Source organism: Pongo abelii, chromosome 16 (genome assembly GCF_028885655.2).
Source record: "Pongo abelii isolate AG06213 chromosome 16, NHGRI_mPonAbe1-v2.0_pri, whole genome shotgun sequence".
Classification (NCBI taxonomy): domain Eukaryota; kingdom Metazoa; phylum Chordata; class Mammalia; order Primates; family Hominidae; genus Pongo; species Pongo abelii.
Genome location: NC_072001.2, coordinates 34,148,995 through 34,437,352, shown reverse-complemented (window position 1 = coordinate 34,437,352; position 288,358 = coordinate 34,148,995). Strand labels below are relative to the sequence as shown.

Sequence of the window (288,358 nt, the reverse complement as noted above, 5' to 3'; positions counted from 1 at the left end):
CAACATCTGGGATGCTTGCTCAAAGCCAGATCTTGTTTCTGTTTCTTCTTCTATTCCTCTGGAGGATCTTCTATCCCTCATTTCTTGATTTAGATACTTTCTATTATTCCTTGCCTCTTCTCTCTTTCCTCTCCCTCTCAATTTTTCTTAGTTATGGTCTGATTTTTACTTCTTTTGCCTTTAAAACTTTTTATGAGTTGTGTGAGCATATTTTTCTGGTTGCACCAATTTGACAGTCTCTCTTGTCTCCCTTTTATCTGAGATGAGGAAATATTTTTCCCTGTGCTTTCCTTCTGCTAGTTTCCAGAGCTGTACCTGACTTTCACATTTATGATGTTTTAACTCTTACACTCCTATTCCTTAATCCCAAGTCTCCTGGGCTTGCTCTAGATGTTGACTGAAAACTAAGAAGCAGCCTTCACAATATTAGGAGGATTGTCACTGCAAACAGGAGTGTAGTACACTTGGCTGCAGATGGAAGGACCTGGGATTCCCAGATTGATACATCTAAGAAGCATACACTAAAATTCAAAGTCAAGTCAAATGAAGTCTCAAACACTTTTGTAGCCTATCCAAAGGTATAAAGCAAGGATTCGCAAATATTTTCTGTAAAGGATCAAATAGCAGATATTTAGGCTTTGGGGCCATAGGGTGTCTGTCACAGCCACTACCCTCTGCTGCTGCAGAGTGGAAGCAGCCATAGAAACTGCAGGATAAAATAAGTATCATGAGTTCCAACAAAACTGATTTACAAAAAGAAGCCACTGCCAAACCCTGGTCTAAAGCAGAGGATCAAAACCCCTGGAGGGCTTGTTGAAGGCAGATTGCTGGGTGCCATCCACAGTTCCTGATTCAGCAAGTCTGGGGTGGCCTGAGGATGTGTATTTCTAACAAGTTTCCAGGAGGTGTCCATGCTGCTAGCCCATGGCAAGTGCTTGTTGCTTTGCACTAAAGCATGACTCTCTTGTACATATTTGTGAGTTTCCTAGAATTCCCAACATTTTCCCTTTGTTTTAAACTTGTCCTCTGACTTATCACCAAGATTTTCCACCATCGTGATGCTTTTGCTTTCACAAGTCTGCTTTCTTCTTAAACATTTCTCCCTAGCAACATTTGCACTTGCACTCCCCTGAGCTTGCACCGTGGTAGACCAGTTGCTCTTTAAGTCTGCTGCGCAGTTGTCATCTCAGATAGTCCTTTATTGTCTTGAGGATGGGGCTATGTCTCCTTTTGTCTAGGATTTTTATTGGTTTTACTGCAGAATATCATCAAGGATTTATCTTTTTCACTGAAGATGCATAAAGGGTAAACATTCTGAGGCCTAGGATGACTGAAAATGTGTTTATTTTGGCATCAACACTCAATATAATTGTTTTTTTACCAGGTGTAGAATTCTAAGTTGAAAATAATTTCCTCTGTGGACTTTGAAGTTACTGCCTCATTGTATTCCAGTGTTACTAATGAGAAATCTGATGCGAGTTTGACTGTGATTTCTTTACAGATGCCCTGTTTTGTTCCTTCTCTTCTAAAACATCACAATGATGCATTTAGGGGTGGTTGATTTTTTTATATCTCCTGATCAACCGTCGGTGACTTTTTCAGTCGAGATGCATGCAGCACCTCCTCATAGCTCTGGAAAATGTTCTCCTAATAGGCTATTCTTTGATCATTTCCTTTTTATCAGTTTCTGTATTTTCTCTTTATGTAACTCTTTGGACTTCCTGGATTTAAATGCTCTTATTAAACTTTTTTTCTCATATCTTTCTTCATGTTTTCTCTTTTTATGTACATGCTGAGAGTTGTCCTTCAAGTTTTCTTTCAGACATCGTATCTTTATTGTAATGATTATATTTCTAATATTTAAGAATATTTTATTTTCCAATTTCCTCTTTTTCATTGCCATATGCCCTTGTTTAATGGGTACAATATTGTCCAGCTTCTCTTTAAGATACAAGTTAGAATATTTTAAAAGTGTACTACATTTGATGAATTTTTGAATTTTTGCCATCTTTCTCCTGAGTCAATTATTCTGTTTATGCATCTTGGCCTATTATGAATAGAATGTTTGTGTCTCTCCCAAATCCACAGGTTTAAGCCATAATGCCTAGTGTGGCTATATTTGGAGGTGGGGGAGGGGGGTCTATAAAGAACTAAAGTTAATAAGGTCTTAAGGGTGGGGCTCTGATCCGAAGGGATTCGTGTTCTTGTAGGAAGATACACCCCAGTGCTCTCTCGCAGCATCTCTCTGTCTCTTTTCATGCAAGCCCCAAGGAAAGACCATGTGAGGACACATGGAGAAGGTGGCTGTCTGCAAGCCAGGAAAAAAGCCCTCACCAAGAACATGTTGAGAGAAGCAGTCACATACATGTAGTCTTTTGACCTCTGTACAGTTGCATAGGAATGTGCCTTGGGTTAGGAACATTTTCTTACAAAGAGATAAAGAGCTTCCACAGCCTGTGCTGGCCATTACCCTTTATGGGGAACCTCCTTCTCTGTTCTGGACTGGAGGCATACTTCTTCGTTCTACTAAAGCATGTGTGTCATACGGCACCTGAACGACCCCACTGCTGGGAACAGGGGCCTTTGTCTATAGCATGAGTGTGTGGAACATCTCCCTGTGCTGGCTGTGGGGTGAGACCCACTGGCCATGAGAGATCAACAGTTGGCACTGAAGCTGCTCTTGCTCTGTGTCTTCTCTATGTGCATAAAGCATTTTTCCACCCAGTGCCTGCATGAGTCGTGCCTGAAAATCATGCGGTGGGTTGACGTCCTGGGATTACTGCTCCTGGAGGCAGGCATTGTTATGCTTTCTGTTCTCCACTGTTTAGTGGGACTCCGCTGCTGGAGGTGGTCACAGGTGTCTCTTGCTTGACTTGGACTAACAGCCTCCAGAAACTTAATCTTGAACTTGCATCCTCCATCACTGTGAGAAAAAATTTCTGTTGTTTGAAGCACTCAATCTATGACATTTTGTGATGTCAACCTGAGCAGACTAAGACATGACCCCTCTTTGGTATGTAATTAGGTTTATTTAATATTGAATGGACTTTGTTGATCCTCAGGTTTATTCCCCTACCCCTGGATGACAGACTGCAGACTGCTGCCCCTATACAAACATGAGGGTAGCTTTATTTGTAAGAGCTGACATCCACATAGGGAGCCCTAACGCTCCGTCTGCAGTCCAGTCAGTGACAATTATGTTGACAGTCAGTGAATGTCCAAGTTAGTATGTGTTCAAGGGGCAGCCAGCTGACATTTGCCTGCAATGTGGATGTGGCAGCACATCCTGCCAGTGTGGCAGAGGGGGGACCCTGGCCTCAGCGTGGGAATGTTCCCTGGAAGGCTCAGTCCTTTCATCATTCAGGTTATCATGGCGTCATCATTCGTGTAATGTACTGTGAGGCCATGTGGCCCTCACTCATATATACCTGACATGTGACACAATTCACTCTTTGTTTTATTATAGAATTTTTTTCACTTAATACAAAGTGGAAAACTTATAGAAAACACAAGCATATTTCTGTGTGTTCTCAGTGTCTTTGGGCCATAGTTTCTGCAGAATATATTGGAATTGGTTCACTTGGAGCATGATGCCAGAGCAGCATTTTCCTAACAGATATCTCAGGATTGGTGAGGCACCTCCCCTTGTCAAAGAAAGAGCACTGGACACTGTTAGAGGCAGCAAGACAGATTTCACTCAGACTACTGCAGTAGGGCAGAGAGGCTCCCGTATGAATCAGTTTAATTCCAAATAAGACAAAGGTGACTGGGGTTTTCAAGGGGAGACCTGATAGGGCACATAACGAGATTATGGGAAGTAAAAAAAGGGGGACCAGAAAAGAGACTGGGGGCTATAAGTAGGAAGCTACAGAGTGGAGTTGCAGAGGATTACTGAAAATGGTTTGGCCTTGTGGGTTGGGACAATTTACATCTGGCAGTTCAGCAGCATTGCATTTTCTTGAGCAGAGACTCACACAAGGGCTGTGTCACTTTTAGGCACACGGCTAGTGCAGGTAGAAGCCAGGCTGAAGTGTGGCCAAGGCTCTCAGCACTGCATTTGGGCAAGTCCTTTGGGTCATTTGGGAGTTCACAGTTCACACCCCAACCCAAACAAAACATTTGGAAACAAAAACATTTGGAAATCACGCAAGGTCTATCTTCCCACTTTCCCACCTGTGGACATATAGGAAGTTCTGCATGAAAGAAACTTTGTTTTCTGTCATGCAACATTTCTCAAACATTCTTGGTATCCTACACGAAATCTATTTACATCCAACATAACTAATGTTCTGAGGAACCCACTTTATGAAACAGGATTTTGTACTGCTATTAGTGGTGGGTCACAACAAGAAGGGAAAGATACCCAAGCTTGCATTGTGAGAGGTCGTACAGAGATGGGTCCAAATGGAATCAAGAATTGAAAGGCATAGAGATGTCCCTAGAAACTGGAGGAGACCACCCAGTTGTTCTAAAGCCAGGAGAAGAATGTAACATTGGCTAGAAGCTAAAGCCTACCTGTGGGTACAAATTGGACAGAGGATACTTTGCTGGACAGTCAGAAATTCAGCTGTGGAGCACCAGGCTGGCAGTGAGCTCTGCCCTCAAGCACGCCGCATAGGCAGCACCAGGACTGAGGACATCTGAGGCTGAGAACGGATGTCAGAACCATCTTGGGTGTTGTGAGATGAATTGCATCCCCCCCAAATTCCGATGTTGAAGTTCTAATCACCCCTTTGGTGCCTCAAAATTCAGAACGTGAGTGGATTTGGAGCTAGAGTGTTTAAAAAGGAAATTAAGGTTAAACGAGGTCATATGCCTGGGTCCTAATTCAATATGACTTCCGTCCTTAGAAGAAGAGGAGATTAGGATGCAGTCCTGCACAAAGGGAAGAGCAGGCAGAGACAAAGGAAGATAGCAGCCATCTACACATCAAAGAGACAGGCCTCAGGAGAAAGCAACTCTGCTGACACCTCGATCTTAGACTTCTAGCCTCTAGAATTGTGAGAAAATAAACTTCTGTCACTTAAACCACTCTGTCTGTGGTATTTTGTTCTGGCAGCCCTGACAAACTAATACACTAGGGGCACAGAGCAGGTGGGGAAGCCAGATGGAATCGATTAAAAGAAAAAAAAACTATTTAGTAGTCAAAGAAGACAGATGCAAATAAGCAAGCCATGGTTAGAGTCTACAACAGTCAGCTTAACTCTGAGCGTTACCCTAGCTGGCCAAGAGACACAGACCATCATGACAAGGGACTGGGGGACTGGACTTTCCAGGAGGACTGGAACACAGGACAAAGCAGTGGGCAGGACCCAGCTCCCCTATCAGGCAGGGAAGAATCAGAGACCTGTAGCCACAGAGAGCTCTTCAAAATTCATGCTGGAGCTGGAACCAATCTCAAGATATGAATTGAGTTGAGAGATGTGAGATATTTAAGACGCTGATCATAAAGTTATCATGTCTGAGCCTGGAGCATACAGTACTGGTGACATGAAGCAATCCCAATTGTTTTAGATGATTTAAATCTATGACAACTAGCCTTATCTCTATGTTCATCACAACATTTGGACATGACCATAGTGAAGAAATTACTGCCAGTTGTACTTAATGGGCTCAAATTCAAGCTGAAGTTTTAAAACATGAAAATAAGAAGATTTTATTAATATATAAATTGTAATGTTTTCAAGGGAGAGCTAGCATCACAGTCCCTTTGCAAAATGTTGTCTAGGGAAGCTCAATTTAAATGTTTCTCATTGGGCCAATGGAGACTTAACAGAAAACATATCTTGACAATAGATTTGGTTTGTTGACATGATGACGTTTGTTGGCCAAGGACTGAGGACTCATGCTGTGCATCACCAAGTCCTATGCTCTTCTTCAACTCTACTACTGCCTGCTTTTCATTGTCATCATTGGTTCTTCTTCCAGAGTACAAAGAAGAAAAGAACATAGGGCAAAAAGTGATCTTTGTGACTTTTTAGCACACATAAAGTAATTATAAGTAGGTATGAAAGCAAGGCATCCCAGAGTTTGGGAAGTTTAGTAAACACACTTTAGTTAAAGTGTAGGTAAGTGGGTGAGTATGCAAAGTTAGACTTAAAAAAAAAAAGACTGTGGAAAAACAAGACAAAATTGCATTTTAATTGATGATATTGATCTACATGAAGAAGTAATGTGTCACTTAGAAGAAAAGAGTCCAGCGTGGATTACAAGAAGATATAATCAAAGACGCAAGTTGAAGGTCATTTAAGAAAACATGTCAGTGAAGTTCCTTCCAGGCCTGTGCTTGGGGGCCATACATATTCACTGAGTGAACTTACATATAAGACCTCTAACTAATTCCCATTGCTGTGAATCTATATGCACCACAAAACTTTCGGATTCTCATTTGACTTCCCTTAAGTCAGAATAAACTTTCAGTTTTGTGGTAGATAATTTTATTATAAAATAAAGAATTATTTTGCTTCATATATTGGTTTCCTGTCTGCTTGTTATTGTGGATTTTCTTCAGTGATGGCCCTGAGCCTCTACTGAGGCACAAACAAAACCAAGTTTTGCTATGGCAAAGGAGGTGGCAACTGTGAAATGCTCTAGTGCAACTCAAGACTGCTGGGGATGCACCAGTTTGGAGCAGGCATGCAGGCGTCCCTCTGCTGGCACCCTCTCACCTGACCTGGGCCTGCAATCCAGAACAACGCTTTTGGGAAGAAAAACTGATGTCTGGAACTGATAGGGAACCTGAAGAGTTTATGTGGTTTATTATTGTGTCTGTGCCTTGAACTCTTTTTAGCAAATAAAATCTAATTGAGTTTAATTGAATTGAACATGAATACATTACATAGATAACATTTTCTAAGGCTATAGCTGCCATAGATAGTGATCGCTTTGATGTATCCAGGCAAAGTAAATAAAAAGCCTTTTGGAAAGGACTCACCATTCTAGACGCCACAAAGAACATGTGTAATTCATGGGAGGAGGTCAAAACATCAACATTAACAGGAGATTGGAAGAAGTTTATTCCAACCCTAAGGATGATTTTGAGGGGTTCAAGACTTCAGTGGGAGAAGTAACTGCAGTTGTGATGAAAATAGCAAGAGAACTAGAATTAGAAGTGGAGAATGGCTGCAATCTCTTGATAAACTTGAATGGATGAGGAGTTTCTTCTTATGAGTTACCAAAGAAAGTGATTAGTTAAGATGGAATCTACTCGTGGTGAAGATACCATGAACACCGTTGAAATGACTACAAAGGATTTAAAATATTACATAAATTTAGTTAGTAAAGAAGTGGCAGAGTTTGAGAGGATTGACTTCAATTCTGATTGAAGTTCTACAGTGGATAAAATGCTATTAAAGGAAACTTGCTTAAGGAAAGAGCCCAGGGAGGGATAACTTAAGCCAGCATTTGAGTTGAGGAGACAGAATTGGGACAGAGTTGGCTCAGGGGAACCAATGTAGCTAGAGTTCATGGGACAGAGTACGAGGGAAGAGACAATGAGAGAGAGACAGGAAGAAGAAGAAGAGGCAGCGCAAAAGGAAGAGGAAGAGAAGAGAGGAAGAGAGGAAAGAAGAGAGAGACATTGAACTCCAGATATCTGCAAAGATGTCACTTGAGTCTCCAGGTTAGTATTGGTAAGTGCATGTGTATGAAAATATCCAAGACCAAAGTACTGTCTGATGAAGTAGGCATAATAATTTCCAGGGATCACATGGAACTAGGGATATTTTGTTTCTATCAGCCACAAAGGCAATCTGTTAAAATGCATGACACATTGGATACAGTAATTGGAAATATATTGACTCAGTAACAGAAAAAAAATAGCCCTTGATTAAAGGTTTGATCTATCCCACCTAAGAAAGATTAAAAGCAAAGCTAGAAAAGATCAGATTTGTTTCTAAATAACTTATCTGCATCCTAGAACAAAACTAAAAATTATTTTTAAATACAATAATGTATTAAAACATACTGAAACTCAGTCATACAGAGAAACAAAGATAAGAATAAGAAGTCCAAGTGCAGCGGCCCATACCTGTAATCCAAGCACTTGGGGAGGCCAAGGTAGGGGCTCACTTGAGGCCACGAATTTGAGACCAGCGTGGGCAACACAGCAGAACCCTGTCTTTACAAAAAAAAAATAATAATTTTTTTCTTTTTGGTAGAGACAGGGTTTTACTGTGTTTTTTTGGGGGGAAGAAAAACTAATGTCTGGAACTGACAGGGAGCCTGAAGAATTTATGTGGTTTACCGTTGTGTCTGTGCCTTGGACTCTTTTTAGCAAGTAAAATCTAATTGAGTTTAATTGAATGTGTTCCCAAATAAAAGGCAGAGATTTTCAGATTGGGCAGAGAAAGTAAAACCAACATGAAAAAATTAACCTTCAGTCCCAGCTACTTGGGAGGCTAAGGTGGGAGGATCACTTGAGCCCAGGAGTTCAAGGTTACAGTGAGCTATAATTGCACCACTGCACTGTAGCTTGGGTGACAGAGCAAGACCCCATCTCTAAAAAAAGAAAAAAGAAAAAGAAATCAGCTGGGCATGGTGGCTCATGCCTGTAATCCCAGCCCTTTGGGAGGCCGAGGCATGCGGATCAACTAAGGTCGGAAGTTCAAGACCAGCCTGACCAACATGGAGAAACCCCGTCTGTACTAAAAATACAAAATTAGGCGGGCGTGGTGGCGCGTGCCTTTAATCCCAGCTACTTGGGAGGCTGAGGCAGGAGAGTCACTTGAACCTGGGAGGCAGGCAGAGGTTGCGGTGAGCCGAGATTGCGCCATTGCACTCCAGCCTGGGCAACAAGAACGAAACTCCATCTCAAAAAAAAAAAAAAAGAAAAGAAAAAGAAGGAAAAAGGAAAACAACAGTGGAATACTGGAAACAATAAGCCAGAAGATAATGGAAAAACGTCTTTCAAGTACTGAAGGAAAATTTGGCAACCTAGAATTCTGCACCCAACAAAAATAGAAAAACCAGAAATTGACTTTCTCCATAAAAGCAGATAGGAATGTGCATCTACCTAAATGAATGAAGAACACTGGAAATGGAAATGTGTGCGTTAATATTTGGGTGAATACAATGACATTTTTATATTTTGAAATCACTCTGAAAAGAGATGATTATTTAAAGCAAAGTAACGATGTATTTTAATTTTAAAACAAATTCAGAAGTAAAATGTGGCAACCATCATGCAATAATGAGAGAGGAAAATGTAAGTACACAGTTATAAAGCTCTTATACGAGATTTGAAGTGGTAATATTATTTGAAATCAGACTTTCATAAATCAAGATGCACATTATAAACTAAGAGCAAATAGCCATCAGTGAAAAAATAACTAAGAAGATAAATTAAAAGTATGAAAGGTGCTCAGTTGACCCAAGTAAAGGCAGAAAAACATAAGAAAGGAGAACAAAGAACAGATGGGAAACTATATTAATATCAAGGTATATATTTCAGGACAAGGGATGGTGCCAAGAAAAAAGAGGGTCTTTCATAATGATTACAGGAGAAATTCATCAGAACAATATAATAACTCTAAATGTTATGCTCCTAATAACATAACTTCAAAATACATGAAGGAAAAAAATCTGAGAATTACAAGAAGAAACAAATTCACATTTATAGTTGGAGATCTCAACATCCCACTGACAATAATCAGTGAGAAGTAGATAGAAAATCAGTAAAAATATAGCCAACTCAAGCAACATTACCATAATCCTGACCTAATAGATGTTTATAGAGTACTCCATCCTACATATTCTTTTCAAGTGAACATACACTATTTACCAAAATAGACTATATCATAAACCATAGAAAAATTCTCAATAAAAAAGGACTGAAATCATCCACAATTTTTCTGACAACAATTATGTTAAATCAGAAATGAGTAACACGAAAATCTGAAAAATCTTCAAATATTTGCAAATAATAAACATGACAGCAGAAATTAATGAAATAGTATAACAATACAGAAATAAAACTAAAATCCACTTTTTAAAAAGCAGTAATAAAATTAGTTCATTATTATCAGGAATTAAAAGGGGACATCACTACAAATACTACAAATATTAAAAAGATGATTTTTAAAGTATTATGAACACCTCATTACGGTAAGTGAGGTAACTTAGATAAAGTGGACGTATTTCTTGGAATATCCAAATTATCGAAGCTCTGAATAGCTCTATATCTATTTTTAAAATTGCATTCATAGTTAAAATATTCACACAATAAAAATTTCAGATGTACCTGGCTCCACTGATTATTTCTACATTCAAGGAAGAAACGATAACAATTCTCAAAGTTTACATAAAGAAAAAGGGATCAAATCATTAGTCTGGGTTCCTACCTCAAGAAACTGAAGAAAGGAGAGCAAAATACATTCAAAGTAAGCAAAAGAAAGGAAATAATAAAGATAAAAGCAGGAATTTATAACACTAAAAATATAAAAACAATAGAAGAAAACCAATAAATCAAAAGCAGTTCTTTTGAAAAGAAAATAAAAAATGATAAACATTAGCAAGTTGACAAAGATATAAAAGAGAGAGACATGTCACCAATATGAGGAAGGAAACAGGAGTTATTACTGCAGGTCATGTAGCCATTAAAAGAATAAGGGAATATTATGAACAACTTCACATTCATAAATTCAACAACTGAGAAGAAATAGATCAATTTCTCAAAAGTCACAAGCTATGAAACTCAATCAAGAAGAAATAGAAAATCTGATTAGTCCTACAATCATTAAATTAATTGAATACATAATAAAAATCTCCCGCAACGAGATGTTCAGGCCCCGATGGTTTTACTGGAGAATTCCACCAAACATTTAGGAGAGAATTGACACAAATTTTATGCAATCACTTCCAGAAAATAGAAGAGAAGGAAACACTAACTCATTTATGAAGTTAGTATTACCCTAATAACAAAATTAAACAAAGAGTACAAAAAACCCCCAAACTATGGACCAATATCTCTCATAAACTTGGATGCAAAAATCCTCAAAAGTATTAGCAAATCAAATCCAAATGCATAGAAAGAATTACACACTTGACCAAGTGTGTAATAGATAGATATCTGGTTCAATATCTGAAAATCAATTAATATAATAATTATATCAATAGGCTAAAGAAAAATCATACAATCATATAGATAGCCTCAGAAAAATATGACACAATCCAACACTCATTCAAAAGACACGGCTATCACTCAGGAAATTGCAGTTCTGTGCCAGGAACCAGCGACAAAAACCAAATATATTTCGCCTTGTGTATCCATAGGTTCTGCATCTGTGGATCCAACCTATCATGAACCAAAAATATTTAAAAAAATAGAGTTTGTACTGAACATATACAGACTTTTATCATTATTGCAAATAATACTGTATAAGTATAATAATTATTTACATAGTGTTTACACGGTACTGGGCAATATAACTAATAATAGAGATGATTTAAAGTATATGGGAGGAGGCGCATAAGTTATATGCTAATACTATGCCATTTTATATCAGGGACTTGAACACCTGGGGATTCTGATATCAGTAGGAGGTTCTGGAACTCTGCCCCATTGACATCGAGAGATAACTGTACATGAAGTTGACGCTTGAACAATGTGAGCATCAGGAGCTCCCCTCCCCACATATATGTGGATTTTCATGCAGTCAAAAATCCACATATGACTTTTGACTCCCCAAAGCTTAACTACTAATACCCTGTTGAGTGGAAGACCTACTGATCACACAAACAGGTGAGTGAAAAATATCTTTGTATGATACATGTATTATGTACTGTATTCTTACAATAAAATAAGCTAGAGAAAAGAAAATATTAGGAAAATCATAAGGAAGATAAAATATATTTACTATTCATTAAGTGGAAGTGAGTCATCATAAAGGCCTTCATTCTCATTGTCTCCTTGTTGAGTGAGCTGAGGAGGAAGAGGAAGGGAAGGGTTTGGTCTTGCTGTCTTGGGGTGGCAGAAGAAAATCCACATATAAATAGATTTGCACAGTTCAAACCCATGTTGTTCAAGGGTCAATTGTATGCATATTTTATTATATACACAATAATGGATATTATGTACCTACAATAATGAAGACAATGTTGTATTAGCAAATAATAGATACATAGATAGATGGAACAGGATAAAGAACCCAAAAATAAACCCACAGGAATAAGCCCAACTGACTAATAAAGGAATTCATTTCAACAGAGATGATAAAGCAATTTAATGGAGGAAGGATCATCTTTTTAACAAATGACGCTGGAACAATTTGGCATTCATAAGCCAAAAAATGAACATTGTCCTAAACATCACAGCCTACACAAAAGACTAACTCAAAGTGGATCACAAACACAAATGCAAAACATAAAATTAGAAAACCTTTTTAAAAATACAAATGAAAATCTTCAGGATATATGACTAGGCAAAAACTTCTTAGACTTGGCACAGAAATCATGATCTAGAAAAAGAAAAAATTGATAATAGGACCTCACCAAAACTTTTGCTCTGTGAAAGCCTATGTGAAAAGAATAAAAACCTGGAGAAAATATTTATAAACCACATATCTAAAAAATGACTTGTATCTATAATGTATGTAGAACACTTAAAACTCAACAGTTAAAAATCAATCCAATGAGAAATTAGCAAAATATATTTCACTAAGTAGGATAGACAGATGATGAACATATGAAAAGATGTCCAATATCATTAGCCATTAGAGAAATGCAAATTAAAATCCCAGTGAAATATCACTATACACCTATCAAAATGGCTAAAACAAACAGGCAAACAAACAGTGATGACACCAAATCCTGGCAAAAATGCCACAAACTGGATAACTCATAGATTTTTGGTGGAAATATAAAATGGGACAACAGTATGTACAGCCTCTCTGGGAAAGGTTCAGCAGAAACACTTCTTACAAAACACTTACAGTATGCTTATTATACAACCCAGGAATTACACTCTTGGGCATTTATCCCAGAGAAATAAAAACTTATGTTCACAAAAAACCAGCATGTGAATATTCACAGCAGTTTTGTTTATAATAATTGAAAACTGGAAACAGCTCAAATGTCCCTCAGTGGGTAAATGGTACAACTGTGGTACATACATATGGAACACTCAGAAATAAAAAGGAACAAACTATTAATATGCTTAACAACTTTGGTGAACTCCAGGAATTTGTGCCCACCAAAAAAGAAAAATAAAGCCAGTCTTAAGAAGTTACATGTGATATGATTCCATTAATATAGCACTCTCAAAATGACAAAATTATAGAGATGGAAGACAGATTAATGATTGCCAAGGGCTCAAGATACAGGGAGAGGCTGTGACTATGAAGGTTAGTAAAGAATTGTTGATGGGTCTGTTTGTATCTTGACTATGGAGGCAGTCACACAAATCTATAAGTAAGGTAAAATTGCATAGAAATAAATATCCACACACAGACAAATGAGTGCATGTAAAGCAGGTGAAATTTGAATATAGGCAATGGATTGCATCAATGCCAGTCTCCCACTTTTGATACTGCACTCTTGTCATGCAATATGTTACCACTGGGTGAAATTGGGGGAAGAGTTTATGGGATGTGATTATTTCTTAGAACTGCATGTGAATCTATAATTATTGTAAAATTAAGAGTAAAAAATGTATAAATGCCTCATATACTGGCGCTTAGTCTACCACTAAAATTTTGGGATGACTCAGAAGTTGTCTCCAGAACCTGAACCGAGCAGCCTAGCTGGGGTCTCAGGTGAAGGAGCCTTGCTCAAGGGGCTGGATCACCCCCATAAACTCAGGCTTAAGGTACAGCAAAGCAAGCCTTGGTGGAGAAGTGTGGGGTTGAAATATTTTGATAATTGATATTTTAATAGAAGCATTTCAGTAGTCATTATGAGGGGGAAAAGAGGAAAATCAGTAAATAAATGTAGAAGGAATGAACAAAATAGAAAAATCACCATAGCGTAAACTAGTAAAATAAGGGATTCAGATAAGGATCATCAAGAGATGCTGAAAAGCATTAAAGGCAAGGTGATGAGGAACACGATATTCCTGCAGTCTCATAACATCACCCCATAGAGTGCTTGTGGACTGGAAAGGGTAAACACACCTTAGATAACGGAGCACCGTTACACATTTAGCTATGCAATACAATTAACATCACTAACAGAAACTTCCTAATATTATGTGCCTCTTGGTGCAACGTGGTATGAAATACACAGAAGCCGTATTCTTGCCAAAAATATTTAGTACAAATCTAAACAAGCTTTTAAATCTAGTTTCTCAGTTGTATGAAATATGGAAAATAGAAGATTCAACCATGAATCCAGAATATGAAATATTCCACAAGCCCAGTTCCCTCAATAAATCAATACCATGACAAAAGAAAAAAGGAGAGGGCTTTCTTTATTGAAGAGATGCAATAACAAAATGTAATATGCGAATGTAGATTGTATTCTTGTTTTAATAAAATTATAAAAGTCATTTTTGAAGCACTTGGAGAAATTTGAATATGGACTGTGTACAAGATGATATTGGGGATTAGTTTAATTTTCTTAGCTTTGATTATGGGGGTGTCATTTTATAGCAGGATATTTCCATTTTAAGAAGATATATAATGGACATTTTTTAGTGGTGAAATGTCATATTGACAGTGTCTTCCTTCTGAAAGAAAAAGTATGGAAGAGGCAAAAATAGATCCGAAAGAGCTCTTCCCCAGTGTCTCAGAGACGTTTTCTACCTGGACTGGATGTTGTGTACTGGATGCGCTCGGAATGCGACTTCAAAGGGAACGTAGTTGGGTGCTTACCAAGTGCCAGTCTTCTTACACAGCAGGCTTTTAGGGATTATCTCGTTTAGTCCACACAGCAATCCCCTCAGTTGAAATGCAATAGATTGTCTATTAAGATTATCTGAAATAAGAATCTTCTTGGGGAGACGAATTGGTTCTGAGAGTCAGGAGAGTGCATCAGGAAGTGAGATCATGGAAAAGTGGCTTTCTTAAGAAGGGAGTGAAGCTTCAAACATGGATTCACTTTTGGACATGTAGCGAATTGAAGATTTGGATTCCTTAACACAGAATGCTTTTAAGAAATTGAACTTCCTGGCTGGGTGCGGTGGCTCAAGCCTGTAATCTCAGCACTTTGGGAGGCCGAGGTGGGCGGATCAGGAGGTCAGGAGATCGAGACCATCCTGGCGAACACGGTGAAACCCCGTCTCTACTAAAAAATACAAAAAATCAGCCGGGCGTGGTGGCGGGCCCCTGTAGTCCCAGCTACTTGGGAGGCTGAGGCAGGAGAATGACGTGAACCCAGGAGGCGGAGCTTGCAGTGAGCCGAGATGATGGCACCACTGCACTCTGGCCTGGGCGAAAGAGTGAGACTCCGTCTCAAAAAAAAAAAAAAAAGAAAAAAAAAAGAAAAGAAATTGAACTTTCTTCCCAAGGACCAAATAGATTCATTTTGCCTTAACGAGATGTTAATACTTTGTGACTCAAGTGAGTTTATAAGTATTATATGTATTTCTACACAAAATGCAAATTTGAATAATAAAAATTTAGGAAATTTTTCCTGTATTCACTTTACATCCCTTAACTTCACATTCAGTTTTGAATGAGTAACAATAATGTGTGCAGAGCCTACCTAAGATGCAGAAAGGGAAAGCTCAGAACAAGCAGAAATAAAAGCTGTAACTTCAGAAAAAGCTGAATTAATAGGCTGGGTGCGGTGGCTCACGTCTGTAATCCCAGCACTTTGGGAGGCTGAGGCGGGCAGATCACAAGGTCAGGAGATCAAGACCATCCTGGCTAACACGGTGAAACCCCGTTTCTACTAAAAGTACAAAAAATTAGCTGGGCATGGTGGCGGGCGCCTGTAGTCCCAGCTACTCGGGAGGCTAAGGCAGGAGAATGGCATGAACCCAGGAGGTGGAGCTTGCAGTGAACCGAGATCAGGCCCTTGCACTACAGCCTGGGGGACAGAGCGAGACTCTGCCTCAAACAAACAAACAAATAAAAACAACAACAACAAAACTGAATTAATAGCAAGTGTATTTCCTGATGCTGCTGTAGACCCAAAGAATACTAACGAACTACTCCCTAATAGTTAGGCAGAACTTTTAGGCTTATATAGCATCAAGTAGTCTTTTCTAGGTATCTAAACGCTACAACCCCTAAAGACATGAATGGAATGGAGAAGAACCCAGTAGCTCCAGACATTAGACACAGTATACATTCTTCTTTGAATCTGTGTGATATTTTGAACTCTGTGTTGCGCACTTCACATCTTGAATTAAATAAGGAAATTAATTGTGTTGATTGTTGAAATAAAGAAAAAAAATGAAAGATTTCCAAAGGATTATGTGAAATTTTATTTTATTGTTTAAATTATTTTATTTTATTTTATTTTATTTTATTTTATTTTATTTGAGACTGAGTCTCTGTCACCCAGGCTGGAGTGCAGTGGCGCAATCTCACCTCACTGCAACCTCTGCCTTCCGGGTTCAAGTGATTCTCCTGCCTCAGCCTCCCAAGTAGCTGGGACTACAGGCACGCACCACCAAGCCCGGCTAATTTTTATATTTTTAGTGGAGACAGGGTTTCACCATGTCGGGCAGGCTGGTCTCGAACTCCTGACCTCAGGTGATTCGTATGCCTCGGCCTCCCAAAGTGCTGGGATTACAGGTGTGAGCCACTGCGCCGGGGCAGATTATGTGAAATTTTAGATAAACACAGAAGAATTTATGAATGACGTTGAACAGGAAATGGAGAAAATTCTAATGTCATGCAGTACTTTGTCAGCCAGAGTCAGTGACAATTATTAGGCTGATATGTTGACTGCCATGCCAGTGATGATCAAATCTCTTACCATCCACCGTCTGGAGGTGCCAACACCTGCTGAACTGGCTTTCCAGATCAATGAATTACAGTCAGACACTGTGTAACAATGTTTCAGTCAGTGACAAACCGCGTATACGACAGTGATCCCATGGGATTATAACAGAGCTGAAAAATTCCTATAGCCTCTTGAAGTTGTAGCCATCGTAACGTAGTGCAGTGTATTCCTCCCGTGTTTGTGGTGATGCTGTGAAAATAAACCTATTGCACTACCAGTCTTATAAAACGGTAGCACGTAGAATTATGTACAGTATTAATGCTTGATAATGACAATAACTATGTTGCTGGTTTATGTATTTACTATACCATAGGTTTTATTGTTAGTTTAGAATGTGTGCTTCTACTTATAAAAAATGTTAAGTGTAAAACAGCCTCAGGCAGGTTGTCAGGAGTTATTCCAGAAGAAGGCACTGTTATCTTAGGAAGTGACAGCTCCATGCGTGTTACTGCCCCTGAAGACCTTCCAGTGGGACAAGTTGTGGAGGTGGAAGACAGTGACACTGATGCTCCTGACCCTGGGTAGGCCTCGGCTAATGTGTGGGCTCATGTTTTAATTTTTAACAAAAAAGTTTAAAAAGTAGAAAGAGTAAAAATTAAATTAAAAAAGCTTATAGGATAAGAATATAAAGAAAGATTTTTTTTTTTTTTTTTTACAGCTGGACAAATCTGTGTTTTAAATTAAGTATTATTACACAGTAGTCAAAAAGTAAAAAACAAAAACAAAAAAATACTAAAAAGGTCATAGGGTAAAAAAGTTACAATAAGCCAAGTTTAATTTATTACTGAGGAAAAATATATTTTCTTATAAATTTAGTGTTGCTTAAGTGCACAGTATTTATAAAGTCTACGGTAGTGTACCACCATAATATCCTAGCCTTCACATTCACTCACCACTCACTCACTCACTCACCCAGCGCCACCTCCAGTCCTGCAAGCTCCATTAGTGGTACCTGCCCTAAACAGGTGTACCATGTGTGTCTTTTATACTGTATTTTTTACTGCACTCTTTGTATGTTTAGACATCTTTAGATACAAACATACTTACCATTGTGTTACAGTTGCCTACAGTATTCAGTACAGTTACATGCTGTGCAGGTTTGTAGCCTAGGAGCAGTAGGCTGTACCACAGAGCCCAAGCCTGTAGTAGGTTATGCCATCTAGGTTTGTGTAAGTGTACTTAGTGATGTTCGCACAATGATGAAATTACCTAACGATGCATTTTTTAGAACATATTCCTATCATTAAGAAACACATGATATTTGGCCATATTGGAATGGATTTAGGGTCTCTAACAGTTGAGGATAGTCTAGTTCATGTAGATTTGAACCTGACAAAAGTGACTTATGAGAAATTGAAAGAATTCTTGGCAGGTTTCTTTTTACGAAGAACTCCTTTTGTGCTCATTTTGTCACCTTTATTTTCTATAACAAAATAAACCACGTTACATGAAATAATTCTTTGAATTTTGATTTTGAGAGAGAACTTTCACCAGTTAACATGTTGCTGATTTTGTTTTCCTCTTTCTAGGTTTTTAGATTAATATCAGATTAGGCAAATTACACCATTAGTGATGAAACTTAATGTGAATGATTTTTTCTGAGGGGAAAAAACTCGAAACAGTGAGATTTTTGCTCTCTCAGTTAAATAATGCAATGCTGATTGATTGAGTTTTAAAAATAGTTTTTATTTTTTAAAGCAGCAGCAGAATTCTCTTAAGTGGAGGATCACATAGGTGTCCTGGAGCTTCACCATGGTGAGTGGAGTCACACTTTACAATTTTGTTTATCCAGCTTTATTTGTTGACTTACATTTAATAAGAATGATTTTGTCACAATTCTAAAAGGGGAAATGATTTCTAGAAAAAATAATAAAAATATATTTACTAATATACCCATCCTTTGCCAATCTCTTGTCCTGCACATGTGTTTAGAAGTAACAAAAACAAGGTGTGTCCTATGGCAAGCTTATGGGAGGCCCTCCCCTGGTTGGGCATGTTGGACTTGATCATACTGAACAAAATTCACCTCAGAGAACAAGAAATCACTGCAGACTTTAGCAGCACCCGAACTGTTACTCTGTCTGATTGGATCATCGGAATACTCAAGTTTTTAAAAGTGTCAGTCACGTTGGGCACGGTGGCTCACACCTGTAATCTCAGCACTTTGGGAGGCTGAGGCAGGCGGATCACGAGTTCAGGAGATTGAGACCATCCTGGCTAACACGGTGAAACCCCGTCTCTACTAAAAATACAAAAAAGTAGCTGGGTGTGGTGGCGGGCACCTGTAGTCCCAGCTACTCGGGAGTCTGAGGCAGGAGAATGGCGTGAATGCGGGAGGCGGAGCTTGCAGTGAGCCGAGATCGCACCACTGCACTCCAGCCTGGGCGATAGAGTGAGACTCATCCTCAAAAAAAAAAAAAAAAAAAAAAATGTCACTCACAGAAATAGCTAACAGAAGAAATTGCCGTACAGGAAAAATCACTACTTGAGAAGGAAGTCACTTATCTTTGTAATAGAATGTGTCATCAGACTGAAGAAGCAGCAGCTCTCCAAGTTACTCCTTGCCATTAACCAAAATTTGGAGGTGTACATTTTCAAGGACCACAGTTATTTCTTAGAACATACAGTGCAATTTTAAAACTGTGTTCTTGAAAGGAATCCTTTACAAAAAGTTGTAGCACAGGAGTTTTTCATGAAAATGCAAATGTCACTTCTGCGGAATGGAAGTCTAAAGAGAAAGGCAAAGAAAGAGACTCCAGACATATGAAGTGGGCCTGGTCGTGGTGGCTCATGCCTGTAATCCCAGTACTTTGGGAGGCCAAAGCAGGTGGATCACCTGAGGTCAGGAGCTTGAGATTAGCCTGGCCAACATAGTGAAACCCTGTCTCCACTAAAAATACAAAAATTAGTGGGGTGTGGTGGTGGGCACCTGTAGTCCCAGCTACTTGGGAGGCTGAGGCAGGAGAATCGCCTGAACCTAGGGACAGAGGTTGCAGTGAGCCAAGATTGCGCCACTGCCCTCTAGCCTTGGCAACAGAGCAAGACTCTGTCTTTAAAAAAAAACAAAAAACAAAAAAAACAGTGGACCATTTCTAGGCATTGGATGGTTGCAGAGGAGATGCCTTCATGCACCTACAGAAGTGGAGGGCATGCCCACCAGGTCAGTCCCCATGAGTAGATGTGCAAAGCTCATCACGCCTCCCTGTTGTCACCAAATGTCTCAGACTTCCATGGGCTGCAATGTGGACAAAGCCAGAGAATATTTATTGACAATGCTACAGCAAAAACCTGAAGATTTAAGCAAAATGCCTCTCTGTGATTATGGGGGTTGAAAAGCATAGCCAGGGAGCAGCCACTGTCATCAAACCAGCTGCTGCCATTAAATGCCTCACAGCCACGACTTCTGGATCTCTGAAGTTAAACCAGACTTTAGCTCTGAAGTCGGGCTAAAGTAAAAGATATTTCCTTAACTTAGAACTGTGAAGAATTTAATAGAGAAACAAGGCTGAACACATCTGCATCTTGAAGAGCTACGTATGACTTCATGTCATATATGACAAATTTTATTATCATTTTCTTTAAAATTGAGCAATTGATTCTCATCATCCAAAGGGCGAACCTATTTTTAATAAATGAATTAACCATGAGACTGCTCATTAAAATGTAATATTGCAACTATCTATGGAAGAATAGATTATACAATTTTCAGCCAGCATAAGAAAAACAAAAAGATTTTATTTGAACTATTAAAAAAAGTAATTTTCCTGTCAACTCTGTACTTTTTTATATACATTTTTATAACTTTGCTTTAAAAATTTCTTGTGAAACAATTTGCAAATTACATATAGTATAATACTAAAATAAAATACTTTGGCCAAGAAAAGGACATTTACTAATATGCAATGTAGCCACACTTTAGGAGCTTATACCGACTTTATAATTGTCCTTGAAGGCCAGAAGTTTGTTTTGTCAGTCACTCTGCTTCCTTGGGTTCCGCTGGCTTGGAGGGGCTCTCACCAGCATTTTCCATTGTCTCTGAAAGGGTTGTAGAGGTGTGCATTAGTTTCCTGGGGCGGTCATAACAAAATACTGTATATTGAGTGTGGCTTGACCAACAGAAATGTATGGTCTCACAGTTCTGGAAGCAGGAAGTCCAAAATCAAGGTGGTGGCAGGGTAGGTTCTTCTGAAGGCTGTGAGGGAAAGATCTGTTCCTGGCCTCTCTCCTTGGCTTGTAGATGGCTGAGCTATAATTTGGTTATTTTTTCCCTCCAAATCCCATGTTGAAATGTGATCCCCAATGTTGGAGGTGGGGCCTGGAGGGAGGTGTTTGGGTCACGGGGGGCGGATCCCTCATGGAATGGCTTGGTGCCCTCCCTGTGGTGATGAGTGAGTTCTTTCTCTGTGAGTTCATGCAGGAGCTGGTTGTTTAAAGGAGCCTGGTGCCTCCTCCCTCTCTCTCTTACTCTTTCTCTCACCATGTGACATGCCTGCTACCCCTTCACCTTCCACCATGAGTAAAAGCTTCCTGAGGGCTCACCAGAGGCAGATGCCAGCACTATGTTTCTTGTACAGTGTGCAGAACAATGAGCCAAAATAGACCTCTTTTATTTGTAAATTACCTAGTCTCAGGTATTCCTTTACAGCAACACAAAACAGACTATACAGCTGCCTTCTCCCTCTGTCTCTTCAGATCATCTTCCCTGTACGTATGTGTATCTCTGTGTCCAAATTTCCCCTTTTTATAAGGACACCAGGTCATATTGGATTAAGGCCCACCCTAATGACCTTATTAATTTCCCTTTTTATAAGGACACCAGTCATTGGGTTAGGGTCCATCCTAATGACCTCACTTGAAATCCTGCCTCCAGATGAGATCATGCTCTGAGGTATTAGGGATTAGGATTAAACATGAAAGTGGGGGGGATGCAATTCAGCCCATCACAGGGTGGATTCCCTTTCTGGGGCTGTGTTACCCAAACCATCCCAGGAAGGGTAACAGGGCCAGAGGAGCTGAAGAATTGTGAGCCCTTGTTTACCAGGCTTGCGGGGGTTCTCTCTTGCACTACGACCCTGAAGACCCTACTGGTTGCCAGTTGAATTTATCAGGGAACTCCAGTGCCCAGTGACAGAGGCTGGAAATCTTTTCTCCTAAAGATCTTTAAGGGTGCACCTGCCCTCACAGTCCCTCTGGCTCTGAGCTTGTGGCTCTGTCTGTTTCCTGTGCCCACATGAATGAGTTCTGCCTCAATCCCTGCTCCTCACTGTGGGGAACCAAGTACCAGCCTCAACTTGCTGGGCAGATGCTAAGTGACGGTCTGAGTGCTAGGCTCTTTACAGACATGGTCTCATTTTATCTTCCTCATAAGCCAAAGAGGTAAAGAATGACATTACTGTTTTATAGATGAGAAGGCCAAATTGTGAAGAAATTAAGTGATTTGCCCAAGGTTTGTGTTGATCATTTCATTAAATGAAGTATCATATCAATCATACTTTTTCATTTATTAGAAACAAAATACCACTCATGGTAAGAACAAAGATGTGGAGGAGCAGTAGAACAGAGAAGTAGGAGTGGAATTTCATGAGTCCCCAAACCGAAGACCAATACCTATGATTAGAAATACAGGGGACTCCATGTTCATAGTGGCGTTATTCACAATAGCCAAAAAGTGAAGTCAGCCAAGTGTCCTTGAGTGGATGAATGGATAAGCAAAATGTGATCCATGTGTATAATGAAACATTACCCAACCTCGAAAAGGAAGGACATCTTGCTATATGCCGGAACATGGATGAAGCTTGAGGACATTATGCCGAGTGAAATAAGCCAGGCACAAAAGAACAGACACTGTGTGATTCCACTTATATGAGGTGTCTGGAGTGCTCAGTTTCATGGAGACAGAAAATAGAATGGTGGTTGCCAGGGGATAAGGAGTTAGGGATAGCATGTTTGTATTTAATAGGTACAAAATTTCATTTTAAGAAGATGAAAGTTTTATAGATGGTTGGTGGTGATAGTTGCACAAAAAGGTGAATGCATTTAATGCCACTGGACTATATACTTAGAAATGACTAAGATGATGAGTTTTTTTGTGTATTCACAACTTAAAAATAATTTCTAAAAAAGAAAGGAAAGGCACTGACCCCAACCCACACACTCAATAGTTTTTGAATCCAGATTTTCTGGAAATAATATAAAATGTCTTTTGATCCAATCACTCAGGAAGGTCAAGAGAAAACCCTGAATTTTTATTGGGAAGAATAGCCTCGAAGCAGGAGCATCATTTAGAACCTGTCTGTGTGCATCTTCAGTAAACACTTGAGTAATAAATCACTGTTGCACTTGAAGGAAGGTCTCCAGGTTCTGATGGTAGGTGTGGGGTTGGCAGGAGTGCAGCTTTAAGGTGTGAGCTCTGGGATTTCTCACTGAGGATAAGTTCATCTTTCTACCAGTTCTGCACAGTTGAGTCTAAGCACAGGTGGTGGTGGGGAGGTAAACATGGAGATGACCAAGGAAACACACTCTGACCCATCCCTGATTGCAAAATGAAAGGGTGTTGGATCCAGAATGTGGTTGGTGCTTGATAGGTGCACTGTCTCTGACCAAAACGGGGCAGAGGGGTGACCTACACACTCCTATTTCTCATCTCCAGTTTGTTCCTTATCAACTACCACTTTCTCTTCCTGCCTCTCCTAAGTCTTGAAGTTTGTAAAGTCTGGTCTGTCTTACTCCTCATAGGTATCCAGCATTTAGTTTTGACATATCAATCCTTGTACAAATGGCAGTTAGGGTGACTGTTACGAAAAGGAAATCTAATACACTATTCCTCCACTTGAAATCCTCCATGTCTCCCCATTCCCTGAGGCACAGGATTGAAGCCCAAAGAATGCATGCCCCACCTGCTCCCTGCCCATTGGTCCAGCTGCCACCCCGACAAAGTCTGGCACCAGATCCATAGTCAGTAGTGCTGGCCCTGCAGCCTCCGCTAACGGTGCTCACCAGCCTGCAGCCTTGGCTCCTCTGTACTCAGCTTCCCACCACTACCAGCTCAGCCTACAACCTTAGCCAACTCCTCAGCCTCCAGGAAGACCTCCAGGTGGTTCCTCAACTTAGGTGTCTCTTCTTACCTTAATCCTAGAGGTTGACTTGCTGGTTGCATTATGATTCCCAAGCCCCAGCTATGGAGGGAGAGTCCCTGGAAGATGGGACAATGTCTTTGCCCCTGAACTTCCATCCCTGGCATAGTGCCAGCTTTTTCATGGCATTCAGTAAGCACTGCATGTGAAATGCATTGTTTCAAGTTCTTTTGCCTCTTGTTTGACTCTTCCAAAGCAGGCTTCTTCTATGCAGACCAGGCTCAAATCCATGCTTCCAGGTACCCTGTGAGGTGCCACCACAGTGTAGCACACAGACCTGCACGTGCCTACATGGCATTGATTCCAGGCCTTGGTTTCCTCTTTGGGAAGATAAAGTAACTGTACTAAATGCAGAGAGAAATTAGTTAACTTTATCACTTGCTTTTAGAATGATTCTTGAAATATGAAGAAAAATATAAATTTCTGGCTTATTTTGGCTTTTCTTTTCCTACAGTAACTGAATTTTTAAAAATCAAACAATGCAGGGAGGAATAAAAACAAATTCAGGTTTACATATATGAGACTGGCAGCACAATACAACTAAACTCTGCTAGTCGGTGACTAAGAGTTAGAAATCCATCCTGAAAGTTCCTTGGTGACTAACAGTTGGAAATCCATCCTGGAAGTTCCCAAGCACATCGGTGTTGCAGAGGACCTTGAAAGCACAGCAAATGGGTGAGCACACATTATTAAATTTTTATTAGGTTGTCAGCCTTGTGCATCTCTTTCAAAAACATGTAGCTCATAAAAACATTCTTCACTTATCTTCAGCTGATTTGATGCAATTTTCTTCAATGGTGCTTAGTTATATTTAACGCCCGTGCCATACTTATGTCCAAAAAAATGGGAAATAATGCAAAGCAGGCCATATTCTAAAATGAAAAGCATTAAATTGAGGTTCCAGGTTCCCTCAAAAAGAGCAAAGCAGAGTGGACCTCACCTTATATAGCATCTATCTCTAAACTTTGCATTTTATTTCAAAACTTTGCAAAGCAATAAAAAACTCATTAACTTTTATAGCCAGTCAAAAAGGTAATAGCATCTGTAGCAATGGAGATGTAATTAGGCTTTTATTTAAATGTGGCAAGGAGTTTGTTCTTATTATAGGAAATAAATGAACAACCACAAATCACCAGTGGATTCATGCTCCCTATGGTGCAGGTGCAAGTCGCCCAGGAACTTGCCCCGTGCTGCTTCCTTATGTGGCAACAGAGCCTGTGAGCCCCAGAGCCAGGGTTGGATGGAAACCAGCTTTCTGCAGGTTGAATAGTCACAGCAGTTATATTAACGATTATAATCATGACAGAAAAGATTCTCCATCCCCATTGTTGTGTTAAAACAGAAAAAGAAAAAAAATGTTGCAGATTTTAAACGCAATTCTTTTTTTTTTTTTTTTTAATACTTTGAGTTTTAGGGTACATGTGCACAACGTGCAGTGTGGCAATTCCTCAGGGATCTAGAACTAGAAATACCATTTGACCCAGCCATCCCATTACTGGGTATATACCCAAAGGATTAGAAATCATGCTGCTATAAAGACACATGCACACGTATGTTTATAGCGGCACTATTCACAATAGCAAAGACTTGGAACCAACCTAAATGTCCAAAACGATCGACTGGATTAAGAAAATGTGGCACATATACACCATGGAATACTATGCAGCCATAAAAAATGATGAGTTCATGTCCTTTGTAGGGACATGGATGAAACTGGAAACCATCATTCTCAGCAAACTATCACAAGGATAAATGCAATTCTTAACTTTGTCACAGAAAAACACCAAATTTGATCATCCTCTTGTCTCTGCTGTAGCTAAGCTCCTTTCCTGGCCTCCAATTCCTGTTTCCTTCCCAATACAGCAACTTCCTTCTATCCGTATTATATCCTTGCCCAATTACATAGCCTCAGAAAAACATGGGGAAGAACCAATTTGAAAAGTCTCAGTGGGTTTCCTCAGGTTCCTAACAGATAATAAATGCTGAGCTAAGGGCCCTATGTTCTTCCAAAAAATGATGATATTAAAGCTCTACATCCTCTTTTTGAAAGTATGTAAAACTACTTTAGTGGTTTTGATTCATTTTAATCTTATGTCAGCTACATTATTATGCAAGGGAAATTCAAAGATGAGGATAGAAATTTACTCAGAAAAAGCATAAATTGATTTCTGTTTAAAGATGATTTTCCTTAATCTCATCTCTCAAAACCCACAAATATATATGTATTACTGGGTATATATATATATATGCACACATGTGCATATATATTTTTGTTGTTGATTTGTTTGTGTGTATGTATATGAGTGTATAAATATGGGTGTATATACACATTATATATACACCCATATTTATACACTCATGTACATACACACAAATCAACAATAAAAAATACAGGGCAAAAAATCCAATTTATATATAACAAGAAAATGGCTACACTCTCAAAACATCTTGACTGGAGCTCGAGAGCAAATAAAAAGTTGATCTCTACCACCTGAGACCTTGGGCCAGCATAGATGTGCTCTTAAAAAGGGCAGGTTCTGTGTTCACTTGTATGTTCCAGCCCCAGCTGCTTTCCCTAATGGAAGGGGGCCAGAATGACACAGCGGGAAAGTGGAGAAGCTGGAAGGGCTTAAGAGTCTAAGTCTGGGGAAGGTGAAGGGGTGTCCCCAGGGCAAAGAAAGAGCAGGTTTGTTGGAGGGCACTCAAGAACACACCCACATGAAAGCCGTAGATAGGCTTTCCCTATCTCGCATCCTGCCACACTCCCATCCCACCCCTCGGCAGTACTAGCACAGCCAATGGGGCTACTGACTGTCCCTTCTCCAAGATGAGTCATATTGAGAAGAACAGCCTGGGCCCATGGAGAACAACTGCCATCAAACAATCAATTGGCGGCATCTATCAAATACCTGATGGAGGGAAAAAAGGAAAGACAGAGGCATATCGGGGCAGATATCATGAAAGACAGTTTTCAAGGACACAGAGAGGGATTCTCACCAACAGTGCTTCCTTCTGCCCAAAGATTATATGCAGCAGGCAGCACTTTCTGCACCTGAAATGAGAACTGTCACAGAAGAGTCAGGATATTCAAGTAAGAGGCCATGTGACAGTGGGAGAGGACGTGAACAGAGCTGTCAGAGTCCATTAGGACATGGAAAGGAGGAAGAACACTGCGGAAATAAAAAATCCATATGAAGCGACAACAAAGGAGAAACAAGACAGATGATATCATCAGGTCTTGACAAATAGACCTGGGAAAATCTCATAAACTACGTATTAAAGAGAACCAGGGAACTTAAAAATGCTTTTAACAAAATGATGGCTAGGAGAGGGCAAGATAGACAAGGACAGCACGGCTCTCAGCAGGCGCTTCTAACCCTCTCACTGTCCCCGCTGCGAGCCCTGGGGGAAGAAAACTGTTTTTTTTTTAACTACAGATTCTTAATTATTTTAAATTTTGAACCATAGATATATGTTTCCATTTTAGCATTAATCAATAAAATGGCTGTTGGAAACTCAGTGAAGAACAATACAAGAAATGTGATAAACCCCGCAACGTTTGGGTATACGACCATCTTTGATCAATTTTACAACTGCTACTGCTCACCCCTCAATGCCCATCAGTCTGTCACAGGAATGCACCAAGAGAAGAGAATCTCCAGCAGGAGGCCCAGAGGTGGAAAAAGCAGGGATGTGAAGAAGCAGAGGAGGCCGGAAGGAACCGGGCGAGAAGGGACAACGGGAGCGTAAGTGAGAGCCAGTGAGGCCGCTCACGCAGGGCACCCAGCCAGGTGAAAACCTTTAGAATTTGCTTCAAAAGTCAGTGAAGTGCTCTAAGCAGCACAGTGTCAAAATCAGATTTAAAGTTGTCAAAGGGCATTCTTAATGCAAAAAGCAACAGACTGGGCAAAAGTGTTTTTAATATGTGTAACCAAAAAAGAGAGTTAAAAACTAGTATTTTTTTTCAAAATGTTCCCAGAAATAACATAAATAAAATTAGTTAGAAAACAAAGCAGGCAATTAAAAGAAAAAGAGATACAATTAGTCGATAAATCTATGAAAAGATGGTCACTGTATTGTAAGGCCTGAAATTTCATTTCCCACCTTAACACCTTCGACCCTCACAAGGCCCCAAGAGTCTAATCCTAAGTCCCTATGCTCACACCAGAGGTGTACCCCCGCCAGTGGGAAAGTCTCCTTGCCTGGCCAGTTCCCTATTAGCTGGACTAGCTTCACTTAACGTGATCCTCACTCTAATGGGCTTCACTTCCCTGCCAGCTCATGAAATTATTCAAAAAAGCTAGTCACATACTCACATGGGGCCTGGGGGCACCTCAGCATCTTGTTAGTTCAAAGCCTGCCTCCTTTTCAGTAGAATCCCTGCAGGCTCTCTCTGTTCCCATGTTCAAGTCCCTTATGACCCTGTGTAGAAGGCAATGTCCTCCTCCCCAAGGCCTTGAGCATATGTAAGCAACAAACCTCTATGAGCTTACCTGTCCAGTCCTACAGGGTGGATGCAAGTGGTCAGAACGGTCACCTCATTTGTAATCAGAGAAATATCAACTGAAACAGCAATGATATGGAATATTTTTACCCAATGGATTCATAAAATTATGAACAAGTATTAACTACCTGTGTTGGCAGTGGTTTGCATGGGAATATATATTGGTAGTTTTTCAGGGGATATCTATTAAAATATACAAATCCTGTGACCTCTAATTTACCTTCTAGAGACATTTACTTAGATGCACTGTTGGTAACAGAGAAAAAATTGGATAGAGCTTAAATAGCCACTAAAAGACAATGGTTAAATGAGTTTTGATATGATAACTGATAGGCAATTTTATGGACTGGCTCATCATCATCATTTCCAGTCTTCTTCCCTTGTGTCTCCCTGGACTGCAGAGACCAGAAAGCCAGAAACTACATTTGCTAAGCTCCCTGGATTACAGGCATGACTTAGCTCTGCCAATGAGATGTACTTATGTGTGATTTGACTTTGGATCTGTTTTAAGTGAGATAGAAATAGCATAAAGCAGTGTTTTAAAAAATACTTTATTGTTTAGAATGGTGTTACATTTACAGAAAAATTGGGAAGCTACAGAGATCTTCCACATGCCAGCATAACATTTTCCCCCTATTAGTAACATCTTACATTCTTAAAGTTAATGGATCAGTAGTGATATATGATTGTTATGAAGTAAATCCCACAGTTTATTCAGATTTCCATTTATTTATTTAGAGACAGAGTTTCGCTCTTGTTGCCCAGGCTGTAGTGCAATGGCGCGATCTTGGCTCACTGCAACCTCTGCCTCCTGGGTTCAAGCGATTCTCCTGCCTCAGCCTTCTGAGTAGCTGGGATTACAGGCATGCGCCACCATGCCCGGCTAATTTTGTATTTTTAGTAGAGATGGAGTTTCTCCATGTTGGTCAGGCTGGTCTGGAACTCCCAACCTCAGATGATCCACCCGCCTCGGCCTTCCAAAGTGCTGGGATTATAGGCATGAGCCACCGCACCTGGCCCAGATTTCCTTATTTTTTGTAGAACATCTTTTTCTATTCCAGGTTCCCGTTCATAACTCCACACTGCACTTACCTCTCATGGCTCCTTCGGCTCTCTTGGTGGTGACAGATTCTCAAACTTTTCTTGTTTTTGATGACACTGATAAATTTGAGGAGTAATGGTCATACTTCGTAAGATGTCCCTCAAATGGAATTGATGTGAATTTTTTCTCTGATTAGGCGGGGGCTATGGGTTACGCAGGATGACCACTGAGGTCATGTGCCATTGTCATCACATCACATCAAGAGTACACGTGCTGCCAGCATGGCCCACCACAGCTGATGTGGACCTCGGTCACTTGGCTCAGGGAGTGTTTATCAGGCTTCTTCACATAAAGTTGCTCTTTTTTTCCCACTTTCCACACCGTACTCTTTGGAACGAAGCACCTCGTGCTTAGGGAGTGGGGATTTAAGCCCACTAGGATAGTTTGAGCACTCAAAAAACTTGTGCTTTCAGAAAGACAAGCATCACATGTTTTCACTTATTTGTGGGACCTAAAAATCAAAACACATGGAGATAGAGAGTAGAACGATGGTTACCAGAGGCTGGGAAGGGGAGTGGGTTGGGGGGCGGAGGGGAGGTGGTGAAAGTTAACGGGTACAAAAAATAGAATAAATGAATAAAGCCTAGCATCCGATAGCACAACAGGGTGACTATAATCAATAATTCGATTGTACATTTTAAAATAACTAAAATATTATAATTGGATTGTGTGTAACACAAAGGATAAATGCTTGAGGGGATGGATACCCCATTCCCCATGATGTGATTGTTACTTATTGCATGCCTGTATCAAAACATCTCATACACCTCATAAATATATATACCTACTATGTACCAACAAAAATAAAAAATAAAAATCCTGTGCTTTACCTATTTACCCCTCCCATCCCCGCTGGCAACAACTGACTATTTTTACTGACTCTATAGTTTTGCATTTCTTTGAAACTCATATAGCTGGAATCATATGGTATGTAGCCTTTTCAAATTGGCTTCTTTCACTTAGTAATATGCATTTAAAATTTAACCATGTCTTTCCATGGCTTGATAGCTCATTTCCTTTTATGGCTGAATAACAGTCCCTTGTGTGGATGCTCTCTAGTTTGTTTACCTAGGTTGCTTTCAGTTTTGGAGTTTATGAATGAAGCTGCTAAAACACACTTTCATGCAGCTTTTTGTGTGAATATAAGTTTTCAAATCAATTCTTACTAGGAACTTGATTGCTAGATCACATAGTAAGACTATGTTTAGCTTTGCAAGAAACTGCTGAACTAACTATCTTCCAATGACTGCACTATTTTTCATTCACACCAGCAGCAAAAGAGAGTTCCTCCATACTGAATCCTCTCCAGCATGTGGTGGTGCAATTTTTGCAGATTTTGTCTACTCTAATGCATGTCTACTGGTATGTGGTTTCAATTTGCAATTCCCAATTGAGAAATGATTTCAAAAATTATTTTAGGTTGCCGTTTGTATATTTTCTTTGCTGAGTTTTCTGTTCAGATCTTTTAACTTCATTTTAATGGAGTTGTTTGCTTTCTTATTGTTTAACTGTAAAAGTTCTTTGTAAGCTTCAGATGTAAGTTCTTTATCAGACATATGTTTTGCAAATATTTTCTCCAAGTCTGAGGCTTATTTTTTTATTATCTTGCAATGTCTTTGGCAGAGCATAAGCTTTTAATTTTAATAAAGTTTGACTTACCTATTTTTCTTTCATCCATCATGTTTTTGATGTTGTGTTGAAAAACTCATTGCCAAACCCAAGGTTACCTACATTTTCTTCTCTATTTTCCTCTAAAAGTTTCAAAGTGTTGCTATTTACATTTAGGTTTATGATTCATTTTGAGTTACTTTTTTTCTTTCTTTCAGCTATATTGAACTATAAATGACAAATAAAAATCATATACATTCAAGATGTACAATGTGATGATTTGATGTACATATACTATACACGTTCATTGTGTAATGGTTACCACCATCAAATTAATCAACCTATCCATCACCACAGAGTTACTCTTTGTGTGTGTGTGTGTTGTGATAACACTTAAGATACTTTTTCTTAGCAAATTTCTAGTAAATAATATAATATTATTAACTATAATTATCATGTTGTACATTAGATACTCAGCAATTATTTATCTTATAACTGAAAGTGTGTATGTACCCTTAAATCAACATCTCCCCATTTTTCCCACCCCTCAGACACTGGCATGCACTGTTCCACTCCTTGCTTCTAAGAGTTGCACTTTTTAGATTCACATATAAGTCAGATCATACAGTATTTGCCTTTCTGTGTCTGGCTTATTCCACATAGCATAATGTCTTCCAGATTCATTTATATTGTCACAAATGGAAGGATTTTCTTCTTTTATTATGGCTGGGTAATATTTCATTGTATATATGTGTGTATATATACATCATATATATGTATATATATACATCATATATATGTATATATACACATCGTATATGTGTGTGTATATATACATCATATATATGTGTATATAGACAATAGTTTCTTGATCCACTCATCTGTCAATGGACACAGGTTATTCCATGTCTTCCCTATTGTAAAAAATGCTGCAATAAACATGAGGGTGTAGATAGCACTTCGAGATATTTTATTTCCTTTTCATATCCTTTTCCTTTTCTTTGGATATGTACCTAGGTATAGGATTGTTGGATTATACAGTAGTTCTACTTTTAATAGTTTGCAGAACTAACAATGTTTTCTATATAAATTGACTATACAATTTATATACCCACTGACAGTGTACAAGGATTCTCTTTTCTCCACATCCACACCAACACCTGTTAGTTCTTGTCGTTTGGATAATAGCCATCCTTACAGGTGTGAGGTGATGTCTCAGTCTCACTGTGGTTCTGATTTGCATTTCCCTGATGATTCATGATGTTGAGCAGCTTTTCATACACCTGTTGGACAGTTGTATGTCTTCTTTGAAAAAAATGTCTGTTCAGGTCATTTGCCCATTTTTCAATATGTTACTATCATCATCATCATTATTATTAATTTGCTATTGAGTTGTATGTGTATTCAGTATTTTGAATATTAACCCATTATCAGATGTATAGTTTGTAAATATGTGCTCCCATTCTGTAGCTTGGCTTTTTGTTTTGTTGATTGTTTTCTTTGCTGTGCACAAGAGTTTTAGTGTGATGTATTCCCATTTATTTATTTTTGCTTTCATGCTATGTGCTTTTGGTGTTATATCCAAAAAATATTGCCAAGGCCAATGTACAGAAACTTTTTCTCTCTTTTTTCTTCTAGGAATTTTATGGTTTCAGATCTTACATATAAGTTTTTTTTGTTGTTGTTGTTTTTTTTTTTTTTTTTTTGAGATGAAGTTTCCCTCTTGTTGCCCAGGCTGGAGTGCCATGGTGCGATCTCAGCTCACCACAACCTCTGCCTCCTAGGTTCAAGTGATTCTCCTGCCTCAGCCTCCCGAGTAGCTGGGATTACAGGCATTACAGGCATGCACCACCACGCCCGGCTAATTTTTTTCTTTTTTTTTTAATAGAGATGGGGTTTCACCATGTTGGTCAGGCTAGTCTCGCACTCCCGACCTCAGGCGATCCACCCGCCTTGGCCTCCCAAGATGCTGGGATTACAGGCATGAGCCACTGCACCTGGCTCATATAAGTTTTCAATCCTATTTCAAGTTAACTTTTGCATTTGGTATAAAATAATGGCTCAATTTTATTCTTTTGCATGTGGTTATAGAGTTTTCCCATTATTTATTAAAGACAGTATCCTTTACCCATCGTGTATTCTTAGGACTCTTCTCAAAGGCATTTAATTTGGGGCTCTCCATTCTGTTCTAAGAGCCTGTTTTTATGCTAGTATCATAGTGTTTCTATTTACTGTACCTTGGCAATATAGTTTGAAATCAGGAAGTATAATTCTTAACAGCTTTGTTGCTCATTCTCAAAATTGCTTTGCCTATTCAGAGTCTTTTGTGATTCTGTACAAATTTTAGGATTGTTTCTTCTATTTCTGTGAAAAATGTCATTGGATTTTTGATAGGTCTTACATCAAATCTGTATATCACTTTGGGTAGTATGGATCTATTTGCGATATTAATTCTTTCAATTAGTGAACATGAGCTATTTTTCCAGTTATGTGTGTCTCCTTTAATTTCTTTCATCAGTGTTTTATACATTTCAGCATACATATCTAGATATTTCACATGCATGATTAAATGTATTTCTAACTATTTTATCATTTTTGATGCTATTGTAAATGGGACTGTTTTCTTAATTTTTTGGATAGTTGGTTGTTGATGTATAGAAAACCCACTGATTTTTGTATGTTGATTTTGTATCCTGAAATTTTACTGAATTTAGTTATTAGTTCTAACAGTTTTTTCATGGAGTCTTTAGAGTTTTCAATATTTAAGATCATGTCATCTTCAAGCTGAGACAATTTAATGTCTTTCTTTCCAATTTGGGTTCCTTTTACTTACTTTTCTTTCTTAATTGCTGTGGCTAAGACTTCCAGTACTATGTTGAACAGAAGTGGCAAGAGTGGGCATCTTTTTCTTGTACCTGAGTTTAGAAGGAAAGCTTTCAGCTATCATCACTGAGTATGATGTTAGCTGTGGGATGGTCATATAGGGCCTTTCTTGTATTGAGGCACAGTTCTTCTATATGTAATTTGTGAAGTTTGTATCATGAAATTATGTTGAATTTTATAAAATGCTTTTATTGAATCTATGGAGAGGTGATCATATGATTGTTATCCTTTATTCTGTTAATGTGGTATATCACAATTATTGTTTTGCACATTATGAAACATCCTTGCATCCCAGGATAAATCCTACTTGATTATAGTATATGATCCTTTAAATGTGTTGTTGAATTTGGTTTGCTAGCATTTTGTTGAGGAGTTTTGCATCTATGTTCATCAATGATTTTGTCCTGTAATGTTCTTTTCTTGTAGTGTTCTTAGTTAGCTTTGGTATAAAGATAATGCTGGCCTGATAAAATTAGTTTGGAAGTCCTTCCCACTCTTCAATTTTTTGAAAGATTTTGAGGAGAATTGTCATGAATTCTTCTTTAAATATTTGAAAGAATTCACCTTGAAGCCATCTAGTCCTGAGATTTTCTTTTCTTTGAGGTTTTAGATTACAGGTTTAATCTCCTTTCTCATTATTGTTCTGTTCATATTTTCTCTTTCTTCATGATTAAGTTTTTGCAGGTTGCATGAACGTGTATAGTATATGTACATCAAATCATCACATTGTACATCTTGAATGTATATGATTTTTATTTGTCATTTATAGTTCAATATAGCTGAAGGAATTTATTCATTTCTTCTAGGTTATGCAATTTGTTGGTGTATAGTTGTTCATAGTGGTCTCTTATGATCCTTTGTGTTTCTGTGGTATCAGTGGTAATGCCTCCTCTTTCGTTACATTTTCTTTATTGTGAGCCATCTCTTTTGTTCTTGGTTACTCTAACTACAGTTTTCTCAACTTTGCTTATCTTTTCAAAAATGCAACTTTAGTTTTGTTGATATTTCCTATTGTGTTTCTAGTCTCTATTTTATTTCTTTCTGTTCTAATATATATTTTTTAATTTTCTGACTTTGGACTGAGTTTGTGCTGCTTTTCTGGTTTTTTTTTGAGCTAAGTAGCTTGTATATTTGAGATTATTCTTATTTCTTAATGTAGGCATTTATTGCTATAATGTTTGTTCTTAAAACTGTGTTTCCTGCATCCCATACATTTTGGTATGTTGTGTTTCTATTTTCACTTGTCTCAAGATACTATAAAATTTCTCTTTTGATTTCTTCTTTGAGCCATTGATTTCAGGAGTATGCTGTTTAATTTGTACATATTTGTGAATTTCCCAAAATCTCTTGTGTTATTGATTTCTAATTTCATACAATTGTGGTCAGAAAAGATACTTGATATGATTTCAACACTCTTAAATTTGCTAAGAATTGTCTTATATCCCAGCATATGATCTATCTTAAAGAATGTTCCATGTGCTCTGGAGAAGAGTAAGTATGCTACTGCTGTTAGACAGAAGGTCAAGACCTTCTGTTGGGTCCCTAGGCTGATGGGATTACTTCTGAGATTGCAGTCAAGTGGAGTCAGAGCTGAGTTACAACTGTTTCTGGGCCCACAGTGGGGACCATGTTTAGTGGGCCTCTTCCCAGGTGCTCAAGCTGGCATGGATTGTACCTCCATGACTTTGGTCAGTAGGGCTGGTGATGGGACAAGTGTCTGTCTACTCAGGGTCCACAGTTGGTTGTTACCAGGTGTGTATACAGGTGCAGATCCTTCTAGGTCCTTGGGATAGCTCCTCCTGGGTCACTGGGTAAGTCCCTGGGCAGGCATGACTGCACAGGTAAGAGTGACTGGAGAAGAGTTACAGGGCCATTTTGGAGTCTACTGTGGTATCAAGGTAAACAAGCCTGCCTCCCTGGGTGTGAAAGATTGAGCATGCCTCCTGGGGGGGTCTTTGAGTGGGAAAAACTGCTCTCAGATCACAGATGAGAAGGCCTAGAGCCAAGTTATAAAACTATTACAGGACCTTCTGTGGGTCTGAGATTGGTAGACCTTCTCTGAATGCACAGATAGATGTATCTCCTGGCAAGACTGTGCCTGGGCAAGAATGCTCTCAAAACACAATTGAGAGGGTCTATGGCTGAGTTACAGGACTGCTTCAGAGTCCACTGCCCAGGCTGAGGTCAGCGAGCCCATCACCAGAAGGATCAGTGCCCGTGACTCCACCCTAGTCCTTTGGCAGATGATTGTGGTGGCAGGATCAAGGCCAAACAGGCTTGTAGCCGAGCCCACAAAGAGATGAGGCTGATTCCAGGCCTACTGCCTGCACCAACAGTCAGAAAGCCTGCCACCTAGATGCAGGCCTTCCCTTTCCTCAGCCTCCTAGGTTTTAAGCCAGACCAGGGTTTCACAACCTCCCACCTGGATCCCAAAGGCTCTTTTGTCTAAATAAATCTCTCAATGTATTTAAATCTTCTTTGATTCCTGTCATCAGAATTTAGTAGTTTCCTGCATATAGATTTTGTACATATTGTGTTAGCTTTTTACCTAAGAATGTCATTTTTGGTGCTATTGTAAATGTTTTTGTGAGTATAATTTCGAATTCCAAATGTCCATAGTTGGTGTATGGAAAACAAATGACTGTTGAATATTGACCTTTTATCCTGTGATCTTGCTTTAATCACTTCAATACCAGGACTTTGTTTTGACCATTTCTTAGGATTTTATACGTAAATAATCATGTCATCTGTGTATGCAATAGACTGAATAATAATTACCAAAGCTAACCAAGTCCTAATATTTGGAACCAGTGAACATTATGTTACATGGCAAAAGGGATATTGCACATGTGGTTAAAAGATGGGGAGATTATCTTAGATTGTCCAGAGTGCCTGAAATATAATTGCAAGTGTCCTTATAAAAGGGATGCAGAAGTAGCTTTGATTATGGGTAGGAGAAGGCAATGTGATGAGAGAAATGGGGATTGGAGTGATGTGGCCACAATTCAGGGGATGCAAGCAGCCACCAGAAGCAGAAAGAAGCAAGGAACAGACTCCACTCTGCAAGTGACCAACCCCAATAACACCTTGATTTTATCCTATGTCTTAGTCTGTTTTGGGTTGCTATAACAAAATACCACAAACTGAGTAATTTATAAAGAAAAGAATTTATATTTCTCACAGTTCTGGAGGCTTGGAAGTACAATATCAAGGTGACACAATCTGGTAAGGGTCTTCTGGCTATGTCACCCATGGCAGAAGGCAAAAGGTGAGAGATGGTGAGAGAGCTAAGAGGGAGGCCAAACTCATCATTTCATCAGGAACCCACTCCCACAATAACTAACCCACTCCCACAATAATGGCACTAATTCATTCATAAGGGAAGAGCCCTCATGACCTAATCACATCCTAAAGTTCCCACCTCTCAGCATTGTTGCATTGGGGAATAAGTTTCCAACACATGAACTTTGGGGTACACATTCAAGTCATGACACCCTGTATGACTAATTTTGGACTTTTAGCCTCCAGAAATGTAATAGAATAAGGATGTATCATTTTAAACCATGAACTTTGTGATAATTTGCTACATCAGCAATAAGAAACTAACACAATTAATAAAGACAGATTTATTTCTTCCCTCTGTACCTACACAATTTTTACTTCCTTTCTTGTCTTATTGTATTAGCTATGACTTATAGTATAATGTTAAATGGGAGTGGAGGGAAAAGATCTCCCTGCCTTGTCCCTGAACTTAGGGTGAAAGCTTCCAGTTTCTTACCACTAAGTAGTATGATGTTAGCTGTAGGTTTTTTGAAGATGTTCCTTGTCAAGTTGAAGATGTTATCCTCTATTCCTATTTGCTGAAAGTTTATATCAAGGGTGGGTACTGAACTTTGTCTGGTGCTTTTTCTGCATCAATAGATATTGTATTAGTTCATTCACACACTGCTATAAAGAACTACCTTAGACTGGGTAATTTATGAAGAAAAGAGATTTCGTTGACTCACAGTTCTGCAGGCCTAACAGAAAGCATGGCTGGGAGGTCTCAGGAAACTTAAAAACATGGCAGAAGGAGAAGGGGAAGCAGGCACATCTTACCATGTCAACCCCATGATCCAATCACCAACAGGCCCCTCCTCCAATTCGACATGAGATTTGGGCAGGGACACAAATCCAAACCCTATTATTCTGCCCCTGGCCCCTCCCAAATCTCATGTCCTTTTCACATTTCAAAATACAATTATCCCTTCTCAACAGTCCCCCAGTATTAACTCATTTCAACATTAACTCAAAAGTCCGAAGTCCAAAGTCTCATCTGAGACAAGGTAAGTCCTTTCCACCTATGAGCCTGTAAAAATAAAATAAAATAATTAGTTACTTCCAAGATACAATGAGGGTACAGGCATTGGGTAAATGCTCCCATTCCAAATGGGAGATACTTGCATAAGGGGCTACAGGCCTTATGCAAGTCCAAAACCCAGCAGGGCAGTCATTAAATCTTGAAACTCCAAAATAATCTCCTTGGACTCCATGTCTCACATCCAGGGTACACTGAGGCAAGGGGTGGGTTCCCAAAGCCTTGGGCAGTTCCACCTCTGGGGAGGAGCTGTGCAGGGTACAGCCTCTGTGGCTGCTTTCATGGCCTGGGGTTGAGGGCTCTTGGTTTTTATAGGTGCACAGTGCAAGCTGTTGGTAGAGCTATCATTCTGGGATCTGGAGGATGGTGGCCCTATTCTCACAACTCCACTAGGCAGTGCCTCAGTGGGGACTTTGTGTAAGGGCTCCAACCCCACATTTCCCCTCTGCACTGCCCCAGTGGAGATTCTCCATGAGGGCTCCACCCCTGCAGCAGACTTCTGCCTGCACATCAGGTGTTTCCATACAACCTCTGAAATCGAGGCAGATGTTCTCAAACCTCAATTCTTGTCTTTGGCACACATGCAGGCTCAACACCACATGGAAGCTGCCAAGGCTTGGGGTGTGCACCTTCTGAAGCCTCTGCCTGAGTTGTGCCTTGGCCCCTTTTAGGCATGGCTGGAGCTGGAGTGGCTGGGATGCAGGGTTCCATGTCCCAAGGCTGCACAGAGAAGCTAGGCCCTGGGCCTGGCCCACTAAATCATTTTTCCCTTCTAGGCCTCCAGGCCTGTGATGGGAAGGGGTGCTGTAAAGGTCTCTGAAATGCCTTGGAGACATTTTCCCCATTCTTGGCTATTAACATTTGGCTCCTCTTTACATATGCAAATTTCTGCAGCAGGCTTGAATTTCTCCCCAGAAAATGGGTTTTTCTTTTCTATCACATGGTCAGTCTGCAAATTTTACAAACTTTTGTGCTGTTTCCCTTTTAAATGTAAGTTCCAGTTTCAAATAATCTCTTTGTTCATGCATATGACTATACATGTTTAGAAACAGCCAGCTCACCTGTTGAATGCTTTGCTGCTTAGAAATTTCTTCCACCAGATACCTTAAATCATCTCCGTCAAGTTCAAAGTTCCACAGGTCTCTAGGGAAGGGGCAAAATATCAGCAGTCTCTTTGCTAAAGCATAGCAACAGTGACCTTTACTCCAGTTCCCAATAAGTTCTTCATCTCCATGTGAGACCACCTCCACCTGGACTTCATTGTTCATATCACTATCAGCATTTTGGTCAAAACCATTCAACAAGTCTCCAGGAAGTTCAAACCTTCCCACATCTTCCTTTCTTCTTCTGAGCCCTTCAAACTGTTCCAACCTCTGCTCTTTACCCAGTTCCAAAGCCGCTTCCACATTTTCAGGTATCTTTATAGCAATGCCCCACTCCCAGTACCAATTTTCTGTATTAGTCTTTTCTCACACTGCTATAAAGAACTACCTGAGACTGGGTAATTTATGAAGAAAAGAAGTTTAATTGGCTCACAGTTCTGCAGGCTTAACAGGAAACATGGTAGGGAGGCCTCAGGAAACTTATAATCATGGCAGAAGGCAAAGGGGAAGAAAGCATGTCTTACCATGGTGATGGGAGAGAGAGAGCAAAGGGGAAAGTGCCACACACCCCTAGACCATCAGATCTCATGAGAACTCACTCTTACAACAAAAAAAGCATGGGGGAAATCGCCCCCATGATCCAATCACCTCCCACCAGGCCCCTTCTCAAATTTGACATGTGATTTGAGTAGGGACACAAATCCAAACCATATCAGATATGGTCATATAAATTTTATTTTTTCACCTGTTGATGTGGTAGATAGCATTGTTTTCCAGTGTTGAACCAGCTTTACATATCTGAAATAAATTGGTTGTGGAATACAATTCTTTTATACCTTGTTGGATTCAAGTTACAAATATTTTTTGAGGATTTGTGTATTTGTTCCTGAGAGATACTAGTCTATAGTTTTTCTTACTCTTACTAGTAATGACTTATCTGATTTTAGTATCAGAGAAGTGCTGGCCTCATAGAATGCATTAGAAAGTGTTCCTTCTGCTTCTATTTTCCAGAAGAGATTGTAGAAAATTATTATATTTTCTGTCTTAAATGTGTGATACAGTGCACCAGTGAAACTATCTGATCCTTCTGCTGACATTCTTGGAAGGTTATTAACTCCTGATTTATTTTTTATACATATTGACCTGTGATGATTATCTATTTCTTCTTTGATGAGTTTGGTAGTTTGCATTTTGCAAGTAATTGGCCCATTTCATATAAGTTATCAAATTTGGGGTCACGGAGTTATTCATCATATTATTTTACTATCTTTTCACATCCAAGGGATTCCTGGTGATGACATATCTTAAATTTCTGATATTAATAATTTTGGTCTTCTCTGTATTTTTCTTAGTCTGACTAGAAGTTTATCAATTATACTGATCTCTTTAAAGAACTAGCTTCTGATTTTATTTTCTCTTATTTTCCAGTTTTTATGTTCATCAACTTCTGCTCTAATTTTGCTTATTTGTTTGCTTTAGGCTTAAATTTTTTTTTCTGTTCATAGTTCCCAAATGTGGAAGCTTAGATTATTGATTTTAAATCTTCTTCCTTTGTAATATATGCATTTAATGCTATAAATTTTTCTCTAAGTATTATTTTCATTGCATTCTACATATTTTGATAATTTGAATTCTCATTTTCAGTTAGGTCAAAATATTTTCTAAAAATTTTTCTTGAGGCTCCTCCTTGACCCATGTGTTATTTGAGGTTAATTTATAAGCATTTTAGGATTTTTGTGGTATATTTCTGTTGTTAATTTCTATTTTAATTCTATTGTCATCTGAGTTTATATTTTATATTTAATTTCTATTTAAACAAATAGGTTAAATATGTTAAGGTGTGTTTTATGGCCAGACATGTGGTCTTTGTGAGTGTTTCAATGTGAGCTTGTGAAGAATGTATATTCTGCTGTCATTCAATGAATTATTCTATAAATGTTAATTAGATTCAGTTGATTGATGGTTCAGTTCAGTTCAACTTACATCTTGTTGGAGAATTAGCCTAATCAATCTTTATGTAAGTCTCTGCTTTATCCCTGCTAATTTTTTTCTTTTGAAGCCTGCTTTGTCTTAAGTTAATAGCTGCCCTGAGAGCATCCTGAAAGTTGGAATAGGTATGTGGGGCAAGACTCTGATGAAGCTGGGATCATTAAGCCCCTACATTCTGATGAATCTTCTTTGCCAGTAGAAACAACTCTCCAGCCCAGTAGGAATGGCTGCTCTGAACCTATTTGGGGCAATTAACACTGTATAGCCTGAGGTGACTGCAATGGGCCCCCTGAGGTAGTTGCCATGCAAAACACAGCTGATTTTTTTCAGGACCCACCCCATAACTACACTCACATCACAACAGGACTCTAAAGGCGAGGTAGAAAGTGTGACCCGTGAAGAGGCGTGACGCACTCCAAGGGAATTAGTTGTGTTTTCTTATTTATACAGACAAAAATCCAGGCTATATGTGCAGAAATGGATAGTAAGTGTGTGGGCTAATGAGAGAAAGTTAGATCAGGGTGAGTTTATTGATATGCGCCCACTACGCAGAGACTCTGCATTTAATATTGTAGCTTGGGGAGTCAGAAAGGACTCTAACAGTTTGGTTGGTGGACCCAAAAAGGGGTCAAAAGGTGGCCCACAGCAAGGGAGTTTAATATAAATGCCAGGTGTGCCTTGGTTTAATGTCGAAGAAGGGATTAAAGGCTTAAAGACATTGGGATGTTAGAGTGGATTTTCCATTTAAGACCTACTTATATGCCCTGGGAGGCTTCAAAAGACATACCTTTCACCAAAATGGTGAGAAATAAATTTTTGAGGAGAGCGTCAGCATCCTTGATGTGTTTGTTCTCTATAGGCAAGATCTTTTAGTGGAAACTAGAGTCACTGAATTGGGAAAATTAAATGTAATGGGAGTAACGGGATCCCAGGGTGGCAGGAGCCAAGTACCAGCATTCAGCCACCAAAATCCAGGTGGGCCTAGCTGACAGAGTGGACAGCAATGTCACAGCAGCCACTAGAATAGTCTCATTCGTGTAGACCTATGGCATTGGCTAGTTGATCATAGTTCTCCTAGAAGTGAAATAGATAGGAAGCCAACTAAATTCTTACTTGATCTGTATAAGCAGAAAAAGTTGTAGGTCAAGTGAATAAAAGTCTAACTCTAACACTAAAAAACAGAGAATCATGGTCCCTCAATCAATTATCAGGGGCAAAGTAAGGCCTTTATTCTTCCTGTAAGGGATAAAGGCCAAGTCCCCTTGAGGAAGAAACCCATGACACTGCCAAAAATTTATAATGTTAATCTCTTTCTCAGCCTTCCCCAGAGGAGCTTATGGCCTTTTAACAAGATGACTAAGCATTAGGGAAAAGTAAATAGTCAGATATTTTGGTGACTGCTGGACACTCGCTCGGAATTGACGCTAATTCCTGGTGGCACTGAACACCACTGCGGCTCAACAGTCAGAGTAGGGGTTATGCAGATCAGGTGATCAGAGGAGTTTTAGCTCATCTTACGGTAGATCCAGGTAATCCCTGAACCCATCCTGTGGTTATTTCCCAGTTCCAGAGTGCGTAATTGAAATGGACATATTCAGCAACTATCAGAATCCCCACATGGGTTCTCTGACCTGTGGAGAGAGGGCCATTATCATAGGAACTGCCTGTACCTAAACAATGTAAAGCAAAAGCCATACTGCATTCTTGGAGAGATTGCAGAGATTAGTGCTACTGTCAAGGACTTGAAAGATGCAGGGGTGGCAGTTGCTACCATACCCATATTCAATTGTGCTATTTGGACTGTGCAGAAGACAGATGGACCTTAGAGAATGACAGTGGATTCATGAGCTTAATCAAGTATTAACTTTAATTGTAGCTGCTTTAGCAGATGTGGTTTCATTACTTAAGCAAATTAACACATCCCCTGGTACCTGGTATCTGAGACTGGTCTGGCAAATGCCTTTTTTTTTTTCTGTATCTGTTTCGAAAGGCCATTAGAAGCAGTTTGCTTTCAACCTGCAAGGCCAGCAATACAAATTGAGTGTCCTGTCCCATGGGTATATCAGCTCTCCAGCCCTGTGTCATAAATTCAGTTCATACAGAACTTGAGGCCTTTTCCTTCCACCAGATACCATGCTGGTCCATTACCTTAATGACATTATACTGATTTAACCTAGTGAATGTGAAGTAGCAACCACTCTGAACTTATTGGTAAGACATTTGCATGTCAGAGGGTAGGAAATAAATCCAACTAAAATGCAAGGGCATTCTACCTCAGCGAAGTTTCTAGGGCCCTAGTGCTGTGGGGTGTGTCAAAATATCCCTTGTAAGGTGAAAGAGAGTTGCCACATCCCATCCCTCCTATAACCAAGAAAGAGGCTCAAGGCCTAGAGGCCTCTTAGTATTTTGGAGGCAACGTATTCCTCATTTGGGTGCTCCAACCCATTTACAAAGTGAACTAAAAAGCTGTGAGTTTTGAGTGGAGCCTAGAAAAGAGAAGGTTCTGCAAAAGGCCTACGTTACTGTGCAGCTGCTGTGCCCCTTGAGCCACATGAGCCATCAGATCCAATGGTACTTGAAGTGTCAGTGGCAGGGAGAAGCACTGTATGGAGCCTTAGTAGGCCCTTTTAAGTAAATCGCAGTGCAGACATAGGACTCTGGAGAAAGGCTCTGCCATCCTCTGTGAATAACTACTGTCTTTCTGAGGAACAGCTTTTGGCCTATTCCTGGGCCCTTTTAGAGTCTGAACACTTAATCGTGGTCCATCAAATTACCATGCAAGCTGAGCTGGCCATTATGAACTGGGTATTTTCTTACCCACCAACTCAAGAGTTAGATGTGCACAATAACAATCTATCATCAGATGGAAGTAGTATATGTAAGACTGAGCTTGAGCAGGCCCTAATGGCACAGTTAAGTTACATGAAGAAATGACACAAGTGTCCATGCCTTCTGTAGAAGCCTGAAACTATGGCCTCATGGAGAGTTCCCTATGATCAATTGTAGAGGAAAAGAATCTCAAGCCTGATTTACAGATAGTACTGCAGAATATGCAGAATCTCAAGCCTGGTTTACAGATAGTTCTGCAGAATATGCAGACACTACCGAAAAGTGGACAGCTGCAGCACTGCAGCCCCTCTCTGGATCATTCCTGAAGAACACTGATAAAGAAAAAATCCTCTCCACGGGCAAAACTTCAAGCAGCACACCTGGTTGTTCACTTTATTTACAAGGAGAAATGGCCAGCAATGAGATTCTATACTGATTTATGAGCTGTGGCAAATGGTTTGGCTTAATGGTCAGGTCCTTGGAAGGAACAATATAAGAGTATTGGTGAAAATGAAGTATGGAGAAGAGGTATGTGAATAGACCTCTTTGAATGGGAGAAAAACATGAAGATATCTGTGTCCCATGTGAATGCTTACCAAGATTTTAGTAATAAAATGGATAGAATGACTCATTCTGTGGATACAGTCAGTTTCTTTCCCCATCCACATTTGTCATAGTCCAATGGGCTCTTTGCCAATGTGGCAAAGACAGGGATTATGCATGGGCTTAGCAACACGGACTTCCGCTCACCAAGGTTGACCTGACTGTAACCACTGTTGAATGCTCAATCAGCCAGCAGAAGAAACAGCACTGATTACTTGATACAGGATCATTCTTCAAGATGATCAGTCAGTAACCTAGGATGGGTTGATTACGTTCTGTTGCTTCCATGATGGGAAAAGCAGCATTTTGTTTCTACTAGACAAGGCACTTACCCTGAATATCTATTTTCCTTCCTTGCCTGCAATGCTTCTACTAAGACTACAGTCTATGGACTTACAGAACGCATTAGTCACTGTTATGTTATTCCACACAGCATTGTTGCTGATCAAGGAACTCGCTTCGTAACAAACAAAGTGCAGCAACGGGCTCATGCTCATGGAATTCATTGGCCTTACTATGTTCCCCACCATCCTAAAAAAGCAGGCTTGATAAGATAGTGGAATGGCTCTTTGAAGACTCAGTCACAGTGTCAGCTAGATGGCAATACCTTGCATGGCTGGGACAAAGTTCTCCAGAAGGCTGAACATGCTTTAAATCAGTGTCTAATATATGGTTCTCTTTCTCCCATGGATGGCCAAATTCATAGGTCCAAGAATCAAGGGGTAGATATTGGAGTGACACCACTCTCCATTACCCCTAGTGACCACTAGCGGAATGTTTGCTTCCTGTTCCCATGACTTTATACCCTGCTGGCCTAGGGGTCTTAGTTCCAAAGGGAGGGATACTTCCACCAGGAAACAAAATGATTCCATTGAACTTGAAGTTAAGAGTGCCACCCAGTCATTTAGGGCTCCTCATGCCTCTAAATTAACTGCCAAAGAAAGTTATCATGCTGGCTGGAATGATTGATATGGGTCTGGCTGGATTATCAAGGAGAAATTAGACTGCTACTCCACAATGGAGGTAAGGAAAAGTATATCTAGAATTCAGAAGATCCCTTAGGGAATCTCTTAGTATTACCATGCCCTGTGATTAAAATCAGCAGAAAACAACAACCCAATCTAATGTTTCAGATGACTCTCCAGGAATGAATGTTTGAGTCATCCCCCCAGAAAAAGCTACAACCAGTTGAGGTGCTTGCTGAAGGCAAAGTAATACAGAATGGGTCGTGGAGGAAGGTAGCTATAAACACCAGCTATGACCACATGACCAGTTATAGAAACAAGGACTGTAAGGACTGTAATTGTCATGAGTATTTCCTTTCTTTTTCTTTTTTTTTGAGACAGAGTCCCGCTCTGTAGCTCAGGCTGGAGTGCAGTGGCACAATCTAGGCTCACTGCAACCTCCACCTCCCAGGTTCAAGCAGTTCTCCTGCCTCAGCCTCCTGAGTAGCTGGGATTACAGGTGTGTGCTGCCATGCCCGACTAATTTTTGTACTTTTAGTAGAGAGGGAGTTCCACCATGTTGGCCAAGCCGGTCTTGAACTCCTGACGTCAGGTGATCCACCCGCCTGGGTCTTTCAAAGTGCTGGGATTGCAGGCATAAGACCACGCCTGTCTGAGTATTTCTTTCTTAATTTGTTATTTATATGTCTGTGTGTGTCTCTGTGTGTGTGTATATATATCTTTTGTTCTCTCTCTTATTCCCTTATTATGTAACATAACAAGTATTGACTTTTTATTTTTTATTTTTTTGAGATGGAGTCTTGCTCTGTCGCCCAGGCTGGAGTGCAGTGGCGCAATCTCCGTTCACTGCAAGCTCCTCCTCCCAGGTTCACGCCGTTCTCCTGCCTCAGCCTCCCAAGTAGCTGGGACTACAGGCACCCGCCACCATGCCTAGCTAATTTTTTGTATTTTTAGTAGAGACAGGGTTTCACCATGTTAGCCAGAATGGTCTCGATCTCCTGACCTTGTGATCTGCCTGCCTCAGCCTCCCAAGTGCTGGGATTACAGGCATGAACCACCGTGCCCGGCCGACTTTCTTTCATAGTTGTTAAATATTGTCATTTTACAACATGATATTTAAGTTTTGGGATATAAATGAAAAATATAAACATCATCCAATTATTTTGCTTATTTTTCTGGGGAAATATTTAGTGTGTTTTTGGTTGTACACAGGATGTTTGCACCATGTTAGGCAGACGTATGATCTTGTTATTATCTCTTCAAGATGTGCATGGTTGTCAAGTTGACAAGGGATGCTTATGATGATTAATTTTGTATCAACTTAACTAGGCCATAGGGTGCCCAGATATTTGGTTAAACATTATTCTGGGTGTTTCTATGAGGGTGTTTGGAGATGACACTTAACATTTCAATTGGTAAAGTGTATTGCCCTCCATAATGTAGTTGGGCCTCATCGAATCATTTGAATTCCTGAACAGAACAAAAGGCAAACCATCCCTTGAGTAATGGATAATTTTCCAAAAGACTGCTTTTGGGCTTTATCTGTTCTCCTGATCTTATAAGTTCTCCTGGATCTTACTTCAGATTTGAACTTTGAACTTGCCAGTTTCCAAAATTGTGCAAGCCAAATCCTTATTACATATAACATATGTAATATATTGTATATTATACACACACACATATGTGTGTGTATTTTATGTGTATTTCTTTCTCTCTCTCTATATATATAATATATGTGTATATATATACGTGTATATATATGTGTATATATATATACACATATATACGTGTATATATATGTGTATATATATATACACATATATACATATATACACATATATACATATATAATATATACATATATGTTGTTTGCTATATATGTACATATAGACGTATATACATATATACATATATGTACATATAGACGTATATACATATATACATATATGTACATATAGACGTATATACATATATACATATATGTACATATAGACGTATATACATATATACATATATGTACATATAGACGTATATACATATATACATATATGTACATATAGACGTATATACATATATACATATATGTACATATAGACGTATATACATATATACATATATGTTGTTTTTGCTATATATATGTGTGTATATATATATGTATAGCAAACAACAACAAACATCAAAAGGCATACAAAGGAGGAAACTATGGCCTATTCACACACAAAAAAGAAAAAACAGAAACCATCAAATATATATATATGGAGACAGAGAGAGAAAGAGAGAGAGAGAGACAGAGAGACAGAGAGAGAGAGACATGTGTGTAATACTCTCAGGAGAACTGTGACTAATGCAAGTGGCCTAATGCTAAGTCCAAAGAAGCAACTCTCTTGGGCTTTTAGTGGCACAGGATGTCTTTGGGTGTCATTTCTAGACATTAAATCCAGCTGTCTCAGTCCTGTCATGGATTAAGCAATTTAATGCCTTGTGCAAAGTCCTTCTCTGCTTAAATTAGTTAGCCAGGAGCCTTTTATCTGTGAATACATTTTCACTGACACACAGAGGGATTATCATGAAGTCATTACAAATATTGTGATTGGTTCATGTCCTTCAACACATAATAAGTGGCAAAAAATGTGCTGCAAAAACATTACATATACAATGATAAGAATAAAGGGAAAAATAAAATTAAAATTACATATTATAAGAATGTGTTTGTGTGTGTGTGTGTGCATATATATCTCTCTATATATATCTATATATATCTCCAATCCTCCCTCTGACCTATGTACTATTTTTATTCACTATAATTTTACATATGCTTTAGACACAAAATCCGTTATTATTTTTCCTTTAAACAGTAAGACCTCAGAGAAATCAAAAATGAGAAAGCCAATAAATTTTATGTTACCTTTGTTCATTTCTACTGCTCTTCATTTTAAACGATTAGGAGTGTGGTTACATGATAGGACTAGTTAAGTAGGGAGTTCCAAGAATTGGTTCCTCCACTGAAGCCACCATTAATCTTAGAAAAACTGGCAGAATCCACTTTTACTAAAACTCTGCAATCTAATTCAACACTTAGAATAATCAGAGAGTATCTATTGAAAAAAGAGAAAGCTGAATTTTAGTAAGAAAAAATTGTGGCTTTTTTCTGACCCACCGATAATTCTTGATTCCCTAGATCAGCAGTGGCCCTGGGAATCACAACATGAATTTATGATGTGGCTTGCTGGTGCCACTGCCTGGGTGGTAGGTGGCAGAATATAGACCTTGTTCTGAAAATAAATTGTAGTTGTAGGTTTTGACTTATGTGGCAGTTCCCTGAGAGACCAGCACAGAGGCTGACCATTGTTTCATCTCTTTCTGCTGGAGTGGCCTTTCAGGTATTATCTCATGAAAGTGTTCGGAGTGCTACCCATAGCCACCTCAGACAAGTGATGGAGGATTGAGCAGATACCACATGGGCCTAAAGGTCTGGGAATGAGGTGGCTACTGAGGTAGACTCTTGAGGAAGTAAAGGCACTACACATAATGAGTAATCTGGAGTGTAAAGTCTACACCCAAAGATAAATACGTTCTCATACAAAGAACTCACAGTGCCCTAGACTTGCAACTCTGGTTATCTTTGGGCACAGAGCTTCATGAAAGCTAAGGCTGAGTTATAGGTGGCCTGTCTAAACAATAAAGTATTGTACCAGCTCAGGGGCAATATGAAAAGACCAAAATCTTTTTTTGTTGTTTTTTGTTTTGGCTCCAGGCATTTAAGGAAATCTCTGTCAGGTCACAGGTCAAATGAGGAAATAATGAAACAGATTGCAAGACTATGTACAATAAAGGATGCAGTCTTCATAAAAATAGTTTGCAAAAATCAAAAAACAGAATGCAGTTCTTTACTATCACCATCAACAAACCGTGGGGATGGGGAAGGATCTGATTATCATAGTTACAGTATTATAATATTCACAGTGTCAAGTTTTCAACATCAACAACAAACATCAAAGGCATACAAAGGAGGAAAGTATGGCCTATTCACACACAAAAAAGAAAAAACAGGCAGAAACCATCAATGATAAAGCCCTAATATTGGATTCATTAAACAAAGAAATTAAATTAACCATCTAAAATATGCTCAAAGAGCTAAAGTAAATTGTGAACAAAGGAAACTGTGAACAGGAGAATTACATATGAAAAAATAAAGAATAGTAACAAAGCAATAGATATTATAAAAAATGAATGAAGTAGACATTCTGAGCCTGAAAAGCATGATAACTGAAATAAATAATTAACATAGAGAGGTTCATTAGTAGATTTGAGCAGGCATGAGAGAATCAGTGAATTTGAAGCTAGGACAATTGAAATTATCCAGTCTGGAGAGCAGAAAGAAAAAATAATAAATAAAAATTAATACAACCTAAGGGATAAGAAATTGTGGAAGGCAAAATGCAGTAGGATGACATATTTAAAGAACTTAAAATAAAATAAAACTGTCAACCAAGAATTCTATGTCCAGCAAGCTATCATTCTCAAAGAAATGAGAAATTAATACTTTCCCACATAAACAAAGCTGAGGAAGTGTATCACTAGGAGGCCTGACCTATAAGAAATGCTAAATAGAATCCTTCAGGCTGAAATAAAAGGAAACTAGGCAGGAATTTGAACATATATGAAGAAATAAGAGCTCTGGTAAAGGTAACTATACAGGTAAATATATAAGCCAGTATTATTAAATTTTTGATGTATAACTCCTCTTTTTATTTCCTATTTTATTTTAAAAACAAATGCATAAATAGTACTTATAACTTTGTGTTAATAATCATGCAATGTATAAAAATGTTATTTGTGACAACATAAAGGGGGATACTGAACTGTACAAGAACAGAGTTTTTATATGCTCTTGAAGCTAATTTGATATCAATTCACACTAGATTATTTTAAATTTCAGATTTAAACATAATCCCCATGGTAACCACTAAGAAAGTATCTAAAAATATACATAAAAGGAAATGAGGTGGGAATTAAAATGACAAACTAGAAAAAAATCAATGTAACACAAAAGAAAGCAGTATTGAAGGTTATCAGTGAGCAAAGAGATACAAGACATGCAAGAACTAAATTAAAAAATGGCAGAAGTAAACTTTTTCTCATCAGTAATCACTTTAAAGGCAAATGGATTGAACTTACTAGTTAAAAGACAGATACTGACAGAATAGATTTTGTTTAAATGGTCCAACTATATGCTGTCTAAAAGAGACTCATTTTAAAGCCAAAGACACAAATATTATAGGTTGAAAACGAAAGGATATAAGAAGATAGTCCATGCACATAGAGCTAGAGTGGCTACACTAATATTTGATAAAATAGACTTTAATTCAAAAATTGTTGCAAGAGATGAAAAAGGTATTAAATATTGATTTAAAAGATCAATTCACCAAGGAGATGTAACAATTGTAAATACATATGTACCAAACAATAGAGCCCCCCAAAATATGAAACAAATATTGACAGAATTAAGGGAAGAAATAGACAGTTCTACAAAAATAGGTGGAGACTTTGTACTGGTTTTCTAGGGCTGCTATAACAAGCTGTCTTGAATTGAATGGCTTAAAACAAAATAAATTTATTATCTCTCAGTTCTAAAGACGAGAAGTCTGAAATCAAATTGTTGGCAGGTCCATGCTCCCTCTGAAGTTCCTAGAGAAGAATTGTTTCTTGCCTCCTCCAATTCCTGATGGTTGAAAGCCATCCTTAACATTTCCTACTTTGTAGCACCATGACTCCAATCTCTGCCTCCGTCTTTACATGGCCTTCTTTCCTGTTTATGTCTTCACATTTCTCTCATCTTATAAGAACAAAAGTTTTTGGATTTAGGGATTTAGGATTTGGATTTTAATACAGTAAAAACTCATCTTAGTTTAATTATATCGAGTTATGGCTTCAACATATTTTTGGCAGGACACAATTCAACCAACAACTGTGGTAATAGACATGTAAAATACGGTGAATGCATGATACTGACAAGGTGTGCACACAGCAACAAGAATGTCTTAAAAACACTTATCTGAGGGAAAAAGGAAGAAGCAAAATTGCATTTACGTAATTTAAAATGTATGCATACAAAACAGGTCTACACATTTTATGGTGTCATCTACAAGGAAAGAATGCATACCAACTATTACATTAAATTAAATTAAAATGAAACCTGTGCTCGGGGGTAGAATGAAGCAGAAGATGGAGACTGATAAGGTTTGGATCTGTGTCTCTGCCCAAACCTCATGTCGAACTGTAATTCCCAATGTCGAGGTGAGGCCTGCGGGAAGGTAATTGGATCATGGGGGTGGTTGCTCATGAATGGTTTAGCACTCTCCCCTTGGTGCTGTTCCTATGACAGTGAGTGAGTACTTGCAAGATCTGGTTGTTGAAAACTGTATGGCACCTCCCCCTTCACTCTCCCTCTCTTCTTCCTGCTCTGGCCATGTGATGTGCCTGCTCCCCCTTCACCACCTGCCATGATTTTAAGTTGCCTTAGGCTTCCCCGGAAGCTGAGCAGATGCTCAGCTATGTACTCAGCATCATGCCTTCTGCACAGCCTGCAGAACGGTGAGCCAATTAAACCACTTTTCTTTATAAATTACCCAGCCTCAGGTATTTCTTCATAGCAATGGGAGAACAGAATAATACAGGAGCAAAACATATAAAATGAAAGAGAGGCTGTTCTCAAGTTAATGAGGAGCCTTGATCTGAGTGGTATGCTTGATGTCCTGTGCACCTGAGGTCCAAAAAAGAATTGATAATAAAATAAACACATAGAAATAACAGTCAACACTTATTAGCACTTACCATGTGTCAGGTACTGTGCTAGCTCTTACAGACATACAAAGTAGGTACTAGAAATACCTCCAGTTTACAAATGAGGAAACTGAGGCTCAAAAGGGGAAGGCAAGTCATCCTAGGCAAGGCCACACAGCTGGTGGAGCCAGGAATTGAATTAAAAAATCTGGCTCCAGAGCCCTGTTCTCAGCCATGCATGAGAAAGTTATCATGCATTCTATATGTCTATATGTTTATATACAGTCCTGCATTATTTAATGATGAGGAGACATTCTGATAAATGCAACGTTAGGCAATTTTGTCATTGTATGAATGTCATAGAGTGTACTTACACAAACCTAGATGATGTATATGCATATTATTATATGTATATTATATATATTTATAATATTATATACTTACCATATAATTTATAACATTATATACTTATTTTATATATATATTTTTTTCATATGGAAAACCAAATGTCCCAGCATCATTACTAAATATCAGTCATTTCCCCTGCTTGATCTGGAATGCCAATTACAAGTGCCATAAGTTAGGTTTCTATATATGCTCCATTATAATCTTATGGGACCACCATCATATATGTGGTCCATTGTTGGTTGAAATGTTGTTATGTGGTACATGACTATATATTCTATCTATCTATCTATCTATCAATGTCTAACACAGTAAAACTATTCTTAACAACTTTATTTCTTGTTTGAGATCTTAAATGGCATTTTGAAATGTTGTAATATCAATCAATATAAACTTATAGAAATATTAATCATTGAGATTAAACCAAACCAAATCTCTAGGCCAAATCCCTAGCAATCTCTTTAAGAAGAATATCTGATGTGGTTTGTTCTGTATTTGTGATTATCTTAAAATAGTATGTAATGTAATATAGGAGAGAAAAATCATGAGTATTGAGTTTTCCTTTTGTTTGGAAAATGGCTAAATTGTATCTTATTGAAACCTGATACTATAGATTGATTCCCTTTTCAAATTCCCTTGGATATGGATTTTGTTTGATCTTGATTCTACATTCTCAATACTGAAAGTTTTCTTTGATGCCAGACATCTGGGGGTCACTTAACGAATGAAACAGCAGGGACTCATTTAAGTACCCAAATCTACCTTAGGTCCTAGAGATTGCAGCTGCCCCAGATCTGTATAAATCTGAAGGCACAGAATAAGGACTACAAGATTATCAACAAAAGAATTAAAGTAGGTATGGATTTTACTCACTGCCATTTGACTTCCTTAGAGAGAGATGGCTTGTAGACGATGTGGCATTTTGTATCTCTCCCCAGAGACACAGTGGGGAGTCTGCTTAGTCCTCGAAGGGCACTGTTGATAATATGAAAATGTGCTTCTGGGAAGATTTCCTGCGGCTACTGCTTTCTCAGATGACCTGGTGCCATATTAATAAAATGTTAAACCCACAAACTCCTGATGAGTCAATAAATAATGCAGGCTGAAATCACTAAATGTTATGCCTCTGGGGGCTGTTCCATTGAAATGTACTGATTCAACACTTTTCCGAGGAAGTTCTGCCTCATTCAGCATTCCTGCTGCGGAGTTTGCCAGTCTGAATACCAAGGCCCTGGAAGGCTGCTGTCACCTTTTTCAGCACACAAATGGTGGGGATGTAAGGCTGGTGCTCATGGAATTGCAATTGCCTCTTGTCTTTAAAGGCAGTTCATTTCTACCCAGTTTCCGAGTCTGTGGAAGGAAAGCAGACAAGGTCTCTGCTTGACTAGTAGATTTTGCTCTTCCCCACCCTCACCATAAAGTTCAAAGGCACAAACTGAAAAGATTTTGAAAGCTGACTCAAAGCCTTTTTCTTCTGTTAACAAAAAGTTAGAGTATTTTGCTCGGGAGGATCAGTTTCATAATTGTATCAGTGCTCCTATTCTAGAATTTCTAGAGCCAATTCTTCAGTAATGGGCATCTCAAGCAAGCACATGCAAGTTGTACGTTTATTAACAATTTTTTTTAAACTGGCAATGCTTCTCATTTTCCCTTACAGAGGGAGGAAGACATATCTGGAGAGACTGTGGAAAGAGCAGGAGAAAACATAAACCGATTGCACCCACAGAGCAATTGCTGATGGAACATGAAGGATGCTTTCGGGAAAGCACCCTGATATTTCACATTCAAATTGCCTCATCATGTGTTTTTAAGATGCTGCCTGTCTCCAGGCACAGAGGTGCCTGGAAGTAAAACCTCAGTGTTTGTCCTCTCTGTATTATCCTTGGCTCCAGAGCAAGGAGAGAGTTCCAGGACAGGTGTGTACAGTGTTTGCAGGTGAATCTGCATGTTGGTGTGTGCACTTGTTTCTCCTTTCCACCCCAGCAGTCAGTGGTGATTTATAAGCATCCTTCTGCATGCCCTTGTGATGTGAGGGAAAGAGCAGAAACATTTGGTTTAGAAAATAAATGGAGTCTAAGTAAGACCTTGAGCCTTTAGTGGGTTAGTTTCCAGCTTTTGGGAAGATCCCTTTACCTTCTTACCCTTAGCTTTCTCCCCTATGAAACAGGGCCATGATCTTGTAAAAGGATGAAAATGACATGAGTAATTGCAAATAATTATAAACATCAGGGAAAATTCAATCTACATCTACTACGCCTTCCATTCCTTTTCAACTATGTTATACATTTCTTTTAACTTTAGCTATTCATGCTGCAAGGGATCTTCCAGATCTCCAGGAAGTGAATTCAAAGACTGACATTAGAAAACTTTATAGAAAAAAAAAAGATTAAAGAGTTGCAGGCATGGGTGCAAAGAGCAACATAGCTGCTAAAGGAAGCTTGAAATCTTTGTCTAGTCCTGGGGACCCAGTTGGAGTTGTCAGGAATCAGCAGAGCAGGTGTTCAGCTGAGATTTGGAAGAATTATTAGCCCATTGAAATTCTTTATGGGCCAGGCATGGTGGCTCACACCTGTAATCCCAGCACTTTGGGAGGCCAAGGTGGGCGGATCACGAGGTCAGGAGATCGAGACCATCCTGGCTAACATGATGAAACCCTGTCGCTACTAAAAAATACAAAAAAATTAGCTGGGCGTGGTGGCGGGCGCCTGTAGTCCCAGCTACTCAGAAGGCTGAGGCAGGAGAATGGCATGAACCCGGGAGGCGGAGCTTGCAGTGAGCCGAGATGGCGCCACTGCACTCCAGGCTGGGCGACAGAGCGAGACTCCGTCTCAAAAAAACAAAACAAAACAAAACAAAAAAACTTTATAAAGGCCGGACAGGCGGCTTATGCCTGTAATCCCAGCATTTTGGGAGGCCGAGGTGGGTGGATCATTTGAAATCAGGAGTTCAAGACCAGCCTGGCCAACATGGCAAAACCCTGTCTCTACTAAAAATACAAAAGTTAGCCGGGCGTGGTGGCAGGCACCTGTAATCCCAGCTACTTGGGAAACTGAGGCAGGAGAATCGGGTGAGCCTGGGAGGCGAAGGTGGCAGTGAGCTGAGATCACACCACTGCCCTCCAGCCTGGGCGTTAAAGTGAAACTCTGTCTCAAAAAAAAAAAAAAACTTCATAAAAATGCTAAAATATTTATCCAGAATGCTCATTTATTTCTAGGATGAGGTTTATGCATTTCATCATGCAAAAAGTTCTGTTCAGGTCAGGACTAGAACAAATATTAATATATATTTACAAATGTTTGCAATGTACAAAAGGCTCTGTTAGTGATCTGCTGTACAGAAAAAGAAAGGCTGCATCAGCCTTTGAAGTTTTGTTTGCCTTTGAAGCTGGAGGAAGTCCTATTGCCTGAGTGCTGCTCTTCACATTAAGAAGGTAGGGCCACTTGAGGGACACCACCCGACAGGCTGCAATCTGGGAGAGACCTACAGGATTCCAAAGGCTCAGTGTGCTAATTTCTGAAACAGGATAGAACCTCCCATCACCTCAGAGCAATGGGATGGCAGGCAGGCCTTGGCGAGCCTCACTTCGTCTCCACCCTCTTCATGAAGCCCCTGACTTTTAGTTCTCTGCCTAACAGTCCAGAAGGGACCGGCCATTTCCAGCTAAAGGTCAGGCTACCTTAGGCATAGTTGAAGTAACAGAATCATCCTCATTGCTGGTTGCATATTTCACTTTTATTTCTTTATTTCCTTTTCTCTTGGGGCTTTCAGAGGCACATTTTGGTGAGAGAAAATAAGTCTAAACATTTATGAGTTAGAAATATTGGCTTCTGGCATTCTTGTGCCAGTTGTGTGGGAATCTATTTCTTAATAAGATCATAATTAAGAGCAGGGTTGCAGATTGTGACTGTGTTTACAGGAGCCACTGAACTTGGCCTGTAAATAATGAACAAAGTCATAAAAACTATCCAGAGGATAAAAGGTGCATCCTACAATGAAGCTCTAAGAGACCGTAGTCCCCAGGCTGGCTGGAGAGCAGCACAGTAGCCACTCTGCTACAGCGGGAAGGGTTTCAGGAGATGTCACAGAGTCTGAGTGGCAGGGCTAGGGCCAGATCCAGCCCATGAGGTCACAGGCTGAGGAGTTTCTGAGTTTCAGAGCCACAGGCACAGCCCAACCCCAGGACTGAAAGATGCCAGTTACTCATCCAGTCCCCAAGGAGTTCCTGCCGCTGACCTTTGAGAGAGAAGACCCCAGGGAACAAGACTTTCACCAGAAGGGCGAAACTGGAGCTTGAGTAGCTGACATTAAATACTCATGTTGTCTTTGGTTATAGATTTAATCTCCCTGACTCTGTTTACTTTTCGTTTTTGTCTTTCATCATGAGTATGTGATCCTAAAGCAGTGAATCTCAAACTATGTTTCTGAAGCATCTGAACCTGCTGGGAAATGAAAAGTTACCCACTATTTAATATAAATATACACGCATATACACATACACGTACAAATGCATATACAAATACATATGCAAATACATGCACAAGTGCATATACATGAGCATGTATCCATGCATATCATATACATGTACACATACACATACATACATATACACATATGGACATATTCATATACATAGACAAAAGTATAGCTGTTTTGGCTGAAGCTCCGGCCTCACTCACTCCCTCACACTCACCCTCTCCCTTGTCTGACCTTCATAGTGACACCTAAGCACCCTCACAAAAAACCTAGGCTCTGCCCAACTCCACTTTAAAACCAGTGAGCTTTGATTCAGTCAAAAGCTTGTCCCCACCAACCAGCTTGCCAGTGAATCTGAAAATGTGGAACTTTGCGTGAGTCAGTGCTTTCTGACATCAAAATCTCTTGAAGGAAAGAGGATTGTTCCTCTATTTTAAAGATTGAATTTAGCAAAAAATTTTAAAAAAAGAACTTTGTTTAAGGGACAGGACACTTCAGTGAGCTCTCTATGGGAAAATTGCTTAACTTCCATAAGCCTGTTTCCAAAAGCCTCATTTTTCTATAAGTAAAATGAGAATAAGGATAACCCTTCTCTCACGAGGTCTCAGTGAGGATTATATGGTGGAAATGACGCATGACAAGTACTTAGTGCAGGGTCTGGAGCCTAGTAAGGACTTATCGTGTGTCCTTATCTTTGCAATTACGGGTAGCAGCCCTTGCAGTTGTAGAACTAATGCTAGCAGCAGCAGTAAGAATCACAGTACATAGCAATAAGAATATTTGGGGGAAAAGCAAATATGACTTAGTAACTTATCAACTTTAGTGGGAAAAGGAGAAAGAAGTAAGAATTTCAAGCCAGATGGAAAAAATCTTTAGGGCTAAACAAAATCTCATAAAATGAATGGGGAGGAATTAAGCATAAACTATGTGATATTAGTGGGTTAGAGATGTGCAGAAGTTTAGGGAAGATACACGTGAGCAGAGCATTTAGAGATTGTTGGGTTTCTGGATAAGTGGAGGGAAGCAGTGTAGGGGGAAAAAGCCATGGGTAAAATCAAAGTTCCTGATGATCACAGATGTCACAGGACTGGAGGAATTTGTGCTATAAAGGGGAGAGGGATTGTAGTTGAGATAATGAGAAGATGAGAGACTCGTAGGAGCCTCATTATGGAATCTACAGAGGGCTGATAAGGGCAGGGCTGATCCTGTCACTCAGATAGGATGTAGAACGCTATCTCTGAGTGGGACAAGAACTCTGCCAGGCTGGTTCAGGACCGGGCGAGTGAGGGTGAGGTCTTGCTCAGCATTTGCAATGAGTGGGCCAATCAGTGGCTCTATGAAAATGGCAGAGATTCCTTCCTTGTTCCCTGTTGGATAGTCACCTGGTAAAATTGATGCTAATTTCTGACACCTGCTCATGAAATATGCCTGCATTTTCCCATGCCAAACATTTGCAAACCCTCTATTTGAAAAGTTTAAATGGACATTGTTAACTGAAAAAAAAATCCACAATTTTTAAATTTAGAAACGGAAAGGAGACTTTTTTCTTATAAAAGGTTACATCCTGCAAGGTGGCCATCCTGCAGGCTGGGAAGCATGCCTCTGGCTGAAGCCCGGAGAGAGGCACTTTGAAGGAGAAGGGGTTGAATTGTAGGAGCTTCATTCTGAATAGGTTGACTAAACACATATATTCAACAAGTTACAGGAGGAGCTATGAATATTCATGAAGGTGGTCCTGACACATGCCTAGTGAACAAACATGCATGTAACATACAGCCCATATTCACCTTGGGGTGGAGAGTTACCATTTAAATTTGTTACAGTTAAGCCCTATATGTCAACAGGTTTTATCAGGAGACAAAAGCACTTAAGCGCGCAACCTCTGTAAACCAGCCAGAACCAGTCCATGATTGGTGGGCTCTTATCAGGAGAAAGTTACTGAAATCAGTCTCTTGTCTGATGGAAGCTGTGACTATGGCTGGTGGAACAGGAGTTTAGTGAGTGAGTGTCTGTCTGTGAGCTGGATGGATTGTGATTGTTTTAATATTGCTTACCTTGAGGCTAGGGCTTGTTTAGCTGCTAGAGAAAAAGAAAAAGCTGTGAGAACATAGTTTATCCTTTCAGTGTAGGGGTGTGTGACTTACCTCTTGCTTGGCATGGTAGGTCCTGTTTATAATTCGGTATCTCATGGCCACAAAGAGTCTGTTCTGTCATTCTTACAGTCTCTATTTTAACATTAATGCTGGCTGTTGTGACTAAACCATAAAAGGAAGGGGTATAACAAGGCATGTCTGACATCCCATCCTGTCATGGCCAGGAACTCAGTTTTCAGGTTTCTCTGGGGTCTCCTTGGCCACAAGGGGGTCTGTTCAATAGGTGGGAGAGTCTGGATTTTATATTTATTTATTTAGACAGTCTCGCTCTGTCACCTAGGCTGGAGTGCAGTGGCATGATCTCGGCTCACTGCAATCTTTGCTTCCTCAGTTCAAACAATCGTCGTGCCTCAGCCTCCCAAGTTGCTGGGACTACAGGTGTGAGCCACAACACCTAGCTTTTTTTTTTTTTTTTTTTTTTTTTTAGTATTTTTAGTAGAAATGAGGTTTCCCCATGTTGGTTAGGCTGGTCTCAAACTCCTGACCTCAGGTGATCCACCTGCCTAGGCGTCCCAAAGTGTTGGGATTACAGGTGTGAGCCACTGTGCCCAGCTTGGATTTTATTTTTAGTTTACAACATGCATGCCCACACATGCACATATATGCACACAAGCGTGCACACACATATTTATAAGGAAGAAAATATGGCTAGCTGCTACAGTCTTCATTTCTGGCCACAGTATCATAGCTAATATTTAACTCAACTAGTTGGGGATCCTTTTTCTGGTCGGGTGACCCAAACCTTAATTCACGAAGGGTCTGAGTGCTTAGCAGTCCTGCCTTTGTGTGGTTGCTATTATTGTCCATTTCTATTTCCAAAGGCTGACAAAATAAATTACCAGAAACTGGCTGGTGGCTCAAAAAACAAATTGATTTTGTCACAGTTCTAGAGGCTGGAAGTCCAAAATCAAGATGTCAGCAGAATGCATTCCTTCTGGAGGTTCTGAAAGAAAAGCCTCCCTAGGCCCCTCTCCTAGCTCTGATGCTGCTGGCATGTCCTGGTCATTTCTTGGCTTGTTGCTTCATCATTCCAGTCTCTGCCTCCATTGTCACATGGCACTCTTTCTGTGTGTGTCTGTGTCTCTTCTCTGTTTCTTTTCTTTTCTTTTTTTTTTTTTTTTTAAGACGGAGTCTCGCTGTCTTCCAGGCTGGAGTGCAGTGGTGCAATCTCCGCTCACAGCAAGCTCCGCCTCCTGGGTCCACGCCATTCTTCTGCCTCAACCTCCCGAGTAGCTGGGACTACAGGCACCCGCCACCACGCCCAGCTAATTTTTTGTATTTTTAATAGAGACGGGGTTTCACCGTGTTAGCCAGGATGGTCTCGATCTCCTGACCTCGTGATCCACCCACCTCGGTCTCCCAAAGTGCTGGGATTACAGGCATGAGCCATCACGCCTGGCCTTCTCTGTTTCTTATAAGGATGATAGTCACATGGACTAGAGCCCACCCTTATCCAGCTCATCTACCCTTGATTACATTTGCAAAGACTATACTCCCAAATAACATCACGTTCACAGGTATTGGGGGTTAGGACTTTAGCATAGCTTTTTCGGGGGACACAATCTAGCCCACAAAATTGTCCACTAACATTTTCTATTATATGTGGCAGAGCCAAGAAGCACTCAAGAGCATCCCCTGGGTTTTTAGGGGGACATGGTTCTTCCTACCTCCCTTGTGAGCAGAAACCCAGTTTCTGCTTAGGGATCAGCCAGGACAGTTACACTATTCTTTATAGTGGAATAAGAAGCCTCAAATGTCAGAATAAAGCCTCAGTATCCCATTCAACGGATACAGCCTTATTTTCTCCAGCAGAAGCACTTCTCCCTTTGGAACTAGAATCTCCAAACCAGCAAAGCACAAGATTCTGGAGGGAGAGGCAAAAATCCTGCAGAAGGAATATGAGAAGAACCATTTCCAATTATGCCTCTTTGATTTCCAGACTCCTGTATTCTGTTGATTGATTGCTGCTTCAAAGCATATACCACTTCCAGAATGCTGTCACTTGTTCGGCACTGTAACTGAGTATTCTCAGGCCATTGTGCCATTATATCAGGACAAGGCAGAAATTGGTGGAGATCAGTGTTGCAATCTGCTTGCCCTATCATGTGGCTGAGTGGTTCCCCTGGGAAGTTAATGCTGCTGAACCCTTGAGTGGCTTCTATCACCACTTCCTTAGCCACTTTATACCTGGACCCATTGAGCAAACACCCCGGAGCCTTCCAGCACACCCACTGAATGTGTCATCACATCCCCCTGATTCCTGAAAGTCTCCTGTGTAGCAGATGACCTTCAGGGAACATTCACATGGGACACAGGTATGCCCCACCCTGTGTCCCTTCTGAGAAGTCCATTTACACATCTCTTCTTCAGTCTGTCACTAGTTATCCAATGCCATTCTTTCCCAGTCTCTGGCCATCTACTCAGAGCACCGCACATGAATTTTTGTAGATCTGTACTTCTGGCCATCTGTTATGCAGACAAAATGAAAAACTAAATTTTACTGCTTCAAGTTTTGTCCACTGGGAAGCTATCCTTTTCCCTTTGTTCTTCAGCGCTACCCTTGAGTCAGACAGTAGCATTGGCAGCAATCCACTTATGGCTGGTGCCAGCATATCAGAACCATCTGCAAACCAGCCGCCATAGGCAACTCCCAATGAGGTCCTAAGTGTAAATTATGGGAAGAAAAGATGGAGAAGAAGTAAAAGATGCAATCGGAGTCCTTAGCAGTCACCTGCTCATGAAACCTGTTTCTGGACTTGCCGAATCTTATTCTCATCTCACCTTATGGCCTAATGTGTCGGTGTATAGCCAATTCATGATGAACAGTGGCCATGAAGTTCTCATTTTGTCTTGACAAAGCTCAGTAGCATAGCAAGGTAAGAGTTGATTCTTAAAATAATAATTATATGCAGAGTAGAACATGGCTTTTCTCCAAAGCCCTAGATATTTGCATTGTGATTCTCATTTGGGCTTGCCAGAAGTTCCTGAAAACAGATATTCAATTATGCTTTTATTTATTTATTTATTTATTTTGAGATGGAGTCTCGCTCTGTCACCCAAGCTGGAATGCAGTGGTGAGATCTCAGCTCACTGCAACCTCTGCCTCCTGTGTTCAAGTGATTCTCCTGCCTCAGCCTCCTGAGTAGCTGGGTCTACAGGCGCCCGCCATCAGGACTGATTAATTTTTGTATTTTTAGTAGAGACTGGGTTTCACTATATTGGCCAGGCTGGTCTCGAACTCCTGACCTTGTGATCCGCCTGCCTCGGCCTCCCAAAGTGCTGGGATTACAGTCGTGAGCCACCACGCCTGGCCTTCAATTATGCTTTTATGTGTGTCCATATGGCCCCAGACACTTACCTTGGAGCTTTGTTGGTTACTTAATAAATGGGTTGGGACAGCACTCTCAAATGTGGTATTTGTTGCCTCCAAAGACATTTTCTCAACACCATGCCCATTTTTTAGTGGCAGGTAATAGATGAAATAACAACTTCTCTTTCACTTTGGAAGAAATGCCCAAACATGCTTCAGACCACAGGGCCATGAGAAACCTCCCCAAGGCATGGGCCTCAAAATTTCATGGGGTTTGTTCACTCTTTGCCACACATGTGTCTCATTAAGACATTTAGGGTTCTTGCTGTGCTTGCTCACCAGGTTCAACCAAGATGGTGTCCTGGGTATGGTGGAAGAGGATGTTCTCTGGAATGCAGAGATTTCTCTGAACAAGTCTATCACAGAGAGCAGGAGTCTGGCCTCTTCAGATGTGAGCCATCATTAAGTTCAAATTCACTCCACCATCCATGCAAACTGTGACAGCTGCTCCATGGTGCCCAGATCGGCACATTCAGCTAGAATCTCTGTAAGTGCTCTCATGTGGGTGGGGTCAGCCTTATTCGGTGTTGAATTCTGTGCTCTGTGGTGTAATGTTCTTAGGATTCATGCACTACATTTACCCATGTTTCTGGTACTTTGAATTGGTGAGGATTGCCCTTTTTATCATTTTTCTTCCCTCTCTCTTTTTTTTTTCTCTCTCTCCTATAAACCATGTCCTTCTGGATTGGACTTTGCCTTTCTCCCTGTGGAACATACTTGACATTTGTGACCCTAATTATGGGTCTCATGCACTAACGGGTGACGGGAATGAGCCCTGACAGTCTTAGATATCACCTTACCAGGGAGCTCAAGCATGTGAAGTTATTAAAAGGTCTTCAAATAAGGGAAGATTCTACATGCAGGGAGAGGAGGCTGCTTCCTCCAGCAAGGATGGCTTAGAGAGACTTAGGGTATAAATTTCCCAGCTTTTCTTGAATCCACACAGATAACCCAATTCCAAGTCTTGGAGAGCCCCCTGCTACAATCAAAGCCTAACTTTTACGCAAATGTATTGGCGAGTCTGAGGATTGAACTTACGCTGTAATTTTGTACCTACTCAATTAAATTCTGCATCTATTTTATACAGCTCTATCTGCCTTGCTGCTTGTAAGTAAAACAAAGATGTTTTGTTTTGGTTTTAGTGTCACTGCAGAAGCTGTCTGATTCTCTGAACATGACGCAAGCCTTGCAGTGACCACCACCATGAAGGTCAGATACAGCACCCAAGGTACTTGCTGCAATAGGCCTTTCTTCTCCTGCAACTGAGATGATAATCGAATCATAATACCACTGCACGCCTTGGGTTATAGGAATCCCACTTCCCACTCAGCATTGCATTCAAGACAAAGGACATACCAAGTCAACCCTAACATCTCACATCAGATGTTCATAAACGGCTCACATTGTCTGTACTTTATGCATATTTTTTTTTACTCATAAAAGAGTCAAGGGGAAACAGTTTGAAGAAGGAGCCCAAACGATATTAGAGTTCATACTTATTTTTAGACTTCAAAAAGATAGGTATCTAAACACTACTTACTGGATAAATGTAGGGGTGTATTTTAGCCATTGTAGATTTCCTAACAGTGATTATTAACTATACAACCATACAAACTCATTATTAACTACTTAGTGTGCTTTTGACATCAGCCCCATCTCGATGACTTTGAATTGCATGAGCTGTTTTGTAGGACAGTACACATCTGTCCTGGAAGTGTCCCAGAGAGCCAGCAAACCCCTCACCTGCTGGATTGTGGTTGTGTTGGGAACCTGTCTACGTTTAAAACTCCAGTGCTTTTACTGAGTGGTGTTGGCTGGATAAAATCTGTGGTCTTTGTGAGCTCTACAATGGCAAAGCTGGTTAACTTGTTCATTTCAAAGGAGTAATCTTAATATTGTTAACGTGGCTTGTGGCATCAAGGTTATTAGAATTTAAGGACTTAATAGATTTCTCCATCTACTACATAAATGGTAATTGTAGAAATTAACTAAAATGCACTACTGCTTAAATGCAATGGAAAAATCTTTCTTTCTTCCTTTCAAGACCTTAAGAGGTCTGAAATGTTTCTGTCCAGGCCCTTGCGCCTCTGCCACCACTGTGAGAAGTATATATCCTAGCCAGCCTGCTGACTCAGGAGGCTGAGAATCAGGTGCAGCAGACCAGAGCACTGCTTCAGTGTCAGGGTAGAGCTGCTCCATGACCCAGAGATTCATAAGAGTAAGTTATTTTTCTCAAGACCAGTGAGTTTGTTACACAACAGAATTGTGGCCATACCCACCCGATACAGCAAGAATCTTTTCCATTATGTTACTATACAATTACGCAATTGATCATTCTATGTGCATTGTTTTGTTAAACTGCATGTCTTAGGGATCCTCCAAGGTTAGTACCTATAAGCCAAACTTATTCTTTTTAATGGCTGCAGAGTATTCTGCAGTATGGCTATAGCAAAACTTATTTATTCATTCTCCTGTTGATGAATATCTAACTTCCCAATCTCTCCTTAAATCAACAATGCTGAAATGAACATTTTTATGTATATATGCCTTTTCACACTTGGGCATCATATTTAAGATAGATTCCTGGTGTAAAGTTTATGAATCAAAATATGTACATATTTAAATTTTGAGAATTACTGCCGCTTTTTCTGAAAGGCTACACATTTGGACTCCCACCAATGGTGAATGAGAACATTGGTTACCCTGCCTCTTCTAAATTAATCCCAGCCTAATAGATGAGGAAAAAGTCTTATGGTTGTAACATACTATTTCTTGATTTTTGAGTAAGTTTAACACATTTTCATGTGCTTACTGACTATGTTTGAGTCTTCTGAGAGAGTATGTTCATAGTCTAAATTTTTCTATTAAAATGTTTTTCTTTCTTATCAATTTTAGGATCTCTTTATATATTCTTGATATTCATCCATATTGATTAAATGTTACAAATATTATCTACCAATCTACCACTTGTCCATTAACTTTACAGTGTTTTGCTTTTTCACTAAAGAAGATTTTAGTTTTTTATGAAGACAAACGTTTCATTAGATTTATGTAGGACTTTTGATTTTTGCACATTGCTTAGAAATACTTGTACTTCACTTCAATATAATGAAACCACTCCGTATATTTTCTTTTATTAAATTTATAATCTTAACTTTTATCTGGCATTTATACCACTGCAATATTATGAAAACACTCTATAATGTTTTCTCCTAATAAGTTTACAGTTCCATTTTATATCTGAACATTTTTTATAATGTAAGAAAAAATTTTTCCTATAGATATCTAATTATCTCCAAATTATTGAATGAGCTATTCATTTACTATTGACTTTAAACACCATTATCTTTGTCATAAGCTACTATCTCATTAACAGAAGAGTATATTAATTTTTAAAAAGTTTTAAAAATTTTATAGCAAAAACACATAAAAATTTACATCTTAATTGTTTTTAACTGTACCATTTAGTAGTATTAAGTACATTCACATTGTTGTGCAATCGTGACCACCATCTATCTCTAGAACTTTTTTAATTTGCAAAACTGAACCATGTACCCATTAAAAAATAACTCATCATTTCACCCTCAAAAGGGTGAAAAGCCTGGAAAGCCTGGAAACTGCCAGTGTACTTTCTGTCTCTATGAGTTTGACTACTCTGGGTATCTCATATAAGTAAAATCATGCAGCATTCTTTTTATGACCAGCTTCTTTCACTTAGCCTAGTGGCTTCAAGATTCATCCATGTTGTAGCATGTGACAGGATTTCCTTCCTTTTTTAAGGATGAGTAATATTAAGGATATATTTCTAAAACCTCGAGCCTGTTTATCTGCTTTATTTTTCTACTTTGGTACAATACTACAATGCTTTAAATACAACAGATCTATAGTGATAAGAAAAGCTGGTATAGTTGGATATTTGTCCCCTCGAGATCTCACGCTGAATTTGATCTCCAGTGTTGGAGGTGGGGGCTCGTGGAAGGTGCTTTGGTCACGAGGGCAGATCCCTCATAAATGGCTTGGTGATATCTGCTTGGCAGTGAGTGAGACCTTTTTCTAATAGTTCATGAAAGAGTTGGTTGATTAAAAGAGCCTGAGACCCCCTTCCCTCTCTCACCCTCTCTCTCGCTGTCTCTCTCACCACAACATAAACCTGCTCCCCTTCACCTTCCACTGGTGGTGGAAGCAGCCTGAAGCCCTCACCAGAAGCAAATGCTGACACCATGCTTCTTGTACAGCCTGCAGAACCATGAGCCAAAGAAATTGCTTTTCTTTATAAATTACCCAGCCCTAGGCATTCCTTTATGGGAACACAAAATGGAATGAAATACAAGTAAATTTGCCATCTTATTGTTCTCTTTGTAAAAATGAATTAGACATTATCCACTGCTGTGGTCTGAATGTGTCCCCCAAAATTCATATGTTGGAAATGTAATGCCCAACGCAACAGTGTTGGGACATAAGGCATTTTGAGAGATGTTTAGGTTTCTTCAAATTGATATCATTATAAAAGGGCTTGAAGGAGAAAGTCTGCCCCCATTTCACCCTTCCTTCCTGATATGGTTTGGCTGTGTCCCCACCTGAATCTCATCTTGAATTCCCATATATTGCGAGAGGGAACCGGTGGGAGGTAATTGAATCATGGAGGCAGGTCTTTTCCGTGCTGTTCTCGTGATAGTGAATAAGTCTCACGAGATCTGATGGTTTTAAAAACGGGAGTCTCCCTGCAAAAGCTCTCTTCTCCTGTCTGCTGCCACGTGTGACGTGCATTTCACCTTCTGCCGTAATTGTGAGGCCTCCTCAGCCATGTGAAACTGTAAGTCGAATAAACCCCTTTCTTTTGTAAATTGCCCAGTCTCGGATATGCCTTTGTCAGCAGCATGGAAACGGACTAATAATACACTTTTCTTCTGCTATGTGAGGACACAGCATTTGTCCGTTCTGGAAGATGCAGCATCCAAGGCACTACCTTGGAAGCAGAGAACAGCCGTTACCCGATAGTTAAGCCAGCCAGCACCTCAGTTGGACTTAGGCTGTAGAATGGTCAGAGATAAATTTCTGTTCTGTATTAATTACCTAGTCTCAGATATTCACTTATAGCAGCACAAAACTGACTAAAACATCTGCCATATGAATTTTAAAAACCTTTTATCAAGTTCATAAAACTTTCAGTTAAATTGAAAATTTTCTTTTTTGGGGGGGGTTTATTATTATTTTTTATTATACTTTAAGTTTTAGGGTACATGTGCACAACGTGCAGGTTAGTTACATATGTATATATGTGCCATGTTGGTGTGCTGCACCCAGTAACTCGTCATTTAACATTAGGTATATCTCCAAATGCTATCCCTCCCCCCTCCCCCTACCCCACAACAGGCCCCGGTGCCTGATGTTCCCCTTCCTGTGTCCATGTGTTCTCATTGTTCAATTCCCACCTATGAGTGAGAACATGCGGTGTTTGGTTTTTTGTCCTTGCGATAGTTTGCTGAGAATGATAGCTTCCAGCTTCATCCATGTCCCTGCAAAGGACATGAACTCATCATTTTTTATGGCTGCATAGTATTCCACGGTGTATATGTGCCACATTTTCTTATTCCAGTCTATCATTGTTGGACATTTGATTTGGTTCCAAGTCTTTGCTATTGTGAATAGTGCCACAATAAACATACGTGTGCATGTGTCTTTATAGCAGCATGATTTATAATCCTTTGGGTATATACCCAGTAATGGGATTGCTGGGTCAAATGGTATTTCTAGTTCTAGATCCCTGAGGAATCGCCACACTGACTTTCACAAGGGTTGAACTGGTTTACAGTCCCACCAACAGTGTAAAAGTGTTCCTATTTCTCCACGTCCTCTCCAGCACCTGTTGTTTCCTGACTTTTTAATGATCGCCATTCTAACTGGTGTGAGATGGTACCTCATTGTGGTTTTGATTTGCATTTCTCTGATGGCCAGTGATGATGAGCATTTTTTCATGTGTCTTTGGCTGCATAAATGTCTTCTTTTGAGAAGTGTCTGTTCATATCCTTTGCCCACTTTTTGATGGGGTGGTTTGTTTGTTTTTGTAAATTTGTTTGAGTTCATTGTAGGTTCTGGATATTAGCCCTTTGTCAGATGAGGAGATTACAAAAATTTTCTCCCATTCTGTAGGTTGCCTATTCACTCTGATGGTAGTTTCTTTTGCTGTGCAGAAGCTGTTTAGTTTAATTAGATCCCATTTGTCAATTTTGGCTTTTGTTGCCATTGCTTTTGGTGTTTTAGACATGAAGTCCTTGCCCATGCCTATGTCCTGAATGGTATTGCCTAGGTTTTCTTCTAGGGTTTTTATGGTTTTAGGTCTAACATTTAAGTCTTTAATTCATCTTGAATTAATTTTTGTATAAGGGGTAAGGAAGGGATCCAGTTTTTCATGAGATGTATAGATTAACCTGGAGATAATTTACATTTTCCATGACTGTATCTTTCAGTGTAGGTATAGGGTATGTCTCCTCTTATTTTTTTTTAACATTCTTCAAAGTTTACAATTTTATTCACATCGGGCTTGTATACTCTTTGTCAGGTTTATGGTAGAATTTGCTGGCAACTCTTCAAAATGTAATCAACCCTTTTCTTTGTGCAAGCAGTTAGATTCCCTTCCCAGCTTCCCTTGCAATTAGTTGGGGTCATATGACTGAGGTCATAGTTAGTGGAATTTGAGCAGAAGTGATGGATGTTACTTCCAAGCCAGGACCTTAAAACCATCCCACACTTTCTCTAAGCTCTCTTTCCTTCCTGCCTTGGATGACAACTCTCAGGGTGATCTTGGGAGAAACCTGTGGAAGGTGACAGAACCCCTGTGTCCCTGAATGACGCAGTGGAGCAGAGTCCCAACCTCCCCCTCTGGACTGCTGCCCTGGGCTTCTGGATGAGTGAAACACGAACTGCTCTTGGATGGAGTTGTTACATGTTTGAGTCTGTTACTACAGCTGATTCCACCCTAATCAGTATCAAACCAGTGACCTTAAGAAGGTGTGATGCATAGATGAGCCCTGAAATACATGAATGCCACTTCCAGGCCACCCCATAACAACCTTCCATACACACTCTTCCATGCTTTCCTCCTCTCTGGCTAACCAGGATTGCAACTCCATAATGGCCTTGGAAGCAATGTATAAAAGATGGCAGAGTCACTGCTCACCTGTGCACCCAGAGCCTCCACACCTGCCTGGAACCACCTGGAACGTCACGTTGCTAAGGGAGTTGTTAGATATCGGGATCTCTGTAATGCTAGAAGAGGTTACATTTAGATAATAAAAGTTCTTCCTTGGGGTTTTGTGTGCATTTAAACAATTGGTAATGGCATTTGTTTCTTTCTATCATGTTTTCGAATTGGTTATTGTTAGTAAGTATTTTTAAATGTTTATTTTATATCAGACCACCTTACTAGTTAATATAGTTTATCAGTTAATTCTATGAAATTTTGGGGGTAGATTATTAGATAAAACTTTTTTAAATGGCAGTTTTGTCTTTTTCTTCATGCTATCTGTACAGTGTTTCTGTATTTATTGCTAAGATTTCTTATTCACTGTTGCATAAAAGTGGTGCTAGTAGGTGTCCTTTTCTTGTGTATAATTTTAACATGAATATTTATGGTATTTTGCCATTAGCTATTATGTTTGCTCCAGTTTTCTAGATCTCTCTTATACAAAATTAAGAAAGTTTTCTTTTATTTCTAACTTCACTGTTTTGCTTTGTTTACATTTTTATCAGAAATGTAATCAGGATGTTGGTTTTAGCAAATGCTTTCTTGATATTGATTGAGATGATCTTGTTTTCCTCTTTTAATCTGAAGACATACAGAACTGAATTAATAGATTTTGAAACTATTGAATCATGTTTGCATATCTAAGTCTTGATTTTACAAGACACACACGTTTTTAAAAATCATTATTCTGTGAAATTTGCTAAGATTTTTTTGGGTTTAATTTCTGCAGCTCTCTGTGTTAGTGAGATTGGCTGATCTCATTTAGTTTTGTGTCAGCTTTTTCTAGTTGTGGTGTTAGTTTTATACTAGCCTCACAGAATAAGGTAGCAGGCTTCCCATATTGTTTTATGCTACAGCAAAGTCTGTATCACACAGGGATAATCTAATCTATAAGCTAAAGTTTCATAAAATTTATTAACTCAAGAAAATCCCCGAACTTGGTTTCATTATTATGGATAGTTTTTTTCTTTTTATTATCTTTTAAATTTGGTTTAGATGCTTTTGACTGTTTGAATTTTGTTTCTTATTAAGTTAAAAATGATAATTTATAGTGTTCTCAAAAACTGTCCATTTAATCTAGACATTGAAATATATTAATGTATTTTAAATATCTTCATATTTTAAATATATTTATATATTTATACCAACTTGCTTTTAAAATTATATTTGTATTTATATTATATTACAAAATATTTTTAAATGTCTGCTCTTCTCATTGCAAAGAACTGTCTTTTTATTTTAGTGATGGAATCTGTGAATTTTAGTTAGCTGCTAAATAATTTTGTTTAAATCTTATTATATTGCTTCTACTTTCTTTAGGTTCTTTTTTCTTTGATTTGATGACATTTTTCAATTATGGAAAATTTTCAGCTGTTAGCTCCAAATACTTCCTTCTCTCCGTTCTTTCTCTCCTAGAACTCTTACAGATTGTGCATTCTATCATTAGTTCCTCCTAAATGATCATTCACAGTCACCATTTTTTATATATCTGCTGTAATCTGAGTGATTTCTCAGTGCTAATATCTACCTTACTGATTCTCTCTGTTGCTATTTCTATCTAATCTATTGAAAACTGCATCTATTGATAAATTATTTTCTTTTTTGCTATCCTTTCATTCTTTATTTTTAGTTTCTTTGTTTTATGGAAGGAAATACAGCTTGTATCATTTTTGCTTTTAGGAATGTGCATAGCTTTTTTTGCAGCCAGACACATAATCTATTTTTGTGCCTATCTGGGTGGGGAGGATTTCAAAAACACCTGGAGGCAAGAATAGGGAGCATTAACTGCTTTAAAACCAGGATCAGTCCTGGCTCCCCAGGGGCTCAGCTCATTGGCTCCAGACAAGAGTTCTGGTCTGAACATCTGAGTTAAGAAAAAAGACCTCATGTGTCTTCCTGCACCATCCTGCTGGAGCAAGAGCCAGGAGACCTACAGGAGCGCTGCTTCCTCCTCCCTTTTATGCACTTGTCTCAAGTCTGTTTTGGAGGCCATTGCGAAGGTGCTGCCTGCAGGAGCCAGCCCTCTGGGCGTGTGGAGGGAAGGGCACACTGACTAAGCTGCCCACAGGAGGGAAGCGGCACCAAGGAAGTAGGAGCAAGCTCACATGGTAACTATGGGGCATAAGGATTTGGAGAAAAGCAAGACTTTGAGGAGGAATTTTTAGGACTAAAGAATAGCATGAGTGTCTGGAAATCCTAGGGTAGAAGAGCAACTCATAAGGAGAAAGAGAAAGGTGGGAGAGCTCAGAGGCAAAAGTCTATTCTTACCTGTGTCCTGGACTGGCCCTTCCCTACGCCATTTCCTAGACAGTGAGGTAGAATTTCATGCTGCTCACAGTGTCTGGACTGCAACACACAATTTCTGTGTTTCCTGTAGTTAGGTGGAGTTGATAATTTAAGTAACAGACAAAACTAAGAGACCCCCTGGCCAGTCTCAGCCAGCAAGCACTGTGTGCCCTTTATCATTTTATTTTATTTATTTATATTTTTTGAGACGGAGTCTCGCTGTGTCACCCAGGCTGGAGTGCGGTGGCGGGATCTCGGTTCACTGCAAGCTCTGCCTCCTGGATTCACGCCATTCTCCTGCCTCAGCCTCTTGAGTAGCTAGGACTACAGGTGCCCGCCACCATGGCTGGCTAATTTTTTTTTTTTTTTTTTTTTTTTTTTTTTTTTTTAGTAGGGACAGGGTTTCACCGTGTTAGCCAGGATGGTCTCGATCTCCTGACCTCGTGATCCACCCGCCTCGGCCTCCGAAAGTGCTGGGATTACAGGCGTGAGCCACCGCTCCCGGCTGTGTGTGCCCTTTATACTAGTAATAGGCACATGTGAATTTTGTCCACACTTATGCAGAAATGGAGAAAGAAGAGCTGCAGTAAACACATAAGAAACAGCAATCAGAAGGGTTGTGGGCAAAGCTTGATATTCAGATGTGTCCTGGACTCCCCTCCAGGATCATTTGAATTACAAATCATCCATATGGAAACCTGGAGACTGTTTTAACTTTCCTTTTCAGTTTTTAGTTATATCTTACATCTTATATCATTTTCTAAAATTGAATAACCTGGAGATTAATTTATTTGCTTGTCACTTTTCCATTAGAAGCTTGAATTCATTTCTGTTTTCATTACCAGTACACAGTGGCTTGTCCCAAATTATCTTCGCCCAGATCCTACCTGGATGAACTTACAGCATTTTAATAAAAATGGTTATTTGCTCTGGGAGAAAATTGTAATGGGTAAAATAAATCATTAACAAAAGACGCTGCTAAGTGGACAGAAAATTCAGTAATTCCCTTTCATGGAGATCATAGTACAGACACTTAGCCCAGTTTGCTGAACCTGCCATCAAAAATTACTGTCTGCAGAAACCCTGGCCTGGATTTTTTCACACTGAAAAATGGAGAGCTGGGGATTTTAATGGAAGACGCTGAACACTGGTTAAAATTCTGCCTTCACTTGAGAACTGGTCCACTGAGAAAAAATTGTAACTATTACTTCCTTTCCATTGAGAACACACTCTTCTAGCAAAGGCATTCTGAGCCAGGAATCTGAGGTCTTTCAAGAAATCAGCTTATAGTAAGGCCAAATGAACTGCTAAGTCAGATCCCAGTGTGATGATATGCATATTCTCATTTATGATATGTCATGAATCATGGCTCATGCCTCTCGATTGCACTATGATAAATACGCCACTCAAGCAGGTTCATTGTACATCAGAACCAGGGAAGGCAGCTTGGGAAATGCACAGGGTAACGGGCAACTTGGAAAGTGTGCAAATCCAGACGAGGCAGGTGCCTGCAGGACAAATCAGCCAAAGCCAACCAGATGTCTGGGCAGCTGGTGTGGACATGCTCTCCCCCAGCCCAGATTTACTTTCAATGCATCATGTCTCTGTGTTCCAAGCAGCAATTAACCTCAAGGCTGCACTAACATCTCTGGTGAGTTTACAGCCTCTGGTTCCTATCTACTCTCTGATTTAGGATATTCTTCAGCAGCAGGTTGATCCTGCATTCTGGCAAGTGCAGTTACATGGATCGTAATGTAGAAGTTCCCATGAGCCCTCAGTCTTTCTTTCCAGCTGATGCACAAGTTAGACTCTAGTCGTCTCCAGGTGTTTCATCTCACAATATGAAATTCACCTTTCACTTCTTTCTCTCACACAAATCAGAGCCAGATTGCCAAACTTCTTCACCTGACCTAATTGGTCAAAAAAAAAGAAAGCAGTATTTGCTGTTTTCCAATGATGTGGCCCACCATGATTAACTTCCGTAACACACAAACATATTCTTCAAAAAGAAAGGCCAATGCTACATTCTAGAGAAAATGTATTACCCCTTGATATGGTTTGACTCTGTGTCCCCACCCAAATCTCATCTCAAATTGTAATCCCCACATGTCGAGGGAGGGAGGTGATTGGATCACTTCCAATGCTGTTCTTGTGATAGTGAGTGAGTTCTCATGAGATCTGATTTTTAAAGTGGCGCTTTCCCCTGTGCTCGCTCTCTTCTGCTGCCTTGTGAAGAAGGTGCTTACTTCCCCTTTGCCTTCTGCATAATTGTAAGTTTCCTGAGGCCTCCCCAGCCATGTGGAACTGTGAGTCAATTAAACCCCTTTTGTTTATAAATTACCCAGTCTCAGGTAGTATCTTTACAGCAGTGTGAGAAAGGAGGAATGCACCCCTCTCACCCAATGCACCCCTCTTACCCTTTCTTTCCTGTTAAATTGTTTCAAAACTAGCTTTGGGGCATGTTAAAAATGTAGATGCGCCAGGCAGGTAACTCACACCTGGAATCCCAGCACTTTGGGAGGGTGAACCACGAGGTCAGAAGATCGAGACCATCCTGGCTAACACAGTGAAACCCCGTCTGTATTAAAAATACAAAAAGTTAGCCGGGCGTGGTGGCATGTACCTGTAGTCCCAGCTACTGGGGGGGCTGAGGCGGGAGAATCACTTGAACCTAGAGATGGAGGTTTCAGTGAGCCGAGATTGCCCAGCCTGGGCGATGGAGCAAGATTACGTCTCAAAAAAAAAAAAAAACAAAAAGAAAAACAAAATGATGCCTGGGCCTCACTGCAGACCCATTAAATTAAAATTTCTGGGAATGGGGCTTACAGACTTTTGTTTTTTTATAAGTAGCCAGATAGTTCTGTGCATTGTAGTTTGAGAAGTTATTTGGGGTAGGTTTTCTCTGAGATGCCTTTCTGCCCTGATATTGTGTGGTTCTAGAAGCATTCAAAGAAAACTGTCAGTGCACACCCCAAAGGCACACCCATGGGTCTCCTGCAGCACCGGCCACCATTCTCAGACCATTGCAGGACTGTGCAGAGGGAGTGATGGACACGGCAAAATGGGACAGGGAAGAGCTGAGGGTTGGAAATCACAGGTCTGCTTTAAACTTCAATGCCTTTACTTCTGGCTTTGCAGTCTTAGATCAATTATATGACCTCACTAATTTCAGGTTTTCTAATTTCCAAGACCTGCAGTCTTAGATCAATTACATGACCTCACTATTTCAGGTTTTCTACTTTCAAAATAGGAGTAAAAACAGATACTTCCCAGATGGCAGGAGGGTCAAATGAAGCAATAATGGGGCTGTATATAGCAGTGTTTAACTAAAATTTGAATTATTTAACTCTGTAAATGTTAGTTTTCTTCCCAATTTCCCATTTGTAAATGATCCCTGGTTCGTGGGTTATTTTGAAGATCACCTTAGATGTATATGAGAGAGACTCTCTATGGATGACGTTGTGAAGAGCAGAGACCCTGAATCCCTTTACCTGTAGGGGAAGAGGGACAGACAAGGCCACCAGTTCAATCTGAGAAAAGGGCAGTGTGGTCCGCTGAATAGTGGCCCCCCAGGACGTCCACCATCTGGTCCCTGGAACCTGTGATATGGTAACTTGGAGGGCAAAAGGGATTCTGCAGATGTGATTAAGTTAAGAACTTTGAGTTGGGGAGATTATCTTGGGCCATCCAGGCGGGCCCTAAATGTAATCATAAATTTTCATATAAGAGAAAGGTACAGGAGACTTGATGACAGTGGGGAAAGCGCAGTGTGATGAGACAGTGATGTGATGCAAGGAAGGGGCCAGGAGCCACAGAACACAGGCGGCTCTAGAAGCTGAAAAGGCAAGGAAGCGATTCTCCCTTAGAGCCTCAGAAGAACCAGCCCTGCCCTGCAGACACCTCGGTTTTGTTCCCATAAGACTCAGTTTAGACTTCTGACCACCAGAGCTATACATTCCCACTGTTTGAAGCCACTGAGTTCGTGGTAACTTTTACAATAGCCACAGGAAAGGAATGCAGGTGTATGTAAAAGCAACACTATTGCTAAGAAAGTAAGGAGCACGTTTTCATAATTTACAGATGACAAGTATCTGAAACTTCAAGGGTAGTTTGAACTCACATGTTTCCCCCCCCCCCCCAGCACTTACGGGGCACTCAGTGCCTGGCCTTGTGCAGCTCCGTATCAGTCTGACAACCTAAAGTTTAGGCTGCTCCAGCCACTTTGCCCCACCTGAAGCATCTCAGGGGTGGGGGCTTGGGATGCTAAATTCTTCTCCATGCTGCAGGCCGAGGATGCACTCGAGCTGGCACCGTGTTCCCCAAAGCTGGTCTCAGTATCTTCAGAGTGGGCGTCCTGGAATCCTCTCAGCCTGGGAGGTTCTCAGGGTGGCTCAAGAGGCCCTGTCCTCCCAGGGCCTGCCCAGGTCAGGAGACCCATGGAGGGAAGGGTACGGACTTTCCTCCCAATCCTTAGAAGTTACTCCGCCCACTGTCCCAACCTTGCTTCCTTTTGGCCGCATTTGTCCTCTTGTCCTCACTTTGTCTGCCAGAATCATACTTCCAACCTATGGTAAAGGGTGGTTTTGCAGTAAAAATGAAGTTGATGCAACCAGTTCAATGCACAGAGGCCCCTGGGCTAAGAATAGGACGACTGTGTAATTTCTCATCCACACCAGGACACTGCTGGACTTGGCAAGCTCCCACCAAAGACGGCACAGCCACGAACCACAGGACTCAGGCTAGGGCAGGGAAAGTAAGAGGAGGCAGGCCCCTCTGTCAACCTCCATCTTCCCTTATCCACGACAGGTGCTGCAGGCCTGCAGCTGCAGTAGGCTTCCAGGAGAGCCCTTCAGAAGACGCAGTGGCTGAGCAGAGTCCTCTGGGTAGAGAAGCAGGACACAGGCCTTTTATTTCCCTTTTCTTCCAGAACACCACCTGGATTAGAGAGAGCCACCTTTCCCAGGCGGGGCATTTGCCTCCTTTGACTGGCCCAGACTCATGATTATTCAAGGCTCTTGCCTGTAACTAGATCTTCCTAAGGAATCAGTGACTCTCTAGAACCCATCAGCAGAGGATCTTTTGCCATGTACACTGTTATCCGTGTCTCTTTTAGCCATCCATGAAGTTTCTATTTTCCAAGAGAGATGCCCAAAGCCTCCAAGCCACTTGCAGTGCAGTCAGGAATCACACACTTTGGATCCTATTACAGAGCAAGTCTTCCTTAATGTAGAACATCCCTTTCCCCTGCCCAGCTTTTCAGGTTCTTTTGTGATGACCTTCCCACTCTACCTCCTCTCAGGTGGGCAGATAACACTGGATACACAGTGACAATTTTGAATTTCAAATAAACAACTTAAGTTTTTTAGTTTCTTTTTTAAAAATACCTATTGCCCTACCTTTTCCCAAGCCCCTCCATCAGATCTGAAGAACATAGTTTCCAGAACCCTATCACAATTTTATCATATCAAAAATACACACTTAAAGGCTTTTTAAATTTATTGACGTGTGAAGTAGTTAAAGTGGCAATTATATAATTACACAATAATTTGGTGGAGATATTTCAAATTATAGGATGCATAAAGGAAAGGTAATAAAAGGGTCTTAGGCTAAAGGCCTTCAAATTTGTGATATACAAAGAGCGCAGACCACAACCACGAAGTCCAGGAGGGCCGGATCTTGCACTGGTAGAAAGTGTACAATCAGGCTGGGCATGGTGGCTCACGCCTTTGGGAGACTGAGGTGGGTGGATCACCTGAGGTCAGCAGTTTGAGACCAGTCTGGCCAACATGGTGAAACCCCATCTGTACTAAAAGTACAAAAAATTTGCTGGGCATGGTGGTGGGCACCTGAAACTTGGGAGGCTGAGGCAAGAGAATCATTTGAACCTGGGAGGCGGAGGTTGCAGTGAGCCGAGATCACACCACTATACTCCAACCTGGGTGACAGAGTGAGACTCTGTCTCGAAAGAAAGAAAGTGCATGCTCAGATGATGTCTCCTCCCAGCCTCACACTGTTAGGAAGGAAAAACAGAACAGCTGCGCAGATCCCACGGTCTCTTCCTGAAGCTTCCCTAACTCCAGCACCAGTTCCAGATGGGACAGCCCGTAGGCTGCTCAGGCAGTGTGTCAAAGGCTCACCTGATGTGCCAAGGCTTTCTGGCTTGGAAGCCCCTTTCAGTGCCATTTTGTTAAAACTCTGTAACCAGAAATTTAAAGTAAATTTTATCTATTTATTATTTGTTTTATGCTAATATGCATGTGAAGTTAACAATTTTGGGGCCGTTCTGTGAACATATCAGTGGTAAATACCCATTATAATGTCTCTTTGTTTTCTGAAAAATGTTCTTTCAATGCATATAAATAGTCATTGAAAATCAGTAGAGTATGTGTCTTTTGGTCAAACAGCAGGAGAGCTGGGAAGGGAAGTTGAAATCAGGCATGAGTAATTTTCATTTGTCACTAGTGAAATCATCGATTAATGAATGAAGAATGCATGATTTCCACCTTCATGAAGTCACTACTAGTCTTAACCAGACACCACACAAAAAAATGCAAGGATGTTCTGAGCTGGAAAGTTAAAATCCTGAGTGTTCCAGAATCATAGACTTTAAATCCTAGGGTTTAATCCTGATGTTATGCCATCAGGAGCCTGGTGGCCAGGTAAGGTGGAAAATGTAAATTATTTTACCAATTTCAAAAGAGCTCTGGAAATTAGCCTATGAATTCTATACGTGAAAATGTCCACCAGCCAAAGACCTCAGGATCAGGCCTGTAGTTGAACGAGTTGGATTTACTATTTGTTTAAGGGAGAGGGATTACGCGCAGGGCACACCAGCGGGAACTGTGGGGTGTCTCAGGCAGAGGGGGTTTTCCAGGACTTATTACAGAACTGGGGCATGTTGGGTGATCTGGGGAAAGCGTTCAAGGAAGTGGGGCTTTGCTCCAGATTTGGTGGTGTTTGGAAGAAGGGGATGCTATGCGATGCGTGGGTTAATCTTACCTGGAAGAAGGCAGACCGGAGCCAGGCAGCAGGCTTTTAACTATAAAGCAGCAGCACTCACTAGCATGAGCTGGGAGAGGGGGATATTAAGTCACTTTTATGGTTTGAACCATGTTCTTACCTTGTCTGTGTTCAGACCTAATGACATAGTGGTCTTGTTCTTTTTTTTTTTTTTTTTTTTTTTTGAGACAGAGTCTCGCTCTGTCGCCCAGACTGGAGTGTAGTGGCGAGATCTCGGCTCACTGCAAGCTCCGGCTCCCGGGTTCACGCCATTCTCCTGCCTCAGCCTTCCGAGTGGCCGGGACTACAGGTGCCCGCCACCACGCCCGGCTAATTTTTTTGTAATTTTAGTTAGAGACAGGGTTTCACCATGTTAGCCAGGATGGTCTCGATCTCCTGACCTTGTGATCCACCCGCCTCGGTCTCCCAAAGTGCTGGGATTACAGGCGTGAGCCACCGCGCTCGGCCAGTCTTATTCTTGTCTTAATCCATCACACTCACCAAGTGGCTTCCCTGACCGTTCATGTTCAGTGAACTGTTTATGTTCGTCAGGAGAGACCAAGGCCCAGCTGTGGGCACCGGGCCAGCTCCTGCATATCAGGGGCCATCTTTGTCTTTCTTAAAACTGAGCAATAATAACTGATGAACACCAGGACTAAGTTAGCACTATGTGTTCTTGTTTACTGTGGGATTTTACTGAATAATGTTTCATTACATTTCTTTCTCCAGAAATGCTGGGAAGGAATAATTTGGTGGAGACAATATTTCAAATTATAGGATGCATAAAGGAAAGGTAATAAAAGGGTCTTGGGCTAAAGGCATTCAAGTCTTGGAGTATTCAAGTGTGCAATGATGTGTTGTAGCCACTGAGCCAAATCCTGGGAGACCACAGGAGGCTGATTTTGTCTGTCCCCATTGGTATCCAGGAAACTCACTTCCCCCAAACACACCTACAGCCAGGTAGTTCCCTAAGTTAGGCAGCCTCTATCCACAAGCTGCACCTGTATCTCTCCAGTACCTGAACACTTCCTTCATTTCACAAGCATTTCCAGACAGCCCACCTTTCCCTCACACTGCATCCTTCTCCTCAGGGACACAGAAACCCCCTCTCACTGCTGGTCCCAATTAGATGGGCAGGCCCCTCCCTGCTGCTCAAAGCACAACCAGAAACCAGGCTCAGAGGCAACCAGAACCCCGAAAGGTGTTCAGAGGAAGGTGGGCTGGTTTTGGGACCCCAGGGGGAGAAGGAAGGCACAGCAGCAGGGTGCTTTATGGCCCCAAGACCAACAGAAGGTGACCCCAGCCTAGCACCCATGGTGGCCAGCTAGGCTTGCTCCCGCTCTGATGGAACAGGGCCCTCTGGCAATACCAGGCCAGCCTGACACCACCTGACGGACGAGGGACCTGAAGCCCTGTTCGCATAAGTGGCCCCAGGGTGGCTCCCCTCCTTGTGTACTGATAGCCCCTCCTCCCCACCCAGAAATATCTGGTTGGCGGGCACCTGCAGGGGATCCAAGTCTCTTCTTCAGACAGCCTAAGCCTTGGGCCCCACTGGGAGACACTCAGGGCACAGCCTGGGGAAACTCCGTCTGCCCCTCAGATTGCATCAGGAGGGATCCTGAGAGCCACAAGGACCCCAGATAAACCAAGCAGGAGAAAACAACACAGCAGCGACTCTGGAAATTAGATGCCAGTAGAACCACAGCCTGCAAGATGGGCCAGGACCCATGTGCCAAACCTAAACAGGTCACTGCCTTCTAAAGCAAAAGAGTCACAGGGGACCCAGGTCACCTAACATGACAGGCAGAATGTCCACCAAACAACTGAAAACTCACCATCCTTCCAAGAGTGCAGAGATCACCACCAGCATGAGCACCACGATCAGCTGCTGCCAAGACCCAAGTATCAGATGTTGGAATTATCTGACAAGGGCTCTAAAGTATCTGCCATTAAAAATGCTTCAGCAATGATAGGTTCTCTCGAAATAAATCAAACAATGGAAAATCTCAGCCCTTTCCTCACTGCCCCAGGGCTGGCAGCTGCTTGCCAGGATTGCCTGTTACACCTGATAGCCCTCTTTGACTTCTTTTAGGGGCGGGCGGCTTTGCCTGTGTAACCACTGTTCATAGAAAAGTGTCCCCATTCACATGACTCCAGTGGTTTCTGTCTCCCGTCTGCACTGACTGAGTGACTGAGGGGCTCTGCAGGGCTAGCAGACATTCACCTGGGGAGATAGAGAAGATGCTTTAGATCATACTCTCCTGGAAAATGCCTTGAAACCCTCTTTCAACATTTCTTCCTCCTAGTCCTTCTGTCCCAGGCTTTGATCAGGTTATTCCCTCATCAGCCACATCCTGTGGGCTGCCATTTTCCATCTCATATCTGACCTATAAATCACATCCGACATCTCACCTTAAGACTGAAGGTGCCCACCTGGAGGCAGATCCAGTTCCCACTGCCACACCTGGTCAGCCTCCCAGCATATGGGACTCAACAAAGTTTAGGGCAGAAGTGGAAAGAATATGCTGTAGCTCCCAGTTCTTTTTCCAGAATCTAAAGACAACTGAATTATACCACTCTCTGGCCCAGAGCCTTCAGTCGCCCCTGCTGCTCTTAGGGAAAGCACTAGGGAATCCTGAAGACCCCCATCTCCCATCCCAGACAGTGCCTTCTCCCACCCTCACTCCTCCTGCCCACCGTCACCCTGCCCATCCTGGCCCTCTCTGGTGTTCCTCTCATACATACCTCTCAAGGTGCACCAGGCGGCTGCCTCTGGGTACTTGCCCAGCCCTGTCCCCTCTGCTCCCCTCTCGCAGGCCATCCCACCACACTCGTCCCACCCGGCTTGCGTCAATGTTCCATTAACTAGTTCACCGGCTGCCCACGCACCTCCAGCTCCACATCGTGAGTGTTTCTCCCCCTTCTCATCTCATGTCCTAAAAGCATTCAGCAAATACTTATTAGTAAATGGTCTCTGTTGCTTTCCATGTGTAATGACCCCTCCCTAATGACCTCACCAGATGTCTCCTGGACCCACTGCCAAAGCCCCTGTATTTATTTCTTTCTTTTTATTTATTTATTTATTTTTTTGAGACATGGCCTCGCTCTGTTGCCCAGGCTGGAGTGCAATGGCACAATCTTGGCTCACAGCAACCTCTGCCTCCTGGGTTCAAGTGATTCTCCTGCCTCAGCCTCCCAAGTAGCTGGGATTACAGGGATGCACCACAATGCCTGGCTAATTTTTGTATTTTTAGTAGAGATGGGGTTTTTCTGTGTTGTCCAGGCTGGTCTTGAACTCCTGACCTCAGGTGATCTGCCCGCCTCAGCCTCCCAAAGTGTTGGGATTACAGGCGTGAGCCACTGTGCCCGGCCTAGCCCCTGTGTTTCTGAGGTGTGCTTTTTGGTATTTAGGTCCTGGGAAATACCACTTAGGAAGAGACAACTGACAATGTCTTTCTAAACTTTCCTTTTTCTCACCAGAGAATGTGTTGCTAGACGTCATTGTCATGGTGCCAGGAGGAATTTGTTAAACTTCAAAGGAATGCCTGTTTGTCATAAAGCCTTTAAAACAAGAAGATGGCATCTCCTATGTGGGAGGAGTGAGGCTTGATCCTGCGGAAAAGAAACTTAGCTGACATTTTCGAGTGCTTCTTGTGTTCTGGGCTGTCCTTGAGACAGTGTCTTGGCAGGTAGTACTATAGTCACTCCCTTAACATGGGGAGACCCGAGTTTGGATAAGGTGAGCAGTGTCCTGGAGGTCAGTCAGCGGGGGGGCAGAGTTGGATTTGAAGGTGAGGTTGTGTTTGTGGGGCCACTGTTTTTAATCACTGTACTAGAGGCACCACAGAGAGTGTAGAGAAAACAGAACCGCAAGGCCCGAATGCCTTAAAGAGAGGTTTTCAGAATCAGGACCCAGCACGCTTATTCTCGCTGCAGTGCCTTAACACAGCGCTAAAACATCCCATGGGAAACCGTGACTGCAAGGCCCGGGCGATGTTCCTTCTCAGCCCGTGCCCTGCCCATGCACCAAGTAAAAGCAGTTTTAGGGACCACTAGTGTCCCAGGAATCATGGTATTAAAGAGTTGTTGGGTGTGGTGGCTCATGCCTGTAATCCCAGCTGCTCTGGAGGCTGAGGCAGGAGAATCGCTGGAACCCAGGAGGCAGAGGCTGCGGTGAGCCGAGATCGCACCATTGCACTCCAGCCTGGACAACAAGAGCCAAACTCCATCTCAAAAAAAAAAAAAAAGTTAACCTTTCAAAGCAAGATGGTTTTAGCCATAAATTTTCATAGCAACAGAGGACAGCACATAGCAGTGACAGAACCGATACTTTGAATCAAGCCAGCCAGAGGGGTCTACACCCCCTTCCACTGCAGACACCAAAACACAGGGCACCATTCTCCATTCCCTGCCATTTACAGAGAAGAATGGACAAAGTAAGTTTGAGGTTAACGAAAGCAGCCTCAGGACGTTGAGTTCCTAGTCTCAGTTCAAACAGCTATTTGTGTGAGGCTGGGCAAGTCGCTGGGGTGGGCCTCAATCCCCTCATCTGATTTTACCTGAGGCGCCACCAACTCTAGGAAGTCTCCCATGATTGTCCAAGGCTGGGATCCCTCCCTGTGTGGCCCTTACTATCTTTTTACCTAATTCCCTTCCTAAGAACGAGCTCCTTCCAGCTAAGAGAAGCTTTCTCATGACTGCACCCTCTGTGTCTGGCAGAGGGGACAGCACCTGACAGATGCCTGTCTTAGTGGCTGGGGCTGCCACAACAAAGAACCACAGCCTGGGGGCTTAAACACAGACGTGCATTTCCTCACAGTTCTGGAGGCTGGAAGTCCAAGATCAAGGTGGGCAAGGCTGGCTTCTCCTCCAGCCTCTCTCTTCGGCTTGTAGATGGCTGTCTTTTCCCTGTGCCTCAGACGATCACCCCTCTGTGTCTGTATCCTAACCTCATCTTCTTATAAGGACACCAGTCAGAATGGATTAAGGTTCACCCTCACGGCCTCATTTTAACTCAATTACCTCTTTAAAGGCCCTCTCCAAATAAGATCACAGTCTGAGGTATGGTGGTTGGGCTTCAACATATAAATTTGAAGAATCTTAATTCAGACCACAACGGGGTCTCACATGTTTCAGGTGAATGGACTGAATCTCAGCCTGCAGTTCAATGGGGTCACATCCTTGTGAATCTGAATTTCAGCTGTGGGTTGGCCTCAGCCAGTTGGCTTTGGCTCTCCTCTGCCCAGTTATTTCCAGGAGTCTGGAAGAATCTCAGGAGAGCTCAGGGAACCCGGAACAAACACCTACTGCTGGCCCCCACTGCTGCCACTCCTGCTCCCTCCTGATGGCAGGGTCCCCGTCTCCCCCAGTCACAGACACGCAGATGAGCCCCCATCTCCCTGGCTGACCCACTGCCTCCTGAGCCCAAGTCTCTTTGGCTGAGGCCCCAGTACATACCAACACCATTTTCAAAATGACTCCTTCACAATTTCTCTTTAAGGCCAGACACCAAAGTCCCCCAGACCTGTCTCTGGAACAAATACTCTTATCTTTTCTACTTGAACTAACCTTTAAAAAAAAAAAAAGTTTGGAACTTGATGCCATAGACGAGCTCTGGGCTTCTGTATATTTGGAAATTCTGAATCTAATTGAATAGCATGAACTTGTCTTTCCCACAAAGGATTCGAGGCACTGTGTTTTTAAGTGACTAAGCCCACGTCCCTCTCCAGTCACCACCTGGGGCTTGGCAATGAGGATGCTGGCGGGGGTTTAATATGGTCACACAGGAGCCAGAGAACCAACAAGGTTGACCAGGGCACAGGGGTCATGCTGAAGTATGGCTGGGACTACAGCAAATTCTGATTCCAAGTGGATGGTAATTTCTTGAGCATTACGATGTTTGAAAAATACAACAGAAGTCTATATTGTAACGTAGTGCCTTCTTATCCTCAGGGATATGTTCCAAGACCCACAGTAGATGCTTGAAACCTTGGGTAGTAGTGAACCCTACATATGTTTTTTCTCTGACATATACATACCTATGATAAAATTTAATTTATAAATTAGGCACAGTAAGAAATTAACAGCAGTTACTAACGATAAAATAGGATAATCATAACCATATACTGTAATGAAAGTTATGTGAACGTGGTCTCTGTCACAAAACATCTTATTGTCTTCGCCTATTTTCTGACTGTGGTTGACCACAGATAACTGAAGCCGTAGAAAGGAACAACACAGGATGGGTGCGGTGGCTCACGCCTGTCATCCCAGCACTTTGGGAGGCTGAGCTGGGCGGATCATCTGAGGTCAGGAGTTCGAGACCAGCCTGGCCAACATGGTGAAACCCCAGCTCTACTAAAAATATAAAAATTAGCCAGGCGTGGTATTGAGCTCCTTATAGTCCCAGCTACTTGGGAGGCTGAGGCAGGAGAATGGTGTGAACCCGGGAGGCGGAGCTTGCAGTGAGATGAGATTGCGCCACTGCACTCCAGCCTGGGTGATGGAGCAAGACTCTATCTAAAAAAAAGAAAAGAAAGTAATGCCACAGATGGGGGTGACTGTATGGTAATTACCAAAATGTGCAGGAGAAAAACATTATACTCACTTTAACCCTGACATATTGATTTCACCAAGACTATCTTTATCTTAAATGACAGCTTAAAATAATGTGTTTGAAAAACAACTACACTATTAATATTAATACAAAGATACTAAATGGCGAATTCTTGGCCATTTTCATTTACCACAGAAAGAAAAGGGGGCAAATATAGTTGGAAAAAGATTAAACTCTGCAGCTTCATAAGGTCCTTCAATGTAAAGATGAATGGCTTCAACATGAAGTGAAAAGCATCCGCCACGATCTTCTAAAATTACTGGGAATATAATTTACCAGCAGCCTTGGTGCTGAGACGTAACACACTCTCCCCATTGTTACCCATTGCCCTGAATATGTGGTCAGTGACTATCAACGCGTTGCGAGTGGAGAAAGGCAGAATCAGAGATGTCGCTGCCCAAAAAAGCAACAATAGCAAACAGCAGCAGCCACACAGAATGATGGAGCCTCCTGCCACACTCTTCAAAGCGCTGCAGCCAGGAGGACACAGAGAAGAGGGTGGTGTGGGCCTGCAAAGGACAGACTCTGAATCAGTGCGACCCACCCCGCGTGTCCCTCCAACCCAAATAGTGGATCCCTCTCCCCACCCTACGCTGCCAGTCTCCAGTGAGGCTCATTGAGAAAGGGAGTTGTAAGTTGGAGGGAAAAAGTTTTAAGAGAGCCCATGAGTGCAGAAGCCCCGCCTCCCACCAAGGATCTCAGCAGATGCAGGAAAGCCACGGGCAGGAGGTCTTCAGGTGTCTTCCCTATGGGCAGGAAGGAAAGGGGATGTGACTATAACCAAAGTCCTGCTCCCACCAGCCCTCCAACTACCAGCCCTAACAGCCAAATCCATGGACACTTTATCTGTCCTGACTGGAGGTTGAAGGGTGTAAGGAGAGAGGTTGGGAAATTTCACCGGGAGTACATGGCTAACTGAGAAAGCTGAATAAGAGCTCTCTCACCCCAAAGACCTAGAACTTCATGAATTAGAGCAATAAATAATGATACAGATCTCCTTCCAGGGTAATGCCTAAGATGTAATGGAGCACCAACAGACCAACATCAACAGCGACAAGGTAAAGACAAAAACGCCCAGGCTGTCCATCCTAGGGGCTGGCCTTCCTCTCAGAACCCCAGGCCAGGAAAGCAGGAAGAAGAGGGAGTGCAGAGTCTGAAAGGGGCTGAGACCTGCTCTTTCAGAGGAATTTAAAGGTCCACACGGAGCTGCCCAAATTAAGCAAAAGTAAGAGTGAAATAAATGGCAAGGCATTCCTGCAAACACACTGCAGGAGAACAGTGAACACAGGGTGGACCATGGTCTGTAAAGAAAGACAAAGATTTCATTCTGCAGCAAAATATATAACAACTGAATCCATGCAAGAAAGTTCTCCAAAATGTTGTGTAAGAAGTTAGTAAGAAATTGATTTCAATAAAAAAGAGCTAAAAGATAGAAAAGCAAAATGAAAGGTAAATTGCAGAGTTTTGGAAACAAATTGAAGAGCAAAAACTCATTTCAGAACAGGAAAAAAAAAAAAAAACCAAAAAAAAAAAACAAAAAATAACCCCACCCAAACTGTAAATAGCAGGGAACAGAATAGACAATGCCAAAAATAACAAAGCTACCATCATAGAGGAAAAATTTCAGATCTCCAAAGGGAATAAGAGGAATAAAACACATCATTGCATATTCAAGCCAAAATGAGGAAAAAGAAGGACAATTCATTTTGCATAAATAAATACACCATGTATGTGATCGCAGGAAATTAATTTCAGAAAGTAAATGTTATAACTCGTGAATTTGTAAAAACAACAAAGATAATTGCACTATGAAAATTAGGTAAAAGGGAAGATTACCACAAAATGAATGAATTGCCCATCCTATTAAACATCTTTCAATTTTTCCTCAATAGTAGTCAACAGATACTCTTCTGAATTGATAAATATTAAAGCATATCACAGAGTGTTGTATAAGGAACCTGCAGAAAACCTAAAAACAAAAAGATAACTAATAATATATTGGGGTTTGAAGTGAGAAGTGGAGAATTAATAGAAACTGTCAAGTTGATAAATCATGAACTATAGGTTGAATTACGTAAAATTATATAGGTAACCACTTAAACACATAAAAGCAATAAATCTTCCATTTTAACAAAAGGATTGCACATAATCAGAAGGAGGGGGGAAATAAAAAAAATCCAAAAGGGAATGCAAAAGAAATATTAATTACAGATATTGAAAAAAATATTAAACCAAATGTATCAGCAATATGTATTTAAAATATAAGTGCAGATCCAAGATAAATAAACCTAAAACAAAGTGCCTCAAAAAGGTTAAACATAAAATTGAGTATAAAATAATAAGAAATACATATTGGTCTGTGTCTCCAGTTTCTGACACAGAGCTCCTAATACCCTTGTAATTTCCTGAGTGATGGGGTACTGGGAGCATCTTTGACTGGGTTCCTGGTACAGAGCTTCCAATCCCTTGGAATTTCCTGGGTGATAGGAGCATCTTTTGTTCTAATGAACGACTCTTGGTGGAATCCTAGATGAGGGCTGGTCACCAGAAAGACCAAGCCATGGTTAGAAGCTTAGAACTTTCAGCCCCACACCCTGTCCTCTAAGGAAGAAAGAAGAGTTGGAGATTGAATCAATATTAAATCATGCCTACATGATGAAGCCTCCTTAAAAATTCCTAAGTACAGGTGCAGGAGCTTCAGGGTTGGGGAACACGTGGTTGTGCTCCTGGAGAGGCCATGGCAGCTCCATACCCACCCCCACCATATCTTTTCCTATATTTCTCTCCCATTTGGATGTATTCTTTGTAATAAGTGGATAAACATAGTAGAGTGTTGCCCTGGGTTCTCTGAGCTGTTCCACCAAATGACTGGACCTAAGAAGGGTGTTGTGGGAACCTCCGATTTATAGCCAAGTTGGAAAGAAGCTGTGGGTGACCTGGAGACCCACCACTTACAACGGGCATCTGGAGCGGGGCAGTCCTGGGAATTGAGCCCCTCCCCTGTGGGGCTGGCGCTAACTCCAGTTAGTGTCAGAGTTGAGCTGAATGGTAGGACACCCAGCTGGTGCTGGAGAATGGGTTGGTATGGGGGAAAAACCCTACACATGTGGAGATGGGAGGTGTTGTGTGAGTGTAAGAATGAACGAGGGAGGCATCTCAGCATAAGAAATCAGTGGGGCTGATTTTAAAAGCAGACAAATGTGAATTCAAGGTTAAGTATTGAAAATAGAATGAAAATCCGGTATTAATCGTTAAACATCCTGTGGTAAATGGAAGGATGATTGAAAGAGGAATGCTGCTGACAGGGAGCGTGGCCCCAGCCAGGCCAGTGAGCAAAGCCAGGGGTGGAACTCCCAGACACCCACCCAGGTCGTTCTCAGAGAGGGACCCATTCACAGGCACTGATCATACAAACCCCTCAGAAATACCTCAGCACATTATAAATAGTAGAAATAGAACAAAAGGCATTTTGCTTAAAGCATAAGGTGATGTAACTAGAAATTAATTTTTAAGTTAAAAAATGTGGAAATTGTAAAACAATCAACAAAGCTCATTTCGGGCTGGACTGAGTGCAGTGGGGTGTACAAGGAATTGATTACAACCAGTTACAGGTTTCTTTGCTCCTTTTCCATTTCCACTGCTGCTTCGCTTGACTAGCCTTTATTTAAAAAGTCAGTATGAAGAAGGTACAACAATTCAACTTATAGAATATCCAGAAAATACAAATGAAAACATTGCATATTAAGATGTATGGACTGCTGTTAAAGCTTTGATCAGAATAAAACGCAGAGCCGAAAATACTTATCTGATTAAATAAGAATAATTGGAAACACATGAATTAGGCATCTACTGAATAACTTAGAAAAACAACAACAAAATAAAAGTAGAAGAGAACCAGCTGGGCGTGGTGGCTCACGCTGGTAATCCCAGCACTTTGGGAGGCTTAGGTGGGTAGATCAACTGAGGTCAGGAGTTTGAGACCAGCCTGGCCAACATGGTGAAACCTCTACTAAAAATACAAAAAAAAAAAAAAAAAAAAATTAGCCGCAAGTGGTAGCGGGTGCCTGTAATCCCAGCTACTCAGGAGGCTAAGGCAGGAGAATTGCTTGAACTCGGGAGGTGGAGGTTGCAGTGAGCCAAGATGATGCCATTGCACTCCAGCCTGGGTGACAGTGCGAGACTTCCTCTCAAAAAAAAAAAAAAAAAAAAAAAAAAAAGTAAAAGGATCATGGCTGAATCCTGAGGATATCTTATTTCATGTTAAGTGAAATAAGTCAGTCACAAAAGGACAAATACTATATGAATCCACTTGTATCAGGTACCTAGCCAAATTTATAAAGACCAAAAGGAGGCCAGGTGTGGTGGCTCACGCCTGTAATCCCAGCACTTTGGGAGGTGGAGGCAGGCAGATCACTTGAGGCCAGGAGTTCAAGACCAGACTGGCCAACATGGTGAAACCCTGTGTGTCTCTACTAAAAATATAAAAAATTAGCTGGGATTGGTGGTGAGCTCTGGTAATCCCAGCGACTCTGGAGGCCGAGGCACGAGAATCGCTTGAACCCAGGAGGCAGAGGTTGCAGTGGGCAGAGATTGCACCACCGCACTGTAGCCTGGGCGATAGAATGAGACTCTGTTTCAAAAAAAGAAAAAAAAAAAAAAAAGGACCAAAACAAGAATGGTTGATGTTTGATAGAGACAGGGTTTCAATTTGGAAAGATGAAAAGAGTTCTGGGAATATGTGGTTGTGAAGATTGTACAACAATGGGAATGTATTTAATGCCACTGAATGGTACACTTAAAACTGGTTAAAATGATAAATTTTATATTATGTATATTTTACCAAAATTTAAAAGTATACAATAATTTTTAAAAAGTATAATAGAATGAAAATATTAAAAATAAAAGCATAAAACTAAAAATTACAAAACATACCTGCAGAATTTGTTGATGGGAAGTATTTATCAGAAGGCGAACACACAGAACTCTTAACACAGCAGCAGAGGAAATGGTAGGAAGGCCATTGGCAGAAAAAAAAGGAAATTTAGAAAGCAGTGCAAAATGTTACATGTGACAGTGGAGAGAAAGCAAGAAAGAGCATGGAACTGCAGCGCTGCAGAAAGGCGGCATTCCTGAAGCAGGCAGGCTGTGTGCAGACACAGGGGGCGTCTCGTCACAAAGAAAGAGTTTGAGAAAGATAGAATCTGTCGGCTGCATCCCCAGGGGCCATAACTTCGAGACCCCTTCCCCAACTCAGGACAAGCTATGGCATTAGAAGGTCAAACGCATATGAAGTAAACAGTAATTAGAAAAGGAGCCATCCATGGTGAGGTCAGAAACACTTTGATGGATGGAAGGTCTAGGGAGGCTGGGAAGGGTTTGTGCCACATAAAAAATGAAGGAATGAGAAAAAGTAAAATTATGTAAGAGTTCCTTCTTGAGGCGTGCACCTCCGGGGGCTCTGCTTAAAGCTTCTGTCAGTCTTTTCTCCAACTCACTGGGGTCCCCGTGAGTGCAATGACCAGCTACATCTAACCCACCCATGCTGCCTCGACTAGTTTGTCCCATAGGCTCCCAGGGCCCAGGGGAAGGGCTGAACCGTGTCTTGGGCCCAGCACTGGCCGAAGAAGCACCTGCAACAACTGTGGCTTGTGCTGTGCTGGACCACTGCTGTCACCTGGGAGGGCTGGGTCAATGCAGGGACCCCCAAGACCCTGCAGACAGGTCCTCGGACTGCAAAGTCTAAGGGTCCGATGTATAAAAATATAAACCAATAAAACTCATGGCAAGCTAAATCAATAGGCACAGGAGAAAGGAGAAATGCACACAATTACAAATGGAAAAAGGAGAAAAAACCACAAATACAGAGGAAAGAAAACACCTAAAGTGCCTATATTACAAAACTACGCAACTTTGTTGAGAAGTGGATGGAATTAATTTTATTTTTTAAAATGTCATTAAAATGGACTCTAGAAAGGCTCGAGGACGTAACCTGCCTGATGAGCAAAATCCAGAAATATACCACAGCAGGCCCAGACAGCCCCAGCTAGTTCTTCTACACTTAAGCAGAAAATAATTCAAAACCAATAGATGGTTGTAGAATATAGAGGTTTTTGTTTTATAATATTTCTTTAAGTCAGCATAAAGTTAAATCAAATCTGGACAAAAAACACATAAAAGCAAGCCTGTAGAATGATGAATCTTAATTATAAATATTGATAACCAAAGTCATGATACTAATAAGTAAAGAACATCTCAGGAATACACTAATGATTTGGTCTTAAGTATTCTATTAATATAATCAAACATACTACTAGAGCAAAGGAAACGACCTTCTGATAATCCCTCTGGACACTGAGAAGGTTTTGACAAAAATCTAACATCTACATTTTCCTCAGAGAGTCTTAATAGTTTGAGAACACACAGATACTTTTTTATTATGGCAAGGAAAATACATGTCTTCATACAAGTTAAACGCTGAGACATTAAAACGTCCCACTGATGTCACGAACAAGATAAGCGTGCCACCTGAATCACTGTGACTCAACACTGATCTCAAATCAACTAGATCAAGAAAGAAATAAGAGACACATTGGAAAGGAGAAGTCAAAAGTAAATCTTAGAAACAAGTAGGAATCACAATTTGTGGTTGATTATAACATTCATACATAAAAACCAACTACTTTCTTATACAATGGGATAAAATAGAAAATAAAGTGGAATAAATCATTCCATTGAAAATGATAGCCAAATGGTAAAACATCTAGAAATAAACAACTATAAATTCAAAGCACCTTAGTGAACAAAATCATAAAACACTACTAAGTTACATAAAATTAGACTTAAACACAAGATTTCATGCTTTTGAATAGGAAGACTCAATCTGTAAATTCATTGTGACTCTAATTGAAAAAAGATTCATGAGAGAGAGAGATTCAGAGTTGAAGGGAGTGTTGACTTGAAAATACTGATAGTAGTATGAATAATGCTTTAGAAATTAAAGGCATTCATAGAGAGATAAATAGAACAGAAATAGAACCAAACACTTAAAGAAATTTAGTTTACAAATAAGGCTGCATTTTGAACAACTGGGGAAAACACTATGACAGTATTTTAGAAATGCATTATTACATATTTATTGATACCACTGACCACCATTGCGAGGAAAAAGTATGGATTTTTCACTCATGTCCTGCAACAAATGAATTCCAGGGAGTCCGAAGATGTGCAGGTAAACCAATAAAACCATAAAGTTTCAGAAGAAAATGCGAGTAAGTTTATTTATAATCTCAGAATGAGGAAGGCTTTTAAAAGCTGGAAACAAATCCCACGATCGACAAAGAAAAATACTCACAAATTGACAACATAAAAATTTAAACTCTATGCCAATAAATAAGGAAATCAATAAATAACATCAAAAGACAAATGATAAACAAAAATATTTTAAAGATATAAGACAAAAATGTCCCAAAGTGCATAAGCAAATTAATTAAGAAAAAGCCAAATAACACAATTAGGAACTGGGTAAAATATATAAATGTATCAAAATTAAAATTACAAAAAAATTTTAAAAGATGTCCCATTTTATACACAAAATAAACCAAAATCAGAATAATATTCGTAAATATCATGTTTCATCAATTATATTGGGAAAAACATTAAGTTTGAAAATACCCAGTGCTATTACAGAAAGCTGAGAAATTGGGCCTTTTATTGTACTCTTGATGGAGTTACATCCTTCCATCAGTTTCTAGAAGATAATCTGGCAGTAGCTATCAAAATTTTAAATACATGTAACCTTAAACCCAGCAATTCCATTTCTAAGTTGGAATTTATACCGTTTTAGTCACAAAGCTATGTCAAGATGTACGTACAAGTATGCCAATTATAGATTTGTATATAAAAATAAAAACTGGAAATATCCATATGTTCACCAATAAAAGGCTATTCAAATGAATGACAGTCCACTGAGACAATGGAACGCTAAGCAGCTACTAGGAGGAATGAGGTAGATCTTTATATGTTATTATGGGACGACCTCTAAGACAAAACACCATGTGAAGAATGCAAGGTGCAGCGTCCTTCATAGAGCATTAGTGCTGGAAAGGGAAGGTCTCTCTCCATAACCCCCGTCCCTCCTTCTTTGGCCTCTTCTTTTCTTCCTTTCTAGAAATGCCCTTAGAAGCTCATTAGTGGTCCCCTCTGAGAGAGAAAACAGGCAGTATGGGAGGCTGTTGTTTTTAACCACTCATACTTTTCTAACTATGTGCACATCTGTTCCTTATTATTACTTTATTAAAGGACAGAGTAGTTATTTGAGAGTCCAAAATATGCACAACTTCTGTTTGCATTTTATGTGTTCCTGTATAAAATACAAAACCAAAAAGGTTTCTTTTTAAAGCAAAAGTGTGGGAGGGATCAATTTTGGGATAATGATAAGAAATGAAGCATTCCTTTTATATATCAAAACATGTCTACTTGTTTCTAAAGACACTGTAACAGAAAAAAAAAAAAAAACGAAAATCTTGTGCATGGTTCATCCATAGCATGTGGAAGGAATGCCTGCTGAGGAATGATCCTGCTCCAAGCCGCCTGAGGCTGGAATGTCCTGATCCACCAACTTTCTCATAAGTGAGGTTTCTTCTCTTGTCACACACAAGGTACCTCACACTTACACACACACACACTGAACACACGCAAGCTTCCATCTTCCTCCAGTGCAAACCAAGTCATGTGCATTACCCAGAAATGAGTGAGCCAGATGGCTGGAAAAGCACATACAATTTATTTAACTCTGAAAATCAAATCTTCCCTCATGATGTTCCCATCTCAGGGATTAGAAGCAAATTAAAAATCTCTAGGGGCTCAGAAGCCTTCTACAATTTTGAGCTCTGAGCAGTTGTTGGATGACACAATGGAACAGGAGAGGTCTTTCTTGGTGAATTACGCTCTGATCTCATTAAAGAATAAGAATGAGACCATCCTGGCTAACATGATGAAACCCTATCTCTACTAAAAATACAAAAAATTAGCTGGGCATGGTGGCGGGCGCCTGTAGTCCCAGCTACTCGGCGGGAGGCTGAGGCAGGAGAATGGCATGAACCCAGGAGGTGGAGCTTGTAGTGAGCCGAGATCATGCCACTGCACTCCACCCTGGGCGATTATCTAAGGGAAGAGCTGTATCATCACTTAGGTTTAAAAATTAAAGTTTCTCTTGTTTTAAGTTGCCCATCTCCAGTGACTCCACCCAAGGACTTTGAGCCAGCTTTCGGGGCTGCAGCTGGGGTGGACGGGCTTGGAGCAGGCAGACTCCCAAAGGCCAGAACCCAGAATTGTTGGCTTGTCAGTCACTGAGGGTCGGCCAGCTCCTCCCTGCTGCCTGCCACTGGCCAGGTATCCAGAGAAGGGATGGGCCACACCATCCCCTCCCTGGCGCCTGCCATACTGGGGACCAGAAGAGTTCCCAGCCCCTACTTCTTGGCCCTGACACATGCAGAAAGGGCCTAGGAATATGTTCACTTTATGTTGTGCATTTGTATGGATGCACACATTTCTAAAACTAATTAACTCCAGTGCATGTGAATCAGCTAACACATTATTTTTTTTAAGCCCGCATAAGTGGCTTCACTTAGCTTTAGCTATTCTTTTGGGCTGTTAATTCTAGTAGAACTCTTATTTGTCCTGTGGGTTCTGCAGAATAGAACAGATTTGCTCAACTCCTCAGTGTCTGAGAGCAGCACCTAGGAGTTATCTGGGATCCACCAAAGACACTCCGTGGGGCCTGGCCCTTGTTCAGAATAAACAGAAACCTGCGTCCCTTTGATCTTGACAGGGTAGGTTTGCAGAAGTCAGGCAGGCTGGTAAAAACATCCTTAGTAAGACCAACAGTCTGTCTTTTTTTTTAATGTAGAAACAGCAACAAGCTGTTTCTCTCTACTGTCTTTGATAGAAAAAAAAATAAAAATAAAAAGTTGAATTGCAGAAAAGCTAACAGGTTTTTAGTTTTAGTTTTTTGTTTTCCTTCCACCAGTCAATTATTGGAATAGATTTAGTGAGTCTGGTTTATTTTAGCTTCAATCTGGGTTTGTACACAAGCAAAAAGCAAATGTTGAATTTTCAGGTAGACCTTCATGCAGACATGCAAAACCAACTGTCCCGGCGGTGAGGAGCCACTGGGAGCTCTCCGAAGGGCTTTCCAGGCCGTGGGCTAATGGGCAAAATGACTTCTCAGTGGCCCTGCTGACCGACAGTATGGATGTGCCAAGGATATCTATCAGCCCATCTGAGAGTATGAAACAAAGTGCTGAGATTCTGCTACCTAAAGTAACAAAGACACCGTAAGCAACACGACTGACAGCCAGAAGGGAACACTGGAGTTGTGGCGTTTAATGCTGTCCTGGATTAGCACCCCCAAATCTCGCCAAGCCAAAGGCCTTGCCCATCTGTGAGTTTTTCACATGTACAGAACCAGGCGTGGTTACGCAAAGTCTTTGGACACGGCCTCCACGAAGTTGGGAGCCGACATCAGGATGCCGATGGTGCAGATGATGGTGAAGACCGAGAAGGCCATGAGGCACAGGCGGTCCACCACGCAGGCGGCGAACTTCCACTCGCTGCAGACCGCCTCGCTTTCGTCCTGGCAGCGGAAGCGGTTGGCGATGTAGCGGACCTCCTCCAGGATCTTGGCCAGGTCCGGGTCCCCCTCGGGGGGCTGCCCACTGTGCAGGAGGTGCTCGTCATGCGTGGGGGAGCAGGCCATGCGGCCACATACCACCCCGGAGTCGGGGGTTGGGGTGCAGTGCATGCCATCCAGGCCGCGGAAGCCGATGTACAGCAGGTTCCCATTGCTGGCGGGCGGCGGCGCCATGGCGCTCATCTCCACGCTGGCCAGGCTGCAGCGCCGCTGCTTGTGCTGGCAGGCCGGGCGCACCTTGTCCTCCCCGGGCCTCTTCATTCGCAGGAACCACGCGCACCAGTTCAGAAGGATGACTCTGGTCTGGGGAGACAACAGAATGTTAAGAGCAGCCCTGAGGCGGGCATCGGCTGATCCCAACAGCAGTGAGATCCTACAATACAAGCCCTGCTTCATTGGTCCTGGGGGTAGCAGGCTCCACTGCCTCCCGGATGATTTTAGCAGACAAGCAGTCGAGTTCAACGTGAGGCGAGACTAAAACTGATGCACCCTGGGAACAAGCTAAATTGTTCTCTGGGGCAGGCACACTGCAATTTCAGGGAAGACAGCTTCGTGGAAGGGGAAGGCTATCTGAGCTGTGTAAAGAGGGAAAGTCAATTTCCCTCTCTGATCCTTCCTCATCTGTAACCTGGGGACCTTCAGACCTAACTCTGGCTCCCACACTACCTGTTAGGTGCCCTGGAAGGCCACTGCAAATTCGCAAAGAGTGCCTGGGAGGTTGTACATTTTCAAATGCAATCCCAGGACATCCATGAGACACCAGGTGAACTTGAAGCTTGAACTTGAAGCTTCCAGGTGAACTGGAAGCTTGTTCAGGCTTCCAACATCAGATTACCACATCTCTTGTGATGATGTGACCACTTTGCAAAGCTGTTTTTCAAAGTACCCTGATAAAAAGCAAACACCAAGGAACTTCATGTGAAACAGAAACTAGGTTAGTGGTCTCCAGTCTGATCCCAAGATTTGAGAGGCAGTGCTGTGCCCCATAAGTGCTACATTGTTAAGGCATAAATACTTATTAAAGTGTTTTGATCTATTTAAAAAGAGAGCCTTGGGTATTATATCTTTTGGCCAGGGGCTCTGTGAAAAGTTTCCTGAGATACTAACGTGCTGTGAACCAAGGAAGTTTCGGAACCTCTAACCTAACTCAGTAGGCTTCAATGAAGACCGAATAAGATGATGTCTGGGAGAGTACTTTGAAAAGTTTAAGGCAGAAGTTGGCAAACTTTCTGTAAAGGGCCAGGCAACTACTCACTTCTGCTGATGTAGCACGCGTTGAAGGCGTCAAATGGATGGGCATGTTTTCTAAAATAACTTAGTTACAAAAACACTTGGTGGACTGGATTTGGCCACCTAGGCCATAGTTTGCTAACTTCTGGTCTAAAGCGTGTCCCTAGAGTGCATGAAAGAAGCTGGAGAAAAATCACCATGGAGTTTATCCTGGTTTTGCCTCTCATGGAAAGAAGAGACATCTAAAGCCTCAATCCAGGTAAAGAAGCATTCTTGCAAGCCCATCCATGTAAGTGTGTGAAAAGTGGGCCCTTTCCCTGAAATTATCCAGATCCTGATTTCATTTACATTTTGTTTTATGATTTTGGGGAAATTCCATCAGTAACCTAGCAGGTTTATTTCCTATCTTTAGGAAATATACAGATGGTAAATTGTGCAGTTCGTATCTGCAGAGCTTTCATTCTTGGTCATCTTTTTATAACATCTTATCAAAGATAACTGCAACAAGCAGGTCTGGGGACAAGAACAGGGAAGCATAAGACCAGTTTCACTGCAGCTATAAAAATAAACCTTTGTTTCCCATTGTACTTTACAAGCAGGTGGCACTCTGCGTGTCCTGGAAAGGTTGGGTCTGCTGACCTTGGAGGGTTTTTTTATGATCAGTAAGGAGCAGGGACATATGGCCCCAGGTGAAACCTTGGGTGAGTTGGGCCCTCCATACAAGGCTCATGAGACAAGTCATCTCACTTGGGCCTTTCAGGGTCTGGTGAAATGGGTATAATCCCCCACTTTACAGACCAACAAACTGAGGTTCAAAGAGGCTAATAAACTGGCCTAAGGACGTACAATGAGTAAGTGGTTACGTCACTTCACGTGTTTAGCCTTTCCCAGCCTCATCTGTCAAAGGGTCTACAAGATTCTCTTCAAAACTCAACACAACCCCACCCCTCTGGGAAGGCACCAGAAAGCCTGAGCCAGCTCTCCTGGGAGGCTGCAGGGCAGTGAGTGTGCCTGCATCCAGTGGCAGCAGTGCACACAGGGAGTGAGCAGCACCAGGCACTTCTCCCTCCATGGCAGGGTCTACACGTCCCCCAGTGCACATCTCAAGCTCATACGATACACACTGCCAAGTCCATTTTGAATTCCATGGCCTGAATCATTAACTTTCAAAGCCAAAGCATTTAAAAGATAAAATTATCCTCTTGGCACTTCTCAAACTGTGCTCTTGACCTCTCCTGTTAGGCTACAGTTTTGTTTCTGGCTGTGCAAATGTCACATAATGCCACTGCACCCGGCAGTATCTTCTTCATAGCAACAGATCATAATAAAAGTCCCTCGGAGGCTGTTTGTGTTTCAAATACACATGGAATGAAAGAGAAATGCAGTGTGCTATATAAAGCAAGAGAAATGCATAAGCTTCATCTTTCATTTGCAGCCAATTGGTTTTAATAAGCTTTTATGCTGAGAGGTGAATAATTAGTATATGTTCTTAATTAAGATTGTTCTAGAGCAGTAGAGTGCTCCAGGTCATTAAAAATGGTTTTGTGTGTCAATGTCTTAATTCTCTTCTCATCAGTCAAAATACTTACAAGAAATGAGAATGTTTAGATTTTTGTATTTGCATAAATAAATACTGGAAGGGAAAATAAGGAATTCATTAAAATGGTTATCAGTATTGACGGGAGATGTAGGGTAAAGGGGAAGGAATGGGAGCAGGATTTCCTTATGTATAATTTTAATTTTTTTTTGACTTTAGAAACAGGTAAATGTATTACCTGCTTCAAACTGATGGATGGATAGACAGAAAGAGCAGCAAACCAACAAGCCTCCAGCTCTCAGGCCTCCCACCTTTGGCCTTGCATTTTCTTAAGTGTGGGTCAGGGTTATAAGGAAATCAGACAAAAATACAGGTGAATGTGTGCAAATGTACCCCAGTGTTTTAAGGGGGGCCCTTCACAAAACAAGCCTCAGGGAACGTAGTGATGTGGTCTGTGTGTGAGACATCACCATGTAGGCTGAGCTCACATTACTGCTTGTGTAATGAGCTACAAGTGAGTTTTTTTTTTTTTTTTTTTTTAAGAGATGGAGTTTTGCTCTGTCACCCAGGCTGGAGGGCAATGACACCATCATAGCTCACTGGAGCCTGGAGCTCCTGGGCTCACATGATCCTCCCACCTTAGCCTCCCAGGGAGCTGGGACTACAGGCATACTCTCCAATATGGTGGGCTCACAAGTAAGTCTTTACTAAATGGTGTGTAAGGGAATGGGCCATGTGGGTGAAACTGAGAAGAAACAGTGATTTTGTAAAACATTTCTTAAGAAGTAGTCTTTGCTAAGTGAGCATTCAGGTAACTAAACTACTGCACAATGAATGTTTCAGGAGGCCCAGCAATCCCCTATTCCTGGAGGGTACCTGACAGCATCTCACCCCCTACAGCTGCATTTAGCTTGTTGGTGATTCCTAGATTCCCTTCTGAACTGGGACACAAGTGCTCTCCAAAGACAGACAGCTTTTGGGATGTGAGGGCCTTTTTAGCTCCCCAAATCCTTAGGCTCTCCAGACAGGAGGACAGGGAAGCTTTACAAAGCCCACATGAATGGGGGAAGAAGGTCAGGCCCTCCCTAGGTCCTCATCAAGGTTTCCTGACTGCCAGGCAAAGGTGGATGCAGAGCTCCGGACACCAGACCCAGCAGGAGAGGATCCCTGGGTGGGTGAGCATCTGCAGATGTGGCCGGGCACGGTGCCAGCAGCTGGGGCAGGAGTGGCATGGCCCAGGCTAAGCTGACAGGCTGTGGGATGCAATCCTTTATGTTTTCATCCATTTCCTTTTATCCCTTCCCCCTTCTCTGCTGGTGATGATTAGCCTTTGTTTCATAGACTTCCGGTTGGATGATATCCCTAGATGTACTGCATGTACATATTCGTACACAACTTATTCTGTTTCTTACTCTTTGCTCCTCTTTCTGTTGTGAAGCCTCAACCATGTTGCTACGCATCTGTCTCATCTGTTGCTTCCACCTGCAGCACAGTGCTTCACGGCATGCATCAAAAAACAAACTAGCTTCTCAAAACACCGTGCTGATAGAACACACAGGGCAGCCAGTTTGAGAGCCTTACTCTGCACAGTCAGATTAGACAGCAGCGCCACGGGGCATCCGGGAACACGCGCACCATGACTGCACACTACACAAAGACACGTCAATAGGTGATGAAATACAAAAACAAAGCTATTTCTGGCTGGGCACGATGGCTCACACCTGTAATCCCAGCACTTTGGGAGGCTGAGGTGGGCAGATCACGAGGTCAGGAGTTTGAGACCAGCCTGGCCAACATAGTGAAACCCCATCTCTACTAAAAATACAAAAAAAATTGGCCAGGCGTGGTGGCAGGCGCCTGTAGTCCCAGCTACTTGGGAGGCTGAGGCAGGAGAATTGCTTGAATCCAGGAGGTGGAGATTGCAGTGAGACAAGATTACGCCACTGCACTCCTGCCTGGGTGACAGAGTGAGACTCCGTCTCAAAAAACAAACAAACAAAAAACCCAAAGCTGTTTCTTTAGGAATGCCCGTTTTCTGTGTGATTTTTAAAATAAACCCTAGGAGGAGCCTCCTTTAGGGAGGGGCTCCGACTCCATCGGGGGTGGGAGGAACATACCCACTTGGGCATCTTGCCCCCTTCGGGGTCGTGGTGGTGGTACTGCAGCACGATCACGGTCACCACCACTGAGAGGCCCACGATGATCATGGTGCTGGCGAAGTACTGGGCTGTGGAGAGAACAAATGCAGGGTGAGACCCGGGGATCCTGCAGCACTGCACGTCACAGGACAGGCACACCCTGACCAGGTTCTCTGACCATCAGGGCCTCAGGGTGCAGTGATGCCCATGTGCTGGGCAGATGGCCTCCTGCCACCAGCCAGGCCTGCAGCCCACATTCTGGGTGGGCAAAACCAGCCAGCGTGGTCTGACTTCCCGCCCACGGAGTGGCCTTCCCTCACTTCATTGTACTTCCATGCACTCTGGCCTCCTTGTCAGTCAATAAGAGCTAGCATCGCCTGGCAGGATGGTCATAAGGTTGTTCCTGTGAGTAAATCCTGGATGTGAGGGCACGGGAACCACTCAGTGTTTATGATGCAGGCCTTTACTGTGCTCCAGGGGCACAATGAGGGCAAACCTGCACACCACCTGGCTGCCAGCTGTCCAGCCTGAGGAAGGGGTCAGTGGCAGGGACTTTTCAGGACGAGAACTTCAGTCTCAGCTTTGGTTCTAATGGGTCATGGGTGTCCTTCCACCTGGGCCCAGGTGAGGGGCAGCATGGAGCATCTGAGTGCTTCCACCCCGGTCCACTAGCTACTGGCTGTGTTTGGAGTGGCTGTTCAGCCTCTTTGGGCCTCAGCTCTCCAATGGGGGTGGTGCAAAGGATGACGTTTGTGTCCCCACAAAGTTCATGTGTTAAAACCCTAGTCCTAACTGGGATGGTATCTGGAGGTGGGGCTTTGGCAGGTATGAGATTGTGATTTATAATAAGAAATATGTATTTGGTCTTCCGTTTCCTGGCACACAGCTCCTAAAACCTTTGAATCTCTGAAGTCATCAGTGTCTTTTTATATGCTAATGAGATGATTTATGGCTGAGGTTCCTGGATACCCTCAGGATGGGGTTTGGTTGCCAGGGGAACCAGCCAAGTAATTAGAGAGTTGGAACCTTCAAGCCCTGTCCCCTCTCCCAACCCTTGACCCCTGGGGAGGAAAGAGGTACTGAGGGTTGAGTTGATTGCCAGTGGCCAATGATGTAATCAATCATGCCTATGTAGTGAAGCCTCCATAAGGATGGAGTTCTTTGGAGACCTTCCCAGTGCTGAACATGCGGAGGTGTTTGGAGGGTGATGTGCCCGGAGAGGACATGGAAGCTCCATGCCCCTTCTCAAATACCTTGCCCTATGCATTTCTTTCATCTGATTGTTCATCTGTGCTCTATAATTAATGAATAAATATCAGTAAAATGTTTCCCTGAGTTTATACTAGAGTGAGTCACTCTAGTAAATGGCTGAACTCAAAGATGTGCTTTTGGGAACTCCCCGATTTATAGACACTTGGTCAGAAGCATGGGAAGCCGGAACTTCTAACTGGCATCTCAAGTGGAAATGGTCTTGTTAGCCTTAATCTGTGAGTGCTGTGTTAACTCCAGCTGGTATCAGGACTGAAGTGAACTAACTGTAGGACGCCCAGCTGGTTTCCAAGAATTGGTCGATGTGGGAGAAACGCTCCGCTTTGGTGTCAGAAGTGTTGTGTAAGTAGAGAAATGGTGAGTGATTTTCTCAGGGGCCTTGCACAGGTCCTGAGGGTGCAGCCCTCATGAATGGGATTAGAGTCCTTCATAAAAAGAGGCTAAAGAGCTAATTCACTCTCTTTTTGCCACGTGAGACCACAGCGAGAAGAGGGCCAGCTGTAAACCAGGGCGTGGCCCCTCACCAGAGCCCTGCTGCCACCCTTATCTAGGACTTGCAGCCTTGCAGAACTGTGAGAAATAAATGTCTGTTGTTTAGGCCCCCAGTCGACGGCAATTTGTTACGATAGCCTCCGTTAAAACAGGAACCCCTTCCTTGCAGGATTTGTGCAATGATGAGCAATTACACAGGCCAAGATGTCTAGGAGAAAGGAGGGGGCGTTCTTTAGTGGGCAGCTCTAATTATTAAACCTTTGGTGTGGCTGTCCACTCAAGGGGCTGGGCTCTAAGCGGAAAGCATCAGGGTGCAGGAGGCTAAGCATTCAGCTAGCCCGCAATGGCCCTCACGCCAGGAAGGAACTCACTGCTTTCCTACAAAGACCAAGAGGTACCTGGGAGGAGCTCTGCCAGAGCTGGAAGTTCGAGACCTAAAGTTAGCGTCAGGGCCCCTGAGAAAAGGAAGGAGACAGGAGCAAACCGTGACCCTTATGAGCTGAATTATGCTTCCCCCTAGAATTCATATGTTGAAGCCCTAACCCCTAGTACCCTAGAATGTGACTGTACTTGGAGATAGGGTCTTTAAGGAGGTAATTAAGTACAATTAGGTCATCAGGGTAAGCCCTAATCCAATCTGACTGGTGTTCTTTTAATGAAGAAGAGGAAATTTGGACACACAGAGAGACACCAGGGATGCAGGTGCACAGAGGAACTACCAGGGGAGGACAAAGCATTGTGAAAGTGGTTGTCTGCAAGCCAAGGGGAGAGGTCTCAGGTTAAACCATCCCTAATGGCCCCTTGGTCTTGGACTTTCAGCAGTGCAACTGTGAGAAAATAAATTTCTGTTATTTAAGCCCCTAAGTCCATAGTATTTTGTCATGGCAGCCTGAGCAGACCAACCACCTCTGGAGAGATGGGGGTCAAAGGATTGCCCAGACTGAAATTCCATCAACAGAGGGCAGCAAAGCTGATGTCCCTGGGGCCATCAACATCCCATCCTTCTAGATGTGGGCTATGCACAAACCAAGCCTTTCCCGGCGGGTAATCAGTCCAGAGAAGGCCTGACAACTGCCCCAGGAAAGGTGGCTGCAAATCTCTACTGAAAGCAGTGTGCTAGAAGGTAGAAAGAATGGAGTCAGAATCAGGTGGAAAGGTGGTTCTTCCCTGTCTGGATGGTACCAAGAGAAAAATGATACCCACAAAGGCTTTTCATACCAACAGTTTCTCTGGCCAAAATACTGTACATACAGGGAGTTCCGCAAAGAAGGGCCTTTGCTGCTTGGTTCCCAAAGCCTGGGGGTATCCAGGTAGGGCTCTCCCTCTAGCCCACCCCCAGGTAGACACAGCATGGGTCCTCAGACAGCAGGGGCCAGCAGGTGTAATGACAGTCTGTATACCTCCTTCCAACCTTCACTGCCCAGTGGGAGTGGAGACTCTTGTTTTTGTTGTCCCTCTCTGGGTAGAGGGTCATGCCTTATACCTGTGCAAAATATATTTTTCTCATTCATATTTCCCTAAAAACTTTTATTTTGTACAGAGACATTGAGTTATCTCAGGACACAGTAACCGTGTGCTTCTCCCATTTTAACAAAGGCTTTGTGGGAAAACAACATCTTAAGCTAAAATGCTGCATCTGTAATGATGAAATATCTGGCTTCAAAGCAAGCATGAGGAGGAGAATTATGAGGGGAAGGGGGGCATTTCTGCAAGTTAAAAGTCAAACCTCAAAGCTGAATATCCCCTTGCCCTTACTTGGGCCCAGGTGACTCTGAATAGTTACAGCAAATCATCACCTTCCAGAGAAAATGGGGGCAGTGCAGCCCTATTTCTTCTAGTTTCATCTGCTGGGAAATCCTGGGCACACTCTAACCCTAACCCCGTATCTCTAAGAGAGGAGCCCGACTCTTGCCTTACCTATCAGTGGTACCGAATCGGATGTTGCGGGCATGATCTCGGCTACCAGCAGCATGAAGACAGTGAGAGAGAGTAAGACTGTTATCCCTAAAACATAAACACACAGCGGCTCCTCAGACAAAGCAGACAAGAAGGCCTCAATTCTGTCTAAGGAGGGCTCCTAACCTGACACTCGAAAGAACTAGGGAGGCGCTGGGGGGGAATGTCGTGGAATGCACGTTTTCCCTGTGTACGGGCGTGTGCATTTTCCAGGGGACATTCCATGCCACTTACCAGAGTCCCAAAGGAGTCTCTTATGGAGACAAGTTTAGGACCCAGAATTTTAAAAGCATCAACACAAACTGAAAAATTTAACTTGGCACAATTATCTCTCATATTCTTTGTAAAATATTATTGAGAAGTAGTTTCACGTAGCAGGAAAAAGAAAATATGCAGTCAGGAGACCTGGTTTCAGGTCTTACGTTTGCTACTGAGCTAGCTATGTGACCTTAGATATAACATTCAACCTTTCTGAACCTCATACTCAGAAGATACGGGTTTGGGAATGATTTCTACCATATGCTACATCTGATGTTTAGTAACTATTTAAGACATTGGGAAACTCATTCCACCATTCAAAATCTTGGTTTCCTTAGCTTCGTATGGGAGTGATCATAAGAATTACACTGGGTACTGTAACATACAAATGCAAGCTGATACTAGGCTAAATTGTTCCCTCGATGACCAGTCGCCATCGAGGAACAGGTGGGGTGGCAGGAGGGAAGAAAGCACAGGCCCCTCTTGGCAGAATGGAGCTGGCCCCTCCCCATGCATCCCCCATCCTCTGAGGGTCCTCCAGTATTCTCAGGATCACACAGCCGTCCAGCACGGAGCCTGAATCAGGGACCTCTGGTGTCCTGGAGCAACCCTGGGCTAGGAGGTCCATGTGGGATGAGCCAGGGAATCCCTAGGAACCCTGATGGAGTCCTGCGCTGTCCGCTGTGAGCCCTCCAGAGCTGACCTCAGCATAGGGCCTCCAGTCTCAGACTCCCGCCAGACATCGGGGCACTTACCCAGGGAAATCTTCTCCCCGGAATCTGCAGGAAGCAGGAACACCAGCAGGGCGAGGGCGGAGATGAGCACACAGGGGATCAGCAGGTTGAGGCCATAGTAGAGCGTCCTGCGGCGCATGGTCACTGTGAAGGTGACATCGGGGTAGGGCTCTTTGCAGCACTCATAGAACTTTTCACTCCTCTTGCCAGGGATTCCTCCATAGGGAGGAGGAGAGAAGGAGCCTTTGTTAGAATACAATAAATTACCCTGTTTATTTCAATGTGTATACCATACACAAGCACAGCCCTAAAGTTTGCAAAGTGCTAAAAAAAAAAAAAAAAAAGGGGGGGGTGTAATTAGCTTGAATAAAACCTTGTTGATTTACTATAGAGTTAAGAGTATTTTAGTGATACTTGGCCAAAGTGGTAGATATTCTTTTGGTGGATTGGAAACACATGATTATAATAATTATAAATAATACATTACCAATTTTACAGTTATAAATGTAATCACTGTTTTCCCATTTAAAATAATCAAATATAGGTTCCCATCAACTGAAATTTGCTGTTCAACTCGCTTTTAGAAATGGAGTGGATCTGAATAACGTAGAGATATCTATCCTCACACTGGTTTGTTTAAATGCATCCTCACTACAGTTGCCAGTTCCTCTTGGAAAGCATGGCATATCCTAACTGTTTTCTGTTTCTCCTCCTGTAGCTCTCACTAAATTATGGAGACTACTGCAAAATTCAATAAATGCTCACACTGGAAAGGACAGTGGAAAATCCCAAACTTTTAAAGCTTGCCCAGGAATAGGAGAGCTTTCTTCCAGGCTGTTAGTCTCATGGCTTACCCACTAGGTCCCATTCTCCATTGGGGATATAGCCACTGATATCTGCCTCCTGCATCTGCAGATCCAAGGACCAGCCTCCGTAAGACCAGGACCCAAACTTCAGTTTGCAATGCTGCACATCAAAGGGAAACCAGCGTACATCGATGTAGCAGGAACTCTTGAATATGCCTGTGTGGGTGATGGAAACAGAAGACTGAAACGGAAGCTGACTGAGATGTGCTCAAAATACACAGCAGTTCCTTCAGCCGGTTCCGCCCTCTGCACTGCAGCTAACACAGTCCAGAGCAAACTGAATCTTTTTATTTATTCGCAAAATCTGTAAAACAGAATCTCAGCTAAGCTTCACTGTCTTTTAAAATCCAAACGTAACACTGACATGCTCTGTCAAAGACTGTTTTGTGGGCTTTTTGTGCAAAAAGTTAGCTCTATAATCTTGCATTTACCATGAGCATCTTCAGACTCTAAATAATAAAAGTAAAGAATGCAAAACATCTCAGAGAAGTTGATAATACTCATGATGAAGTTAGAAATAGAATCTAAAAGGGGTGTGTGTGTGTGTGTGTGTGTGTGTTTGGTGCGGGGTGAGGTAGGCATTTTCTTTAGGTTAAAAATGGGAAGAACACATGATTATCGAGAAATACAATCTAGAATTCTGGTTAAGGCTAGAATTTTAACTAATTTAAATTCTAGATCAAGAACAGAACAAGCTGGGCACAGTGTCTCATGCCCATAATCCCAGTGACTGAAGACACTGAGGTGGGAGGGTCACTTGAGACTAGGAGTTTGAGACTGGACTGGGCAACATAGTGAGACATCTTTAATAAAAAAATTTAGCTGGGTGAGGTGATGCATGCCTGTAGTCCCAGCTACTCAGAAGGCTAAGGCAGGAACATTGCTTGAGCCCAGGAGTTTGAGGCTAAAGTGAAGTGAGCTATGATCGAGCCCGTGCACTCCAGCCTGGGGAACACACCTAGAATCTGTAAGAAAAAAAGTTAAAAAAAAAAAAAAAAAAACAAGAACAGATAAGTTAAGTTTAAGCTGAAGAGATGGTGCTCGAAGGAAGAGTTTCCGCTGAAAAGAGCTATTCCAGGCTAGCATAGGTTGGAAGTGGGTTTCCCAGAGGGCCAAGGGGAGGAAACCAGAAGAGGCCACTCCAGTTATTTACACTCATGTGCTCTTCCCTGCCCAGAGGAAGGCTGCATGGCACAAGAAGACAGGCACAGCCTCAGTGTCCAGGTGTTCCTGGGGCAGGGCTAGCACTCTGCAAACTTCTGCCACTGAGTTACAGAAAGAATGCACGCAGGAAGGGCCTCCATGGCCTTGCAGACAAGGACCCCACCCCACAACCGAGTTGGGAAAAGATACACATTTTGTCCCCTGAAGTTCCTTTAAGTATGCTTTGCGTCCTTACATGAAATGTTTATAGGAATCTGGAATCATCACAGACAATCCCCCTCCATTAATAGTTGGATCCCCCCAAAACCCACATTGTCTGCCAGTTAGTTAGAAAGCTTTGTAACTTCATGAGCCCATTTCTACGAAATGGCCCGAGACAGAGAATTTCTAGAGACAGAAAGCAGATCAGTGGTTGCTGGGAGTAGGAATGGGAATTAACCGCAAACAAGCAAAAGGGATCTTTGTGGGGTGATGGGAATGTTCTAAAACTAGACTGTGGTAATGGTTGCATAATTCTGTAAATATACTAAAAGTTGTTGAATCATGTACTTAAAATGCATGATATGTAAATTCTCTCTCAATAAAGCTGTTAAAAAATAAACACATGAAATGGGGGGGAAAGTCATGTTATGATCAAGTCTCTATTTCAAAGCTTGAACTCAAAACATTCTTTCCTATCCATGCCCCTGTAACTACAGACAGGGCAGCATCCTGGGACTCGTTCTACACTCCCAGGGAGCAGGCAGGGGTTTCCCAATCTAGGCGGCCCTGGGCCTTTCCTGCCAGCATAAGGAAGCCCCTCGTGGTCACAGGACAACGTGTCCTGTCCTGACCAGAATCCATGGCCACTGCGGTGGGGACACAGGCCTGGAGCCCCAAGAGGGGGCTGCTGCATTCAAGCAGCTCGAGGCTTGCAGTGCTGCTCCTGCAGCTGAAAATAGCCTCAGCCTTCCAAACAACCTGCAGCAGCATATTCTACACTGGTGACTACCGGAGGCTGTTTTCTAAAATAGCCCTCATAACAGAAGCTGCAACACGCAGGCCTGGTGAGAAAGACCTCGGGAGTGATGGAAGGCTCCCTGCACTACCCCTGTCTGCAAGGGTCTTGCTGGTGGGAGGAAATGCCAGGGCTAGCAGGAAAGCGGATGCTTCGAGAAGCCTGAGCAGCTGGACTTCTTCAATCTCTTCCAATATTATTGGGAGGTGTCTACCATTGACAGGTTCACTCGCTCCCTGTTCATTCAGGGATAAATGCTAAGGTGAGCAAAGGCTGACTCTGCCCCCAGATACTTGTCACCTGCTGACAGGGAAGGCACGCAGACAGCAACCCAGAAGGCACAGCCAGTATGTGTGGTATGTGAGTGGTGTGAGTAGTGTATCTGGTTTGAGTGTGCATGTCTGCATGTGTGTGAGTGGTTTGTGTGACTGGTATGTGTGGAGTGGTGAGTGGTGTGTGGGTGGTATATTTGTGTGAGTGGTGTGTGAGTGTTGAGTCGTGTGGGTGGTGACTGGTTGTGTGAGTGGTGTGTGTGATTGTGAGTGGTGTGTGTGAGTTGTATGAATGGTATGTGTGAGTGGTGTATGTGTGTGGATGGTGTGTATGAGTGGCGTGTGTGAGTGGTGTGAGTGGTGTGAGTGGCGTGTGTGAGTGGTGTGAGTGGTGTGTGTGTCAGTACTGAGTGGTGTGTGTGTGAGTGGTGTGTGTGTGGAAGTGGGGTGTGTGTGTGTGAGGGGTGAGTGGTGTGTGTGAGGGGTGAGTGGTGTGTGGTATGTGTGAGTGGTTGTGTGTGGTGTGTGTGTGAGTCGTATGTGTGAGTGGTAGTTAGGTGTGGAGGTAATTGCAGGTTGCCTCTGAGCAGAAAGTTAAACAGCTGCAGTGTGGGAGATCACCCTGGAATAAACAGATTAAAAATCTTCTAAAAGATCAAAAACCCCAGCTGTTCCTGTCAATACGCTAGTGCGCACTCTGCATGCACCTCCAGGCCATAAACCCATTTCCCTTGCCCTGTGAATCGACTGAAAAGATGGGCTGGTGGGAAAGAACCAATCTAGGGAGCACTTAGCCTTGGAGGTGAGACACTGTTGGGAAGAAGTCAGCCGCTAGAGAGCTCTCCCTTGAAACCACCAGACCTTGCCTGTAACCTGCATGTGCTCTTTAGCGCACGCACTCAGGATCCCGGAACTGTCACATCTCACCCCCGGCAGCTGGAGCGCTGCACCTGCCAAGACACTGAGTCCCGCGGGAAGGAGGCTGGCAAGCTGGAAGGTGAGGTGGCCACTGCCTGGCAAAGGAGACTTGCTGTACTTGTCCACTGGCTTTAAGGCACACATGGCAGAAAATAAGGACATAGTGCCAAAGACGGCTTGATTGAGACAAAAGAGGAGGATGGACTTCTGGGGGTAGAAAGCACACAGAAGCACAGAAGAGAAGAGAGAGGAAGAGGTGGGAGTGAGCAAAGGCGAAGCAAAGAGCTGGTCCACCACACGGGGGCACCAGCCAGACTGACTGACACCCAAACTCGCTTCAGTCTTCTAACTGGAAGAGGACAAAGGAGGTGCAGCTTACCTGGAGGCAGGTACTGGCAATGCCCGGAAGAATTCACCAACACGTTAGTGTGGAATGTGGCGTCAAAGCGCTCATCAGCACTAGAAACAGGAAAAGGACTGCATGAGCCAGTGCCACCAGGCTGTGGATTTCCCGAAGCCCTGGGGTCTGTCTTCGATGGAGCAGCAGAGACCTTGAGAGGGGCCCCTGTCTGTCCTCACAACCCCATACCCCGCCTGAGAGCACCACTGGGGCTGGCCTGGGAGGTCTTCCCGGGGCACAGCTTGGAAGGGGCCAGTGTCTACCCCCATTTCAATTTTCACACCGAACTGGTGATTTTTCTCACAATGTATATAAAACCAAGCTCTTAACCAAATGAAACCTGTAAACAACTTTGGAGGACATCGGCAGATGTGACATTTTCATGGTATCTAGAAGAACAGAGGGTGGGTGAGGCACGCTGCCACCCTGTGAGCCTCATGGGGCAGGGTTTTCACTTGCTGTGTCCAAAGCTCTAGTTCCAGCCTCTTGAAGCGGACCCACACTTGGTTTGTGCTTCACATATATGTCTTTTTATTTTTGAGACAGAGTCTCGCTGTGTCGCCCAGGCTAGAGTGCAGTGGCACGATCTCGGCTCACTGCAAGCTCTACCTCCTGGGTTCATGTCATCCTCCTGCCTCAGCCTCCCGAGTAGCTGGGACTACAGGTGCACGCCACCACACCCGGTTAATTTTTTGTATTTTTAGTAGAGACGGGGTTTCACTATGTTAGCCAGGATGGTCTCGATCTCCTGACCTTGTGATCCACCCGCCTCAGCCTCCCAAAGTGCTGGGATTACAGGTGTTTTGAGCCACTGCGCCTGGCCCACATATATATCTTGAATGACTGTACTGCAGGTGCAGGAGGGAGCTGGACACCACAACCCCAGAGGGCTTCCAGCTCCACAGTTAGCGATGAAAAGAAGGAGAGTGGGGGAAGACAACAGAAGTAAGTGCGAGTTTTAGACGGATGCACCTCTGCCCCTCTCCGTCCCCTGTTCCAGCCTCCTGCAGCCAGGAGTTAACTGGGATAAAGGACACACACCCACACACACATAGCCCCAACAGGAATTACACCAACAGCCTGTACTAGCCTTGTCTTCTTTTATTTTCTGGATTCTGATGTGTTGACATCTGGGGCTTTGCTGACTCTGGAGGCCCCCTGGAGAGATAGTAAACAACTCTGGCCTTTCAAACACAAATCAATCAATCCAGAACCCATACCCCCACCCAAACACATCCTTTATCAGGCTGTCACACTGGGGTTGACACCACTCCTGCTCTCATCACTGCAGGACCAGGTAACAGTCAACCAGGAAGAGTCCCTATGCCCCAGGGCCTACTGCAATTATTCTAAGGAGCTAATCCTAAACCTAAGCCTGTGTGCCCCGCTCCTCCCTTCCTTCCTGCAGAAGCCACAATGAAGGAAGGCCCTTGCTCGGGTTTCCCGCACTCACTCTGCCTCCTGCGTGGCCCTGGTGCCTCCCTGTGTCCCTGCATGTGCTGCGCTTCCCTTTTTTTTTGAAATGGAGTCTAGCTCTGTTGCCCAGGCTGGAGTGCAGTGGCACGATCTCGGCTCACTGCAACCTCTGCCTCCTGGGTTCAAGCAATTCTCCTGCCTCAGCCTCCTGAGTAGCTGGGATTACAGGTGCGTGCCACCACTCCCGGCTAATTTTTACATTTTTAGTAGAGACGGGGTTTCACCATGTTGATTAGGCTGGTCTTGAACTCCTGGCCTTGTGATCTACCCCCACTTAGCCTCTCAAAGTGCTGGGATTACAGGCTGAGCCACTGCGCCTAGCCTGTCCTGCTTCTAAGGAACTGTGAGTAAAACTGTTTTCCTTCAGGACAGTCACTTCTGTATCTAAGTGTCTCACCATGCCTGATTAAAACCAACCCTGGGTGCCCTTAAAACACAGCCCTACTGGTAAAGAAAAATAAACCCCCTCAAAAAAACACAGGCAGCCAAAGTACCAGCACCCCAGAGTAAAGCTCCCCTCGTTTTGGCCACCATGGCCCCTGCAGGAGCTGCCCATGACTACAGAGCCTCAGGCAGCCTCTCCCATGTCTGAGATTCCTCAAGGGGAAACTCAGAATCACAGATACTGGAGGACAGTCTTCAGCACGCGACACACAATGGAGGATACACACCAAAAAGGATCCAAGAAGAATGAGTCAATGAAAAGAAGGAAAACTCACTTCTTAAAAAAGTAATGTCCTCACAACATTCAAGAGGATATAGCAATTAGAAAAACAGAGAGAAAAATGGAAATTAAAGGTACGATTTATGAAATGACTTTTTATGAGTAGGTGGGAGGTTTGGCTGATAGAAATCACAGAGATCAAACGTAACACAGAAAGAAGACAGGGTAGAGGACAAGGCCGGGGAACTCGCCTCACTCACAGAAGCTCCATCAGGGAGAGTGGGAGGGAGAAAATTACTCAAGAAGTAACACGAAGACACTTCTCACAGCAGAAAAACCACCCAAGCATGAAGGCAAAAAAAAAGGGGTTTTCAAGAACATTAAAGCCTTGAAGAGCTTGTTCCCAACATATATTTCCTTGGTCAGCTTTGGAACAATGAGAGTGAAAACTGAGAAAGAAGAAACACACTTTTAGACTAAACCTGGAGATCAATAAAAGAGATTTAGAGGATGGCTTGAGCAGGAGGCCTAGAAAAAGGTGGGTTCAAATCCCAACAAGACGTTAAAGTACTGAGGACAGAACCAAATGGGTTCAGAGCAAGAAAGAAGAGATATAATGAGCTGAAAAACATCATGGACTTGATTAAGAACACAGTTTTAAACATTCTTATAATAAGAAAAAAGGCAACCAGAAACTCTAGGAAAAAAGTACTAATTGTATGAGGAGGCCATGATTTGAATATGAAACAAGCAAAAACGTGATGAAGTTTAAGGGAAGGAAGAAAGGGGGATAAGGGGGGAAACAGAGTGAGAGAAAGGAGAGAGGGAGAGAAGGCGAGAGCCCAGTTGGCATGAAAGGACACATCCCCCACTTACTTCCAAGAACACATAGGGAAAGAGAGAGGAGGAGGTAGGATCAAGATGTAAATATTCTTTGCTCGACCGTAGTCTGTATCTGACTGTTAATGAGTCACATTATAAGCGGTGATTGGGCACAAAATAGCTGAAAATGTGGACCTGCACAAGCTCACTGTGGATAGTATCGTGATCTTCAGGCTAGGTTCTCTGGAGCCGTGAGATCCTATGGAGGTGCCTCAAGGTTTCTGGAAATATTCAACTCCAATATTTCAGTTCCTTTGAATTTGAAAATGGTAATAAAAGTCACACACTCAAATGACTATTAACAAAATTTTAACTCTTAGAGACTACCATTGTGTTAATTTATGTGGCCTGTTTAACTCCTTTTTGCATGGAAGTTAAACGAAAGCCTCTCTGGCCATGAATTTGCACGCATTTGAATCTCTTATAAAGGAGTCACCAAATGAGATTTTGGCTTTGCATTGCTTTTAAAGTCTGTCCCTCCAATTACATGGCATCTAACCCGCACCAGATGTGGGATGCGTTCCCCCATCAATCACCCTCAGTAGCAGCAACATAGAAAGCATGGTCTATAGTCTGGGCAGTGGCCCACACCTATAATATTAGCACTTTGGGAGGCCCAGAGGGGAGGATCATTTGAAGCCAGAAGTTTGAGACCAGCCTGGGCAACAAAGCAAGACCCCATCTCTACAAAAACAAAACACTGACAAAATTAATCAGTGCGGTGACATAAGTTTATGGTTCCAGCTACTCAGGAGGCTGAGGCAGGAGGATTAGTTGAGCCCAGGAGTTTGAGGCTGCAGTGAGCTATGTTTGCACCACTGCCCTCCAGCCTAGGAGACAGAGTGAGACCCTGTCTCTAATAAAATAAAATAAAAACATAAATATTTTTGAAATAAAAATAAATTAAAAATTAAGAATAGTGTGGTTTGATGCATATTATGGGGAACAAAGTTTTGCTTATTTTAAGCTTGGGTTTCTTCCTGTCTGATTTTCATATTTATAATCAAGACTGAGCATCTGTTAGATCAGTGATTCAACTCTGAAAAAAAAAAGTTCCTACAAGCCTTTCTTTCAAGCATTTGGATCAATTTAATTGAAGAGACTCTTGAGATCACAAGGCAAACAGGTAAAAACAAGATTAAAAAAACTGTTGCTATTAGCAACAGCTTACCTGTGACTCAGTGATTTCTGAATGTTTTTCATCCAAACAGAATATTGAGCTACATGAAATTGTAACACATAAATGTTATCAAAATCCGAATCTTAATACCCATGATGGTAGTTTTACGCTTCTTTCCCATAGGCAAATTGATTTTATAAGTACATAGTATAAAAGTAAACTCTTGTAATGGATTTGTGCTAATACTACTTTATCTGTTTTGAGCACTAGGGGTGGAGATAAGATGAGTTTGAAGAAGGGCCCTGTTGCTGAAAACTGAGTTTGAAAACAGCGATCTGAGGTGGGAAATGAAGAACCTCAGAAGTGTGAGTGGCCAGAACCCCTATGAGGACCTCAGTGGCCACAGCACCGGCACAGCTTCCCCGGGGATGCCCGACGGATGCCAGCCAACAGTGACCCCATCACCAGTGCTGGGCAGCCCTGTGCTGGAAAACACCCATAACCGTGGAAACAGGGGTGGGGCTGCAGGGATTTATTCTCCCCCTCGTTCCTCTTCTGTGTGTATTTAAACTGTTCTGTATTAAATAGTCTGAAAATGGTCAAATATATTCTTTATTTTGACTACTGGAAGACACAGTACATCCACAGTTTGTGAGGATGCCGGCCTGTGGCCTCTCCGTCCTTGCAGGAGCTGCCTTTATCTGGCTGCCTTTGTCCTCCCCCAGCCAGCAATGACTGGGGCTCACTCTTGGTGTGAGGAGAGCTCTGAGCCCTACCCTCACCATGGAGGGGGTGACTGGGGCAAATTTAACTCAAACATGTAGGATGCAAGCTACATGTCCTTAGCGGGGGTAGGAGGAGGAAAGGTGCCTGCATAGGCTTTAAAGGATAGGCAGAGCTCCCAAAGATAGAAACGGATGTGGACAGGCCCCTGGCGGAGGGCATGGTGGGATCACACACTTGGAGATAAACCAGAACGAAGGAGGCTCCAGGAAGGTCTGGCTTGCCTGGATCATGGTGTTTGCTTGCACCATGTTGCTCTAAGCAGTGAGGCTGAAAGAGGGCTTGGGAGCAAACCACTGCTTGGCCCCCCAGGCAGGACTCAGAAGCCCAATCCTTATGGGATTACAAGCTGTACTTTCAGACGTCAATGGCAGTATAGGCAGGGGGAGCCCACGGGGCACAGGTGGACCCTGTGGGTCTGAGATCACACCTTTCCTTCCTCCACATCCCCTAGGATCCTCACACACTGGTGCCTGGTCTCATTCCTGCAGAGCTGCTGGCCTTGGAACAAGAGCCCTCTGATCCTAGGCTCAGCCTTGCCTCCTGCCTCAGTCAGCTCTGTAGCATTGACCTCTACTGCTGAGCACGGGAGGCCTCAACCCTAAGCGGGAAAAGAAGAGAGTGATTGTGCCTCCACAGAGAAGGCATCATCTGACCCAGAAGCCCAGCTCTTAGAACCTTGAGAGAAAAAGCCAGGGGTCCAGCCATCAAAGAAGTCCAGCAAGACCAACTCCCAATAGGGCACGTGTTCACCAGAATAAGCCTCTGCATTCAGGTAAAGATTAATAATAATAAAATAATAAGAATACGAAGAAATCCAGGCACTCTGTCCTGCTGCAAAGAAAATGCTACGCATGGGTTCAGGATGACCCTAAATAGTAAGGTCTCATGTGAAATCAATCCCATTCCCTCTGAGCTCTCAGCAACCTTGAAAGACCAAGAGAGAGAAGGGCAAAAGAGATGAAGATGAAATCTATCCAAAAAGGAAGGGAGGAGGAAGGATGATGCTCATCTATCTGATCTAAGGTGTCATTTACTTTAAATCTCTGAAGAAAGGGGAAAAAAAGCTGCCAATTCCCCAATTCCATGTGAAGACACCACTGATGGAAGCAATGCCCAGATTGCAGAGGGAAAGCAAGGCTGTTGAGAATGGGCGAATTTTCTGAACAAAAGACAGAGGGAGAGACACACCCTGTCATAAATCTTTTGATTTAGTTCTGTATTTTATTCTAAAATGTTGAGGGTCTGCAACCAGCAATGTGGCCTTTCATAGTCCATGACTAAAAAAGTCTTCAGTAGAATCAAACTTTTATGGCCATTTCTACCTGCCAGAGATTCCAGGAAGCAGAATTCTGAGGTACCAGGAGGAGGCTTCCAGAAAAATGCATTCAAGAATATTTCCTTTTTTAAAAAAAGAAAATATTTACTTATTTATATTATTTGTTTATTTATTTATTTATTTTGAGACAGGGTCATGCTCTGTCACCCAGGCTGGAGTGCAGTGGTGCGATCGTGGCTCCCTGGAGCCTCAAACTCTTGGGCTCAAGCCATCCGCCTGCCTCAGCCTCCTGGTAGCTAGGACTGCAGGCACGTGCTATCTGTTCATATTTTGATTTTTATTTTAGATTCAGGATATACATGTGCATGTTTGTCACATGGGTATATCGCATGTGATGCAGAGGTTTAGGGTATAATTGATTCTATCACCCAGGCAGTGAGCAGAGTATCCAATAGTTTTTCAACTCTGGCCCCCTTCTCCTTTCCCCCTACAGTAGTCTCCAGTGTCTGTTGTTGCCATCTTTATGTCCATGAGTACCCAGTGTTTAGCTCCCACTCAGAAATCTTTTCTTTACTCACTAGTTGGCATATTAAATTGAACGTAACATGGGATATTACAACAACTGGATATGGCATAGGACGGATTACAGCAAAGCTATAAATAACATGGGAGAAGATTAACACAGCAGATATCCAGTTTCTGGACTCCCTATTTTTGTTCCTTGTGTTACATGTCTATCCCTGACCCAGCAAAACATCATCTTAATCCTTACAGCATTATGAAAGTGTTGCATTTGGCACAGGAAGTCCCCCAACTTGGTCCTTTTTCTTTAAAATTGTCTTATTTTACTATTCTTGCTCATTACTGACCCTTTGCTCATCTTTGTAAATTTTAAATTTACTTGTACAGTCTCATGAAGTCCCTGTTCAGACTTTAGTTGGAATCACATTAAATTTAGCTGGAATCACATTAATCACACGCAATTTATTTTGGAAAAATTTGGCATCTTTATGGTATTGAGTTTTCCCACGCATAAACGTGACACAACTCAACATTTATGTTGTTCTTTCTTAAATTTATTTTTTGGTACTCAACACCTGCAGATATTGAAAATAAAATTTGTGAAATTACATTTTCTAACTGTCTGTTGTAAGAATATAGAAACACATTTGATACTTTGAGAGATCTTGTTTTGCATCAGATATATTTTTTTCTAGACAGTCTCTAGGGATTTTCTATGTAAAAAAACATGATATGGCCTATAAAGATGATAACAGGTTTATTCCTTTCTTATTCATAAATATTTTATTATTTTACTTGTATTACTATTGAAATTCATATAGTCACTAAGATATTTTTAAAGAGTGATGACACTGATATTCTTATTTTATTCTACATTTAGAAACTTCTAATGTTTCAGCATTAAGTGAGACCCCTATGTCAGGTTAGGTGAAACTTCTTCAAATTACAAATGGGTTTTAAATAACATCAACTGATGTTATTTAACTACCAGAATGAGCCAACTACCAGAATGATCATTTATTTTTTTCTGCCTCAATCTTTTAATAGAATGAATTATATTAACGGACTTTTTGAAAGTTAAACAAACTGTGCATTCCTAATAGAAGCCTAAACTTGTTAGGATTTATTTTAAAATTATTGCTAGACTTTGTTATGCTGATATTTTAGTTAAGACTTATACATAGGAGTTGCTTCCAAGATGGCCAAATAATAACAGCTCTGGTCTGCAGCTCCAAATGAGATCAACACAGAAGATGGGTGATTTCTGCAACTGAGGTACCTGGTTCATCTCATTGGGACTGGTTGGACAGTGGGTGCAGCCCACGGAGGGCAAGCCAAAGCAGGGTGGGGCATCGCCTCACCCAGGAAGTGCAAGGGGTCGGGGGATTTCCCTTTCCTAGCCAAGGGAAGCTGTGACAGACTGTACCTGGAAATACAGTACACTCCCGCCCAAATACTGCACTTTTCAATGGTCTCAGCAATCAGCATACAAGGAGATTCCCTCTTGTGCCTGGCCCAGTGGGTCCCACACCCACAGAGCCTTGCTCACTGCTAGCATAGCAGTCTGTGATCGACCTGTGAGGCTACAGCCTGGCGGTGGGGAGGGGTGTCCACCACTGCTGAGGCTTGAGGAGGTAAACAAAGCGGCCGGGAAGCTCGAACTGAGTGGAGCCCACCGCAGCTCAGCAAGGCCTACTGCCTCTATAGACTCCACTTCTGTGGGCAGGGCATAGCTGAACAAAAGGCAGCAGACAACTTCTGCAGACTTAAACTTCTCTGTCTGACACCTCTGAAGAGAGCAGTGGTTCGCCCAGCACGGCGTTCAAGCTCTGAGAATGGATAGACTGCCTCCTCAAGTGGGTCCCTGACCCCCGTGTAGCCTGACTGGGAGACATCTCCCAGTAGGGGCCAACAGACACCTCATACAGGTGGGTGCTCCTCTGGGACGAAGCTTCAAGAGGAAGGATCAGGCAGCAATATTTGCTGTTCTGCAGCCTCTGCGGGTGATACCCAGGCAAACAGGGTCTGGAGTGGACCTCCAGCAAACTCCAACAGACCTGCAGCTGAGGGGCCTTACTGTTAAAAGGAAGACTAACAAACAGAAAGGAATAGCATCAACATCAACAAAAGGGACATCCACACCAAAACCCCATCTGTAGGTCACCAACATCAAAGACCAAAGGTAGGTAAAACCACAAAGATGAGAAGAGCAGAAAAGCTGAAAATTCCAAAAACCAGAGCACCTCTTCTCCTCTAAAGGATCGCAGCTCCTTGCCAGCAATGGAACAAAACTGGATGGAGAATGACTTTGACGAGTTGACAGAAGTGGGTATCAGAAGGTCGGCAATAAGGAATTTCTCCAAACTAATGGAGCATGTTCGAACCCATTGCAAGGAAGCTAAGAACCTTGAAAAAAGGTTAAATGAATGGCTAACTAGAATGAATAGTGTAGAGAAGACCTGAAATGACCTGATGGAGCTGAAAACCACAGCATGAGAACTTCATGACACATGCACAACCTTCAATAGCCGATTTGATCAAGTGGAAGAAAGGATATCAGTGTTTGAAGATCAAATTAATGAAATAAAGTGAGAAGACAAGATTAGAGAAAAAACAGTAAAATGAAACAAAGCCTCCAAGAAATATGGGACTATGTGAAAAGACCAAATCTATGTTTGATTGGTGTACCTGAAAGTGATGGGGAGAATGGAACCAAGTTGGAAAACACCCTTCAGGATATTACCCAGGAGAACTTCCCCAACCTAGCAAGGCAGGCCAACATTCAAATTCAGGAAATACAGAGAACACCACAAAGATACTCCTCAAGAAGAGCAACCCCAAGACACATAATTGTCAGATTCACCAAGGTTGAAATGAAGGGAAAAAATGTTAATGGCAGCCAGAGAGAAAAGTCGGGTTACCCACAAAGGGAAGCCCATCAGACTAACAGTGGATCTCTCGGCAGAAACCCTACAAGCCAGAAGAGAGTGGGGGCCAATATTCAACATTCTTAAAGAATTTTCAACGTAGAATTTCATATCCAGCCAAACTAAGCTTCATAAGTGAAGGAGAAATAAAATCCTTTACAGACAAGCAAATGCTGAGAGATTTTGTCACCACCAGGCCTGCCTTACAGGAGCTCCTGAAGGAAGCACTAAATATGGAAAGGAACAACTGGTACCAGTCACTGCAAAAACATGCCAAATGGTAAAGACCATGGATGCTATGAAGAAACTACATCAATTAACAGGCAAAATAATCAGCTACCATCATAATGACAGGATCAAATTCACACATAACAATATTAACCTTAAACGCAAATGGGCTAAATGCCCCAATTAAAAGACACAGACTGGAATATTGGATAAAGAGTCAAGACCCATCAGTGTGCTGTATTCAGGAGACCCATCTCACATGCAGAGACACACATAGGCTCAAAATAAAAGGATGGAGGAAGATCTACCAAGCAAATGGAATGCAAAAAAAGAAGCAGGGGTTGCAATCCTAGTCTCTGATAAAACAGACTTTCAACGAACAAAGATAAAAAAGAGACAAAGAAGGCCATTATATAATGGTAAAGGGATTAATTCAACAAGAAGAGCTAACTATCCTAAATATATATGCACCTAATACAGGAGCACCAAGATTCATAAAGCAAGTCCTTAGAGACCTACAAAGAGACTTAGACTCCCACACAATAATAATGGGAGACTTTAACAGCCCACTGTCAATATTAGATCAATGAGACAGAAGGTTAACAAGAATACCCCGGATTTGAACTCAGCTCTGCCCCAAGTGAACCTAATAGATATCTACAGAACTCTCCACCCCAAATCAACAGAATAGGCATTCTTCTCAGCACCACATTGCACTTATTCTAAAATTGACCAGATAATTGGAAGTAAAACACTCCTCAGCAAATGTAAAAGAACAGAAATCACAAGAAACTGTCTCTCAGACCACAGTGCAATCAAATTAGAACTCAGGATTAAGAAACTCACTCAAAACCACACAACTACATGGAAACTGAACAACGGGCTCCTGAATGACTACTGGGTAAATAACGAAATGAAGGCAGAAATAAAGATATTCTTTGAAACCAATGAGAAGAAAGACACAAAGTACCAGAATCTCTGGGACACATTCAAAGCAGTGTATAGAGGGAAATTTATAGCACTAAATGCCCACAAGAGAAAGCAAGAAAGATCTAAAATCGACACCCTAACATCACAATTAAAAGAACTAGAGAAGCAAGAGCAAATAAATTCAAAAGCTAGCTGAAGGAAAGAAATAACTAAGGTCAGAGCAGAACTGAAGGAGACAGAGACACAAAAAAACCCTCAAAAAATCAATGAATCCAGGAGCAGGTTTTTTGAAAAGATCAACAAAATAGATAGACCGCTAGCAAGACTAATAAAGAAGAAAAGAGAGAAGAATCAAATAGACGCAATAAAAAATGATAAAGGGGATATCACCACCGATCTCACAGAAATACAAAATACTGTCAGAGAATACTATAAACACCTCTGTGCAAATAAACTAGAAAATCTAGAAGAAATGGATAAATTCCTGGACTCATGCACCCTCCCAAGACTAAACTAGGAAGAAGTTGAATCTCTGAATAGACTAACAACAGGTTCTGAAATTGAGGCAATAATTAATAGCCTACCAACCCAAAAAAGTCCAGGACCAGACAAATTCACAGCCGAATTCTGCCAGAGGTACAAAAAGGAGCCGGTACCATTTCTTCTGAAACTATTCCAATCAATAGAAAAAGAGGGAATCCTCCCTAACTCATTTTATGAGGCCAGCATCATCCTGATACCAAAGCCTGGCAGAGACACACACAAAAAAGAGAATTTTAGACCAATATCCCTGATGAACATTGATGCAAAAATCCTCAATAAAATACTGGCAAACGGAATCCAGCAGCACATCAAAAAGCTTATCCACCATGATCAAGTCGGCTTCATCCCTGGGATGCAAGGCTGATTCAACATATGCAAATCAATACATGTAATCCATCACATAAACAGAACCAATGACAAAAACCACATGATTATCTCAATAGATGCAGAAAAGGCCTTTGACAAAATTCAACAGCCCTTCATGCTAAAAACTCTCAATAAACTAGGTATTGATGGAACGTATCTCAAAATAATAAGAGCTATTTATGGCAAACCCCCAGCCAATATCATACTGAATGGGCAAAAACTGGAATCATTCCCTTTGAAAACTGGCACAAGACAGGGATGCCCTCTCTCACCACTCCTATTCAACATAGTGTTGGAAGTTCTGGCCAGGGCAATCAGGCAAGAGAAAGAAATGAAGAGTATTCAAATAGGAAAAGAGGAAGTCAAATTGTCCCTGTCTGCAGATGACATGATTGTATATCTAGAAAACCCCATTGTCTCAGCCCAAAATCTCCTTAAGCTGATAAGCAACTTCAGCAAAGTCTCAGGATACAAAATCAATGTACAAAAATCACAAGCATTCCTATACACCAATAACAGACAAACAGAGAGCCAAATCATGAATGAACTCCCATTCACAATTGCTACAAAGAGAATAAAATACCTAGGAATCCAATTTACAAGGGATGTGAAGGACCTCTTCAAGGAGAACGACAAACCACTGTTCAATGAAATAAAAGAGGACACAAACAAATGGAAGAGCATTCCATGCTCATGGATAGGAAGAATCAATATTGTGAAAATGGCCATACTGCTCAAGGTAATTTACAGATTCAACGCCATCCCCATCAAGCTACCAATGACTTTCTTCACAGAATTGGAAAAAACTACTTTAAAGTTCATATGGAAACAAAAAAGAGCCCGCATAGCCAAGACAATCCTAAGCAAAAAGAACAAAGCTGGAGGCATCACACTACCTGACTTCAAACTACACTACAAGGCTACAGTAACCAAAACAGCATGGTACTGGTACCAAAACAGAGAGATAGACCAATGGAACAGAACAGAGGCCTCAGAAATAACACCACACATCTACAACCATCTGATCTTTGACAAACTTGACAAAAACAAGAAATGGGGAAAGGATTTCCTGTTTAATAAATAGTACTGGGAAAACTGGCTAGCCATATGTATAAAGCTGAAACTGGATCCCTTCCTTACACCTTATACAAAAATTAACTCAAGATGGATTAAAGACTTAAACCTAAGACATAAAACCATAAAAACCCTAGAAGAAAACCTAGGCAATACCATTCAGGACATAGGCATGGGCAAAGACTTCACGACTAAAACACCAAAAGCAATGGCAACAAAAGCCAAAATATACAAATAGGATTTAATTAAACTAAAGAGCTTCTGCACAGCAAAAGAAACTATCATCACAGTGAACAGGCAACCTAGAGAATGGGAGAAAATTTTTGCAATCTACCCATCTGACAAAGGGCTAATATCCAGAATCTAGAAATAACTTAAACAAATTTACAAGAAAAAAACAACCCCATCAAAAAGTGGGCAAAAGATACGGAGAGAGACTTCTCAAAAGAAGACATTTATGCAGACAACAGACACATGAAAAAATGCTCATCATCACTGGCCATCAGATAAATGCAAATCCAAACCACAATGAGATACCATCTCTCTCACGCCAGTTAGAATGGTGATCATTAAAAAGTCAGGAAACAACAGATGCTAGAGAGGAAGTGGAGAAATAGGAACACTTTTACACTGTTGGTGGGAGTATAAACTAGTTCAACCATTGTGGAAGACAGTGGAAGATTTCTCAAGGATCTAGAACTAGAAATACCATTTGACTCAGCAATCCCATTACTGGGTATATACCCAAAGGATTATACATCACGCTACTGTAAAGACACATGCACACGTATATTTATTGCAGCACTATTCAGAATAGCAAAGACTTGGAACCAACCCAAATGTCCATCAATGACAGACTGGATTAAGAAAATGTGGCACATATATACCATGGAGTGCTATGCAGCCATAAAAAAGGATGAGTTCATGCATGTCCTTTGCAGGGACATGGATGAAGCTGGAAACCATCATTCTCAGCAAACTATCACAAGGACAGAAAACCAAACACCGCAAGTTCTCATTCATAGACAGGAATTGAACAATGAGAACACATGGACACAGGGCAGGGAACATCACACACCCGGGCCTGTCGGTGGGTGGGGGGCTGGGGGCGGGATAGCATTAGGAGAAATATCTAATGTAAATGACCAGTTAATGGGTACAGCAAGCCAACATGGCACATGTATACCTAATGTAACAAACCTGCACATTGTGCACATGTACCCTAGAACTTAAAGTACAATAATAAAAAATTTATACATTTATCTTCATAATGATATTTTATGCTGGGTGGAACTTGCCTGTAAACCTACCTTTTTGAATTTCTTTTTTAAAAAACATACTGATCAAAAGAATGAAAAGATGAGCTACAGATTGGGAGAAAATATTTGCAAAAGACACATCTAATAATGAACTGTAATCCAAAATATACAAAGAACTCTTAAAACTCAGCAATAAGAAAACAAACAATCCAATTAAAATAATGGGCCAAAGACCTTAACAGACACCTGAGGAAAGACAATATACAGATGGCAAATAAGCACACGGAAATATGTTCCACATTCTCATCCGTGAAATACAAATTAAAAAAAAAACTGAGATACCACTACACATCTATTAGAATGACCAAAATCCAGAACACTGACAACACCAAATGCTGGCAAGGATGCAGACCAACAGGAACTCTCATACAATGCTAGTGGGCATGAAAAATGGCGCAGTCACTTTGGAAGGCAGTTTGGCAGTTTCCTACAAAACGAAGCATACTCTTTCCATGTGATCCAATAATTGCCTTCCTTTGTATTTATCCAAAGGAGCAGAAAACGTGTGTTCACACAGAAACCTACACACATATGTTGATAGCAGCTTTATTCATAATTGCTAAAACTTGGAAGCAACCTTCAGTAGGTGAAATGGATAAACTAACTGTGCTATATCCAAACAATGGATTATTATTCAGTGCTAAAAAGAAATGGGCTATCAAGCCATGAAAAAACATGGAGGAACCTTAAATGCATATTACCAAATGAAATAAGTCAATCTGAAAAGATTACAGACTGTAAGATTCCAATTATATGGTATTCTAGGAAAAGTAAAGCAATGGAGACAGCAAAACAGATTAGGCCGGGCGCAGTGGCTCACGCCTGTAACCCCAGCACTTTGGGAAGCTGAGGCAGGTGGATCACCTGAGGTCAGGAGTTTGAGACCAGCTTTGCCAACATGACGAAACCCTGTCTCTACTAAAAATACAAAAATTAGCCGGGCGTGGTGGCGTGCACCTGTAGTTCCAGCTACTCAGGAGGCTGAGGCGGGTGAATCACTTGAACCCGGGAGGTGGAGGTTGCAGTGAGCCGAGATCGCACCACTGCACTCCAGCCTGGGCGACAGAGCGATACACCATCTCAAACAAAACAAAACAAAACATAACATAACAGGTCCATGGCTGCCATGGATTGCAGAGAGAGGGCGGGATGAATAGGTGGAGCACCGAGGATTTTTAGGGCAGTGAAACTATTCTGAATGATATTACAATGGCAGATACAGGTCAATATACATTTGTGCAAACCCACAGAACCCATACACCACCAAGAGAGAATCCTCATGTAAACTATGGACTCTGGGTGGTAATGGTGTGTCTGCATCAGTTCATCTATTTCAATTGTACGGCCCTGGTTGGGGATGTTGATGATGGGGGAGGCTGTGCTTGGGTGGGGGTTGGGAGGGGACATAGGAACTTGTACCTTCCACACAGTTATGCTATGAACCTCAAACTGCTTTAAAAAACAAAGTCCATTTTTTGGCTAGTCTATTCCCTTTTTGGTCTATTTTTCTAGAAAATACTAAATCTATCTAAGTTTCCAAAATTTTGGCATAAAGTTGTGTCATAATATTCTATTTTTAAGTGTTTTTCTGTAGTTAAAAACCCCTTTTATATCCAGTAAATGTTTGTTTGTACCTTCTTTGTTTTCTTGGTAATTATTTCCTGAGGTATGTTGATTTTATTAGTTCTTTTTTAAAACCAATTTGTCCTTTGTTGATCTCTATTTTAGTTTTCTTATTTAATACATTTCTAGGTTTATCTTTATTCCTCCTTCTTTTGTTCATTGGATTTAATGTTATATTTTATAACTTCTTGAGTTTGGTAATTATCTCACACATTTTCCCAAAAAGGATATTAAAAGCCTTTAGGGTTTCCTAAAAAAGATGTCTATGCTGCTATCAACATATGCGTGTAGGTTTCTGTGTGAACACAGGTTTTCAGCTCCTTTGGGTAAATACCGAGGAGGACAATTGTTGGATCATATGGTAAAGATGCTTAGACAAGTATCTTTTCTAACATAAGCATTTAAAGGCTATGTATGTGTGCCTGCATTCCTATACATATGTGAGTGCATGTGTGCACACATATGTACACATGCAGACTCACACCACACATGCTAAAGGTTTTTATTCACATTTAGATATCTAGTTTTCCATATATTTATTTTCTAGTGGAATGAGGATGCATTTTTTCTATATCTGTATCTATATCTATATATTGGATAAGGCTTGTTAACTATGTTGTTCAAAACTCCTACATACTTACATTTTTTTCCCTTGTTACACTATCAATTACTAAAAGAGGTACATTAAAATCTTCTACTGTAATTGTGGACTTATCCAGTAAACTTTAAATTCTACCAATTTTTCTTCAAAGCAATTTTATTAGATGTATACATGTAAGATTTGTTATATATCCTTAGTTTTAAAAATCATTATCACCTGACCTTATTTAACCTTAATTATACTTGTTTTTCTTACTGTGTTTGTGTGTGGGGGGGAGTTGTAAACATAGCCACTCACATTTTATTTTTGTTCCTGTTTTTGTTTTTCCTTTTTTGTTTTCATCCTTTACGTATATATGGTTTAGTTTCATCTAAACAGTCTATCGTTCGATTTCAATGCATAGAGATATATTGGGGAGATCTGTGTTTTAACCAGCTGGCTACCCCATTTACTTTTATCTTGTCTACTGTAATATTTGTTTTCATTTCTACCATCTAATGTTATGCTTTTGACTTCTTTCTCCTTGGATTGCATTTAGGTTTCTCCTGTTTTCTTCATCCCTTCCCCATTCGACACCTACTTGTTTGGAAGTTAAATATAGTATTCTTAATGTGTCTGGTCTGGTGGTTATTCTCACATTTTAACCTTGTATATTTTACTTAAAGCTGACGTCTCCATGGCCTTCCAGAGTAATATAAGTACACCTTAGGGTTTTACCTCCAAGCACTGTCCAAGTTACTATTTCATGCTATATTTTCCAATATTTTAATTCCACCTTTTTTTTTTTTTTTTTTTTGAGATGGAGTCTTGCTCTGTCGCCCAGGTTCCAGGTTGGAGTGCAGTGGTGCTATCTCGGCTCACTGCAACCTCTGCCTCCTGGGTTCAAGTGATCCTCCTGCCTCACCCTCCCAAGTAGCTGGGACTACAAGCACACGCCACCACGCCCGGCTAATTTTTGTATTTTTAGTAGAGATGGGGTTTCACCATGTTGGCCAGGCTGGTCTGGAACTCCTGACCTCAGGTGATCTACTTGCCTCGGCCTCCCAAAGTGCTGGGATTACAGGCATGAGCCCCTGCGCCCTGCCCCACTTTGTTTTTAATACTCTCAAATTCATCATTATTATTTTATATAACCAAATCTGTTTACATGTACCTGAATCTCTGCCAATTGCTTCGCTCACTGCTTCTCATGCCTAGTTCCTAAATGTCTTCTGGTAGTTTTTTAAAATAGTAGCACAGCCCCTGCACGGTAAACTCCTTTAGCATCTGTTTTCCCGAGAATGTCTTGATTTTGCCCCCCAGGTAAAGAATGGTTTAGCTCAGGATAAAACTCCAGGTTGACAATTATTTCCTTTCATACTTAAAAGACTTATTTTCGTTTATTTTTCTGGCTTCTACTGTTGCCTTTAAAAGGTCTGCAGTCAGTCTAATTGCCATCTCTTTGTTAGCAAGCTATCTATTTTTCTCTCATCACTTCTAGGATCTTTTTTTGGCTTTGGACATTCCTGCAGCTTTTTTGCACAATATGTTTTGGGCTCATTTCCTATCACATATCTTTCCTCAGACTTTTATCTCCTGAATCTGAGGATGTATGTTTTTCATCAATATTATTACATTTTCAGCTGTTCTTTTGGGACATGGCTTCTGTTGAAAAAAATCATTGTATTTCAATGGAAAACGATGTGTCCCCTACAGCACATAGATCTCACTTAGCAAGTCTCGCCCTGTTCACTGTCTGAGCTGCTTTGCCACTGTGCGTGGACTGTAAGCAGCTAATAGATGCGGAAGTTCTCAGTTGCCCAGTAGTGATTTAATTGGTAGTGCCTTGACTTCCTGCCCCTTTAGATAAACAAGTTCTGTGTCCATTTAGAATTCATCTCGAAATTCCTTTACTCTATATAAATCTGTACTAGTTTGACTTTCCCATTGAACTGAGAACATCTGCTTTGTTTCCTCATGTGATATGAGTAAAATAGATTCTTTAACGTGCTCATTTTTATATCTGTATGTGAGTCATAACTTTACCTGTTTTCTGAAAATAATCTTTTAACATTTCTCCCACATGCTATTTATTATTGCCTTCTACTATTCTAGCCAGTGTGTGTGGGAGCACCTATCCCCGGCATGAGAGGAAGCAGCCCTCCTTGTCAGGCACAGCCTCTCCTGGTGGGTGCAAGCTTCCAGACCTGCTTTCTGCATGACCTTGGCCACAATGTGCTCTGGCTGTCATATCTGAAAATAATCACAGCGCTTTACTCAGAAGGTTGTTAATATATGTAAAGCAGTTGAAACAGGGCCTGGTGCACAGAAGCACTACCGAAGTGTTAGATATTATTGCAACGACTGTAAATCATTCTTTCCTATTTTCCATCTATTTAGCTTTCTATGATTCACGCAGGAAATTGCCTCTGCTCCTTCAACTGTGTCTCATCTGACATTCTATGCCTCCACTGTCTTTAATTTTGATGGCTATATTATTTCTCATCTCTCTTAATTTTACTTGATTCTTTTCAAAGCTGCTTTTTAAAGGGTTTCTCTCGTTTGTGTTTTTAATTCTTACTTGAGTGTAATTATTTTCAAATCATTTGTTAGTTTCTATTGTCTTAAGTGTTTAAGAGTCCAAACCTGCCTTTTGCTATGTTTGTGAATGCTTGCTCAAAGTGAGATGTTTCTGTATGTGTTTTAATTTGAAGTTCATTTTTAGCTGATTTTTAAAAATTGAGTTTCCGTATTATTTCTTAGTGTTTCATTCCTCATAGAGTTTTCATCTGTAATGTTTTCTTAAAAAAAATTAATGAAGGCTAAATGGCACAAGAGCTTAAAAATACAGATGCAGGCCAGGTGTGGTGGCTCACGCCTGAATCCCAGGAGTTTGGGAGGCCGAGGTGGACGGATCACCTGAGGTCAGGAGTTCCAGACCAGCCTGGCCAACATGGTGAAACCCCATCTCTACTAAAAACACAAAAATTAGCTGGGAATGGTGGTGGGCACCTGTAATCCCAGCTACTCAGGAGGCCAAGGCACAAGAATTGTTTGAACTTGGGAAGTGAAGGTTGCAATGAGCCAAGATCGTGCCACCGCACTCTAGCCTGGGAGACAGAGCCAGACTCAGTCTCAGAAAACAAACAAAACAAAACAAAACAAAAAAACCCATATGTAGTCACAGGGGTGGGACAGGATGGATGTGGAGGGAGGACACAGGAGAGAAAGGGGCAGAGCCCTTGGCTGCCCTCTCATAGCATCACCTGCACACCTGGCCTCACCTGGACACTTATCAGAGCATGGAATATTTGTCAGGCTGCAGAAAACCCATGTCTCAAACCCCAATCACCATCTGCAGAGCACGTTCATGGCACATGAAGCTTGCTGACTGGACAGACTGGAATGAATCCCCAACCTGTGTTGCTACTGTGTCTATGGGGATCCTGTGGCCCTGGCCGGAGGGGGACTTCTCTCTGGTGCCCTGCACTCCATTCTGCCAGGCGCCCAGAGCCTCACAGATCAGACCACTTTTCATGCCACTACAATTGGTGCTGGAATTTCCTGGGTTCTGCTGGACATATCAAACCAGCACCAGAAGGCACCCCTTCCCTCATGTGTTGTGAACTCCCATGGAAGACTTTGAGCTCTGACTAAGCACAGCCTAAAACAGTCATGCTTCTTTTTCATCTTCTTGCGCTGGATGGTAGATTTTATTTTTTTTAATTCCAACTTCTCAGGGAGAATGCAGCATTTTGAAGGTCCTGGCCTTCTCAGTTCCAACCCACCTCATACAGGGCAAGAGGGCAGAAGCATGAGTTTTACTCCTGCCTTCTTGGGTAATGACTTTTGCGACCCAGGATGGTTGACTGAACTCCCCAGAGCCTCATGTGGGGGAGAGCTGGGCTCCACGGGCCCCACCCTTCTGCCTGCTCATAGAGCTTGTAGCCTGGGCGTTCCTTCTAACAGTTTTACGTAGCCTAGATAAATGGACGTGAAGGAGCTCATGAAATTTTTAAAAAAGTATGTCCATTTCTAAACTATGTGACCTGTTATGCCTTTTCTGGCTCCAGATGTATGAAACAAAAGAAAAAGGAAGCTAATTATCCCCAGCAGTGGAAGGAGAAGATGTTCTGACACTGGGGTTACTATGCACACAAGGACTATTCATCATGGGTGGAAATTCATCCCTATGAGGAAAGGGTCACTTGGAGACACAAAGGTGAAGGGAACAACATTGCGCCCTGCCAGCTCGTCCCCCAATGACAATGCTGACCGGGCAAACAGCCAGCCTTGAGAGCCTCCTACACAATTGGACGCCCAAAGTGCACACCTGAGGTTCATTGAAAAATGACTAGGCTGATTTTTTAAGCAGCTCTTCCTTTAGATTGAGTGAAGAAATTGACCAACCTTAATCTGAATAAATATAAAGTCTAAATAAACTAAGCATATGCTTTCAGAAAAATGCCACTTGCTATGACAGCATAAATACAAGAAAAATGATAAGGAGGTAATATGGCTAAAAAGGATAAGCAAGAGCTGACCAGGGTTAAATCAGGTCACAGGGGTAGGGCCCTATTCTGATAGGACAGGTTGCCTTATGGGAAGAGAAAAGGCAGCACGTGCCCCTCTCTCTCCCTCTCCCACTCTCTCTCTTTTTCTCTCTGCCATGTGAGGACACAATGAGAAGGAAGCCATAAACCAGAGACAGTTCTCATCAGGGAACCAAATCCAGACCCTTGATCTTGAACTTCTCAGCTCCCAGAATTGTGTGAAAATAAATTTCTGTCATTTAAAGCCTCCCAGCCTATGGTATTTTGTTATGGCAGCCTGACCTGAGTAAGCATTATTACTCTTGCTAAATATGACTAAGAAGTCTGAACATAATCCATAAATAAACATAAGAAGGCTGTCAACAGTTCAGAGAAGAAGGCAGAAGGGATCACACCTTTGTGACAGGCAGAACGGCATGGTGCTGAGATCCCTAGGTTTACTATTTATCTTACCTATTCCAAACTGGGTTCTGGAGAAGAATGCACCAAAAAAACCCCAACAGGTGCAGACCAAAGAAGTCCTGAGGAAAGCTTGCCGTCTCTCACCAAATGGTCATGAGAGAAGCAGCCTGACAGCTGGACCGTGTCTAGCCAAGAGCCCTGCCCCAGGGAAACACCAAAGGAAAAAGCTGGACTCCACCGGCAGCCTCATCAGCAAAGGCCCAGTGAGCATTCTAGATTCAAACATCCCCAGGCAAAAGGGAGATGCTCCTCCCCATACTTGCATGAGGTGATGTTAGAGAAGGCCAAGCAGTGACTTCATCTTGACCCAGCCGCCTCCTGCTGTTTCAGTGGAGAACACTTGGGAAGCCTGGACTTCCACTCCCGCCTAGCAGTACCAAGGTCCCCATCCCTCTCAGGTGTCAACAGAGGCTGAGTGGGGGGCCTGGACCACACGACAGCAGGGGTGGTGTCCTCCCTCCTCTGCTAGCACAGTGTCAGAGGAGGCCTAGTGAAAAGGAAGACTGAAATAAGACTTGGAGTCTCAAAAAATAATACCCAAAATGTCCAGGATATAATTTTAAAAATCACCTGTAATACCAAAATCAAGAAAAAACCTCAACTTTAATGAGAAGAGAAAATTAGCAGATGCCAAAACAGATAATTCAGAAAGTTGGAATTCTCTGGATTTTAAAACCTCAATCATAATAATGCTTTGGTAGGCAATTAAGAACATGTTTGAAACCAGTGAAAAAATAGAAAGTCTCAACAAATAAATAGAAGATATAAAGAAAAACTAAATGAAAATTTAGAACTGAAAAATACAATAACTGGGATTACAAACATGTGGGCTGGGCTCAATAGTAGAGTGGAGATAGCAAAGGAAAGAATCTGACTTGAAGGCAGAATAGAAATTACTCAGTCGGAGCAACAAAGGTAAAATAGACCAAAAAAAAAAAAAAAAATCGACACAGCCTCCAGGGGTGTGAAGCCATAACAAAATCTGATATTTGTGTCACGAGAGTCTCAGAAAAAGAAGAGAAAGAAAATGAGAATGAAAAATGTTTGAAGAAATTATTAAAAATTTTCCAAATTTAGCAAAAGATATACATCTACAGATTCAAGAAGCTGAGTAAAACCCAAACCAGATAAATACAAAAAAATTAATGCCAAGAATCATCATAATCAAACATCTAAAAATTAAACATAAAGAGAAAATCTTGAAAGCAGCCAGAGAAAAATGATCCGTAAGGGGGAAAAACAAAACTAAACAACAACAACAAATTTAAATGACAGCAGAATTTTCAACAGTAACCACGGAGACCAGCAGGAGGTGGTATGACAGTTTTCAAATGCTGAAATAACTTACCTGTAAACTCAAAATTCTAAATCCAGTTAAAATATCTTTCAGGAATAATGAAGAAATGTCAAGACATTTTCAGATGAAGAAAAAACTAAGAGAACTAGTGACCAGCAGAATTACCCAAGAAGTATGGCTCAAGGAAGTTCTTGAAAGAGAGAAAAAAACAATAAAAGAAGGAAAAGAAAATTCATCTACTTTACTTGAACCAGTAAGATGTTTATATCAGTAGTCAGTAATGTAATAAGTTACATACATAAAATGTAATATCAAGAGCAACCATGAAATAGGTGTACAAAGAGACATACTCAAAAACACTACAAATAAAAAAGAGATTCTAAAAATTCTAAAAAAGAAATTCTAAAAAAATGTTAAATACACCATAGAAAGGCGGGAAAAAGAAAAAACGAAGAATATATATATAATATATATATCACAGACACACATACCCTGCAAACATTACTCAAAAAACACAAGAGTAACTATATTATTATCAGATAAAGCAGATCTTGAAGAAAAGAAAATTATGAAAGACAGATGTAAATTTACATAATGATAAAAGCTCAATCTACCAAGAAGACGCAGCAATCATAAATCCTTTCTCAAAGAAGAAAGCTTCAAAATACGTGACCCCAGAACTGATGGAAATTTTCAAAAGATATAGACAAGTTCACAACTATATTTGGAGATTTCAACACTCCTCTCTCAATAATTCATGACAGGGCAACTAGACAGAAAATCAGCAAGGATATAAAAGAACTTACACCATCAAACAACAGGACTTAATTGGCATTTAGGAAACTGTCTACCAACAAGTACTCATGGAGCATATACCAAGATAGACCATATCCTGAGCCTAAGAAAAACCTCAATACATTTAAAAGAAGTGAAACCACACAAAGTATGGTATTTGCCCACAATGGAATCAAACTAGACATGAATAGCATTAAGATGACAAGAAAATCTCCAAACACTTGGAAACTGAATGCCAAATTGCTAAATAATCCATGAGTCAAAGAGAAAGTCTCAAGGAAATGGAAAAAAAATACACTGAACTGAATAAAAATGCAATGTATCAATATGTATGACATGCTGGTAGTGCTGAGAATAAATTTATAGTACTGCTTATTTTAAGAAAGAGAAAAAGATTCAAGTCTATATCTATGCTCACTCGGTAAGAAACTAGAAAAGAGAAGACAAGCCCCACAAGTAGAAGGAAGTAAATAATAAATATAAAAGTATAAAATCACTGACACAGAGAAGAGAAAAAGAAGAAAAAAAAACAATGAAATGAAAATCTTCTTTGAAAATATCAATAAAATTGACAAACTAATACTACGAATGTATCCTATATGTCACTACACAGACAATGTAGACATCAAAAGAATGATGACGAAAGCTATGAACAACTCTTTACATAGAAATTAACACATACATTTCGCAACTTAAATGAAATGCACCAATTCCTTGAAAAGTACAAACTACCAAAACTCAACCAATAGGCTATAAATAAGCTGAAGATCCCTAAAACAATTAAACACATTGAGTCCATAATTTTAAATGTTTTTTAAAAAGATATCTCCACATCCTGAATGGCTTCACTGGGGAATTTTAACAAACATTTAAGGAAGAATTAATGTCAATTCTATAACTGTCTCCCAGTAAATAAAAAAGGATAAAACACTTAGAGGCTTTTATTAACCTCATAACCAAAACTAGACAAAGACAGTAGAAAAAATTTATAAAATGCAAAACAAAAACTACAGACCACATTCTCTCATAAATATACATAAACCACCCTTAATAAAATATTGGCAATACAACTTGGCAGTATATATAAGGGATTACACATATGACCAAGTAGAGTTTGTTCCATGAGTGTAAAGCTAGTTCAATAATTGAAAACTGATCAGTGTAATCTACCATATTAAGAAGCCAAGGAAGAAAAATCACATGATTATATCAATTGATGCAGAAAAAGCAAGTAATAACACTCAACACTCATCCATATTAAAAAGTCTCAGAAAACTGGAATAGAGGGGAACTTCCTCATCCTGATAAAAGAAATTCCACAAAAAACCTACAGCTAGCATCATACTTAATAGTGAAAGACCGGATGCTTTCCCCATAAGATCAGAAACAAGATAAAGTTGTTCACTTTTAACATTCTAATTCACCATAATACTAGAAATCCTAGTCAGGAAAGTAAAGGAAGTAAGAGGCCTAGAAATCAGAAAGAAATTTTAAAAGTTCGTATTTTCAGGTGACATGATGGGTCTGTGGAAAATCCAAAGGACTCTCAAAACAAAAACAATTAAAAAAAAAACTGCTAGACCTAATGAGTAAGTTCAGCAAGGTCAGAAATACAAGATCAACATAAAATAATTAATTGCTATACTAACAATAAACATGTGGATACTGAAAATGCAGCATCATTTATAACTGGTCAAAAATGAAACAAATATAAATTTAACAAAACAAGCATAAATCTTACATGTTGAAAACTACAAAATACTGATGGAAAAATCATAGAAGATTGAAATAAGAGGGACATACCATGATCATGGATTGGAAGATTCAACATAATTGTCCCTACAAGAACCTGTAGGCTTAACAAAATTCCCATTAAAAACCCAGCAAGAGTTTTGTACATACGGATACACAAAGTCAGTCTGAAATTTATATAAACAAACTAAAATAGCTAAAACAATTTTGAAAAAGAACAATAAAACGGGAAGAAACACTTTACTCAATGTTAAGCCTTACTATACAATGAAAGCAAAAGACTATAATAGAGGAAGAGATATCTAGATTAATAAAACAGAATTGAGAACCTAATAGTAGACCCACACAAATATACCCAACTGATTTTTTCAAAGCAATTCAGAAGAGGAATATAGTCTTCTCAATGAGTGGAGCTGGAATAACTGAAAATCCACAGGCAAAAGGATAAACTTTGATGTAAATCTCAGATATCATACCAAAAATTGATATCAACTTAAAATAAATAACAGACTTAAATGTAAGACTTAAAAATGTGAAACTTTTAGAACAAAACATAGGAGGAAATCTTCAGGACTCTAGGCTACGAGTTCTAAGACTTGACATCAAAAACACAATCCATCAAAGTAAAATTTGATAAACAACTTCACTATAATTTTTAAAAAGAACATGTTTACTCTGTGAAAGACCCTGTGAAGAAGATGAAGAGATAAACTACAGAAAGACAAACTGTATTTTCAAAACACATATCTGACAAAAGGCATATCTAGAATAAAGAACTCTTAAATCTCAAGAGTAAAAATAAAACAAACAAAACCCCACACAATCTAACTAGAAAATGGGCAAACAGACATGAACATATATTTCAATGAAGAGGATATACAGGTGACGAACCAACACATAGTAAGATGTTCAACATCATTAGCCACTAGGAGAATGTAAATTAAAAACACAATGGGTTATCACTACACACCTACTAGCATGGCTAAAATAAAAAAATAGTGATAACACCAAATTCTGGGGAGGATGTGGAATAACTTGATCATTTCTGGTGGGAACAGCCACTCTGGAAAAGAGATGACAATTTCTTATAAAATGAAGCATCTGCTTATTATACAACCTAACAATTGCATGCTTATGTAATTTATACCAGATGAATGGAAACACCTTCAAAAACAAACAAACGTGGACATGGATGTTATAGAAGCTATGATTGCAAAAGCGAAAAACTGAAAACATCTCAAATATCTGTTAATGGAGTATCAGTTACACAAATTGTGACACATCCATACCATAGACCACTATTCAGCCAATCTCAAAAGGTTACAAACTATATTAGTCTACATATATAATATTCTTGGAATGCCACAATGACAGAGATGGATTAGTGTTTGCCAGGAGTTAGGGACAAGGGGGATGTGGCTATAAGGAGATAGCGCAAGAGATCTTTACAGTCGTGGAACAGTGCTTTATCTTAATTTGTTGGTGGCTACATGAATCAATACATGTGATGAAATTGCTTACAATTAGATATACTACACAAAAATGCATGAATGTAAAACTGGTGAAATCTGAATAAACTTTGTGGAGTATACCAATGTTAATTTCTTGGCTTTGATATTACACTAGAGTTATTTAAGGTGTTACTGCTGGGGAATATTAGGACGAATATGAAAATGTACCTCCCCATAATTTTTTTTCCATTTCTTGTGACCTATGATTATTAATATGTTAGAAACGTACTAAATCCAACAATGGTGAACTAGAAAGTATCATCGCTATGAATTATGTCACTATTAAAATGATGATGAGAAAAACCCATGGAAAATAGGATGAGTGAAAAATGCAGTCAGTCTAAGCACATAAAATATATTAAGTAGATGGACTGAAGGAAGATATATAAAATGAAATTTAGCAGTTTAGGGAAAGAGGAGCAGAAATTAACCAGTTTGACTGTGTCGTGGCTATCCATCTTGTTCTTTTGAAATACGAAGGCTTCTTTCTTTGCCTTGCCCTCAACCTGAAGTCAGCTTTCATAATAAATGAGGCAGAGTTCAACAAAGCCAAGATAAAGAGACTGTGTCAATGTAGACTTAAAAGTCAGAAATAAATGCAAACTACAAACTCAGATGCTACCTACCACAGGTCTTTATGAAGCCATGAACCCACTGGTAGGGACAAAACATTTAACTAGCTCATAGTCATAACCTTTAGAGGCACCATCTGGAAGTCAATAAAGTGGAATCCATACTATGTTCTGCGTACTAACAACATCAAAGGAGCTATGTTACAGACGCAACATATTTTGCCTATTAACTACAAAATGCATAAATAATTCTGTAGTGATTCACTAAAGTTCTCTAGCATTAATGCATCCCTGGGAAAATGAGAAGCAGAAACTAGGTATCAGGGAGAAGCATTCATTTGTCAAAATCAAGTTCTGGATCATTTTTTTTGCCATCAGCCACCAATGGTGAGAGCACCATTCATCACTCAGTTGGTTTTCTCCGGACAGCAGGAGGGAGACAAGCATGTAATTGAAGTAAGTGTATGGGCTGAAATTCATGACTTCCAGCCACCAAATACCTCCTAGTTTCCACCTAATTAAAGGAATGCAAGCTGGCATTCATGCCCAGCAGGACAGAGTCTTTCAGAAGTGATCCAGGGGGACCATGTATGACCGATTCCTGAGCTGTACTCCACACCTGCTGTATCAGACCCTGAGGAGGTAAAGATGCAGTTTTCATTGTTAACAATCACTTGGCAGCTTCTTAGCCAGAGCAGATATTGGAACATTGAATCAGAAGAGCAAACCAGGCAAGCAGGATCTAGATCCCCCACATGGAGCCCAAAGCACTGTCTAAGAACTCCCTGAGTAGCCCGAGAGTTTTTAAAGCTCTTCCCGATTGTCCCCTCTTGACCCCAGGAAGACTGCAGTGGAGCATCTCTAGAGTCTCCTAGGCAGCCCAGGCACAGCAGTTCTAAGTCTTTGACTCTGGGACCCCAGGCAGCAACCCTGCTGCTACTCCAGGCTTCCAACACATGGCCCAGCTGCAGGGGAAGGAGAGCTAGCAGACCCCACGTGCTGCTTCCTGACTCTTTCACTCTTTCAGGTGCTTTGGTGAATTTTTATCATTTTCCTCACAAGGGTTTGGTGCATGGGTCTCAGGTTGATTCTTTGGTATTTTATGGTTATCATGAGTGTAAATGAGGTCTGTTCTTTCCATTTCACTTCACTGTTCTTCACTCACACCTAGCTCAGCTATTGTCTTCTTTCTTAAATCTTTTATTAGTTCAAAGTTTGTCAGCTGCGTCTGCCTTTAGGTGACTAATCAACTGGAAGTAATGATAGTGTTTTTTCTTCCTGGTAACATTTAGATATCTTTTTTTAACTTGCTGTCATAGGGCTCCGGCTAGGGCATCCACCCGGCAGTTGAAAGCAGCGATAGCTGTTGTCTTAGTCAGTTCTGGCTGCTATAACAGACTGCCATAGATGGGGGGCTTAAACAACAAATATTTATCTTCCACAGTTCTGGAGCCTGTAAGTCCAAGATCAAAGCACCCACGGATCTGATGTGTGGGGAGGGCAACTGTCCTGGTTTGCAGATACACGTCTTCTCCTTGTGTCCTCAGATGGCCAAATAAGCAGACACAGGAAGAAAGCCCTTGTATCTCTTCTTATAAGGACACTAATCCCATTCATGAAACTCCACCTTTATGACCCAATCCCCTCCTAGAGGTCCCACCTTCTAATTCCATCACCTTGGGGGTTAGGATTTCAACATACTGATTCTCGAGGGGACACAATCATTCAGTCCCTAACATTTCTCATCTTTGCCTTATCTCTGACTTTGAGGTGGATTCACCTGACTTTTCAACAGTCAGCTTTGTTTGCCAGTTTTCTTCTGAGTAATATTTATCTGCTTATGAATTTTCTTCCAGTCTTAGTTTATTTTTTGTGAATATTACTACTTTTGGGAAATATTTGTTAGATACAAATCTTTCTATATATCTTCTGGGTTAGTTTTATCAACTGTTTTATCTCATTCCATCTAAGCATACTTACCTTTCTTGAGATCCTGGTTTTTGTTAATTTCTCCTTTGACTTTCATCAGCATTGATTGTATTTTTTGCAGTCACACTGCAACATAATTATTCATGAGCACTTTGTTTTCTCAATAAATTTTCCTTTAATCAATATAAAATATTCATTTTGTCCCTTTTTACGTATTTTGTCTTTCATCTATATTTGTGAAATAAGAACAATGTTAAATCTGTTTCTTCTTATGGCATTTGGCAGACATGGTTTTTCGATCCTTTTCATTTCAACCTTATGGATTATTTGATTAAAATCTACTTTCCGTATATACAATATAGTTGGATTTGGATTTTTTGAAACCAATCTAGGAGTCTGTTTTGGTTTGAGAACTGTTATGGGATTTAAACCCATTTGAATTTTTGTGATTAGTGATTGTTTTAACTCGTTTCTGCTAGTAGGTTTGTTTTCTGGTTTTTTGTAGGCTGTTTTTTTATTTTTTTTGGCCAGATTTTCTCATGTTAGAGAAGAAATGCTCTTCCTCTACCCTTATAGATTCTTTTGGGGGGTGGGGGGCTTAGGAATTAAACTGACAAAAGACAGATGAGCAAGAGAAAACTGACTTTTATGCCTACATGTGTATAGGGGCACAAAGAAAAATGTAACTCTTCAAACAGCTAAAGATGAGATTATATACTTCACAGGGGGGAGAGAGAGGGGAGAGGAAGGGCTTCTATGAAAAGAACAAATCGGTTTCTAGGGGAGCAAATGGGAGATAAGAAGGTCTGTGGGAAAGTTTTGTTTATGCAGGTGCAACTGGTCTTTTCCATCTTCTTTCCAGCCAGTAAAAACTCCCCTAGAAAGGAGATTTATGCCAGGCTCACTCCCAGAAGTTTTTGCCTGTAGTCAGATAAGTAAGCTCTGAAAAAGCTTCTTCCCCTATCTGTTTAATCTCAAATGTCTTCAGTTTAAAATAATGTTCATACCCATGCCGGGGATCCATGAGAGACCCCATACTTACACTGTTTCTCAGTTTTCTGTTCTTGCATTAGAGGTATCGACTTCAGGTTTTGGTCCCTTATTTTATGTCTAGTGGTTTGGAAGTTATGATACTATTTCTGTTACTCTGATAGCTTTTCAAATATTTAACATACATATTTACTTGTACTTTTTTTCATTTTGTGCATTTAACGAGGGTTATCTTTATCATGCATGAACCAAAGAAGGCCGACACCAAACGTCTGCTGTTACTTCTTCTACTTCTTAGTCCCCTGCCAACAAAAACCATTTAACAACTTCATCAAATAATTAGACTGAACTATGCCTTTTAGTGATTCCATCACTCACGAGTGCTGACTATATTCCAGGTTTGCCTTGGTTTCTTCTCATTTTGCTGGAATACAACTCTGAGTAATTCTTTCAGACTTGAGTCTTTACATACTTAAAACTGCTTTCATTTTTGCCCAGAAAGTTCAGTTCAACAAAATATTTTATTTTAAAAATAATTGCCCTTCAATATTTGAAAGTAGTCCTCTACTAGGCTACTGTTTCTTGCTACTGTGATTTTTTTTTTTTTTTTTTTTTTTGCTTTGACAGCTTATAAGGGTTTTACCTTTATCATGAGTGTTTTAAAATCGCAGCAAGATATTCAAGACATATGTCTCTTTTTATTCACCCTGCTCAGCTCTCAGTATGGCATTGGCACATGCATAAATGAATATAGCCACCCCACTTCAATTCCATGGGGAGAAAGATGTATTGCTCAATAAGTGCTGTTAGAATTATTTTCTATCCCTTAAAGAAAAGTAAAGTTAGACCCTTACCTCATAGCATACACAAACATTTTAGGGAAATAAAACCATACACAATAAAAAACAAACTATTTAGTTTACCAAAAATTATTAGAAGAAACTATAGTAGAATAAATGGATAGTCTCCTGGTCTGGGACCCCAAAGCCATAAAGGATCCATAAAGAAAACAACACAAAAATGTGATTAGCTAAGGATGTAAAATTTATATTAAAAAAAGACCACAAATAATGTGAAAAGATCACCAGAGTAATTTCAAATGGATAATCCTTCAAGATAGATTGGTATGGGTAGTGGAGGAGAAAGGAGAATAATTTCTAGACTAATTTGCTTCTCGGGATAGGACTCATACCCTACATCTCTGTCCCACACAATCAGAACTTACTTATTTTTAATCTAAGAGTGCTAGAAGATGGCTCTCTTGATCCAGAGAGTCTGAGTTCCAAGTGCTACTGCCCAGGTTCTGGCCTCCAGCAACTCCCTCTTGGAACAGGGTAGCGGCCTCACTAGTCTAGTCCCTCACCCACTGCAATGTGCTGCTTGCCATGTGCTACTTGTCACACTAACTTAGGGGGATTAAAACACGTGAATAGAATGTGGTTGCTCCCAAGGAGCTCGCTGGACAGTGGGGAAAAACAAGAGTATCAAACTCACATCCACAGCATCGTGTGATGTTTACAAAGAGTCCTCCAAGATACACAGCAGCCTAGAGTAGGCGACTGTGGCCAGGAGTCAGGGACAGATTTCCAGAGAAGTCCAGTTGGGCTGGTGGCGATTCCTTAGATCATAGCTAGTCCCTGACCTGATTATCCTGTTCTTTTCCCACTCCCTTTCATTCCAAGCATATGCATTGAGGGTCCTGCCACATTTAGTCCCTTCCAAGGTGATCTCTCTCCACCCCCGCTAAGGGCCCTGTGCCATATGACCTAACTTACATGTCTTTCCATGAAGTGCCCCATCTTAAAAGTGAAAAAAGGTACCATTAACAGCAGTGCCAGGACCTCAGGCACAAACAAGGGCTGTCCCAGACAGGCCAAGATGTATGGCCACCCTGCCGTGAACAGTTGCCCACGCCTTCCCACTGGATGAGGCTCTCTCTCTCTTCCAGATCTTTCTAAGATGTTATGTCCCTGACATACGTCATCTTCTGCTCTGCAAGATGCACTTTGTGCCCTTGTCTTACAGCCACAAAGAGCCTGTCAAGGATTGGGAAAGGCACGAGGGTTTGGAGTCAAGGCCTCAGAACTGCATCAACAAGCCATTTAATTTCAGAAACCATTTCCTCAATTGTAGCAGAGTAATTTTAGATGACTTCACTGAAGGACACAAAATTACATCAGATGAGACCACCCACAGTAAAGTGATTTGCTACTGATTACACATGCCTCAAGGGCAGTGAATGTGTGTCTTCCTAGAAGCCCAGTATCTTACACTGAGTAGGTCCCCAGAAAATACCACCCAGCCGACTGACAGCATCAGCTCCACCGACCAGGTGGCCCTGGCCCACAAGGAAAGCCTGTTTCTCCAGGTTTTGATACAAGTGATGGGGCGCACCCAGCTCGGGCCCCACACCCTGCACCGCTGAGGTCTTTGCATGCTGGGGAGGCCCAGCTGCCTTCTGATGCCTCACATACAACTTCGTAAGTCTCCTCCTGTGCAGACAGCTGAAGAGCGCATCTCTGGTGGGCAGTGGACACATGCAGGGAACACACAGCAGGCTTGGGAAGGGGCGGGGTGGTGGCGGACCCTGGCCCTCACCTGGCTGCCTGCGCTGCTCCCTCAGGCAGCTCATGATGAAGACTGAACCGCCCATTGAGTTCCTGTCTCACGTATTTATCACACAGCCCTTACAACCGTGCTGGCTCTGTGTTCCACATCACAAAGATCAATAAGCTCTTGGGCACGATTAGCTTCAGGGCCCTTGGGGGTGCAGGGGGTTGGGGAGCTGCTCCGTGGACTGGCCTGTTGCCACATGCCAGAAGACAGCCTCACCCAGGCCACCTCAATGCAACACCATCCCCACAAAATTCTATTCACCGTAGCCCCTGTCCTCTGCTTGAAATTCTGCTCAAACTCTTGCACAGCAGTTGGGTTCTGTCATTCCACGCTCTGCTGTGGCACTGCTCTGTGGCCCACACTGGCTGGCAGGGGATATGGTCAAAGAAAAGAAAATGTCAGATGCTGAGTGAAACCAGTCAAGAAGCGACAGTAAACCCCACAGCACCTTCAGAAACAAAAAAAAAAGAAAAGAAAAGAAAAGAAAACCCCACAGCAGCTTCAGAGAAAACAAACTCACTCTTTTTAGGAAGTGGAAGGCTGAGCCTGGCAGAGCCTGGCAGAGCAGCCCAGAGCAGGTGCGAAAGTGGAGCCGGCTCAGAGGGAGGGAGAAGGGATCTCTCTGCTTTTTAACTTCAGAAAATAAAGCACAAGAGACCGAGCTCTTTCCTGATGTGTCGAGAGACTGGCCAGTAATGAGTCAGACTATGGAGTCAGGCAGACCCAGCTGGGTGACCTTGGGCAAGTGGCTGAACCTCTCTGAGCACCAGCTTCCCACCCTGAGATTTGTGGACGTTCAAACAGACTTCATAAAGTCCAGAAAGAAGGCATAAGGCCACAATTTCCTGGCTATCATCTGCTGGCACTGGGCGAGTGCCCAGTAAAGGGGGCTTGGCTCCAGCATGCTGAAGACCAGGAGCTGCAGGCAAGTAGGCTGAACGCAGTGCATGGGACCTTCAATAAGCACCGGATGAGGCAGGCAGCATTAACAGTCAGCCAGCGACAGTCCACTCACTCTGGTGCAGACAGGTGGGCTCCAAGTTAGCCCGAGGCAAACAGCTGGGCCATCACAGGCTGATTAAGGACACACACACACTTGCCGTTCCTCCCTTCCTCCCTCTTGCTGAGATGCTAGAAGAAACAACAAAAGCAAAACCTGCCCACTGCCACAGGCTGGGAGGAGTGTACAAGCAGAAAAGAACAGATAAGAAATCACCTGATGGGAATCAATTGCTAACAAGTCAAGAGGAGAATATGAATAAATATATTTTTTTTAATTTTCAAAGCAAAAAGGAACTGAAACAAAAATTCTATCAAAGGTATCAGAGCCTCTCCTGTCTCACAGTCAAAGCCAAGGCCTCCACGACTTGGTCCCCAGCTCCCCCCATCATGTCTCTGACCCTCTCTCTGAACCCTGGCTTCCCCATCCACCAATTCTCTCCAGCCACAGCAGCTGAATTTGCTCCTAGGACAGACCTGGACGGCATGTTCCTGCCTCAGGGCAATTGATGGATTTTTTAAAAGATAAAATCATGACACTTGCACAAATATAAAGTGATCATGTGTCAAAGACTACTTAAGTCATTAATGAATGAAGGAACCAGGAAAATGTTAAAACCAATTCTGCAGAGCATCCTAAAAGCAGACACATACAAAGACAACCAGGCACACTAATCTGAATCTGTCGACAGGGGAATTGGTCCACCAGCAAAACCCATTTGCTTCTCTGTGACTCATTGGTTTTGCCATCAGTTTTCTAGAAGTTACAGTTGAAAACTAGTTTGGAGACCATGACAGGCACAGTCCACTACAGACTCAGATGACCAGGAAGGTGCCTGTGACCATGGCTAGTATTCCGTAGGAACCCAGGTGTCTTTTTTTCTCTTCCCTCACTATTTTTTTTTGCATTTCGAAGTCTTTCACAAGCCTTCTTGACAGGGCCCCTGCACTGGCTGTTCCTTCTGTCAGGAACACTCTCCACTTGATATCACAGGGCCTGTTCCTTCGCAGCCCTCTAGTCTGTCTCCTGGTCTCTCCCTGACCTCTGGCTCAGTCCTCACTATTCCCTTTCCTGCTTCATTTTTCTGGGAGCACCCACACTCTGGCCCATGCCCCCCTCCTCTCTTCCCCATCTCTGTTTCTCTGGTGGGTTTGGGTCTGGTTGGATCACTGCTGAATCCTTAGTTCCTAGAACAGTGTGTGATTACGCTGCGGGAGCCTTCACTAAATATTGGTTGAGTGAATGAACAAATTAAAAACAAACAGCAAGAGTGACCATGAGGAGACCTGGGAGAGTGAGATGGACAGTTCGGAGGATGACTTTGAAGATGCAAACATAGGTTGGCTGGTCCACTCACTGCTTGAAAACAAGCTGCTGCTCCCCCTCTTCCCACCACACATGATTTAGAAACAGCCTCCCTCCAGCTCAGGTGCGAATATCTGATTAATACAGAAGCTGTAACAGCACATCCTCAAAACTCCTTCTCTGAGATCTCCAGCAGCAAAATTACCTCTGCTCACCTGGAACTACTACTGTCTTAGTTTGTTTTCTGTTGCTTATAACAGGATGCCTGAAACTGGGTAATTTATAAAGAAAAGAATTCATTTCTTACAGTATGGATGCTGGGAGTCCAGGGTCAAGGAGCTGCATCTGGTGAGGGCTTCTTGCTGGCGGGCACTCTCTGTAGTGCCAAGGCGGTACCGGGTGTCGCATGGGGAGGGGCCTGAAGGTGCTGGCTCAGGCTCTCTTCCTCTTCTTATCAAGTTACCAGTCCCATTCCCATGATATCCTATTGATCCACTAATCCATGAATAGATTAAAGCATTCATGAGGGCAGAGCCCTCATGACACAGTTGCCCTTCAAAGTTCCCACCTCTCAATACTGTCATATTGGGGGTTAAATTTTAACACAAATTTTGGAGAGGACGGATATTCAAATATTTGTAAAGGACAAATACTCAAACTATAGCAACCATATCACCTTCCAGTGATGCCCTTGGGCCCTCCAAGAGCCTGGCCATGACTGCATTATGAGCCTTTGAGCACCAGCAGGCCAACCTTGGTTAGGCTGAGGGATACCACAATTTCAGGAGCTATTAACCATGACAACACTACATCTCACAGATTCACTCCCTAAGATGCCATTCCATGTGTGCACTGCCATGACTCCATAATAGACACATCGCAGCCCACGTGGAACAGGCACCCCTTGCTGGGATGCAGGCTTGGGCTCTTCTTTAGTCCAGTGAAATTTGCCACCTGCCTGCCTCCTCTGCTCTGGCTGAGAACACCCTCACCCCTAGGACCCTCAAGTCCTAGGACTCTCTCCCTTCCACCCATATTGTTGCTATGCTCCCCACCAGAAGCTGAGATTGGATCTACAATCACAGCAGGGTGAAAGCAACTAGAACTTGAGTGGATGGCTCATCTGCGCTGTAGCAGACCATGTCGACAATTATCCTCCCATGCCCAAGGCCCTGACAACTGCCTACTGCAAGCATCTGCAGCTCTGCACTCGATCCACACATGGGGCAGGCAAGCCAGAGGTGGCAGGGAGCTGACACCCCTGGAAGCAGCTCTCAGCCTATGATGGAAGGCAGCTGGCAGATAAGCATCCCGGTTTCCTCAGAACAAGGCTGAGATGTGCTATACACAGTCTCCCAGAGCTCCCCAGTAGGAATGGGCTCTGTTTGCCCGCAGTACGATTTGCTTTTCAATGCTCACTCCAATGGCTTGCCTGCCCTCCCTATCTCACTCCCCCTCCCCTCATCCTGCTTCCCAGGATCCCTTCCCAAATAAGCTAAATGCTCAGGAATCCTTGTCCTGGGTTGGCTCCCCCAGGTTCCCTAAGATGTCTGGCAACAATGATGAGCACAATTACGAGCGCTTACAGGCTTGGCCACACTGCTCTCAAGTGTGTCCTGCATACAAGCCCCCTCCCCAGGCTCTGCTGTCAGCCACAGGGTCAGGAAAACGAGTGAAAGAAAGACACAAGCCTGCAGATGAAAATGCAGCTTTGCACACTCAATGAAAATGGATGGCTGACACCCCATGCTGTTCTAAACTTTCAGAGCCAACAAAAACATCTTTAAATATCTTCATCAAAAGAGATTTCCATTATTGCAATAGAATTTTCTGACCGAGCAACTCAGAAACAGAGAAGCCCAGAGAGGGTGAGGCAGTTGCCTGTCTCTGCACGGTGCAGGGGCATCCGCAGAGTTGCGGGATTCAGACTGTCCTTCTGCAAGCCGACTGCTGATCCCAGCAAGGCCTTTAATTCCATCCAAAGGGGAAAATCACGGCAAGCCATCCATAATTGCTACCCATTTTAGGCAAGATGGTGTTCAGAAAACTCCTTGAGCCGCAGGCTTAAAGTAAAGCAAAATAAAGCAACAAAGAAATGACTGGGATCAGCACCAGACAGAGACGCTTTTATTCGTGACCATCCTCTCCTCAGAGCGACCTGGCCAGCTGGCTGGCAGCAGCACGACTTGTTCCCCATCCATCAAGGAAATACAGCAGCCCATTCCAGAAATGATGCAGAGATGGCTGTTTTGCAGTGACCCAGCCACTTTAAAGCATGGAAAATGCATTATATCTCAAAAAGCAATAGTGACTCACGTGGGGACTCCAATATCAAACCAGAATAGAGTGAGAAATAGGACAGACATGTTTGGGAGGCTTCACCTGAGCTACATCAACACTGCTTTCAAAACTGGGGCTTACACAGGATGCATTTAACCCTCTCCTTTAGGAAAAGCCCCTCGACTCCATTCAGACAATAATGAACTAACAGATGAGTCTACTAAGCAGAACATATTATTTTCCATGCCTAGAAGCTGGCAGAAAGCATTAAACTCGGTATCTCTCAAAATCCCCAATAACAGAATATCAGAGGGTTAGGATATTACTAGTGAAGCCTATTTTTGCTATTTCCTGTGTCAATTTTTGGACTCAGTCTCAGTTGAATGTTTTCTAGGTTGCCTACATGATTTCTTTCCTTTGCTTTCTTTCTTCTCTGGCTGTTCTTAGCCGCACTGTATTACACCAATCCATCTTCTTCGCTCCTCCTCCTAATAATTCCTGCACCCTCCCTTCCTCTCTCCATCTTGTCTTTGCATAAATGTGTATCAAGTGCCCTGCTAGGTGCCCCTAAGAGGTAGCAGACCCTAAGTGCCATCGTGGACAGGAATCCTTTTCTACGTGACAGAGAAATGTGTTCTAGACTTGGCAGGGGTGAAGGTGTCAGGGAGGTTTCCCTGGCTGACTGGGAGTTAAGGGGTGGGCATTCCTCACTCCGCAAGAAGCTCATATAAACACTCTGCCTGGAAGCACTGGTGCAGCAATGAGCCAAAGGACAAGCAGTAGGGTTGGAGAGTGGACAAGGCTACAGGGCAGGGGTAGGCTGGTCAGCACATACCTGGGGGCTGCACAGTGTGTCCAGGCGGGAAGGGGAAGCCAGCCAGCAAGGCGGGGGGGGGGCAGGGATGACAAGATCTGTCTTGTTTGGAAGCTCTCTCCTCCTGCCTGCTTCTCCTCCCACATTGCCCCTTTCAGCGGGCACATGGCAGAGTGTGCCTTCCCCTTCACGATGCTCGCCTCTTCTGGTCTTTCTGTTTCCCGGGGCTTTACTTTGACCCTTGCAGTTTCACTGCTTTCCTTCCTTAGCTGTGATCACTAGTGTCCCCAGAGCACCCTGTGGCCTCCCTCCCACCCTTCTTGTCCTAGATACGGGTGCCGATTTCCCCTTTCTTGACTCCAAGCTGGGCTCCTGCCTACTCTGACCAACAGAATGTGGAGAAGGGCTGTTGCGGGACCCCCACACTCAGTCCTTAAGAGTCCCAGCAGCCTCTCCTTCCTTCCTGTCAGAGCACTACTGGCCACCAACCTGGGGGACACCAAGCCTTGTGGAAAAGGCCCAGAATGGGTGGGTGCACAGCCCCCGGCTGAATGGCTGAGCTTCCTGCCAGGGCCGGCGTCCCCACCAGCTCAGCCCAGTCCTGCCCCGCTGTGGAAGCACACCCCTTGGCACGCCGGCCCAGTGGAGCACCAGCCGTGGCTGTGCCCAGTGCCACATGAAAGAGACAACCAACCACATGGGCCTGGACAGCCCACGGCATCAAGAGGAATAATCTGAGTTGTTTGCTTTAAGTCACTCAGTTCTGAGTAGTTTGTTCTGTAGCAATAGATAAGTGTCTATGAGTGGCTTAAATATTCTCTGAAATCTATTCATTCCACGTTGGGTTCATGTGGACCTACGGGCCATATATTTAGCAGTTACTTCAAAATATATTTAGTAGTTACTTCAAAAAGAAAGTCCTACATTCCATGTCTCAGGAAACAAAAGCAGAAATTGAAGCAGCCTCTACATCCTCCATGATGAAGCCTGGCGGACGTGGTCTACGTCCACCATGGGAAAGAGGAATGAGCAGGATCCTTCAGCAGAGCTCAACAGATGTGTGAGCAATGGGGTTCTGCACTGGCAGCTGAGTCAGGCATGTGGAGGGGGGGATCATTTCTGAGGGCCTGGACCCTGGTAACATTTGTCAGGTAGAGACTGCTCTATCTTTGCTCCTTGAAATTCAATTACAACTTGGAAATTTCTCATTAGCCAGAGCATTTGGAATCATCAAACATTTTACATTTTGGAGTTAAAGATCCTACATATAGGCCATATAAACTGCCTCTTGTAACCTTGTTAATAAGATTCCACCAACATATTATACATATAATATGGTGGGGCTCTCTCTCTCTCTCTCTCTATACATACATATATATATGGAGATAGCATCTCACTCTGTCACCCAGGCTGGCATGCAGTGATACAATCAAAGCTCACTGCTGGGCTCAAGGGATCCTTCTACCTCAGCCTCCTGAGTAGCTGGCACTACAGGTGCGGGTCACCATGCCCAGCTAATTTTGTTGTTGTTGTTGTTGTTATTGTTGTTAGAGATGGGGGTCTCGTACATTGCTCAGGCTGAATGTTATAAAATTTATTCTTGATTTCAAACTTAAAAAATCTGAATTGGAAAATGAAAAACATTGATTATTTTTTTCTAAATTGTTAAATTACCATCTTGTTCTAAGAGCAGGAATCCTCATCATTCTGCCTATAAACACACAACTGCCTTTATGGAATGTGTGCTCTTTTCCAAGTGCCAGACTAAGTGTGCTACACACATCCACAGAGTGATCCTCCAAACTCTATGAAGCTGACACTTTCCCCGTTTTTCAAAGGAGAAATCTGAGACTCAAAGGTTATACAGACTGTAAATATTACAGCTAAAATTAACACTGAGACTTCTTCAACCCTGACCCTTTGCCCTCAGAAAGTCAGATACAATGCCCTCATTATGGACTGAGTTGCATCCCCCTCAAACTCACATGTTGAAATTCTAATACCTGGTGCCTCAGAGTGTGGCTCTATTTGAAGACAGAACCTTTAAAAAGGTAAAGTAAAAGGGGGTCATGATCACGGGGCCCTACTCTAATTTGACTGGAGTGCTTACAGGAAAAGGAGACTAGGGCACGGACAGGGACAAGGGAAGGTCACGTGAACCCAGTGAGATGGCAGCCATCTACCAGCCAAGGAGAGAGGCTCAGAAGAAGCCAGCCCTGACAACACCTTCATTCAGACTTCTGGCCTCCACAATTGTGACAGGGTAACTTCTATTGTTTAAGGCTCCGAGTCTGTAGCACTTTGTTACAGCAGCCTTGCCAAACTAATACAGCCCCCGAAGAAATAGAAGACCCAAAGTCCAGGCATGGAAAGGCACGTGTTTGATCCATTCAACAGGGGACCACTTACTCCTATTTTAGACGTTTTTCAAAGCTCAGTTGTCTGAACTAATTTAAGAAGCAGAAAAGTGGCAGCAAATGAGAAGAGGATACTCTTCTAGAAACGGGCCCAATGATTCAAGTGAAATGTGGCCCCCCAGATGCAAAGACAGAGGCAGAATGAAAAGTCAATACAAGAAATAGCATTGCCCAGCCTTCTGGAAGTAGCCATGTAGGACAACACATTGCTTGTCCAGCGGGATCACCGAGTGACCATCGAGGGCAATTTGGTCACACTGTTCCCTGCATCAGGAAAGCCTGGGCTTCCTTCTTCATTCAGCTGGGACCAAAGGTAGTGGTCATGATTAGGAAATAACTTTCTTTTCATGACGTTATTTATGAGATCTGACACCTTATTAGTAAGAAATATTCTGGGATCCCTTATTTGACTATGCAGTTTAACGAGAAATTTTACTGCTTCTAGAAACTTACCCTGCCTGAATAATTGCCTTTTAGGCATCTGGTCTGCAAGTCAGACTGCCTTGGTTTACTGATGTGTCCCTTATTTCCTGACCTCAGGAGAAAGACTATTAGAACTCAGGTATATACCCTGCAGGGGAAGTTTCTGCATGCAGCTAGAGATGACAGTCCTCACGCTCACCTGCAGCCATCTCTGCCACAGAACTCTCCAATGCACAACGGGCAACACAGATGAGGACGCGGGTCCAAACTGTGGGCTCCAGCAGTGCATCCCATAGGCCAGCACTTTCTGCTGTTGGTCATAACTGCTGCCATTCAGAGAACAAAGGTACTGCCTTACACAAGAATACTCCACGTGCCAATATGCACAGAAACAACACTAGGCTCCGAGAACATACAACTTCATGGGCATCTTAAGCAGCAGGCTAGCCAGCGTGTGCACGTGTGCATGCCAAACCAGGGAATGCTGGCTGACAGGGACAGAGCTGCTTCTCAAAGGCCTGGCCGCTCAGAAAGCCGTGTAGGGAGCAGTGGCCCCAGATCATAGATAACATATCCAGCATCTCTGTGAAATATTCATATATGCGTGATAGCTACATGTATGCAAGCATAAAATCATTTTTTTCCTTTGCTCAATATGCTTACCTGTTATAGAGAAGAATGTCTGGTTTCCAAATCTGGCCATCTGGGAAACGAACAGTCTTCACCCCTGGATATTCTGACACATTCCACTGTAAATAGTGATCTGTCCAAGACTGACACACACAATGACATTAGCAGCACTTCACTTCCTTGGCTACTAATATTTCTCATAAGCGATTATTAGGTAAGTGCAAAACCAAAGAGAATTCCAGACATTTATTATAACTGAATTGCTATTTATAAAATATAATGAAAACGGGAATTCAATAATCCTTTCCAAAATGACTGTGAAGAGCATAAAACTCACATTTAAGGTTCTGCTGTCACCATGAACACATTCAGATGGTATCATTAAAGTTAATTCCAACTCTCTGCATGTCCCCGAGCCTTCTCCTCCTGCAGTGGATGGGTTACTTCTAGCCAAATGAATAACTGTTTTCCCTTCAAAGTTTTCACTGTAAGAATACTTCGAAAAAAGGAATTCACTTATTTCCACTGGAATAAGAACCGGGCTGGAGAAATGTGGAATATTTATTTCCATAAAGCGATACTGTGCAGCTGCATGGGAACCTCTCAGAATTTCTAAAGGAATGTTTTCAGATTTGAATTTTTATTTTGTCACAGGGATAGTGCTTCTGACACCCAGCAATGCAAATCTTGGGCCCTGATGGTGAAACAGAGTCAGGACGAAAGGAGGCAGGTGAAGACTCAGGAAGCACAAGCTGACGGCCAGGCCTTAATTGAGGTTATCGAATGACTTTTGCCTGAGGAATACCCATGTCTGGGGTCCTCCCTCCCAGGATCAGGTGCTAAACAGCCCTTCCTGGAGCCCACAAGCTCTGCAGAGGATGCTCGGGTGGGATCCCACCTGCAGCTGCCACATAACAAGCACCACCCCACAGGAGGCTCAGGGCTGACATGTGTGAACTCAGAAGCTCCTATAATTGCACCATTATCCTGTATTCTGTCCCCCTGGTACCACCCATGCTCTGGAGCTCAGGCTTTCCAAGATCCAGAAAGGTATGTGATGCACCACCCCAACCTGGAACCAGGGTGGCTCCTCACAATCAAACACATGGTAATTTCTGCAGCAAAACATGCCTATTTGCACTGAGTGAGACAAATAAATGCCTCAATTCACATAGATTTCAATTTGATTTTAGACCAAAATAGTTTGATGCAAAGTTACGGAAACAACATCAAAGGAGGGGGAAAATTTTTCAGAGCTGCTGAGATTTGGGAATTGCAGATGAGGGACTGTGGGCCTAGAGCTATTGAGTCAAATAGCCCTAGAGCTAAGGGAGTCAAAGGGCATGTCCCTGACCAACCATCCTCTGAGGAGGGCAGGCAGCATCCAGAAAGATGGTCCCAGGTCTGGAAGGATCTAATCTGACATCAGAGGAGAGGAACTATCCACGTGAGTGACATCATTTTGCAGCCAGGGACCTCCAGGAATGAGGATGTGTTAATGGGTGATGTGCAGAAGTATCCTCTGAGGCATTCAGGTTCGACAGCTGCCTGCTGGGGTCTCTCATGAGATGGAAGTGGTTGGGGAGGGGACAGGAGGGACACACCCAGGAAGGGTGGGTCTTGTCCTAGTTGTCTTCCAGGAATGCCTGGGCGCCAACCAAGCCATGCTTCCTGCAGCTTGCTCCGACTTGGCACCTCTGCCCTGTGCTTCTCTTCATTTCTCTCCCTTGCCCTGGGCACGAGGCCCTGCCACAGCCAACACCTGTGCTTTCTGTGCCACAGTCTTGCATCTCACCCTGGGATGCTTCTCTGGGTTGGTCACTAATTATCACAGAGCCAGTCACGTTCACCATTATTACCACACAGGTCAGGGCCACAAGGTTCCATGAACTGCCCTGGAAAGTGAGCATGGTAGGCCAAGGCACTTCTCTCCTTCTCCCCTGCCTGCTGAATGATGGCCAGAGGGAGGGGAGACAGGAACTGGGAATGGGAATGGGAGTGCTTGGATGGTCAAACCCAGACCTCATCCAAGGCACAGCCAGAGTTGCACGCTGCCTCCCCACACCCCACACACCCCACCGCGTAAACCATGGGCTCATCCCCTCCCCGGCCAGATCACAGCCTTTATGCTAGTCCAGTGTCCTGTGTATGTCCAGACTCACCAAGTTTGGGGGGGTCAGTGTGATGACTGCTCCCATTTACAAGAGGAAGCCAGGGTTCAGAAAGCTAGGATGTTTTAGTCAGTCACTGGGTCAGGGCTTACCTGTGTTATTTGACTTTAAGCAAACTGATCTTTGGGCTCTACCAGAGCTGGTTCTTCTGGCTCAATCTCTCCCTGATGCTGCTGCCCATCTGCTGTTTTTCCCTTGCCCCAAACCAGGCTGACCACTGTGTCAGAGGCATTTAAACCAGGGAAACTCCATCTTAAATAGGAGCTGGGTAAAGCAGGGCTGAAACCTCCTACTGGGCTGCATTCCCAGGTGGTTAGGCATTCTGTCACAGGATGAGACAGGAGGTCGGCACAAGATTCAGGTCATAAAGACCTTGCTGATAAAACAGTTTGCAGTAAAGAAGCTGGCTGAATCCCACCAAAACCAAGATGGCCACGAGAGTGACCTCTGGTCATCCTCACGGCTACACTCCTACCAGCTCCATGACAGTTTAGAAATGCCAAGGCAACATCAGGAAGTTACCTTACACGGTCCAAAAGAGGGAGGCATGAATAATCCACCCCTTGTTCAGCCTATCAAGAAATAACCATAAAAATGGGCAACCAGCAGCCTTTGGGGCTGCTCTCTCTATGGAGTAGCCATTCTTTTATTCCTCTACTTTCCTAATAAACTTGCTTTCACGCCCTGAATTCTTTCTCGCACGAGATCCCAGAACCCTCTCTTGGGGTCTGGATCGGAACGCTTTTCAGGTAACAGTAGTGGCAGAAAAGGTGGAGGGAGCTGCAGAAAGCATCCGCGTCAGACAGACCTGGGTTTGCACCAAGGGCCTGGCAGAGACTAGCGGTGTGAGCTTGTTCAGGTAAATCATTGTCTCTGAACTGCAGTTTCCTTACATGTACCCTGCCTCACAGGATGAGATGAGATAATGTGTGCAGCAGCAGATTAAAGTCATATGGCCCTGGCAGGCAAGTGATGAATGACGGCTTAAAAAAAGAGAGAGAGATTTCCCCATTTTACAAAATCCTGCTGGACTTGGGAGCTGTAATAACAGTCATAACATAGCTGCAGCCAAGGTTGGGGAAGAGTGAGTGCCAATGTGGAGTGGGAACCTCATGCTGTGTGCCCTGGAGCCCAGGTCCACACTCCTGAGCTCGGGGGCCCCACCAGCAACCCCCACAGACTCCCATGAAGGTTTCCCAAGACTGGATATGGAATAAGGCCCTATAAACAACAAACTTCTAGAAAAAACGTTGTTCTCTGAAAGCACTTGGTTCCTAGGTCCCTCTGGAACAGGGGGCATCAGGCAAAATCTTTGTAGACAGCACCTGGCACGTTTTCCACAGAGTAGGGATCTGAAAAGCAGCGTCAATGAACCTAGACTCCCAGACAATCATTCTCTCCCTCTTTCTGTGAGATTCCTTCTCATTAAATCTTCAAAAGAAGAGTGTGTGGAGTTGTGAGGGGACACTGAAGGCAGGAAGGGACCATTGATCTAAAAGGCACTGGGGGAATCCCGATTCTTCCACGGCTCTGGCACCTGGGCCCCATGTGTGCTGCTTCGAGCCCACAGGAAACTCTAAATGTGTGTGGATGCTAGCGGCACGGAAGCATTGCGGGAGGGCGGAGGAGGGGAAAGGGATGAGAGAGGGGAAGGCAGAGAGGAAAAAGGAAAGTTATCTTTCATTAAAAAAAATACATCATTCTCAGTAAACTATCGCAAGGACAAAAAACCAAACACCGCATGTTCTCACTCATGGATGGGAATTGAACAATGAGAACACATGGACACAGGAAGGGGAACATCACACTCTGGGGACTGTTGTGGGGTGGGGGGAGGGGGGAGGGATAGCATTGGGAGATATACCTAATGCTAGATGACGAGTTAGTGGGTGCAGTGCACCAGCATGGCACATGTATACATATGTAACTAACCTGCACATTGCGCACATGTACCCTAAAACTTATAGGGTTGCGCAAGTATAATAATAAAAAATAAATAAATAAATAAATAATCTTTGCCAAAAAAAAAATACATTATGGTATAATAAGAAAATAGATTTGGTTTTCCTGGCACAGAGCTTCTAAAGCCCTGGGAACTTCCTGAGTGAGAGGAGTGTCTTTTGTGATTCATACAGAGCCCCTTCTGACCATGCCTGAGGCCTGAGTTTACGCTGATGAGGTACTTAGGGTTGGGCACCTAGATAGCTTTCATGGGCGCTGGTCACCTAGTGACTGGAGGAAAGAGCTTTCCGCCCATTGCACTCACAGCTCTGGGAGGGATGAGAAAGGGGCTGGAGACAGGGTTATCAACACTCTTGGTCAGCACACCCACTTACGGGGAAGGTGGCCGCTGGGGAGAAGTTACGAGGACGACGGCTCCACGCACCCTTCCAGCCACTGCGCCCTGCCCTCTGAGTCCTTCCACTTGTGGTTCCTGAGCTGCATCCTTTAGAATAAATCAATAAGCATAAGTCATGGGTTTTTCTCTTCCCGAGTTTCATGTTGCTGAATTCCTGTTCTGAAACTCTGAATCCATGTAATGTTTTCTCCAGGGTATTTTATATAAGTAGATATTAAATATTTATTTAATAAATATATTTTATTTATAAATATATTAAATAAGTTTGGATATTATTTAAAATTTTATTAAGTAAGCAAAAGTATTTTCCTGAGCTCTGTCAGCCATCTTAGAAAGTTATTGAACCTGGGGGAGAAGGGTATGGGAACCCTCGAATTTTCAGTCACCTGCTAGACGTGTGGGTAGCCTGGGTACACAATTTGCAGCTGGTATCTGAAGTGAGACTGAGCCCTTTAACCTGTGGGATCTGATGCGAACTCCAGGTAGATAATGTGAGAAATGAATTGAACTGGTGGACCCCCAGTTGCTGGTGGAAAATTGGTTGTTGGTGCTGGAAAAGACATTACACGTTTGATGTCAGAAAATACTTATCTTTTCAAAATTCTTCCCGTCCATTATTTTGTTAGTGGAGGAAAGCAGCCTTCTTTCCACCCCCCGACCCTGACACTTTCTTCTCTTGGTGAGACGTAATGATTGAAACATCGCTCTTCACCTTGAGATGCTGTCACAGCCCTAAGCAAGCCACTAGCTGGCTTGTCTGTGAACAGGAAGCGTGGCATTTCCATGTCTCAGAGATCAAGTGATCATGAATGCAGAAATTAAAAAGGTAAACATTTTAGAAAAAATAACGGCTTAAAATCTTATCATCTATGATGTGAAGGCTATTAGTACCATAATTAGAATTAGGAGGTTAAAGTTAGAGAATGACCCAGGAAGGCTGGGACATCAAATGCCAGGAGAATGGTCACAATTGCAAAATAAGAGAAGACAGATGTTTTAAAAGCAAATGTAAGTCTCTGGATGGTTCAAATGTCTCTTCAGAAACTGAAATGGCTTCTGTCATTTTTTCTCATAGATTAAATCAGATTATGTCTGACAAGCCTCTCAAAATGATAAAAACTAATCTGCAGAGAAAACCGGCTGCAGAGGAACCGGCTGCAGAGGAACCAGCTGCTTCCTCCTCAGAACATGAAAAGGTGAACAGAGAGATGAAGCCTCTTTCTCCTCCCTCACGTTTCTGAATGATCAAAATCAAGGGCAACTGGGAGAAAGAATAACAAAACCAACAAACTGGAGGTCAAGGAGAGTTTTTTTCATTTTTTTACCTTTCTGCCTTTTCCATTTTTAATGCATAGAAAATGTATCATTTGCAGAGTTTAAATACCCTAGAGAAAAGATTACGTGGATTCAGATTTTCTGGACAGGAATTCAGCAACATGAAACTCGGGAGGAGAAAAACCCATTGCTAGAGCCGTTTTTGTGGCTCTCTGCCCCCGGCCCACATTTGCACTCCCCTCAGAACCCTGGCCCTGAGATCCTTCAGTATCCAGCTTCACTTGTGCATGTCCATTGTCGTGCTGGGTCAAGCCAGGCTGGTCCCCAGCTGGGAACACAAGAACAGCAATCAATGGAAGGTTGCTTAGAAGTGGCCTCTGGGCAGCATCCAAGCTTGCTCTGGTGACTCCTGAGTTCCTCATGACCATGCTGTGGACATGAATAGGAATGCCAGGGCTTCCAGACTGAAACACTGGGTGGGGGCGGGGGCAGAGAGACACAGGCACTGGCTAGATGACTGTTAAGGTTTGTTTTAAACCCAGGATTCTTGTGAGCCCTTAAAAATTCAGTTGGGAGGCAGTGTTACAACTGCTAGATCATCTACAGGTGCCAATTTCCAGATAAATGTTATCACCCAGCTTTATGAGGGCACACATTCTAAGGGAATCCAGCATGTTTCTCAATCAGTAGGCACCTAAAAGTAAACATTAATGACAAAATACCCAGAAATGCCAGTGCTCCCAGATCTTCATATTTAGGAGAATTTGTGCCTCTCCTTCTCTCCCATTTCTTTAAAGCAGAGATTTCTCCCACGTCTGGCCTCTACTGTCTGACCACCAGCTGTCGTCTGTAATATCCCTAGGGAAATACTTGTTCTTGCTATTTTAATTTCCTCCTCCTCCTCCTCTTCCTCCTTCTCCTCTGCCTCCTCTTCTTTTCCTTCTCCTCCTCTTTTCCTCCTCCTCCTCTAACTCCTCCATCTCCTCCTCCATTTTTCCTCCTTCTTTTTTCCTCCTCCTCCTTCTCCTCCTCTTTTCCTCCTTTTTTCCTCCTACTCTTTTCCTCTTCCTTTCATCCTTCTCCTTTTTCCTCCTCCTCTTTTCCTCCTTCTTCTCCTCCGCCTCCTTCTTCTAAACGTGTTAATCACACAGCCTGATCATAAATGGCTTAAAGGTAGAAAGTGGGTTATGTATTTCTGGGTCCCCTCACCTGGCCCAGTTTAATACCTTCCACAGAGTAGGTTGCTCCAAAAGAGGAGGTGAGTTAAAAGGTGAGTTTTCAAACAAATGAAGCTGCAGATGCTTCTGCAAATGTAAGCCTTAATTAAAATTAGCTGTGCTTGAAATAAATTTGGAGGTCTCTGGTGACACCCTCTGAAGGAAGGATGTTTATTTATGGAGCATCTGAATTCCATACTGGGAGTAATAATCCAGTTACATTTTTCTTGGAAACCACCATCCTTTAAATAAAATTGCCAAATCATATACATTGCTGAAGACCAGTCACTTACTGAGGGCTAAGGAAGATAGGCACCAGGGAGAGAGACTTCTCCATAACATGCATTTCTCTCTGTAAGAAAAATGTCAATAGCAGCGTTGTTCCTTAGAGGGTATGGCAAACGTCCAACTTTAATTAAAAAGGGAAGCACTTGCCTCATTCTCCGGAGCCTGACTTTACACACACAGTACGAAAGTGCTGCACGGCTGTTTAGGAGATGGCTTTAGGTTGTGTCACACTACCTAAGCACCTCAAGGTTCACCTTGAGTTTTTGCTTCATTCTCTCATTCAGCAAAAGTTCTCTGGTGCCCGCTATAGGTGAGACAGTGAACTAGGGGCTGTGGGTACGGCAGTGACCGAATGCACCTGGAGCCCTGTCCCCCACACCGTGCACACATTCTAAGGGTGATGAAGACTCAGAACCAATGAACAGATAGATGAGTGAACACAAAGCGGGTTACATGGTGAGAAGCCTTTGGGAGAAAAATGAAACAGGATAAAGAGAACAGAGTGGGCTGGAGGTGGAGGGGAGGGTTTGGGACAGTACATCGGAGTTCAAGGAAGACTGAATGAAGAAGTGACCCTTAGGAAGAGATCAGTGAGAAGTAAGGGGGAAATCAAGTGGTTCTTAGGGACGAGTCTTCCTGGCAGGGAGAGCAGCCAGTGCAAAGGCCCTGAGGGGGCCACGTGCTCGGGTGACGTGTGTGTCACCCAACAAGTGGACAGTGAGCGCAGCCAGGAAGCAAAGGACAGAGGGGAGGGGAGAGGAAAAAGGAGCCAGGCAGGGAGGGAATTGAATCCAAGGCCACTTCGAGGACTTCAGTTCCTATGTTGTCCAGGGAGACAGGAGCCCCTGGAGGGATCTGTGCCAAGAAGGTATATGCTGGCTGCTATGTTGAGGACAAGACACCACCAGAAGAGGCAACGCTGAAGCAGGAAGGCTGGATGGCGACTCCTAATAATGGAGGTGAGAGATGACGCCCATGTAGACCAGAGTGAAAGCATCATGGTTGATGCCCAGTAGTTAGATTCTGGATCAGTTTTGCAGGTCAAGCTGCCAGGATTTGTTGATGTATCAGAGGTGAGGTGTGTGAGACAGGAGTTAAGGGTGACTTCAAGGTTTTTGGTTTGAGCCAACGGATCCATGGCTTTAACATTTATCCAAATGAAAAGCCTGTGGGAGGGACAAGAGTGAGAATGACCCACGGACACTATTTTGATGCTACTGGCAGTGAGGACAATCATTAATACCGGGCTCTCAGCAGGCGCCAGGAGATGAGTCTGTCCATGGGAAGAAGGCCTGGGCCTTCCAGGAGAGCACAGATCATGTGTCCTGGGCAAAAGGAGGGAAGCTAGAGTAGGTGGCACAGGCAAGGGCAGAGATGTGCTCACTGAAGTATGCTGCTTTAAATCCTGCAGGGGAATATCTCAAGGGCTCTCACCTGACTAATGTTAGGTTCTGCAGGGGTCTCACATGTAGCTATGGGTGCACCTTGGACACCTAGCAATGGCTTCAAGCAGATCCATTTTCTTTTTCTTTTTTTTTTTTTTTTTTGAGATTGAGTCTTGCTCTGTTCCCCAGGCTGGAGTGCAGTGGGGCAATCTCAGCTCACCACAACCTCTGCCTCCCGGGTTCAAGCAATTCTCTTGGCTCAGCCTCCTGAGTAGCTGGGATTACAGGTGTGCACCACCACGCCCGGCTAAGTTTTGTATTTTTAGTAGAGACAGGGTTGCACCATGTTGGCCAGGCTGGATGCAGATCCATTTTCTATCCCTCAACTCCACATGTATTCACAGGATAATTCACCTGTCCAAGAACCACATGGGACTATCCTTTAGTCTCCATTTTCACTTCTCCCATTCAACTTTACAAAGAAGGGCACATTTCTCTTATCTTACCTCAACTCCCATCTTGCGACACTGACCCAAGAACCAAACAAAGGGTCAATTCAAGTATCAGCTTCTGTGTCTGTGTGAATTACCTTACAAATTGGGTGGCAAATACTTTCAAAGGTCAGGTGGGTTTAAATTCTTTTAATTCTTTGTTTTCAACAAAATTGAAGGAGAAACTAATCAAGCTGTCAGCTGATACATTTGATAAAAACTACATTATTTTTGGCATATAACCTAGAAGAAGTTCAAAGATTGAGTAACATTGCTTTAACAAAGTGGCTTTCATGTCCAACTATTCATGTTACTATACCTAGTTAAAAAACAGCAACAGAATTGATGTGAAAACTATCATTCTCTCCATTCAAGTAATAAAAAGTCATCTGTGGATACATGAACTAATTTAAAACAAACTCATCTTGGGCAGAGATATAAATTGCCAATAAAAATTTATGTTTTATAATTACTTAAAAATTTTAATTTATGTCACCTTGATGAATTATAATACCAGTAACAATAGCAAACTTAAATCAATCCAAAAGAAACAAAATTTAATACTTATGGTATAAAGGAATAATTCTTGTATAAATATTTACGTTTGAAAAAACCAAGGCACAGTAATTAATAAAAGACTTTCGGCCCTGCGCAGTGGCTCATGCCTGTAATCCCAGCACTTTGGGAGGCTGAGGTGGGTGGATCACCTGAAGTCAGGAGTTCAAGACCAGCCTGGCCAACATGAAGAAACCCTGTCTCTACTAAAAAATACAAAAACTAGCCGGGTGTGGTGGTGCCCGCCTGTAATTCCAGCTACTCGGGAGTCTGAGGCAGGAGAATCACTTGAACCTGGGAGGCAGAGGTTGCAGTAAGCCAAGACTGCACCACTGCACTGCACTCCAGCCTGGATGACAGAACAAGACTCTGTCCAAAAAAAAAAAAAAAAAAACAAACAAAAAAGAGACTTTCAAACATAAAATTATATTACATTAGGATAAAATTCCGTATAGAAAGTAGAATAGAAATGCATGTGCAAAGAGAAAAAAGGGACTATGTTAAATATCTGACAGTTTAAAAAAAGGCTTGTTCATATGGTGTTTGAATGAGATGGGCACCAAATTATTATGGTATTTTGATTCCATTTAAAATAGAGACTGACCATTTTATTTTTCAGTGTTAATATTTACAATTGGATGTTAAGTGGCATCATTTGCAATTAATTAAATTTAGATTAGTATTGCAGATGTCAAGTTAAAAATCTACAAATGATAGGTAGCATTTCAAGATTCTTATAAGCATTGCTAGAGCACAAAGTACGAGGGCCTCTGGTTTCAGAACACTCCACCTGTTTCAAACATGCAGCTCTGGAGGCCACAGAGGGCAGGGATGGAGCTTCTGAGTCCTGGGGACTGGCTGTGGTGCAGATTGTGGACATCTACACGCAGCCCTGTATCTTCTTGTCTTGCCTGAAGTGCTTCTGAAGTGTCCCCACATTACCTTGTCCTATGTGTTGATCCTGTGCATGTGTTGAGCACTGCAGACTGTAGTGTCATACACCCAGCATTCATTGTTGGCAGGTGTGGAGTTGGTGTGACAGCCATGGCTTTTTTTTTTTTTTTTCTAAACAGGACCTCTCAGAAGCAAGCATCTCAGGTATCAGGACAAGAATCTTGGGTGCAAGATCTTGCAGGCCCATGGGAGAGATTGTCATTCTCTTAACTTACCATTTGCAGCCAAATGTTGGTGGTTAAAACTTGGTTCTTCTCATCCTTCAAAAAAAAAAAAAAGCAGCAGCATAAATAATATGGTTTACAAAAGAATGAGACAATTATTCACATGGGGATCTGACTGTCGAGATCGTTGTTGTGTGTGGAAATTAGAATGCACCAAGCACTTCCAATATATGCAAGCAGCATTTCCCTAGAGTTAAGCTTTTCTATTTATTCCAAAGTAAGACACATTTATTATACAGCACTTAAAAAAGATGGAAAAGTATAAAGAAGAAAATTAAAACTCTGCAACCTTACCATCCAGAAATGATGCCTGCTAATGATTTAGCTATTTATCTTTGTATTTTTAAATAATTCATATGCTTAAAAAAACATAAAAGTAGGTGGAAAAAAAGTCAGGTTTATTTCCAAAATATATACACTTTTAAACAAATACAAGTATGTTATGCCTCCCTCCCCCAGGAAAGGGGCCATGGCCCTGTGTGGAGCTGCTGCACCCTGTGTGAGTGGTGCCAAGTGGGCCATGACTCTGCCTTGTCCCTGCAGATCTGGGCTTTTCTCTCATCCTCTAACTTCTAGGAGGCACATCAGGCTCTTGAAATACACCCGAAGGTAAAGCCTACCCAGGTGATAAACTAAAGGTGAGAAAGATGAGGTGACTTTAGAAGCAGCCATTCAAACTTGGATCTTTCTGACTCCAGAGCCTATTTTCCTACATTTCCAAAACACCTCCCTGAGTTCTGCCTCCAGCTAAGCCTATGCGCTAACCAGGGAGCTTGGATAGTGTACCAGCTGTGACTTTGCTCCAGCACAGGACGTATAGAAAAGAGACCTGTCAAGACTGGCCTTTCCAAATGGGAGGCAACTCGCGTTTTAGTATGGCTGACCAAGCCCAGTGAAAGGAGGCAAATGAGTGAATTCTGTACAATAGTTATACTGAGAATGTTGTGATTCAGCATGAAATAATCAACTCCAACCTAAAGGACTCTGTGAATTAGCAATTGACACCCTCTCCAGGGAAAATATTAACTAATGCCCTGTGAAGATGTGCCCAGAAGCTGAAACCTCAAGCTCCCGCAATAGAATCTACTTGGCCTGGTTCACCGATGGGCAGTTTCAAAAAAAAAAAAGACCCAAAGGCAGAAACTACGTGGCATCTGCTGGGGCGTGTCAGTGGGCAGGGATGCAAATGAAAAACGAGTGCTGCCTCTCATTAAAATGAAAATGCGTTGAGCATGTAAGCAGTTGGCAGGGACGTCAGTGCCCCAGCCCAGTTGCTCACATGTTGGGCACCTCTGGGGTGAGATGGGCCAGGTGGGGCAAATCCCACAGAGAGGAGAGGGCTGCCTGGGGAGGGACATGGGATGATGTCTCAGGGGACCCCAGGCCAGGGGCAATGTCCACAAGACGCTGAACATTTATTCAGTTATAGGAAAAAATACATCCCATTTTCCTAATAAAATGTGCCAGGAGTTTTTGGTGGGAAAAGCTGTAGAGCTAACATGTCTCTGTACTCTGCACTGAGCAAATGATCCCCAACAGAGCTATCCATTTAAGTAGCTGTAGCACTCCAGTTCCAGTTCAAGCTCCAATATTATTGGGAAGCACTGTTAAACTCTTCAGAACGTGTATCTGTTGCCTCAACTTATTAAGGAGTTGTTGTTTTTAATGGACTTAAAATTAGCAAGGGTTCCATTTAGGTGCCTTTCCTTCTTTTAATTGCATTTGTGTCTTCATCTGCTGAGAGAAAGGCTTCTGTGGTTTGGGAGCTCAATTACTACCAATCTAATTAAAAGGCTTCTTCTTTCCAACATTCTAACAGAAACCCCATCAGAGAACACTGAATTTCAGCGGTGTGTAGCAGCTTGGGACCAAGTACGGCTTTTCAAACTGTAATCAACAAGCAGCAGCCACCACCACCTGAGCATGCAGGGATGCCCGTTAGGGGAGCCCCCCACAAAGACTCAAGAGGGAGAGAGGAGGGCATGAGGAACCATGCTCCCAGAACAATCTCCCTCCTCCTGGCACCTGTCCGGGCCACACATGGTCTGAGTCTCTTGGCTCTCTGTTTGCAGTGACAAGGTCCCTCATCTCCTTCCCATTCCCACTGTGCAGCCTGCTGCCCCTATGCACATGCAGGTGCACACACACAGAGGCTGTCCTCTACTCATCTTCAGACCAGACTTTCTGACCACCCATATGATCAGATCACCCTCCTCCAACTGCACTGCCCAAAGGATCAGGTGAAAAATCTTGAGTGAAGTGCACAAGCCATTGCTACAAGCCATGGTCCAGCCGAGTTTTCATTCATTCATTCATTCATGCAACATTTATGGAACACCTCCTGTCCCCAGCATTATGCTTGCCTGATGTGTGCAGTGGAAATTAATATTGCTCCTGAGCTCCTAGAATAAAAATTGTGCGTGTGTGTGTGTGTGTGTGTGTGTGTGTGTATGTGTGTGTGTGTTGGTGGGGGGGGATGAGGTAGGATTATACAACACAATAATGATACACTTATAACAACCTATAACAACAAATGGTAACAAAGGTCACAGACGGAGGGAACAGGGTCCCTATGAGGAGGAAGACAGGGACATGGACTTCACCCAGAGTGACAAGGGGTGGCGTCCTGGGGCTGAGCCTCTGCTTTAACCACCTGTGACCCTGCAATACCACAGTATGTGGATCCCCTCACATTCACCATGTGCACCCAGCCCTGAGCCTTTAACCCTCAGTTCCCAGCTCTGCTTTCCAAGGCTCTGTCTAGGCATTACTGTCTCCAGGTCCCCACGCCTGTGACCACAGATGAGAGGCAGTGGCTGCAGGCCTCAGTCTCCTCATTAGCAAAATGGCTCCTGACTGACCCCTTTCCCCCTTCTCAAAGAGGTTCTGTGGGACTCTGGCAGCAATAGGTCTGCAGGTGCCGTGTCTTCTCCTATAAGACCTTGACCAGCTGGCAAGAAAAGCCCTCCCTCCCCAGGGGTTGCTCCAAAAGCAGGTTCAGAGTCCATCTGTCCCCTCCCCTCTCCCCACAGCGTTTTCCTTCCTGGATCCTTGGCAAGCATGTCCCGAACCTGCTGCACTAAAGCTGAGCTCAGCCCCCTGCTTCCTGACAGGCTTCTGCACAGAGGAACTGGGGGAGGACTTCAGCTCTGCACTCAACTTCCTTGCCTCGGGGTTTGCACTTGGCCACACAGGCTGCAGGTGAACTGGGAGACCTGGGGATGGTGGCCACACCTCTGAGTGTGGAAAGTCCCCAGACGGGATTATAGTTCCCACATGGCCCTCTGGCCCCCAGCAGAAGGACATTCAGGGCAGGTATGCAGGGGCTCCACTCCTACTGCCCAGAATTTACCTAGGGACAAAATCCAGTTCCTCACCCCAGGAGGGAAGTTTCTTTCTCTTTCACCCAAATATCCTCCACTGCTTCCAGAGCCCCCAGCCTGCCATGCAGCACTTGAGCCTGAAACCATGAATCAGCAGGCAGAGCTGCCTACAGCAGTCACTCCCTCCCAAGTTGGAGGCCACCCTGGTCAAACAAGGGGGTTCCCGCAAGAGAGGGGACAGAAACATCCAAACCTGGCCCAGAGGCTTGTGAATAAATATGCACATTTAGTCTCCCGAAGAACAGTATTCCACAGGAACCTAGGGGCCTGCAATTAAGTAGCACAGACTCTATGTTTTATTCTGTTTGGACGCTTATAACAAAATATCATACACTGGGTAGCTGACAAAAAATAGAAGTTTGTTTCTCACAGTTCCGGAGGCTGGAAGTCCATTAACCTGCCACTATGATTGAATCCTGGTGTCTGGTGGGGGCTGGCTTCCCGGATCATAGGCAGCCGTCTTTTCACTGTGTCCTCGCATGGTAGAAGGGGCGAGGGAGGTCTCTGGGGCCTTGTATATAAGAGGACCGTCCATCATGACTGCACCCTCATGGACTAATCACCTCCTAATACCATCACCTTGGGGATTCAGATCTCAACACATGCATTTAGTGGGAAAAAACGTTCAGACCATTGCACTGTGAAAGTGGGTTTCAGCAATTCCAGATCCTCAAGCTGCCCCTCTGGCTATTCCTGCCCTCCCCAACTGGGCAGGAGGGCATGGAGGAGCATAGTCCACACAGGCAAAAGACCCTGGGGGCTCCTGACTCAGTAGGCAATTGGCTTCTCTGCATTTCAGTGTTCTCTCCTCCGAAATAGGGATGCAAACAGCTGCCCTGTCTGCTACAGCAGGTGGGAAGAGGAGGAGCATGCTGCAATCTGTGCGATGTCACTCAGTGCCATTGGCTGTCACCACGTGGCTACTCACACACACGACTCTCCTGCAAGATCTACACTCCCTTCTCCCTCTGGGATGAAGACAGGAGGAGGCAGAGTCCCCAGCCCGCCACAGAATCCCAGAAGGCCGGTGTGGCAAGGCACCCTCGAGTCAACGCGCCTAACTCCCTTCATTCTTTTTCCATCTGAGCTCTTCAGTTGAGAGCACGCTTTGATTTAAGTGATCGTGCTTTTTAAAATCAATCTCTCTGAATAATCGTCTATCTGGTTTAGAGTACAACTGTCATGGTAATGCGTAATGTGCTATCTTGCATTTCTGCAGCCATTATTCTTTTGTGAATTACTGGGTAACATCATTCAGTGTGATTTTACAGAGCTCCCATCACATGATTTTTTTTCCTTTGTGTAGATGCTGAGAAAAAAAAAAAAAAAGCAAAAACATAACAATAGACCTAACCATCACCATTTCTAAATTCTTGTTTGCAGAGAAAATAGCTGGATAATATAAATTCATATTTGTGTAGCACTCTAAAGTTTATAACAAGGGTGACTTCTTTTATCTAATTTAATCTTTAGGCCAACCATATTTTTTTCTTAGTTTTACAGCATAACAAACTGAGGTTTTCCCTGAGTCAGCAAGATAGTAGGTCTGACAAAAGACTCATATCCAGAATAAGAAATAAACTCCTAAGAATCAATCAGAAAAGGGCAGGCAATCTAATAGAAAAATGGGCAAGAGATGAACAAGTACTTTACCAAGAGGATATCAATAAATATCAGGTATCAGGTATCGACGATACCTGAAAATAACAAAGCTAACCCTTAAACAGAGTTTGCATTTCTAAATGTCACATGCACACGCAAACAACGCATTTTGGCTTCATGACAATAAACCAGCAAAATAAAGACTATTATTTTTCTCATTTAATAATGGAGATTATGGGAGACCCCCCAAATTTAATTTTATATGTCTCTTTTCTGTTTGAATGCTTTGCTATGAGCATGTATTACCTTTATAATCAAAGGAGAAGAGGAATGCATAAATATATCAATTATGAAACAAACAAGCTCCTGGCCCTAGGTCACACAGCTAAGTACAGAAACCTGTTTAAAAGGTTAGGGGGTTGGATTTCAGTTTCGTAAAGTTTAGTTTTCAACACTTGTTGTTTTGAACCATGATGCCATTCTGCCCTCCTTGTTGTAACAGCAAACACTACGATTACGATCATGGAAAATAATTCCCTTTGGTAATTGTACAAGACAGAAGTTTTCAAAGTATGGTCTTGGAACCCCTGGGTTTCTGAGATGCTTTCAGAGGACCAGTGAGTCAAATCTTTTTTCATAATGGTTAGACGTTATTTCCCTCTTTCATCCCCCTTTTTCCTTGAGTCTTCTATAGAGCTTTGCAGAGGCTACAGGACATAGGTACCAGCAGCAGACTGAATGCAGAAGCTGGTCAGAGAGTCCAGATGTCTTCTATTACATGAGGCATTAAGGAGATTTGCAACAATAAAAAGCAACGCCACCCTTCCCACTGATTTCTTGGGTGAAAATATGGTTATTTTCCATAAAATGCTATTTATGTTAACACCATACTATTTATGGAATGGCCTTATTATATTAAGTAAATTAATGAACTTTAAAATGCTTCTTAACTTTTATCTTCAATGTGGTAAATATTGATAGATATAATCACATAAACAAAACTTAGAGGATCCTCAATAACCTTAAGGAGAGCAAAGGAGTCCTGAAGCCTGGATGTCTGAGAGCCGCTGATGGGGAACTTGGCATTTCTAGGACCATCCTGGTCCTCATACCACAGGGCCTGGCCCTCTCAGGATACAGAGCTCAGCTCTACCTCTGCTCACATTTTGGGATTGCTCAGGGTCTGTTTGTTGGGGACACAATGTGAAAAATACAGATATCACAGGCTCTGGGCTCTGCTATTCACTAGCCATGTGGGCTAGGGGTAGACCCATCCCCTGAACTTTTCTGAGACTCAGTTCCCTTATTTGTGAAAACAAGGGTAATGGCTGTCAACTGCTCTCTCTCCAGCATGTTGCAAGGACTGAATAGGTAGCACAAAGAAAAGTGCCTAAGAGCTGGGTGCGGTGGCTTACGCCTATAATCCCAGCACTTTGGGAGGCCGAGGCGGCAGGATCATGAGATCAGGAGATCAAGACCACGGTGAAACCCCGTCTCTACTAAAAACACAAAATTAGCCAGGCGTGGTGGCGGGTGCCTGTAGCCCCAGCTACTCGGGAGGCTGAGGCAGGAGAATGGCGTGAACCCGGGAGGCAGAGCTTGCAGTGAGCTGAGATCGCGCCACTGCACTCCAGCCTGGGCGACAGAGCGAGACTCTGTCTCAAAAAAAAAAAAAAAAAAAAGAAAAGAAAAGAAAAGTGCCTAAAATTTAGCAAAATTCTCCACTGTTGAATTATCGGAAAAAAGTTCCTTTGATAGAAAGGTACTGAAAAGGCTAAGAGAATTGGCCCGAACTGGCAATATCTCCTCACTATCTGCGGCTGCCTATTTTTAGGGGTGGCACATAATTATTGGTTGGTTTTCTGTTTCTAATTTAACTGTGTAATAATTTGTTTTGGTTCTCAGTTTATTCATTTAGCTCTGCAATGTTCCTTTTATTCTGTTATTTTATTGGCTCATCTTTGAAACCTGGTTGGTTTGGTTCCCACTGAAATTAAGGCTTAGGAATTAAGTGTCTAGAGGTCAGCATTTAATATTCCCAGTGGGTTCATGGTTATTCTGCGATGCATCAATGTGCAGATGAGAATCTTTTCAAAAAGTGTTTGCAACCTGACTTCCTCCTGGCCTCATCCACCAGCTAGCCACCTTGGCAAAGGGTTAAGCTAAGGAACTTCACTATTTCTAGGATTCTGGAACTCCTTAATCACAGCCGAACTGTTTACAGATAATGCTTATTTCTGACGGTACCATTAAACCTGACAAATAGAGGAAATGCATTATGCTTTAAAACACAGCACCCCGAAGATCCTGAGATTGGAGATGTTGCTCCGAAGAGCCACTGAGGCAGAGACTGCAGTCTTTGGAAAAACTTCTGCTTCTAGAACTCCCCCAGCAGAGTGATTCTGAACTCTTTGATTCTATTTTTAACTACCAAAGTTAATCCTGCACAGTTCGAGAACACTGATTTCAAGAACAATGCAAAGTATAAGGCTTAAGGGATTTAAAAAATCAGACCACAGTATAATACGTGTATATTTATATATATATATATTTTTTCCTCCCAACAGGTCAGTGTGTAATTCCTTGAGACATAATCCCAGGAAAGACCCATGATGACAAGATGGAAAACTGGCTGATCAGCCTGGCTCCTTTAGGGAGAATAAATGCCAGGTGAACAGAGGCAGGTGAGTTTCCTGAGCTTTAGGACCTGGATCCGGGCAACACCACTGACTTTTGTTCCCCCTGTGAAATCCAGATCCAATCCGCCCAATGCCAGATTGAAGGGAACAAGGCAAACCAAGGTGTTCAGCTGCCTGTGTGTGCAGGAATAAGAGAGCTTGCCCGGGGGAGGTGAGCCCCACCCAACCTGATGTCCACTTGGTTCTCTCTGGGTGGACTTCCATCCCCAGAGCTGCCCCATCCTTCTCAGGGAGGGAGGAAGAGTTCAAGCATGCACTTTTCACTGCAACTGAAAGGTTTCCTTTCTTTCTATGAGGAAGGGCCCCCTATCTCCCTCAAAGGACCTACCTCTTGGGGAATGAAGTCTGGAAGGTGGATCGTGAGAGCAGAACCTAACAGAGGAGGAATCGATCTTGAATCAGCAGAGCTGACAACGGGTAGTGATAGGAAGATTGTGGAGTAGAGGAGAAAGAGGAAGAGAGATGCTGGGTTTCCGGCATACTGAGCGGAGCAGGAATCAAACTTCATCTGAACTATCCTTGAACAGAAAGGATACATCTCCCTTTAAGTTTAAGCCATCATCCCAACTGAATCAGTTTTCAGGAATTTCCTTGAGTGTTTACAAGTTGTATCTCTCTGGACTAAAAGCAAACACCTATGCACACAGCCAGACTCCCACAAATGCCTTGGTTACAAAATTTCCGTAATTTCAGTATCAGGCTTTTTCAATGAATTGTCAAAAAGCTAGCTGCAACAAATCTCATCACAATTGGGGTCCCCTAAAGAACTGAGTTAGAGATAAGGAGACCCCAACAGAGCCCTTGGTATGGAACTGGTGCAAAGTGGGTTCGAAAGGCCAATAGAAAGGAAAGGGGATAAGATGAATGAATGGAAGTTAGGAGCAGGATTTAGAAACAGTCATTTATTTTTCTTGTTTTTTTTTTTGTTGTTGTTATTTGATATTTCTAATACTTCCACAAATAATATAGGTTAATTGGCTTAATAAACAAAGACAAAAATAAATCGGGCTACGAATCAGGAAAGTATAACATAAAAATAATGCATCTCTATTACATCACAGAAAATACAAATGAGGCATGGGCCAGATGAAAACAAATTGGAATGACAGCCACAAGAAGGAAGTATGAGTATGAATGAATGAACGATTAAATATATACATAAATAAAAATTTTAAAATAACAAGCACAAAGAAGAAAGGCAGCCAGGCATACACACACAACTAATATACAAAGTAGTCTGGAAAAAAGCCCAAATAAGAAGGGCATGCTTCTCATGAGTTCTTTATATTATACTATATAAGTCTTGGATCAAATTAAGCATGATTTCAAAGATGAGCTAATAAAATAACAGAATAAAAGGAACATTGCAGAGCTAAACAAATAAACTGAGAACCAAAACAAATTATTACGTAGTTAGATGAGAAACAGAAAGGAACAAAACAGACACAGCTAAAAAATTAAGTTACTGGCATGAAGGCAGGGCATGAGATAATCACGGTGTAAGATAATCACGGTGTCTGCAGAGCAAACACACCAAGAGATTACATCCATTACAGAAGCTGGAAATGGAAGTGAAACAAAGAAGCCATAGCTAGAGCTGAAATGGTGACTACAACACAGAGAAACTAGTCAAGTATGCCGGGATAATACATGGGGGAACTGCTTCTGGTCCTAGCAAAACAGGAGACTCTATAATGTTAATACTATCCTGCTACAAACACCTGGAAATTCTGGAGAAAATCAAACAAATGTCTTTTTAAATGCTGATATTTTGGCTCACAAGAAAGCACAAGAAATCCTTCAAAACAACAACAACAAAAAAATCCAAGAGGAAATTGAAAAGAACATTGTAAGTACGTGAGCTGACACCACAGCAGAGGGCAGGAGCGTGGAGACCAGTGGCCAGTGTTATTCACAGAGAGCCTAAACAATGCCTAAGTGGGACTATAGAAAAGATTCTCTTTGTAGGTGGAGGGCTGAACCAAACCCCCCACCTACTTCCGCCAGCATGGTCCAGGAAATTTGAAGAGACCATTGGCCAAGAAAGAAGCAAGTTAGTCTGTGTCATTCTGGGCTGAAAGTGGAGAACCAGGGTATACTGTATTTCCTGAAAATGTATCGGCCTTTTTTCTGATGGAGAATTCAAACGTAACCAATTCACGAAGCCTAGGAACTTTGCAAGTCATGGAATTAGCTTAGAAGTTGGGCCAGTAAAATTGAGGACCCAGACAGACGCAATGAGAACAAACAAATTAGCAAACCACAAAAAAGATAAAAGAAAGAAAATAATAATAACAAAAAATTGTTGCATAGAAAACACAATGATTATACCCTCCTGATCAAAAATAAAAATGCATAAAGTATAAGATTTTCCATGAGTGAAAGAGAGAAAACCAAGTCAGTAGGAATAAGCCTGCAAAAATACAGACGAGAAATATCAGAGGGATAATACTGAATAAATATGTTTAACATGATTAAATGCACTAAAGAAATCAAAAACATAGTAAAAGAATAAGATATTCTAGGGGTAAAAACACAGATTTGGAAGAAAACAAAAGTAAGAGCTTTACAAAATGAAAAATTTAGTAACTGAAATAAAAGCTCAATGGGTGGGTTAAACAATGAATTGGAAAGAACAGAAATGATAATTAGTAAGCTGAAGACAGACTCAACAAAATGACCTAAAATGTAACTCAGAAAGATAAAGAGATGGAAAATGTGAATACTTGAAAGACTTGAAAGGCACAATGAAAAGATTCAATATGTGTATAAAATAGTTTCATAAAAGAAAGGTTAAAGAAATAATGGCTGAGAAATTTCCAGAATTGGCCAACTTATCCTCAGATTAAGGAAGTATGAGTTCCTCAAAAATATAAGTATAAATCAAAGACTAATTCAAACCTCCATCATTTTTTAGTTCTGGCATGTAAATAGCTTAGAATTAATCACTCTCATACTTAACAACAGAAAAAAAATGAATGAAATGAAAAATCAATGACATTTATTGGACTCAGGAGGGACTGACACTGCAGGGTAAGTACCACATTGAAATATGGAGAGACATGAAATTCAGGGCATAGCCAAGATCTGCCCACTCAAAGCAGAAGCCACTGGAGCTATGAACTTGTGGTAATGCTTAAATGGTAATTTCAGTGAATCTCTGGTTGCTGAGTGTGAACCAGCAATGAATGAGAGTGAGAAGCCCCCAGACAGCCACAGTCTTGTTGAGGCCTCTACAATTTCATGGGTTTTATGTCTAGAAACTCCACCAGGTTCTCTTAGTAAATGTGCAAGGAAGATCTCCTTGTGGCTCCAGCAAGAGAAGGGTAGAAGTAACCACTGGGAAATAGGTCACCCAGAGCCTTCTCCACAAAAAAGGCCTACTCTCCAGGGTTTCTCAGAGCTTATCCCTGCTAGGGAAATTACACTGGTCCCACTCCAGCAGCCTGTAGCCTTTCTGTCTTACCTAAGGGAGGAAAAAGCTATACCACTACTATACCACTAGAGAAACACTTGTGAAGGTCAGAGCCCAGACACACAGGCCTACTACAATGCTACCATGTAACATAGGATTACAGAACACTTCTTCCCCTCATCCCCACTTACCACCCCACCAACAGGGGTCCAGTATAACTACTGTGAACTACAGTCCAAAAAGCTGTAGATTCTCTGAGAAAGAGTACTTAATTAAGGAAGACAGACATCAAGAGGGAAGACAAAAACAAGAACGCTAGAAGAACCTGAAGCCTCTGGCAGTTAAAGCTATAGCAAGCATCAAATAAAGCCCAACTACTACCTGTCACATGAATTCGCACACTAAAAAGGTACTTATCTAAATTCATAATGTCATGACCATTTCCGGTTTATCACAGAAAAAATACAAGGCAATTAAAAGACAAGAAAAAACAGTCTGCAGAGACAAAGCAATATCAGAATAGGACTTAGATATGATACAAACGTTGAAATTATCACATAAGGAATTTAAAATAACGTGATAAATATGCTAAAGGTGCTAAAGGAAAAATAAACAACATGCAAAAGCAGTAACATCAGCAGAAAGAAACTCTCAGAAAGAACTGCAAGGAAATACTAGAAATCAAACCAGTGTAACAGCAATAATGCCTGTATGCAATTTGAACATGTTGCATCAAAAATGCAAGTTAAATGAAATTTAAGCCCTTTAAAGTTTCAAAAGAAAAAAGAAAGAAAGCGTTTGACAGCCTCATGCGGAGCCTGGACACAGCCAAGCAAGGAATCAGTGAGCTGGATAATGTGTCAGCAGAAACTTCCAAAACTGAATTGCAAAAAGAAAAAAAAACAGATTATCCAAAAATTGTGGAACAATTTTGAAAGGTATAACACATATATAGTTGAATCACCAGAAAGGAGAGCAGAGCAGAAAGAATAGGTGAAATAATAATGGCTGAGAACTTCCCAACACCATTGACAGACACAAATCATAGATCCAAGAAGCTCAGTAGACACCAAGTAAAATAAATGTCTAAAAAATTCAACATAGATCTTATGCTTATCACATAAATTAAATCAAAATGGATCATAAGCCTACATGTAAAATATAAAATTCTAATACTAGAAGAAAATACAGGATTAAATATACGTGACTTTGGGTTTGGTGATTATGGTTTTCGATACAACAGCAAAGGCATGATGATCCATGCAAAGAAAAAGTTAGTAAGTTGGACTTTATTAAAATTAAAAACTGCTCTATGGAAGATACTGTTACAAGAATGAAAAGAAAAACTACAGACTGGGATAAAATTTTACAAAATACATCTCTGATAAAGAACTTACATTCAAAATATAGGAAAGAAACCAGCAATACATAAACAAACAACCTAACTAAAAAATGGCCGAATGATATGAACAGACAACTCACCAAAGAAGATGTACAGATAACAAATAAACATATGAAAAGATGCTCCACATCATATTATCACGGAAATATAAATTATAACAATGCAATACCACCATACAACTATCAGAAAGACTAAAATCTGAAAAGTTCACATTACCAATATTGCTGGGAGGATGGGGAGCAACAGGAAGGCTCGTTCACTGCTGGTAAGAATGCAAAATGGTACGACCACTTTGGAAGACAATTTGGCGGTTTCTTACAAAACTAAACCTAGTGTTACCATACGATACAACAACTATATTCCTAGATATTTACCCAATGATTCAAAAACACATATCTACAGAAAACCTGCACATGAATGTTTATAGCAGCCTAATGCATAATCACAAAAACTGGATGCAATCAAGATGTCTTATAATAGGTGAATGGAAAAACAAACCATGGCACATCCACACAGTGGAATATTATTCAAGTATAAAATGAAATGAGCTATTAAGCCATGAAAGATATAGGTGATTCTTAAAAACATAGCGCTAAGTGAAAGAAGCCAGGCTGAAAAGGCTACATATTGTATCATTCCAATAAAAAGACATTCTACAAAAGGCAAAACTTTAGAGACTGTAAATTTATCAGTGGTTGCCAGTGGTGGGGGTTAGGAATAGATAAATGGAGCACAGAGTACTTTTAGGGCAGAGAATTCTGTATCATATTGTAATGGTGAATACAAGACATTAAGCATTGTCAAAACTCATAGAACTTTATAATACAAAGAGTAACCCAAAATGAATGCAAAATACAAAACAAATATTTAGGAGATTTGGTGATCCAGGATGGAATGCAAAACATAACAAAAGGATTCAAATGCATTACAAAAGTATAAAACAACCTTACTGACATGACTGGGAGAAAAAGGTGCTGGTCTAAGTAACTTTGAAACTGGGTGTATTCTGCAAGGAACTGTATATCAGCATTGCACTCTAGTTGATGAAGTTGTTCCTCACAGAGTTACAAGTTACCAATTCTGAAACTATTGTACATGTATATTGCAATCGAACAGTTAAGTAAATGGATGCCATGTGTAGAAATCAGTTTTCTCACTTTAGAGTGAGAGTTGGAGACTTAAGCATGAATTCACGTTTAGCTTAATAAGGATACATACGGTTACATACAGAAATACTTATAGATATTTGTGTATATATGAGCTACTATATACACATATAACTCTTTGCTCTGTCAGAAAGAGCCTAGAAATGATGATACCCCAATGGCAATGAACCCACCTAGCACCCAAACCTTGCTTTCTCATCATTCACCAATACAAGGAACCAGGAGTTCTGGAGAAAGGGCTGATTCTAGGTGTTGGGCAGGAAATATACCAGATGAACCTGGAACATACTGTAGAGCCAGAAAGAAGGAAAATGAGTGAAAAAATAAAATAACACCAATGCTGTTAAGCCAGAGGGATACTGCAGCAAATTTAACAGGTACCTAGTGGTAAAAACTAGTAAACAATTTGAACAACAAAATAAGGTAATACTGGATTACAATCCAAACTATAAAATAAATACTGCTGAGTCCACACTAACATAAATAAATGATTAAATAAATAAATGGGGTGAAGGAGGCAAACTCTCCATGAAGAAGAATTTCAATTTATGTAGACACTTTGCCTTCATGGAGGTGAAATACTACTTTCCACTCCCTAATTTGGGCTGTGCATAGTGACTTCCTTCCAAAGAGTACAGTACATAAATAGGGGAAAAAGAGTAACTTTACAGTCGAGGGACCTGACAAATACCATTTTAAGCCACTTGATTAAGGCTCACATCAACAATAAGTCATATTGATATTATGCACCCTGGATATGATATGATAACATATAATACTCTGCTGTCTGTCTACCCCAAAACACATTATCCCATTCTAACTTGGATGAAAACATCCAACAAATCCCAATGGAGAGACATGTTACAAAATATCTGACCAGTGCCCTACTCAAAACTGTCAAGATCATCAAAAACAAGGAAAGGCTGAAAAACTGTTACAATGAAGAGGAGCCTAAAAAGACACAAGGACTAAATGCAACATGGAATCCTGGATGGCATCGTGGAACAGAAAGAGGAAATGGAATTAAAAAAGTCAATAAAATGTGAATAAAATATGGAACTCAGTTTAAAATATCTATGAATATCCAATTACTAATTGTAACAAAAAGCGTCATACTGATGCAAGAGGATACTCACAGGGGAAACTGTGTGGCCTCCAGTGAAACTCCCTGCAGTACCTTCAAGTTTTCTTTAAAGACAACTGTTAAAGTGAACTTGAAAAATAAAAGTGTTTATCTTTTTTTTTTTTTTTTTTCTGAGATGGAGTCTTGCTATGTCACCGAGGCTGAGTGCAGTGGTACAACCTTGGCTCGCTGCAACCTCCGCCTCCAGGGTTCACGCCATTCTCCTGCTTCAGCCTCCCGAGTAGCTGGGACTACAGGCGCCTGCCACCAGGCTCAGCTAATTTTTTGTATTTTTAGTAGAGACAGGGTTTCATCATGTTAGCCAGGATGGTCCCGATCTCCTGACCGCATGATCTGCCCGCCTCGGCCTCCCAAAGTGCTGGGATTACAGGCGTGAGCCACTGCGCCCGGCCAAAAGTGTTTATCTTTAAAGACAACTTGAAGATACCACAAGGGAGTTTATTTATAATATGTTTATTTATAATTTTAAAATTAAGTCACATTGTAGTAAAATGATAGAATATGAAAAAGAATATCTTAAAAGTACAGAATCAAATACAGTTTATCTACAGGGTAACAACAACTGGCCAGGGAGCAGATGGCAAGGCACAATAACAGCAGCCAGGAATCAATGAAGTAACATGTTCAAATTATGGAAAGTAATTATGGACTTCAACTTTGGAGTCTAAGACCAGCTACACTGCCGTCCAAGAGTAAAGTTAAAAGAAAAACGTTTTTCAGATAAACAAAGACAATGTCATTACTGACACCACTTCATTGAAGTAATTACTATCAGGTGTCCTCCTGGAAGGAGAAACTGAATTTAGAAGAATGGGATACAAAAATTGGAGTCAGCATAATTGAAACTCTGAAAATATATTTAAATACAAACTCTTTTCAGGTTATTTTTAACATACACTTAAGGGATAATTCCAATTCCACTGTTAATCCTCTAAGCATTTATTCTAGTTTCACATGTCATCAAATCTAAGATGCTATTCAATTGTAAGACATGCCCAATTTTAAATAAAACAGTTAAAATGTGAAACTAATGTGCATCTTAGAATGAATGGAATATGGTGTTAAATTTCTTTGTATGCATAAGGATAAAGATACAGAAAATATATAAAGTAGCAGAGATGGCTAATGATCTATCACAATGTCAGGCATTCTAATGTTTGAAAAACATTAATTGGGATAAAGGGCCTACATGGGGGGTTTCTGCCAGAATCAACATTGATATTTTTATAAATTATCTCAAAGGCAGGAAACTTTCTAAGTTTGCAGATGCTCCTAAGCTTATTTAAACAGCAAAGACTACTAGAAGTGACCTACAGGGACATGTTGCTGAAATATAAGAATTAGGGGGAGGCCAGGTGCAGCGGCTCCCACCTGTAATCCCAGCACTTTGGGAGGCTAAGGCAGGTGGATCACCTGAGGTCAGGAGTTCGAGGCCTGGCCAACATGGTGAGACCCCATCTCTACTAAAAATACAAAAATTCACTGGGCGTGGCAGTGGGTGCCTGTAACCCCAGCTACTCAGGAGGCTGAGGCAGGAGAATTACTTGAACCCAGGACGTGGAGGTTGCAGTGAGCTGCAATCGTGCCGTTGCACTCCAGCCTGGGCCACAAGAGCAGAATTCTGTCTCAAAAAAAAAAGTCAGAGGTCAGCCGATGAGCATGGGTATGAGTGCAGGCCGTGCAGGCAGCGCCAGCCTGTCCTCATGGCCACCTTCTAATGCACTAGCATAAGCAGTCAGCGAGGCTGCACTCAAGTAAAGTAGCCTGAGGAGTTGCCCAGGGCAGCTGGTCCGAACTGTCTTCCTCTTCCGGACAATTCTTGGACAAAATGTCCACTAATGGTGATTCACATTTATTAAAGACTTGTGCATTTATTAAAAATATCTGATGGAGAGGAAGGAACATTGAGCATGATATGCCAAAGCTTCAGTCCTCTACTGGAGCCAACATGGTAAATCCAATCTGGACCTAAAGGGGCTCTGCTCTTTGCCCAAAGTGCATGTTCTGAGACTGTATGTGCTCGTGCACATTGCCACCCAGTCAGTCCCCAGTGCTGAACTCCACACGAGGAACACACTGGTGAGAGAGAATTCACTGGAAGTCCTACCTTGTGAAACCAGGCTGGGGTCACCCTAAATCTATGGTCTAAGAGAGCCCTATGTAAATTACGGACATTAAACAGAAAGAACTATAACCCCTCTTACCAATTCTTAGTTCATATTGTTGTCACAAGGATTCTAAGAAGTCCTGTAGAATCTGATTAAACTTGCAGTTTTCCAACACATTTGTTTTTCCGTAAAATTTATAAATAGCGAGTTCCGTACAGACTTTTAGGCTCTAATCCTTCTCTTATAGACTTGTAGGAAGATAATAAATTACCGGTGCCCAGAAACACCTTGGCAGTTCATTCTAATTAATCAAACAGAGTTTTAACACAAGGAAAACTATACCTCTCCCTTCTTCAGCCCAAAATTCCATTGCCCATCTAATCTAGGACTGATGAATAGTGAGGTGCTAAAAAATCAAATACAGACCATTCATAAACCCTTTTCTTCTTCTGAAAAGGAGAATGAAGTGACTCCTGACTTGAAGCCACTACACCAATTACCAAGAAAAATGTTCCTATAACAAAATCAGGAACCAAATTGCGTTGGAACTTTTTCATAATTTAAGTGATTAAATAGTTTGCATAAATTTCCAAAGTAATTCCTTCCTTCATAAATGATCTTTTGTTATATATGAGCCATTTAATATGTCAGGGAAATATTTTTTCATTATAAACCCTGAAGCTAGGAATAAATTGCTACGTGTAGATGACATCCAAGTTTGAATCTATATAATAGTTAACAGTTGAATTTCTGTCCCACACCATCCACCCTCCTTATCTCATCCCTTCACATGTAGCCCAAAATAAATTTGTGCTAATTTTTACATTTATAATAACCTAGAACAACAATGTTTCTTTGCAATTTGACCAATTGTCTTGGTCTGTTTTGTGTTGCTGTAACAGAATATCATGAAGGGAGTAATTTACAAAGAAATTTATTTCTCACAGTTCTGGAGGCTGGGAAATCCATTTTCAAAGTGCTGGCATCTGGCAATGGGGCTTCTTGCTACAACACCCCATGATGGAAGATGGAAGGGCTAGAGAGTGCTCGAGAGAGAGCAAGAGGGGACCAAACTCACTTTTTTAACACATCCACTCTTGAGATAATTTGTTATCTCCCCCTCTCACAATACTCACTTCTACAATAACAATATTAATCATTATTAGCTAATCACCTCCTATTAGGCCCACTTCCTAGTACTGTTGCATTAGGAATTAAGATACCAACATATGAACTTTGGGCGACACATTTAAACCATAGCACCAAGGAATACATTTGCCCTAATTTATATTTTATAGAAAGTCAGGTTATCATGAAAGATTAGGTTATAAAATAAGGAGAGATTCCCAGGAAAGAAACAGCCCCATAGCATTTTATAACTTAGTCGAAGAACTTTAACTAAACCTTAAGGATGAGATTGTTCCTACCCTCACCTTTCCCCCAAAGACACATCCCAACCTTCTCATCTACCCTTCCATGTCCTTTTACCTTTCCAAAACTCTCACAATACTCACTCACCCCTCAGGAGAAACTTTCCCAGTGCCATCTCGATTGTGCTGCCTAAAGTTTAAAGGCATCAAGTTCCCAAAGCTCTGCCAGTAGATAGCTCCATCAGAAAGGCAGAGGCACAGGGGGAAGGAAGATAAGACAAAGAGAACACAATCTTCCCTTCTCCTCTTAGAAACTGAACACAACACACTAAGAATAATGAAAAGCTACTCCAATAAACTCACACATGAAGAGGAAAGGAATAATACTCCAAAGGTTATGGATATGTATTGTTGCTTTTGGGAGAAGGGTGCAAAATAAGGTTTCCAAAAACACATGAATGGGGAAAAAAGTGCCTGTCATTCAATGTGTTTGTCTTCTCTCATTTCACTGAATTCTAACATCAAATTTATAAATAATAAGTAAAACTGTAAAATATGGCTACATTTCTACATTCTAGACTCTCTTCCTTCTCCGGGTATGGGTTCACGATTTTTTCACCACAGATGGTTGGAAATGATCCTGAGAGAATGAAAGACCAATTTGCTTCCATAACTGTGGGCTATTTCTTTAAATATTTACTTACACATAAATGTGTATATATAAAATAAACCAAGTCACCATTCAAGTCAATATTTTAAAATAAGACTCACAGCTGATGAGGGTATGGTGAAACAGGCAGTGTCCTACAATGAGTCAACATATATAAACCAGCACATACTTTCTTCAAAGCAACTTATAAGTTGCCTTTAGTAAAGAGAGTTTTTTGAAAAACAATATTAACTTTTGGGGCCACTAATTTTTTTTTTTTTTTGAGACAGAGTCTCACTCTGTCACCCAGGCTAGAGTGCAGTGGTGCAATCTCAGCTCAGCTCAGCTCACTGCAACCTCTGCCTCCTGGGTTCAAGTGATTCTCATGCCTCAGCCTCCCAAGTAGCTGGGACTACAGGCGTGCACCACCACACAAGGCTGATTTTTGTATTTTTAGTAGAAGACAGTGTTTCATCATGTTGGCCAGGCTGGTCTTGAACTCCTGACCACAAGTGATCCACCTGTCTTGGCCTCCCAAAGTGTTGGTATTACAAGCATGAGCCACTGTGCCTAGCCTGAGATACTAATTTCACATTTAAGAAATTATACTAAAAAACAGTCAGTGATCATTAACAAAAATGGAAACCCAAAGATGTTCATTATAATGTTATTTATAGGGCTTGCAATATTATTAACAAAGTTAACTGCCCAGCAATACATCATTGCTTATATATAAAATGGAATATTATATAATTAGTACGTTTTTTCAAAATCATATAATCATATTAAAAATAAGATATACAGTAGGAAATAAGACTGCATAAAGTTGTACTAATTGCATTATCCAATTGTTGAAAGAACTAAGTTCTATTCTATGATCCCCATATTTTACATCCTGTATTGTCACAAATATGATCTGATTATTTTCATGCTGAGTTGTTCTCTAAAACATTCTCATCTTACCTATAACCTGCTTTACTAAGAATTACAGGTGGAGATTGTGAACACAAAGATAGAATAGAAATTACTCAATTTGAAAAACAAAGGTAAAATAAACTGAAAAAAAAAGTCAGAGACCTATGGGACTACAAAAAAAAATCTAATAATCATATAATTGGAGTCCTAGATAAAAGAAGAAAGAAGGTGGAGTTGAAAAAGTACATGAATAATGACCGACACTTCACAAATTTGATAAAAGACACAGATCTATAGATTAAAGAAATGAGCAAACCCCAAACAAGATAAATCCAAAGAAATCTCCACCACGACACATCATAGTCAAATTTCTAAAAATTAAGGACCATACAAAAACCTTAAAAACAGAGAAAGAAAAATGACACATTACCTACATTGCAAAAACAATTCAAATGACAAAGTATTATTCATTGGAAACCACAGAGTTCAGAAGGAAGAAAAACAACCTTTTCAAATGCTGAAAAAAAGATCAACTCAGAACCCTATATACAGTGAAATATATTGGTCAAAAATGAAAGAAAAATTAAGAAATTCTCAGATTGAGGCAACTAAAAGATTGTGTTGCCACCACATCTACCTTCAGAATAGCTAAAGGAAGTTCAATAGATAGAAAGGAAACATTAAAAGAAGGAAGAGTGGAGAGAAAGGAGGGAAAAATACAGCAAGTAAAAATATGGGTAAATACAATGGAACTTTTTTTCTCTTGTTGAGTATTTTAAATTATGTTTTTTGGTTGAAGGAAAAAGTATAAAACTGAGATGGTTTTAATGTATGTGGAGAAAATAGTAAAGGTAACTACAGGAGAGGATAAAGGGAGGTAAAGTTTCTATGCTGCATGCAAACTGGTAAAATAACATTAGGAGACAGGAATAAGCTATTCATAAATAATATAATACCTAGAAAAACTACTAATATTCAAAAAATAGAGTATTACTCATGGGAATAATTTATATATACACAAAGAGTTCCACTGGGACACACTATGAATAAATCAAATGGAATTCTTAAAAATGTTCAAATAGCCTATAGGAAAGCAGGTAAAATATAAAAAAGATAAACAAAATACAGAAATAAAATGGCACACATAAGCCCCTAACATACCAATAATTACATTAAATGTAAATACTCTAAGTACAGTAATTTTTTTATTTTTTAAATTTAATTTTATATTTTAAGTTCCGGGATACATGTGCAGGTTTGTTACATAGGTAAACATGTGCCATGCTGGTTTGCTGCACCTATCAACCCATCACCTAGGTATTAAGCCCAGCATGCATTTGCTATTTTTCCTGATGCTCTCCCACTGCCAGGACCCCACCCGACAGGCCCTGGCGTGTGTTGTTCCTCCCTGTACCCCATGTCCATGTGTTCTCATTGTTCAGCTCCCACTTATGAGAATATGCAGTGTTTGCTTTTCTGTTCCTGCATTAGTTTGCTGAGAATAATGGCTTCCAGCTTCATCCACGTCCCTGTAGAGGACATGATCTCATTTCTTTTTGTGGCTGTGTAGTACTCCATGGTGTATACGTACCACATTTTCTTTAGTCTATCATTGATGAGCATTTGGGTTGATTCCATGTCTTTGCTATTGTGAATAGTGTTGCAGTGAACATACACATGCATGTATCTTTATAATAGAATGATTTATATTCCTTTGGGTATATACCCAGTAATGGGACTGCTGAGTCAAATGGTATTTCTGGTTCTAGGTCTTTGAGGAATTGCCACACTGTCTTCCACAATGGTTGAACTAATTTACATTCCCACTAACAGTATACAAACATTCCTATTTCTCCACAGCCCTTCCAGCATCTGTTTCTTGACTTTTTAGTAATCGCCATTGTGACTGGCATGACTTGGTATCTCATTGTGGTTTTGGCTTGCATTTCTCTAATGATCTGTGATGTTGAGCTTTTTTTCATACGTCTGTTGGCCACATAAATGTCTTCTTTTGAGAAGTGTCTGTTCATGTCTTTTGCCCATTTTTTTAATGGGGTTGTTTGTGTTCTTCTTGTAAATTTGTTTAGTTCATTGTAGATTCTGGATATTAGACCTTTGTCAGATGGACAGATTGTAAAATTTTCTCCCATTCTATAGGTTGTCTGTTCATTGCGATGACAGTTTATTTTGCTGTGCAGAAGCTCTTTAATTTAGTTAGATCCCATTTGTTAATTTTTGTTTTGTTGCAATTGCTTTTGACGTTTTCAACATGAAATCTTTGCCCGTGCCTATGTCCTCAATGATAGTACCTGCATTTTCTTCTAGGTTTTTATATTTTAGGGTTTTACATTTAATCCATCTTGAGTTAATATTTGTATATGGTGTAAGGAAGGGGTCCAATTTCAATTTTCTGCATATGGCTAGCCAGTTCTCCCAGCACCATTTATTAAATAGGAAATCCTTTCCCCATTGCTTGTTTTTGTCAGGTATGTATAAGATCAGATGGTTGTAGATGTGTGGTCTTATTTCTGAATTCTCTATTCTGTCCCATTGGTCTATGTGTCTGTTTTTGTGCCAGTACCATCCTGTTTTGGTGACTGTAGCACTGTAGTATAGTTTGAAGTCAGGTAGAGTGATGCCTCTAGCTTTGTTCTTTTTGCTTAGAATTGCCTTGACTATAAAGGCCCTTTTTTGGTTCAATATGAATTTTAAAGTCGTTTTTTTTCTAATTTTGTGAAGAATGTCAATGATAATTTAATGGGAATAGCATTAAATTTATCTACTTTGGGCAGCATGGCCATTTTCATGATATTGATTCTTCCTATCCATAAGCATAGAATGCTTTTCCATTTGTTTGTATCCTCTCTAATTTCCGTGAGCAGTGGTTTGTAGTTCTCCTTGAAAAGGTCCTTCGCTTCCCTTGCTAGCTGTATTCCTAGGTATTTTATTTGATTTTTAGCAATTGTGAATGGGAGTTCATTCATGATTTGGCTCTCTGTTTGTCGCTTGTTGTATAGAAATGTTTGTGACCCTTGCACATTGATTTTATGTCCTGAGATTTTGCTGAAGTTGTTTATCAGCTTAAGAAGCTTTGGGGCTGAGACAATGGGGTTGGGTTTCTAGATATAGGATCATGTCATCTGCAAACAGAGACAATTTGACTTCTTCTCTTCCTATTTGAATACCCTTTATTTCTTTCTCTTGCCTGATTTCCCTGGCCAGAATTTCCAATACTATGTTGAATAGGAGTGGTGAGAGAAGGCATCCTTGTCTTGCACTGGTTTTCATGGGGAATGCTTCCAGCTTTTGCCCATTCAGTATGATATTGGCTGTGGGTTTGTTATAAATGGCTCTTATTATTTTGAGGTATGCTCCATCAATGCCTAGTTTATTGAGAGTTTTTAACATGCAGGGATGTTTAATTTTATCAAAGTCCTTTTCTGCATTTATCGAGATAATGAAGTGGTTTTTGTCTTTAGTTCTGTTTATGTGATGAACTACATTTATTGATTTGCATATGTTGAACCAACCCGGCTTTTGCCCATTCAGTATGACATTAGCTGTGGGTTTGTCATAAATGGCTCTTTTTATTTTGAGGTATGTTCCATCAATACCTAGTTTATTGAGAGTTTTTAACATGAAGGGATGTTTAATTTTATCGAAGTCCTTTTCTGCATTTATTGAGATAATGAAGTGGTCTTTGTCTTTAGATCTCTTTATGTGATGAACTACATTTATTGATTTGTGTATGTTGAACCAACCTTGCATCCCTGGGATGAAGCTGACTTGATCGTGGCGGATAAGCTTTGTGATGTGCTGCTGGATTTGGTTTGCCAGTATTTCATTGAGGGTTTTTGCATCAAAGTTCATCAGGGATATTGACCTGAAGTTTCTTTTTTTGTTGTATCTCTGCCAGGTTTTGGTATCAGGATGATCCTGGCCTCATAAAATGAGTGAGGGTGGAGTTCCTCCTTTTCAATTGTTTGGAATAGTTTCAGAAGAAATGGTACCTGCTCCTCTTTGTACCTCTGGTAGAATTCAGCTATAAATCTATCTGGTCCTGGGCTTTTTTGTTGGTTGGTAGGCTATTATTACTGCCTCAATTTCAGAACTTGTCATTGGTCTATTCAGGGATTCAACTTTTTCCAGGTTCAGTCTTGGGAGGGTGTATGTGTCCAGGAATGTAACCATTTCTTCTAGATTTTCTAGTTTCAAATAAAGTAATTTAATACAGGTTGGCAGAGGATACTAGAAAAACAGGTCCCAACAGTCTTTAACAGACATGATGCTGGAATAACTGACATCCACATACAAAAAATAAATGTAGATACAACCTCACATCCTTCACAAAAATTAACTGAAAATGGATCACAGAACTAAATGTAAAATGCGAAAGTATAAAACTAGAAGATAACATAGGAGAAAACCTAGATGACTTTGGTATGGTGATGACTTTTTAAATGTTAACACCAAAGTATGATCTATGAAAGACAGAACTGATAGACTTGACTTTATTAAAATTAAAAACTCCTCTGCAAAAGAAAATTTCAAGATAATGAGAAGCCAAGTCACAGAATGGGAGAAAATAATTGAAAGAGACAAATCAGATAAAGGACTGTTACACAAAAACATCAAACAATGCTTAAAATTCAACAAAAAGAAAACGAGCAACCCAATTTAAAAATAGGCCAAAGACCTTGCTAGAGTTTGTTTGATCCCTCCAAATCTCATATGGAAAACTGATCCCTAACACTGGAGATGGCGCCTAAAGGGAAGTGTTTGGGTCATGGAGGAAATCCCTCATGAATGGCTTGGTACTGTCCTCCTGGTAATGAGTTATCACTCTTTTAGTTCCCATAAGAGTCATGAGTGCTAGTTGTTAAAAAGAGCCTGCCACCTCTTTCTCTTTCACTCTTGCTTCCTGTCTTATGTGAGCTCTACACATGCTCCTCCTCCATCTTCTGCTATGAGTAGAAGCAGATTGAAGCCCTCATCAGAAGCAGATGATGGTGCCATACTTCTACAGCCTGTAGAACTGTAAGCCAAATAAAACTCATTGCTTTATATATTACCCAGCCTCAGGTATTCCTTTATAGGAACACTAAATGGACTAAGACAGATCTTAACCGATACTTCACCAAAGAAGACATACAGATAAGCATATGAAAATATGTTCCACATCATATGTCATCAGGGAAATGCAGAGTAAAACAACAATGAGATACCACTATACATTTATTGAAATGGCCACAATCCAGAACACTGGCAACACCAAATGCTGGCAAGGATGAACAGAAACAGGAATTCTCATTTATTGCTGGTGAGAATAGAAAATGATACAGTCACTTGGAATGACAGTCTAGGATTTTCTTACAAAACTAAACATACTCTTATCATTTAATCCAGCAATTGCCCTCCTTGATATTTACCCAAAGGATTTGAAAACATATGTCCACACAATACCTACACACAGATGTTTATAGAAGCTTTATTCATAATTACCCAAAACTGGAAGCAACCAAAATGTCATTCAGTAGGTAAATGGGTAATCTGTGGTATATCTGGACAACAGATTATTATTCAATACTAAAAAAGAAATGAGCTATCAAGCCACAAAAAGATATGGAGGAACTTTTTTTTTTTTTTTTTACTCAGTGAAAACAACTTTTATTTTTTTTTCTTTATTTTATTATTATACTTTAAGTTTTAGGGTACATGTGCACAATGTGCAGGTTAGTTACATATGTATACATGTGCCATGCTGGTGTGCTGCACCCATTAACTCGCCATTTAGCATTAGGTATATCTCCTAATGCTATCCTTCCCCCTTCCCCCGACCCTACAACAGTCCCCAGAGTGTGATGTTCCGATATGGAGGAACTTTAAATGCATATTACTATGTGAAAGAAGTCAATCTGAAAAGGCAACATTCTGTATGCTCCCAACTATGGGACCATACATTCCCAGATCTGAAATTCTGGGAAAGGTAAAATTACAGATATTGTAAAAAGACCAATCGTTGTCAAGAGTTGGGTGGAGTGAGGGATGACTAGGTGGAGCAGAGAAGACTTGGGGGGCAGGAAACTATTCTGAATGATATTACAATGGTAGGTACAGCTCATTATACATTTACCCTAACCTACAGAATGTACAACACCAAGAACAAACACTAATGTAAACTACGAATTTTGGGTGACAATGATGTGTCAGTGTAGGTTTGTCAATTGTAACAACGTACCACTCTGGTCAGGGATGTTAATAATGAGAGAGATTATGCATGTGGGGCGACACAGGATATGTGAGAAATCTTTGTACTTTTGTTCAATTTTGCTGTAAACCTGAAACTGCTCTAAAAATAAAATCTACGAAAAACAGCAACAAAAAACCATGACCAAACTATAAGCTGTCTACAAGAAACTTATATCAAATAAAACAGTGCACACAATTTGAAAATAAAACAATAGAACAAAATATAGCATGTAAACCCTAATCTAAATAAACGTGTTGTGGCCTGACATAATATCAAATAAAGCATTCAGAGCAAAGAAAATTACCACAGACAGGGAGAGACAATATCTGATGATAAACAGGCAAATCTGCCAAGAAAACACAGCAATCTTAATTGTGTGTCATCAAACTTCAAAACACATAGATGACAAAACTTACAAAATTGAAAGGAAAAACAGAAGCATCCACAATTATAGCTGGAGATGTTTACACTTTGTCTCTCCACAATTTGAAAGAGGAAGAGACAGAAAATCAGCAAGGATACGGGCAAACTTAACAATATCAACCAACAAGATATAACTAAAATTTATACAACACCCCACTGAACAAAAGCAGAATATACACTTTTCACGTGGCCATGGAGTACATACCAAAATGTGCCATACTCTGGACCATAAAACTCAAAAATGTAGAACAGCTGAAATAACACAAAGTATAATTTGGAATCAAATTAACAATGAAAGAATGACAGGAAAATATCCAAAGGCTAAAACATTGAAAAAACACACATTCTAAGTAACCTGTAGGTCAAAAAGAAAGAATCAAGATAATTTTTAAAAAAATATTTTGAATATGAAAATACAACATATTAAAATTTGTGAGATAGAAAGCAAGCAATGCTGAGGGAAATTTATAATAATAAATGCATATATGAGAAAAAAGGAAAAGACTCAAAAAATAATATAAGCTCCTATCTGAAGAACCTACAAAAAGAAGAGAAAAAAAAATTCCCAGAAAGCAAGAAGAATGAAGGAAAAAAATAGAGGTAAGAGCAGAAATCAATGACATTGAAAGCAAGCAATAGAGAAAATCAATGACACAAAGAGCTGGTTCTCTAAAAAGATCAGCAACATTGAAAAACCTTTAGCAAGACTAATAAAGAAAAAAGAGAGAAGATTCAAATAACCAGTATCAGGACTAAAATAGAGGATATGAATATAGATCCTGCAGATATCAAAGGATAATAAGAGAGTACTATGAAGAATTTTACACTCATAAATTGGACGATTTAGATGAAATGAATAAATCCCTCAAAAAAGACAAATGATTACAACTCACCTAAAATAAATAATTTTAAAAGTCCTATAATATTAAAGATGCTGAAATTGTAATTTTAAAACTCTTAAAAATAAAGTCTCTAAGCCCAGACAATTTCACTGTATCAAATGTTTAAAGAATAATTGTAACACCAATTCTACACCATTGCTTCCACAATATGAAAGAGGAAACACTTCTCAATTCATTTATTAAGCTAGTATTACCCTGCTTACAGAAACAGACAAAGAAAGTATAAAAAAGAAAATATAGATGAATATCTCTCATAGACACAAAAATCCATAATAAGTGTTGGCACATTGAATTCAGCAATATATCCAAAAAATTATGTTCCATGACCAAACCAGGGTTTATTCCAGGGATTTAAGGCTGGTTTAATATTTGAAAATCAATCAATATAAAACTTAAATAGAAAAGGCAAAAGAAGAAAAACTACACAAAAAATTCATATCAAATAATGTGATTCCGGCCGGCCGTGGTGGCACATGCCTGTAATCCTAGCACTTTGGGAGGCCGAGGTGGTTGGATCACCTGAGGTCAGGAGCTCAAGACTAGCCTGGCCAACATGGTGAAACCTCATCTCTAATGAAACTACAAAAAATTGCCTGGGCGTGGTGGCAGACACCTGTAATCCCAACTACTTGGGAGCCTGAGAATCACTTGAACCTGGGAGGCGGAGGTTGCAGTGAGCCGAGATCATGCCACTGCACTCCAGCCTGGGCAACAAGAGGGAGACTCCGTCTCAAAAATAATAATAATAATGATAATAATAATAATAATAATAATGTGATTCACATCAAGAGCTGCAGAAAAAACCATCTGACGAAACTGAAGACCCATTCATTATAAAACTCAAAAAAGTTGGAATAAAGGCAAACTTCCTCAACTTGATAAACAGCATTTACAAAACAGTTATAGCTACAGTTATATTTAGTAGTAAAATAATCAATAATTTCTTCTTAAAATAGGAAACAAGGCAAAGATGCTTGCTCTCACTACTTTTATTCTATTTTCTTCAACTTATTGCACTGGCTAAAACTTCTAGCACTATGTTATGTTACATTACACTGTTAGAAGTTTTAGCCAGTGCAGTAAGTTCAAGAAAAGGCAATGAAACACATACAGATGGGAAAGAAAGAAATAACACTGGCTGTTTGCAGAAGACATAATTGTCTGCACAGAAAATCCCAAAGAATCCACAAAAACAAAACAAAAATGGAATAAGTGAGTTCAGCAAAGCTGCAGGATACAAAATTAACATACCAAAAAACAACTTGATTTCTATACACCAGCAATGAGCATATGGACATCAAAATTAAATATACATTAACATTTACAATTTTTAACAATAAGAAGAAGGAAGGAAAGAAGGAAGGGAGAAAATAGGAATAGGAAGAAGGAAGACAATGAAGGAAGGAAGAAAATGGGAACAGGAAGAAGGAAGACAATGAAAGAAGACCAATGTATTAGTCCCTTTTGCATTGGTAAAAAGGAATACCTGAGACTGGGTAATTTATAAAGGAAAGAGATTTATTTGGTTTCTGGTTCTGCAGGTTGCCCAAGAAGCATGGTGTCAGCATCTGCTTCTGGTGAAGCCTCAGGAAGCTTAAAATCATTGTGGAAGGCAAAAGGGGAGCAGGTGTGTCATATGGCAAGAGAGGGAGCAAGATAGAGGGGAAGTGGTGCTAGCCTCTTTTAAACACCCAGTTCTTCCATGAACTTATTACAGTGGGGAGAGCAGCAAGCCATTCATCAGGGATCCACCCCCATGACCCAAACACCTTCCACCAGGCCCTGCCTCCAATATTGAGGATCACATTTCAACATGAGATTTAGAGGGAACAAATACCCAAACCATATCATTCTGCACCTGGCCCCCTAAATCTCATGTCCTTCTCCTATTACAAAATATAATTATTCCTTCCAAATAGTCCCCAAATGTCTTAACTTATTCCAGCATTAACTCAATCAAAAGTCCAAAGTTTCATCTAAGGCTCAAGGCAAATTTCTTTGACCTATGAGCCTGTTAGATCACAAACAAGTTATTTGCTTTCAAGAAACAATGGTGGTACAGGCATTTGGTAAACATTCCCATTCCTAAAGGGAGAAATCAGCCAAAAGAAAGGTGCAATAGGCCACACAAGTCTGAAACCCAGCAGGGCCGACATTAAACCTTCAAGCTCCAATATAACCTCCTTTGACTCCATGTCCCGCATCCTGGGTACACTGTTGTGACAGGTGAGCTCCCAAGGCCTTGGAAAGCTCTGACCCTGTGGCTTTGGAGAGAGTGCTGTCTCTGTGACTGCTCACACAAGTTGGAGTTGACTGCCTGCAGCTTTGCCAGGCTCAGGGTGCAAGCTGCCAGTGGCTCTACCATTCATGGGTCTGGTGGATGGTTGCCCCCTTCCTACAGCTCCAGTAGGCAGTGACCTGGTGGGGACTCCGTGTGAGGGCTCCAACCCCATCTTTCCCCTCAGCACTACCCTATTAGATGCCATCCATGGTAGCTCCACCCCTGCAATAGGCTTCCACCTGGGCACCCGGTGTTTTCCATATATCCTCTGAAATCTAGGTAAAAGCTGCCAAGCTTCCTTCAATTTTGCATTCTGTGCACCTTCAGACTTAGCACCACGTGGTACCACCAAAGCTTACGCTCTCTGAAGCAGTGGGTCAAGCTGTACCTGGAGCCCTTTGTGCCATGACTGGAGCCAGAGCTTCCAGGATCATGGATGCAGTGTCCTAAGGCTGTGCAGGGCAGCAGGGCCTCAGGTCTGGCCTCAGAAACCAGTCTTTCCTCCTAGGCCTCTGGACCTGTGATGGGAAGTTCTGTCCCAAAGATTTCTAAGACCCTTTCAAGGCCATTGTCTTGGCTATTAGTGCTTGCCTCCCTTTTAGTCATCCAAATCTCTTTTGGGAGATGTTGCTCCACTAGTGCTTGTAGTCCTCTCCTGACACAATCTGCTTACTGTCCTCTCCTGAAAATGCTTTTTCTTTCACACAGCCAGGCTGCAAATTTTCTAACTTTTACACTCTGCTTCCCTTTTAAATGTAAGTTCGAACTCTGAGTCATTTCTTCACTCCTGCATCTGATAGTAGGCTGTTAGAAGCAGCCATGTCACATCTTAAATGCTTTGCTACTTAGAAACGTCCTTTGCCAGATGCCCTAGGTTATCACTCTTAAGTTCAACTTTCCATAAATCCCTAGAACATGAATACAATGCAGCCAAGTATCTGCTAGGGTGTAACAGGAGTGCCCTTACTCCAGTTTTTAATAAATTCCTCATTTCTATCTGAGACTTCATCAGCCTGGTTTTCACTGTCCATATTGCCATCAGCATTCTAGTCACAACCATTTAACCAGTCTCTAAGAAGTTCCAAACTTTCCCTAATCTTCCTGTCTTCTAAGTCCTCCAAACTCTTCCAACCTCTGCCCATACCCAGTTCCAAAATTAATTCCACATTTTCAAGTATCTTTTATAGCAACACCCCACTCCTCAGTACCAATTTACTGTGTTAGTCCATTTTGTGTTGCTATAAAGGAATACCTGAGACTGGCTAATTTATTGAAAAAAAAAAAAAAGAGGCTTATTTGGCTCACAGTTCTGCAGGCTGTACAAGAAGCATAGTGCCAGCATCTGTTTCTGGTGAAGCCTCAGGAAGCTTATAATCATGGTGGAAGGTGAAGGGGAGCAGGTGTGTCACGTGGTGAAAGAGGGAGCAAGAGAGAGAGGAGGAGGTGCCAGGCTCTTTTGAACAACCAGCTCTTGTAAAAACTCATTATACTGGGGAGGGTAGCAAGCCATTCATGAGGGATCTGCTCCCATAATCCAAACACCTCCCACCAGGCCCCGCCTCCAAAACTGGGGATCACATTTCAACATGAGATCTGGAGGAGACAATCCATATCAAATGGCTTAGGTGTAAATCTAACAAAGTGTGTACTTGACTTGTATATTGAAAACTACAAACACCAATGACAGGAATCAAAGAAGAAATAAACAGACGTATTCACAAACTGAAATACTCAATATAATAAATATGCTAATATTCCTCAAATTGGTATCAAGGTTTAATGTAATTCATATCAAAATCCCTGTAAGATATTTGTTGATATACACACGATAGTTCTAATGGAAAGACAGAAGGACAAGAGTAGCTGAAACAACTTTGAAAGAGAAGGAATATAAGCAATCATCCTACCAGATTTGAAGATTTACAGTGATCTAGGCTGTGTGGTATTAGTTGAGGGATTAATACATAGATAAACGAAACAGAATAAAGACCCTAGAAATAGACCTCCTGAAGTTGAGCCTAATAATTATGTCAGACGTGCAAAAGCAATTCAATGGATAATAAAGGGCAATCTTTTCAACAAATGGGGCTGCAGCAATTGGACATCGATATAAAAGAAGGAACTAGGCCGGGCATGGTGGCTCACGCCTGTAATTCCAGCACTTTGGGAGGCCGAGACGGGCGGATCATGAAGTCAGGAGATCAAGACCATCCTGGCTAACACCATCTCTACTAAAAATACAAAAAAATTAGCTGGGCATGGTGGCAGATGCCTGTAATCCCAGCTACTCAGGAGGCTGAGGCAGAAGAATGGCATGAATCCGGGAGGCGGAGTTTGCAGTGAGCTGAGATCGCACCACTGCACTCCAGCCTGGGCGACAGAGCAAGACTCCGTCTCAAAAAAAAAAAAAAAAAAAAAGGAACTAAACCTCACATGTTCTACAAAAATAAACTCAAAATAGATTGCAGATTTAAATGTAAATGTTAAACTATAAACCTTTTTAAGAAAACATAGAAAAAAATCTTCAGGGTCCTGGGCTTAGTGAAATGTTCTTGGACATGACACTAAAAACATGAGCTGTAAAAGAAAAATAAAATTAGACTGCATGAAAATTAAAAACTTTTTTTTTTGCTGGAAAATACCTTGTTAAGAGTACTGGAAACCACTCTTATGGACAAGGAGAAAATATTTAGAGTCCACATATCTGACAAAGTACTTATCTCTGGAATATATAAAGAACTCTCAAAATTCAACATTTAAAAAATCCAGTTAAATAGTGAGCAAAATAATCCATAGTGACAAATCAGATTAGTGGTTGCCTGGAGGTTAGAGGAAGCTGAGGTGTAAGGGAGGAACTTCAGAGGGGCAAAAAACAAAACAAAACAAAACAAAACAAAACAAAACACAGCCTATTACAAATGATGGAAATGTTCTTTATATTGTCAGAATGGTTTCATGTGTGCAAACTTGTCTCAACCTATCAACCTGTACACTTAAACTATATAGTTTTTGTATGTCGATTACAGCTTCAATAAAGCTGGTTTATTTTTTAAAAAGGTTTATAATTCTTCTAAATAGACATCTATTAAGAAGCCACAATAAATACTTCACCAATTGAGATAAATCTAGTGGGTGGGGGAAAAAATCAGATAAAAAATAATTATAAAAATAGCATATGTAGTACTTTCAAGTGAAGTGCTCAGAGTGCGTTTCAAGTTCTGGTGTTTCGCTGATTTTCAAAGTCTATGTTTGCTAACACAATATTCACAGCAGACAATTCAGGAAGCTTTGTTTTAAAAAAAAAGCAACCTAGATCTCTTTTCACACTGAACAATTCAAGATACAAGAAGGTTTGGACACAAGCATTTATACTTAAAAAATGAGCTATAATTAATGTATGATAAAATTATCTTTTTAAAGTACAGAATTCAGTGGAGTTTTCTTTGTTTTTTGTTTTTGTTTTCTGAGATGGGGTTTTGGTCCATCACCCAGGCTGGAATGCAGTGGTATAATCATAGCTCACTGCAGCCTCGACCTCCTGTGCTCAAGTGATCCTCCTGCCTCAGCCTCCTGAGGAGTTGGGACTACAGCCATTCACTACTGCACCCAGCTAATTTTTAAATTTTTTGGTAGTGATTGGGTCTTGATGGGTTGCCCAGGCTGGTCTCCAACTCCTGGCCTCAAGTGATCCTCCTGCCTCAGCCTCCCAAAATGCTGGGACTACAGGTTTCGGTCACCAGGCCCAGCCTCAGTGGCTTTTACTATTGCATTGAATAACTGTCTACTCATTTAGTATTTCATTGGATAAATGTCCTTTGATCTTTCTTAAATTAGGTTGTATTTTTGTTGAGTTGTAAGAGTTTCTTTAACATATGCTGGATAAGTATATGTTATCCATATATACCCTTATCCAGCATATACCCTTAGGAAATATATTATTTCATATATTATCTCACATTCTGTGAGTTGTCTTTTCATCTTCTGTGGAATGTCCTATAGATGTGTCTACTAGGTCTAATTTAAGCCTAATGGTTATTAACTCTATTATTAAGTCTAATGTCAGTCAGATTTTAATTATTGCTTTATGTAGTTGTTTTAAAATTATGCACAAGAAACAAGGGTATCACAAAAAAGGTGTCCATTAGCTAGCAGACGAAAGGCATTCAAGTCTTCCATTTATTTTTTAACTGTCTAGTGTTCCTACCATTATTGAAAGAGGGGTACTGAAGTCTTCAACTATTTTTGTTGAATTGTCTATTACTCCCCTTTAATTCGGTCTCTTTTTGCTTCATGTATTTGAGGGCCCCATTGATAGGTCATATGTATTTATAATTGTGATATATTCCTGACCAATTTACTTTTTATTATAATGAAATGCTCTTTTTAGTCTGTAGTAACACTTTTTTCTTTTTTTTTCCCCAAGATGGAGTCTTGCTCTGCCACCCAGGCTGGAGTGCAGTGGTGCGATCTCGGCTCACTGCAACCTCCGCCTCCTGGGTTCAAGCAATTCTCCTGCCTCAGCCTCCCAAATAGCTGGGATTACAGGTGCCCACCACCATGTAGAGATGTAGTAACGCTCTGAAGTCTATTTTGTCTGATATTGGTATAGCCACTCTAGCTCTAGCTTCACTACTGTTTGCATGGTATTATCTTTTTGTATCTATTTATCTTCAACCTATTTGTGCCTTTGAATCTAAAATGTGTCTCTTGCATATACAGCCAAATTATTTTTATTTATTCTGTCAATCTCTGTATTTTCATTGGAGTGTCTAATCCACCTAATTTCATGTGCAATCTGATAAAGTAGAATTTACAGCTAACATGTTGCTCCTTCCTTCCTCAGGGTCTCACTCTGTTACCCAGGCTAGAGTGCAGTGTAATCACAGTTCACTGCAGCCTCAAACTCATGCACTCAAGCAATCCTCTCACCTCAGCCTCCTGAGCAGCTAGGACTACAGGTGTGAGTCACCATGCCTAATTTTTTTTTTTTGTAGAGATAGGGCCTCACTCTGTAACCCAGGCTAGCCTCCAACAATAGGCCTCAAGCAATCTTCCTGTCTCAGCCTCCCAAAGGGCTTAAAATACAGGTGTGAGCCACTGTGCCCAGTTTGCTATTTTCTATATGTCTTAGGTGCTATTTATGATTTTCTGCATGCCTTGTGTGCTTCCCCCAATCCTTCCCTACTGCCTTCTAATTTGTTAAGCAGATGTTCTCCAGTGTACCATTTTCATTTCCTTGTCACTTCACTTACTTTTTGTAAAGCTGTTTTTCCTGGGAATTATAATTAATATCTTGACTTCTAACAATCTTGTCTGGATTGATACTAACTTAAAGCAATAGTGTACAAAAACTTTCCCCCTATATAACTCTGCTTTCTTCTCCTTTGTGTTGTTGTTGCATTAAAAATTACATTTGTATACACTGTATGCACATCAACACATATTTATAATTATTGCTTTATGCAGTTGCATCTCAAATCAGAGAGGAGAAAAAAAGAGTTATGAACACAAAATATATTTACAGTGTCTTTTATGTTTACCTAGGTAGTTACTTACTGATATTTTTATCTCTTTATGGATCCCAATTACTGTATACCCTCCTTTCATTTCACCTAGAGTACTCTTCAGTATTTTCTTGTAGGGAAAATTTTCCAGCAATGGATTGTCTCAGCTTTTCTAAAATCAGAAAATGCATTCATTGCTCCTTCATTTTTGAAAGATGTTTTTACTGGGTATAGAATTCTTAGTCTTTTCTTCCAGCACTTTGAAAATACCCTGTTCCACTGCTTTCTATCTTCCACGGTTTCTGTTGAGAAATCAGCTGTTCATCTGATTAAGGCTACTTTGCATGTGATGAGTTGGTTCTCTCCTGCTGCTTTCAAGATTCTCTCTTTGTCTTTCAACAGTTTGATTATGATGTATCTAGGTGTGGATCTTTGGTTTTATCCTTCCTGTAGTTTGTTAAGCTTTATGGATGTGTACATCAATGTTTTTCACCCAATTTGGGAAGCTTTTACTCCCTTTGGCTTCAAATATTCTTTCTGCCCCTTTCTCTCCTCTTTCCTTCTAGGACAACTCTTTTGCATATGTTGCTATAATTGTTTTCTCACAGGTTTCTGATGCTTAGTTCATTTTTCCCCATTTTTTTTCTCAGTTATTCAGATGGGATAAACTCAGTTGATCTGTCTTTAAGTTCCTTCTTTCTTCCACCTGTTCGAATCTTTTATTGAAACTCATCAGTTAATATTTCATTTTCATTACTGGAATTTTTAACTCCAGAATCAAATTTTTTATGTCTATGCATCTTTACTGGCATTATTTATTTGGTGAGATATTCTTATACTTTCCTTTAGTTTTTTTTTTTATTATACTTTAAGTTTTAGGGTACATGTGCACAATGTGCAGGTTAGTTACATACATATACATGTGCCATGCTGGTGTGCTGCACCCATTAACTTGTCATTTAGCATTAGGTATATCTCCTAAAGCTATCCCTCTCCCCTCCCCCCACCCCACAACAGTCCCCAGAGTGTGATGTTCCCCGCCTTCTTGTGTCCACGTGTTCTCATTGTTCAATTCCCATCTATGAGTGAGAACATGCGGTGTTTGGTTTTTTCTCCTTGCGATAGTTTACTGAGAATGATGATTTCCATTTTCATCCATGTCCCTACAAAGGACATGAACTCATCATTTTTTATGGCTGCATAGTATTCCATGGTGTATATGCACCACATTTTCTCAATCCAGTCTATCATTCTTGGACATTTGGGTTGGTTCCAAGTCTTTGCTATTGTGAAAAGTGCCGCAATAAACATACGTGTGCATGTGTCTTTATAGCAGCATGATTTATAGTCCTTTGGGTATATACCCAGTAATGGGATGGCTGGGTCAAATAGTATTTATAGTTCTAGATCCCTGAGGAATGGCCACACTGACTTCCACAATGGTTGAACTAGTTTACAGTCCCACCAACAGTATAAAAGTGTTCCTATTTCTCCAGATCCTCTCCAGCACCTGTTGTTTCCTGACTTTTTAATGATTGCCATTCTAACTGGTGTGAGATGGTATCTCATTGTGGTTTTGATTTGCATTTCTCTGATGGCCAGTGACGATGAGCATTTTTTCATGTGTCTTTTGGCTGCATAAATGTCTTCTTTTGAGAAGTATCTGTTCATATCCTTTGCCCACTTTTTGATGGGGTTGTTTGTTTTTTTCTTGTAAATTTGTTTGAGTTCATTGTAGATTCTGGATATTAGCCCTTTGTCAGATGAGTAGGTTGCGAAAATTTTCTCCCATTTTGTAGGTTGTCTGTTCACTCTGATGATAGTTTCTTTTGCTGTGCAGAAGCTCTTTAGTTTAATTAGATCCCATTTGTCAATTTTGGCTTTTGTTGCCACTGCTTTTGGTATTTTAGACATGAAGTCCTTGCCCATGCCTACGTCCTGAATGGTAATGCCTAGGTTTTCTTCTAGGGTTTTTATGGTTTTAGGTCTAATGTTTAAGTCTTTAATCAATCTTGAATTAATTTTTGTATAAGGTGTAAGGAAGGGATCCAGTTTCAGCTTTCTACATATGGCTAGCCAGTCTTCCCAGCACCATTTATTAAATAGGAATCCTTTCCCCATTGCTTGTTTTTCTCAGGTTTGTCAAAGATCAGATAGCTGTAGATATGCGGCATTATTTCTGAGGGCTCTGTTCTGTTCCATTGATCTATGCCTCTGTTTTGATACCAGTACCATGCTGTTTTGGTTACTGTAGGCTTGTAGTATAATTTGAAGTTCAGGTAGCGTGATGCCTCCAGCTTTGTTCTTTTGGCTTAGGATTGACTTGGCAATGCGTGCTCTTATTTGGTTCCATATAAACTTTAAAGTACTTTTTTCCAATTCTGTGAAGAAAGTCATTGGTAGCTTGATGGGTCCTTTAGTGCTTTAGACAGTGTTTAATGCATTGAACATATATAAAATAACTGGTTTAAAGTGTTTTGCTAGCAAACTCAACATCTGGGCTTTCTTAGGACAATTCCTATTGACTCTGTTTTGTTTTTCCCTCTGTATATGCCATGTGCTTTTTTTTTTCACTGCATGTCTCTTACATATATTTTTTGAAAACTGGACATTTTAAATGCTATAATGTGGCTGGGTATGGTGGCTCATGCCTGTAATCCCAGTACTTTGGGAGGCTGAGGCAGGCAGATCACGAGGTCAAGAGATTGAGACCATCCTGGCCAACATGGTGAAACCCTGTCTCTACCAAAAATACAAAAATTAGCTGGGCGTGGTGGCACACGCCTGTAATCCCAGCTACTTGGGAGGCTGAGGCAGGAGAATGGCTTGAACCCAGGAGGTGGAGGTTGCAATGAGTGGACATCGTGCCACTGCACTCCAGCCTGGGCGACAGAGCAAGACTCCATCTCAAAAAAATAAAAATACTATAATGTGAAAAATCTGGAAAGTATATCCTCCAACCCTAGGTTTGTTGTTGCCGCTATTTGTTTATTCAGTAACTTTTCTAAACTAATTCTGTAAAGTCTATATCTTTTGTTGTGAAGTCTATATCTTTTGTTGTGTATACTCACTAAAGTCTTTCCTTTGTTAGATGAGTTGCCAGCTATTCAGGAAACTGAGATTTCCTTCAATGATTGGCATCCATGAATCTCCAGTGTTTGCAGTGGGCTCTGTCTGTATGCTGTGGCACACCTTCGGCACACAGCCAGGCAGCTGACAGCTCTGCCCCCAGTGTTTGCAGCGGGCTGTGTTGTGTGCTGGGGCACACCTTCAGCACACAGCCAGGCAGCTCAGGCAGCTGACAGCTCTGCCCCCAGTGTTTGCAGTGGGCTGTGTCTGTGGCTGGGGCACACCTTCCGCACACAGCCAGGCAGCTGCTTGGCATCCATGAATCCCCAGTGTTTGCAGTGGGCTGTGTTGTGTGCTGGGGCGCACCTTCCGCACACAGCCAGGCAGCTGACAGCTCTGCCCGCAGTGTTTGCAGTGGGCTGTGTTGTGTGCTGGGGCGCACCTTCCGCACACAGCCAGGCAGCTGACAGCTCTGCCCACAGTGTTTGCAGTGGGCTGTGTTGTGTGCTGGGGCGCACCTTCTGCACACAGCCAGGCAGCTGACAGTCCTACTTTAGCCTTCACTTCCTGCCTGTGCACAGTCTCAAGGTCAGTCAGAGGTGAGAGGCTAAGGCCTTCTCAGATTTTTCCTGAGCATGTGCACAGCCTTACATGTGTTTTTTGGAGCTTTTCAAATAACTTGTGGACGTCGAATTCCCCAGCCTTTCCTTTTCATCTTTTTATAGTTTATTATCTTCCTCAGTTGATATCCACTGCCTCAGGCAGCCCCAAGGTTAAGCAATTACTTCTAAATTTTCAACCCAACAACCCAGGGAAAAGGCTTTCTGGACTGGGAAAGCTCTGGATTTGGTCAAGTAAAAATAGTCTTGCAAGTGGGGTCTTCTACTGAACCACCAGACAGACCAAATATTGACAATTCTCTAACAGTGAGACTCTGAGGAGCTTTACCTCTGTTCTCTCCACTTTGGTGACAGACAAGCTGATGGCTTCATCATGATTGCAGCCTGAATTGCAGATTCAAGGCTACCAGGGAGCTGGAGATGGGAGAAGGAAACAGGGCAGGTTAAAATGTCACAGAAGTCACTGTTCTTACCAAGATTCGGCCTATTTTTATAAAAAATAAATGCTCCCCAGATTGCTGCTAGCTTTTGGTCTCATTTTAGTTTATTTCTAAAGTTTTGAAAAACAACTTTTGGCAAAGGTTGGCAGTTTCCTTCTTCTTTCTGATTTTATGGAGGAAACAATTTTCAGAGGCCATTATTCTGCTATTTTCACATACATACCTCAACACTCATATTTTAAAAGTTCTTCATAGGCTCTGTTGCATATTCATTTTAAGAACCACAATGCACAAGTGGCAACTGCCCCTCTTGGTCCTGGCATAATATTAGCATTTTATTCTCAGAAGAGGAAATATCAGAGGGACTCTGTATGACGAGCATAGGTAAAGCAAGAGCACAGGTGCATACTGACAAGAGGTGGGTTAAGAATGCATGACCCCCAGTCCCTCTCTCGTTTTGGTTTCCAGAGCTCTGACTGTCAGGCACATACTGCCCAGGTAGCATACTAGAAAAATTTTCTCTGGGAAACATGGTCCATCCAAGAGAAAAGACCTAATCATATTAAGGTCCCCAAAATACCTTCCCATCCAAATCATGCCATGATGAAGCCCACTTCTCCATCACCACCACCACTACCACACAGACATATGGGAACCCCCTGCCTGCACACACCACACACACACACACACACACTACACAGACACAGCTTCTACCAAAGATCACCTATCATTATGAGAAAGGCTCTAATATGACAAATAGAGACCAAAATAAACAACAGATAAAGGGACTTTGAGGATGCAGACAATACAGGAAGTAGAAGAAAAATTCCATAAAAAGTGAAGCAAGAAGTAGAAGGATCAAGGAGCAGGAAGAAAATGCAGCAGCAGAAGCAGAAGAAAGAAAGAAGAAGGAGAAGGGGAAGGGAAAGGGGCACGGGGAGGAGGAAAGAAGTAAGAAAGAAGAAGAAGGAGGAAGACGAGGACAACTTCAGTACTATAACAGAGCAACGGCATTGCTTTAAAAATACTAACAAAAATCAGATACTTCCAACAAGAAATATTCAGAGAGCAAAACAAAGTTATTGGGAACTGGAACATTGGAATAAGAAAAGAAACAACAAAATTCTAAGAAAAAGTATTCAACTTATTCCTAGCCACACTATTCATCAAGTGTAAGGGTAAAAATAAGGTCTTCAAAATCCTACTATGCTCCCTTTCCCAAACTGTAATAAAGGACACCATCCATCAACTGAGAAGATAAACCAGGAAAGTGGACCCGGATCCGTAAGTGGAGAATGGCAAGGGAAATTCTCTAGTTGATAGCTATTGGAATAATACAAAGTAGCTATTTGGTCTTTGTCCATGGTTCCTGACATAGAGCTTCAAAAACTCTTAGTGACAGAAATCAGAAATTCCTTGTTATGCTAATGAAGTGGCTCATGGAAGGGGTCCCTCAAGTGGTTTCAGGATGGAGGCTGGTTGCCAGAGAAACAAACCAAGTGATTGGAGAACTGGAACTTGAAGCATAACCTCCAAGAAGGGGAGGGGTGCTGAAAATTTAGCTCAATCATGTGGTAAAAAGTTTAATCAATCATGCATACAAAATGAAACTCCATCAATAACTCCAGACAGCAAGGCTTGGGGAAACTACCTGGTTGGTGAACATATCAATGTATGAAGAGGATGGCACTGCTGGTCTCCACAGAGACAGAAGACCCTGTGCTTAGGACTTCCTAGACTTTGTCCTATGTAACTTTTCACCTGGAGGCTCATTTGCATTTTTATAATAAAACAATAATCACAAGGACAATTATGTGTCACATAATGACATTTCAGGGAACTATGGACAGCGTATCTCAAAGTGGTCCCATAGGATTATAATGGCTAAAAAATTCCTATTGCCTAGTGATGTCATAGCTGTCATAACATCACAGTGCAATTACTTTTTTTAAATTTAGTGTAGTCTAAGTGTACAGTGTTTACAAAGTCTACAGTAGCACATAGTAATGTCCCAGGCCATCACATTTACTCACTACTCACTCACTGACTTACCAGAGCAACTTCCAGTCCTGCAAGCTGCACTCATGGTAACCACCCTGTATAGGTATATCATTCTTTTATCTTTTACTCTGTATTTTTATTACACCTTTTCTATGTTTAGATACACAAATGCTTACAATTGCATTACAATTGCCTACACTATTCAGTACAGCACCATGCTGTACAGGTTTATAGCCTAGGAACAACAGGCTCTACCATATAGCCTAAGTGTGTAGTATGCTATAACACCTAGGTCTGTGTAAGTAGACTCTGATGTTTGTACAAGAACGAAATCACCTAATAATGCATTTCTCAGAATGCATCCTCATCATCAAATGACAAATGACTATTTAGCACCAAGTTCTGGGAGTTGTTGTAGCAAATTAACAAATGTGAGGAAGTTGTAGGAAGCCCCAAATGTGTAGATGGCCAGGCAGAAGTGCAAGGTAGTGTCTGAATCGAACTGGATTGTAGAATACTCAGTTGATGTCAGAAAGCTGTTGACAAAAGGCAATCATACAAGAAAATATCAGTCTGACAGCTGCAGAACAGGGCTAGGAAACAATCAGTTTACATTCAAGCGGGAGGATAAAATGTTTCAAAAGATGTCTCTAACAACATGGAAGACACAGATCCATGTGTTTGAACACGGGGAGAGAAATTTACACACCTACTGGAGAGTTTGGGGATAGAATAGTGATCATTACATGAAAAATTCAACAACCGGCCAAAGATAATAGTATTAACTCTAAGGAAAAGGAATATAGCCTATTGCATGGCTCAGCTGTGAATCATGAGTTTACAGATTTTAATATAAACATTATATATTAATTTAAACAAAAATGATTATGTAATTTCATTAGGTAAATGTGATAAATGAAGGGAAGTGTGTTAATCATGCGTGGTAGTGGAGGTAGAGAGTGAACAGAGAACTAAGTCCTCACCTTCAGTATTGTGAGGTTCTTCATTGTTCAACAGAACTAAAGCAAAAAGTGGTAATATAAGCATTTTAAGATATGCACATAAATCTCAAAGAAACAGCTAAAAGAGTTAGAATTGGTTGTCTATGAGAAATGTAAATGGAAGCAGAGAACAATAATCCTCACAGAACTATCTCAGCTTTTAAACTATGGGCAAGAGTTATATTACCAAAATGTTAATTTTTGAAAGTATCACCAATCATAAGAGTATTGTGACAATATCACAGGAATTATTATTACTTTAAAGAACAGAATGTAAGAGGTGTGGTAGCTTTCCCAAGCTCACATTATTACTGAGGGTCTCATCTTGTTTTGTTTTGTTGTTTTTTGGTGTTTTTGTTGTTGTTGTTGTTTTTTAGATGAAGTCTCACTCTGTCACCCAGGCTGAAGGGCAGTGATGTGATCTCAGCTCACTGCAACCTCCGCCTCCCGGGTTCAAGCGATTCTCCTGCCTCAGCATCCCCAGTAGCTGGGACTACAGGCGCCCGCCACCACGCCCAGCTAATTTCTGTATTTTTAGTAGAGATGGGGTTTCATCATGTTGGCCAGGCTGGTCTCAAATTCCTTACCTCAAGTGATCCACCCGCCTCGGCCTCCCAAAGGGCTGGAATTGCAGAGGTGAGCCACCATACCCGGCCTTATCTCATTTTTAAATGTTGTTCTTGTGAATTCAAATCTTTTGTCTCTCTCTGAATTGTCCTAATAGCCACATATAAATAAGCAAAGTATTTTGGTATTGTGGGAGTGCAAAAGGTTAATTCTGATGGGAAGGAATCTGGAAGTCTCTTTATGGACACCTCCATTTGAACCAGACCTTGAGCAATCTTAGGCTGTTCTTTCCACACAGGAAACGTGCCTGGATGACTTTCCTTCCTCCTCTTCTGTTGCCACCACCTGGCTTCCTCCCAGGTCTGGGCTGAGTGAGGCTGGCACTTAAGTGAAGGGGTTTCCTGAGCCTCCACTGTTTGGCAGCTGTCTAGTCCCGCTGAGCATGGTGGTTCCTCTACTACAAGCACCACGAATCTGGGCCAGCATTGGTATCCAATCAACAACATCAGGAGAATGACAGTACATCCAATGGGCTTGCCACAAGGACTGAGTGAGATAACATGCTTATTGTGAAACAGGGCTGCCATGCATCTCTTGCTCTTGTGATGAATCCAAAGCTCTCCTGGCCCACAGTGCTCCTCGGGTAGGCAGCTATGCGTATCAGCCCTTGGCTGGCGTGCTCATCCTGCGGCTATGTGCTCTGTCCTCTTCTCAGACTCTGATGCCTGCTTCAGCAGCCAACAATGCCATCGCACCTCAGTGAAGACACGCCCTCCCGCCGCAGGTGGTTTTCCTCAATTAGCCCCCATTACAGCAAGATATAGTTCTGTAACCACTGTTAACATCTGCTTGCTGCAGCTTTTCCCCATCTCCATTTGCCTATCTGCCTATTTACTTATTTTTGTCTGAGAATTTGTGATTTAAGTCTATCTCTTGAAAGTGGCCATAGCTGGAATATTTTCAACTGAAAATGGTTTCAACTGAAAATGTCCAATTCACAACATGGTGATTATGGATAAGATTGGGTTTCTGTTGTCATAATATGTTGCCTGTTTACCAGACTTTTCCTGTGTTTTCTTAAAGCATTTCTCAGTTTTATTGGATTGTTCAATTTTCTTTGTTCCATTATTGCCCTTCAAGGTTTGAAAACTTTATATCCTATTTCTATTCTTATCGTGGTTATTTACAAGTTTATGTGAAAGTCGTGAAAATGCATAACTTATTTTTTCTATATATGCCTTCATAAATCAGCCCATATGCGTGCGTGTGCGCGCGCACACACACACAGGTATGTATATACAGGTATAAATATAAACAGACGATATAGATATAGAGAAATATCTAGAATGCATTTCTTCTCTGCTTTTTCTACCTCTGAAATACACTACCCTCACTCCTCCAGGACCGTTTGTAGAGTGAATTCTGAAGTTTCAGTTATAGATTGCTGTTGATGTTTCATGGGATGTTTGACAACTGACAATTAGGCTTAATGCCAAATTTTCTGGACTCTAACTGCTTGGATTTATTATATCTCACTTATTCTGCTTAGAGTTTGATTTTGGTTTTGCATAACTGGATTATATTATTCCAGCAATTCTTTCAGATAATTTGTGGGTGGTAAACTTTGAATCCTTGCATACATGAAAACATTTTTTTTTTTTTTTGCCTTTCTACTTGGCGTTTGTTTCAGAGATCTTAGGATACTAATCAGTTTCTCATCTGAGCTTGGACGTTATAGCCCTCTGTAATGTCCTAAATAGCCTTTTTTCCTTACACTTGATGTACTGGAATTGAAGGATGCAGTGGGTCTGCTGCTTCTAAGTATGTGTTTGTGTCTTCCCTCAACTCTAGAGCTTTTAGAAAACAAACAAAACAAAAAAAAATCATTTCTCTATATCTGTACATCCCATTCACTCAGTTGTCCCTTTCTGAGATATCTGTTAGACTCAAGTTGGAATTTCTTCCAATACCTCCTGTCAGTCTGTGGCTTCTAAATTTAATTTCCCACTGTAATGCTCCTTAGCAAAGGCAGATTCCAGTCTGTGGTGGGAGGTACACACAGTGAGCCTGGGACACCTTATTTTATTTTCTGCCAGGAAATAGAAGAAATGATTAAGGATCACAGTGACCAAAGCAAAACAATGCAGGAGCCAATCTGACAGTTCAAGCATCAGAAAGAATAACTGCAATGGAGTAAAACATATCAAATGCCAAAAAAAATCAATAATTCAAACTGAAAATAAAATCTCACTGGTCACCTATTTCAATTATCTTGGCTACTGCATAATCCATTCATTTAATGAGCAAATAAACAGAAATATCCTGAAAACAAAAAAATACAGCACTTTAGAAGGCCAAGGCGGGCACACCACCTGAGGTCAGGAGTTTGAGACCAGCCTGGCCAACACGGTAAAACCCTATCTCTACTAATAATACAAAAATGTGCTGGGCATGGTGATGTGCACCTGTAGTCTCAGCCACTCGGGAGACTGAGGCATGAGAATTGCTTGAACCCAGGAGGCGGAGGTTGCAGTGAGCCAAGATCATGCCACTGCACTCCAGCCTGGGCAACAGAGTAAGACTCTGTCTCAAAAAGAAAAAAAAATACAAAGAAGACCTGGGTTCAGGTCCCAAAATGTTCTCTGCCTAGACAGGTACAGTCATTAAGAACACCATTTCACATGATCATCAAAGAGACAAACATCAGTGAAAGTGCTTTAAAAATGTTAAAATTCTTTAAAGTTATATACATATAGATGATGTTACTTTAGGGCTTTTTTCAAATACACACAGTGATATATGCATCCAAAGTCACACAAACAAAGCCACCTATTAGGAGGCCCTGAATACCAGCCCACTCTAGTTCTGCCCCTACAGCCCTTTCCAGATTTCCCGGCAGATTTAACAATAAAGTAAGGAGGAAACTAATTTTCCTCCAAAAGAGTGGCATTTCTGAAATAAGTACAGTATTCCCAATCCAAACAACGCCACATTATGTATCCTACTCTGTGTTCATTTCCTCTATTTGAGACTAAGTTTCGAGCACTTTAACACTAAGTTTCAAGCACTAATTCAGTATGCTTTCCAAGTGACACCTGGAAAAATCCAGGAAGCCAGTGGAAATCCAGGAAGCTGCCTTGTGCCGACACATCAATGACCAGCTGCTTCCCGCTATTGCAAAACACCCCCGGAAAGGGAAAATTTCCTGTCATGAATATTCCCTTTCAGTTTTTACTTTAATCCAATGCCTATAATTGTCCCTGTCAGAAACAATGAAGGTACCATCTGTACACTGCTGTTTTAATGCATGACTGATGGTTACTGTCAAAGGATTGTCTTGGACCACGGAATCTGCATTAACTGCTTTGTGCATGGAAGAGGATGAAGGGTCCGAACAACCCTGCATGTTTCAGAGGGAAACGAGGCAAGGAGGTGCACCCTGCAGCCACACATCATCTTCAACAGCATGATAGTCAATCCTAGAGTGCACGTAGCAGAATTAAAAGCCTACCGCTCCTGGGACCATGAGTCAGTGTAGATCACTCCCTGGCCTGATCACTAAGACAAAGGCCTCTGATACAGTTTCTGTTTAGTCTGAAGTTGTAAAATGCAAGACCAGTAATATAAAGAACAGGGAAGCCTCCAGGACAGATCTGGAGACATCTTCCTGCTTGAAACATTACAGGCTGTCTGAAATTTACCTGACTTACATGTTTATCCTGACTTCCAGTTGTCTATAGGATGTGGCCCTGAAGAGTACCTACAAACACCTGAATGTTTGCAAGTATCAGGATTCTGTGGATGTTGTCCATTTTTATCAACATATATGTTATCCTTTCATTTTTAATCAAGAAATTTTCTTGATCTTTAACCTACAGATATTTTAGGCAAATTTAAAATATTGTCCTAAATGATTCAGTCACAAAGTTGAGGAGTATCAACATTTGATCAAAGGCTTAAAAAGTAGCACTTTTTATTTTTAAAGGAAAACTCTGCAAGAAAGTTTTTAAATGTTGTTTTTAAAAAGAATGTTTTAAAAGCTTTTGGCCAATTGATTTTCAAAACCCAAAATATATTTCAGTGAATATATTAGCTATGGCTATGAAGTTGGGGTTTTCCAAGTTAACACACCAAAATGTTCATTACCTAATTACAGCCTATCTTTAAAATCAGTCAGTGTAGAAGGCTTTTGATTTGCTAAGAAACTTAGGGAAATTTTTTTCTTTTCTTTCAGAGTCAGATAAGCATCCAAAAAGAAAACAAACAAAAAACCCCATCTCTATCTCAATCATTAGCCAACAACCTTCATCATCAGATCCTGATTTGAGGGACACACTGCCATTCCTAATAAACAAACTGCTAAATGAAATAAGCAGAAGGCCACTGGCTAGAGACTATCTCCCATCTTTGAGTTCCTACTTAACAAAGGCAACCGAATTCATTAAGTAAACAAACCAAAACCTAACTTAGAACTATAACAGCAGAGTTTCAGCTAATCACGAACAGCTAGATTTCAGGCAATCACAGGCAGCCAACTCATCACCCCATGCCAAGTAAGACAAGTGCCTAGTGGTAGCCAATCAGATTATCTAATTTGCTTCTGTGTTCAGCCTATAAAAGCTGGTTGCTCACACTGCTGGATCGAGCTCTCTGAACCTCTTCTGATCCTGAGTGCTGCCTGATTCATGAATTGTTCTTTGCTCATATAATGTCTGCTAAATTGAATTTGCCTAATTTTTTTTGTTAATAAAATCCCTCCTAAAAATAAGAATATCCATACTGAAGATATTTAATTAAAGGCATTTTAATTTCAGTACAGGTCCAGAGAATTTGATATTTTAATCAATCAAGAAATAGAAACATAAGCAGAATATTAAAATAGGAGTGATGACCTGAAACAGAGCCTGTTAAAAGTACCTGTCTTAGGATGGTGATGGGAAACCTGGGGCCAGGGGCTAGGGCTTCTCATAAGCCCTTCTTTACTACTGACTTTGTAAATAATGTGTGTGATGTCAACATTTTTAAATATTAAAAATTTCCATAACCCATACATTATTTTCATATCATATACACATTAAATAATTAAAATGTCCATTAGGGCACAGGCATGGTGGACAATACAATGTCCAAATGTGACACAGTTAAACAATCATGCATTCATTCCACTAATAACCCTTTCACGACTCTTGAAAAACTAAATAAATTAGTCACCAGTCCAATTTCCATAAAGCTGCTTAAAAGTGATATACTTTATACACAAAAATCAGTTCTAGGTGGGTTATACACATAAACATGAGAGGTAAAACAGTAACAAAAATTCACTAAAACAACAATGGAAAGCTTCTAAAAAATATAGAAAAATATCTTCATGAACTTGGGGAAGGGAAAGACTTTTAAAACATGACACTATAAGCACTAAACATAGAAGAAAGGATTTCTAAACTAGGACACACTAAAATTAAGAATTTCTGTTCACTAAAATACACCATTAATCTGTAAGCATGTCATACTTCAATTGAAAGTTTACAAAAGAAGAAAAGAAAGAATGTCAAAAAGTAAAACAATAAGCCAAAGAGTCTAAGATACCTGCAAAACATATAACTGCAATGGTTTTTTATTTTTATTTATTTATTTATTTATTTTGATACAGAGTCTCGCTCTGTTGCCCAGGCTGGAGTGCAGTGGTGCGATCTCAGCTCACTGCAAGCTCCACCTCCCGGGTTCACGCCATTCTCCTGCCTCAGCCTCCCGAGTAGCTGGGACTACAGGCGCCCGCTACCATGCCTGGCTAATTTTTTGTATTTTTAGTAGAGACGGGGTTTCACCGTGTTAGCCAGGATGGTCTCGATCTCCTGACCTCGTGATCCGCCCGCCTCAGCCTCCCAAAGGGTTGGGATTACAGGCATTAGCCACCGCGCCTGGCCAACTGCAATGGTTTGAATGTTTGACCCCTCCAAAACTCATGCTGAAATTTAATTTCCACTAGGATGGTATTGGGAGACAGAACCTATAAGAGATGCTTAGGTCATGAAGGCCCCACCCTCCTGAATGGACTAATGCAGTTACCGTGGGAGTGGGTTCATTATGAAGGGAGTGGGTTTACCCCTCTTGCTCTCTCTCTCTCTCTCACACCCACTCTTTGCCCTTCTGCCATGTGATACCTTCCACCATGTTATGAAGCAGCGAGAAGACCTATGCCAGATACTGGCGCCTTGATATCAGACTTTCCCATCCCCAGAACTATGAGAAATAAATTTCTATTTTTAATAAATTACCCAGTCTCCAGTCTGTTATAACAGCACAAAACAAAGACAATGACTACGGGTTTATATCTGTAATACAGAAAAACTCATACAAATCAATAAAGAAAAACCAACACAAAACAAAAAAGAGAGAGAAAAAGAGTAAAGAGACGTGATTAGACACTTCTCAAAATAATATATCAAAATGGAAAAATAAAAAAATGAAAATCTCTTCAACCTTAGCTGTAATCAGGGAAATGCTAATTAAAATCACAAGAAAATGTCACTCCACACCCACTAGAATGGTAAATTTAATAGACTAAAAATGCCAAGCGTTGGTGAGTATGTAGAGCAACAAGAATTTTCATACACTGCTGGTGGGAATGTTAATTGGTATAACCATTTTGAAAATTGTTTAGCATCATCCAGAAAAGTTAAAAACACACTGCCCTATGGCCCCACTAATCTACTTTTATGTCTGTATCAGAGAGAAATGCATACTCCTGTCCATCAAAAGACATGTAACACATTCCTTGAAGTGTTCTTCAAAACAGACAAAATCTAGAAGAAATCTAAATAGCCATCAATATAATAATACATGTTGTTATATTCATACGATAAAAATGAAGAAAGAAGAGCTACAGACAACAACTTAGGTGGCTCACAAAAATAAAAATGAACCAAAAAAGACAGATCCCAAAGAACGCATGCTGTGTGCTTGGGTGATTCCTCTTATACAGAGTTCCAGAGAAGGGCAAAACTAGACTCTGGTGTTTGAAGTAAGGCAAATAGTTTAGCTCTGGAGGAGCGAAGATCTGTATTGGGTGGTGACAGCTTAAGTGGGTTCACTTTGTGGTAATGCACTGAATTGGTTTTGATATCATGACACATTAGTGTACATCTATTCTACTACAATTTAAAGTTTTAAAATAGGGTTAAAGAATAACTTCCAAAATAAAATGTGTGTCTCTCTATGAGCTAGCCAGTGTGTTAAAGGTTACTTCAAATGACAATAAAACTTCTTAATGGAGAACTGAAACAAACTGTTTACTGACTAGTGATTTCAATTGTAAATTTCACCCATTTGCACTTAATGAAATATACTTTGGCAATCAGTGAGCAGCCTTACCCTAATTTGCTTAATCTAAATCCCTGATCATAATATCTTCTCTGTGTGAGCTTCTTAAAATACTTTAGATTATAAACTCATTTAACAATCCTGAAATTTGAAACCATCTAAAGAGTTGGCCTAACGCATGCCTTCTCTCCACAAAATAAAGCAAATAAGTTCTCCTCCCTCTGTAAGTCCTCTCCCCAGAGTATAGACACCATGGCTCTTTTACCCAAGACAGGAATATTTACAGACAATTCACTTCCAGTGATGCAAGAGTAAATTTCCCATGCTGAGAATCTCTCACAGGTGGCATTCATTAACCATGACAACTACAATTTCCTACTCCTCGTCCACTGCTGCCTACAGTTTAGACAGGTCAGCTCCTACACCTACGAGCTGACACAGAGCCAGTAGTCAGCCACATATCCAGGCCTTTCCCACAGCCCATTCTTCTGTACTAATTTTTAACCCATAATACAAGATTTCGTATAATTCATTGCTTAATTTCATATTAGTTTCAGTCCATTGTTTTGGCCACCTGGGAGCTGTGACTCCAAGGCTCCTGCTGTATCTTCAAGCTTTAGATCTTGGAAACTTAATTAGCATAGTACATGATGCCTTGTCTTGAGACATCAAAAATAAAATCAACAAGGCGAGCTAAGGATAACAGGCGTGTGTGTGACTGAGTGTGCATTTACACACATATAAATATGCCCAAGTACATACTATTTTATAATACTTTTTGAATTTCTTTAGCTATAACAGTTTATAACTGATGTTGACTGAATAAGGAAATCACTGAAATTAAGGGCATGGGAACCGCAATTAGAAGAAGCCAAATGACTTCCCTCTTCTCTGAGGAGTAAAACATTACCTAATCCTGATTTTAAAAATAAATCAGTAAGGCAGTAGAGATTTTCGTTGGCCTTCCTCCATGACAAGACTATTTCTCTTCCTTTAACAGCATGTCAAGGATGAAACGAGAAACTCTGAGAGAGCTGAACCCTTCAGGGAATATCTTCAGTGGTAGCCTCGAAAGGCAACATTTACAAGAAAGATTCCTTTAGCAAAAGTGCTTACAATTCTCAGTCTATACAGATTAAAAGAGTTTTGTGGGTTTATCTCCCACAGCCCTCTTTAGGGCTCTGTCTCCTAAACGTCTTCAGGTTTTAGGAGACAAAATTTCTACCATAATAAATTGGTATCAATTATAAAGGTGCATTACAGATTTTTTTATTTATATCTAATAGCTGTACATATTTTGGAGGTACATGTGATATTTTGATACCCACAGACAATGTGTAATGATGAAATCAGTATCATTGGGGTATCCACCACCTCAAACATTTATCTTTTATGTTGGGAAAATTACAAGTCTGCTCTTCTAGTTATTTTGAAATGTACAATAAATTATTGTTAACTATAATTTCTCTACTATACTATCAAATACTAGAACTTATTCCTTCTATCTAACTATATCTTTCATCTAACTTTTTTTTAATTTAATTTAATTAATTTATTTATTTTGAGACAGAGTCTCGCTCTGTCACCAGGCTGGAGTGCAGTGGCGCAATCTCGGCTCACTGCAACCTCCGTCTCCCGGGTTCAAGTGATTCTCCTGCCTCAGCCTCCCGAGTAGTTGGGACTACAGGCATGCACCACCATCCCCAGCTAATTTTTGTATTTTTAGTAGAAATGGGTTTTTACCATGTTGGCCAGGATGGTCTCGATCTCTTGACCTTGTAATCTACCCTCTTCGGCCTCCCAAACTGCTGGGATTACAAGTGTGAGCCAACACGCCCGGCCTCTTCCATCTAACTTACTCCCTTTAACCAACTTCTCTTCATCATCCTCTCCCCACTATCTTCGCAGCCCCTGGTAACCACCATTACACTCTCTACTTCTGTGAGATCCACTTTCTTGGCTTCCACAAATTAGAGAGCACATGTGATATTTATTTCCACTTAGAATTTCTGTTCTGCTATCAGTGATGATGAACTAGGTGGTTCTCACCAACTCCCCAGTGAGAACAATTAGAAGAGCGTGGGGGGGAAAAAAAAGAAAAATCATGCGTGAGGGCACCAGAATACTAATAGAGCAGTGAGTAATTGCAGGGACAAGATCCAGGAAGGGAGGGGAGCCCTAAGAGAATACCAAGATTTGAGGCCACCTTTCCAGAGCCTGTGGTGATTATTTAATAATGCTTAAGAGGCTAAAATTTTGAGCAAACCTTGACAAACAAGAGAAAAGGGGAAAAATTTGAGCTCAAGACTTATTGAAGAGAGGGCCAGGTGCGGTGGCTCATGCCTGCAATCCCAGCACTTTGGGAGGCCAAGGCGGGCAGATCTCTTGAGATCAGGAGTTTAAGACCAGCCTGGGGAATGTCTTGAAACCCCGTCTCTACTACAAATACAAAAATCAGCCAGGCATGGTGGTGCATGCCTGTAACACCAGCTACTTGGGAGGCTGAGGCAGAAGAATCACTGGAACCCGGGAGATGGAGGTTGCAGTGAGCCGAGACTGTGCCACTGTATGCCAGCCTGGATGACAAAGTGAGACTCCATCTCAAAAAAAATAAAAATAAAAAAATAAAAAAAAATTTATCGAAGAGAGAGAAGACTCTAGTAAATTCTCTGTATTTATGCCCTAGAATGTATATGCAAGAACCAGAAACAAACCAGCGCTTAAAGGGACTGAAGCCCATCTTCGCATCTTCTCAATCCCTAATCTAATTAAGGTTATGTGTGGTTGCAGGTGCCAATGGGGTGGCTGTTGTCAGAAGCAAATATTAACAGGAGTAAAAGTGTTCTCCATTCTCTCATCTCTACCATTTTTCCCATACATTGTCTGGGACAAACTACAAACACAACCAGGCTCAGAAGGAGCACAGACCATGTAACAGAAAAGCAAAAAGAGCCATCACTAACAAAAACAGAGGCATAAAGTGTCTTAGGAATGGAATTATCAGACAGGGACTATAAAAAAAGTCTTATTAATATATTTGAAGAAACTTAGAACAAGCTTGAGAGCTAGAAAATTTTGTAAGAACCAAAAGGAAACTCTTAACACTAAAGCATGCAATATCTGAAACTTTAAAAAGGAGTCAATAAATGGGACTAACAACAGATAGACACAATGAGAGAATTCAAGGACTGAATATTGACTACACGTCAACAGAAAACAGACTGGATGAAGCATGAAGGGACAAAGTAATGGGAATTACAGCAAAGAATAGGAGGCATATGGAATAAATTAGGCTTCTCCATCTCAGCACTGTTGACATTGGGGGCCAGATAATTCTTTTTCTTGAGGAGTCATCCTATGCACTACAGGTCATTTAGCAGCATCCCTAGCCTCTTCCCTGTAAGTGTCAGTAGCATCCTTCTCCCCAGTTGGGGCAACTGAAATTTTTTCAAGATAATGCCAAATATTCCCTGGGGAGAGACATTGCCCCTGGTTGAGAATCACTGAGATAAAGTGAAAGCTGTGGTGAACATGTAATCATTGTTCCAAAAAGAGAAGGCAGAAAAAATAAAGCAGAGGCCATATCTAAAGAAATATCTAGGCCAGGCGCAGTGGTTCACGCCTGTAATCCCAGCATTTTGGGAGGCTGAGGCAGGCGGATCATGAGGTCAGGAGTTCGAGACCAGCCTGGCCAATATGGTGAAAACTTGTCTCTACTAAAAATACAAAAATTAGCCAGGCGTGGTGGCGCACACCTGTAGTTCCAGCTACTCGGGAGGCTGAGGCAGAAGAATTACTTGAACCCAGGAGGCAGAGGTTGTAGTGAGCCAAGATCGTGCCATTGCACTCCAGCCTGGGCAACACAGCGAGACTCCATCCCCAAAAAAAGGAAGGAAGGAAGGAAGGAAGGAGGGAGGGAGGGAAGAAAGAAAGGAAGGAAGGAAGGAAGGAAGGAAGGAAGGAAGGAAAAAAAGATTGATCGATCTGGCAACAATTCTCTAAAACTTGTGAATGAAACCAAGGAACAGATTCAATAAGTCATTCTGAATCCCAAGCAGGTAAGACAAAAGAGCAGAAACATATTCTTATCATAGCAAAACTGTTGAAAATCAAAGACAAAGAATAAAATTTAAAAGTGACCAAAGAAAACAAGAACAGAGAAGCAACAATAAGGCATACAGCTGACCTCTTCAGAGAAGTACTGAAGTCAGAAAACACTAGGGTAATCGACTATAGACACTGTGCTGTATATAAAAGTCCTGTAACTAACAGGCAACACGAAGTCTGTATTTCTGAATTATCACACAAAAATTAGGCAATATAAATAAGTTTTGAAACAAACATGGAGAAATTGTGCTACTTCCAGACTCTCATGAAAGAGAAGTCTAAAGGGCAGAAGGAAAATTATCTCAGATGAAAGTTAGAAGATACAGGGAGGAATTAAAGTAACAAAAAAAGGTAAATATATGAGTAAATCTAAAAGAATACTGACTGTAAAAAACAATTATAATCCTATAAGATTTAAATATATTTATAGAAATAAAATATATGACAATAACAGTAGATAAATTGGAATTATGGAATTAAAGTGTTGTAAAGTCCTCACATTGTACAGAAAGGTTGACGACTTTCACTAGACTTTACTTAGTCATGGATTCCTATTGTAATCTCCAGATCAACCACTGTAAGACAAAAAGAAAGAAATATGACTAACAAACTAATAGAAGAGAAAATTAGAATAATATAAAATGAGTAATTAATCCAGAAAAGTGTAAGAAAAAAGAGGAAAAAAAGAACATAGAAGAGACAAGGGTAAGTGGAAGTAAATAGTGAAGGATAGATTTAAAACCAAATAGATCAGTAACCACATGAAGGATAACTAAAATACAAAGATTATCAAATTCAATCTTTTTAAAAACCCAACTATGTGTTACTTATAAGTATCATCATAAATCATTTAAGCACATTTGTTAAAATGGTTTTTAAATTACAAAAGGAATATAGATTGAATATGCAGTGACGGTAAGAGTTAATGAAGAAAACATATAAATGTATTTTAAAATCTGTATTTGTTTACTAATGGGCCTAAGTGTACCACTTTAAAATCAATGCCTGTTAATACTGCTTAAGGCACCATATATCATGTTTATACCTTTTAACTTTTAAATATTTAAATATTTCTCTACACATCTATAAACATAAAGAAAAGATAGCATGAACTCTGCCAGAATGCCTTGTGTGTGCTGATTTTTACCCCCTTGATTTTCAACTTCTTGATTCTTTTTATGGTTTGTTTAATTTAGCTCCTGTACAAACACATATTACTTTTGTCATCTTAAAAAATGTATCTTATAAAAACATTATTAGATCCAGTTCCTGGTTCCTGATGCAGGAAGCTCAGAAGTTACAACTTTGTCCTAACAAGTAAAAAGGTGAACACACTAAAAAAACAACAGCTCTTCTTGGAGCCAAACTAAGAGGGGAACACACAGGATGAACTTCTGCTCTCAAGATTAGAGGGACAAACGGGCATACAGAGAGCCAGGACTTTCTAGAGCAGAGACTAATCAGCAAAACCACCACAGGAACCAGCAGCAGAGTAAGAAAACCTGAACTGGAATTGGCAGATTCCTGGAGGCTCAGTGTGTGCAACTTTGAAAGTTAAAAATTCCAAAAGGATTCAATCATAGGGGGTTCCCAAATATCATGATATTGACCTCCAGAAGCTCTACCAGGTTCCCACAGGAAATACTGAAGAGATGTTCCCTCGTCCTTCCACCAGAGGGAAGTGAAAGAAACCATTTGGAAATGTGTCAGAATTCTCTGCTGTTTTTAATAAGGCCTGTCATCAGGAGAAATGAATTAACCAGAGTCTAACCCTCTGGGGTATTATCAGAGCTTACCTGACCCAAGGGAAGGGAAATACTGAACTCCACCCACTCTAGCCATCCTATTGCACTCAAGTGGGGAGAAACAAACTGAGAAACACCTATGAAGTTCGTGTCCAGAGGGAAAGGCTCACTAAAAAACTGAGACCTAATCACAGGAGTATAGAATGCTTCCCCTCCCTCCACAGCTTACCACTACATTAGTAACTTATTAATTTACAGCAGTTCCTTTTACCTGGTACATCATGGCCACCAATCAAGAAAAAATTACAAAGCATACTAAAAGACAAAAAACAAACAAACAAACAAAAAACACAATTTGAAGAGACAGAACATGCATTAGTGCCAGACATAGCAGCAGTATTGGAATTATCAGACCAGAATTTACAACAACTATGATTAATATGCTAAAGGCTCTAATGGAAAAAGCAGATATCATGCAAGAACAGTTAAACAATGTAAGCACAGAGATGGAACTCCTAAGACATAACCAAAAAGAAATTCCAGCAATCAAAAATAATGTAACAAAAATAAAGAATATATTTGATGGGCTTACTAGTAGGTTGGATACAGCTGAGGAAAGAATCCCTAGTATGAGGAATATCAATCGAAATTTTGAAAACTGAAAAGCAAAGAGAACAAAGACTGAAAACAACAGAATAGAATATCCAAGGATTGTGGGACAATTACAAATGGTGTAATCATATGTGTGATGGGAATGCGAGAAGGAGAAGAAGTAGAGCAGGGTTCCCCAACCCCCAGGCCACAGGCCAGTACCTGTCCCTGGATGGTTAGGAACTGGGCCACACAGCAGGAGGTGAGGGGCAGGTCAGGGAGCATTACTGCCTGAGCTCCGCCTCTGGTCAGATCAGCGGCAGCGTGACATTCTTACAGGAACACAAACCCTATTGTGAATTTCACATGCAAGGGATCTAGGCTGCACACTCCTTGTGAGAATCTAATGAATGCCTGACAATCTGAGGTAGAACAGTTTCATCCCAAAACCATGGCCCCCAACAGTCTATGGAAAAACTGTCTTCCACAAAACAGGTCCCTGGTGTCAAAAAGGTTGGGGACTGTTGAAGTAGAGAAAGGAACAGAAGTATTTGAAACAATGACTGAGAATTTCCCCAAATTAGTGTCAAACAACAAACCACACATCCAGGAATCTCAGAAAACAGCAAGCTGATACATGTGGGGGAAAAAATCCAACATCTAGGTATATCATTTCAAACTATAAACAAAGATAAAGATAAAATCCTGAAGGAAGCCAAAGGGGGACAAAAAACTCTTCCTTTAGAGGACCAAAAAGGTAAGAATTACATCTGACTTATATGAAACCATGCAAGCAAAAAAGAGTAGAGTAAAATAATTAGTGTTGAGAGAGAAAGTCACAAATCTAGAATTATTGAAATCATCCTTCAAAAGATAAGGAAAAAAATACATTCTCAGGCAAAAACTGAAGAAATTTGTTGCAATCAGACCTGCCTTAAAAAAAATGTTAAACGAAGTTCTTTAAAAAGAGGGAAATGATACAGGTTGAAAGTTATATCTAAATTAAAGAAAGAACCACTGAAGAAGGAAAAAGTGAAGGGAAAATTAAAACTTTTGTTTTTGTTATTAATTTATCTAACAGATAACAGTTTGTTCAAAGTAACAATAGCAACAATGTATTTTATTATACTTTGTGTATATATCATATATACATATATAATACATATACACACACACATATATATAAACACACGCACACATATATACACACACACACACACATGCACCTTATAAGAAATGAATGGTACAAGGGACAGGAGGAAGAAATTCATGTTATTTTGCATTATAAAGTGCTCTCATTACGCATGAAGTGGTATAATGTAACATGAAAGGTGACCTGGGTTAGTTGTAAATGTACATTGCAAACTCTAGGGCAATCACTAAAAAAGTAAAAAAAGAACTATAACTGATACACCAAGAAAGGAGGGAAAACATCACCATATAAAATGCCCAACTAAACCATAAAAGTCAGAGTGGAAAACAAAACTGAAATAAGGAACAAGGACAAAAAAAATCAGTAACAAATATGATAGTTATTGATCCAACTATATCAACAATCACTCTGAGTGGTCTAAATGCATCAATTTAAAGAGACTGTAATAGTAGATCAAAAAACAAGACCCAACTGTATGTGGCTACAAAAAACCCACTCTAAATATAAAGACACATATAAATTAAAAGTGTCTTATGGATGGAGAAAAATATACCATGCTAACACTAATCCAAGAAAGCAGGAATAGCTATGTAAATTTCAGATAGAGCATACTTCAAAGCAAGGAAAGCTTCCAGGGATAAAAAAAGGATATTACTTAATGATAAAAAGATCAATTCTACAAAAAGACATAACAGTCCTTAATGTGTATGTACCCAAAAACACAGCATCAAACTAATGAGGCAAAAAACTATTAGACCTACAAGGATAAATAGGTAAATCCATTATCACAGTTGGAAACTTTAACACCCTTCTACCAGAAATTGAAAGAACCAGCAAGCAGAAAACCAGTATAAACATGGTTGAATTCAAAACATTGTCCATCAATTGGATATAAACAATATCTATAGACTATTTTATCCAACAACAGCAGAATACACATTCTTCTCAAGCTCACATGGAATATTCCCCATATTTGTGCCATAAAATGAGCCTTAACAAATTTAAAAGAATAGAAATTACACATTGCCTGCTATCAGAGTAAAAAGAAATTAAACTAGAAATCAGTATCAGAAAGATTACTGAAAAATCCAAAAATACGTGGATTAAACAATATGCCTTTAAATAATATATGTCTCAAAGAAGAATTCTCAAGAGACATTGAAATATTTTAACTGAAATGAAAATGAAAACACAACTTATCAAAATTTGTGGGATGCAGCAAAAGAAGTGCTTAAGGGAAAATCTATAGCCCTGAATACAGTATTGAAATGTACAGAAATGAAAGATCTAAAAATCAATATTCTAAGCTTCTACTTTAGGAAACTAGAAAAAAGAGCAAATTAGATCCAAAATAAGCAGAGAAATATTAAAAATTAGAGTAGGAATCAGCAAAATTGTAAACAGAAAATCAATAGAGGAAATGAACAAAAACAAAATCTGTCTTTTGAAAAACGATCAATAAAATCAGTAAGCATCTAGCCAGGCTAAATAAGAAAAAAAAGAGAAAGGACAAAAATTACTAATATCAGAAGTAGAAGACATCATTACAGAGCCCATGGGCATTAAAAGGATAACAAATAAATACTATGAACAATTCTATGCTCACAAATTTTATAACCTAGATAAAATGGACTACTCCTTGAAAGACAAAATTTCTCAAAACTCAAACAAGAAGAAATAAACAATCTGAATGGGCCTATATCTACAGAAGCAATTGAATCAAATAATAATAACCTTCCAAAACAGAAAGCAACAGGCCCAAAGGGCTCACTGGTGAAATCTACAAATTTAAAAAAGAAATTATACCAATTATCTACAGTCTCTTTCAGAGTACACAAGCAGAGGAAATACTTCCTAAAACATTCTATGAGGCCTGCATTACCCTAATACAAATGGCAGATAAAGACATTCTAAGAAAAGATAACCACAAACCAGTAACACTGATGAACACAGATTCAAAAATGCTCAACAAAATATTAGCACGTTGTGGTGGCTCACGCCTCCAATCCCAGCACTTTAGGAGGCTGAGATAGGCAGATCAACTGAGCTCAGGAGTCCGAGACCAGCCTGAGCAACATAGTGAAACCCTGTCTCAACCAAAAATTTAAAAATTAGCAAATTGATCTCAACAATATACAAAAAGAATTATACACCATGATCAAGTGGGATTTAGTCCAGATATTCAAGGCTGGCTCAACATTAAAAAATTAACATAATCCATTACATCAACAGGCTACAAAAGAAAAATCATATGATTATATCAATAGATGAAAACAATTTTGACATAATCCAACTCCTATTCATCACAAAAACTTTCAGTAAACAGAATAGGGGAGAACTTCCTCAACTTGATGAATATATAGCTCATTAAGTATGACGTTAGCTGTAGGTTTTTTGTATATGTGTGTATATACATATTTTTCACATGTATATATAAAATATGTATATATATACAAAATATATGTATACATTTATATAAATGTAAATAAATATACAAAATGTATGTACATATTTATACATAAATGTAAATAAATATGTACACATATTTTATGTATACACAAAATATGTGTACATATTTATTTACATTTATGTATAAATATGTACATACATTTTGTATATTTTATATATACATTTGTGTATTTTATATATACACAAAATATGTGTATATATGTATATTTTTATATATATACATATCCAAAAAACCTATAGCTAACATCATACTTAATGATAAGAAAACTGAAGCTTTCCCACTAAGATTAGGAACAAGTCAAGGATGTCCCCTCTCCCACTCCTTTCAATAGCACACTGGAAGTACTAGCTAATACAAAAGGACAAGAAAAAGGAAATTAAAAGTATATAGACTGGGAAAAAAGAAATAAAGCTGTCTTTGATCGCAGATGACATGATCATTCATGTAGAAAACCCAAAATAACTGACCAAAAAAAAAAATCTCCAGGAGCTAATAAACAATTACAGCAACTTTGCAGAAGACAAGGTTAACATGTAAAAGTAAATCGCTTTCCTATATTTCGGCAATTAACAAGTAGAATTTGACATTGAAATCATAATACCACTTAACCTCTCAAAAATTAAGCACTTAGGTATAAATCTAGTAAAGTATTTACAAGATCTATATGAGTAAAACTACAAAATTCTTACAAACAAAATAAAGGAAGAACTAACTAAAGAGCTATTCTATGTTCATGAATAGAAAAACTCAATATTGTCAATATGTCAGTTCTTCCCAACTTGATCTATAGATTCAATGCAATCCCAAACAAATCCCAGAAGGTTATTTTGTGGGTATCGATAAAGCAATTATAAGGTTTGCAGAGAGGGGCAAAAGACCCAGAATAGCCAACACAATGTTGAAGAAGAACAACAAAGTTGGAGGACTGATACTACCAAACTTCAAGACTTAGGATAAAGCTATAGTAATCAAGACTGTGTTATTAATGAAAGAATAGACAAAGAGATCAATAAAACACAACAGAGAACCCAGAAATAGACCCACATAAATATAATCAACTGATCTTTGACAAAGATGCAAAGGCAATAAAATGGAGCAAAGATCATCTTTTCAACAAATGGTGCTACAACAACTGGACAATGACATGCAAAAAGATAATGTAGACACGGACCTTACACCCTTCATAAAAATTAACTCAAAATGGACCATAGACCTAAATGTAAAGTGCAAAACTATAAAACTCCTAGAAGATAATAAAGGAAAACCTGTATGACCTTGGATATTGCAATAACTTTTTAGATACAATACCAGAGGCACAATCCATAAAAGAAGGAATTGAAAAGATGAGTTTCACTGAAGTTAAAAATGTATGTTCTACATGGACACAGGAAGGGGAACATCACACTTCGGGGACTGTTGTGGGGTGGGGGGAGGGGGGAGGGATAGCATTGGGAGATATACCTAATGCTAGATGACGAGTTGGTGGGTGCAGCGCACCAGCATGGCACATGTATACATATGTAACTTACCTGCACATTGCGCACATGTACCATAGAGCCTAAAGTATAATAATAATAATAATAATAAAAAGAAAAAAAATTAAAAAAAAATGTATGTTCTGTGAAATACAATGTAAAGAGAATGAGAAAACTAGGTACTGACTGGGAAAAATATTTGCAAAAGACATACCTGATAAAGGACTGTCATCAAAAATATACAAAAACTCTTAAATTCAGCAATAAGAAAAAAAAAAAAACACTTAAAACTTGGCCAAAGTCCTTAACAGACATCTTACCAAAGAAGACCTACAGATGGCAATAAGCTTCTGAAAAAATGCTCCACATCATGTCATCAGGGAAATGCAAATATAAAACAATGAGATACCACTACACACCTATTAGAATGCTTAAAACCCAGAACACTGACAACACCAAATGCTGACATGGATAGAGAGCAACAGGGGCTCTCATTCATTGCTGGTGAGAATGTAAGATGGTACATCCACTTTGGGAGATAGTCTGTGATTTCCTTAGAAAATTAAACATACTCTTAGCATACGAACCAGCAAGTGCCCTCGTTGGTATTTACGCAAGTGATTGAAACCTTATGTTCACATAAAAATCTGCACAAGATGCTTATAGCAGCTTTACTCATAATTGCCAAAACTTGGAGGCAACCAAGTTGTTCTTCCGGAGGTGAATGGATAAATAAACTATGCTACATCCAGACCACTGGCATATTATTCAGTGCTAAAAAGGAGTGCGCTATCAAGCCATGCAAGAGTATGGAGAGAGCATAAGTACATATTACTAAGTGAAATAAGTCCATCTGAAAAGGCTACAGACTGTATGATTCCAACCATATGACACTGTGGAAAAGGTTCAACTATGGAGACAATAAAATGTCAGCTGCTGCCAAGAGTTGTGGTGAAGGTAGTGATAAGCAGGCAGGGCACAAACAAATTTCAGGAGAGTAAAAATACTCTGTATGATACCATAATGATGGTATTACACATTATGCCACTACACATTTGCCCAAACCCATAGATTATACAAAACCAAGAGGGAACCTTCTTATAAACTATGCATTTGGGGTGATTATGATGTGTCAATGTAAGTTCATCAGTTGTAATAAATATGCTACTCTAGTGGGGAATGTTGATAATTGAGGAAGCTGTGGGAAATCTCTGTACCTTCCTCTTCGTTTTGCTGTGAAGCTAAAACTGCTCAAAAAAGTAAAGATTTTTTTAAATGATAAAGATCAATACCTGATTATACCTTCAGCATTTCTTTTTACAATATATTCTAGGCATGTGGGTTTTATAATATTTGATAGTATTTCGTTGGAGTTGTAGCATTTTAAATAGTGGCTAATGAATGTAAAATCATACATTTTGCAAACCTACGCAGAGGGCCCCCCAAAGGAATTTAGATAACACATAAGCCCTTAGGATACTGGGCTCCACAGCCCTGCCTGCCATCTTCAGTGCCAAAGCATAAGTGCATGACTACTTAGTTCTACTGTCTTGTGACTAAAGCTTCCAAAAAGCTGAATCTGCATTTCAAATCAATAAAATACCAAAATAATCAATCTTGTATAATTATGTGTTTTACATTTGTATATAATTACATGTTGGTTCATATTATTCATTTTAACAAACTTGACCTCTGGACACGCTTCATAACCAATGCATATTTATTTTATGCAAATCACTTAGAATGGCCTTTAGATGCATGTGTTCAGGTGACTGACTAAATAGCACAAATAAAGGAGAAACATTATGGAAACTTGGCAGATTAGAACCTTACATATGCATCACTTCAAAATGATTTCTTATGTATTATCTCATTCCCAGTTCAGTTACAAGCCCAAGAAGTAAATTAATAATCACCAGAAGTCAGTGTATGCATATAAGAATAATTTAGGCACTTTCGCCTAGCAAATTTATTGATGTATATTCATGATGTTTATATACACAGTTATAGACAACACATCCAAAACATCTCTTAAACCTGCCCCCTTCTCCACATTCCCACAGTGGCCATCCTAGTTTCAACCTCCTTGTCCCTTACCTTTCTCTCCTCTCTAACCCGTCTCACACTCACTGCTCTCAGCATCTTCTGCTTAAGCAGAGATTTGGTTACTTCCCTCCCCTGTTTAACAACCCACCATATCTTCCCCCTCTGCCTAGTGCTTCATGAAGGAGCCTGTTGAATAACAGCAGGTCAAGCAATTCCTTTGAGGACTCATGTTGTGCCTCTAAAATGTATGCAAAGTTTTTTCACTCCAATCTATAATTTATACTTGAATTTAATACAAATATCATGGTTTGGACTATTTCCATTTCTAGGAAAATATGCTATGGCAGGCTGGTCTTACGGCTTCACAAAACCCCTGGAACACTGCCTCCTCATGCCCTCAGAGATGCCTAGACTAGGGCCAGGTGAAATGCAAACTTGCAGAGGAACTCAGGACGCCTCACACACTGCAACCTTACTGTCTCCACACTCATCTAGCACCTCCTACCAAAGAAAAATCATAGCCTGCCCCTTGTAAGGTGTGCTTCTAAAGCATAATTCTTACAAAAGGGTCTGTAAAACTATCAGTAGTTTGGTCAGTACTATATTGGTCTTTTAGAATGTCTCAAAAAAACATAGCATAAATTTTCTGAGAAGTCTTGCAGCAAAACCTGTAGTAAAGATCAACAGGTTGCCAGTGTCCCACAAAACACACCTTGTTGAAGGTGAGCTGTCCTCCACTGCACTTTCAGTCTTTACTTAGCCTGTTCCCATTACCTGGAAAAGATTTCCTACTTTCAGTGGCAAACTCCAAACTCCTTCTCATTTTTAGAACTCTAACCACCATCTCTTTGAAGCCACTCTCAGCTTCTCTAGTTGAACACAATGTTTTCTAGCACTTTGTATAGATATTTATGTTAAATTTCATCACATGTAGTAATTTTGGATTTACTTGTTAATCTCCCTAGCCAGCTCATGAGATCTCTGAAAGGAAAAATAATCCCTCATCCTTCTGTTAATTAGCAGAATTTGTCAAAGTCTACAATAGGAGCTCAATAGCATGTGTGGAATAAATTGATTAAAGAGTAAATGATGTTTCACAAAATAAAATATGTAACATCATATGGTGTCTTCCTATCACTCCAGTCGGCAATCTCTGCCGACAAAAAAAGGAATCAATAACAATATTTGGGAGTAGGAAAACCAACTACTATGGTCTCTAGAACAGCCCAGCTAAAATGGGCAACAAATGTGTAAAGAGAATCTATACCAGCCAAGATTTTGCCACATGAAGCCTTTATGAGAACCACTGTGTCTCTGTCCAGAGTGCTGAGATTTCAGCTGGAGAGACCTGGCTCTACTTCAAAAACCAGGCAGAGCCAAGTAAGGCTGGAATACAAATGTTCACATATTTTGTTATGTCTGATAGAGACTTCGGCTTCATCCAGGATCTCAGGAAAGTCACATTAAATTAGTTACAATTCATCCAGTTTAAATAAATCAAATGACTTTGTTCTGCCGAAGTTACCAAGTCTAAAGGAAGCAGCAGATGAAAGACAAAGGACTTGTCCGATGTTGGTTTTCCTCACAGCCCTACCTCTAATCACAGAGTGACCTTGGGCATGTGACCACACCTTTCTAGGCATGGACTTCTTGACCTCTGAGTTGAGTAGTTACATAATTAAGATGGAGCAGACCTTCAGTGAATCACCAGTGTTGGCAAGCACTTTCTCTTGTTTAATCCTCTCAAAACCCTCTGAAGCAGGTATTATTATTCTCATTTAACACATGAGAAAACAGGGCTTAGAAAGGTAAGTGAGTTTGTTCAAGGCCACTCCACGAACACAGCATTGCCTGGCTGGGAAGTTCAATGTGTTCACAGCCAACACCACGGCTAAGGTGAGAGAGAAACTTTCTCCCGCCCCCTTCCCATGACCTCTGGCTGCTGACAGCCTTCTTCACATGCATTTCCTAAGGACACTGGAATGTCATTGACACAAAGTGCCAATTTGCTATTTTTGTAATTTTCTAACATGACAAAAGTTATTTTAAATGTTCATGTAGTATAACACTAACTTATGCCTAAACTTCTCCTAAGACTCAGAGCTCCTCATAATAACTTGGTTTCTTAAGAGTCTCTTAAAGAAGCAGAAGTTCCCAGAAAAAAGCCTGCAGCTTCTCTGCGTGTAGTCTCTTCTCCAAAAGGGGCTGCTGCAGCCTTTGCAACCTCAGGAGCCTGTTCTACTGACTTCCTCCTGTTCCTCTACTGGGGGGCTACTGCACCATCACCCCCATCCAGGCAATACAGGGTCAGCCACTCCAAGGGAGACAGCTGTGGAGCAGACACAAACAGTGTGACAGCCTGGCTGGAGTTGACCCTGGACAAATGGGGGAAGAGGGGGCTACTGTCCCTTTCTCACCCTGTCACACACCACTTGCGGGGTGTGTTAGCTCTGCTGCCTGGTCCTTTTTCATGTGGTTTCTGCATGAAAATGACCATAATCACATATCTAGCTTTAAGGTCTCTTCAAGTTGTTTCCATATTCTTTAGCTGATCACAATGACTGACAGTGTGCATTTTACTAGCCGGAAAGTCGAGGCTCAAGATGCTTAAGAAACTTACCTAACAGCAGCCATCCAGAAACCAACACAGCCAGAACCCACCAAAGATCCCAAGTACAAATGCTGAGCTCTTTAAAGTAACTGAGGAGCTGCTCCATACACAGCAACTTTTGCTGCTCTGCAACCCATGAGACTGAACCTGCCTTCCCCTACAGCTCTTCTCTCATAACTTTTCCACATCTTCACATATACATTCAATATTTTAAAGCATGATTCTGTCTGTAGGAGGAAGAACACATTTGAGGCAAGTGTAGTGTTGGAAAGGAGGCAATGTATCACGGCAATTTTAACTAGGTTAAGTGATGTGCCATTCATCAACATGATAGCGCAGGTAACTGTTTATTTGTAGGATTATGAAATATCACCTCTTATCTTTTTCCACTTTGCCAGGTAGCTCTTAGCACTATTTCTTTTTTAACCAGGAATTGTGGCTATTCTCTCACCTCTTTCCCATCATGCTCTCCCTCCCAATGAACATTATTATCCCTGTGCCCCACCCTGCCACACTCCAGGGTGTTCCATAATAGAATCTGATACTCTTTATAGACAAGATACCAAACCCATTTATAATGAATTAAACACTTGTGTGAAGTATTTGTATTGTATGGAGAATATACCATGAATATTGAATATCCAAAGCAGCATAGAGGAACAATAGGCAAGTTTACACAGATTGGCCAGCTGAAGTGGGCACTAGCAAGTCTGCAAGGCAAGAGGCCCATGGAACTGGTGGCAGCTGCCTGGAGGGACACACACTTGTATTCCTGATGGGGAACCCTGAGTACTCGGAGCAAGATTCCCGGTACCTGTGCTCACCAGGAAGGCAAAGCATGCCCATTCCTAAGATGGGGTCACAGTGAAAGTTCACAGCTGGCCCTCTTGCCCTCTGCCTGGATAGATTCGCCAGCTGCAAAGCTCAGGGCCAGGCCTCCACCAAAGAAGTTACATACCATAGGTGGCAGAAAAGTCTAGAAGTGACTAAATTGACAATGCTGGATTGCATGTTAACACTTAACCGTAAGGGAGGTTAAAAAGTGAACTTCACCTGTTCTTGCTACTCAGTCCCAGTTAAGGATGCCTGAGTATCTAAACTGATGGAAAGGTGGGACCCAAGTACCCACGCACAGGTGGCCGGGGTGATGGAAGAAGCTTTACCAGGTCCCTCCTTGGCGGGAGGGGAGACCGAGATCTGAGACACTCACGAGAGGGCAGGCTGGGGACAGACTCAGAGCATGGCACTGCCTAGCCTGGGGCCAACTACAGTGCCCCAGCCGAGCTCCACCGTCTGGCCACCCGACGCTTTCTAAAAAGCCCCTCGGAGCCCAGGGAGGGGAGAGGGCAGCCCTGTAGCCAGGCGGGACTCACCACGTCCATGATCTGCAGGAGGCTCAGGGAGAAGTAGACGGTGAGCGGTTGCGAGTCATTGGCCACGGGCCTCTCCAAGGGGTTGTAGTTCTTGACCAGCTCCTTGTAAAGCTTCCTCTGGAACTCGCCTTGCAGGGACACTTAAGGAGAGGAGACCCGGGCAGGGGGCTCAGGGCAGGCCGGCGGGGGTACCCCCGACTCCCTCCTGCCCGCGTCTCCCGCCGCCCACCCGGTGCAGCCCAGACAAGCAGCCCCCGCAGCGCCCCCGCTGCCCCTCCCCGGCGGCGGGGAGATCCCAAACCTGGCCCAGGCGCGGGGCGCACAGAGGCGCCCGGGATGTATCCGGGATCCCACGGAGGAGTGGAGGGCGGGGAGGCAGTGGCTTTACCGTGCAGGAGCGACGCGGCCAGCGCCAGCCAGACGCCTCCCGGCGAGCAGCGCATGTTGAGTCCCGGAGCTGCAGCGAGCCGGCGCGCCCCACGTCTCAGCTGTCGCCAGGGCCTGCGCCTGCGGCCACAGAGCCGCCTCTCGGCTCGGCTCGCGCGCCTTTAAGGAGCCGGGCGCGCGCCCCCGCCCCGGCCGCCCCCGCGCGCCTCTCCACGTGACGAGCCCCGCCCCCGCCCCCGTCCCCGCCCCCCGATCCCTCCAGCCCGGGCCAGCGTCTCGGCGGCCACCCAGGGAACTGCAGCCGGAGGTGTGAGCGGGAGGTACTCCCGGCGCTGGGTACGCTCCGGGCACCTCCACCCCCCAGTGTCCACCAAACGGGCTCTCGGCCTCGCGCCTCCGGCCAGGCCAGGGGCTGCCCAAAGCCGGGCTCTGCCTCTCCCTTGCGTTCTTTGTCCCCACTCAGCCCGCTCCCGCTCTCAGCCAGAAGCTGCGCCGGGCACTCGGGAGAAAGCCGGGACAATTCTGGGGTTTGGAAGTCTTGCCAACCAAACAAAACAGACCCGAGGAAGCCCCCCTCCTCCCGCTTTCCGCGAGCCCTGGTTTGCTTTCCTCGAGCCCCAGTTTTTTTTTCCGCACCGTTTGCTGGGCGCCAGCAGCCAGACTCTCGGCTGGGATCTGAAGTGCTGGAGGCACCCTGTCGGGGAGGAGAGATGCCGCCAATGTGTGTGTTGGGATTCCCAGTGGTTACCCTAATGTATGGCTCATTCTTTTTTAAAGGAGATTAAAAAGATTGAAAAGTTAACTCCTAACTCTTTGCTGGAAGGACAGCCAGAACTTGGTGTTCTTATCTAGGCTCTTTTGAGCCAGCGCATTGGAAAGAGTACGTGAGAAGGAGAGGCTCAGAGAGGTCCAGAGAGTGCGGAGAGTTCTTGATGTTGAAGAGGGGGCTTGATTTTGGAAAGACGAATGGAGGGAGGAAGGCGCCAAGGGGCAGCTTCCAGGGTGGCTGAAAGTCCATCCTATTTGCTCCCTTCTGCTGAGCACAGCAGCGCCCTGCGTCCGCGTAGGGGGCGCTGCCACCTTCTTTCCTGCCAGCCCCCGTGCATCCGAACTCCACCAGAGCAACTCCCGTGGGCCACGCAGCGGCAATGCCTAGGTTTCTGAACTGCCGAAAACCACGGGATTCTTTTAAGACTCCAAGAACTAGGGAAAGGCTCACCAAAAGGTGACTGAGCTTGACTGTACCCCAGTAGCAGGAATGGGGGACTGAGCCCAACTACTTGATTTGGAAGAATAATGCAGTTTATTGCCCTTGCCATGAAGTGTCTTAAGTGTATTCCTGTTAATGGACACATGTTTAAACAAATGGTCAGCATAGGCTTTCATAACTGCGGTAAGAGCCTAGAAGAAAGATCAGCTGTTTTTGGAGGGGGGTTAATAGAAGAGGTGACAGCTGAACTGGATTCACCTCAAAGGATAGCAGTCGTTCTGCCAGGAGAAAGGGACGCCAGGGGTCCCTGGAGAGCAGACAGGCGTGCCCTTAGCTTCATCTGGCTCTTGAGTCCCCCTACCACTTCTAGCAGTCCGGACACCACAAAGCAGGCACTTGATGAATTAATTATCTACAGGGGATTAGTTGTTGGTAAAGGGGGAATTAGAAGAAGGGAGATAAAACCCAGTAGCAGAATAGAGAAAGCCCATGAAGCATTAGTGAAAAGATTCTCAGTGGCACATCCCCTGCACTGGTCATAGGACTGTAACAACAATCTTCTACAAGCGCTGAAAGTACCTAAGAGCCCTGTCTTCCCTTCTAGAAGAGCATGAGCCCATGGGGCCAAGGAAATTTATTTATTTTTTCTGGAGTATGGCTATCAGGATCACATTCCTGAAACCAGAACTGCTTCCTTACCGCCATTGCACCCCGTAATATCAGAAACCTAGAAATAAACCATTTTCAGGTGAGACAAGCAATTCGTAAATATTTATTTGTCCTCTGTTCTCTGCTAGGCACCTGGAGGACCTGCAAGCGCAATCCACTCACTCAGCTTACAATGTAGGACTGCTGGAAGTTGGAAAATAAATTTCAGTCTCCCCTGTGCCATTAGGTAGGTCTGTGAGTTTGGCTGTATTGACTCCCATCTATCGGACTCAGGTTTTTCATTTGTGAAACGAAGAAAAGAGCAGAACATTCTTGGAATAGAGCTGACGGGACTATATAGATTCTACACTCACTCCCGTTCCCAATATACACAAAAAAAAACAGCAAATAAAACATAGCAGGATGTGAATACATGCCTGGGCATACCAAAAATATAGATTCTATGGGTAAGAGGGAAATTTTAACACACTCTCAGGAGGTAAGGTGACCCTGGGCTTGGGGCCTATGAGAGGTGGGGAACTGGAACGGAGATATTCACATAAATCCAGAAATTGGTGTAATCTCCTTTCTAGTGTAAGAAAGACCAGGAAACCTCAACCATTAGCCGGGGAAGTGGAAGCATGTTTTCTGCTTGGGCTCCGGATAGGAGGAAAAACATAATTACACATTTAAAAACCAAAAAGTGCATTAGGCTTAGGTGTGCAGTCCAAATGTGTATTATATGGTTTAGAATTCAAGAATTCCTCTGGAGGAATATTTAGTAACTTTACGCACATGGGACTCCAAAAAATGCCCCCAAATCGCAATATCCATGAAAATAAGTTCAAAATAAAAAATATAAACCATTCAAGGAAACAAACTCTACATCATCCTAGGCCATCGTCAATTAGGGAAAGTCAGTAGGCAGAGTAAACAGGAAAATGTGTGCCTCGCAATTTGAGATAATAGGACACTGAAAAATAAACTATAAAATTTGTGGCTGGGCGCAGTGGCTCACACTTGTAATCCCACCACTTTGGGAGGCTGAGGCAGGTGGATCACCTGAGGTCACGAGTTCGAGACCAACCTGGCCAACGTGGCCAAACCCCGTCGCTACTGAAAATACAAATATTAATCGGGCATGGTGGCAGGCACTTGTAACCCCAGCTACTTGGGAGGCTGAGGCAGGAGAATCGCTTGAACCCAGGAGGCAGAGTTGTGGTGAGCTGAGATCACGCCGTTTCACACTAGCAGGGCAACAGAGCAAGACTCCATCTCAAAATAAATAAATAAATAAAAATAATAAAAATAAATAAAATTTGTATGTTTAAAATGGTAAAGCTAGTTATCATGGTGGGTGATGTCCGTTGCAGTGATAATCCTCAATTCTCATTGGCTTACCACAATGAAAGTTTCTTTCTCCCTCACACCACAATCAAAAAGTTCAGATGACTTTGCTGGGTGGCTACCTTCCTCCCCAGGTCTTTCAGATATAAAAGATCCTTTCATTAAATGGAGAGTGAATGTAAGACAAAAGCACTATTCAAAAATAAATTCTGAGAACTTTTCAATATTGACAAAAGACGTCAAACCACAAATTCACTTGGTAATGGATCTGATTACTGCTGAATTTAATTTGTTAGTAGATTTTAAAAGAATTTTCTATGTATATCCATGAAGGATATTGCTCCATCGTTTTCATTTCTTGTAATTTTATCATCTAATTTTGGTAGAAGATCTTATGCTTCCTCCTCCTCTACTTTCTGAAATAGTTTGTGCAAGATATAATTTGTTTCTTAAATGTTTGATGAAACTAACTAGTGAAACTATCTGTGTCTGGAGTTTTTGTGGAAAGATTATTTTCTTAACGTTTACCCAATTTTTAATAGATATGTAGTACAATTCAGTTTCTATTTCTTCTTGGGAAAAACTTACTAAATTGTATTTTTTTTTTTTTACAAATTTGTCTATTTTGCTTAAGTTATTGCATTTATTGACATAAAGTTGTTTATTATGTGCCTTTATTACCTTATTTATATATGTAGGCTATGTGATGATACCTCCTCTTCATTACTGTTTCAAGGAATTTGTTTTCTCCTGTTTGTTCTTGATTACACTTACTAAGGTTTAACAATATTACTAATCTTTTCATGGTACAACTTTTTGCTTTAATTTTCTCAATTTTTTTTTAAATTTCAGTGATTTCTATTCTTGTGTTTCTTATTACCTTCTACTTATTTGGGGTTTAATTTGCTCATTTTTTACAAACTTCTTAAAGTGTAAACTGAGGTTGCTGATTTTAGATTCTTTTCAAATGTAAGCATTTAAATATGCAAATTTCCATCTGAACACTACTTTAGTTGCCTCCTCCTAATTTTGATATGTTCTATATTCATAACCTCCAGTTCAAAATATTTTCTAACTTCTTTGTGATTTCTTCTTTGACCGATGGTTTACTTCAAATTGTGCTTTTCTGTTTCCAAAACAGCACAGTTTTTTTCTAGATATATACTATTCTTAGATATTGTCAGTCTCTCAAAATATTTGTTCTAATTACACTCCCAGCACAATGTATGAGTGATCTGGTTGCCTCACATAATTCATCCACTTGTCTTTGACTTAATTTCAGATTTTTTTGGCTTATGGGTAATTTGATCTCAATGTGGCTTTTAATTTGCATTTCTCTGATGACTAAAGAAGTGGAGCAGCTTTTCATGTGTTTATTGTTATTTTGGATATCCTTTGTGAAGTGATTTTTCAGGTCTTTTGTCCATTTTTCTATTGTGTTGTTTGCCTTTTTCTTATTTATTTGTAGGAATTAATTCTTCATTCAGAATGAGTCCTTTGTCAGACATCTATATTGAACATAATTTTTAGAACTCTGGCCTCATTTAACTTTCTTAATGGTATGTTTTGGTGAATAGATATTCTTAATCTCAGTGTAGTCCAATTTATCAACACTTCCAATCACAGTTTGCATTTTTTGTGTTGTGCTTTAGATCTCTGTCTACCCAAGGTCATGAAGATAACACCCTATGTCTTCCTAGAGTTTTATGGTCTTACCTTTCATGTTGAGATTTGTCACCCATCTAGAATTAAATTTTGTGTATGCTATGAAGTATGGTAGGAATAGGGATTCATTGTCTTATATGAATATTAAATTGACTCTATACCACTTAATGAAAAAGTAATCTTTCTGCCTGCATTGCCATGTCACCTTTGTGCATCACATAACAGTGTGTATGTGGGTCCAGTCTATTTGCTTAGACTTGCACCAATATCATACTCTCTTAATGACTATAGCATTCTAGTAGCTCTTTATACATGGTAGTGTTCATTTTCCACCTTTTTAGTATTTCTTCAAGATTGTCTTGAATATTCTTGACCCTTTTCATTTTAATAGAATAAAATAATTTATTTTATATTAACTTTACTGGGATTCTATCCAATTTTTAGATCAACTTGGGAAGGATTGATGTCTTTACTGAGTCCTCTAATATACAAACATGATGTTTTCTTCCACTTATTTAGATCTTGTTTAATTTCTCACAATAATATTTTGTAGTCTTCAACATAGGTATTTTGGCACACTTTCATAAGAATTATTCATAGACATTGGTGTCTTTTGATGCTATTAAAATGACAGATTTTTTACATTTAATTTAAAACTGTTGCATGTATAAAAATATACATGATATTTGCATATTGGTCTTGTATCCAGTGAAGTTCTAAACTCTCCTATTGATTGTAATGGTTTTTCTGTAGATTATCCTTCCCAATCCTTATTCATCTATTTCTTTTTCTTGGCCTGTTTCACTTGCTATGACACTAGCTGGGACCGTCAAATTCAATACTGAGTAGAAGTCATAGCATACTGCTTTGTCTCATTTCTGGTCTCAGGCAGAAGGCCTTCAATAAGTCACCACTATATTAGTTTCCTAGCACTTCCATAACAAAGTACTGAAAACTCGGTGGCTTAAAACATATAAATGTATTGTCTTACAGTTCTGGAGGCTAGAAGTCTGAAATCATGATGTCAGCATGCCCCCGCTGAGACTCTGGGGAGAACTTTCCTCATCTCTTCGCAGTTTCTGGTGTGGTTGGCCATCATGGATGTTTGTTGGCTGGCAACTATATCTCTCCCATCTCTGCCTTCATCTTCCATTGTTGTTCTCCCTGTGTGTCTGTGTTCAAATTTCCCTCTTCTTATAAGGACACCAATCATATTGGATTAGGCCCCAACTTAATGTCCTCATCTCAATTTGATTGCATCTGCAAAGACCCTATTTCTAAATAAAGTCACATTCATAGGTATTAGGGGCTAGGATTTCAACATATCTTTTGTTGGAGACATGATTCAACCCACAACAGCCACTAAGTAAAATGTTAGCTGTAGTTTTTTGTTGTTCTGTTTTGTTATTTTATTTTTTAGATAAACCTTTTCACAAGGAGGAAATTCCCTTCTATTCCTGCTCAGATAACAATCCTTAAAAATCACAAATGAGTGTAGAGTTACATCTTTGTAAAGTGTCTATTAAGATGAGATTGTTTTCATCCTTTTTTCATTAGTATTTTGAGTTGCAGTGACTTTCTATTGTTGAGTTAACCCTACACACAATACAAAGACCTACATTATTGATCATATTTATATGAAATTCAAGTCTTGTTCAGCACCAAGCTTTACTAATGATTAGTAAACGATGCAAGCAAGAGCAGCAACATGCACCACGTCAATATCTGGGAGACCCTGAGCTCTTCACACTCAGCTCTCTGTGTCTCCTTTTTCTATTCAGAGTGAATTCTGCCTTCAGAGTGAGGAGTGCAAACTGCATAGCGGACAAGTTAGTGCAAGAAAGCAACTGGGTTTAGTTATCACTCAGCTTTTATATCCTCCAAGGCAGGCAGCCCTTTACTGGCTACATGACTAACTTCCATTGTCCAATGCAGAACTGCAGCCCGTAAATTGCAGATATATTTATAACAAATATTACAGACAAGCTAGGTGTTTTGTCCTGAAAGTGCTCCTGGATCCATAGTCTGTACCTAGCAACCCCTGCTGAAGTTTCACTTACGGTGTAGCTGGTGTGTTTCATCAACCGTCCCTTCCTAGGAGTTTGGGTCACAATTAAAACTGTCTCAGAGGCTGGAGAAATGAGTTACAGACACACTGTTTACCCATTCCTTCCCATTTTGCAATTCTGAAAAGTAACACATTTGGTTATTATTTTTAAAGTATTGTTGAATTTGTTTTGCAATTATCTCCTTAGAACTTTACATTTGTCTTTATCAAAGGAAACATGCCTCATATTTTCTTATTTTAATAATAAGCTTGTAAGATTTTGGTACCAAGAGTATGCTGGCCTCATAAAATGAGTTGGGAATTATTCCTCATTTTTTATATTTTGAAAGTGTGTAAGCTTTGTGTTATGTATATATTTTCTCCTAAAGTTATTAGAAAAATTAACCAGGGAAGTCATCTAACTTGGTATTTCCCTGTCAGAAGGCTTCATTTTGTAATTTTTTCCATGGAAACATATGAACAGAAAAATCAAGTCATAAGTTTGAGAAGTTTGCTTATCTGAGCATTTCTTAATACCACTTTGAAGATGTGTTAGATAATGCCGACATCTCATCATTGATGTCTGTTGCTTGTCTTTTCTAATGAAAGTTGAAGGTTTTTTTGTTTTATTCATCAAATGCAAAATAATTTTGGATTTTATACTGCAGATTTTGAATATTATGTTGTGAGACCCTTCTTGTTTAAATTTTGTTCAAATCCTATAAAAAGCATTAATATTTATGTTTAGCCTTCTGTAGGCTGTGGTTCCCATATCAGGCCAGTTTTCCAAGCCTTTCAGTAATACTCACATTTGTCCTAGACCTGTACCAGTTAGTGGTCAGTTAGGAAAATGAGCAAAGGTGTACTGGTTATCTCAGTTCTCAGAGTCTTTAGTATGCTGATTATGATCCGGATTGTGAATGTACAGGTCAGAGGTAAATCCTTGAGCTGATAAACAGTGTTATGGGGTCACTTTTCCAAGCTTGTGCTCTGCTATCTCTCCAGTACTTTCTGGTTTCCTGACCTTCTCTTTTTCAGTCCTCTGACCAAAAACTGCTCTGTTCCATAATTACAGTCTATACCGGGCCCACACAGTGCAGAACAGAAAGAAAAATGGAAACACCTGGGATTGATTCTACCCTCTTGGAACTATAGCCACACCAAATGCTAGAAGGAGATTCCCTCTCTCAGGTGTGATACTTAACTCCTTCAGTTTTTTCCATTGCTGGCTGTCTTTGTTCTTCCTGCTACCCACATTATACAATTGCCTGGGGCTAGGGTGCAAGAACTGAGGAAATAGGGAGAAAAAATGGGGGATTTCTCTCTCTTTCTCTACATTTCCCTTTTCTGGTCTTTGAGCCTGAGCTAGAGAGTTTCTGTTGTTTCTATTTCTGCACCACAGTGCTTAGTTCTGGCTTTCTAACTGCATTGAATTCAGACTGGGAAATACGCAAGGAAAAAAAGATTAAACTCACCAGCAGTTCATGTGTATTTTGAACTCTGTTGGTTTCTTCCTTTGATCTGCCTACTGATGTTTATTTTGCAGAGTTCCCAAATTGCTGCCTATGCATTCCGTTCAGGTTTTATAGGTTGCATTCGGTAGGAAAGGAGGTTGGTGTGTGTTTACCCCATCTTCCCTGGAACTAGATCTGGAAAGTTACTTTTCCCTTTTTTTTTTTTTTTTTTTTTTGAGATGGAGTCTCACCCTGTCACCCAGGCTAAAATGCGGTGGCGTGATCTCTGCTCACTGAAACCTCCACCTCCCAGGTTCTAGCATTTCTCCTGCCTTAGCCTCCCGAGTAGCTGGGATTACAGGTGCACGCCATAGTGCCCGGCTAATTTTTTGTATTTTACTAGAGGCGGGTTTCACCATGTTGCCCAGGCTGGTCTCAAACTCCTGAGCTCAGGCCATCCACCCACCTTGGCCTCCCAAAGTGTTAGGATTACAGGTGTGAGGCACCGCACCCAGCTGGAAAGTTACTTTTTATACCTGCTATTTACTTAAGATTACCAATATAATTTATATAGGCATAGTTAATTAATTTTATCAACATATGGTTTCTTAATTCACTCCATTTCCCTCTATGTTTACTCTTTCTATAAACATATATCTTTACTTTTCAGTGAGTGTCTTTATATGGTAAGTTATCTGCCATCATATGTCTATAAATGTCATTTTCCATTTGAATTGTGTATTTTTTGTCAGAATAAAGGAAAACGGAAAACAGTTTAGACCAAGTGTACCACTTAATGAGTTATTACAAAATAAATGTCCCCTTAACTCCACCCATAAATTAGAGAGAACTTGGCAGCAACCACAGAAGGTTCAGGCCACCTTCCCAAGACAAGCACCATCCTCCCCTAACAAGACTAACTCCTGCTCTAGCTTTTATGGAAATACCCTTATTACTCTTTATTATTGTTTTGTTATCTAGTTGAGGAGCCCTGTGAGTTTAGGTTAGCATGATTTTTAAAAATTTCTCTCTGTATCTTCCTAAACTGAAAGATTTTTTTTTTTCATTTTAGAAACCAATCGTGTAGAGTCAAGATTCTGCTGATTCTGCTGATTGCATTCCCATGGTAGAGTTTAATGTTTCATTTATCCTGTAGATTTCCTGCAGATTAGTAGTTGAATCTATAAACTTAATCTGATTCAGATTTCACTTTGGGGAGGAAGATTACACCATCGGTGCTGTTGTGTTCATTGTGTTCATTATCAAGAGGCACACAATATACACTTAACTTTCCTTCTTTCTTTTTTTTGAGATGGAGTTTCGCTCTTGTTGCCCAGGCTGGAGTGCAATGGCACGATCTTGGCTGGCTCACTGCAACCTCTGCCTCCTGGGTGCAAGCGATTCTCCTGCCTCAGCCTCCCAAGTAACTGGGATTATGGGCATCCATCACCATCCCCAGCTAATTTTTGTATTTTTCTTAGAGATGAAGTTTCACCACGTTGGCCAGGCCAGTCTCAAACTCCTGACCTCAGGTGATCTGCCCACCTTGGCCTCCCAAAGTGCTAGGATTACAGGCATGAGCCACCATGCCTGGCCTTATCTTTCTTTCTATGTAATTAGTAGCAATAGATTCTTAGAAGCCAGTGCTTAGATTTGTTTAATTTGTAGGTGTTGCAAAGTGGTAATGCTCCAGTTCTATCATTCCCTGTTCCTTTAAAGATATCCACATATCTGCCATTAGCTTCTGAATGGTAGTTTGCACAGGAAAGGAAGTATACATGTTCCCTTTATTTATGAGATTTTAACACAGATACCTGGTCCCTTAGTGTTCTATAAAGTTAACTAATCAGGTAGGGGGGTGTGTGTGTGTGTCTGTGTATGTGTGTGTGTGTGTCCAGGGGTCCATGCCAACCGCCAACTTCAGATAGCATAATTCAACAAGAGTCGCAGCTATGGAACTACAAAATCCATCCCAGTATTTGTGATAAGGCCGTGTCTCACAACATCCTGCTTCTTGTTCCTAGGAAAACTGTTCCTAAGAGATGCTGAACTCTGCTGACAACCAACTTGGGCTCAAGGGCTCCCAATGCTCCTGCTGAACCTTTCTTCCTGGCAGTCCAAGACTCTTCCATGCCATGTTTCCTCCCTCCCTCCTTCACTTGGGATCAGATACACATTGCAGTCTGATAGATCTCCAGACTTCTCTAGCATGCGCCCTACTTTTTTCCTACAGGGTCTTTTCCTCCAATAAAATCCTTTCACATTTAATTCTATATTGGTGGATCTGGACTAATACAGTGTATCATTATGAGCTCTCAGAGTCACCTGTTTGGTGTGTTTTGATTACGGTCATTATCCTTACTGATCCTCAAGTTGCCCCATGGTTTGGTGAGTGCCTGTTCTACAGGTTGACTCCCCAGTTCCTTTAGCGCAATCCTACTGGTCTTGGCTGGTGCCCTTGCTCTCTGTTGTACGATGATATTCTGAGCTCCTCTGTTCATTTTCTGTGTTTCCCACCCCAGACCTAGAATTGGCCATTTCAACTATTTCTCTAAGAAACTCTGGTACATTTTAGTTCCAAATGTTACTTTTGGGCCTCGTCAGTGGACAGATTTAGGATATCTACCTATCTGTGAAAAATATCCTATGAGTTCACATTCAGGATTGCAGAGTGCTTACTTAATCTTTTCTATTTCACACTTGCAGCTCCTAAAAGGCCTGGTTCTGAAGGGCCCTGGGGATTCAAATAACACATGTATTGCTTATTTTCTTCATCTCACATTTCAAGCAAAACGTAAGCAGAGTAGCAATAGCAACATTGTCACCAACACGATTATAGAGAAGCATTTAAAAATTGTTTTGCATATGCTTTTTCCATTTTCTCTTTCCCTTTTTAGAAAATTCTGCTGTCCGCCCATTGTCAAAGCGTATAACTATTACATGCTCTACTCTCCCTCATATTGCAGATTTCGTCTTAGCTCTCCATAGAAATATATATTTAATGCTCAGCCAGTCTTTATGCCACTGTCTCTCCAGTAATGTTCATTATCTAAACCTCATTCTCAGTACATTGTGAAGAAAGGGCCCATGGAAAATATTCTGTATGTTATTCCATATTGATAACAGTTTGCTCCTTTTATACTTGAAAGTCAGTTTGTTAGGATATAAAATCCTCAGCTCATTTTTTAAAAAGTTGAGTATCTTTATAATATTCCTTTTATTCTGGCACAAAATGCTGCTCTTGAAAGTCTGATAAGCTAATTTTCTCTTTGTTTTACATCACTTTTTTCCTTTTTTTCCCCTAAATATTTAAAAAGAAAGAGAAAGGACATTTCTCTTTCTTTTTAACTGTGTTTTGGTGTTGGTTGTTCTGAGTTGACTTTCCCAGGTATGCGATTTATTATTTCATTGTTTCAAATCTCTTGTTTACAAAATATTTTTTTCAACAAAATGCCATTCTTAGTACTTGTTTTCTTCCCTTATTTGGGATTTCTTCTTGGACCTGTATGTTGTGTTTTTTGTGGTTGGGGTGGTAGTCTTTTATATTATCACTTTCACTCAAATTCTTGGCATATCTTTAAAAATTTTTTTTAAACTGTCCTCTTCTTCCACTTTTCTTAAGACACTATGTTGTGATTGTTCGCATTTCTGTTGTGTTTATTTATAAAATTGTGTTTTTAAGTTTATTTTTCCCTGAATTCTATGTATATATATATTTATATATATATTTATATATATATATTTATATATATATATTTATATATATATATTTATATATATATTTATATATATATATTTATATATATATATTTATATATATATATATTTATATATATATATTTATATATATATTTATATATATATATTTATATATATATATATATTTATATATATATTTATATATTTTTTTTTTTTTTTGAGACAGAGTCTCACTCTGTCGCCCAGGCTGGAGTGCAGTGGCGCCATCTCGGCTCACTGCAAGCTCCACCTCCCGGGTTCATGCCATTCTCCTGCCTCAGCCTCCCAAGTAGCTGGGACTACAGGTGCCCGCCACCATGCCCAGCTAATTTTTTGTATTTTTAATAGAGACGGGGTTTCACCGTGTTAGCCAGGATGGTCTCGATCTCCTGACCTCATGATCCACCTGCCTCGGCCTCCCAAAGTGCTGGGATTACAAGCATGAGCCACCGTGCCTGGCCCCTGAATTCTATCATTTAATTTACACTGTTCTTTTGTTTTTTTCATCTATTTTCTTAGACAATTATTTTAAAAGTTATAAGATATAGATTTCTATAAACAATCAGAGTGTATCCCTCTGTTGGTACACTTTTAATCCTTTCATCAAAATGGCTTTCTGGCAAGTATTTAACATTTTTTCCATAGAATGTTTGCATTCCTTTGATTTATTTCCCTGTTACTATCTTTAGATGACATTATAGTTCTTCTAAATTTTCAGAATGGAGGCATGATTTAGAAGTGTTTCTTGTATCACAGCTCTCGAGTACTGTGGTAGTTTTGTAATGTGCCTATTTGACAAGGCCAAACTGTTTTTCAGAATTCCCTTCACTGTATTTTTTTGGCTAGACTAGAGAGGTTTTGGGGGGAGCTTTGGAAGGAAGACCTGGAACACCAGCCATTTTGAAGCTTACAGGTATTGGAACTGATCTGCTGACTCACCTCCTTGGTGTGAAGCAGTGGCTGGGCTTCATCCTCCACTAGATCTTCCTTCAGCTTCTGCATCTTCTGGGCCAAGCATTTGTTTAGCTCCATGACACAGAGCCACAGCTTCTGCAGGATACCACTTCCACTAATGTCGGGGGCAGCAAGTCTGACCCAGATGTCAGCCCATCCTCACAAGGTTCCAACATGTGCTTGTGAGTTCCTGCTTGCTGTTGCTCTTCCTCACTGTACAGACATCTTCCCTTCCTGGCTAACTGCCTCGCTGTGAATTCCAGACTGCAGCTCCAGAGGCAAATATAACAGCTTCTCAAAGGCTGGTGAACCAGCTCCTAAGATTTGCTGTTACACAATCATACACACAAACACGCACACAGACACTCTAATGGTGCTGCTTCTCTGATTGAATTGTGACTGCTAACACAAGTGACCTGTTGTTTTGAGAAAGTGTTAGAAAACATGGCATTTTGCTTTCTAGGAGTCTGACTCTATTCCCCTCCCCAGTCATAACTGGACTTTAATTCCCGTTTTCTCTATTGTTATCCCCATCCAGTTCAATTTGAACTCTGCCCTTCCAGTTTCCTCCTATTTTGGGGCTTTGTCCTGAAGGGAGGTTTACTTATTATTACTGAGCGTTTTCAGGACCTTGTCTGCTCTGCTGTCCTTACTGAGATATTCTGGCTTTCCCTGGCTTTAAGAATGAGCAAATCCTTCCTAATTCCAGCTGCTTTCAAAAGTTGGCCTTCTGGGATTTCCAGAAAGTAGCCATTGGCAGGGTGTATTAGTCAGGGTTCCCTAGAGAGAGAGAATTAATAGGATAGATGTATATATGAAGGGGAGTTTATCAAGGAGTATTGATTCACATGATCACAAGGTGGAATCCCACAATGGCCGTCTGCAAGCTGAGGAGCAAAGAAGCCAGTCCTAGTCCCAAAACCTCAAAAATAGGGAAGCCGACAGTGTAGCCTTCAGTCTGTGGCTGAAGGCCCAAGAGCCCCTGGCAAATCACTGGTGTAAGTCCAAGAGTCGAAAAGCCGAAGAACTTGGAGTCTGATGTTGGAGGGCAGGAAGCATCCAGCACAGGAGAAGGATGAAGGCCAGAAGACTCAGAAAGCTAAGTCCTTCCAAATTCTGCCTGCTTTATTTTAGCTGTGCTGGCAGCCAATTAGATGGTGCCCATGCAGATTGAGGGTAGTGGGTCCACCTCTCCCAGTCCACTGACTCAAATGTTAATCTCTTTTGGCAACACCCTCACAGACACACCCAGGAACAATACTTTGCATCCTTCAATCCAATCGAGTTGACACTCAATATCAACCATCACACAGGGCTTGCCATGTAATTTTGTGAGGCCCAATGCAAAACAAAAATGTAAAACCCTTGTTCAAATTAAGAAAGAAAAAATGCTGTCCCTTTTTTCTGTGATCTCTCTCCCAAGTTGTTCTGGTGACTTTTATTTGCTGTTTAATGTTGTACTCACTTGAGCCCAGGAATACCTGTGGGGTGAGTGCAAACCTTTATAGGCCCCAAAGCCCCAATCCACAGTTCCCTTCATTGGGGCGCACATGCCCAACCCCAGGCCTCCTGGTTCCAGGTCCCCACAGGAGATGAAGCGTGGCTGAGGTCCTTGGGCAGAGGCAGGGAAGCAGAGGGCTGAGAACACCTTATGCGGAGGCAGGGAGGCAGTGAGACCCAGGGCCACACAGGTGCTGAGTCTCCAAACCCCTGGTGCATGCTCCATGTACTATTGGACAAGTTTAAAGATGAACTCATTAAGAATTTCTAGACAGCAACTGCTGATCAATCACTAACCTCCCAATGAGAGCCCCTTCTGGGCACTGGTGGCAGGGCCTTAAAGCCAGGCCTGTCTTCTAGTCTGTCATACTGAAGGCCTCAGGCCTGTCAGACAACCATTGTTCTCTCCTCTGCCAGAGCCGTGCATGTCTTTTGGAGGTCAGTGGTTCATATCTCTCCTCTTGTGTTTTGAGCTCTTAGGGACACTGGGTTATCTAGCTTCACCATAGGAGATATCTATGGAATTTGTGTTTTGCTATCTCCATTTCTGTGTGTTCATGGGGGTGCCTAGAGAAATTCAAAAACAATACTGATACTTGTACCATCTTCCAAAAACCCTTGAAAAAATTTTTTATCTGTATATAAAATTCTAGTTTGATAGTTGTTTATATTCAGTCCTTTTGAAGATATTATTCCACAATGTTCTGACAATTGCTTTTGCAAACTCTATGACCATTCTCTGTCATTCCTAGGTAGCTACTTTATCTTTTCTCTTCAGAAGCTTTTAAGACTTTTTTTTTCCATCTTCAGGTTCACTAAGACATGCCTTGGTGTGTATGTTTTTATTTATCTCACTTGATACTCCCAGTCAATTTTAATTTGAAAGCTCCCTTACCTTACAAAATATCTGAATTCTCTGTTGTAAAATTTCTCCATTTCCTTTGGTTTCTTATTCTGAAATTCCAGCCAAATTTATGTTGGAAACTTTTACTTTTCCTTTGCTTTCTAACCACTGTCCTTTCATTAACTTTTATTTGTCTCTAACTCTGAGGTTGGTGGTGGGTGTGTGGACTGTATTTCCCTATTTGCATGAGATAGTTTGGTCCCTGCATGTTGTCCCTGTGAAATTACTATGCCCTTTTCACTTTCAAAAATTTCCCTGTTTAGAAGGTCCTCACTATGATCTATGATCGGTGATCCTCACTTTTACTTTGAATTCATTAATCGTCTAAAATGTATTCATTCTGTCCATTGAGGTTTATAAATGGCATTGCCTATATGTTTTCACTTTCATTATTTTTAATTGTTTGAGTCCACTTAATCTTATTTCATTTCCACCTGTTTTGTTTCTAGGTTGCCTCTTTCCTGGTCCTTGGCCAAGGAAAGCAGGCTTTTGTTGAGACTTTTTGTTTTGTCTGTACCTGTTGGCAGTGTCTGGAATATGCAAGGCAGAAATAAATCCGAGGGAGCTCACTGCTGAGTTATTCTTCTGTCCTGACATCCCTAGTTGGTCCCCCTTTTTCTCTCTCCTCTTCAGCATCTGATGTTTGTTTTCTGTATAATGTTCAGGGCTTAGCTGGAGAAATGGGGAGAACTCTGTCATTCCATTTGGTTCCAGAACTAGTTGCCCCTGCTGCCTATGTTTATGATGTTATTATTTTCATTAGTTTTTTCAGTGAAAATACGCTTATTTAATGGCATTTTGTGGGAAGAGGCTAGACTTTCTTAGCATAAGAATTCCTTACGTGTTTGGGAACTTTATTTTGCATGTCCCTCTCCTCCCTATTCCACTATACCTAACAATTTTGCAACTGACAGCATCTACATCCTTGGACCCTCAGTCTGAAACCACATTTCATCTTATTGAGTCCAGTGTGTGTTTCTCTGTGAACCTGGGGGCATTGCATATGCCATCCCCAGGTCAGCAGAGGCCAGGTCCATGTCAAGGTTCAGTGCTCCCCATTGGGGTTCACACTTCCCAGCTGTCCCAGGAAGCAGCAGCTTCTCCCCACCCTCCATGAGCAGGAGGCTGTGGGGGCAGGAGGTCATTTTAAGCACTGAGATGGCTCACTTCCCATTTTTCCTGGGAGCCAGAGGCTTCCATCAGCTCTGCACCTTCTGCTTTTCTAGATTTCTCAGCCACAGATATGCTTTTCCTGTTTTACAGCCTGGTTACACATTTTTAGGTTTTATTCGCATGCATATTTTATCTATGTGATTAGAGAAGAGGGAGCCTTCAGCACAGGCTCTTTCAATGCTGCTTTGACTTGAAGTTGAGATTCTACATTTAGCCCATCAAATAAGGAAAGATGAAGAATTTTGATGAAGGCCAAAGTCTGAGGGGCCTAAGAAAAGGTGCACTCACATGCACGGCTTTTAGGAAAGGAATTGAGAATATACATGAAAATTTGAATTTGCATCCTATTTAACACAATAATTTTATAAATTAGCCTACAGAATACAGTAATATATACATTTAAGATATATGTTTAAATATTTATTACAGTTTTGTTTACATTAACAAAAAAGAACAACACATTTCCTAAAGCCCATTGATGTGGTTTGAATGTATGTCCCCTCCAGATCTCATGTTGAAATGTAATCTCCAGTGTTGGAGGTGGTGCCTGGTGAGAGGTGTTTGGGTCCTGTGGGCAAAACCCTCATGGCTTGATGCTGTCTTCACAATAGTGAGTGAATTCTTGCAGGATCCAAAAGAGTGTAGCATCTCCCCTCCCTCTCTAGCTGCTGCCCTTGCCATGTGAAACACTGGCTTCCCCTTTGCCTTGTGCCATGACTGTAAGCTTCCTGAGGCCTCACCAGAAGCCAAGAAGATGCCAGCACCACACTTCCTGTACAGCCTGCAGAACTGTGAGCCAAATAAACTTCTTTTCTTCATAAATTATCCCACCTCGGGTATTTGTTTATAGCAATGCAAAAATGGCCTAATGCACCCATCATTAAGAGACAAGTGGATAAAGGATGGCATACCCATGAACTAGAATGCTTTATAACCTTAAAAGAGGGACATAAATATGTACACACAGATAAGTGAATATACACAAAAACTACATATTAACAAAGTTTATGAAACATAGAATATTATCTCATTTGGGTAAAACAGTTCTAAAAGCCAATTAAATAACTGTTGGCAGTCATTAATTGTAGTGATTAGAAATGAGGTAAGAGGCACTTTTACCTTTGTACCCTTTCATAATGTTTGCAGCTTTATTAACATACCCTTAATTGTGCTGTTATATTAAAAACTAGCCCTTATTGCTGGTGGTAATGTAAAATGGCATAGGTACTCTAGAAAATAGTTTGGCAATTTCTTATAAAAGTAAATGTATGATTAGTACAGACACAGCACTTGCACTCCTGGGCATTTATCCCAGATAAATGAAAACTCATGTTCACACAAAAACCTGTAGACACATGTTCATAGTTACTTTACTTTTCATAGCCCCAAACTGGAAACAACCCAAACATCCATCAATGGGAAAATGGTTAAATATAACTGCGATATATCACTACAGTGGATGACTACTTAGCAATGAAAAAGAATGACGTTAATAAACACAAAACAGCTTGGACAGATCTTAAGGGAATTATGCTAAGTTTAAGAAAAAACAATCCTAAAAGACTACATAGTGTATAATTCCATTTACATTTTATCCTTTAGATGACAAAATTACACAAATAGAGAACAGATTAGCAGGTGCCAAGGGCAAGGGATGGAGGTTGGGGGTGGACAGGTGGGTGTGGCTGTAAGAGGACAGTATGGGGGAGCCTTGTGGTGATGGAACTGTCCTGTATCTTGACTGTGGTGGAGGATGCATAACTTACGCATGTGATAAAATTGCACAGAACAAAACACACACACACAAACACATACACACACACAAATGAGCACAGGCATGTAAAATCGGGGTAATATATACTTCTGAGATGTTACCATTGGGAGAAACTAGGCAAAGGCTACACAACATATCTCCATATTATTTCTCACAATTACATATGAATCTAAAATTATGCCAACATTTTTAAAGTTTAATGAAAAAAGAGCAGTTATTTAATAGTGTGATTTTCTTTTCCATACAGATTGCATGAATTTCTTTGTTGGATTTTTCTAAATATTTTAGAGATTTTGTTTCTATTGTAAATTGAGTCTTACTGTCTATTACATTTTCTTAACAGTTATTACTGGTTTCAAGGGATACCATTCATTTTTATATGCTGGTCTTGGGTCTGAAAATGTCTCTAGATTCTCTTGGTTGTTCTTACAGCTTGTCTGTTGAGTCTCTTTTTCTATGGGTTTTCAATGCAAATAGCATTTAACTGTAAAGATGTTTGTAAGAATGCATTGAGAAAAAACCATGTAAGTTTCTTCTTTATCTGCACTTATGTAAAAAATTACACTGGTAGATTTTTCTGATAATAAAATAATATGATGTTGAATCATTTCTGATGGCATTCTTGCTTTCCTGGTATAAATGCTTCACAATCATTTTGTTTCATTAATTTAAAAATACACTCGGGTTTAATTAGCCTACTCCATTATTCCATTTCTGATTCTGAGTGTGTGTTCACCCATGAAATCAGTCTGTCATTTTCTTTGCTTGTAATTTACTTGCTCTGTTTTGGTACCAAGGTTATGAACTGATTTCATTAAATGAGTTTGGAAGCTTGTCTTCAAGTTCTGTTTTCCATAACAGATTATTTAAAATATGGGTTACACATTCTTTGAGAGTTTGGTAGAATTTACCCATGTAATACTGTCTGGGTTGGCGGCTTCTGGGCAAGGAAAAAGTTTGATCGCCGTTTAAATATTTTTATTTGTTATTGGCCTTTGTGACATTTTTCTTTCTTTTGGTACCAAATTTGTTATTTTAAGCTTTTTCATAAAATTTTTTACTTCATCTAGTTTTTTTAACTTGGTGTATAATAGTTGGACATATTTTGAGGTACATGTGACATTTTGTACCTGTATACAATGTGTAATGATCGAATCAGGGCAATCGGGACATCCATTACCCCAACTATTTATCTTTTTTGTGCATGTTGGGAGTACCATAAATCTTTCAGTTATTTTGAAATATGTAATAAATTATTGTTAACTATAATTTTTCTACTATACTGTCAAATACTGGAACTTATTTCATCTATCTAACTGTATCTTTGTATCCATTAAGAATTTTATATTTAGTCCTCTATAGCTGTTCATAAAATTGTTGTCAACAATGTTTAAATCAAATTGTTTTTCAAATGTATATAAAATAAATACTTCACTCTCTAAGAGGAGAGTACTTCCAAGCCATTAATAATATCCCATTTTTTCCCCAGATACTCTTCAAATGGAATTCTTAATCTGGTTTACTTGCGCTCTTGTGGCTGAAATGTCCAACTGTCATCCGAGAGTTTTCTCTTTTCATCATCTGAGGATTCTTCTTTGATTGTTTTCTGAAATTTTTTTGGTCCTATACTTACCTCTTTCTTCTATTACTGCCACATTTTAGTATAGCAAATACTTCTAAGGAAGCGTGCACAAGAATTGGCAATCACACGCTTTGAGGCCTAGCTGAAAGCATCTTCACTGTGTCCCCATATGAGATTGACTGACTGTTGTACAGAAGTCTGGATTGGAAATATTTTTTCTTTAGTAGGAAGGTCAAGGCATGGTTTATTGTCTGAGGTCATTTCCATGAGTCACCTTTTTTATTCATCTTTTTAAAATCCATAATGTTGCCCCTTCCCCTCATATATCAAAATACCACAGTGGTTAGTTTCATGCGATTCCACATCTTACACTGTGTGCAGTGGGACCTTTTAATCTGGAGGCTTATGCCCTGAGAATCTGAGAAACTTTCTAGTATTATTTCATTGTCATTTTTCTTCCTTTTTATCTGTCCTTGCCTTTCAGAACTGTAATTATTTGGATATTGGCCCTTCCAGAGGTATTCTTTTCCCTTATACTTCATTTGTTGTTTTGCTCTAACTTTCGGAGAGAACAATTCCACTCTATCCTCTGGCCCTTCAATCAAATATTTTGTTTTTCCCATCACATTTTTTTATTTCCAAGAATTTTTTTCTGCCTGCTTTTTCAAAGCTTCCTGCTTTATTCCTTGGCCTCACTCCCCACAGGCACTTAGCTTTCTGTGGACTTAGTTTGTAACATTAAGAGATGTTACAAACTTTTAAAAGTGTGAAAGTAAACTAATGGAGCTTCTCACTTTTAAAAGTTTGTAACATCTCATGTCATCTTATTTGCTCTGTCTTTTTCCACTGATGCTTTAGTTTTTCTCTATATTCTGATTTCAGTGAAATCTTAAATATAGGCTTAATCTGTCATGTTTAAAAGAAGTTTCTTATAATTAAAAAAATCTAGTACATTTATGTCAGTTCCCTTCATTGATATTCCACTTATTTGCATTTTAATTTTTGGATATAACTTTGCCAGATAGAAATCTACATAATAATCTTCCTTTTAATAACCAGGCTTCATTTTTATAATCATCTTCTTTAAGGAAAATTGAAACAATGGCTCTACAAGTTTGTAAATTACTAAACAAATTCTGAAAATAAAGCACAAGTTTGGACAGTTATCCTACCTTAAAATAACACATAGTACAAAACTAGTGTAATAAAAAATAATGTGCTACTAGAACAGGAGTAATAGAATAGCCTGGGCAGTGCAGGCAGAGCCACGCATGTATTCAGGGATACAGTGTATGATGGTGGTTGCATTACCATTCACGAGAATTTGTTTATTACTGCATAAATGGTGTTGCATAAACAGACTGAGTGCCCACTGAGCAAAATGAAACTGGATTCCTACCTTACATGTGAACAAAAAATAGTACTGAAAAAGTTAAAATTCTATAAAGAAAGTAAATCTGCTAAACTAACGGGCGAAGATGCAGAATACCTTTGTGAACTCAGGTGGATAAATCCTCCTTAACAAGATCCAAGAATCACATACATGGAAAGGAAGGATTGATGGACATCACTCATTCAGAATTTATTTCTGTGTAGCCAAGGTAAAGTTAACATACAGATAACAGATGGAGGTCTACTCTTCTAAGTGCCTAAAACACACAAAGTGCTTCTGCAAATCAGTATGGAAAAGGCAACCATCCAATAGAAAAAAGAATGGACCATGGACATGAGAAAGCTCTTCAGGTGGAAAACCAGACAGAATACCTGCCAACCAATGCGTGTATGCTTAACCTCACCATCTGAGACATGCAACTCCTAACATCATATTGCCGTACTGACATCAGAGTGGCAAAATTAGAAAATTTGATCATGTTAAATCCTAGTGAGGATGTGGAGAAATGGAAACCTTTGTTTACTTTGGAAATTGAAAACTAGTGAAGCCATTCTGGAGGGCAATCATTAAAAATTATGTATGTGTATGCCACCTAACCTGGGAATTCTCCTCCAGGATGTATCCCACAAAGAAAATCTCAGTGGTAAGCACAGAGAGACCACTACAAAGTCATGCATTCAGCCTTGGTTATGAGAGCAAAGAGCTGGGGTTAATCTGAAAGCCTTCCTTACAGAAATGGGTAAGGATGTGTGTTGCACTGTTTAGATCTCAACAGTGGTCCACGTAAGGAATTAGATTTATATATATCCACATATGTGTGGCTAATAAACAAAGCATTATTTACGTTAATCACATAAACACACAACTACTCTATATCATACATATATTTACGTGAATATATAAAAATGGTTTGAAAAGATTCTCTTTAGATAGAATTATGTACATTGTGAAGGTCAGGGTAGGGAGTGGAATGAGAAAAGGAATGATGTATTAAATAACTAACAGAAAGAAAAGAAGGAAGGAAGGAGAGAAAGAAAAGAAAGACAGAGAAAGAAATAGGAGGAAGAGAAGGGAGGGAGGGAGGAAAAGAAAGGAGAGAAGAAAAGAAAGAAAAAAGGGGACTTTGTACAGACTGATGGTAAGTGTGCCATAAACTGGGGCATATAGTCTAGTTAATTTTGTTCATCTGTAATTTTTTTTTTGAGACAGAGTCTTGCTCTGTCACCCAGGCTGGCACAATCTCAGCTCACTGCAACCTCTGCCTCCTGGGTTCAAGCAATTCTCCTCTCTCAGCCTCCCAAGTAGCTGGGATTACAGGTGTGCCCCACCACGCCTGCCTAATTTTTGTAATTTTTTAGTAGATACAGGGTGTTACCACGTTGGCGCCAGGCTGGTCTCGAACTCCTGACCTCAGGTGATCCACCCTTTCACCTTCCCAAAGTGCTGGGATTACAGGCGTGAGCCACTGCGCCCAGCCCATCTGTAATTTTAGAAAACAAAACCAGTTATAAATTGGATGCTAGTGACTAAAAGTCATCTGTGGAGAAATTCACAGCCCAGTTGGAGAGTTGGATAATACAGCTACAGAGATGACCATTATTCTCAGGACGACAGTAATCTTGCCACCCAACGGAACATTATAATATGACAGAAAATCTATCAGGGGAAAACAAGACTGTGACCTTTTAGTAATCTTCCAGGGAAAAGCGTTTTTCTATATTCCATTAGCCCTGAGATTGATGATCTGGGGTTAAAGTAGAGGATCTCAAATCATGTGCTTGGATTACACAAGAGACTGGAGATTGATGGAGGGCTGCTGGGTGCCCACATCCAACCAGCTTGCATTCTATCCAAAGTAGAACTGAGAGTTGATTGAAGAGCCCTTGTTGTGCTGTGTCATGATGCATCGTGATGGCTGAGGACAAAGAGACAGGCGAATGAAGTGCCCAAGTCCACACTGGAAACTAGTAGTCATGAAGGCCCTATTGTATGCCAGGTGCTTATGGAGACTATATAAATTAATCTTCATGACAAACACAATAGGCAAGCATTCTCATCTGAAATTTTACAGATGGGATCAAGAGAGGTGATGTAAATTGCACAAGGTCTACTGGTAAAAAGAAGCTGAGGTCCAAGCTCAAATATTTTTGACTCTTTTCAATATATAGCACCTTACATTCATCCCTAAAAGGCTAGAGTTGCGTTCTGTTATCCACATGGACTCATCCAGTGCTAAGATTTTATCTTATTAGGCATGCCCATTACAGGGTTTCCCACAGTTGTGCCCATATAGTCCTTCTAAGAGGACAGCCTTAGGTACTCATGTCATGACCCCCACTCCCAGTTCATAGCTGATGGACTAGAGTCTGGTGATGGGCTGAAGGTAACCACACTAACAGGGGTCTAAGGTGTGGTCTAGAATGGAAAGATTTTCCCTGGCAGGGTTAGCGATATCAATTGAGCAAGGTAGGTTCTACCTGTCTGGAATTTGAAGTGAGAAGTTTGGTAGCAGTGAGCTCCTTGGTAGGCAAACAGGAGGTGGCTCCACACAGGGAGGAGTGGACAGACAGCATAGAGCTGAGTGATCTGCCAGCGGAACCCTGGAGTGGAGGTCCCGGGACTCCCACTGCTGAGGATGTCAATCCCCAGCATTAACACTCAGGATGCCATCCCACTCCAGTCTCCTTGGTGGCCGTCCTGGTCTTCCTGACCTGGAAGTGAAGCTTGGTTGTTCAGTTTTCTCTGAGTTCTTGTGAAGACTCACCCCATGGTTAAGATTCCTGTTTTCCATTTTCTTAAATGAATCCTTAAAATATATTCCCACTTACATGAGGTGGGGTGAGAAAATCTGTTCCATGGAGCAAGCAAGCCCCAATGAATCATTGCTTTGATTTCTTAACTTTCTAGAAGGTGGACTCCAGCTTTGATCAAGAAGACACAGTCAAGCATAAGAACATATAGCTAGGCCGGGCGCAGTGGCTCACGCCTGTAATCCCAGCACTTTGGGAGGCCGAGGCGGGTGGATCACGAGGTCAGGAGATCGAGACCATCCTGGCTAACACGGTGAAACTCCGTCTCTACTAAAAATACAAAAAATTAGCTTGGCGTGGTGGTGGGCGCCTGTAGTCCCAGCTACTCAGGAGGCTGAGGCAGGAGAATGGCATGAACCCGGGAGGCGGAGCTTGCAGTGAGCCGAGATCATGCCACTGCACTCCAGCCTGGGCAACAGAGCGAGACTCCATCTCAAAAAAAAAAAAGAACATATAGCTAGAGGCAGGGCTTCATGCTTCAGTTTTCAATGGCTATGAGCCACATGTGGTGGGATAGCCACGTACCCCCTCACATGGCTTGTGGAGGTAAAGTTGAGAGTGTGGTTCTGACTTAGGAATGTCAGTGAACTAGGGTGCAGGGGTCGTGTTGTGTAAGGATCAGGAGTGAAGAAGGAGTTGTGTAGGGAGAATGGGAGCCTGTGATGGGTGGGATGACATCTCAGGATATATGTGGGGCATGTACTCAGGGTTCCAGGTAGTTAATCTTGGTAGTGGTTGTTTTATGAGCACTGGTTAGAAGGATAAAGAGAGGACATCTCAATAAATCTAGTAAGAAAATAACCATAATACTTTGATTACAAGTAGAGTGACAAACCATCCAGATTTGTCTGGGACCGAAGGGTTTCCTGGTATGTGGGATTTTTAGAGCTAAAACCAGGAGAGTACTGGGCAAACCAGGATGCTTGGTCAATTCTAGAACTTGCAAGTGACAGAAACCCAACCCTCACTAGTTAAGCAAAAGCAGATGATTTTTTGACTAACAGAGAGGAAAGCCCTGAAACCTAGTTTGCAAAGTTCCATATGGAAAGGATTAAACCATTCAAGGAGCTCCTGCCTTGACCTTCCAGAAATTTCACCAATCAGCATGAGGAGCTTTTGATAATCACCCATGCCCAGCCTCCTAGAGATTCTAACCCCGTTGTTCTGGGCCTGGGATTCAGTGCTTTTTAAAAACCTCCCTTATGTGATTCATATATGAAATCACTGCTTTTCGGGAATAACAGGATAAGCCCATTGTTCTCAAACTTTTCTTCCCATTGTAATCATCTGAAGAGCTTAAAAAATGCCCATGTTGGAGTTCCATTCCCCAGAGATTGTGGTTTAACTTGCCTGGATGTAGCCAGGGTTTGGGGAGTTTCTGAAGATCAGCAGATGATTGTAACTTGTATACCCACAAATTTGGGATCCACTCCTAGACCCTTTCCCAGAATAGCCCCAGAATTCAAGCAGGGGAAGAGTAAGGATGTGTGGGTACTTTAGTCATCAAATAAATCAACAAAAATCACTTGCAAACCCTATGAGCTAGCTGAAGGTCTGGTCTTGTTATTCTGCCTGAATGGAGCATGGGTACAGGTGATTAGAAGACTTTGCAGGCAGCTGGGATGGGACCCTGGCCAGACAGAGGCTGACTTTTCCATGATCCTCTCACTCTCTCCATGATTTCATGACTGTCAATCAAGGCTTCTGATAGATGTGCAGTTGAAGTCCTAGCTCTGGCACCTATGAACTTACTTGATATCAAATCATCATCAGCTTTGGTTTCCTCAGTTCTAACATGGGGATAATACCACATACAGTGGAGGACCTATATGAAGTAGTGATATGTAGCTAACATAGAACAAATTATTGGTATTTCTTTCTGACCACTTTGAATATCTTAGTCCCGCCAGGGACTTCCTTTAGTAATGGAATATGTGTCTGCTATTGTACAATCTCAATCTGACTCTTAATTTCTCAGAATTTATGAATTGGCAGCTGCAGAATGTTTGAATCAAAGTTGAAGTTTTCAAAGAGAATGACTATGGGATTCTGCAGTTAATATCCTGAAAATGCAAACTGAGGCTTGTGTGCAAACGTAATTTTCAAATATCATGACTCAACAGATCTCAGATTCCATGATTCTGTAGATATTCAAAACCCATGACTTAGTGATTCTCTGATATTATGGCACCGATTTTCTATTTTGGTGGTCAATACACAGAAAACATAAATGTAAACCTCTAGCAACTGTGCAAAGGATGTTCATGCCTAGAGCCAGTCTTAACTTGTTTGACTGTGAATGAAGAGGGTTGTATCTGCAGCTGTGAGACTCATGTACCCGAGGCTTCCTCAGAGGATTCGATTCTACAATTCCAGCTCATTGAAGAAATAGCATCTATCAGAACAGTTGAAATTTCAAATTGCGATTAATTTTTGTTTGTCCTTTTTAAAGATAATGGATACTGCTTAGGCAATAATCGGTATAGCTGAGCATTTGCATAGTGAGCACAGAATAAGGATAAGATAATGATGCTTCTCAGATTGACTCAGAAATCTTCAGATGTAATAACGATGGTTTTAAGATTGAATGACTTGGCAATTCTTATAGGCAAACAATAAGATGCCAAAAATAGAGAAAAAAATTAATTCAGCTTTATAGAGAGACAATTCAGAATATCACAAGGCACAAAGACCCAAAAACACACTCAACAAGGGACAGAATATGCAGGATCTGACCATTGCTCCCTCTACAGTTGAACAAGCTGGAAGCTAGAGAAACTTATTGTGAGGGACTATCCCTGCTGATGGGCACCGGGTGGTGGGTGGGGTGGATGTGATTTGTGCAGAAAAACACAGAGACAGGAAATTCTGTTCCCTGCTCCATATGTATTTTCTTCCCTCAATTTCCAGAACACATGCCCCATTAACTTTTCCCCTTGGATTTATGTATGCGTTAGTTTATTTATTATTTATCTTTTTATTTTAAGATGAAACAGAAAACCAGACCAAAACAAATGTAGAGATTAGTTAATTATGATTATAACGCAAATGTCTTTGTCACAACTACCCAGGTCAAGAAACAGAACTTTGGCCGGGTGCGGTGACTCACGCCTGTAATCCCAGCACTTTGGGAGGCCAAGGTGGGCGGATCATGAGGTCAGGAGATTGAGACCATCCTGTGAATGGAGAAACCCCGTCTCTACTTAAAAAATTATAAAAAATTAGCTGGGCGTGGTGGCGAGCGCCTGTAGTCCCAGCTACTTGGGAGGCTGAGGTGGGAGGATGGCGTGAACCCGGGAGGCAGAGTTTGCAGTGAGCCGAGATTGCGCCACTGCACTCCAGCCTGGGCGACAGAGTGAGACTCCGTCTCAGAAAAAAAAACAAAAAACAAAAAACAAAAAACAGAACTTTGCAACAACCCCAAAAGCCCTCCATCATGCCCCGTCCAAACTACATTGCTTCCTGTGAATGTAACTACGTTATATTGATTTTTGTAACAGACACTTCCTTGCCTTTCTTCATAATCTTACCATCCAAGTGAGTATAGTAGTCACTATAGTATAGTTATGTCTATTTTGCCAGCTTGCTATGGTATATAATTATCTTTCAGTCAATCTTGAGATTACTCCTCCATCCTTTTCTTTTTTTAATATACAATTTGTATGTTGAGTCTGGGATCTTTTACCTGTAGAGTCGTCTAATGCGTGGATTTCAAACCGGTTATGTAGCTCAGCATGTATCCGTGCCCTATTTTCTACCAACTAACAGTGGGATCCAGAGGCTCAGTCAAACTCAGGGTCAGTCCTTTTGAAAGGTCACTGTTTATGTTGTGGCCTTTCACATTGTGGCTGGTTTTCACTGTCTCGATGTCACCAACTAATGATACCCAGTCCCTGAATCCACTAATTAACTGAGTGCTGTGAAAAGCTAATATAATTATTGTATCACTTTGTTTTCATTTACTCTTTTAAATTTGTCAAGGTATGTTTTATAGTCCAGAATGTGATCTATTTCATGAATGTAAGCATGTAAAATTGAGGAGACTGTGTATTCTGCTGTTGTTGAATGAAGTATTCTATAAATGTCAATTAGATCCAGTTGATTGATGGTGGTGTTCAGTTCAACTATGTTCTTATGGATTTCCTCCGTGCTGGGTCTGTCAAATACTGATAGAAGGATATTTAAGTCTCCACCTATAAGAATAGACCCATCTATTTGTCCTCAAAATTTAATAATATTTTACCTCATGTATTCTGACACTTTTTAGGTGCACATACACTAAGAATTGTGATGCTTGGGTGATGGTAACCCCTTTATCATGATGTGATAAACATTTTTATCCCTGATTATTTTCCTTGCTCTGAAGTCTGTTCCTTCTGAAATTAATATAGCTACCACAGTTTTCTTTTAATTAGCGTTAGCATGCATATGTTTCTCTATTACTTTTATCTATATGTGTTTTTATAGTTAAAATGAGTTTCTGGTAGACAACATATAGTTGTGTCTTATTTTCTTATTCACTCGGACACTCTATTTTAATTGATGTATTTAGACCATTGACATTTAAAGGGATTATTGATATAATTGGATTAATATCTAACAAGTTTCTTACTGTTTTCTATTAAATATCTTTGTTTCTGTTTTTTTTTTTTTTTTTTGTCTCCCATTCTTTTTCTGCCTCATCTGGTTTTAGTTGAGCATTTTGTCTGACTCAATTTTTACTCTTTTAAAATGTTTTTCAGCAATTGCCCTAGAGTTTGCAGCATACATTTACAACAATCCAAGTTCGTCTCCAAATATACTAAATCATTTTTAAGGTTTTAAAATAGAGTGTTTACAGTTTCTCCTTCCCACTCATTATAAAATTGCTGTCATTCATTTCACTTATCTCTGTGCTACATCCACACAATTCACTGTTTACTATTATTACTTTGAACAAACTATTATCTGTTAGATCCATTAAGAAAAAGAAAAATGAAAGACTTCATTTCACATTTATTTATTCCTTCCCTTATACTCTTCCTTTCTTTATTTAGATTAAAGTTTTTAACCTATGTCATTTTCCTTCTCTCTGAAGAACTTTTTAAACATTTCCTGCTAGGCAAACTCCCTCATTTTTGTTTGGCTATAAAACTTATTTATTTCTCTGTAACTTTTGAAAGTTAATTACTCTGAGTGTGGAATCCTAGGCTTTTTCGTTATTCCTATAAACACCTTAAATATTTCACTCCACTGTTTTCTTGCTTGCATGGTTTCTAAAGTCAGATATAATTTTTATCCTTGCTTCCCAATAGATAAGATGATTTTTACCCTCTGACTTCTTTCAATACTTCCCCCTTGTCTTTTAATTTCTGCAGCTTGGGTATGATATGCCTACATGTAGATTTCTCAGCATATATTCTACTTGGCATTCCCTGAGCTTCCTGGATTTGTGGCTTGGTGTCTGACATCAATTTGGGGAATTCTCAGCCATTATTATCTCAAAAATTTTCTCTGTTCTCATCTCTCTTGTTTCTCCTTCTCATATTACTATTATGTATATGTTACATCTTTTGCAATTGTCCCATAGTTCTTGGATAATTTGTTCCATTGTTTTAATTGCTTTTTCTCTATGCATTTCTGCCTTGAAAGTTTCTATTACATTTCTTAAAACTCATTGATTCTTTCCTTGGCTGTGCTTAGTCTACTGATGAATCCATCAAAGGTATTCTGTGTTTCTGTTATAATGATTTTATTTCTTGCATTTACTTTTTTATCTATGTTTATAATTGATGAACAAAAATTATATATATTTATCATTTATAAAACGTTTTGATATACGTAGATATTGTGAAATGGCTAAAAATCAAGCTAACTAATATATATTACCTCATTTTTTTATGATTAGCACACTTAAAATCTACTCTCAGCAATTTTCAAGCATATTATATACTGTTATTAACTGTAGTCACAATGATGTACAAGCGATCTCTTAAACTTATTCCTCCCATCTAACTGAAATTGTATACCTTTTGACCAACATTTTCTCAGTTCTACCCACATGCCAGCCTCGATAACCACTATTCTACTCTCTGCTTCTATGAATTCAACTTTTTAGATTTCATCTATAAGTGAGATCAGGCAGTATTTGTCTTTCTGTATCTGACTTATTTCACTTTGTATAATATCACCTAGGTTTATTCATGTTGTCACAAATGACAGGATTTATTTATCAGGCCAAACAGTGTTCCACTGTGTACATATACCACATTTTCTTTATTCATTCATCCACTGATGAATACTCAGGTTGATTCCATGTCTTGGCTATTGTGCATACTGAGATGAACAGGAGAGTGCAAATATCTCTTCAGCATACTAATTTTATTTCCTTTGGATATATACTCTTGAGTTTCCTTTTAATTCTTTCTTAGAATTTCCATCTCTTTGCTTACATTAGCAATCTGTTCTTACATTTTGTCCACTTTTTCCATTAGAGCCATGGCATACTAATCACAGTTGTAAATTCTCAGTCTGAAAATTCCAAAATCTCTGCTATAACTGAGTTTGGCTCTAATGCTTGCTCTCTGACTCTAGAAGTCCTTTACTATGTCTTGTAATTTGTTTGTTGAGAGCCAGGCATGATATACTGGATGAAAAGAACTGAGGTAAGTAGGCCTTTAACGTAAAGTTTTATATTTGTCTGGCTAGGAGTTAGCTGTGTTTTCCATTTGTTTTTGGTATTAGAGGCTATAATTTCCTCTAGTTTCCTTGTTTTTGTCTTCCCTGTTGTCTTTGGGTTCCCTAGAGACTTCTTAAATAAGGCCTGGGCTGTGCCATTCTTTCAATTATAATCTCCTATTATCTCACAGGAGCCCTAATGATAGGGTGGGAAGGTGTGGAGGGAGGGAAGCATTCCATAATCCTGTGCTCTTGGACTGTGATCTTCACAAGCATTTCAGTTATTTCTTGTCCACCCTCCCCATATGAGATGGGAAGGATGGGGAAGGGGTGAGGTTGGGTATTTTCTTTTTCCCGAGCCACTTAGGCTCTGATAAAATAGTTTTCATTGAGGCTGTGTTGAGAACAGAATGCTATGGTTATGTTTCAAAAAGGCTGGTTTCTTCTCCCCATGCTAAAAGCAAAATGGAAATTTTCTTTAATTCTCACTGTGAGAGCCTGGTAAGTATCTTGGAGGTAAAACTCACAAAACTGGGCCTGCTCCCAGCCACCCTAAGACTGGGCCCTCCTGACATTTTTGACTCTCAAGCTTGTCCACATGGAGCCTCCAACAATTTTTAAATCACAGTATACATTTCTCTACCTTGGTACTGGCTCCAGCAAGTTTCTGCTCCTGGTTTTCTACTCTGATAAGCTGTGGTTCTCCTTATCTGCCTGTCTGTCTTGGCAATTTGGGGGCATTGGTTTGCCCTGTGGCATCAGTTCTCCGATAGATAAGAAGAGTTGTTGATTTTTCAGTTTGTTCAGCTTTTTTCTTGTGAGGATGGGAGTGATAACTTCCAAGTTCCTTATATGCCAGGTAGCTTGAAACTAGAAGTCTTGTTTTCACTTATTAGAATACTTTTATAAGGAACACTTCCCCTCACCTACTATGTGTTTACCCAGGGTTATAGCTGATATAAGAAATGCAGAATAAATACCTGATTCTTTTCACTTTTACTTACCTGGGTTTCCAGATAATTGCTTGTTTCCCTATCATCTACACAAGATGAATTAGTAGTATTTCTGAGATAATTTCAGAGAATAGTTGCAGAAACAGTACAAAGTTACTGTATACCTGCCACCCAGCTTCTTGTATGTTAATCTCTTATATAACCATAGAATATTTTATCAAAACTAAGAAATTAACACTGGTACAAAACTAGAAACCAAAGTACAGACTTAATTGGATTTGACAAATTTTTCCACTACTGCCTTTTTGTCAGTTCCAGGTATATCCAGGATTTCATATTGCATTTAGTTGCCATGCCTTCTTAGTCTTCTCCAATTTGTGATGATGTGTTATTTTTTCTTGTCTTTTAGAACTTTGATTTTTTTTTTAAAGTACTGGACAGGTATTTTGCAGAATGCACCTCAATTTGGATTTTTCTGATGTTTTCTTATGGTTAGATTGAGATTATTCATTATTGGGAAAGATACCACCTACTGATGTGCCCTTGACACACAGGGAAGGGATACATGATATTGCTCATTTATTACTGGTGATGTTAAATTAACCTTGATCGCATGGCTCAGGTGGCATCTGTCAGTGTGCGCCAGTGTAAACTTTCTCTTTTCCTCTTTTCCTTTATGAGATCGGAAGGATATGGGAGGGATGGAGTTGGGTATTTCCTTTTCCCAAGTCAGTTAGGCTCTGCACAAATACTTAGACATGTAAATACTTTCTGCTTAAAATTTGCCCACTACTATTCACCAGTGAATCTTGCCTATGACAATTGTACCTGTAGTGTTCTAATGGTGTTTTTAGAATATCCCCAATTTCTTCTACGTTTACTGATTGGAATTTTTATGTAAAGGGAAAATGATCACTTCTTTATTAATTGATGTATTCAGTTATCCATTTACATTAGATGGATTCCTGGGCATTTATTTTATTCTTTGTATTATATTCCAACACGATCATTACATTTTAGTCCAAGTTGTTCATGGGGAAACTCTTTGGTCATTGCTCTTATTTATTTATTTATTTATTTATGTTTAAAATTTTACTTTTAAGTTCGAGGATTCATGTGCAGAACGTGCAGGTTTGTTACATAGGTATATATGTGCCATGTTGGTTTGCTGAACCATCAACCCGTCATCTAGGTTTTAGCCCTGCATGCATTAGGTATTTGTCCTAATGCTCACCCTCCCCTTGCCCCCACCCCCTGATAGGTGCCGGTGTGTGATGTTCCCCTCCCTGTGTCCATGTGTTCTCATTGTTCAACTCCCACTTATGAGTGAGAACATGTGCTGTTTGGTTTTCTCTTCCCGTGTTAGTTTGCTGAGGATGATGGCTTCCAGCTTCATCCATGTCCCTGCAAAGGGCATGATCTCATTCTTTTTCATGACTGCAAGGCCATTGTTCTTTAGGCATTTAGAGCCCTTTTAGGTTTACTCCTGTGCTCTTTTGACACTCCCTCAAACCATTTTGCTTTTGCTTTGCTGGCTTAATTTGTTTCGTTTTATTTTAGCACGTCCTTCCTACTGGCACTACAAGATGTTACAGAATCTTTGTGACTCTTCCCTGCCACAGGCCTGGAATCAACCACCCCTGCAAAGAACCATGTTCTCCTTTTGTTGGAGAATGGTAATTAGAAACCATGAGCTGAACAGAAGGCATGCTCATTGCCACAGGGGTGTCAGAGCATCTAGTTCCTATCAGTGGATAGGGCTCGGAGATATATATGCTAACTCATGTATACACACATCTACATTTACTTCTGCATCTACTTTCATATATTCACACACACACATACACACACACTCATGAGTTCATATTGATTCTTAAACTTCAATGCAGTATCACTTAATCCATTTTAGACTTACCCCTTTCCTTATTGTAACTTCTTTCTCTCATGGTGTAAAACCTGGCTTCCATTGTCTCAAATATATTTACTTATTTATTCAACACTACTGTATAAATAAAGTGGTTTCATAATTCTTTTTATGTATTTATTTTTTTACAGACAGGATCTTGCTCGGTCACCCAGGTTAGAGTGCAGTGGCTCAGTCATAGCTCCCTGCAGCTTAGAACTCCTGAGCTCAAGTGATCCTTCAGCCTCAGCCTTCCAAGTAGCTGGGACTACAGGCACTGCCACCACACTGTGTTAATTATTATTATTTTTCTTTTGTAGAGTTGAGGTCTTGCTATGTTGACCAAGCTGGTCTAGAACTCCTGGCCTCAAGCGACCCTCCCACCTCAGGCATGAGCCACAGTGCCAAGCCCAGAATTCTTAATCCAACCCCTCTGGGAAACAAATATGCCAACAAAAGCAGTCTTTGTTTATGTTCTTTTTTTCTTCAGTCTTACAGTAACCATTTAAAACACTGCTTTTTGAAATGACTTAGGTCAGCTCTTTTCTTCCTCATGCCCTCACTGTGCTTATGTAATTCATTTGTAATACGGTTTAACTCATCATCACCGTCTGGGGACTCAATCTTTTCCCCACATCCTGGTTGATTTTTAAAAATGTATGTCAATAAAATTCACTTTTTATGGTAAATTGTTCTTTGACAAATGAAAAGAGTCTGTAAAACTGTGTCAGCCACCAAAGTTTTATATAAAACTGTTCCATCATCCTCAAATTTCCCCTTTGCTGCTCCTGTATATAAAACCCCTTGTCCAATCCAAGACAACCACTGATCTTCTTTCCTCCTGACAGTTTTGCCTTTTCCAGCATTACATAAATTGAATCGCATGATGCATAGCCTTTGGGCCTTTCTTCTTTCACTTAGCAGAATATATTGAAGAATCTTCCTTATTGTCACATGCATGCATCATGTTTCTTCTTATTGTTGAATAGTATTCTATTATATGGATGTGTCATAGTTTATTTATCCATTTGTCATTTCAAGGGCATTCACATCCCTAAATCTTTATTTATCTTTGGTAGATACAGAGGAATAGAACTCTGGATCATAGATTAGGTGGATGCTTAATTTATATAAAATTGCCAAATTCTTCTCCCCAGTGCAGACGCAGGGACAGCCAGGCAGAAAAAACAAGACCTGGTCACATCAAGCGATCAGGCTTTGGAAGCCTCTTTGATCCTGTGAACCCAAAACTCTCCTCCCTCACTCAGAGACACCGAGAAAGAGAGGAGGGAACTTAAAGTGAGACCCCTCCCACATCAGAGACATCTGACTGCTACATCTGGAAAAATCACTTTTTCCCTACAGGCATCACCAGCAGACTGCAGTGGGAGCCTTAGGAGCATCGGAAGAATCAAGCAGAGGAAAATAACACTGCAAAGTTTCTGAATGTTAAATTGCCATTGGAACCACAACCCGTAAGAGTAGGCTAAGACCCACATGTTGAATCTGAACCGGTTGACAGCATGCTAAAATAAAATATTTAATATTTAAATAGGTCCAGCCAGTACGGTAGCTCAGGCCTGTAATCCCAGCACTTTGGGAGGCTGAGGCGGGTGGATCACCTGAGGTCAGACCAGCCTGACCAATATAGTGAAACCCCATCTCTATTAAAAATACAAAAATTAGCTGGGCGTGGTGGCAGGCACCTGTAATCACAGCTACCGGGGAGGCTGAGGCAGGAGAATTGCTTGAACCCAGGAGGCAGAGGTTGCAGTGAGCGAGATCATGCCATTGCACTCCAGCCTGGGCAACAGAGCAAGACTCCATCTCAAAATAAAATAAATAAATAAATAAATAAATAAATAAATAAATAAATAGGACTCAAAGTCTCCTGGCCTAACATAAAATTTTCAGAGCACAGTTGAAAATTATATCATAAGAAAAATCACCTTGAATGAGAAATGTCAATCAACTGACACCAACAACAAGAAGAAACAGGTATTAAAACTATTTGACAAAGATTTTAAAGCTGTTGTAAAAATATTTCAGCCAACAACTACAGATGCTCTCAAAACAAATAAAAATAAAAACTAGAAAAGTTTAGGAAAATAGCATATGGTATAAAAATGACCAACTTGAAATTATAGAACTGAAAAACATAGTAAGAGAAAGTTTTAAAGGCCCGCTGGATGAACTCAATAGTGGAATGGAAATGTCAGAGGAGGGAATCAATGAACTTGAAAACATATTAATAGAATTCACCTAGACTGTACAAAAGAGAGAAAATATACCGAAAGAAAATGAACAATCCTTTGGAGACCTGTGGACAATAACAAAAGATTCATTGAAAAATAGTACCACCGAGGCCTTACAAGAAGAAAAGAAAGTGTGGAAGAATGAATATTTGATACAATGATGGAAATTTTTTCCAATTTTTCCAAAGACAGAAACTTACAGTTTGAAACAATTATTATATGTAAATCTAAAACTAAAATTTTTAAAAAGAAGCAAAAGTTTATTTTCTAATTGTGTATTACTAGTATATAAAAATACAATTTTTTTATGGGCCATAATTACTGCAACCTTGTTACATTTATTTATTACTTCTAGCAGTGTTTTTGTAAAATTTATAGGGTTTCTTAAGTAAACAATAATTTGTCAGTGAATAGTGTCATTTTTCTTGTATAATGATACTGGCTAGGTCTTCCATTATTAGTGTTGAATAGAAATATTTCCTAGTTAAAAAAAATCTCCACAAATGCAAAAGAACCAAAATACTGGGTAAGTGTGTGTGTTCTCTAACCACAATGAATTTAAACTAGAAGTCAATAATGGGAAGACATCAGAAAAATTTCTATCCAAGTGCAAATTAAAGTACACTCTGAATAATCCATGAGTTAAATAGGAAATCTCAAAGAAAATTTTAAAAGACATACAGTTGAATAAAAGCAAAAACACACCATATCAAAATACATGGAATGTAGTTACAGCACTACTGGGAAATTTATACTGTTAAATATTTACATTAAAAATTAGAAAACATCTCAGATAAATAACCTATATTACCACTTCAATAACTAGGAAAATAAGATCAAAATAAATGGAAAGTAAGCAGAAAGAAGGAAATAATAAATATAGATCAGAAATCAATGAAACTGAACACAAAAAATAAAGAAAATAAATGAAACCATCAGCTAGTTCATTGGGGGAAAAAAAACCCAATAACATTAGTAAACCTATAGCCAAACTGGCAAAAATAAAAAGAGAATACTCAAATAAATAATAATAGAAATAAAACAGGGAGTATTACTACGGATTCTTCAGCTATTAAAAAGGTATTATGGGGGATGGTATGAACAATTACTCATAAATTCAAAAACTTGGAAGAAATGGAAAACTTCCAAAAAAGCTCCACAAGCTACAAAAACTCATGCTAGATAAAATAGATACTCTGAGTATCCCTATACCCATTAAAAGCATTGAATTTGCAATTTGAAGTGTCTGGAAGAATAAATATCCAGGCTGATATGGTTCCACCAAGGAATTATAAAGTCATTCGAAGAAAAATAACACCAATTTTATGCAATCTATTTCAGAAAATAACATAGTGAGGAGCATCTTCTGCCTCATTTTTTAAGGCCAGTATTACTGTGACTAACCAGTATAAGACAGTATTTTCAAAAAGAAAACTATAGACCAATACCTCCCATGAGTTTATATGCAAAAATCCTCAAAAGTATTATCAACTGAATTATCAAGTTGGATTTATTCCATGGATGTAAGGCTGGTTTGGCATTTAAAGTCAATCACTGTAATGCACCATGTCATTAAGCTAAAGGAAAAAAACCATATGCTATTATCAATTGATGTAATATGCTTTTGATAATTGATGTAAAATGCAATTGACAAAATCCCACATCCATTCATGATAAAAACTCTCAGCAAGTTGGGAACAAAGAAAAATTTTCTCAATTTGATAAAGACCACTTGAAAAATAAAAACAAAGCTCAAGACTATACCTTACATCATATTTAATACTTCTCTCCTCCTTCAAACTGGAAACAGGAGGAAAAATCTCAGCAATCACCACTCTTGTACTGGAAGTTCTAGCCACTTTAATAAGATTAAGAAAAATAGGCACACTGATCAGAAAGAAAGAAATAAAACTGCCCCTATTTGCAAATGACTTGATTGTCTAAGTGGAAATCCTAAGGATTCTACAAGGAAACTCTTATAACTAATAAGTAAGTTCAGCAAAGTCCTTGTTTACAAGGTCAGCACACAAATATCAATCCCATTTCTGTATACTAACAGTGAGTATGCAGAAACCACAATAACATTTGCAATCACCCCAAATAAAATTAAATCTTAATTATGGATTTATAACCTCTGTAAGATCTGTATGGTGAAAATTTCTTTCTTTGCAGAAGAAAGAAAGAAATCAGAGAAGAAAGAAAGAAATCAGAGAAGACCTAAATAAATAGGGAGTGTACCATGTTCATGGATTAGAAAACTCAAAAATAGCAAAAATGTCAATTTTCCCAAAATTGATTTATAGGTTTAATGCAATTCTTATTAAAATCTCAGCAAGGGTTTTTAGTAGACATAGATAAAATTTGTATTTTTTAAAATTATTATCATAGTGTAATATGTTTATTATATTATTATATTTTATATAGTTGTAATTTGTATTATTCTAAAATTTATATGGAAAGGCACAGACCCTAGAATAGCTAAAACAATCTTGAAAAAGAATAATAAAGTGGGAGGAAACATGGTACTTGGTGTTAAGTTTTGCTGTATAGCTGTAGTAATCAAGACATTGTGGTATTGAGGAGAGAGAAAGAAACACAGATCAATGAAACAGAATAGAGAACCCAGAAATGGACCCAAACACATATGTCCAATTGATTTTAACAACAGTATAAAAGCAGCTAAATGGAGGAATGATAGTCTTTTCAAAAAATGGTGTAGAAGCAATTGGCCATCCATTGGGTAAGAAAAAAATAAACCTTATATCTTATATAAAAATTAACTCAAAATGCTTTATAGCCTTAAAGGGAAAATATAAATTATAAAAGTTTTAGAAAAAAATATTTAAAAATCTTCAGAATCTAGGGTAGGCAAAGTTTTCTCAAATTTGATGCCAAAAACAGATAATTTGGAGCTCATGAAAATTAAAAACTTTTGCTCTACAAAATATCCCCTGAAGAGAATAAATCTATAAGCTAAAGAATGTAAGCAAATATTTCCAAGTCACTTATCTAGTAAAGGATTTATAGCTAGGATATATAAAGATTCTCAAGAATTCAGTATTAAAAAAACAAAAAATACAACTAGGAAATGGGCAGAAGATATGAACAGATACTGTTTTTTGTTGTTGAGCTGTAGGAATTCTTTATGCATTCTGGATAATAATCCTTTATCGACATATGAGTTGTAAATACTTCCTCCCATTCTGTGTGTTGTCTTTTCACTCTTTTGATAGTGTCGTCCAATGTACACAAGTTTTAAATTTGGATGAAGTTCATATTATCTATTTATTATTTTATTGCCTGCTATCAACATTTTTATAAGTTAGTTTGAGTGGCTTCCTTCTTTCTGTTACCAAATCATCCCTGGCTAAGACACCAAGAAACAGAAGCACCAGGCAGGAGAGAATAAGGGTTCTGAGAAATGAAAACAGATGCACTGGGAGAGTTAAATGCACCAACATGCAGAGAAACACAAGTTCAAGGAGACGGCTTAGGGAAGACTTGATAACAGGGGCAGAAAATTGGCTTGCCTCCTGCACCTAGCATCTGCTGTGCCACATATGGCCTGGTGTGCAGGTCAAGTTCAAGTTGGAGTCATTTAGGTAGATACCAAGCTGAATGGTAAAACCAGATTAGACACCAGTAAATACAGCCATAGCTCAAATGCCATGGGGAGGCTCAGTAAGCCCTGGGCCAGCTAGGGTGGGCAGAAAGGGAGATCGCAGTCGGTAAAAGGAGATGAAGCATGAGGTAAGGCCAGGTATCTCTGGCACTACTCCATAAACCAGATGACACACCAGGGGTGATTTTTATGTACAAAGAAAGATACCTCTCAGCATTAAGAGCATCCTTTCAATGGGGCCATACAGGTTCCCATAACTGAGTCTGCCTGGTATGTATTAAAATAGGTAGAGAAAGGGTAAGTACAGGGTAGGCTAAAGCCAGGGAACAACAACAAAAATGTGTCAATCAAGAGACAGTACTGCACTCACCTGGGCAAGGTGCAAGGGAGACTTGCTAACAAAAATGGTCCCACCAGGCAGTTACTATAGAAAGAAGAAAAATCTAAGGCTGAATGTTGAGGTGAGCATAGTTTGATGAAAGGGCTGTGCAAAAAGATGTAAAGAAAGTAAGATGTTGAGTGATCAGCTGTCCTGATTTGCCTGAAACTGAGATATTTCCCAGAACACAAGACCTTCAGTGACAAACTAGTACAGTCCTGGGCAAACCAAGACTGTTGGTTACCTTAGCAAGATGTCAGTGTGAAGCTGCATGGAATGCCCTTGCCTGAAAGGTGTGCAGGGCTCTGCCGAGCAGGATATCTCCACAGCTTGCCCTTCCACCCCTGGTTGCTTGCTGTGTGAATTTTCTACCCCTGCTTCCCACAGGGAATGTGTGTGTTCTCAGGCATAGGGAGCAAAACACTGACAGAGCTAAGAGGTAAGGTAAAAGGCCCACATAAAATAAGAACTTAAGAAATGATGAGAAAAGGCTGGACCCAGTGACTCACGCCTGTAATCCCAGCACTTTGGGAGGCAGAGGCGGGTGGATCATGAGGTCAGGAATTCAAGACCAGCCTGGCTAATGTAGTGAAACCCCGTCTCTACTAAAAATACAAAAAAATTAGCCAAGCATGGTGGCGCGTACCTGTAGTCCCAGCTACTCCAGAGCCTGAGGCAGGAGAATTGCTTGAATCTGGGAGGTGGAGGTTGCAGTGAGACAAGATCGTGCCACTGCACTCCAGCTTGGGTAACAGAGTGAGACTTCATCTCAAAAAAAAAAAAAAAAAGGACAAGAAAAAAGATTTGAATAAATATATAAGTTAAAAGTGACAAGAGTTGAGAGAAGGTAGCAGAATTTTAAGACAGGGCAGGGCAAGCAGAAGAAAAACAGTGACAGAAAGAATCTGGAGACAGACCAACAGAGTGGTAGCAATTTGTACATAAGAGACAGCATGATGGAAGAACCCAGGAGGAGCGATAGGGAAATGAAAGGTGGGCTCATGTAGAAGAAAGATGGATGCAGGGGACGTGCAAAAAATATAGGCAGAGATAAATGAAGGAAAAAGTTGGAAGAGGCTGAGGAGACGTGGAGAAGAATATTCAAACTGTACTTTGATAGAATAAATATTTATCCTTGATTTCTAGGCTGAATTTAAACCGAATAATTTAATTTCAAAGCTTTGCTCAAATCCTATAAAAATGAAGATATATATTTCAAAATAAAGCTTAAGAATGGAAATGGCTCCATATCAGTTTGAATAATAGTTCTTGGTATTATATAGACATTTTTTCTAAGCTCCCCCCACCATGCCGACCAAAACAAACAGCAATGCATGCAACAGAGAAATCTTTCATGAGAGGAAGAGTCCATCAATGCAGCAAACTTCACAGTTGTCTTATTTTAAGAAATTGCCGTCGGGTACAGTGGCTCACGCCTGTAATCCCAGCACTCTGGGAGGCTGAAGCAGGCAGATCATGAGGTCAGAAGTTCGAGACCAGCCTGGCCAATATGGTGAAACCCCATCTCTACTAAAAATACAAAAAATTAGCTGTGCATTGTGGCACGTGCCCATAGTCCCAGCTACTCAGGAGGCTGAGGCAAGATAATTGCTTGAACCCGGGAGGCAGAGGTTGCAGTGAGCCGAGATCGCACCACTGATTCCAGCCTAGGTGACAGAGTGAGACTCAGTCTCAAAAAAACAAAAACAAAAAAAAGAAGTTGCCACAGCCACCCCAACCTTCAGCAACCACCACCCTGATCAGTCAGCAGCTGTCAAGGAAAGACCCTCCACCAGCAAAAAGATTACAACTCACTGAAGGCTCAGATAATCATTAGCAGTTTTTAGTAATAAAGTACTTTTTAATTAAGATGTGTACATTTTTAAAAACATGCAATTGCACAGTTAATAGATTACAGTACAGCAGTCTATTCTGTGACATTTATTGTAACATTCACTTTATTGCGGTGGTCTGGAACCAAACCAAAATCTCTTGGATATGCCTATAGTAAAATGTGACAGAAGACAGATAAATTGAAGAAGAAATTATTACATCAAAAGAAACAAGAACTTAAAGATTTGGAAAATTCTTAGTCTGTCCACATGGCAAATAAAAAATAAAAATGAGAAAGTGTATCCTGAAGAGAGAACCAAGGGTGTGGCTCAATGAAGGGAATACAAGCAGAAACACCTACACCACTGGCTTACACTGAAGGGGATGAGAGAGGGAATAAATGAAGGAAGGTGGTGGCACTTCTTAGACTCTGCAGGCGAGGACAATGGTGATAATTGGCTGTGAACGTGGACTGTTCATCAAGAAAATGCAAGAACGACGTGGAAGGTGTTTCAGAGAACATCAGGGCTGCCTCCTTGTCTTCAAAGGGTCAGGCTCAGGCCACCACTTTGGTTTCAGCAGGTAGATGGCCTCCACCAGAAGCACTGGGGTGGGACTGCCCTACAGAGCTGTAGGAGCAGGGCTGCCCCACAAGGCCCAGAGGCAAAGGTGCTGCCCCACTGGATCCAAAGGTAGGGCATTGAGCCCAAGAGGATTTTCCTCTCAAGCCTTAAGATCTGATGGAGCTTGTCTTGCTGGGTCTGGGACTTTCTTGGAACCTATCATCCCTTTTTTCTATCTGACTTCTCCCCTTTGAAATGGGAATGTACGTCCTAAGCCTGTCCCACTATTGTAGTTTGGAAGCACAGAGTTTGTCTGTTCACAGGTTTACAGCTAGAGAGGACCTCACCCATAGCTGATTTGGATGACATCTAGATGAGAATTTGAACTTAGATTGATTCTGGAATGAATAAGACTTTGGGGGCTGTTGGAATGGTGGTTTGTGTATTTTGTATGTGAGAAGAACATAAATTTGAGGAGGCCTGAGAGTGGAATGCTACGGATTGAATTGTGCCCCACTCTAATCCATATGTTGGAACCCTAAACCTCAGTGTGGCTGTATTCAGAGATGGGGCCTTTAAAAAGATAATTAAGGTTAAATAAGGTCATACGGGTAGGGCCCTAATCCAATAGAACCAGTGTCCTTACAAGAACAGGAAGAGACATCAGCAATCTGTCTCTCTCTCTGCACACACACACACAGGCCAAAGGCCATGTGAGCACACTGTGAGAAGGTGGCTGTCTACAAGCCAGGAAGGGAGCCCTCACCAGAAACCAAGTTTTCTGGTGTTTTCAGCATAGACTTCTAGAACCTAGAATTGTGAGAAATAAATTTCAGTTGTTCATGCTGCCCAGCCTGTGTTATTTTGTTATGGCAGCCTGAGCAGACTGAAGACAGAAGGTATATTTCAGCAGCATGGTACAAACATGAAAATGAATCCAAAGATAAGAAAGAGACAGAATTGTTGATGTAGCCATCAAAACAGTTTGAACATATAGTTTTAGGTATAAATATGTTATAAACATAGTAACAAATTGCATGCAAAATCCAATGTTTTTTAAAAGAACATTTAAATATCAAAGATCAATTATACATTGTTTAAAATAATCAGACAAATTCCCAAAGATTCCAAAGTATCTTGTGGAGAGGGGTGAGGCAGTTGGAGAGATTGAACATCAAAGGAAGCAAAGGTGAGCAAAATACTTCATTGAATATGGAAAAAAATAAAAAGTCACTTTTTTGTAACTTTGCTAGAAAATTTGTGATTAGATAAATATAAATAATTAGGCTTAAGCATGATTTTTTATATATTCCAAAATAGATCGAGTGCCTGGGATTTTGAATAAGAGGTGGTGTCTGCTCTCCTGGAGCACGCTGGCTAGTGGGGAAAACAAACTAGCCAGAAACCAACAACAAATGGTGTTAAGGATGGAGAAAGATAGGAGACAACGCCCTGTGCACTGCTGGGCCAGGGAGGCCCTTTCTGCAGGATTGGCTTGTGTGCTGCACCCCGAGAAAGGTGAAGACCCAGCTACGTGAAGAGCGGGGAAATGTGTGTTCCAGGGAGGCACGGAGACTGGAGGGGCCTGAAGTTGGCAAGGAATGGAACACAGGCCAAGTAGCTGAGCAGTTAGTGAGGGGGAACATCCAGCAGGAGGATGGAGGAGGAGGGGGAGACCTGATTAAGTAGCCCATGTGAAGAAGTGTGGATCTCCACTAGAAGCATGAAGCAGGTAGGAGTCCCTGAAGTGTGAGAGTGTGTGTGTGTGTGTGTGTGTGTGTGTGTGAGAGAGAGAGAGAGAGAAAGAGAGAGATTAATATATTCAACAAGATTCAAAAATCACATAAAAACACTATCATAAAGTATACAATGGGAAGCCCCACTTTTCTTTCTTGTTGACCTCACCACCCTCACACTCAAAGATAAATTTTTATTTCTCTCTTTATATAAAAAACCAGCATACTATAAAATACTATTTTCAACCTTCTTTTTCATTAACAGTATATCCTGGAGATATTTTCATATCAGCATATGGAGGGCTTCCTCAAAACTTTTTTCACTGCTTCAAAGTGTTCTATTGTGTTGATTACCATAGCTTATTTATCCAGTTTCCTCTTGATGGGATTTTGAGTTGTCTGGAAATTTTGTTGTTTCAATGCTGCTTACAATAAGTTTGTGCATTTATTACTTTGCATGGTGCAAATACGTACAAAAGACAAATTCCTGGAAGGCATTACTGAGTCAAAGGGTAATTGCGTTTGTCATATTGACAGACATTCCCAATTTCCCTGCATTGTGTTCTGTAACATTTTGCATTTTCACAAGCAGTGGATGAAGCACTTGTTTCCTTAAGCAAAGGAGTGACATAATGGACTTACAATGACAAAAGTCCACTCAAAGAGAGTGCATGAGGTAGAGGAGATGACTTAGTCCTTGCAATTGACCTTGGAAGAGCTATGGGTGCAGGGCAAGCAGAGAGAAGTGAATAAAGCGATATGCATTTTCTTAGAATCTGCAGGACTTGCTGATGACTTGGTTGCGGGGAGTGAGGGTAAGGAGGAAAAAAGAGTGACTCCTTAGGGTGGGACAGGAGAGCATGTGGGAACAAGAGTGCAATAACCAACCTGTTAGGGGTGAGTCCCCTATGGGACGTCCGAGCTGTTTTCCAGCAGTCAGTCTCACAGAAGAGAGATTGCACCTGGAGCTGTGGATTGGGGCTGGGACGTAGAGCAACAGATTGTAGGAGATCACACAGGAAAGGTGCAGATAAAGAGAGACAAGGAAATACCCCAGGTCCAAGGCTGAAGGCAAACTGACATAGAGAGTGCAGTAGAACAGGGGGTGCCAGCAGGGAGGCAGGTGCAGCTCTGGTGTCATAGAAGGAGTGAGGGAAGAGTTTGGAGAAGGAAGGCATGGTCCTCCAATCCCAAAGCTGCTCGGGGGCTAAGTTGGATGAGGACCACACGAAGTGAATTCACTGGATGGGACAGCAGGGAAGCACTTGATAAGAGCTTGCAGGGGAGTTCCAGCAACATAAGAACTGCTGGTAACGTGAAGAGACTATCACCTTCCAAATCACAAGGGAAAGGAAAAGGGCCTAAAAAGATATCATCATGAAGAAAAATTGAGAAAACATAAGGAACAGAAAATCGAGAAAACACAAGCAAAACGTGCATCGAGATGCTTATGCACAGGACAGTTAGGAGCAGTGCTCCGGGTTGACACTGGGTTCCTCGGCTGCCTGCAGGAGGTGAGCTGATCAGCTCCCGGATCCCGGTGTGCTATGGTTTGCCTGCAGGGTTAGTGTGAGGACTGAGCAGATAGTACCGCACCAGCACATAGGACGTGCTTGGTGACCGTGAGAGTTCCACTGGGAAGGCGCAGTGGAGGTAAGTGGATTTAACTCGTGCAAGTTAAAAAGAATTCTGAAATCATAGAGGGGAAGAGGATACACACACACACACACACACACACACACACACGTGTGTGTGTGTATCTTTCATTTTATATGATAACCTAAAATAAAATCACATCCAAGGGATTGAAAAAGAAATCATCTATCCGCCAATAAGGTAAACGAAATGAAGTGCGGAGCTCAGCACAGATGGAAAGAGAAAGCAAAGGTCTCATTACACATGTTACAATCCTGGGCTCCCAGGGACGTCTGTTAGCACCTCAACCCAGAGATCTAAAAATAAGCCGCTTAGCTGGAAAAATTCGAATAAATTCTGCAGTTTTTATAATAATATTGTATCATTGTTTGTTTCCTGGTTTTGATCATCACACTGTAGATGCTCCCAATTAGGGGGAACTGGGTGAAGGATTTACTGGAATTCTCTGTACTATTTTGAAATTTTCTCATAAGTCTAATTATTCTAAAATAAAACATTTTTTAAAAATGAGCACACCCTGTTTCTCCCCAAACCTCCATCAACTGGCCTGTCTCATTAAAAGGTGTCGTTCTTCTCTCAGCTTTCAAATGGGAGACCTCAGATGCATCCCCACCTACGACTTTCCTTCCCTCCCTCCCCCGCTTCCTGTCTGTTCTGCCCTAGAAACATCCATCACACCTATCCCTCCTCTCCTGCACAGCTGGGCTCGGACTCAGCCTGGCATCTTCTCTACAAGGTTCCTGACACTCCTGCAAAGACAGCAGCCTGTGCCCTCCTCCCTCCCCGCACTGTGGCCAGATTTCTTGTTCTAAAAAAGGAACCACATTTTTTTTTTTTTTTGGCCACTTCTGTCTTCAACGACTGCTTCCCGTGAGGCTCCCCTTGAAGGCCCCGGGCCTGTCAAGTCTCATGTCCAGACACTTCCCAATCAAGTCACAGCAGTCATGGCCATCTGCCCCCTCTGTCCCAGGACCCAACTGGTTTGCTCCAAGCTTCAGTCAAAGGCTGCCTCCTGCCTCCAGCGTGTCTCAAGCCTATCCACTTCCTGGAAGTATGCATTGCTCTCTAGTCTGTTCTCACAATGCCAGCTGCCTCCTTTATTGGAGTGACGCTGTGAGATCGCCACCATCCTGATGCCTGTGCCTCCTTCAGCTTTAGATCCTGAGGACACAGCTCGGTTCCCGGTGTATAATAGATTCACAAAGGGGTGTTGTTGCATTGAACATGTGCCAGTGCTTCATTTATGCCTTGTTTAATCATATCAAAAATGCCATGGAACTTCAGATGAGCCAGAAATAAGCCATTTTCCACTCTATGAAGCGACGCAGCTCACTACCGCCATCCCTCCACTATTCAACAGAAAATGGCCAACAATATCAAACTGTAATCTACTTAAATGTTCTTTTCTTCTGAAAAGGATTCCATTCAATAGAACTTCAGGTTGTCCTCAGCTTCCTTAACGAATTTGGAATTAATTCAGCTCACTCTGGCAGACTGGATGGAATGTGCATATCGGTGCAACCCCAATCACGCTGTTCAACAGCCCACGCAGTATTCATCTAGGCAGAGAGCGGGAGGGGAAATGCACCCTAAGCAAAGCTGCAGAGGGGCCTGTGGGAATCTGCATCTGCAAGAGGTGCAGGGGAAGTTTGGTGCAGTAGAATTCAGGAGGCTGTAGTCTCAGTCCTGACTCTATTTGGCTCATTACATCTTCGCCTCAGTTGGACTTCTAGTCCCTCTTGCCTCCTGGGTGAAGGCAGGAGTGTGAGCTTGAGGACCCACCTCCAGCCCTCGGCAATCCTCTGATCTGAATTTCATCCTTTACGATGTGTGACAGCTAATGTTATGTGTTAACTTGACTGGGTGAGGGAATGCCCAGACAACTGGTAAACCATCATTTCTGGGTATGTCTGTGAGGGTGTTCCCAGGATAGATTAGTGTTTGAACTGGTGAACTAAGTCAAGAAGAAGAAGACCCTCTCCAATGTGGGTGGGCATCATCTAATCCACTGAGAGCCTGCATGTAACAAAAAGGTGGAGGAGAAAATTTGCTCTCTCTGCTTAAGCTAAGACTCCATCTTCTCCTGTCCTTGGACATCTGCTCTCCTGGTTCTCAGGCCCTTGGACTCAGACTGAATTGCAGCACTAGCTTCCTTGTTCTCCAGATTGCAGACAACAGATTGTGAGACTTCTTGGCCTCCATAACCACGTGAGCCAATTTCTATAATGAATCTCCTCTTGTGTGTATACACCTGCATTATTCCATTTGCATTGCTATAAACACCTGAGGCTGGGTAATGTATAAAGAAAAGTGGTTCATTTGGCTCATGGTTCTGCAGGCTGCACAGGAAGCATGGTGCCAGCATCTGCATCTGATAGGAACCTCAAGCTGCTTCCACTCATGGCAGATGGCGAAGAGGAGTCGGTGTGTGCAGAGATCACAAGACAGGGGGCAAGAGAGAGGGGAGGGAGATGCCAGGCTCTTTGTAGCAACCGGTTCTTGTGGGCAGTAATAGAGCAAGGACTCATTACCACAAGGACAGCACCAAGCCATTCATAAGAGATCCACTCCCATGACCCAAACACCTCCCATTAGGCCACACCTCCAACACTAGGGAGCAAATTTCAACATGAGGTTTGGAGGGGTCAAATATCCAAACTACAGCAATGTTCTGTTTGTTCGATTTCCCTGTAGAATCCTGACTGACACACTATTAGGAGATAATCATAAAAACAAGGACACACTTGTCTCCAGCTTCCCGTTCTTCCTCTCAGCCCTGCTGAAGCATGCACACAGCACTCCCTCCCGTGTGTGCACACACTTGCATATACACACAGAGCTTTTTTTTTTTTTTTTTTTTGAGATGGAGTCTCGCTCTGTCGCCCAGGCTAGAGTGCAGTGGCATGATCTCGGCTCACTGCAAGCCCCGCCTCCTGGGTTCATGCCATTCTCCTGCTTAGCCTCCCAAGTAGCTGGGATTATAGGTGCCCGCCGCCTCAGCTGGCTAATTTTTTTTGTATTTTTAGTAGAGATGGGGGTTTCACCATGTTAGCCATGATGGTCTCGATCTCCTGACCTCGTGATCTGCCCGCCTTGGCCTCTGAAAGTGCTGGGATTACAGGCATGAGCCACCGCGCCTGGCCTATACACACAGAGCTTTTTAATCAAGCAGCTTTGCTGGGTTCCTTAGCTATTATATTAGATTATGCATAAAGTGTCTTGAACTCCTCTTTTTTAGGCACCTTCCCCAAGGAGGAGTTGTTTTCCATGGTGATTCATAGGGCCAGGGTCACATGACTTCTGAGATCTGCTCTGGCCAATCCTTACCCTGCATCAGGTCAACAGAGCACTCCACAAGGAGGAGAACAAATATGGGTGTGGGAGGCCTTGGTACAGCTGCTCCTTAGTCACAGCTTCAGAACTGTTCGAGAGGCTACAGGGAAGCTTGTGCCAGTGGGAAGCGTGCACCTATCTCCTAGGCTCCCGCCAACAGCATCATGGCTGTAGCTTGGATGTATCAGGAGCAGTGTCTCCTGGCTGGCAGAGTGGCTCACACCTGTAATCCTAGCACTTGGGAGGCCGAGGCGGGTGGATCACCTGAGCTCAGGAGTTCGAGACCAGCCTGGCCAACATGGTGAAACCCCATCTCTACTAAAAATACAAAAATTAGCCGGGCGTGGTGGTGCAAGCCTGTAATCACAGCTATTTGGGAGGCTGAGGAAGGAGAATTGCTTGAACCCAGGAGGTGGAGGTTGCAGTGAGCCAAAATCGTGCCACTGTGCCACTGCACTCCAGCCTGAGTGACAGGAGCCAGACTCCATCTCAAAAAAAAAAAAGCAGTGTTTCCTATAAAAAGGAAGAAGCCATAAGCCTAAGGAAAGAGCATAGAGCCTACAGAAAAGCAAACTGGAGCCTGGAGTGCTCAGGCCACTGGAGTGGGATCCTCTGCTCTTAGATGGAGATATTTAAGAGGCCTCTGGGAACAGGTCCTGGGAAACAACCTCAACGTCTTCTGCTTCATTTTTCTATAACCCCATGCTCCCCTGAGACCTTCTCATTTCCAGTTGCTGTACTGTCAGAGAATTACCTCTTTTGGCAGACATGGCCATAGTTCCCCGGGAGGAAAGGCTGTGCGCAGGCCCTCCAGTGAGCATCACACACGGCCCGGTGCAGTGCAGAGCTCCATCTGGGTGTCTAGCATCAGGTGGGCAGAACTGACAGCCTGTTTGCCTGTCCTGGGCACTGGTGTGGGGGCACCATCCACCATGAGTACTCTGTGGTGGTGTTTGTGGTTGAGTCACACACCTGGATCTGCAATCTCCTAAGTGAAATCTTGCCAATATTTTCTGCTTATTGTAACTTGGCTGAATTTTATGCCCCTGGATCCTGAACCATTCATAAACATGCACTAGAGAGGAAAGGTCTCCAGGAAGAAGGCATATCTGGAAAGCTCCCTCCTTTTCATGGTCTGTTTGCCTGAGATGCTCACAGTGTCCAATTTCATCTCTGACATGCTGATTGGTCACCCTTTAAAGACCTTTCTGACCAGACAACTAGAAAAATGCCTGATGGCACACTTAGACTGACTTCATTCAATTTCTTGCCTTTTCTCAGCTAATCTTCAACCCGTAATTTCTTAATGGCTTTTCCAGGCACTGTTCTGGATCACTAAAAGACATAGCCAGCCAAGATCCTCTGCATGGGGCTCCTGTTGGCATTTTGTCAGCATTGCTTTCTTAATTATGAACCAGTGTAAGGGTCTCTGGATTTCCAGCATTTCTTTAAGGTGAGCATTCTCTACCCAGGAATCGGGTTTGGTAGAGACCCCCGGGTACAGGCCTAGAGGAAACTTTGGATGTCCAGTGCTGTAGAGCCCAGAGCCTTCCTGCCCACTCCACAAGGCGCTGGGCTGTCTCTGTTCCCTTCCCCATCATAACCTGCACAGCATAGTTTGGAAGGGACCTACTCAAGCAACACACAGCTAGGCTTTCAAATATACGGCCCTCCACTGATCTGTACTTTTTACATCCACTGGCACCTCTCTCCCCTTGACTTTTCCTGTGGCCTTGGTGCTAAGGAAATGCTTCCCAAGTACATTCATTAATGTCATACTATGAAATTGCATAAGCGGTTTATCATCCTAATTGCCCATACTGCATTATTTCCAAGTTAATGAGGTTATGAGCCTGCGGCAGGCATACTATATTCTAATAATAGACTTTAGGACATGCCGTTAAAAAGTCATTACTATTATTATTGTTATTTAATTGGGAGAAGGTCCTCTCGCCCCCTCACCTATAGGCAAAAGATGTCTTAAATAAAAAGACACGTGACCAGATATATGATTCCAAGGTCAACCCTGGACCAGAAAGACATCTGAGAGCTCTACACTGCTCTCTGCCCCTGCACACTGGGAGTTCCTCTTCCTTTCCCTCCCTCTCCTTGATCAATAAGGAAACACAGTAGTCCCATCTGCTCTTCACCCCTGTTTGATGCCTGCCTTATCTTCCACCAGGACAAGTTCTATGGATCCAAATCTATTGTACCCATTGGATCCACCACAGTAATTTCTTCAGGAGTTACCTCTACGATCTTTCCCCAGTTGAACACACATTGGTGTGAATAAGAACAAAAAATTAATTTTGTTTGCAAGTGCTTAAACCCCTCCATAATCCAAACTCTACCAGTCCTTCAGAATCTGTCTCCAGTTCACATTGTCCAGTCTCTAACCCTCATTCCCCAAATCACCAGGGTTATTACAACTAAATTAAAGCTCAGTCTGGTCTCTGAGCACACCAGGCTGTTCCCATCCCCATACATTGTCACACGTTTCTACTGTGGCATAGAAGGCAAAATCTTCCTTGTCCATCTGTGGCTCCCTAAACCATTCCAAGATACAAAACAAGCTCATTCCATCTGTGAGTATTCCAGGGGAGCAAGACACTCTTTCTACATCCATGATCCATTGAATGATCATAGCAACAGCATAAAGAAACCAAAACCGATGACTCAGGAAGTAATTAGTGTGTGCCAAGGAAGACAAAAGGTTGTAATTAAGCCCATATAAGAATTACTAAGAAGTTTACTTCTCATTATTGTTGACTTAATTTTGCAATACTCAATTTATATGTAAAGCAAGTAAAGTTGAGGATAGCATGAGATGATACAGATCAGAGAACAGAAAAGCAAATTAATCATCTCTGTACAAAAACAGACTGAGAATGATCTATGCAGAAATCCATCCCATCCACACAAGCAACAATCTAAGCAAGATCAAATGCTGGAGGCCTTTTTCCTTCATTGGTGCAGATGGTCACTACAGGTCACAAAGAAGGATCCCTGTCCTCAAATGTGCAGAGTATTAGTGAAAAACAGAAAGTGAAGGGACTTTTCAGAACACACAGACTCTCAGCACAGATAACACATGGAAGGAACGCAGGTCTTATGTGTGCACACTCTCAGTGCAAGTGACGAAAAAAAGGCCCCTAACTTCACCCATATAGACACTCAATACCAAACATCAAAAGATGACACAATGTCCAAACATTTGCAACCTCTTAAGAGAAGATTACAACTGAAGACCCTGTCATCATGGGAGCATGCTGTCAGTACAGATCACATACAAAAGGCACCATCTTCCCAGGTGCACACCCTTAGTATGGAAAAAAAACACCAAAGGCACCCCTCCTCCCAGGTGCATACTCTCATTACAGAAAAAACAAAAACAAAAACAAAAACACTGAAGGCCCCTGTGCTCCCAGGTACAGACTCTCAGTACAGTTCACACACTGAAGAGCCCTGTCCTCCCAGGTGCAGACCCTCAGTATGGATCACACACTGAAGGAACCTCTCTTCCCAGGTGCAGACCCTCAATACAGATCACACACTGAAGGGCCCTGTCCTCCCAGGTGCAGACCCTTAGTACGGATCACACACTGAAGGAACCTGTCCTCCCAGGTGCAGGCTTTCAGTACAGATCACACACTGAAAGCCCCTGTGCTCCCAGGTGCAGATCCTCAGTACAGATCATACACTGAAGGCCCCTGTCCTCTCAATGCAGACCCTCAGTACCGATCACACAGTGAAGGCTTCTGTCCATCCAGGTGCAGACTCTCAGTACAGATCACACACTGAAGGCCCCTGTGCTCCCAGGTGCAGATCCTCAGTACAGATCATACACTGAAGGTCCCTGTCCTCTCAATGCAGACCCTCAGTACCGATCACACAGTGAAGGCTTCTGTCCATCCAGGTGCAGACTCTCAGTACAGATTACACACTGAAGGCCCCTGTGCTCCCAGGTGCAGATCCTCAGTACAGATCATACACTGAAGGTCCCTGTCCTCTCAATGCAGACCTTCAGTACAGATCACACACTGAAGGCCCCTGTCCTCTGAGGTACAGACCCTCAGTACCGATCACATAGTGAAGGCTTCTGTCCACCCAGGTGCAGACTGTCAGTAGGGATCACACACTGAAAGCCCCTGTCCTCTCAGGTGCAGACCCTCAGTGCAGATCACACACTGAAGGACCCTGTGCTCCCAGGTGCAGACCCTCAGTACAGATCACACAGTGAAGGCCCGTGTCCTTCCAGGCACAGACCCTCAGTACAGATCACACACTGAAGGCCCTTGTCCTCCCAGGTGCAGACTCTTTGTGCTGATTGTCCCCGGGACAGGAATCCTGGCTGCAGAGCCCTTGTCATATCCTGGCCACCTAACTTTCACTCTACACCAGTCTTCATTCACCTGTCTATTATTGTCTCCTAGAAATCTTCACATCCCATACAGCATTTCATGCTTTTATTTCACCCTGACTTCTTTAAACATTAACTTTCCATGAATTTTTAAAATCTAATTCTCTATTGTTCATCCTTAAGGCATAGAACACCTCTCCAGGAATGCCTAGGGAGTGTGGCCTGGCATTCTCTCTCAGTTGCTGTGACTGCTGTGGATTTCGTTGTGCTCCATAAAATTCTAAAATGCAGAAAATGTGGGTGCTGATTCTCAGAAAGTAACAATACATTTGATTTCACCAACTTGCCCACAGCAGTCCGATACTGGGGTGCGATCCTCTGTCTTCCACCCCTAGCGGGGGATTTTACAGCCACCTCAAAACCAAGGGCACTAATAGGGCAGCAGATTCTTCTCAGCTGGGCTCTCCAATCTGCTGAGATGCCAGGAGGATCTCCCTTGTGGGATAAGAGGGATTCAAGGACCCCCAGGCCTGTGACTCAGCCTCACAGGATGCATGAAGTCTCAGGTGTGGACCACCCAACTGTCCCCCTCACCCACCGTGGGCTCTGAATCATGAGAAATGGGAAGAAAATCATGTAATAGTACTGGAAAGTAGAACAGCATCAGTATAACAGAAATTGGAAAGAGGCTTGAAACACACAAAGGAGACAGGATGGGACAGACGCTCAGCCTCCAGGAATGCAGCAGCAGGAAAGAACTGCGGGGAAAGGGTGGTGGAAGGGCATCTTTGCGGGTCTCAGCTCCCAGGGAACAGCACTCACGTCGGGACTGCATTTAGACCAGAGCCATCCTGGAACCTGCGGGCGGTGGCATGTCTGACTTCCTTTCATCCAGGGAGGTCCTGCCCCATGCCCTGTGTCCCCAGGACAAGGGGAACTAAAAAGTTAGCAAGAATAGAAGCCTCAGACCGTCAGGGGGAAGCAAATAAAAGCATATTTAAAACCTTAAAAAATTACAGCATCCAATAGCCCAGGGTAAGTGACTTGCTCGTTATTAATCGGAAAGCACAAGGTTTTCTAAGTGGGTTTTACGCTGAGATTGTATTTTTTAAAATTACTCACATTTTTAAAATTCCCTGCTTTTTATGAAATCTGCCCCTTGCTGTCTGTGTAGAGGTTGGGGTTATCTGCAGCTCCTTGTCTTACAGGAGGGATCTGAGCGCGCCCTCAGGCAAGGGTCCCTTGTCCAGCAATTGAAGGGGTGAGGGAGGATCGGGGCGTGGACAGAGGGTGGCTCTGCCCCCTGGTGGCTGCTTGGGGAGACTGCCGCGGCCAGATGCCAGGCTGGAGGAGGCGCCAGCCCCAGTCCTGGAGGTAGTAGGAGATGAGCTCTCAGGGCACTTCCCATCCTGGTGCAGGGCTCACGGCGGAGTCAGGACTGGCTGGGCCTGCAGAGCCCCACACACAGGGCCCAGTGAGCTCCCCAGCGAGGCCTGCCTGAGCCCACCTCCACAAAGGAGGGAAAGCTCCAGCCAGGGCTGGGGATGAGCTGAAGGACAGGAGTCCCCACCTGCTCAGGGGTATCCCCAGTAGAGAGGAGGGACTCCCTTAAGGGCCTCATCATGTGGGAACTCCCCAAATAAATGGAGAGTGCCTGGGGTGGAAGCTGATCCCTGGAGCAGGCTAAACATGGGGAGCTGCCAGGCAGGAGTGTCCCCAGAAAGGAGGGCAACCTGCGGTGGAAGTGAGGGCAGAGGCCATGACGGGATCCTCAGCTCTGCTCGAGCAGGTGGTGAGGACGGCCACACAGGGTGTCCTCCCCAACAACGGGGCAGTGCCAGGCGCACAGGTGGGTGTTGGGACTCAGCACAGTGGGGCAGCAGACACATGTGCTGGACACACAGCCCAGAATGCACAGAAGTACTGGGTACACAACACAGGGCACACAGCACAGGACACACAGCACAAGACACACAGAGCACACACCCAGGGCTAATAAAAGAGTACACAGCACAGGACACACACTACAGGGCACACAGCACACGGCACACCACACAGGACACAGCACAGGACACACACTACAGGGCACACAGTGCACGGCACACCACACAGGACACAGCACGGGCCACACAGCATAGGACACACAGCACAAGACACACAGAGCACACACACAGGGCTAACAACAGAGCACACAGCACAGGACACAACACAGGCCCACACAGTGGGCACAAAATTCCGGGCACACACTGTCAGCCAAACAATTCGAGGTACACGTGCTAGCCACGCAGCACCAGGCACACAGGAGTGGGTACACTTGCCAAGCATACACAGCCACACAAACCATGCTGGGTCATAACACCAGACACAGAAGGAGAGACACACTCTCCAGCCACAGACTCTGAAGCTGGGGACGCACTGGACACACAACTCTGGGCGTACAAGGTCAGGCATACCATGACAGACAAGCTGGCACACCCACTGGGAATATACACTGGCATACACTGGGGACAACACCAGATGCTGCAGGAACACAACATTGGGCACACACCAGGCACAGATGCTACACACACTCTAAGGACACAGCATCACATACACAATACACACACGGCAAGAACACATGCTTGTAACACATGCTGAACACACACACCAAATGCGATGCTGAGCTTCACTGTCGGGCACAAAACCCTGGCACACACCATGCTGGGCACAGAAGCCAGGGTGCAATGCCAGGCACACACAAGTCCAGGCACTAATGCCAGCACACACTGTGGGAACACAACACTATGCACAAAACCTCAGACAGACGATGCCAAACACATGCCACACACACACCAGCAGGCGCTCCAGGCCAGGCACTCCAGGAGCACCACACTGAGCTCACAAGGCTGGGTCACATACCAGCCACGTACACACCAGCCATGTAA

General features: G+C 41.1%; 1 protein-coding gene across 3 annotated transcripts; it reads right to left on the bottom strand.

Annotated features, from left to right (window-relative positions):
* Positions 1 to 91,778: 91,778 nt before the first annotated feature.
* CHRNA7 (cholinergic receptor nicotinic alpha 7 subunit) lies at positions 91,779 to 232,129 on the bottom strand. Of its 3 annotated transcripts, none has more exons than XM_002825239.5 (10): positions 231,900 to 232,129; positions 231,599 to 231,738; positions 163,788 to 163,832; positions 152,911 to 153,020; positions 111,195 to 111,274; positions 107,453 to 107,620; positions 106,620 to 106,814; positions 105,568 to 105,654; positions 101,869 to 101,978; positions 91,779 to 97,287 (listed from the first exon to the last, which is right to left on the bottom strand). In XM_002825239.5, exons 1-10 carry the CDS (start codon positions 232,039 to 232,041, stop codon positions 96,769 to 96,771), a joined length of 1,596 nt encoding a protein of 531 aa, XP_002825285.1. In that variant the 5' UTR covers positions 232,042 to 232,129; the 3' UTR covers positions 91,779 to 96,768. The 3 variants fall into 3 exon arrangements, with proteins under 3 accessions (XP_002825285.1, XP_002825286.1, XP_063572203.1); XM_002825240.5 differs by having other exon boundaries at positions 91,781 to 97,287; positions 231,987 to 232,129; XM_063716133.1 differs by lacking the exon at positions 105,568 to 105,654 and having other exon boundaries at positions 95,840 to 97,287; positions 231,987 to 232,129.
* Positions 232,130 to 288,358: the final 56,229 nt, after the last annotated feature.

Coding starts and splice junctions, on each gene's coding strand:
- CHRNA7 (XM_002825239.5), bottom strand. CDS start 232,041: ATGCGCTGCTCGCCGGGAGGCGTCTGGCTGGCGCTGGCCGCGTCGCTC. Junction 231,739..231,899: donor GCGCCCCGCGCCTGGGCCAG/GTTTGGGATCTC, acceptor CCTCTCCTTAAG/TGTCCCTGCAAGGCGAGTTC. Junction 106,815..107,452: donor TGGAGAATGGGACCTAGTGG/GTAAGCCATGAG, acceptor CTCCCTATGGAG/GAATCCCTGGCAAGAGGAGT.